Raw genomic sequence first — 288,358 nt, forward strand, 5'->3', positions numbered from 1 at the left:
TCAGTGACCCTTTTATGAACCAGTTTGGAGAGCAGCGCCCTCTGCTGGATGCCTACTACACAAAACTGGATTGGTCTCCCTGTTTCATTTAGTAAAAAATGAAGCTTTTCCAAGGTGCTGTTAAAATAATATTATTACTTGCATTCCTTTTTTATGTTTGATGAAAGAAAGATCCCTTCATTTCTGTTCCATAGAAACATACTATACAATTATTCACATTTACCAGTAGTAATTTATATATTTATATGCTATCACTCCAGAGACTGGATGGAGACAATTCATGAAGTAAAATATAGTAACATCATTAAAAGCAGCATTATAAGTAAAATTAGCAAACCATATCAAACAGCCATTAAAAACCAAAGCAGAGTATATAAACAGTATTAAATGTTTAGCAATCTAAAATGAGGTGCTTTGTGGTTTCTGGGCTGTATGGCCGTGTTCTAGCAGCATTCTCTCCTGACGTTTCGCCTGCATCTGTGGCTGGCATCTTCAGAGGATCTGATAGTAGGAAAGGAAAGCAAGTGGAGTATATATACCTGTGAGTAACAATAAAATGGATTTTACCTTGGGAATAAAGGAGGGATGTATGCCACTTCGTCAGATGCAAACAGTGTTATACTTAGTAGGAAGAAACAGATATATACCAGATATACAAACATGCATCCAATTCCTAACAAAGTGAGTTCTGGCTTATTATGAGAAAGCTTCTGCCACAATGAACTAGTTAAACCTGAAGGTGCCACAAATCTCTTTGTTGTTTTGACTCAACAAATTAATACAGTTATGCCTCTGGAAGTATCAAAGTGAAATGGGGATAGTGATTTTTGGTTTCATTACAGGAGGCAAATGAGAGGAGAAACATGTTGATACTTCAGAAGACAGGCCTTGTACAATCCTATGCCCAGATGTTTTGTACAATCCCATGCCCAGATAGTAGTCTGATACCTCTTTCTAAATGTAATACCAAAATGCCTCTGGCAAAACAATGTGACATATTCAAAATTGTTAAAGGAGCCACAGAGCCTACAGGAATGAGTCTCCATAGTTACTGTTCAGGCGCTCTTGTGCTCCTTGGGTACCATAGCAACACTACATTTGACTATGAAGCAGCAACAAGATTAATGGCAGAAGCCCTTCCTCGTGGTCTGCTTACAGAGGAGACCAAAAGAAGAAAAGAATGAAAAAGCAATGAATGAGGATCAGGCCTGGGGTCAGTCACAGAATCAACTTTGTGGCAGGGTCTAAAATATCATCAAATCCAAACCTATCCACAAAGTCAAGATCCCTCACCATTATTTCCCATATAGGTCAACCTATGCAGTCTTACTCCACAGTGTATCAAAAGAAGATCCTCTTCATAACATATATCTGCTGAGCAAACATCAAAGGATGGCTTATGAAAATGAGCCACACATCACATATCTCTATCCAAACCTGTCAAGGAAAAATTCTTTTCTAACTTCATATGTGCCACATATTCAGATCTGGCATGTGGTAATACTCTGTTCAGTACATCTGAGCCTGACACGTGCTGCTGTATTCTGGAGTTCTAGCTGTAGCATGGTCAGGCCGTCAGGAAGGGGTTCTTCCCGCAATATAGTATTTGACTTTTCCTCTTTCTTTTGAAACATCAGGCTGCCATGTTGATGACAGGAGATCTGTGAGAATGTTCTTTTTTTATCTAGTATTTTCTGTCACAACATCCCCTAAGAGCTTTATCAGCATACACAACAGCAAGAAAAGGCCTAAAACAAATTGGCTTCTAACCCATGGGCCCCAGTGTGGTGCCAAAGGGTGCCCTGGTGCCCACCAACAAGTTTTCTGGTGGCCACCAGTGTTTTTAGGAAGAGGCTGGGTCCAAGTAGAGTTTTTGCCCAACAAAGCTTCTGATTGACTATTGAAGATTTGATTGGCTGTGCAGATCTTTTAAAATTAAGCTTTGGCAGCAGCTGCCACCACAGCACAAGGATCTGCACTCTTTAATTGAAGATAAGCTGTGAAAAACATTTTTTGGCTGATTCCACCTCCTGTGGCAGCTATGTTTTGGCTTCACCCTCCATAAGATGTCAGAATCCCAAATATGCCCACAGGCTCTAAGAAGGATGAGGACCCTGGTTCAAGGTACTGTAGAAAAGAGAATGAAGGTTTTCTTTATCTCTACAAACTCAATGGTACTAAAGGAATAGGAGGAGGTGTAGCCATGGGAGTGTGTCTGAGCCGCTCTTCTTATTTTCCAAAGGGAAATTATGTAAACAATACGGATATGAAGAAAGAACCAATGTTTCCACTGTCAGTTTGCATTCTTTTTTTAAAAAAAATGACGTTATTGGGCTGAAATACATCATTAAAGTGGTATATTTGCAGTTCAAAAATTTCCTCTAACCCCATGCAATGGGGGAGCAGCTGTAAAAAAAAGGCTTTTTACCAATTCATCCTAACTCATAAGATGTCACCTGAACACAGCTGACCTGGCCTCCTGGATCCATGTCACAGTAACACTGAGTCTAGATTACTGTAATGCACTGTATGGTCTCCCTTCAAAATCAACTCGGAGACTCCAACCGGTCCAGAGTGCCATGGCTCAGCCATTTATTGGGAGCTAGACAGAGCGTGCACATTACTGTTACCGCTGCTGCTCGGGTAACATTAAGTGATTTCAGCTCAGGCAACGTAGTGAGGTGCAGGAAGCCAGTGTTCTTCAAAAGCAAAGTATTTTATTCGGAAGTGGTTGCTACAGCTCGGGCACGGGAATCATGCTTTCGTAGCCAAGTGCTAGAACTTTTATACACAAACATCAAAAGGGGCAAGGGGGCAGGTAAGGGGGCAGGTCCCTTACCGTACAACAATTAAGAAACATCAACACATAAAAAATTTCAACTTTGTGAATATACACATATACATATACATACATATATACACATATACATATACATATACATATACATATACATATACATACATACATACATACATACATACATACATACATACATACATATGTACGCATGTATGTATGTATGTATATGTATATGTGTGTGTGTATATATATATATGTATATGTGTGTGTTTGTGTGCGCGCGCCACTGTTTTACATGGTTTTCCTTCTTGCCTTTGTCCCTTTTAAGGTTTAATGTAAGCCCCTCAATGTTGAATTTATTAATTGCCCAATGTTTAGGATTATACTTTAGTTAATTTAAGGCTTTGTTACTGTTAATTTAGGATACTCTTGCTTATAGGTATATGTTCTTATACTGTATTGGAGGTGCCTCTAATGGTTAAGTTTAGAAATGTTATTTTCAATATCTGTATGGGTAAAAAGTAATAGCTTGTAACAGCTGATATTAAGAGCCAAGGAAGCTAGCCTTGGAATTCAGTTTGGGCCAACACCCGGTAGATCTCTTTAGCGGAAACAAAGACCCCTTTTGGATTTACAAATTGAATCTGATAACGGCACCCCAGATATCCCAGCCATTGAAGAATGTGCCAAGATCATCATTTTCTTTCCAGGCCTAAATCCTGCGCCTCACTATGTTGCCTGAGCTGAAATCACCTTAATGTTACCCGAGCAGCGGCGGTAACAGTAATAGGTAACAGTAATAGAATTGCACTATACAAAATAGTTCACAGACTTTCCTGGATAAATTATTGGAGCTGTGACATAGTGCTGTGTAAGTAGGATCCTATTATGTAATTTCTGTACCACTTAATTTGTCTTGTTACTACTTATGCTATGCTTCCGTTCTTTTTGGTGGTTCCAGACTTCTAAAATCTTAATGCACTGATTACTGATTGTCCCATTGTGTTGATTATATTGAATCATTATGTATAATCCACCTTGAGCCCATGTGAGAAAAGGCAAACTGTAAATAATATTAATTAATTCAGACAAGAAGAGGGTACATGATGAAGTGAATTTCTAAAGCTCAATTCCCCAGCCTGCAATGCTATTATTCTAGAGAATGCAAACAAAAACTTTGGCCCCATATCTCTCAGGTTAAGCAACAGATAACAAGCAAACAGTTTGTTTTATTACACTAATGTACATCATTAGCAAGCAATTGTATTTTGAATTCAGCAAAATGTTTGCATTACCAGCATTCCCCACCAGATGATGTTGTCGGGATGACATAATATGTTAATCTCCCATTCTGAGTGGTGTGTGGATGGAATTACACATTACATGTACCTCCATGATTCTTTTGAGACCTGAAAAAAAAAAACCCTCATAAACCAGCTCTAAGTAGCTTCAAGCTGAGAAGATGAAAGGAAAGAATGGACCAGGGATTACTTTTTCCCTCCTAGGCTTTTGTCTGCTAGAAATCACACACACACACCAGTAGTTTTTCAAACTGCAGGGTAAATGAAACCCTCTGAGAAGGGGGGATTTTGACCAGATAAATTACTCAGGAGAAAAGGATTAAAATGTCTTTCCAGTTCTACAACTGATTTCTGCAAAGGAAACTGTAAGAACAAAAGAAACGTTTCTTTTTGAATGATTTTACAGTATCTACAATCTACCCTTTGTGATGAGAAAATTATTATTGCATTCTGCAAATAATTTAGAGAAAGTTAAGTAAGAGCAGCAATTTGGTCAGGCTTTATATTTTACATAGACACTTCTAAATACCAACAATTCAGGATCTTTTTTATTCTGTACTCCTCAATAGTTGCCAACAAAAACAGCACTTGGCTAGCCAGAGATGAACAGCAAGCAAGCAAGAGATTGCTTCACACTAGCTTGCTTGCTCCTTATGAGCACTGGAAAATTCAAGCCCACCTTTCTTATCCGGAAGACAAAGCACTGAAAACTTGGCAGTGTCTGAGTTTTAAAAATGCTTATCTTCAAATTAGAAGGAATGATAAAGGGAACTCAAGCAAGCAAATACAACATTTGTTTCAAAGCAGCACTGGTATCCCAGATCTAACCACCATACCAGTTGAAGATGCTCTCACTCTAATTTATAGCTACCCAGTCTATTCAACTTACTCTACGCCCTCCTTCCCCCCACAAGCTGGGATGGTTATTGTTTCCAAAAAAAATGTTATTCATTCCAGAACTGCATAAAAGGATTCCGTAAGGAAAGGGAAGGAGGATGAATAGTGGAAACTTTTGCTTTGAGAGCCAATATTTGAAATCCCACAGAGGGAACTGTGGGGGACGGGAGTGGGGGAGAACAGTGAATCATTAACTGAAGAAAGGACTGGGCCCCTCCTCCCACTTCTTTGCTCTCAGTTGACCCTCCTAAAGCAGTCTTCAAGTTTTGAAAAATTACTCTTAAAATACAGTTAGGTGTTTGTGCTGTTTTTACAAGCACACCAATAAAGCAATAGCTGCTACTTTTGTTACTTACACCCCAACTTTATTTGATCCAGCGATGATTCTATAAAGTCAGGCATCCCAACAAGAAGTACAGAAAGCAGAATCAGAGGCTGAATCAGAGGCTGAAAGATGAACACATGAGGCTTTGTCCAATCTCTTATTTGCACGTCATCACCCCTGCTCATCGTTAGGGTTGCAAGGTAACACACACACACACCCCGGCCACCTATGAGAATGGAGGTAGTGTTTCCACATCCAGGTTGGGAAACTCCTGGGGACTTGGGGATGGAGCCTGCGGAGGACAGGGACCTCCATGAGGTACAAGACCATAGAGTCAGAGGTGGGATCCAGCAGGTTCTCACCAGTTCCCGAGAGTGGGTTACTAATTATTTGTGTGTGCCAAGAGGGGGTTACTAATTGGGTCTGCTTTTCTGTTAGAAATTCCATTAGGTCCAAAAATCATAAAGTCCTGTTGTTTCCTATGTGGCTGGTTAGCGAAGGTAGAAAACGGGATAATTCTCCCCGTCTAAAACATGTTTTAGAAATATAGTAAAGTTCCTTGTTTAAGGAAAGTATCCTTCTTTTGATTTCTAGAAACAAAATTAAGTATTTGAAAGTATTAAGTATTTGACAGGCAGTCAATTAGAGGAGAAGTAGTTGTTTCTGTTGGCAGTAGACGATAGGACTTGCTATAATGAGTTTAAATTCTGGACAGAAAGATACCAGCTAGAAATTAGAAACTTTTTTTTTACAGTAAGTTTTGTACAGTAACAGAAATTATTAATGCCCCCCACGGAATGCCCGGCCACGCCCCCGTCGTGCCCCACCCAGCCCCATTGGCGCTACGCCACTGTTTGAATCCCACCACCATGGGAACCTGTTACTAAAATTTTTGGATCCCACCACTGCATAGAGTCCACCCTCTTAAGCATCCATTTTCTTCAGGGAAACTGATCTTTGTAGTCTGGAGGGGAGCTGTAATTCCGAGGGAAGTTAGGATTTTCACTGACAGTTTTAGGAGCTTCTGCGCCCATGTCAGATTTCACAAATAAACTGAAGCTTGAAGCTCAATTGTAATCCAGGAAATTTCCAGCCCACAGCTGGAGGTTGGCAACTAAATCATTAAAACTTGTATTTTGCATCTTTTCCCATGAGAAGTTGCTTTATGGGAACTTTGCAGCAGTTTGCAACATTAAGAGTCAACAGAGGTAGATAACTTTCAGTTTCAACCAGTTTATTATAATTCTTTGCAATACTCAGCAATAGGGTAGCCCCTAAATCAAGGTAGACCTAGATTCATGCTTGTTTTCTTTATGTATTATAGGTTTTGCCCAGAGTATCTATAGTACATTTGTTAATCACTTTGGTATATACCAGCAGAGGTCTACAATAAGCGGGTAGAACTAACAGAAATCATCTCTTGCTGTTCAGCAAAATGAAATGTTCCATTGGAGGAATTGCACAGTTGGATATTTTTCCTTATGAGTTCCTAGTTACACTGTTCTCACAACACAAAGAACTGAATCCAGAGCACCACCCATTATGGTGTTGTTAGGAGCAGTTTTCTCCTGCCTCTTCCTTCCCTCTGGCCACTGCCAGTGCCTATAAATCTCAAAATAGTGAGTAGGGAAAATCATGCAACACAGGCAGCTGCACTTTGAGGAGGAGAAAGTGAATAAAATAGTCCCTCCTGTTTATTCCACCAGCAGTGCTTCCATTGAAGCAGCAGAAAGTCTGTCTCATGGAATAGGGAGAGAGAGGCTATTTTAACTGATTTAGCCTCCTCTGTGCAGTAGGGGTGCCAACCTCCAGCTGGTGGCTGGAAATCTCCTGGATTACAATTGATCTTGAGGCTACAGAGATCAGTTTATCTGGAGAAAAGGGCCACTTTGGAAGTTAGAGTCTATGGCGTTATACCCTCCTCAAACCCCACTTTCCTTAGGTTCCACCCCTAAATCTCCAGGTATTTTCCAACCCAGAGCTGGCAACCCTATCAGTGCATTCCCCCGTGTTGCATGGTTTTTCAGCCAGGAGGATCCCCAATCTTCAGCTTTGCCTTTGTGAGGTTCATAAGGAAAGAAGAAAGGGAAGGAAGCAGGAAAAGTCTACTTTAGTGAACATGCTTTTCTTGGTGCTGCATTGGATCCAGTCCTGTACACTTTACATAGAAAGAATCTCTCTCTCTCTCTCTCTTGTACTTAAGGATATTACAAAAATGAGTGAGTATTATTTTTGCTAAATTTAAATGACCCACCAATTTCTGTCTCCTGTCACTGGATAGAGTCTCCATTCCTTTCACCATTCTAGATGTTTCACCTAGGCCCCTTCTGCAGAATAATGCACTTTCCACTTTCAATGCACTTTGCAGCTGTGCGGAATAACAAAATCCACTTGCAAACAATTGTGAAAGTGGATTGAAAGTGCATTATTCTGCATGTGCGGAAGGGGCCCAAGATTCCCTGTGGAATCCTTCCCTTCCTGACTCCAACTGGATACAGTATTCCAAAGAAGGGTTAAAATACCAATGGCCAAAGTAAAGAAGACATTTCAAAGTCATCTTTTGAAACCATCTTGAGGAGGGAGTTGCAGGCAGCAGATTGAATAGCACTAGGACTGGAGGGTAACTGTAATATTTGGAGGCCTGGCCAGCAAAGTAAGAATATAACTTTTATTTGTGTCATGTTTCAGCTAGCCAGCCATACTCAAATGGCCAACAACGAACTCTTTGTATCTGAAGGGCATGCATAGTCTGCCTTCTAAAACAGCAAATGTAATTTGGCTATTAGTACTAACAGGGTTTTCTTTACAACAGACATGACTATATATTACAAACTATTTCCATACTGTTTTCCCAATACAAATCTTCCCCTGCTGCACCTGCTATTTGACCCTCATGGAATCTTAAGGTATGAACAGTAGCTAATGTAGCATCAGTCTTTAGAAAACAGTGTGATTCTGGCTTAAGCTCTGTCCTTGGTATGGAATTGCAGAGGTCTAAAAACTGATCAACAGGTGGTGTGCTACTTTACAGGTTAGGATAAGCATGTACTAAAAGGGTTGATGATTGCTCTGTGTATCGAAGAGACCAAAGGGCAAAAGGTGTGGTCTGATGAATATTAATTCAGACCGCTTCCCTAAACTCTGTTTATTACAGCTTTCCTACATGGTCTGAACAAAGTCTGAACGTGGAGCCATGGACTGAACCCAGCCATAGCCCCTTTCCTTGTCTCCTTTCAGCACTGTGTTTGTTCAGCAGAGGATTGATCTGTGATTGTCCACCTGTAGGAGTGATCATCACAATAACTTCAGAGGTCAGTAGCTTTTGCCATCTCCTAACCCCCATGTGATGAATACTAAGCTCTTCCTTCCCAAGTTGACTAGTTCACAGAGGGTCCAGGAACAGCCAACTCCAGGTGTAGGGCGTTCAGGCTTGTCAAAAGATCCCTTGTTAGCTGCTGGAGTGGGAAGGTGAAGAGAAGGAAAGGAAATTTGCATTCAGGAAAATGGATGTGCCTTCAATACTGTAAGAAAGCAGGATTTAGTATGATGATTTCATAACAAGGAGCCCTCTTCATGCTGTCATCTCAGAGGAACTGTCACCTTTTTCATAATTCACCTGGGTACAAAGCTTCTTTGGCAAGAGATTACCCTGAAGACTGTCATTTCCTGGTGCTATTATTTGTTTAAGATTACAGCCTAACTATTTGAAATATAGAGTACAGAACAAAAGGCTTGGATAGGAAAAACAGTGTTGGTTGCTACATGGCAGACATTCCATAAATGAAAAGACAATACAAAAGCAGATATAGATACATGGACATTGAGTTAGTGGGCCTACTAAGGAAGACATTAGATATAAAAGTCAGGGAGGGAAGAGGCATAGAAAAAAATATGGTGACATTTTGTAGAGATATGCGCAGTGTTAAAAGGAATCCACATTGGAGACCTTCTGGTGGTCATTGTTTCTCCTCCTTATTTCCTTTCCTTTCCTTTCTTCTTTCTTTTCTGTTGTCATGTGCTGTTGTGTTGTTGTTTTTTTGCTCATTTGATTTTGTCCTTAATTTTGTGTGTGGAGGTATGAATAGTAGCTGAATATATAAAAAGATTCATAATGTGATTCAAAATTTTTAATATGTAGGACCTTTCACAGAAGGTTGGCAAAGTAAGGACAATAGGGAAGGGAAGTGAAATCAGATAGGAGTAAGCGTGATATTAGAAAACCCAGTGTCCACATCCTGGCAAAGAGACCACCACTGGTCAGAGCCCACTAGCCACAGCTGTTTTATTGATCACCAGCAGTGCTTACATTTCCTGCTGGCCAGCAAGGAGGACAGTGGAACAGCCAGCAAACAGTGACTGTGCAGAGGAAAAGAACTAGGAGGCTGTACTACCCAATTTGTGCCAACTCCCTCTCAGTAGTCAGGGGATAGAACCAGTCTGTGTCCAATCTCCCCTACCCCCAGAGAAAGGGGGTAAGTAAGCAGGTGATAGTTGCTGTCATCAGCAGTGGTGTAGGAGGTTAAGAGCTCATGTATCTAATCTGGAGGAACCGGGTTTGATTCTCCGCTCTGCCGCCTGAGCTGTGGAGGCTTATCTGGGGAATTCAGATTAGCCTGTACACTCCCACACACGCCAGCTGGGTGACCTTGGGCTAATCAGTTCTTCTGAACTCTCTCAGCCCCACCTACCTCACAGGGTGTTTGTTGTGAGGGGGGAAGGGCAAGGAGATTGTAAGCCCCTTTGAGTCTCCTACAGGAGAGAAAGGGGGGATATAAATCCAAACTCTTCTTCTTCTTCTTCTTCTCACTCCCTTGGGTGGGTAGATCAGTGAGCAGCCATTGTGGCGATGGAAGAAAGAGGAGGCAGAGCAATCACCTGCTCACCTGATTTCCATCTATCTGTCAAGGATAAGTGGATCTCTGAGACAGGCTGACGGAGCAGAAGCAACAGCCTCTCCTGTGAGTTCTGTCTGAAAATCAAAATCTAACTATAACTTAAGTATAAACACAATTAAGCATAAACCTTTCCTCTACAGCTTTTGCACTGGTATGCAAATTTGAAGTTGTTGAGTTGTAAGGCATTAATGCTGTATATGTGTGAGGAATTTTGATGGATATGATGGATTTGATGGATATGTAATTTTTAGGATCTGGATACAAGAAGATGTCACACCTCTATAGCTATGGGGATAACATTTATTACAGGTAAGTCCTTAGATCTCTTGGCGACCATCTGATGCCTTGAGAAGACTCTACATACAACTGTTTTTTAGATTGTTTTTTCCTTGTACGTAAACTCTAGCTTGTCGTGTTTCTTTGTTATGAAGGTTTGGATTCTATAAATTAGTCCTGTATCCTGGAAAGCCACACAAGTGATCTAATTTTGTTGGAAAATTTGGTTTGAAGTTCCCAAATGTAGCTAGGTTTCCTGTACTTACTATAACAGCAAATCCCTTTGAATTTTCCTAGAAAACAGAAATCTATCTGCATTTGGAAACTTCAGAAAGAGGCATATTTGAATAAAGATTGGTACCATTTGAAACAAATTTCCTATTACAGAAAAGTCATACAAACAAATAGCAGGAAATTTGAGATATGAACCTTGCAGGAGGGGATATAAACTTACTTCCTAAAAATGAAACTTGGAAATTCACAGAACCTATTACACATTGTTATAACAATATACCAATATGGAATTGTTTAATTTTTTAAAAACTCTCTGTTACAGAAAAATCCCCTGTCACTGTCAGTAATATAACCAAGCACACTTCAAAAAAAAATAGAGCTTTACTGAGAAATTTAGAAAGATGGCTAAAAACAAACAATCACATATTGGCAACTATAGGTAATAATAAGTAAACTAACTCCCTACACAATTCCTGAAGTCCTACAGTTGTTCTTGAGGCCCTAGGTTTCAAAGCACAAGCAAAGTTCTCTCTGGTATCAATGGGGAAGGGGGTTAAAAAGGGGAAAGGTTAGCTGTTACATGATGACTCTTTATAGAAAATGTTAGCCATTGTCTGGTGACTCCTTTCAACCAATCCTAGGACTGCCCTGACTGAACCTTCCAGGCTTGGAGTGACTTCTCCACCCCAGTCAGAATGAGTAATTCACCCTTCCAAGCTTCTTTTACTGCAAAACTCCATAGCAAAAGGGACTAAAGACTTCATTTTCTGAAAATGAAAACTTCGAAATCAGAAAAACTAGTTGATCATGACCACAGATCATTGTAAAGTTGTTGTACTGTAGCAGAATAGCAATTATCTTTTTTTAAAAAAAGAATGGCCTTTGATAGAGGGAAGCACACGTGGTTCCATGTTCTGCTATCAGTGCAAAATACCTTGCTGTCATGGCAGAGATGACAGGGAAATGGAGAATTTTTGCCATGGGGATGCAGCTCATGGCTGGGAATGCAAAATACTCCATATTTCCCAAGGAAAAATTTGGAATGTTTTGTCTTTTCAACCCTGCTACCGATTTATGTTTTATTAAGTAATAAAAAGACCCCACTGCTGTTCCTTTCTCATTTACGAAGCTCCATTCAGATTGATAAGGCAGTCCTGCCTGGCAGAGGTCACGGTTTTTACCCAGCCTGGCTGTAAGGAGCGCTAGTGATAGGATGAGGGATCGGCTCATTCCGCACATGCAGAATAATGCACTTTCAAACTGCTTTCAGTGCTCTTTGCAGCTGTGCGGAATAGCAAAACCCACTTGCAATCAGTTGTGAAAGTGGTTTGAAAACGCATTATTTTGCGTGTGCGGAAGGGGCCATAGACATTTCAAAAACTGAGGGGCATTTCAGCTTCATTTATCTATTTGTTTTCTCCATAGTGCAAGTGAGCCCAGCTTCAGTGGAACCAGCACCATGACTCCACCAAGTGGCAAAGCCATCTACCGTAAGGCCTCTCATATTGTTCTTCTCTTCCTCCTTCATCCACATCCAGCATTGCCAGATAATCTATTAGAAATCATTAGCCCAGAGTCTAAAATACTTAGCTGGAGAGAGACAGGATACAAATAAATAATGTAAATAAATACATCAATAATATTGATAAGCAGGAAGAAAACCCTGACTAAAGCTGCCACAGGCGACTTGGTAAAGCTACTTCACCTCAAGAACGTGCCTCAGATGCATATGGTTGCCATCTTGCTTTCCCAGACCATGCAGGGATAACTTCATAAATAAACTAGTCTAAAGAGTATATTTCTTCTTCCTCCTTGGAAAAAAATGCTTAAGGAATTCTCTTTTATTTGCACAGGAAGCCACACTGAGCAACCTCTCCAGTCTTCCAGCGCAATTTCTCTTCCTTCTGTTGACTGAGAATATCAGGCCATTCTAATGACAGGCCAAGTGTCCTCCCAACCTAGCTGGAGCTAAAATGGGAGCAATATTCACCCACACTTAAGTCCTGTACCTTCGCATATAAGAATGGAAAAGGTCTTATGCCTTTTACTCTTGGATGCATAAGAGAATTCTCACAAGTCTTGGAAAATGACTGAACACATCTTTAGTTTGCTTCCTTCAATATGTTTCCTCTCTCTTGGTCCCACAGGCCAGCGGAAGGACTACACTGAATCAATGATAGACAAGCAACATGAATTTCATCATCGGGTGGAGGTAGGAAAGGACTCCAGAAGCACAGAAAACTTCACTCTATCCTGTTGCCGCACCCATTTAGCAGTGCCAGCTTATATAGTCTCAACCGTTTTGCTGGTCTGTTGGTAGCTATGCATCCTCCCACAGGTGGGCCACTTAGTCCTCAGATTTGAAGAATCCTCTGAAGTCCAGGACTAGGAGACTAGCAGTGCAATCTTGTGCAGAGTTTCTTTCTAAACCTGTAGATTTCAATGTTTCGGCTAGAGTAACAGCACAAAATTGCACTGTATATCTGTCAACTGATCAAAGAGTGCTTAGTTGATTATTACCTGACTAAACAGAAACACTTGTGTACTACGCAGAACTTTAATATATTTTGATACTTTTCTTCCATGTATATAAAAACATCTAGAGCCAATATTTCAGCCATATTGGTCCTCAGTAGAAATGCAAAACAGATCCAGTAAAACATTAAAGGCTAACAAGATTTCTAGAGTATAAGTTTTTAAGAGTCAAGGTTCCCTCCCAAAGACCTTTTTTCCATGCTGGACTTTCTCCTGACTTTCTTGGCAGTCAGTCCACAAGCACTGGAATCCATTTAAGCACAGTTCTTCCACACATCAGCCCTCCCTATGTATTTTCACAGTTGTGGAGTCTGTTTATTCTGCACATGCCTTAAATAATGAGGATTTTCAAGGGAGGCTGCTGTTGTCATTGGTGGTTTCATCGGTGTAGTCACAGCACACCTTTAAAAAAAAGGCCCTAAAAGTTTAGGGCTTTTAAAAACAAACAAACCTGAAACCCAAGAAAACTGAAGTGAAAACTGGTTGCAAAAAATTGGGAGATAAACCAAAGTAATACAGGGCCACAACCAATAGAAAAAACCCATGTGGAAAAGCCCAAAATGTCCTTTAATCACTTGGGTGCTGTGTGGTTTCCGGGCTGTATGGCCGTGTTCTAGCAGCATTCTCTCCTGACATTTCGCCTGCATCTGTGGCTGGCATCTTCAGAGGATCTGATGTTGGGAAAGCAAGTGGAGTATATATCTGTTGGAGTGTCCAGGGTGGGTGGAGAAACCTTGTCTGTGAGTAACAAAGAAGGCAACCAGGTCAATAGTTGAGGGCATCTGAATAGAAGTATGAGTAACAATGAAGACTATAGCATGGGCGTAACACTGAAGATAGCAAGGTCATTGGTAGGAGCATCTGAATAGAAGTATCCTGGCCTTTGTTTCTTTTGTCTATGGTCATCCTGTGTTTGTGTGGATCTGGTTAGACAGGATGACCATAGACAAATGATTACTGCACATTTCTGTCTCTGATTACTGCACATTTCTGTCTACAGCACCTTATTATTTGCTCTGTGGATGGCAGGAACATTTGCAATGTACAGAGCTGTATTGAACAGCTGAAGATGATGAATGCACAAGGCCAGGTGTGGGGACAAGACATGCTCATGAAGGTGAAAAATCAGACTTTGCTGCTGACTGACGTTGAAGCAGAGGTAAGCAGAGCGGCCTTCTTTTTTTAAAAAAAATATTATTATATCCACAGGGCTGGCAAAATGTGAAGGGCATGCATCTTAGAACCTAACACCCACAATTCCTAGTACCAAACCACACGTGATGCCAGTATCCATGACTAGAGCCTCACACCTCAGACACATATTTTAAAGGGAAAAAAATAACTATGCAGGGAGAGGTAATATGCTTCAGGACTGCAGTGCTGGTAAAGTGTTTTTGGCTCTGTGCCATTTCTCTGATCAGAGTTCTTGCCCCCATCCAGCTGCCTTAAGCTCCAGTAGTAAAGAAGATAGGCATAATAATTATCTTATTAGTAATTTTGGGTTGAGGAAAACTAAGTGGGGGAGGGTTAATCTTTTTCCTCAACATCACATGTCTCATCTAGTCACAGTTGCTGCTTGCTGCTCAAATACATTATACAGATCTCTTATATAGAGAGGCAGCATATTTTTTCTAAATAAATAATTAATAAAAGGGGATCTGATCTTGGACCCTTGGCGTCTTGGATAATTTGATGCTAACTATCTGACAAATATAGGATATTACTATCAAAAGACAATAATGAAATAATCAGGCAGAAGATGGATACTCTTGCTTTCTCATTTTCCATGTGTTGCATGCGAGAGCTTCCCATCTCATGCTTCAAGTTTCAGCTATGGAAAACACTGATAGGTGGGGTTTGTAGTTGCTGATGACCAATATTCAAGCTCAATCACTGCTGATTGCCTGCAGGAAGAGCTGGATTCCTACCCTCTGGATTGCATCCAGGAATGTGCCTGCATCCTTGACAGCTGCATCTACAACTCAATTTTGGCTATCACTGTGAAAGAAGTGAAATTACACAGGACCAGCATCATGCTTTTTCAGTGTGAGGACCTTGAGGTGAGAACAATCCAGGATATCTCTCTCTCTCTCTCTCTCTCTCTCTCTCTCTCTCTCCATCAGCTTGACCTCCTACACACACCACAATTTACATTGCATACTGTAGGCCACATTATTTCCATAACCTAGTAGTTTTTACCGCCACAGGAAAATAAACAAAATGTTTTCCTGAGTTTTCCTGGCTACACTGGCTCCATGCCCGGACGCGGAGACTTGTGTGATTCAGAAGCCTCCATAAGGCTCACAGAGAACGCTTATGTATGATTGTGCCAATGCTATATGGTTTCCCTCTTGCTTATGCCTTTTCAAGATGTAATAAAAGCCCCCCTTTAGTTGAACTTATGACGTGCCTGCTGTTTAGGATTTTAGTTTGACTAGGTTCTTCAGTTAGTTTAAGGTTTTGTTATTGTTGACTTAGGAAAGTCTTGCCTATAAGTATACGTGTTTATCCCTTAAGGTTTCCCTAATGTTTAAGCTTAGAAATGTTAGTTTTGAAATTTGTGTCTGTTAGCAAAAGCAGTAGCCTGTAAAGGCTGATATTAAAGGACAAGAAAGTTGGCTCTGGAATGCAGCTTAGACCAACACCCAGCCGACTCCTTAGCAAAGACAAAAGACCCCCTTTGGACTTGCAAATCAAATCTGTTGCCAGCAGCCAGAGGTCCCCAGCCGTTGGAAGACGTGCAGGGACCACCATTGGACAGTTTGAACTTTTCTTTGTTGCAACGATGTGAGGCGGGAGCCTCAGGGTATTACTAAAGGAAACAGCCATCTGATAAAGGAGATAGCTGGGTGCGGTAGTAAGCCCACCTGGATTTTCTGAATGGATCTTATCTGCTCTCCCTTCAGCACCATTGCGAGATCTCACGGGAAGACGTTTGACAGCGGAATTTTGTAATCCCATTCAGAAGTTGTAACTGTATCTTGCTTTTGTATTGTTTGTTTTCTTATTGGTGTTTGGTGAGGGACTTGCCCCCCCACCTCCCCTTTTGCCTGCCCCTTTTCCCCTTTGAAGTTTGGGAATAAAGGTTCTTGCACAGGGTTGCAAGAGCGCGATTCTCCTGCCTGAGCTGTGACCATCACTTCCAAATAAAATCCTTTGCTTTGATGAACACCGGCTTCCTGCGCCTCATTACGTTGCTGAGCTGAGCTGAAATCGCTTATTGTTACCCGAGCAGCAGCGGTAACAGTAGCAGCTAGGGGATGAGAAATGTGTGTGTGTGTGTTAAGTGCCACCAAGTGGTTTCCAACTAATAGTGACTCTATGAGTCAGTGTCCTCCAAAATATCCTATTGTTAACAGCCTTGCTCTGGTCTTACAAACGGAGGGCTTTTGCTTCCTTTATAGAGTCAATCCATCTCATGCTGGGGTTTCCTCTTGTCTTACTGCCTTCAACTTTTCGTAACATTATTGTCTTTTCCAGTGAGTGTTGGTTTTTTTATTATGTGACCAAAGTACAACAGTCTCAGTTTAGTCATTTTAGCACACACCCTTTTTGGAGCTTCACAGTATCCATAAAACTCTCTTCTAACACCATATTGCAAAAGAACCTACTTTCTACCTGTCAGCTTTCTTCATAGTTCAGTCTTCACACCCATACATAGTAATAGGGAATACTATAGCATGGATTAATTTGATCTTGGTTGTCACTTAAGAATCTTTCCTAGCTCCTTCATGCCATTATACAGGATGAAATGCTAATTCATGTTGCTATTGCCAAAGGAACTGAAAATGATCTGTGTTCGGCATAGTACCAGCAACTCTTGGCTGTTCCAATCTCAAGCATATCTGACATTAGGCATCCAAGGAAGACTATTGCAGGGGAATTTTGGTGGATCTTGCTAAGTAGAGGTATAATCTGCAGTGCTTTTACTCTCCTCTAGGCACACTTGATGAAAGCTAAATTGGAGAAGGCAATTGAGAAAGGAAGAAGTGAACAGCAGAATCAGCAGTTGCTCAGGTAATAGGGCAATTAGGGGCAGCACTTATACCCAGACCTGTCTCTCACAAAATCAGATTTTAATTCATACATAATAATCCCCAATGGATTCCTGGTTGGAATGGGGAATGGTACAGCATAGTCTGAATGGGGAATGGTACAGTAGCAGGCTCTTTCTTATGTTCTTAATTCCTCCAGTATTGTTCTTTTCCTGATATTCTAGATTAAAGTTTAGTACCAGGTTATCTAAAGGGTTTTTTCTCCTTATGAACTAAAATGTCTGTTTGTGATTTCACCTCCAGAAACAATCTGGAGACCATGCTACATCAGCACAGCCAAGGATCCTTTAAGGACAACCCCCAGAGGCTTATCTGGGACAAAAGGGCAGCATTGTCAATGGAATCAGATAGAGGTTCTGCTCAATCCGATACACCTGGACAGAAGCAGGAGCAGCATCCTTGGGAAGTCAGTTCGGTTCCCATGGATCACAACAGAGGTGACTAAATGTTTACCTTACTTCTTCTGATGACTTAGAGAGATCAGGAGTTGAATGCAAGGACCAAGTTACAATTTATGAAAACAGAAAGAAGCCAGTATCTGCATTGCTCAGAACACTGTGGAAGTCCCCTTCCGTATATCACACAGGCCTGCAGCTTGGATCCTGTAGATACCAGCAGAAAGCTAAAAACTAGTATGATACTTTTACACCATTGTTCTGGCAGCAGATGCAACTGAAGAATTGAAAAAATACCATTTGGCACTGCGTATGGATTTAGTAGTTAACCTGAGTTGACTTGATCATCACTTAGCCTGGGAGGGCTTCAGCTTTTATTGGTTTACTGTTAATCATGAAGTAGAAGCAATCATAGCGTTTGCATAACTGATTTCCTGTCCTCATCATGGGGGATGGGAAATGTCTGCTGTTTCTAAGGTGTTTCTGTCCTGATTTGCACTTCACTTGTAAACCAGGTGTATGTGGACATCTTTTTGAATGTCTTTCATGAGGAAGGAGAGCAGAAGGCAGAAATGTGATTATTGGTTTATGATTGACTTTATTACACATAGGAGTTGTTATATTATTATACACTTTCTAGTTCTCTGAGTGCCAACAAATTCCAGGGGTAGTGCACTTACCTGGGCTGGTTTCCATTGAAAGAGAAAACCCTGAACACTGCAGTTTACATATGTGTTTACATATGAATGATTACAATGTTATATCAAAAAATTCAATAAGAAAAAACACTAAAACATGTAGTTTGAACCCAATTGCTTCCTCCTTCCCACTGCAGACTAAAATACCGCCAAATACTACTTTAGAGCAGCATTTTGGGCTGCAGTAGGAGACAAGAAAGTCACATTTGGCGGACAGAAATCTTTTGGCTCACAAAAAGGTCCAGCTGCATCCAAGCCTTTCGGGGATTGGGCGGAATATCAAGTAGGACAAATAAAATAAATAAATGTGTGTAATATTTTCTTTATTGACAAGTCATAGCACTTAAGATGGGGGGAGGGGACTGCTGTTATTGGAATGTGTTGCTTGGCAGAAGAAAGGAAGGAGACGGCCAGAGCTGCCCTGAGCTACGTGGTGCAGGTTCACCCTCCTACTTCAATGATCACCAGAAGGTGCCATCTGGTAAGAACACAGCCAGTGTTCATCCCAGCTCCGTCACCAATCAGCAGTTGCAGCCAAGTAGTGTTATCCCCCATGTGGTGGATGTCTCAGCAGGAAAGGGAATTAGAACATAGTGTGGCCTTTTGTGTTGCTGATCTTGGAGTCTCATGATTGCAGGAGCTGAAGCAGCACTTAGACAGCAACAGCAGGAAAATTCTGGGTTTGAAACAACATGGGACAAAGACAGAGATACTGTAAGTACTTTGGGCCTTTTCTTGAATGCTAATGTTTCCTTACACTAAACAGGGCCCCTTTCCTTGGGATGTTTCTATACCAAGCAAGCCTGGAGTACAGAAATGTCATCAGTCATTTGTGTATGTATGGCAGGAAATCAGCATCACTTGAGAATTGGCTAGACTTTAATCCCTTTATGAAGGGAGAGGCAGGCTATTTTGCAAGGCAGATATGGGCAAGAGCAAGTCCAGACAAGATTTTCTGTCCTCGTGGGTACACTGGCCAGTGCTGAAAAATGCCACTTTGGCACTCCACTGCTAGGCACCCCAAGGATTGGCAGGATGGGTAGGGACAGGGTTCCCCCAGCCCATTGTGGGTTGGTCAAGTTATTGGGGTCTGCAACCTGCAAATCCCATCATTTGTAGTTCATGAACATCTGGAGAGCCGCAGGTTGCAGACCCCAGTAACAGCATGGTCCAGACTAATCTTGCTAAATGTCTGAAGCTAAGCAGGGTCAGTACTTGGAAGGAAGATGAGCAAGGAAGACTCTGCAGAGGAAGGCAATGGCAGACCACCTTTGCTTCTCACATGCCTCGAAAGCCCCTTGCTGGGGTTGCCATAAATCAGCTGTGATTTGATGGCACATAGAGTCATGAACTGGGCTACTTTGAAAAGCAGGCTTTAAGCAAGAAATGCCTCTTCTTTTGAGGACAAATGATATGGAGACATTTCAAAAACTGGTTCAGGACAACCAGGAAATTGGCAATTAGGAGCCAGTCTTATTAACATGGAAGGTTGAAATCTACAAGACTGGAATCCTTCATTCTAGGAATTTTTCTGGAAAATGAGCAATGATATCCAGTGTGCCAAGAAGAGCTATATCGTGATTATTTATCTGCCTATACCTAGAGTTCTAATACACTCCCTCAAAGAACATTGTATTCTACAAATAATGACTTATGGATAGTTCCTGGCCCGGAAAATGTCCAGCTGTTCGCAATAACGGCCAAAGCCTTTTCAGTTCTGCCCCAGCCCTGCTGAAATGCTCTTTCAAATGAGACCTGGGTGATTTCCCCACTGACAAATTAAAGGCAGATACAACCAGGTTTCAAAAGAAACAGCCCCTTTTCATCGCGGTTTCTCCCTCCCTACTGCAGTGTATGTCTAGAGAAGACCTCGATGTCTATTGCGGTTTTGAGCAATGCAACACTCCCCACGATCGCACGATCGAATGCTCATTCTGCTCGGCGGCTCTGTTCTTCCCCGTCCAGATTGGCTGTTGCGCTGTGTTGGGGTGGGATTTTTTTTAAAAAAAAGTTGCACAGTTATGTCACCACGCACATGCGCAGATAGAACGGTAGCTGTTTTTTGCGCTAAGCTACGTCTATGCGTGGCTTCGACATTTTTGGCACTCTTTACCCACACAGATGCGCTGGCACAAAAGTCTAATTTTAGTTAACAGTTAGCACAGAAATCACGTTCCACACAGCTATTTTTCAACTTAGCCTCTACTGGCGCGAAACAAAAAAAGGGGTTGCACGTGCATCCTGCACAGCCCACTGTGCTCTGATTGGCTGGAAGGCTCCAAGTCACTCCCTACAGCGGGAAGATAAACCTAGATTCTGTCCCCTGATACTCCCCACTGATCCAGCTTCAGTGCATGTTTTTTAAAAAGGTGCACTTCCATGCAGGTTCTTTAAAACCATGTGATAAGGGGGAGAGGGACCACCAGAACTGGGATGAATCCATGTTCAGCAGTTCAACAGTGGGGAGTTCTTGCTGAAACCTTGATATTTCGTGTGAGTATCACACGATTAATTGACCGTGGGGAATCGACCCTGGATCCTGCGGGATCTGCTTCAATTCTTCAGGGCCTGTAAAACAGAGCTATTTTGCCAGGCCTGTGGTTGAAGGAAGCAACTTGACTGGTTGAGGGTTTACAACTTGACTGGCCTCCATTTCCCTGCCCCTTTTTATTTCCTTTCCTTGGTATTATGCCATTTCATTTTTGCTTATTTGTTCCTAACAGAGCCTAAAATCAAACAATCAAACAAACAAACAATACAGCCTGCAATCTCCAACCTTACATCCTTATATGCTGCCGGGGGAACTTGTGCTGCAGTCCAGGTTTCCCAATGGATCATAAAGAACAGCTCTGAATGAGACACAATTGCTCTAGATAAGAGACTGACTCTGTTTCTCTCCTGGATGCAGGAGATCTTGAACCATATCCTGAGTGACATTGAGATCTTTGTAGACAAGCTGCAGAAGGCCAATCACCCAGTCAGTGACAAAAAGAAAAAAAGGAAATCAAAGACAAATAAACATGAGGAGTGTAAGTAAGGATGTTTCTGAAGGGGGCGGGGACTACCCAGGAAACAGGAGGTGCACATTTAATGGGGATGAAAGACCAGTGCAACTGTGGAGTTTTTTTGCTGAATGAGTAATGTGCCTATTATCCGTGAAATTTTGGCAGCTGCTGTAGGCCATCTAGGAAGGGGAGGATCAGCCTTTGGTTCATGAAGTGTAAGGCTAGTTGTTAAGCTACATTCTGCCATACTGAAATACACATTTACAACCTGTACAGAGGTCACACCAAAATATGTCTATGGTAACATACAATCTTGCAATAAATTCCCCAACCATGCATTTTCAATTAACATTTGGAACAGAGAGCACAACTCTGCACACAGATCTGATAGAAATGTATGGATATCAAAAAGTAAGAAAATATTATTCGTTTGCAGATCATTTGTCTTGTATGTGAGAACACCAATGAAAGCAAGCACTCTGGACTTCTGTTATACTTAGGCTTACCATATGTACCAGTTTGACCATGACAGTCCCAATCTGAAGGGTCTGCCATGGCATCCCGTCCGGTTAAAAATCTGTGAGTAGGAGCACACAGCAGTGGCAGAGGGGCTCCCTCTCACAGAATTCTTCTTTCCCCCACGTGTTTCTTTTCCCCAGCCAATGAAGAGCAGTGTCTTTGTGGTCATGTGGGTGTGACTGGACTGCCCCCCAGTCCTCATTTGGCCCAGGAGCTTTCTGCAGCCAGTCTCTGCACGAGATCTTCTGAATTCCCATGGCAGTCACAGAAAATAACACCATGGCCAGTAGAGTTTACTGTACTTCTCCTTTAGGAACTGTAACTCTGTGAGAGATTTCAGAGACCCGTAGAAGGTTCAAGGCCAAACTGCAGTCCCCAAATTTCTTTGGAGGAAGCAAAGATAAAGTGGAATATTACCAAATAAATTTTCTAGTGTGGATCTAAAACTATTCAGAAAATAAGAGATTTTCCCCGGCATACTCCTTCCCATACTCGTTGGCTTCTGTGTTTCCATCCCATCCATCCCAGCCTGGGCTCCTTCTGTCTGTCTTTTCATCTTTCTCTCCTTCTTTCTTTTCACTTATAGGGCCTTTCCCCACTCTCGTCCTTCCCCTCTATGCCGCACGCTGCTCTCAGCGCGCAGCATCCCAGGCGCGCGCCCGGGCGGGGCCATCAAAAGGCGCCGTTAAGAAGACCGCCTGGGATGCTGAGCGCTGAGGGGCGCGACAGTAGCAGCTTCGGGGCGGCTGCGCTGTCGCCGCCCCTCTCAGTGGGGAGTGCCGAGGGACCCTGGGCTACTCTCCTCGAGTAGCGCAGGGCTTAAGGTAAGTGGGGAAAGGCCCATAGTCTACCTTTCTTTTGAGTCTCAAGGCAGATTACAGAATTGAAAAACAATGCATTGAAGACCAGTGTAACCCATATAACAAGCAGTGTTTTAAAATAAAATCACAGAATTTTGAAACAAAAAAAGCGTAGAATGATCCAATAAAATATTTTAACTGAATATTTCCCCTTCTTGGTCTCATCAGGAGGTCATTCCACAAAGCAGGAGTGACCACAGAGAATTCTCAGGGTCTGGTGGCTGTTAGTCATTTGCAGGACGGCACCTTCAGAATGCTTTCCTTAGATGGACTAAGCTGTGACTCAAAAAAGCTCATATCCTGCCTGAATTTTTATTAGTCTTTAAGTTGATATTGGACTTTTGCTTTTTTTTAAATTATACATGGGCACAAATAAATTTATGGATTTTTCTAAAGCTTTGCCTTGGTGTGGCACCAAATAATTGTTTAATATACTCTTAGCAAAATAATCTTGTCTGTGTGCCTGTTGTTACATTTATGGCCCCATCCAAAGCAGGGGGAGGGGGGAATCAACTGATGGGTCCAGCACAGGGTTCGGTCGGTGGATTTGCCCTCCCAAGGGCACGTGCCCTGGCAGAGGGGCAAATCTGCAGGTGGGTGGCCAGGTGTCCCAGTTTGAGTCTAAGAAATAATGGTAAGCCTAGTTATAGTGGCCTCATCTCCAACTCCTTAAGACTTTGGAACTAAACTTAAGTCCACTAGATTGAATCTTTGAGAATACGGAAATCTTTGAGAATGCGGAAATATTTGAGAATGCGGAAATCCTGAGATGTACATAAATGGATCATGATAGTGTGGGGAAACAAGGAAAAAACCCACTTCTCAATGGCATTGAGCCCAGAGCTAATAACCCAGGCAGAAATGACCCCAGTCTTTGGAATGAGCAGAGTGACAATGTGATCTTTTCTCTGATTCTGTAGTACTGCCTCCAGAGCTTGAGTTCAAGGACTGGTTCCAGAAGATTAAATACAGCTTCAACTTGCTGGTAGGTCTACAGTCTGTGTGACCTTGGCAGATGTTTCTCCATCGGCAGTTCAGCTGACTGCAGTTATGAAGGAAAGTTCTGTTCTCCCCTATCTCCATGCTCCAGAGCAACTAGGAAAGTTGAACACAGAACTCCATTGTGTCCAGACTCATACACTTATTTCAGATGGAGAGACCCAGGATGAGTTTGTTTACAAATATTTTTGCTCACTTAAGAACTATGAGCATAATAGAGTTTAATCTTCTTTATAAATATATGTGATTGTACAATTAAAATATAAAGAGTAATGGCATTAAATACCATAGACAGAAATATTGTGACTGCCGAAGTCACACTTCCGTCAGTATCCACTAATAACTTGGTTGCAAACCTCTGTTTTACAGCAGGCCTCCATTTTGGGATACATCTAACAATCCATTTTTTTCTCAAACCACATTATAGTTTATATTTCTTACAGATGATAAAGAATACCAGGCAGTATCTAGGTCTCCTGATATGCAGTCACAAAACCACTTACAGAAGGGGATCCATTTGAGTCTGCCTGATAGTTCCCCTAAGGGCAGGGTATTCAGTCTTGCCTTAGAGAACAGTGTTCTGTATTTGAGAACTGTTAGAAACTTACATTATGCAGGCAGAGTCTTCACGATTGGGACGCTTAAGTAATATAGGAAGAATATTCCTTGCTTTCTGCAATATGTACTCCATTTATCAAACTGTAATATGCTAAATTTAAATTGCTAGTGTTCAAAATAAAGATCCATTCATTAAAGGTTTTGAGGGAGAGGCCCAGTTTTTGTAGATTGTCATTCACTAATTTCAGCCATAAACTTTGAAAGCAACCTTTGGCTAGATAATACAGATAGCGACCCTCTTATGAGTGATCAATGTTTAGACTAAAGGAAAAGGTTGCTATCCAGGCCTTTGACTCAAGGGATGGTTCAGCAAATTCCAGACAAATATAGCAGGGCCAGAAATGCATGTGTGGATGTTTGACAATGAGCACAGGAAGGAGTTCAATATGCATTGAACCTTTTACTGATCTTTGCTATGGTCAATGGTATAATATGGTCAATGGTATAATATAATAGGAGCTACCTTCTCCTGAAAGGCACAAATTGCAGCAGGTAAATAGTTACCATCTGAGGTCTGAAAGAATCTCAGGAAGGATGAAGAGTGTACTGATGCTAACTTTTACAGCAGTATTATATCCTGTCCAGAACAGACCATAAGGGGACATAACACCAAGGTAGTGGACGGTGTTCATTTGCTCAATTGGCTGGCCATTTATAAACCAGGGTAAATGAAATGATTTGGTGCCTTTGCAGAAAACCACAGTTTTGGTCTTTTGGTAATTGATATCCAATTGACTTTTAGCATACTGGTCTTGCTGGGGGCAAAGGGAGCAAACTCTCTGCAGCTGCTCATTTTCTGGCTTGGACAAAACCAAACGTTTAATTATACTGGGAAACTCAGACACATGTCTAATGCCAAGCACATAGGCAGGTTAAGCAGCTACACCAGCCACTAGGTGTTCAAAGGCCCACAACATCAAGGCTAGCCAAATCCAGTGTCATTCCTGATTCTCCTTCCCTGCTAAAGACACTGGGTAAATTGTTTAGTATGATTAAATAAGCACCAAGTATTTGTTATAGGAATTCCAAGCTTCTTACGATGCTGGGGCGGCGGCGGGGGGGGGGGGGGGGATACTACGGGTCTCTTGTCCAGGGGCAAGCAAAATTCTAGTGCCAGCTCTAGCTCAGACACAAAAACATGGGTGGTTTGCTCCCGTGCATTTCTGCATTCATTTCTTGATACCCAGAATGGATATTGAGACAGGGATCAGCATTACAATAAACTCTTCTTCTTTCCAGGCAAAGCTTGAACATTCACTGCAAGAACCAAGTGCCCAGGATCTGCTTCATCTCATCTTTTCCACTTTCTCCACTGTGAGTATTCTGCCAAGGAAAAATCTCCTAATTTTTGCTTTCAGAGTTCCTTTATTAAAAACAATTATCATTTCCCACATAAATGTGAATGGAAAAATCTGTAACTGCTGAATTTCTCAGAGCTTCAGTCTGGGAGTTGTGAGCTCTTTGGTTTCAAAATGAAGGTCATTCATAGGTGACCTTGACAGTAACTAGCATGATGGCCTACCCCACTTCCTCAGGAATAGCGTGGGAAGTGACAATCACTAACGGACACCATGAAGGCAGCTCCTAGAATGGGGTCCCCAACTTTTTTGAGTCTGCAGACACCTTTGGAATTCTGATACTGCACAGTGACTGAAGCCAAAAAAGGGTTGCCACAGGAAGTGAAGCCGGTCAAATAATGGCTGCTGCAGCTTACCTTCAAACACACAGTGAAGATCCTTGTGTTGTGGTAGCAGCTGCTATCAAAGCAACATTTTTAAAAACTGCCAGTCAATCAAATCCCCAGGGGCCAATCAGAAGCCTTCCTGGGTGAAAGCCCCACCTGGCTCTATTCACATTGTAAAAACACTTGGTGGGCATCATTAAAGGTATTGGCAGGCACCATATTGGGGACCTGTGTCTTAGAAAGAGCAAGCAGGAGATAAGTAGTTCCTTTTAGTCATTGCTATGCATCTTTTAAGCACCGAAGTAAGCACATAGCACATCACATGCATTTGCCATAAAGTGAGCTGTTCTGCCAATGAATAAATAGGTCCTAGCAGGAACATATGATATACCCCCTGTGGGCTGATATGCACAGATTGGTGAATTGAACCGTGCTTTGTAACACTTCCATGTTGTCAATCTCTAGATTTTGTCCAGTTGTCCATGGACCAATTTGGCCTCAGCAGTAGACATGCCTTTGTTGAGTCCAGCAGCTATTAGTCTGCTAAAGCATTCCTTGAATTCAGATGAACAGGCTATATGGAAGAAGTTGGGAGATGCTTGGAATCTCACTAGGTAAGGATACTGGTAAGCAGGGAAAGGAGAAAGTAACACATGGTAAATGATTTGATAGTGGAGAAGAAATAGAATGCATACTGCTTCAGGAAGGATTTGGCTTTGCAAGAATGTCTTTGAAGAACCTGTGCAGGATTTTGGAAAGAACCAAACATGAGAAACTGTCCATGTACAAATGGGCAATTTTATACAGAGAAAGGAGAGTGTCTCTGAGCCTTCTTCATACTGTTTGTGCCAGCCAATGAAAAGAGCCATTTTAATGTAATGCTGACTTTTCAGACTGCTCCCCCTCCCCCCTTGGTGCAGTAACACAACCAAACTCACCTGGTTTCAGTACCAATAGCTCTTTAAGTAATTCATACCATAAAACAAAATAAAGCTTTGTTAGCTGAGGTTTTTTTAAGGTGTTGAAAACAAGGCATACAGTGCTTTGGTGGCAGTGTGTAATAAAATAATAAAACTATCTACTTACTGCTAATCATCCTTGAAAAGTAATTGCTGTGTGGGAGGAGTAAACTAACACCAGCAGAGCATTTGAAAAAATTAAGTTAGAGGATTCCTTCATATGGTTTCTTTTTCTGTTGACATTGGTCAAGGCTTTGCATTCAAACCAGATGCTGGGACCAGACGCCTGAGAAAGGTTGTTGCCCTCATGCCTAGTTTTCATGTATCCCAGGGCTCACAAGAAATTCCAAACTTTTGAAATGGCAGAAATTTGTTTAAATGTAACTGTCCACAACAGACCTTTGGTCTAATCAAGCAGGGCCATGATCTTAATTTGAAGTTGCATACTGTTCTTTACCCTGACCTAGATAGACCAGGGTAGCCTGATATTGTCAGATCTTAGAAATTAAACAGTGTCGTCAGCCCTGGTTACTATTTGGACAATAGACCACCAAGGAATGCCAGGGTTGCTGTGCAGAGGCAGGCAATGGCAAACTATGTCTTTTGCCTTGAAAACCTTACGGGGTCACTGTAAGTCAGCAATAGTTTGAAGGCAAACAGCAACACACTCTATTCTTTATCAAGATCATCTTTCACACTTAGCTGTGCAGTTCAGGCAACTGTGATTTGAAACTGTGTGACTGAATGAAATTAATTTGAAGCAGAGAGTTAGTTATTCCATGCCTTTGTCCCCAAATGGTTCTCCTTTCCTCCCTTTTATCCTCACAGCAAATATGTGAGGTAGGTTAGGCTGGCAGTGGGTGTGACTGGTCCAAGATCACCCAGCAAGCTTCCATGATGCGACGGGGATTTGGATATGGGTCTCCCAGTTCCTCTAACTGCCATACCATGTTGGCTCTAGAAAGTCTCAAGGTGATGGGCATTACAGTCCATATGACTAGAGCTATCCTTGGTTCTACCCTTGTAGCTGGATCTACTTTTTAATGACCTGCACTACAAATTCTTTCCACACAGGTCAGAATACCCAAATGGAGAATTGATCCCTCCATACAACCCTGTATTCTCAGATGGATGGGTACCTCCCACACCCCCTCAAAGGGAGGAGTTTCTTAATATCAATAAGGTGAGTTTCTCCCAAGAAATATGGACAGCAGAACCAAGCTTTGCTGTTTGTAGAATGCAACTCTGATGTGCAGCTCATTTAGTGGAAACTGTTCTCTGTTGGTGAACCTATCTACTAACCAAAAGCTTCTGAAGTGTGAGCAACAATTAACATGTTCTACTCTGGAAAGAACAGAGACTGCCAGTTTACATCTGGTCCAATCTAGCATATAATTCCAGGAGAGTGTTCATTCCACTGAAAATACTCTTATAGAGTGACTATGAGAATGGTGAACTACCTCAGTTAAAAAGGTTTACAGTGATTCTGCTCCACTGTTCTTCTTAAAGAGAGAAGCTGTTATCCCCATACTTTATCAAAGGATAAATAACAAGCTCTTTGAAAAACAAAGAGTACTGTCAAGATGCAAAATCTACAGCCGTTCATAACTGTTTGCATGTGATACTAGCACTCCACAGAAGAAATGTGGAGTATATTTACATGAGAAAACCTTTACAGCTTTTGTCATTTAAGATAGATGTACATGTAGTTTCAGAGTCTTGTGTATCCATGATCATGTGCATGGCATAGTCCAGGGATCTGCAACCTGCAGCTCTGGAGCCGCATGTGGCTCTTTCAGCTTTAAACTGAGGCTCCGCGTAGCCTGGAGGCCAGAGCAGTTGCCATTCCCCCCTCTGCCATCCCTCTGCCATCCTTGCTGCTCTGCCTCCTCCTTCGGGCAGAGGGGGTTTCCCTGCCCAGCGCCTCCACCTCCCAGTGCTGGAAGGAAAGGTGAGTGGAGGGGCTGAACCAGAGGTGGCTCCGTGCGCAGCCACCTCTCCAGCTCGGTAGATCTTCGGGGTCGTGGAAAACAGGTCCAAATGGCTCTTTGGGTGGTAAAGGTTGCTGAACCCTGGCATAGTCATACAACTATCATGAGCCATCAAACATTCAGATCTGTTTAATGAACACTGTCAGTACTTTCTCTCTTACAGCAATCTTTTGCCTATTTATTGCTTGCCTTTTTCCTCCACAGGCCCGCAATAGAAGCCAGAATACTTTCTCAGACAGGTATGTCCTCTGATCAAACTCACTAAACTTACTACCAGAGTGACAGACTATATTATCAGGGAACACTTTGTAGTAGTGACAACAGAGTCAGGTTCTCACACTCTGTACATCACCAGTATAGCACCCACCAAGGTATTTCCTAGAACTTGTTTGTATTTTGAGTATAGGGAATTTTTAAAAATCCTAGGGGGTTGTAAAGAAGGAAAAAACGGGGAGCTTTAAATCATCTCCTACCAGCTGTTCGAGAGCAAACTGCTGAGTTGATTGTTCACAACAGTACATCCCCAGCTTAGCCACAGATTTCCTTATTTCTTATGACTTGCAAAATGTAGGGAGTAAACCCTTCCCTTTCCTTGGAAACTGAAGCCAAATAGCATCTCTTTCCTCTGCCTTCTTGGACCAGGGGATGCTTCAGAAACACTTGTGCCCATGAAGAGCATCATTCAGAAGCACTTGCTTCTGTAGAAGAATGCTTTACTTGGAGCCTCCCAGCATTCTGTGATTGGCTCAAAACCAAGGCGGCCATGTTGTTGTGGCAGCTCTTCCTTTTCTTGATTTCCAGAAAAGCCCTCAGCCTCAACTGTACTGAAGACAACAGTTGCCAATTCTGGGTTAGGAAATTCCTAGAGATCTGTGGGTGGATCCTGGACAGGTTTGGGTAATGGCAGGACCTCAACAAGGTGTGATGCCATAGAGTCCACTCCCCAAAGCAGCCATTTCTTCCAGGGGAGATATTTATGATTCCAGGAAATCTCCAGGCAACACTACCAGAGACCTCTGTTATACAGACTTGCACCCCAACAACATGCTGGGATTTATAAAGGCATAAATGAGAGCTAAGATCAACCTGCAGAATGAAGTATAATAGTGGTGCCACTGAAGATAGGCATTTATGGAAATTGCTGGCACGTTGCAGCTGATTTATGATGACACTCTAAGATATGATGCTATGAAGTGATGTGATGTTATGACATTATAAGAGAAGCATCAACATTACAACATAATAACATCATGATGTGATGTTCTGACGTTCTAACGTTATAACATCATGACGTTATAACATCATCATGGCGTTATAACATCATGACGTTATGAAATCACAATGTTATAACATCATGATTGTTATGTTATGATTATCATGATGTTATAACGTCATAATGATGTTATAACATCATCCCAACATAATCATAACATAACAATCATGATGTTATAACATCATGATGATGTAATAACATGATCATAACATGATCATAACATAACAATCGTTATATTATAACGTCATGATGATGTTATGTCATCATGGCGTTATAACATCATGATGTTATAACATCATCATGGCATTATAACATCATGATGTTTATAACGTCATGATATTATGACGCTATAATGTTGATGATTCTCTGATAACGTCATAACATCATGATGTGATGTTATGATGTTATAATGTTGATGCTTCAACATCATCATGGCGTTATGACATCATGACATTATAACATCATAATCGCATTATAACATGACCTTATAACATCATGACGTTATAACATCATGATTGTTATGTTATGATTATGTTGGGATGATGTTATAACAACATTATGACATTATAACATCATAATCATAACATAACAATCATGATGTTATAACATTGTGATTTCATAACGTCATGATGTTATAACGCCATGATGATGTTATAACGTCATGATGTTATAACGTTATAACGTCAGAACATCACATCATGATGTCATGATGGTATAATGTTGATGCTTCTCTTATAATGTCATAACATCACATCACTTCATAGCATCATATCTTAGAGTGTCATCATAAATCAGCTGCAACGTGCCAGCAATTTCCATAAATGCCTATGTTATAACATCATCATAACATAATCATAACATAACAATCATGATGTTATAATGTCATTATGATGTTATAACATCATCATGATGCTATAACATCATAATGTTATAACATCATGATGTTATGTTATTATTGTTGCTTCCGTTATATGATGTTATGTTATGATGTGATGTTATGACGTTATAAAAGAAGCATCAACATTATAATGTCATAACATCACATCATGATGTTATGTTATGATTATTGTTGCTTCTGTTATATCAGGGGTCGGCAACCTTTAACACCCAAAGAGCCATTTGTACCCATTTTCCACGGAAAAGAAAACACTTGGAGCCGCAAATACTTTTTGACATTTAAAATTAAGATAACACTGTATATATTGTTTTTTTACCTTTACGCTTTGTATAACCAATTATAGTGTGTTGCTTATGAAATCCATGAAGTGCTACAGATGCGCGAAACAGGCAGTGCAAAAAGGACACCTTTTATAACAGATGGCTCAGTAGCAGCAACTGAATATCTGCTGTCACTTCCACCGTTCCTTCCAATTGGCCCTGAACAAGCTGGCTCCACCAGTCTTCTCGGCCCTTATCAGACTAACCCTTAACAGGCATAAAGCCCCACCCCCTTCTACCTCAATTGCCACCTTCGCCTGTTGGGGAAAAATGTGCCACCAGGGCTTTTTGGCGCAGGCATGAGCTCCTCCTATAAGCTCTACTTGGCTCGCTTTCCCTCCCACCCTCGATCTATTTCCCCGCCCCTATTTTCTAATTCTCCTCACTATCTCCTCTGTGCATTCTGGTACTTGTTCTTCCAATTTAAAAAGTCCCTTTCCAGGCAGCGGCAAAAAGGCGAATGAACACCTTTGTTATCCAGAAAGCTCCACGGCGCCTGTCTTCTCCACTTGGTACCGAAGCCCCGAGAAAGAGCTTCTCCGCCTCCATGGTCAGTGGGCTCCTCAGTGGAGGCCGGAGGCCAGAGGGAGCCGCAGTACGAAAGAGCCTCATGCGGCTCCAGAGCTGCTGGTTGCAGACCCCAAGGTCTGCTAAGATCAGGCAAGCCTGGGCCATCCAGACAAGGGAATTTCAGTCCACAGAAGCTCTTGGATGCGTAGGAAATTATGTTGTTCAGTTTCCCTACATTTGCCTGAGATCTCAAAAAGGCCAATTTTCCCCATTCAACTGCTCTCATTTTATCTCTGTTTTAGGGCATCTGATTCTCCCCAACTCATGCAAGCCACAGTTGAATTCCATGCAAGAAACCATCGAGAGCTCACTGTCACGAAGGGAGAGCTGCTAGAGGTAAGGGCAGGAGCTCCTTACTCTTCATGGAATAACTCCTGGTCAGTTCACTACTCTGTTCTAATGCAAAGCCTCTGTTACTTTTGTACAGAGTTAGTAAGCCCTCAATTATTATTCTCTGCTCCTGCTAACCAGCCAATCTTATTGCACCGCATGAAATGTGCCTTATAGCTAATTGATTCTTCAGACACCTGCAGTATATGTGCAATATGTCATTCTTCTATTAGTCATAATGCCTACTCAACCATGAAGCTCACTGAGGAATCTTGGCCTCTCACACTCTCTCAGCCTAATCTCCCATGCAGGGTTGCTATGAAGATAAAATGATGATGGGAGAACCACATAAGCTGCCATAAGCTTCTTAGAGAAGGGCGGGATAAAAATGTGCTAAATAAATTGTCCTCTCTTCAGGATAGCAGGCTATTATTACAATTAAAAACTGAATCTTAGATGCAACCACTGCAGATAATCTAGTCTGCAAATCACATGCTTAACAGTGTTGCTTCATAAAAATATCAACATATTTTGCTGGCCACTGCTGTAGTGGAATGCACACACTGTAGTGCCACGCCTAAAGAAAATGGTGTAATTTTCTCCCGTTATCACAACTTTTCAGTTGCAGTGGAATTATATGCCCCCAATTTTACTGCTTGAGCCCATTGTCTGCAGAGGATGCCTGTACAAAAGCCTTTCTGAGGATTTCAGATGCAAGGGTTAGCAAGATGGATGAGGAAGATCCAAAGGAGACACTTTGGAAACGCAGCTCTTTGCCATATTGTTCTGACACTTGGTAGCTACAGTTTGTTTATTTACTTACTATCTTTCACACAGAGAAACACTCTTGAGCAAATCCAGATCAGTCATGACTGGAGCAGGACAGGGGTAGACATAAAGACATTTGACATTAGCAGTTGAAAGACAGCACTGAAGAAAAGACAGGTGCACAAAAAGGAAGAGGGGCACTGCTTAATCATTCTCAATCTAGAACAGTGGCTTTCAGCTTTTTTTTCTTATAAGGACAACAGAAAATTAAGGAATTTACATGTGATTGCAATGAAATCATTTCTACAAATGAATGCATTTCTTTTGAGTGAATCATCATCATGAACTTTAAGCTGGAAGGTATTCATTAACTTTTTGTGTATCCAAGCATCATGAAGGGGGGCGGGGGGTGAGTTTCTAGGCAACATTTTCTTGAAGTCTCTATGAGCACATTCTTCCAAGAAACTTTATTCCATTGCTGAATTCAAGGTTGGAAGCTCCCCCGCCCCAAAAGTTCAAATACATGTATCTTCAAATCTGGAAAGGGTTAGTATACACAGTTGAAGGAGCATTGATTTAGAGAGCCAAACTGTTAACCATGCTGTAAATAATAAAGAATAGTTGGAAGGAGATACTCAAGGGACACCTTCATTAAAGTTCTGGGTCTGATTATTGGGATATAACTCTTTTCAGTAGGATTCAGAGCTTTGGTATCAGAAAGGAGTCACAAATCACATTCTCCCTTTGTTTAGGTTTTGGACCAACAAAAAAAATGGTGGCTTGCTAGAAATACTTCAGGAGTTACTGGCTACATCCCTAACAACATCCTGAAGCCCTTGGATCAGAAGGCACCCGAGGGAAACAGTATGGGGCAGGTAGTTGCAGTTCTTTTCTGGAAGTAGACAGCTGTGCAGGGTAAAAGTGCAAATAGACTGCATAATGTTAGTGCATATCCAGGAAACAGCTATCTACCCTTCAAGACATAAACTGAAAGGCACAACCAGATGTACAGTCTGGGAAAAATCCTAAGCAGGCCCTACTAAGAAAAATGTCCCATGTCATTCAATAGAACTTACTCCTTGGAAAATACCCTTAGGAATGCAGCTTAAGTGTCCTGGGGAAAGGTAAGGTACCATTTCCTTTAACTCTTTTTCTTTACTGAGATCACTGCATGTAGCAGAGCTAGATTCATGAGGCAAGGTGAAGCCATGCTCTTGGCTGACAGATTGGGGAGGGGGAGGGATGGCAACCTGCATTGCCACTGCCTCAGTGTTCTCACACCACCACCTCCTGGTTCATATAACCCTCCCCAGGAGCTGGAGAAGCTAATGGTGTTTCCCTCCTCATTTATCGAGCATCTTTGAACACAAAGCGGGATGCAGTGCCTGCCCAATAGATTCCCCCGGGCTCTCATGCTGTCTATGCTGCCTTAAGTAGGTCATATAATCCCATTCCAGATTTTAACATCTTGCCAGAAGCTAACTACTAGTCTAAGAAATCTGGCAAGGAAAGTGGTAAATGAACACAAACATTCCACAAATTCTTTGTTTTTGAAAAACTCACAGCCCTGATTGGAACAATCAGAGAAGGTGAAAGAACTTACTCAGCCCCCACATCTGGATCCAGTGTGCTCCTAGCCAGATAGCTGATATATTGCTATGCACAGATTTTTGAGTAAAACGTCTTGCCCTTGTCTCCCTTCCCCATAGCTGATATCTACAAGGTAAAGAATCAAGTACAAAAATCAGTCTCCAATCAATTGCTCAAGAATTAAGGCTACAGTACCTAATGAAGGAGGTGATTGGGTTAGCTTTCTCCTTTACTATGAAATATTTATTCCGGTTTCTCTGCCTTCAGGTCCAGAAGAGCATTCCTGAACTCCAGCCAACATCTACTCCAGCAGAGGTCACAGCTTGGCTCAAATCAAATGGTTTCTCCAATATGTTAGTGTCTCCTTAACAAGAAACACAAGAAATCTCACCCCAATCATAACCACACACTCTTACACAGATTCACTATTTCCAATTAACAATTTTGTCCATTCTCTGCAACGAACTGATTTTTCCCATCTGTATTTAGGGTAGGAAGAATCTATTACTGGCTTGAGACTCTTCCAAAAGAAGCCCGCTGGAAACAAGAAGTGTAGACATTTACAGAAACTTTGGTTGATTACACACTGGTGCTCTGCCCCACTCTGAAGGGAGATTCTCTTTGGGGCAGAACTTTCCCCCCCCACACACACACACACACCCCGACACTGCATGTCAGATCCCATAATCTATGCTGCTTATGAGAGTGGTCAGAGTGACATTTTCCCTGGCTTCACAGGGAAGATGGAACAAATCTGAAGCGTTCTGCTTTGCTTTGGGCTGTTTTGCTCCACCCTGCTTCCCCCACTCTACTTCTGTCCTTCCCAGTGATCATGAGGGCTTTTAAAAGCTGTATTTCAACTGCAGACATTTGTACCATATTAGATCTATCAAAAATGATAGTTTTGATACAGGAATATTGAAATAGCAAGAAATATCAAAATAAACCTCTCCTCCACTGGCGGCAGAAGCAGGGAGGGGAGAGGGAGGGGGGAGAGGGAGAGGGGGAGAGAAAAGCAGGAAGTGTGTGTGAAGTGTGGGGAGAGAATGTCAGTTCTAGGACATGGTCACTTTTTTCAGCAGAGTGTGGTTTAAGGAACTGTTTTGCCCCTTTCATTCGGGGGGGGGGATTAATTTTGGGAAGAGGCTACAATATCGATATAATCACAATATCGATATAACAGTAATTTAAAGGGCTTTTACAGTTAGCAATCTTGTAACTCTTTGCCTTTAAGAGTGAGTTGATTAGCATAGTTAAGAGACCCAGGAAAAGCAGACCCACAATAGGCATTAGGGTGCCTCCTCATATGTAAACAGAGAAATGGAGGAGACCACGACCCCACTGTGCAGCAAAGAGCCCCAAAGTAAGAATTCCATGCATAATGAATGTACTCATCTGGCTGGATATTTAGAACTTGGAGAGGGGCATTTAGCATTTGGGGTAGGCTCTTCTTCTAACAACCATGAGGAGGCAAAAAATTTTACTACTCACCCCAGACAGAGGATAAAAGCCTACATTCTAAATTTCTCCCACAGGCCCTTAAATAAGAGAAACAAAAGTGTATCTTTTGCTCAATTTGCAGTTTATTTTGTGCCAAAAAATAAAAATTTCCACAGAATATAGCAATTGTTTATAAAGTCTGGGAAAATGAAGAGAAGGTATGGAGAAAAGAAATGTCTATAGAACTAGAAAATCCTACCCCCAGGTGCCATATATGCCAGCCTTTCACATTGTGCTTACATGTCATCATGGTAATCTCCAAGGCAATGTGGGTTAAAAACTTGTTACTTAATGCAGTAAATGACAGAGGAGGCTATCATAACGCCAAGTCCTATGCAGAATCTAAGATTCTGAGCTTTCATCCCCACAGCATCAACATGCAGAGCTGGTGTGAGTCTGTGGCTTAGATGATGGGGTTGAGTTGGGAAGTGAGAGAACCAAGTTCCAGCTGCACTCACAGCCATTAAACAAGCTGCTGCTTCTCAGTTTAACCTCTCACAGAGTTACTGTGATGATAAATTCCATATAAATTATACTGAGAAAAAATGTTACCACTAAATGATGTGTGCACATAAGTATACCCCATGCACATCTCTTCCTTATAAACAATAGAGCTTTGACAACTGTTTGCCCATGAACCAGGCAAGGTGACAGAAGACACCTCACACTGACCAGAGCTGTGCCGTTTCTTGAATTGTACACATAATCCTATTAATTCTTCTTTTTCAACAGGACAGTTAAATCCCTTGGTGTCCTGAAAGGAAGCCAGCTTCTATCAATGAGCCCAAAAGATTTATCCATGGTGTGCCCAGAAGAAGGGAAGAAAGTTTTTTTCAAGCTTTCACCAGTTAAAACTATGCTGGAGTAAGGTCAGCAATCTATACCTTGCACCCAATTCCTCTTATCACTGTTAACTACTAAGACATTTGAATTATCATTCTGTATACTCACTCTGTCACAGGCCACAGACTCTGATCACATTTCTCAGTTGTATGAAGGGATGTAGGATATAGCAAAGAATCAAACATGCATGAGAATTATGCTGGTCTAAGTCTGTAGAGACTGCAGGCAAGACTTACTGATTTTTTAACCTTAACTTCGCCAGTGTTAATATGGGCACTAAGGACCCACTCAAGGAGACTGAACAGGGAGTTGGATTAGATTACCTGTATGGCATCTTCCAATTCTATGCCCCTTTCCCCACAAGTTATTTATAATGTATCTTGTTACCAAATGCTATTTTTCTTTAATTCCAAATTATTTTTTCTCCATTTGGTTCAAAAAACTTTTTCCTTCGTTTTTCCTGTTGTTTTCCTGAGCACTTTTACCGCAATATTTTTTCTACCCATTTCTGAGCCAGCTTCTCTTGAACATGTGATCATGTCAAAACAGTTTATATTTCTCTATCCCATCAAACACCTGGCCCTTATCTATCCGTCCCATATAGTCGCCCAACCTCCTCTTTAGCTATTTTTCCAACCTTTTAGCCTGTTTTACAAGGAATGTTTTAAAAATCTCTTCATCATATTGCGTTAGTGATGTAACATAAGGGCACAGACACATGCCAGGTCAATTGTTTCAGCTTTATCAGTTTCATACTGAAATGGTGATATCGCAGTAAGATGAAGATACCATGTGTCTGCATTTAACACGGAGTGAAATTGACAATGAGAGTTGTTTTTGCTGGAGGAAATTGACAAGTGACTGTTGCAGTAAAGCACCACCTTTGCTGGGGCTGAGACTGCCTTTGTCACCATTAAGAATGATACATTTTCAGCAGTAGCATATGGAATAAATGCAACAGAAGAGACAAAGGGGAATAGAAGTGTGTGGAACTATTTCACAAACAAGGTTTGATCACTACGAAAATCTGTAGTAAGCTGTGTATGCAGAATAAGCCTATGATTCGATCAGTGCTTTTTTCAGTTCCATGAGACTGGCTGGTATACTATTTACCATCTCCCTCCTTCCCCTTTCATTTGTACAATACTGTTTATACACAATGAAAACACCAGGGTTCCTTTTATTAAGAACAGTTGTGAATAAACGCTCTCTTTTAGATAACCGGGGTGGGGGTGGAATACAGTTTATGCATGTGGTAACACTGAGGTTAATTGTAATTGTTAGTTGCTAGCTAGTGTGATAACACTCCTAGCCTGTACAGACAGCCACAGGAAATGCTGCATTTTACTTATTTGCCCTGTCAACAGCATGGCAGATTCAATCCACCAGCTTCCTGTAGTAGATTTTTGCTACTGTGATATTGTGTCCCTCTGAAACAGGGGCTTATCCACACAGTATGTAAAAGAGTTCAGATGTCACTTCCTTCCTTCATTTCCTTCAACATTTCTGTTGTGGGGGAATCACAATGTTTACAATAGATTGATTAAAAAGGGTGATCTTACAACTCAACCTATTGCTTTAATAGTGTGGGCTGTAGTTATAGTACTATCACAAGCACCCACTGAATAGTTTTTGTTATATCAGTTATCATGACTGATCCTTACCCCCTCCCAAACTATAAGCAGTGAAATGCTGAACTTAAGTATATTACCTCCCTGTCTGCTCCCCCACATAATTCTTCTTTTGAGGTTTTTTTAATACTGATAATGAACTCCTGTTGCACAGTGGCTGTTTCAATATTGGCCCAATTCAAATTCCCCACACAACCATACAGCTGACTTGGGGAAGTCAGGGAAGTCACTGACACTAAGCCCAACTATCACAAAAATTTGGTGAAGGTGAAGTTGAATAGGATAACACTCTGTACATTGACCTGGGCTCTTTTGGGAATAATACAGGTATACTTCTTTCACCTTTTCTGCTTACAGTAACATCTCCATGAGCAGCCTTCAGTAGCTTTCTTCAGGCACTTCAGATCCTTCTTCCAAAGATCATCATGGCGAGAGTTGTCAGTTATCTTCTTGCCAAATCCAACTGTTTCTCAAGAACATTTTTGTGCATATATCATCTCCCCCTCCCATGCTGGCCAGGATTCAGAAGAAAAAAATGTACCATGTATAGAAGTTTAGGCACAGTCTGGGGTTCAGGGTCTGAACGTTAATCCAGGTTTTGTATCATGCAATCTTTTGTGTCATGCAATCTTGCAATATTCCAGGCAGCTCTGTAATTAAAACCTACATGTCTTATTCCCCATTGCTTTAGCTGACACTTATTTTGGTGCCTATTAGGGAGATACCCTCCCCAAATAAAACCCCATAAGATTGAAATCCACCTGTGCAGTCAAATAGAGCATCAAATTCTTTGTCTCTACAGTTGGGGATTCATGTACAGAAAAGGATAGTGGCCTAGGAATCCCCAAGAATCTCTCAGACCCCACAAGTGCAGACAAGGATAACAAAAGTTCCCTCATATAGACAGGGCCCAACTTCAAGCAGCAAGACCAGTCTAAAAGCACCACGTGTATGTGTGTGTGTGTGTGGGAGGAGGCAGAAGTAACAGTTCTCTCCAATTGAAAGCAAAAGCTAACTATGTGCAGTGTCGATTGGCTGGTGCCTTATGACATGTCTAAGAATCCTCTCCCCAGAACACATTTGTGCTTACAACAAATGAAAGGACAAATGTATACACAGTGCTTAAAAGCAGCGAAACGGCAAGCCTGTGAGTCAATGTGCAAAAGAAAGAGAAAATTAAAACAAACAGTCTTCGAATTCTAATCCTGCCATTATTCTATACTTGCTTGGAATACCTACAGATTTGGCTGTTCTCTATTATATACTCTATGGCAAGGGTCCCCAAGTGCCTGCTGGCGCCTTTCCTGGTCCCCACCAAGTGTTTTAGAAAGTTGGTGGGGCTTTGCCTAGCAAGGCTTCTAATTGGCCACTGGAGATTTGACAAGCTGTACATATTTTTTTAAAATGTTGCTTTGGCAGCAGCTACCACGGCAGTACCACTGCACACCTCATGGTGTGACTGAAGGTATGCAACAGCAGCCATTTTGTGGCAGGTTTCACCTCCTGTGTGACAGCTGTTTTGTGGCTGTACCTTATATATTGTGTCAAAATTCCAAAGGTATCCATAGGCTCAAAAAAAGGCTGGGGACTCCTGTTTCATGGGCTAGGAAAGTCTGAGCTGGTGCTAGAAGCTTATTTGTCCATGTCCCATACCTCCTCATTAACTCCCCCTCCCCCACTTAAAATGCCATTTGCAGAGTTCAAGTATGTCGGTCCAGAGACTTTCCACAAATCTGGGCACAAGATTTTCTTAAAAATCAGAAACTTCATGATTTGGGGATGAAAAACAGGTTGTCTTCCAAACTAAAATCTTTGGAAATGCAAATTTAGAGTGCAACTTCATTGTGTGCAGATAAACAGAAACAATGCTCTTAGCAAATAAACGGAAGAGGATATTTGAAGTGAAACTAGAAGTAGGTTTAAATGTAATTAGGAAGCTAACGATAATGAAGTAATAGGAACTCAATAAAACTATTCTTATAATGAGATTTGGGCAACAAGTATTTTAAATGAATTAAGAACAGTTCAATATTTTATCTCTGTTTGGTCCAGAATTAATCTGCGTGTATTAGATTCAATTAAAAATATAAATAGTCCTGGAGTAGTCAGTAGCAATCAAAACATTAGTTGTTAGTCCATTAGAAACAATCAGTATATTCCTAATCATAAACATGGGATATAACTTACAGCATAATGCATACAAAAGATATTGGAGGTGGGGGTATTTTGATGAATATGGATGCAACAAGAAAATGGAACAAAACTTCAGTTTTTCCAGAAGTGTTAAAACTACCTTCATTTTATTGTTGAATTGGGTGTGAACACTTTTGTATTAATAAAAATAAAACACAGAATTTTACTTGGTAGCTATCAAGAAAACTTCCTCCAGTAGACCACTAAACTAGCTCTCACATTAACAAGAAACCAGCATCCAACATGAAGATTTCATCTTCCACAAGTAAGATATTTCAAAAAGCCACTCAGCCAGTCAGCGCTCATGAGATAAATCTGCCAAAAAAGTGATGTGATTCAACATGACCATATAATTCCAACATTCATTACTGGTTGCTACAGTCTTCAAGGCAAAGAAAAAACCTTTGTTCATTGTTATACTAAAGGGGGTGGGGGGGTGGAGAATAGAGACACTAGAATGTTGCCATCTGTCTACTCATCCAATTCCAGCTAAGGAGAATCGGCATTTCACCAAGGCATTACTCTTTCTTATTGCACCACTTGGCCATCTTGTTATTAATCGGAGTCTTCATGAAGCGGCTGGAGCGCATATAGGCAGCAATCTTCTCCAGGCCCTGAGAACAAAAAATACCACATACTTAGGAAAAGGAAAAAGTCAGCCTTGACAAACAAAAACAGACAAGAAAGTAATAGCAAGAAAGTGTGATAACCCTCCCTACCAGGTTTGATGTGATGATTTTGCTCCTACTAAAGTTACAAGAATCATTTTATTCTTTAATTAAAAGTCAGTTGAGCATTGGCCACCTCTTCCCTCCAGCTGCTTGTCCCTTCCTTTGGTCTGTTACCACCTCCCTATAGCTCTGTGACTCTTAATAGGCAAACACTAAATAAATATCACAAAGTAGCTGATAGCATTGAAATTATAGAGATTAGAATTAGATTTTAAATTGTACAGCATAACAATAGAACAAGGAAAGGTTCTAAAACCACAAAACCAGGGAACTGATAAAATTTCTGAGAAGGGATTTCAAAAGGCATTTGGCCAGCCTGGTTAAATACATCACTGCCATTTCATCTGGCCTCCCGTGGGCATAATGGTAGGGAGGGTGGAGGGTGGAACGCCATCTGCCGTTGTACGGTTCTGGTTTTTATTGCTGCTAATCAGTTTTATGTTACATTTTAAGCTGTTTTTATCATTGTTGTTCACCGCCCTGAGCCCCTAGGGGGAAGGCGGTTTAGAAATGAAATTAATCAATCAATCAAATAAATAAATCAAAGGGCTGTGTCTACCCATATTCAGATGCCACAAATGTCCTGGAGGAAGCTCTATGTTCCATAGAAGAGAAATGCCTTATGTAACAACAACAATGGCCACAATCTTCATCCACCAGTCTGGGCACTCCATAGCCAACCCAGTTCAAAGGTCAAGTTCCGTGGCACTGATGCCATTGTTACTCCAAGAATACTGGGCCAGGAAGCATCTATTCTCCCACATTGAGCACACCAAAATAAACTCAAAGTATCCTCTCATTTCACAATGGAAGGAGTATCTATCATGACTACAACATAGCATGGGAAGAGGCTGGATGTTCCAAGATGTCTGACAGAAAACGTCCAGTCAGCTACCTCCACCCACACAAATTCCTAAACATGCCACTCAAAATTTTGCAACTGACAGAGCTACTAAATGCTTGCACTGCCTATAGCCACAGTAACACAGGAAGGGATACATTAAACAAAGAAAGAGAGAAACTACTTTTAGGTCCTTCAGAAACGCTGATTTCAGTTTTCAAGGCCACAGCTGAAACCTTTTTCATTACAAAAGAAACAAGAGTGCCTCTCATGGACGTGTGGTTTAGCCAGTTTGGAACCTTGTATACAATGTAACAGCTTGTTGCTTTTCACCAGTAACCAGTGAACAAGGTCTCAAGAAACACAGGAAGACTTGCAAGCAATCACATCTCAGAAAGACAAAGCTAACCTCAAAACGGGTGAGAAAATCCTGAAGATTCTTGAACTTATCCAGGCACTTGGGTTCAAACATACGGTTTTGGTCGAGGACATCATACATGAGGAAGTCAACAAATGTAATCTAGAAAGAGAGCAACAATGAGGGCCTGCTGCAACCAAACCTGCCCTCGGAGGCCTGTCCTGGGATATGCCCATACCTTCTCCCCAGCAAACCATTTTCTGTCTCCTAGGAACTGGGAGACCAGCTTCAGCTTTTCCGGGAGTTGTTCCAAATACCCAGGCTTCAGTTTCTCCTACAAACAGAGAAGGAGGTGGAAGAAAAGACCACGATCACACCTCAAATCCAGCCAAAACATTCCTCTGCCCAACAGGGTTAAGGAGTTTGGTGATATGAAGACAAGAACCATTAGGTGTAAATTTATTAGGACCAAGGTTACTTTATTGGATTTATTACCAACCTGGCCAGAGCCTAGACTCAGGCCGGCTTATACACATAACTTAAACTACACTAATTCATCATAAAACTAGTTCACAATAGCATTATTACTCAAAGCATTAAAATATAAATATAAATCATCCAAATGGTGACTAATTAGGCATCCTCAACAGATTCCAGCACAGCATAAAAACTATCCATCCACGTCCCATCATAAATCAAGTCAAGTCACTGTTCAATTAGGGAGAGGAGGGGGATAAAGGTGGAGGCCAGCAAGATGGAATGGACTCATGGTTGTCTCAACCAAAGGCCTTGTGGAACATTTCTGTTTTGCTGGCCTTGCAAAACTGATTAAGATCCTCCAGGTAGTGCCAATAAAGCAGCGGTACAAAACAGCTTTCTTCCAGGAAACATATTCAGAAGAAGTTACTAGGCAAAAAGTGATTTCTTCCCCCAGTCACACTCTATGCTGCACTAGGGCAACTCACACAGTGCCCATGGGCAGCTTCATGCTTTGGTCCAATCAGGGTACATGGGCATGGGGCACAGAGAAGGGTTTAAGGGTGAGTACACATCATTCACGCGTTTGCTGCAGAAAACAATCACATACAAACACACACCTCAGTTATGCTTGCCAGTCAGGCATGGAGCCATTCTTTTTGTGTGTGTGTGTGCAGGTCCTAAGAAGCTCAGCCTCAACCTTCACTACTCAGTCTCTCTGCTTTACTCTCTCTCAGCTATTTCATTCCTGTTTTCATGGAGGCACGTGAACTCACAAAATCAGGATTGTAGCAGACCACCACCAGGCTCATGCGTAAATCCATCACTTGGTTCTCCAGCATGTCCACTCTGCAAATCTCCTCCTCAGTTTCTCCACCTGGAGCCAACATAGGAGATCAGAAATTTAGGGAAGACAAAAGAAGGTTGTGATTGGCTAACCCAGACCCGGAAAGAAGTCAAGAAAATACTCACACATCTTATGCTTGCGTGCAATGTACCGGAGAATGGCATTACTCTGTGTAAGTTTGGTCTTGCCATCAATTAGATAGGGAAGCTGGGGAAATGAACCAAGAGTGATTAGCATTAGGACAAATGCTGGTCTTGCATTTCCAAGCTCACATTGCCCTATTCACTGTCACTGAGTAAATCTCCTTCATTTTATTCCCAACAGTGAATGCTCCAGAGAAGATGATGGTCCTCTGCCAAATGTCTAGGATTCCTAGGTAAACCAAACAGGATGACCTTCCCACCCAGCACTTGGTGGACAAAGCCTGCTACATACATTGGGGAAGTCCAGACCCAGCTTTTCCTTTTCATTGATCCACTTGCTCTTATCATAGTCAGGAGCTAGAAGTAAAACAGAAAAGGGAGGGGAGGCTTAGTTTCATATGAAGGAAATATGTTGGGCCACATTCGATTCTCATCACATTGCCAAGACAATCACAATTTTCAGATGTGCCAAACAGCCATGCTAATTGGGCAGCAAAACGACCATCCTAAAAACATCTATTAGGAACGGAAATTTGTGAGCTTTACTTCTGAGTAACTTGGTTAGATCAAGGGGAATTTTCTGGGGAAACACTGCTAACTAGGGCCGTTTCCGCACGGCCAGGATGCGCCCCCACGCAGCCAAGAGTTCTGGCGGCGTGAGGGCGCAAGCCTGTTCGCATGAACGGGCGAAGCGGAGGCCAGCAGATGGCAGGCGGCTCCGCATGGAGCCGCCTCTTCCCCGTCCCGCCCACTCCGCGATTGTCCTTGTCGAGTAAGCCTGCTGGGTGTCGCCCAGCCCAAATTTCGCCCGCTGCCCTCCGACCCCTGGAGGTCGGAGGACAGTGTCGAAGCGGGCTACGCCCAGCAGGCAACGAACACGCGACACCGGGGAGCGAGGCTGGAGACATCTTCAGCGTGGTTCGCACTGCGCCGCCGGGAAGACGCTTCCTCCCCAACAACAACCCTTTAAAGGGTTGTTGTTTAGGGCGGCCTGATGCCGCCCTGGGGGGAGGGAAGCGCAGTCAGGTCGCCGCTGCGCCTGTGCGAACGGCGGCCTGGGGGCGGTGTTTTTACTGCCCCCAGGCCGTCGTTAATGGACCGTGCGGAAACGGCCCTGGTCTTGACCCTACTTTATGATTGACAACAACAATACTCTTCAAGCCTGTCAGAAATTCATAGCCTGTCAGAAACAAACATACATGCACTGCTTTTGCAATTGCTACACAATATCTACACAAAGTCACTGGGAGAAGTCATCTGGAGATAAACTCTATACTGGGCTTCTAGAAGATCCCATGGAACTCTGGAGACTGTGAACTGGTGCCTGGAGACAGTTTGGAGATGGATGAAGGCTACTGAGCTGAAACTGAATCCTGACAAAACAGAGAACTTTCTTCTAGGAAGTTCAGACTACATCAGAAACATAAATTCGAGCATCAAGCACAAAAAAGGCTTTGCATGTTCCAAACATCAGCAGTACGAACCTTCTCCACAGCTGTATAGTTTATCTTCATAAGGTGTTTCTGTGTACTCCAGTAGTAACCTGATGGCATGAGCAAGCTATTCATGGAGGGGGAAAAAGAGGCCAAGGTACAATGAGAAGCCAGCATACTCAAACACCTGACTTATTTGTGCAACTCAATCCTATGCAAGTTTACACAGGTCACTCCCAAAGATTTGCCCCTAAGCAGGTATGAATGTAAATAAAGCCTTAACAAAATACTGGTAAATTCTGATCCTAAAGAACAACATTCCTCCAGAATCTGGTGGGTCCCCTCACTTCCCTGCTCCTGAGCCAACTAACTTATTTTATTCTGTTAAATTTCGGTTTATAGAATTCTATTAATATATTATTTTGTTATTGATGCATTAACACTGACTCTATTAGATTAAATGTTTTCATTAAATATACTTCTGTCAGCCACCTTGAAAAGCTAGAACTGAGTGGAAGGGTGAAACTATTTTAAAACAAACATCTCAAACTTCTTTCTGTGACTTCCTTAGCCACCATTTGTTTTTTTCATGTTCAATATACATGAGTGCGTGTAAATTGCCATCTAGTTGCAGCCAACTTATGACAACCTATATGCTAGGCACTATACATTTATTAAAAGACCATAAAATCATGGAAAAAAATCCTACCTAGAGCTTATAATTTAAGAGACCAGAAAGACAAGAAAACGGGAAGAGAAGAGATTAAAGTTATCAAATAATGAGCACAATGGAAAAAAGCCAAACAAAATGGTAACCTTCAAATGAACCCTTTTCAGAACCTCCCTGAAATGGCTCGCCTTGCAAATCAGAAGTGGAAGTCACAGTGTGAGTCAAGAGAATGAAACAATGAAAGCCCAGGGTGAGCATCTCTGGTTAGATTCACAATAAATCTTGCTGGCTAGAAGGTCCGGTCTCCAACTCCTCATACATCCCATGGAAAAGCTTTCCATTTTTGAAATCCTAAACTGTGGGCACCCATGAACAAAAGAACTTTGACAAATGTGAAACTCCTTTGATTATTTCAAAACCAACTTACATACTTGGTTTTATACAACAAAGTCTCACAGAGGCTTCATTCCTGGGTATGGCCAATACTTTTTAGGTCATTTCTACACAACTGGTAAACCCTCAGATTAACTTTATACAGATTCTACAGTAATTCTGAATTTTTTTACAGCAGGTTCCTGTTGCCAAGTTAATTATCCCAAGATAATCTCCAAGCTCCACAGCTTCTTTATTACTTGCTGCTAAGTCCTTCTGTTCTCCAGTTTCCAATTATAATAAACTCTTTTCTGGTTTTCTCTTCCACCATTTCTTCTCCCATTTCAAGGAGTTTCTAGCAAAACTCCTTCACATACAGCTGTGAATTATGCTGCTTTCCCCCCTCACGCATGGCACACAGCCTTCTTCCACTTTGAACTTCCAGTCATTCTTTTAAAGCTCCTCGCCTCTCACTACAACTTTTGTGGTGTCCATGTATTTTCTCCATCACTTATCCTTATTTTCCTAGTATATCAGAAAACAAACTATCCTGTCTGCAGTTTTTGTCCTCTCCAACCTCTCTCTTCATTTCTAGATGCCCCTCTTTTCTCTGCATCAAACGGAATCACACACCTCCAGACAAAATAAGGTTATGTTACCACATAACCACTTAACAGTTCAGTGTAGTGGTTAGAGTGCTGATCGAGAATCTGGTGATCCCCATTCAAATGTGTACTCTACCATGAAGCTTATTGTGTTAGTAATGCTCAAGTTAGTAATTTTCTTACAGCCTAACCTCAGGGTGAACAGAGAAGCACAACATAACCTGCCCTGCGCTCCTTGGAGGCAGGGTAGGATTTCTAAAATGTATTAAATAAATCATTACTCTTCTTATCTTGTTTTAAATACCACTGTACACAGCACAAATGAATCTCACGCTATACCTCTTTCATTTTTTTCTATGCGATTATATATGGAATATATTCTCTCTTGGTCTAGGAGTCTGTGGGCACCTTTGGAATTCTGACACATGATGGCGGGCACAACCACAAAATGGCTGCCAACAGAGGCAGCAACAAAATGACTGCCACAGGAGGCAGAGATAACCACAAAATATCTGGGAGTAAGCTTATGAATAACTCTAATCATCACTCTTCGACATTTCAGGCAGAAGCTATGCTTAATAGGAGGCCTTTTAAAGAATATTTATTTTAAAACATCTGCACAGCCAGTCATATCTTCAAGGGTTAATCAGAACCCTGGGAAAAAGTCCCATCTGGCCCACCCACTTTCTAAAAATGCTTAGTGGGCAGGCACCAGGAAAACTGTCAGTGTCATGGCACCCACAGACACCATGTTGGGGATCCCAGGTCCAGGGTCCCTTGAGCTGCCTGATTCCTTTCTTGCGGAAGATCAAAACAGTCAGATATTAGAACAGAGATGTGATGTTTTAAATAAAGCCTGGCTGACTTTATCCACCAGGCTTTATTTGAAGTACAGAAATTTCTCTATTTTTTTCTTTTTTGTTGTCAAGTCACATATGTTTTGTTGTCCAATCACAGGGGTTTTCAAGGCAAGAGACCTTCAGAAACGGTTTGCCATTACCCCACGATTCCTTGTAGATCTCTCATTTAAGTACATTTCTTACAGATGTATGTACCCCAGAATATCACAAAAGTCAGACTGGCTTGCTTAACAGATCACAAGATGTGCAGCGACTGCCTTTTGATCTGTTGGTCACAAGATGTCTTTGCTTGGAGCAATTTTGCCAACACCTCTTGTCTCCAACTTCTTGCATACAAAGTTCCTCTTTAGCAACTGGTCTGCACAGAACCAAAGGCAGATTGTCTCAAGCCACGCTTATGTCAGCAAAAGATAAATTTTATACTGCACTTTAACACAGATTCATATGCAACAGGCTGTAGTCTGCAAAAGCTTATGCCTCACGGAAATGTGCTATTTAAATATGTCACAAGACTCTTGCCTTTGCTGCAACAAACATTATATACTCTGTTACTTCAGCCATGGTTTTCCAAAATCACTCAGCCTGCCATTTTTGTATCCTGCAACCTCCTAACCTATTCATTCCCAGCTTAGTGTGGCACAAATTTTGTCCAGTTTTACCTGTAAAAAAGGTAACTTGCCAAAAATACAACTGAGGGAGAAACAGTTTACATTTTGCATATAAAATCGACAGAAATGCAACATTAACGCACATGTGCTGTGTTATAGGGTCCTTCCTACCGTATTTATTTACTTGATTATAGAAGCCAACAGTTTATGGAAGGCTTAGGGCAGTGATGGCGAACCTATGGCACGGGTGCCAGAGGTGGCACTCAGAGCCCTCTCTGTGGGCACGCGCACACAGAGTTCATCATGTGGGGGGCGGAAAATCACCACCCCCACCCCCACACACACACATCTAGACTAATCTGGGCCACTGAGCACAACGTGCGCGCACCGCGGTGAGCAGGGAGGACTCGGCTGATGAGCCTGGGGTCTGTGCTCCGGGTGGCTGCTGCCTGGGGGGGGGGGCACAGAGGAGGCAGAGATGCTAGAGAGGCACAGAGCGGTGTGTGTGGGGGACTTGCTGGAGGCTAGAGCAGGCTGGCCCCTACTCAAGTGGGTGGGGTGGAAGAAGAGGGAGCCAACCATTTTTTTCTAAACTAAAACCTCAGCATTCAGGTTAAATTACCGGGTTGGCACTTTGCAATAAATAAGTGGGGTTTGGGTTGCAATTTGGGCACTCGGTCTCAAAAAGGTTCGCCATCACTGGCTTAGGGAATGCATTAGCCTACATTTGCAATCTCTGGACTACTTCTAAAAAACCAAACCTGCAACCCCACCAGACAAACAGATATTTACAGTCCAATCTGCCCAACTCTCCCTGGCAAACAAAAACTGGCACCAGCTCTTATCATGACAAATCTAAACTGCGACCATGTTTAACAACCACTACCAAAAAAAAGCAGTTTGAAGAGTTTTTTATTCAGATCTAAGTCCAACTGTGATCAGTAGCGCTTACTTCCAAGCCATGGGAAGCAGAACTCAGAGTTAACAAGCACGCCCCTTATCTCTGAACCGTTCAAGAAGCAAGTCTCCACTTTCACCGTCCGCGTAGTGCAGGCTCAGACATGCATCCACTGCAGTTGGCTTCAAATAATAATAATTTTTTTTTAAACCGCGGCTGCCTTTCTGAACACAGAGACCCGTTAGGAGTATTCAAACTTCCTGCAGCCAGCCCGCTCCGCCTTGAGCGTTTGCAAACGTGTTCACCTGATCTGCCCTCACTAGTGCAGCTCCTTGAGAACTCTGGCCGAGCCGTCCCAAACTATCCTATCTGAAGCTCTGAGACTTCACCTCGCCTCCCGCGCAGGCGACACCCCCACTGAGCCAGAAATCAGGACCGGGCAGCCTTGCAACTCGCGCCCTACCAAATGCGGCATGGAAATGATTTGCAACAAGATAATGTATATGCATTCGCATCTCGACCCTCCCTCCCCTTTCCCGGAGAATCTGCTCACCCCTCGAATATCCCAGTAACCCAAAATCATCGCCATGGCGCGCTCTGCTTTCCCCACCAGCTCCGGCAGCGACTAGCGTGGAGGAGGGGCCTGGGCAGCAATTCTTAAAGGGGCAGCTTCGGTGAAGGAAGTGCAGGTGGAAGCACCAGTCCGGAAAGTGCTTTTTAGGGCGGCGTTATTTTTAATGGCGCGTCAACAAGTCCCCTTGATGTTATTTCCCAGTAGACCTACATAGACGTCTTCCAGACAGCCTGAATGTTCCAGTTTCATTTTTCTTTCTTACTGTGTTTTACTCTCGTTTTCACACAACTTCTTAGCAATCACCTCCCTCGGTGTTATTCAGTGGCATACCTGAGCAAACTGGAGCCCTGGGCAAAACCTGAGTTTGATTCCCACCACCCCCCCCCATGGCCAGCCACCCTCCCCCACTGTGACCAAACAATGATTTTTTTCCACCAGGTCGTTTCAAAGTCACCATCACATTATAGAGCATGCCCCAACTCACAAATCTGAACACAGAAATGGGCCATGCCACACAGCAGAAAAAAAAAATGAAAACAATTTCAAAATGCTTTCAAAATGTTTTATTATTGCTACGAAAACATTTTATGGTGTTGTATCCAGTCCCCCCAACTGGGGGAAACAGCAGCACTTTCAATGTTATTTAAACTGGGGACCCCAGATTCTCCCTTTAGGGTGGATTTAAAAGGAGAATCTGTTGTGTATGGAGGAGATATCTGTATAAAAGGCACAGCGCAAAAGAGGAAGCCCTCCAAAAGAGTCACAAACAATTCTTTAGAAACATAAACATCTTCAAAATGTCAAATACTAATGCGACGTTTTCGACAGGAGTGTTCTTCAGAGTTATGATAAGTAGTATACGCATCAATTAGGCTAATACCAAAGGTGCTCTGTAAAAAATAGTGGCAATTCACTATCTGCGGACAGTCTCTTCATAATATTTTCAATTCATTAAACAAACAATAAATAATATATTAAAGTTTTGCTTACAGATACTCTCTAGTGAGCTGAATACCCTTCTTTGGCTCAATGTTCAATGTGCTCAGATGGAAAAATTGTCTGGTAAATGTCCTGTCGAAAACGTCGCCTTAGTACTGGATGTTTAGTAGATGTTTATGTTTCTAAAGAATTGTTTGTGACTCTTTTGGAGGGCATCCTCTTTTGCGCTGTGCCTTTTATATAGACACCTCCTCCAGACACAACAAACAGCTTAACTGCTCTTCTGGAATATTTACTGAAATTTTTTTTTTAAGAACTTGATTATATCACAGAGTACTTTGACAACAATATTGTTATGTAAGACTACGTTGTTTGTGAATGACGCTAATTTATGAATGTACTGTATTTAGTTATTGAATTATGATTGGAAGATTGTAGAAAGAATGTAATTTGTGTATATTTTGTATATTTGTTCTCGGATCGTGCCAATAAAATCACAAAAGGTGTTACAGAAACTAAGATATACCAATTTTGCTTGAATTATATTACATTGGTTTGAAATCAAATAGCCACTGCCTCGTGTGTAACGCGGTTCCTGTTGTTTCCTAGGGTCCACCCCCCAAAGCAGCTGACTTCTCCAGAAGAACAGACCTCGGTAGTCTGAAGTGCAGTTTTAATATCAGGAGAACTCCAGGTCCCATCTGGAGGTTGACAGCCTTATTTTGAGACAGTGGTGGTGGCTTTTTAAAAAAATGCATGCAGTTTTACTGCATTAGACCATATATGTGCTCAATGAACGTCATGGTCAATCAGAAGGCCTGAAACAATCAGCCAAGTATTGCCTTGCTACCTCATGGTACACTCCCTAAAGCACATTTGACCACCATGCCTCAGTGCCATTTTCAAATTCTGTGCAGGTGAGCAAAGCAAGGCAAAAGCAAGAAAGTCAGCAGCTTGATGAGACCCTTGTGGGTGTGAGAGCCGAGGCAGTGCCAAAAAGCTGTAGGTGGGCAAGCCAATCTCTGCTGGCCAAAAAGAAATGCCTGTACAGTGTGAACAAATTCAGTGCATAGTAATAATGAATGAAATATAAATACAGCAAAAGTCTGTATTGACAAACAGAACAGTTCCAATGTAATGTCCTTTGAAGATCAGCAATAACTTTCCAAAGCAATTGCCCCTTAATCCTGCAATTCTCCATAATCATAACTACTTTGATTTTTTAAAGCTGCAGTTGGTAATTCAAAAATGGAAGGAGGAGCAGTATGAGCATAGACAATCTAAACAATAAGCCTAATGTGAGAAAGCAGCTAACCAATCAAAAGGAAGCCAGGTAGTCAAGATACAATTCTCTGTTAGGTTTGGGGAGCAGTAAATGCATAAGTGCAAGCACAGACCCCTCCCAAAAAATAGAAGCTGAAAAGTCTAAAACAAAACTACAACAATCACATCAGGAAGTTCCACATAAAAACAGGCCACATGGAATAATAGCCCTGATTGAGCTATCATCAGAGATGGAGGGAAACTCACATCAGGACCACAGTTTGGAAAGCACATTGGGCTCAGCTGCTGCACAACAAAAACACTAACAAGACAGCCAGGAGGCCTATTTTTTCCATAGAAAACAGTCAAGAAACATTCAAGTAGAAATTAGATAGGTGAGAGAAAAACAAACAGCCTATGAAGCCGCCTTTATAATGGAATAGACCCTACAATGATTATTGCAGGTATCACCTGCTTTTACTATATTGTATTTACCTCATAATCTGCTTCCCACATTTAAAATTCACCTGCCTTCCTTTGTTCACATTGTTCCCTAATCTGTAATTCTGATCCTAATGCCCAGATCGTTTCATGTTGTCCAATTGCACTTTTTACATCTTGTAATCCATCTCCAGTTTCAGTTAGAACAGATTGTAAACAAAATTAATCTAGGAAAGCGCGAAACCTTTACAGTTCAAGTTGTTGAAGACAACACTAAGAATCCATTGTTCTTTAGCATACTGGAAAGGGTTATAGTGCCTTTCACAATTCTAGTTAGATAGCTCTGTTAAACTATAACTGCAAGATAAAACAGGAGACCAGTGGCACCTTAGAGACTGTGAAGGGGTAGCTATGTATCAAAACAACATCAAAGGTCTAGTGCAGTAGGGTATTGCAGGGAGACTCATGCGGCCTCCGAGGAGCCTACATGCGGCTCTTCTGCCGTCCTTGCACTGCGGCGTCCTTGAGCCAAGCCAGCCGGACCCCATCCTTGCCGCCCTGCAGAAGAGTTGGAAGCGGGGTGGGGCGCTTTCTAGGGCGGCTGGCAAGGGCCCGAGCCAGCCCAGCTTCGGCATCCTTTTGCCCGTCCTGCAGGGGCAGCAGGGGCGGAGTGCACCAATTGCCCTCGGCGGCTTGGCTGGGCCCACGCCCTGCACCGCATGGAGCTTCCCCACTCTCGCCCACCCTGTTCGAGCGGAGCGGGCGCTTTCCCAGCAGCCGGCAAGGCCGAGCCGCCGGCTTCATCCTTGCCCGCCCTGCAGGCAGCAGCAGGGCGGGCGCACCAACTGGCCGCAGCCAGCTGGGCCACGCTGTGGGCTTCCCCTCTCGCCAGCCCCGTTGGAGCCTGCAGGGCGGACGCATCCATGCGCTTCTCAGAATGAGCGGAGTAAAAGGTTAAAAAACCCAATATATACAAAATGTCAAAAATTATTTGCGGCTCCAAGTGTTTCTTTTCCCGTGGAAAACGGGTCCAAATGTCTCTTTGAGTGTTAAAGGTTCCCTACCCCTGGTCTAGTGACATCTTAAGTACTAACAACATTTATTTCAGTATGAACTTTTGTGAGTCATAGCTCCTTTCTTCAGATGGCCAAATGCAAGACTTTCCTGGAAATTCTTCTTATGGAAAAGTGGGAAGTGCAGTATACAGATTTGATGTGAATTCCACCACGCATCTGCCTTTCAAATTGTAGGTTCTCTGTGTAAGAGGAGAAGGGAGGAGTTGAGTTGAAAAGGTTAGCTACAAGAGGTTTAGTGTGAATCTTTTAAATACTGGTTCTCTGTGTGAACTGAAAAAAGAAGTTTTAAGATAAAATAGTTAGAGACTAACACTGAAGTGAATGTTCTCCATTAACTCAATGCTTTTATGTTCACCCAAAGGCATCTGCATCAGAGTTGTTACAAAAGTGAGGTAAGTGCTGCCTCCATCGCACGAAGCTGAAGGACATAGACATGGCATATCATGTCTAAAATAAACATTATATTATTGTTGGCAGGCAAACTCATGGCAAGATAAAGGGGCCTATTTCTGGCAGTATCCCACTAGTTACTGGTGTCATGAACAGTCCAGACTAAGATGGATGCTAAGTTTTAATTCTGGACTTTGATACCAAAAGAGGGGTTTCACTTTCCCACTCTCAGTCAATATGCATAGCAGCTAGCAATGACTTTCCTGCTGCTTTGACCATTGGTTGCCATCTGGATACCAATAGGCCAGCCCTAGGAAGGGCATACCTGTTCTCCAGCCTACAAAGGATATGCAAATGCAAGCCAGCCTTAACTCGACCAGCTTTCCTCAGTCTTTTTCCCCCTAGCTCAGGGGTAGGGAACCTGCGGCTCTCCAGATGTTCAGGAACTACAATTCCCATCAGCCCCTACCAGCATGGCCAATTGGCCATGCTGATAGAGGCGGATGGGAATTGTAGTTCCTGAACATCTGGAGAGCCGCAGGTTCCCTACCCCTGCCCTAGCTAATCCTATCATGCCCTTCCTGTCCAACTACCAGACAACCATCCAGGCTTACTCTGAATTGGAATACCCCGGAGTTATAAATTCATCAACTCTAAAATCTAATCAAACACTGGATCATCTGCAGCTCTAACTCATCTGAGCCCTCATCCCTTGTATTGTTCTCTCCTAAGAACAGGAACTCAGCTTTGTCCAGGAAAATTGGCTCTCCTAGCATCACCAGAGGTCATTTTTTTCCTTTATCTAGCCTTCCCAAACAGAGGCCCTTTGCCAAATGTTCTCTGGACTACCTTTGGTTCAGTTGCACTGTATGCCTCACATTGTCTCTTTCTGCAGCCAACACAGCCTTGGACTTTGCCTCCTTGAACCTTGCTCTTCTAGATTAGGTAATTATCACCCTTCCAGCAACGACCTCTATCCCCATCTATCCTTAACCTCTATCTAAATCCTAGGCTTCTTGAATCTCTCTCTCTCTCCCTGAGTTTGTGTCTTTTGCCAACCTGCCTGTGTAATGTTTATTATTTTGTTCTTCAATAAAATGATTAAAACTTCTAAGTTCTGGTTTCCTGCTGCTTTCTAAGGGGAAAACCCCTGGTATAAGCCAGCATGGTGCAGTAGTTAACAGCAGGTGCACTCTAAACTGGAGAACTGGGTTTGATTTCCTGTTCTGCCACTTGAGCTGTGGAGGCTTATCTGGTGAGCCAGATTAGCTTGTGCATTCCAACATATGCCAGCTGGGTGACCTTGGACTAGTTACAGTTCTTTGGGGCTCTCTCAGCTCCACCCACCTCATAGAGTGTTTGTTGTGGGGCGGGGGGAGGAGACTATAAACCCCTTTGAGTCTCATTACAGGAGAGAAAGGGGGGATATAAATCCAAACTACTACTACTACTACTACTACTACTACTACTACTACTATTACTACTACTCTTCTTCTTCTCCTCCTCCTTTTGGTGGAGATCCCGTAGCCTGTCCTTTTACAGCGCAAAATCTGTCCCACGCTAATTCCCCAACTTAAAAAAGGGTAACAGGGTAACTTTTTTGGGTAACCAATTTGGGTATCCAATTTGGATAACAATTATTATTCTTGTTATTTATGTTTTACCTTTTTACCAAAAGAACTACAATGGAAGTACAGTGGAACCTCCGTTTTCATTCCTTTGGTTTTCACTGGCTTTGGTTTTCATCGATTTTTTCAGTGAAAAATTTGTCTCGGTTTTCATCGATTTGCCTCGATTTTCATCAATTTGCATTAAGATGCAGGGGTTTGTGGAGAAAAATCACCTGGACAAAGCTGTTGCAGGCCATGTCTGCAACTTGTTTAATGACAATGTCTTGCCCCATTTCAGACAAATCTTAAAGAGGCGTCAGAAACAGACCTCTTTGGGCAGCTTTCTGGTGCGACATTGGTCCACTGGCTCTGAAGCTGGTCCTAGTGTTATTGTTTGTTACTGTTTTCTGCATTAAACACTATGTTTATTCACCAAAAATGTGTTTTTGGTATGTTTTTTGGAGTGCCTAGAACGGGTTAATTGGATTTACATTGATTCCTATGGAAAAGTTTGCCTCAGTTTTCATCGGTTTTGGTTTTCATCGATTCTTTTTTGGATGAATTACCAACGAAAACCGTGGTTCCGCTATATAGGGGTGTTATTTAACATTACTTAGGTGCAAAGTTAGCTAGTTATGGCTCTGATCCACATAAATAATTGGGGAGGGAAAAAAGACACATCACCCACCTGTGTGTGTTTTTCTGCCCCACATACCATATATTTCACCATTTTCCCATGTTTCCCATAGATACCATGACACTTTCTTCAGAGAAAACATAGGCTAGATTTGAGTCTTCTGTATTTAACAGGGAGCCTTATCTTTGTTTTTCTTTCAAATCTACTTTCTCCAGCTTTGCCTAGGCACTTTTCAGCACACAGAACTCAAAGTATATAGTGTTATAGGGTGTCCATATTCTGGAAATTTGCACAAGATGCATCATTACAACAGAACAACCAAAATTAATCAGAGCTGCTGTCCCAGAAAACTGTTTCTCCAAAACAGCAGACACGTCTGCCAGACTGAGCCTGCCATACCACCCCCTCCCCCAGGAGTGGTCTTCCATCTCACTGTAGACTAATGGTCTCCAACCTTTTTGAACCTGTGACCATTAGAAATACCAGCCTCAAGGCTAGCGGCACCAAAATTTCAGGGGTTTGTTGGGAGGCTCTCCTGATAATACCATCCAGGTTTGGTGAGGTTTGGTTCAGGGGGTCCAAAGTTGTGGACTCCCAAAGGGGGTTCCCCCATCCCCCATTGTTTCCAATGGGAGCTAATAGGAGATGGGGGCTACACCTTTGAGAGTCCACTACTTTGGACCCCCTGAACCAAACTTCACCAAACCTGGGTGGTATCATCAGGAGTGTCTCCTAAAGATACTCTGAACGTTTGGTGCTGCTAGCTTAACAATTTAATCCCTGACAGCAGGCACCCTCCAAATTTCCACGGAATCTCCTTTTAAATCCACCGCCTTCGGCATGGACTTAAAGGGAGAATGTGAGGTCCCCAGTTTAAACATTGAGAGTGATGATGTTTCAGGGTGGGGGAGAATCCACCCTAAAACAGCATCACTTTCAATGTTGTTTTAACTGGGGACCCCAGATTCTCTCTTTAAGGTGGATTAAAAAGGAGAATCTGGGCTCCCTAGTTTAAACACCATTGAAAGTGATGCTGTTTGGGTGTGGATTCCAGCATCACAGCGGCCACCTGGGGGCAGGGGGTGTGTGCAAAACTCAGATTTTGCACTGGACCCCATTTTCCCAGGCTACGCCTCTGCCCGGAGGGGAGGGCAGAAGGGACTTCCAGCTGCCAGCTGGGAGTCCAGCCGGTGGGGGGGGGCAGGCAGGGCAGGGTTAGTCTGCTGTCCCTGGCCTCAGAGATCTGCTTTTATAAGCACTGGGCTGGGGGCGGGGCTTGGGGAGGTGTGGCCACACACCCAGGGGCAGGTGGGGGCATGGCCTCGCCCACCAAACCCACCCCATAAAAAATCTATACCTACATCACTGATTCAGGTAGTTATTTTAATCTGTCCAGCCAGTGATATCTCTAGAGGTCAAACAGAAGCAATGCTGGATAAGAGCTCCACCTAGCCACACCCACTTTTTAAAAGCACTTTGGTAGCACCAGGAAAAGTGTCACTGGGCAACATGTTGGAGACTCTTATTCTAGACATCTTGCTTACTGGTTGGAAGTGTACATGTCTCACAGTACCCTTTTAAAAATAGTAAATGTAGCATTCCACGGGAAAGTAAGACCCTCTTCTCAGAGACACTTTTGAAGTGGGGGAAATGTTTCAAGGAGGGAAAAGTTTAAAATAGATCCAATAAAAAGAATAATCAGTTTATTCCGGGTGGATGATTTAGGAGAGTATCACAGAAAGGCCAAAAACCTATTGAGGCACACTTTCATCAATTATTTAGAAGGACACTGTGTTGGAATGTGCAAAGGAATTAGGAAGACCAGCAAGGGGCAGGCAAGTGGCCAGCTAGATAGGGCTTTAAGGTTAGTGACCCCTCCATCCTTTTATGTCACCTCTTGTCTGCCTTAGACTGATACTCTTAGGTCTAATATGCTACTACTTCTTGGAAGGTGTGGAGAAATGGCTCCTTTCCCACTCCCTTTTTCTTTTCCCCCCTCCCCTCCTCCCATCAGGTATCATAGATTTGGAGGACTTAGAAATTCCAGATGAACAGTGGGAAAAGATATCTTGACCCAACCTGACCAGGTCAAAGGAGGGTGGGGTCTGGGATTTGATAAATTGCTAGGAGGAGGGAGGTGAAGTCTCTTCCCTGTCTCCTTCTGCTGGGGAACAGACCTCTTGCTTGGGCTGTGAAAGCAGCAGCCATTTTTGGACCATGTGCTCATCCAGGTAGCTCACTCAGCCTGCCAGGTAATGGGAACTCTTTGAAAATTGCAACCTTCTAAGCTTTAATGGCCAACCCTATTTTCAACAACTGCTAGGGTGCGTTTTGCAAAAGGAACAGGGTATTTGTGTTTATATCGCCTTTGTTTTGGAAACCCTTGCTCAATCTGGTGCTGTACTAAAATACACTGGTAACCATTTTTGATTTTAATAAATTCTTTTAAACCTTAGATGTGAAGAACAGTTCTTTGTACCACAAATGCCCCACTGTCTTGATTGTGCTGTCTAATTAGGAGGGGGGGAGGAAGGCTGGCAGTGGGCAAAGCAGCTTTTCCTCCGGGGCCTCCAATCTGCCCTGTGGATCCCCAGGAGAGGGGAACCAAGGGAAACTGAGGCAGAGGCCTCACTGTTGGAAAGGAAGTTGAGGAACCCTGACCTTCCCCAGCGGGCAATTCCTCTGGGTCAGGTGGTGGCAGCGGGTTACCCAGAGAGAAAGCAAGCCCTCCCCAGGAAAAGTTGGCAACCCCTGGGAAAGGCTTGGGGAGTGGAATAGGGCCTGCCAGGCAAAGCAAGCCCATTCCGCCACAGAAGGTAATGTCTCCTCCTAGTGAGTCTCTTCCAAACTAACAAGGTAACAGCATACTATATTTCCCTTCTTTCCTATGCTAAAGGTAGTTCCCTAATAAACTTTTATCTTTCACCCTTCTAATCAGTGTGTTAGCTGCTTCTCTGTGCAGTAAAATGCCACATCCTGAACATTTCCACATGGGTTATCTGCGCCAGGTTCAATTATGTTGGAAGCAGGTTTTTTCAGCCTTTCCCTGACCTTTTGCAAACTTTCTTTGCTGCAAATGTTTGGAAAGGATCACAGTAAAGCCTGGATGACTGCCAGAGATGAACATTCAGATTCCCCTTTAAACATGGCAGCCATTCCTTCACTGGCACCAAGAGGCTTTTGGATTTCTTAGGAATTGGCAAGTAAATATAATTATATTACTATAAGATTATAACAATATGTTATCTCAATTCCTAGCTTTCATTTATGAAAAGAAGGAAGTCTCTAGCTTTTTCTGTTGTACTGATACAATGGGAACAGAATATCTCTGCAACAGAAGAGGCTAGTGACTTCCTTTTTTCCTGTATTTTCCAAAGCCTAAAACCTAATCACATTAATAGACCTACTGTTTAAAAATGAAAACTGAGAATTCACAAGTGATCACACATACGTTCAGAGGTAGTTTTCTCAACAGCAAAAGCCCTAGTGGCCTGGTGGAATCATTGCTATGTAAGAACTGGGGAGGAAAACTGTGAAACCCCCACAGCCACTGCCCTGTGTTGGTTACCAAATCAGCAACAAGAAAACCACATAAGTCTTTTCATGTATAAAAATTACCCCCACCTGTACAGGCCAAGAGGGCTATTTCAGTATTTCCAAGCCATACAAACTGAACTAGCAATACTTTTGAGTTTACAAATTCCCCCTTCTAATCTATTTGGCACACATTTATTAGCACTGCCTTCCCTGGAGTGTCAGGCAAGACAATTTTTCATTTCACTGGGTCTCATTTCTAAATAATCACTACAACATACAACACAATGCCATTTCTTCTCATAAGGAGATAGTCCACTGGCTAAATTTGCTAGCAGATTTTGATAAACAGAAACATAACCACTCATTTTAGTCAAAGGGTTTTACAGCCAGGAAACTATAGAGTCAAGTCAATTTTGTTAGTAACAAAAATATTTTATTAGCTGGCACCTTAGAATCTTACACATTTTAAGTATCATAGGTATTGCAGAAGACAGTCATCCTTTTGATACTATAATATATATGGTCATTGACTGCCAGCTGGGCAAAGCTGATGGCCATCACTATTCTTTTTCATTGCTCCACTTGGCAATTCTCCAGAAAATAGGTGTTTTCATAAAACGGTGTGAATTCATGTAGGCTGAAATGTTCTCCAAGGCCTGCAGAGAAAACCATCAGAAAGATCTTTATTCACAAGTTAACACAGAAATAATCTGACTGATAGTGGACAACATAAAATCATGGCTAAAGAATCAGGAAGTTTAAGCTTGGTGTGATATGGGATCAGAAGGCCCCAAAATGGGGGAGGGGGATGGATCCAAAGTCCAATGGGTACAAACTTATTGGGATATCATAAATAATGTGACTGCATAAATGAAATCTAGTGTAGGTTTCAAGCTTGTACTGAGCCAGAGAAATTATGTTTAGGGTCTATCTAGGAAAGGATACATGGCTTCATGATTTTGTAAGTACCATATTATCCAAACCTTAGCCACTACCATTCTATCCTAGGATAGGAAGTTTTCCTACTGTGTGCCACAAAATACTTTTTAGAAAACACTCACAGATTTTGCTGGATTAGACAACTTCTACAAAAGGGTGTTTCTTAACCTGGAGTTCAGCGGACTCCGGAGATCCTTAAGGGTACTTTTGGAGTCCTTGAATTCTTTTTAAGGACAAAGAATAATTACTTATCTGGTTAATCCAAAAATGGTTTCCTAGAAATAGGGACTGATCTCTAGATGTTTTCTTATTACAAGGATGCTTAATCACATGAAATCGATGAGCACATATTATTTCCCATTTACTAGATTTTTCAGTTGCTTAATAGTACATGTGAACTTGCAGTATGCGCCGTGCCCACAGAGAAAATGTCCCTCATACAAATGTCCACTATATAAACCTCCAGGAAGCCCCTTAGGAGGCAGCGGGGCGCTACAGTTGACAAATAGCAGTTAGTCACCTGGAGCTGTGGAGGGGGCTGCCCATTGTGTGTAACTGGGGTGACTACAAATCTTGGGCCACAGTGACCACCTGTTTTACATTTTTTTATGGTGGGAATATCCGGAGAGAAGATGGTTTTACAAGTTGGTCACATTCTCTAGTCTTTAAATCAAGGGAAATTTATGATCATCACTAGAAATCCGTGCATGATTACAGTAATGTTCACCTCAAAGCGGTCAAGGAAATCCTTCAGATTTTTGAACTGATCCAAGCATTTTGGTTCAAACATTCGTTGCTGATCCAAGATGTCATATGCAAGAAAATCCACATAGGTGATCTGGGAATGGAAAAGAAGGGTTGTTTTGTATTGAACCACCAAACTGAAGAAATCTTGGGTCTCTCTAAACACATCCAGCTCATGTACCTTTTTTCCTGCAAACCATTTCCTCTCCCCCAAAAACTGCGAGAACTGCTTCAGTTTTCCTGGTAGCTGCTCCAAGAATTCAGACTTTAGTTTTTCCTGGAAAAGAAATAAACTGTTCATTATCATGGGCAGACTCTCTTCCAGCTGAGCTTTTCTGCAACCTTGAACTGATTTTAGCAGTTAACCCTGTATTTCTGAGCCACACGTTTCTCCCCCTCCTCAATCCCAGGACTGCAGAAAGGAATCTTTTTTAACTCTCACATACTTGCTGCCTTCATATGCACTAATTGCACATTCACCCTGATTGATTCTAAGTTTAATTGTTGAATTCCAGCCAATTTGCAAAGAGGACACAAACCAACGCACAAAATCTGGGCTGTAGCATATTCTTGCAAAAGCCACGCGGAAATCCATGATATGGTTCTCAAACATATCCACTCTGATCAGTTCTTCTTCACTCTCACCACCTGCAACAACACAACATACACACATGGTGAAAACCTAATTCTGATCAACCTTTCTGCCCTCCGCCTTTCTAATGTGTTAAACAGGCATCCAAGGAATAAGTACACTCACACATGTTGTGTTTCCGGCCGATGTACCGAAGGATGGCATTGCTCTGTGTGATTTTTGTCTCACCATCAATCAGATAGGGGAGCTAGGGAAAGATGAATTAATTAATACTGTAGGTACATGTGGAAGTGGTGTGAACTATCAGGAGTATGACAGCTGAAGGTTTTTATCCCAGAAGAAATACGCTGGTCCAAACTGGATGGCACAGGCTAGCCTGAACTTGTTACATCTCAGATATTAAGCAGAATCGGTCCTGGTTAGTACTTGAATAGGAGAACATCATGGAATTCCAGGTTCACTATGCTGAGGTAGGCAATGGAAAACCACCCCTGACTGTTAGCTGCCTTGAAAGGCACATGAGGGGTCACCATAAATTGGCCACCATTTGATGGCACTGTCTACCACCACTTATGGCCCTGAAGGTTCTCAGTTCCTTCCAGCTCTTCCTGCACACCAGCAAGAGATGACCACTGAAGGAGCCGAGGTCATTGCTGCATCCGATTTACATTCTGCTCAAAGTTCTCATTTGGGGGGGTGAAAGTTTCTTTTTGAAGCCAAACACAATTGAACGTGCTCTAATTAATGCCATTCTAAGAGCACAGGGCCTTCCCCAGTTACCCCCCCTCCCACTCATCCCAAAGTGAGCAGTAGAAAATGGTCCCTCTCATCATCCCAAAGCAAGAGGTGAGGTAACGTACATTTGGAAAGTCCAAGCCCAGCTTATCCTTCTCATTTTTCCATGCACTTATGTCAAAATCAGGAGCTGTAAGTATAAATGTACACAGTCAAATCCACATGCCACACCGACTTCTGTACTTGCAGAGACTTGTTTTTCCTTTCATGCCCAACTTCCCCTAGACCTTAGGGCCAGTATCCTCAATACGGTGCTCACAGGTATCATGACACCCACTTTTTAAAAAAGTGGATGCGGTCAGGTGGTTATTCTGCCCAAAAGGCCTTCTGATTAGCCAGATTGTCTATGCAGGTGAAAATAATATTGTTTCAGCAGCAGATGCCATCACAGAATCCATTTATTCTCCCCACACTCTTCTTTCCCAGTGTATTTTTTAAGAAAGTTCCTTCTTTTGTCCCCTGCACTTGGGCTTCCCTTGCACGTGGCTCTTTGTGGTTGACTCGGCCTTTTGTGTCGGCCATTTTGTGTTACACCCACAACCCTCTGTCGGAATTCCAAGAGTCCCACAGGTTCATAAATATTGCGGACCCCGGCCTTAGGCTTCCTCTTAATGGCTTATTAACATTCATGGATAGACCATAGAAAAAAAGGGTTTTCTTTTCCTCAATTATGAGGACATTTTCTACAACTGTCATGTACATGGATTCTGTTGATTATCAGAATACCAGCAATGTATCTTAGCACAACAACACAGTCTTGAAGTAATCATTACTAGCCTCCACTATGGCTCCCCTCTAGGGCTGCAAGTCCTGGGCTGAGAAATACTGGAGGATTTGGGGGATGGAACCTAAGGAGGGCAGAAGACAGGAAGGACTTCAATGGGCTATAATACCATACAGCCCATGTTCCAATCCAATCAAATCCAAAAACCTTTATTAGGCATAAACCAGAAGTATCATACATTCCAAGTACGAAAACAGGATCATTGTTATATATCATGTAGAACATGGATTAAAAATGTAGCAACTGCTTCAGAAATTTCTACATTAGGTCTGTTCAATAGCTTAGACATTTTTTGTTTGTCTGACAGAAACATAAATTCTAGAGGTAGTAAAACTCCCAGATTGGTTCTAATATCATTATACCTCGAACAGTAAAGCAGGATTTGAGGGATTGAGTCCATAGCATTGGGACAGTACTGACAACAACGCTCACTTTGTGGGATGTTAAGGAAACGACCTTGAAGATAGACAGAGGGGAATGAGTTGCACCTTGCTCTTGTCATGACCGATCTGCACTTATAATTAACAAGCTGTTCTAAATATACAGCACGGCTAGATTTCGGGGGTGTGATCCCAAAATATAGAGGGGAACAGGAGCTTTGTGCAGCACTCAGGAGAGATTGATATTCCTGGTCATACAGTCTGATCTTTAGATGATGGTAAATTTCTGTGGCGGTAAGCATATGAAGAGAACTCCTATGAGAAACCAAAGGAGAAGGATTTTTTTTTTTCAATATGGAGCCACCACTTCGAAAGCTGAAGCTCCCTCATTTCTAGCAAAGATAAACTTTTTGGATCTGTGCAGAAGCATAGACGCAGCCAAAACTTAAAAGTTACAGCCCATGCCCTAGTTTCTAATAAATGTTGCCCTGATTCCAGACAGAGCACACCATAAGGGACACAATGTGGGGTGCCAAATATCTTATATAGGAAGTTTGATTGGATACGCTCCAGGTTCTTGAGCCAATCTTGGATCCAGACAGGAATACCATACAATAGGTACTGGACCACCTAGCCCTTGTTCCAAAGTGGCCTTTTTTTCTCCAGGTGAACTGATGTCTATTGTCTGGAGATGAGTTGTAATCCCAGGAGATTTCCAGCCAAGATCCTATTAAAATTCCTCAAGGAGCATATTTTGTTCTCCTTCAACCATTATTTGAGGGATTTGGGGGAAGAAAGCTAATATGAACTTTGTTTAAAGAATCTTGTTTAGAGCTATGAAGAACAACGAATGCATTGAGCATCTTGAAATGCACCTTGAAATGGTATGTTAGCATTATTAATGCCATAATGCAGCTAAGGGCTGAGTCAAGGGAACTGAGCTTGCCTAGGGTTTTCTAAAAATTTCATAACAAAGATGAACACCAAACATGAGACTTTCTGGTTCACACCTCAGTTTCTTGCCCACTACACCACACAAGAGCAAAAGTTCAGACAATATTTTCTTAACTTAAAAAGGTTGAAAAAACAACAGTCCACAGGCAAGATTCCTTACCTTCCCCAGGTGTATACTGCTTGTCCTCATAGGAAGTTCCTGTGTGTTCCAACAGCAATCGGATTGCATGGGCAAGCTTTAGGCAGAAGAAGAGGAAGAGGCATAGAAAGACCACAAAAAGTGGCAGCGCATTACTCATCTACTCTAGTCAAGACTGGCAACACAAAAGCTACAGCTAAACAAAAGCTAAATTAGAACAGATGGTGTATTAGGTAGTACTTCCAATTGACCGAATCCTGCAGTGAGCATCTAAATTGGAATGTAGCCTTGATATTTTGTTGGCAAAAAACTTTGCAAAAGTATCATAACTTATGACAGTGATGGCGAACCTTTTCGAGACTGAGTGCCCAACTGCAACCCAAAACCCACTTATTTATCACAAAGTGCCAACACGGCAATTTAACCTGAATACTGAGGTTTTAGTATAGAAAAAACGGTTGGCTCCAAGGCGTGCGTTACTTAAGAGTAAGCTTGGTGGTAGTCAGGTGCCCAGCAGCCCAGCCCAGATATATGTGTGTGAGGGTGTGTGTGATTTTCCGCCTCCCCACATGACAAACTCTGTGCGCGCGTGCCCACAGAGAGGGCTCTGAGTGCCGCCTCTAGCACGCATGCCATAGGTTCGCCACCAGGGACTTATGGTCTGGTCCTGAGGCAATGAAGGTCCAGTTTTAATGAGTCAGTTGAAGCCACGCTACCTTGAAACAATTAGGATGGTTGTGAAGTAAACTTTTTTCAGAATAAAAATGACAGGAGATTTAACCCACCATTTCCTGGACCTCCTTTGCTCTAGAAATGCTCCGCTAGGGTCCTAGTACCTTGGGGTCAAAACAAGGTGGGCACTAGAACCCAACTGGAGCATTCTAGAACAAAGATGGGCCAGGGAATGGTGGATGAATTCATGAATCTCCTATCATCTTTATCCTGAAAAGGGTATAGATGAAATACTAGCAGGGAGGTAACATTTCTTAGCTGCTATCACCTCATCATAGGTCTTACAATGGGCTCTATGTCACCCAGTTCTGGGGTAAATCTAGGTTTCATCCCCAGGGCAGGAGAGGTTGTCAAGTGGCAACCCTGTTAAAAGCTTCAAGAAGTTTTAACTTCAGCAGAACCCATTTGAAATCTTAAAGTCCCTTACAGTGTTCTGGAATCCAGTAGGATTCATCAGCCTCTGTGGGCTGACCATTTTAAGTTAACCAGGGAGCCCCTTTTGTGTGGTGTTGGAGCCACAGTGACCTTGGTTTTGAGTAAGTAGTGGGTCAGATGAGGGTTCAGGGCAATTCTCCAGCCCTGAAATCAAACTTTCCCCCATGCTAAAGATTTGATCCAAGGTGTAACTTCTTTCCTTAGTTAGGCCAGTCCTGATTTGGAAGAGACTGAAGGCATACATCATTTTGTGAAGAAACACCTATAACACTCGCCTTTATGCCACAGATGTAATTTGAGCAAGAGGCCTCCTGGATCACAGCTCATTTTTACTACACATCAGCTCTATATTTCTCCCAGGATATGAAACCTTTTACATGCCTCCAACCTTTGCACCTAAGAGCCCTTAACAACAAACTGGGCTCCCTCTGCCTTGTGTAAAGGTCTACAGCCAGGGATTTAGCTCAGCAGCAGATGCAGTGAGTGCACACACACAGAAGTGAGTAAGAGAAAAAGTTCTACAAATTCTCAGCTTTCATTTTAAAATGTCAGTCTGCAGCCCCAGGTCTTGTAGAGATCCATGGAAAAAGGCATCTCTTTGCAACCAAAGGAGCTGCAGATTTGACTTTTTCAGAAACAAACATTCACCATACCTGAGACACCCATTGCTGAAACAGTAGGAGTACAGGGATCGCCTAATCCCGATTTATTTTTATTTTTTTTAAACCCTACAAAAGCTGTGATGGCCCTGGGGAGGAGCGTGTCCCACAGGGGCGTAACGAGGCAGCCCTGGGCGAACTGTAGCCCTGGACAAAACCTGAGTTGGATGCCCCCCCCTTGAGCAGCCACTCCACCACGACCAAATTTCTTTTTGCACCAGGACATTGGTGCCTGCAGGGGGTGCATTTTTAGACATATCAGCACCAAAAGTTCAGCATATCATCAGGAGACTGTCCTTATGCTACTCCCCAAGTTTAGTGAGGTGTGGTTCAAGGAGTCCAAAGTTATGGACTCCCAAAGGGGGTGCCCCATCCCCCATTGTTTCCAATGGGAGCTAATAGGAGATGGGGGCTACAGTTTTGAGGGTCCATAACTTTGGCCCCCCTGAACCAAACTGCATAAACTTGGGGGGCCCTATCATCTCCAGATGATACCCTGAAACCCCCCAGGTGCTTAATCACCCCTGCAGGAACATCCTAGAATTGCCCAAAGATCGCTGTTTCTGCATTTGAGTTTTCTGCATTGCTGACAATGGGGGTTGCAGGCGGTAGGGGGCACATTTGTCTGAGAGAGGCACAGTCTCGACTTTCAGGGTCTCATCGGGGACTGCTAATGATACCCCAAAATTTGGTGCAATTTGGTTCAGGGGGCCAAGGTATGGACCCTCAAAACTGTAGCCCCATCTCCTTAAGCTCCCCATTGGAAACAATGGGGATAGGAGCACCCCTTTAGGGAGTCGCAACTTTGGACCCTGAACCAAACCTCACCAAACTTGGGGGTAGCATAGGACAGTCTCTGATGATGCGCTGAAGTTTGGTGCCGCTAACTAAAAACCGCGCCCCCCTGCGAGGCCACAAATGGAAAACCACTAAGAAATACCACAAACGAACCCGGCGTTGCCCCACAAAGGTGATCCTGGGCAGCTGCCCACCTTGCCCAATGGGCATTACGCTAGTGGTGTCCCATCCAGGAAATTAAGGCAGAAAGACCTTTCATCAGAGAGCCCTGTCGCTACTGCACTTCATTTGCTGCAGCCACTCATCAGCAAAGGGAAAAAAACACAAAATCCTATCCCCTTCTGAAACACATCCTTGTCGCCAAGTTTATGTGGACTGCAGAACCGAAATTTCCCAGGCCCCGCTACAAGACCAGAAATTGAGAGATCCAGTCCTCGCGTCTCTCTCTGCGCACTACGAAAGGCTTCCCTTGCTGTTCGCTTATGCAAACATTTGCGCCTCAGCCCAGCTCTTACATAAAACTGAACTGTCCGTATTGTAAAGAAGCCTCGCAGCAGCCAGAGGTCTGCCTGCCCTGCTCCGAGGGCAAAAGGCCTTACTTATACTTACCCCACGGATGTCCCAATAGCCCAGAATGATCCCCATGTCCCTCCGCCGTTCTTGGCTGGCTCAAGCTACCCGGGAGAAACAGTAGTGGGAGCCCTTTAGGAAGCCTGCCCTCTTATGTAGGGCCTGCGGGGACCGCTCAGGTGGGACCGGCACCGCCTCCTCGCAAAACTCTTAACCTTTTGGAAGTTCTCTCAGCCTTTGGGGAACACGAACCGAGAGAGAGCTCTCTCTGCGCAACGAAGACCGCGATTACTGGCAGATGTGAAGTTAGTTTTCCGCCCTCCCCGCCCCCCCCCCCCTCCTCTAGTGCTTTTGGACTTCCAAGGAGGAAGAAATCAGCTAAAAGTTCCTGCTGCAACTTGATGGCGCTCGGGAGGGAGGACAGTTGCTCCGGGCCAAAAAGGCTAACTTTCACTCATGCTTTACATCCGCTCTGCCCGGAAGACGGTTTTCCCTGGATCCGAAGCGTGCTTGCCACCTAAGAACCCGCTTGGGGTATTAACTGGTACGAGTGTTTAGCTATCATTTTAGAAAGGGAGCGAGGGAGGGATCAGTATTTCAGAGGCAGACAGACTTTTTGCCGGAGTTCCCAAAAACTCACAACATGTGACCTTTGCGAAGATGTGGCAAGCTAGTAACAGACTGTGCGTGCCGGTGGCACGCTAGGATGAAGCAGCGAGAACGGAGGTCATCCTGAAAATACAACTAATTGATGAAAAATAGCTCTAATGTGGAGCAGAATGCACAGGTCTCTTGAAAGCTGAGAACAACGGGAAAAACGGAGCAATCCTTTCAGTGAGTGGACTGAAGACTGAGAACGGAAGCTGAACTGTGGCAGCATCAGCTAATACAGAGGTCCCCTACATGGTGCCTGTGGGAATTATGATGCCTAGTTTAATGCAATGGGAACACAGAAGAACGTTTTTAAAAATGTTCTCAATTTGGATATCCTGATACAGGGAAGGCGTTTGTGTGTCATTACAAAGTGATCAAGCTTTAGCGAAATGGGTGGACCCCAAGAGCGTTGTCTTCTTCAGCTCTCTGGTTTGGGGGAAGAATTCTTATCTGACTATGATCCATCTATAGGATTTTTACTGCATAAGACTTATGGACTATATAAGACAGTAATCTAGGACTCAGTTCCTTTTTTAAGAGCTTCGTCCATTACATTGACACTGAATATTGTCTGCTTATATGTACTGTGCTGTTTATGTGGGAGTATTGATCCCATTGAACGGGATTTTGTATGTGGTTGTAACTGTATACTATTTCACTTACCAACATTATTTCTAGCCTTTTATTAAATTTGGCACTTTAACTTCATTTATGCCAGTAGCATTAGTAGAGCGGGCTTCATTCTAGCTAGTGCCTTGGTTCTACTACACCCTTCCTTTTGAGTTTTATGTTTAGCCTTGCTCCATGACATGTTGTGGTTGGATTCACCTCCTGTGATAGCTATTTTACAATTGTGTCCTGAGTCAAAATTCCAAGGGTGCCCACAGGCCCAGAAAGGTTGGGAACCCTGACCTAGTGAGATTCCCCAGATTCTTTTTCCATCAGTTCAGATGTCCCTATTTGCACATCTTCAAAAGAAGGTAAAGGAGCGTGAAGGAGCTGCTGTCCACAGGTTAACCTCAGAAACTGGAAAGATTGGACTGTATGGAAACTCACAAGAGGTCATAAGGCACTTTCCATGAAGTTATACTCTTACAAGCCCGCTAAAGCCCAGGAAGCTGCAAATGCAAGTAAAACATGAAAAATAGCTGATAATATCCTATCCTCTCCAGCTTTTCCCTGACCTTTCTCAAACTTTCTTTGCTGCAAACGTTTGGGAACGATCTCAGTAAAGCCTGGATGACTGCCTTGTGAGAACATTCAAAATAAGAACATTCTGATTCCCCTTCAAATATGGCATCCATTCCTCCACTAGCACTGAAAGGCTTTTGAGTTTCTTAAAAATTGGCAATTAAATATAATTATATTACTATAAGGTTATAATAATATGTTATCTCAATTCCTAGCTTTCATTTATGAAAGGAAAGAAGTTTCTAGCTTTTTCTGTTGTACTGATACAATAGGAGCTGAAAATCTCTGCAACAGAAGGGACTAGTGACTTTTAAACTTTCTTTTCAAGGTGCTGTACATCTTTATTGGCCAAAGCCTTAAACCTAATCACACTAATAGACCTACTTTTTAAAAAGGAAAACTGAGAAATCACAAGTGATCACATATACATTTATAAAAATGTTCAGATGTAGTTTTTTCAACAGCAAAAGCCCTAGTGGCTAGGTGGAATCATTGCTATTGGAGAACTGGGGAGGAAAACTGTGAAACCCCCACAGCCACTGCCCTATGTTGTTGGTTACCAAATCCAGCAACAGGAAATCACGATGCGGTCTGTGCTATGTAAAAATTACCCCACCTGTTTTGGGCCAAGAGGGGTAGTTCACTATTTTCAAGCCATACAAACTGAACTAGCAATACTTTTGAGTTTACAAATTCCCCTTTCTAATCTATTCGGCACACATTTATTAGCACTGCCTTCCCTGGAGTGTCAGGCAAGACCATTTTTCATTTCACTGGGTCTTATTTCTAAATGGTCACTGCAACATGGTCACTTATCCCTGAAATCAGGCTCCATCCCTGAAGACTGGAAGATGGCCAATGTCACACCAATCTTTAAGAAAGGTTCTAGGGAAATTACCCGGGAAATTACAGGCCAGTCAGTTTGACATCTGTTCCTGGTGAAGATTAGTAGAGATCTATCATTAAAGATAAAATTATAAAACATGTAGAAAAGCAAGACCTGCTGAAAAAGAGTCAGCATGGCTTTTGCAGAGGCAAATCCTGTCTTACAAACTTACTAGAGTTCTTTGAGGGTGTAAATAGGCATGTGGATAAGGGGGAACCAGTGGACATTGTGTACTTAGCAGATTTCCAAAAGGCTTTTGACAAAGTTCCTCACCAGAGACTACTACAGAAAACTCAGCAATCAACAAGGGAATAAGAGGGGCGTCCCTCCTATGGATTAAAACTGGTTGAGAAACAGGGAAGCAAAGAGGTGGGTGTAAATGGGAAATTCTCACAATGGAAGATGTAAGGAGTGGTGTCCCCCAAGGATCCGTTTTGGGACCAGTGCTCTTTAACCTATTCATAAATGACCTGGAAGTAGGGGTGGGTAGCGTGGTGGCCAAGTTTGCAGATGATACCATATTATGTAGTGTGGTGAGAACCGCAAAGGATTGCGAAGAGCTCCAAGCGGACCTTGATAAATTAGGTGAGTGGGATAAGAAATGGCAAATGCAGTTCAATGTAGCAAAATGTAAAGTGATGCACATAGGGGCAAAAAATCCAAACTTCACATACACGCTACAGGGGTCAGTGCTATCAGTCACAGACCAGGAAAGGGATTTGGGTGTCTTAGTTGATAGTTCCATGGGAATGTCAACTCAATGCATGGCAGCTGTGAAAAAGGCAAACTCTATGCTGGGGATAATTAGGAAAGAGATTGAGAATAAAACTGCAAGGATTGTCATGCCCTTATATATAAAGCAGTGAATGCTGACGCGCGCAGAGTACTGAATGTTCAGTTCTGGTGCATACATCTCAAAAAAGGATACTCGAAGAGATATAGAAAAAAGAAGTGCAGAGAAGGGGCAGCTTGAGGATGATTGAGGGACTGGAGCATCTTCCTTATATGGAGAGGCTGCGGCGTTTGGGACTCTTTAGTTTGGAGAGGAGAGGGCTGAGGGGGAATATGATTGAAGTCTATAAAATTATGCATGGAGTAGAGAATGTTGACAGAGAGAAATTTTTCTCTCTTTCTCCTGGCTCTAGAACCAGCAGGGGCATTCATTAGCAGAAAATGCTGGGGGAAAAGATTAGGACTAATAAAGGGAAACGCTATACTCCATAGCGATGTGATTGGAGGGTGTTTGGAATATGCTGCCACAGGAGAGGTGAGTGATGGCCACTAACCTGGATAACTTTAAAAGGGAGCTTGGACAGATTTATGGAGGAGAAGTCGATTTATGGCCTGCAATCTTGATCCTCCTTGATCTGAGGTTTGCAAATGTGCCTTACCAGACCAGGTTAGCTCAGGAGCAGCAGCCGCAGAAGGCCATTGCTTTCACATCCTGCATGTGAGCTCCCAAAGGCACCTGGTGGGCCACTGTGAGTAGCAGAGTGCTGGACTAGATGGACTCTGGTCTGATCCAGCTGGCTTGTTCTTATGTTCTTATGTTCTTAACATACATCACAATGCCATTTCTTCTCATAAGGAGATAGTCCACTGGCTAAATTTGCTAGCAGATTTTGATAAACAGAAACATAACCACTCATTTTAGTCAAAAGGTTTTACAGCCAGGAAACTATAGAGTCAAGTCAATTTTGTTAGTAACAAAAATATTTTATTAGCTGGCACCTTAGAATCTTACACATTTTAAGTATCATAGGTATTGCAGAAGACAGTCATCCTTTTGATACTATAATATATATGGTCATTGACTGCCAGCTGGGCAAAGCTGATGGCCATCACTATTCTTTTTCATTGCTCCACTTGGCAATTCTCCAGAAAATAGGTGTTTTCATAAAACGGTGTGATTTCATGTAGGCTGAAATGTTCTCCAAGGCCTGCAGAGAAAACCATCAGAAAGATCTTTATTCACAAGTTAACACAGAAATAATCTGACTGATAGTGGACAACATAAAATCATGGCTAAAGAATCAGGAAGTTTAAGCTTGGTGTGATATGGGATCAAGAAAGGCCCCAAAATGGGGGGGAGGGATAGATCCAAGTCAATAGATTTACAAACTTATTGGGATATCATAAATAATGTGACTGCATAAATGAAATCTAGTGTAGGTTTCAAGCTTGTACTGAGCCAGAGAAATTATGTTTAGGGTCTATCTAGGAAAGGATACATGGCTTCATGATTTTGTAAGTACCATATTATCCAAACCTTAGCCACTACCATTCTATCCTAGGATAGGAAGTTTTCCTACTGTGTGCCACAAAATACTTTTTAGAAAACACTCACAGATTTTGCTGGATTAGACAACTTCTACAAAAGGGTGTTTCTCAACCTGGAGTTCAGCGGACTCCGGAGATCCTTAAGGGTACTTTTGGAGTCCTTGAATTCTTTTTAAGGACAAAGAATAATTACTTATCTGGTTAATCCAAAAATGGTTTTCCTAGAAGCGGGACTGAGAATCTCTAGATGTTTTCTTATTACAAAGGATGCTTAATCACATGAAATCGATGAGCACATATTATTTCCCATTTACTAGATTTTTCAGTTGCTTAATAGTACATGTGAACTTGCAGTATGCGCCGTGCCCACAGAGAAAATGTCCCTCATACAAATGTCCACTATATAAACCTCCAGGAAGCCCCTTAGGAGGCAGCGGGGCGCTACAGTTGACAAATAGCAGTTAGTCACCTGGAGCTGTGGAGAGCTGCACCCATTGTGTATAGCTGGGGTGACTACAAATCTTGGGCCACAGTGACCACCTGTTTTACATTTTTTTATGGTGGGAATATCCGGAGAGAAGACGGTTTTACAAGTTGGTCACATTCTCTAGTCTTTAAATCAAGGGAAATTTCTGATCATCACTAGAAATCCGTGCATGATTACAGTAATGTTCACCTCAAAGCGGTCAAGGAAATCCTTCAGATTTTTGAACTGATCCAAGCATTTTGGTTCAAACATTCGTTGCTGATCCAAGATGTCATACGCAAGAAAATCCACATAGGTGATCTGGGAATGGAAAAGAAGGGTTGTTTTGTATTGAACCACCAAACTGAAGAAATCTTGGGTCTCTCTAAACACATCCAGCTCATGTACCTTTTTTCCTGCAAACCATTTCCTCTCCCCCAAAAACTGCGAGAACTGCTTCAGTTTTCCTGGTAGCTGCTCCAAGAATTCAGGCTTTAGTTTTTCCTGGAAAAGAAATAAACTGTTCATTATCATGGGCAGACTCTCTTCCAGCTGAGCTTTTCTGCAACCTTGAACTGATTTTAGCAGTTAACCCTGTATTTCTGAGCCACACGTTTCTCCCCCTCCTCAATCCCAGGACTGCAAAGGGAATCTAACTTTTGCTCTGCATACGCACTTGCCTTCATATGCACTAATTGCACATTCACCCTGATTGATTCTAAGTTTAATTGTTGAATTCCAGATTCAACCCAATTTGCAAAGAGGACACAAACCAACGCACAAAATCTGGGCTGTAGCATATTCTTGCAAAAGCCATGCGGAAATCCATGATATGGTTCTCAAACATATCCACTCTGATCAGTTCTTCTTCACTCTCACCACCTGCAACAACACAACATACACATAAGGTGAAGCCTAATTCTGATCAACCTTTTCTGTATCGCCCTCATGCTCTATTGTGTTAAACAGGCATCCAAGGGTAGAACACTCACACATGTTGTGTTTCCGGCCGATGTACCGAAGGATGGCATTGCTCTGTGTGATTTTTGTCTCACCATCAATCAGATAGGGGAGCTAGGGAAAGATGAAGGGAATTAATACTGCCAACAAACTTTTCAGTGAAGCCATCACCCACTCATCTTCCACCCGACTAAGGTAAACAGTAGGTACATGGGGAAGTGGTGTGAAGTATCAGGAGAAGAGGCGTAGCCCCTGGGCCCCGTGCTGTGCGCACCCCCTCCCCGCTGCACCACTTACCTTAACCTGCAGGCATGATGGTGCGTGGGGGTGGCTGCAGCTTGGGGACCCATGGGGAAGCTTAGCAGAAAACATGCGGTATACATTCGCCATACTCTGCCCCACCTGACCCCTTTGGGTGCTCCGTTGGCCACAGGGGGTTTCCATTTCCTGGCGGCTGCCGACTCCCCAGCTACAGGCTGACAGCACCAGGCAGGCCGCGGCAGTCATCCCCCTCTCTGCCCAACGGAGCAGGCGGCTGCCTCCTCCGTTGGGCAGAGGAGGTTTCCCTGCATGGCACTGTTGGCTCCCGCAGCATGAGAGCCGTCAGCACCAGGAAGGCAGCGCTGCCATTTCCCCTCTGCCCAACTGAGGAGGTGGCTACCTTCTCTGTTGGGCAGAGGGGGGTTCCCTGCCCGGTGCTGCTGGCTCCCACAAAGCGAGAGCTGGCAGCACCAGGCAGGCCACCGCCATCCCCCCCTCTGCCCAACGGAGGAGGCAGCCACCTTCTCCATTGGGCAGACGGGGTTTCCCTGTCAGGCACTGCTGGTTCCCACAGTGTGAGAGCTGGCAGCACCAGTCAGGCCACCACTGCCATTTCCCCTCTGCCAGAGCTGCCGGCTTCCTCGGCCAGCCCCTTCCTGAGGGGCTGGCTGTGCGCCTCTCAGGCAGAGATGGGCCCTGCCTCTCAGGCAGGGGCCAGCTGAGGGGAGCCAGAGGAAGGGGCAGGGTGGCCACCAGGTCTTTTGCGCCCTGCCCCACCCCGTAACCTGGCGGGGGCACCCAGGACAAGCCGCCCCGGATGTCCCCATTGGCACTACACCACTGATCAGGAGCTGATCAGGAGCACCCCAGGCACAGCTGAAGGTTTTTATCCCAGAAGAAATACGCTGGTCCAAACTGGATGGCTCAGGCTAACCCGAACTTGTTACATCTCAGACATTAAGTATGGTCAGCCCTGGTTAGTACTTGAATAGGAAAACATAATAGAATTCCAGGTTCACTATGCTGAGGTAGGCAATGGAAAACCACCTCTCATTATTGCCTTGAAAACCACAGCAGGGGTCATCATAAGTTGGCTGCCATTTGATGGCACTGCCTACCACTTATGGCCCTGAAGGTTCTCAGCCCCATGCAGCTCTCCCTGCTGTCAGCCTGCATACCAGCAAGAGATGGCCACTGAAGGAGCCGCGGTCACTGCTCTGCACATCCCTTTTACATTCCACTCAAATATCTCATTTGCGGGTGGGGGTGCAAGTTCCTTTTTGAAGCCAAACACAATTGAACATGCTCTGATTAATGCAGATCCAAGAAGACAACCCTTCCCCAATTACCCCCACTCATCCCAAAGTGAGCAGTAGCAAATGGTCCCTCTCATCATCCCATAGCAAGAGGTGAGGTAACGTACATTTGGAAAGTCCAAGCCCAACGTATCCTTCTCATTTTTCCATGAACTTGTGTCAAAATCAGGAGCTGTAAATATAAATGTACACAGAGTCAAATCCAAATGCCACTCCCACTTCAGTATCTGCAGAGACTTGTTTGCCCCTTCATGCCCAACTTCCCCTAGACCTTAGGGCCCGGTATCCTCAACATGGTGCTCACAGATATCATGACACCCACTTTTTTGAAAAAGTGGATGCGGTCAGGTGTTTATCCTGTCCAAAAAGGCCTTCTGATTAGCCACTGAAAATTTGATTGTCTATGCAGATGAGAATAATATTGTTTCAGCAGCAGATGCCATCTCAGAATCCATTTATTCTCCCCACACTCTTCTTTCCAAGTGTATTTTTTAAGAAAGTTCCTTCTTTTGTCCCCTCACTTGGGCTTCCCTTGCACGTGGCTCTTTGTGGTTGACTTGGCCTTTTGTGTCGGCCATTTTGTGTTGCCTCCACAGAATTCCCACAGGTTCATAAATATTGGGGACCCCGGCCTTAGGCTTCCTCTTAATGGCTTATTAACATTCATGGATAGACCACAGAAAAATGTGTTTTCTTTTCCTCAATTATGAGGACATTTTCTACAACTGTCATGTACATGGATTCTGTTGATTATCAGAATATCAGCAATGTATCTTAAACAACACAGTTTTGAAGCAATCATTATTAGCTTCCACTATGGCTTCCCTCTAGGGCTGCAAGTCCTGGGCTGAGAAATACTGGAGGATTTGGGGGATGGGGCCTGAGGAGGGCAGAAGACAGGAAGAACTTCAATGGGCTATAATACCATACAGCCCATACTGGACCACCTAGCCCTTGTTCCAAAGTGGCCTTTTTTTCTCCAGGTGAACTGATGTCTATTGTCTGGAGATTAGTTGTAATCCCAGGAGATTTCCAGCCACCGTCCTATTAAAATTCCTCAAGGAGCATATTTTGTTCTTATTCAACCATTATTTGAGGAATATGGGGGCAGAAAGCTAATATAAACATTTTTAAGATTATATTGTATAGAGCCATGAAGAACATAAAATGCTTTTAGCATACAGAAACTTTCAAATGGTATGATAGCATTATTAATGCCATAATGCAGCTAAGGGCTGAGTCAAGGGAACTTAACTTGCCTGTTTCCTTACAAATTCATAGCAAAGTGAACACCTAACATGAGACTTTCTGGTTCACACCTCAGTTTCTTGCCCACTAACTACACCACACAAGGGCAAAAGTTCAGACGATATTTTCTTAACTGTAAAAGGCTGAAAAGACAAAACAACAGTCCATAGGCAAGATTGTTTACCTTCCCCCGAACTATACTGTTTGTCCTCATAGGAAGTTCCTGTGTGTTCCAACAGCAATCGGACTGCATGACCAAGCTTCGGGCAGAAGAAGAGGAAGAGGCATAGAAAGACCACAAAAAGTGGCAGCACATTACATGACATCTGCTCTAGTCAAGACTGGCAACACAAAAGCTACAGCTAAACAAAAGCTAAATTAGAACAGATGGTGTATTAGGTAGTTCTTCCAGTTGATCCAATGCTGCAGTGAGCATCTAAATTGGAATGTAGCCTTGATATTTTGTTGGCAAAAAACTTTGCAAAAGTATCATCACTTAAGGTCTGGTCCTGAGACAATAAAGACTCAGTTTTAAGGAGTCAGTTGAAGCCATGCTGCCTTGAAACAACTGGGATGGTTGTGAAGTAAACTTTTTTCAGAATAAAAATGACAGGAGATTTTGCCCACCATTTCCTGGACCTCCTTTGTTCTAGAATGCTCTGCTAGGGAGGGTCCTAGTACCTTGGGGTCAAAACAAGGTTGGCACTAGTACCCAACTGGAGCATTCTAGAACAAAGATGGGCCAAAGAATGGTGGATGAATTCACAAATCTCCTATCATCTTTATCCTGAAAAGGGCATAGCTGATGCAATTCACAAGCAGGGAGGCAACATTTCTTAGCTGCTATCACCTCATCATAGGTCTTACAATGGGCTCTATGTCACCCAGTTCTGGGGTAAATCTGGGTTTCATCCCCAGGGCAGGAGAGGTTATCAAGTGGCAACCTTGGTAAAAGCTTCAAGAAGGTTTAACTTCAGCAGACCCCATTTGAAATCTTAAAGTCCCTTACAGTGTTTTGGAATCCAGTAGGATTCATCAGCCTCTGTGGGCTTACCATTTTAACCAGGGAGCCCCTTTTGCATGGTGTTGAAGCCACAGTGACCTTCGTTTTGAGTAGGTAGTGGTCAGGCAAGGGTTAAGGAACATCTCCAGCCCTGAAATCAAACTTTCCCTCAAAGATTCTATGCTAAAGATTTGCTCCAAGGTTAGTTAGGCCAGTCCTGATTTGGAAGAGACTGAAGGCATACATCATTTTGTGAAGAAACATCTATAACACCTGCCTTTATGCCACAGATGTGATTTGAGCAAGGGGCCTCCTGGATCACAGCTCATTTTTAGTACATATCAGCTCTATATTTCTACCAGGATATGAAACCTTTTACACATCTCCAAGGCTTGCACCCAAGAAGAGCTCGACTTAGCAGCAAACTGGGCACCCTCTGCCTTGTGTAAAGGTCTACAGCCAGGGATTTAGCTCAGCAGCAGATGCAGTGAGTAAGAGAAAAAGTTCTACGAATTCTCAGCTTTCATTTTAAAATGTCAGTCTGCAGCCCCAGGAGATCCATGTAAGAAGGCATCTCTCTTTGCAACCAAAGGAGCTGCAGACTGACTTTTTCCAGAAACAATAAATGCTGGACATTCACCGAACCTGATACACCCGTTGCTGCAACAGCTTAGGAGTTCAGGGATCACCTAATGCCGATTTATATATAGGTGACCTCTTTCATTAGTCAGGCCAGTCATGATTTGGAAGAGACTGAAGGAATACATTATTTTGTGAAGAAACACATATAACATTCACCTTTATGCCACAGTTGTGATTTGATATACATGCATAGCCATGAACCCCTTGGGGAGTGGAGGGACGTGCCCCATCCAGGAGATTGGCAGGAAGACCTTTTACGAGAGAGCCCTGTCACTACTGCACTTCATCTGCAATCACACCAGCAAAGGGGAAACCACAAAATCCTATCCCCTTGGAGAACAATTCATTGTCTCCAAGTTTCTATGGACTTCAGAAACAACATTTCCCAGGCCATGGTAGGTACAAGACCAGACATTAAGAGATCCAGTTCTTGCCCGAGCCCAGTTTTTACATAAAACTGAGCTGTCCACATTGTAAAGAAGCCTCACAGCAGCAAGATGAATGCAGAGTGGATTTAGAAGGTGGAATATATGGCTTCAAGGGCAAAAGGGCAGGCCTTACTTACCCCACGGATGTCCCAATAGGCCAGAATGATCCCCATGTCCCTCCTCCGTGCTTGGCTGGCTTAAAACTCCCCAGAAGAAACGGTAGTAGGCTGTGTCCAGTCGGGAGCCCTTTAAGAAGCTTGCCCTTTTATGTGGAGCCTGTGGGCACCGCCCAGCGGGGACCCAGCACCGCCTCCTTGCAAAACTCTTCACCTTTCTCATCCTTTAGGACACAGGAACCGAGAGAGATCTCTGTGCAACGAAGAAGACATTACTAGGGGACATTATTCAATTACTAGGGGACTGTAGATGTTAGGCTAGTTTTCCAACCTCCCCCCACTGGGTGCTTTTGGACTTCCAAGGAGGAAGAAATCAGCTAAAAGTTCTTGCTGCAACTTGATGATGTTCGGGAGGGAGAACAGTTGCCCCGGGCTACAAAGGCAGGCTTTGCCTCCCTCTGAAATTCACACATGCCTTAAATTCACTCTGCTTTAAATACACACGTGCTCGGAAGACGGTTTTCCCTGAATCCGAAGCATGATGCCATCTAAGAAAGAACCCGCTCAGGGTATTAACTGGTATGAGTGTTTAGCTATCATTTTTAAAAGGGAGGGAGGGATCAATATCTCACAGGCAGACAGACTTTTTGCCAGAGTCCCCAAAAACACAACATGAGACCTTTGCGAAGATGTGGCAAGCTAGTAACAGACTGTGCCTGTGGCACACTGGGAAGCAGCAGCAGCAAGAAAAGAATTCATCATGAAAATGCAACTAACAATTGATCAAAAGTGTCTCTAATGTGAAGCAGAATGCACAGGTCTCTTGAAAGCTGAGAACAATGGAAAAAATGGAGCAACCCTTTCAATGAGTACGTTGAAGACTGAGAACAGAAGCTGAACTGTGGCAGCATCAACTAATGCAGAGGTCCCCTACATGGTGCCTGTGGGAATTATGATGCCTAGTCTAATGCAATGGGAACACAGAAGAACGTGTAAAAAATGTGCTCAATCTGGATATCCTGATAAAGGAAGCCGTTTGTGTGTCATTACAAAGTGATCAAGCTTTAGCGAAATGGGTGGTCCCGTTGTCTTCTTCAGCTCTCTGGTTTGGGGGAAGAATTCTTATCTGGCTATGATCCATCTATAGGATTTTTACTGCTTAAGACTTATGGACTATATAAGACATTAATCTACGACTTGGTTCCTTTTTCAAGAGCTTCGTCCATTGCATTGACACTGAATATTGTCTGCTTATATGTACTGTGCTGTTTATGTGGGATTATTGATCCCATTGAATGGGGTTTTGTATGTTGTTGTAACTGTATACTATTTCACTTATCAATATTGTTTCTAGACCTTTATTAAATTTGGCATTTTAACTTAATTTATGCCAGTAGAGTTGGTATAGTGGGTTTCATTCTAGCTAGTGCCTTGGTTCTGCTACACCCTTCCTTTTGAATTTCATGTTTAGCCTTGCTCCATGACATTTGGTGGCTGATTCAGCCTCTTGTGGCAGCCATTTTACAGTTGGATTCACCTCCTGTGATAGCTATTTTACAATTGTGGCCTGAGTCAGAATTCCAAAGGTGTCCATAGGCCCAGAAAGGTTGGGAACCCTGACCTGGTGAGATTCCACCCGGTGAAATGTCCCTGTTTGCACAACATCCAACCTTTAAAAGAAGGTTAAAGAGCATGAGCTGCTTTCCACAGGTTAACCTCAGAAACCAGAATGATTGGACCTTGTGGAAACTCACAAGAGGTCATAAGGCACTTTCCATGACATTGTACTCTTAGAAGTCCACTAAAGCCCAGGGAATTCAAGTAAAACATGAAAAATAGCACATAATATCCTATTGCTTTTTATTCTTATCTGAGACCTAATTTGGGAAATCCTGAAGATTTGGGGACAAGGCCTGGATAGGATGAACTTTTGGGAGGAGAGAATGCTCAGCAGGGATATGATGCTATAAAGTCCACCATCCAAAGCTGCCATTTCCTCCAAGAGAAGTATGACCTGCAGTCTAGAGAAGGGTCATGATTCCCAGAGAGCAACAGGTCCCATCTTAAAATTGGTAGATGCATAATTCTGAGTGGCCAGGAGGCAGATTCAAAAACAAATGGGCAATACTAGAAATGAGGTGTGAAGCAAGTCAAAGAATTTAAAGCAGAGCACAACAACCAACCATCCAAAGTAGCCAAGCATTTTAATCACCAGCCAAAAAAAGCCAGCCTGCGGCAAACATGTAGAGGGCTCAAGAAACAAAGAGGAAATATATATGAGAGAGAGAGAGAGAGAGATTCAGAAGATATACAAAAAGATAGATGAAGGTTCAAGAGATGCAGGGAGGGCACTAAACACACAGGCACAAAGCGAGATGTAAGAAACTGCTGGCTACTTCTGAGGGACAAGTCTCCCACCTACCTTGCCCTCTACCTCCTCTTGCCATTGCTTATTGGCCACTGGCATGATGAGCCAGACTGCGAGCAGAAAGGAGTCAGTTTCTCTTGCCACTTCCTTCTCAGCAGCAGTCAGGGGAGTCTACACAAATAGCTTCTGCTAGGCCCAACTCCTTTTCAGTTTACACAGAAATGAACACTATAAATACAGTTTTATGTGGAAAAATGCAGAAATAATTAAAATCATTTATCTGTTTCCAACCTCATTCCAACTACTTTTGAGATAGTTAGGTTTTCTTAAGAGAGAGCAATGATTTTGGTAGATTCACTCCTCCTCCTACTGCAGACCCCTACTACACTATTCTCATGAGGTCCATTCCACTGACCCCTCCAAAACAAGGGGGAGCTCAGCTTTGCAGAAAGAAAACAATGTTACTCATGGATGACTAAATAGGAGAGTGTAAAAATGTGGCACCAAATTTTTTTGACAACAATAAGGAAAATGCAAAGCTGGCCAAACAAATGGTCAGTTGCTAATTGTTTTCCAGATTGTCTCAGGGTTTGTTTCCACTCACATAATTCCTTGCAGGGGGAAACTGTGGACTGCAAAATCTGCAGAGGACTATCAGGTTTGTTTTTGATGGTATTATCTTATGCAAGGGACAATCCTATAATCCAAACTATGCATTAAGGAGTTCAGTCCTACCCCTATCAAGTTAAGTATTGTCTGCTCAGACTGGCAGCAGTTGTCCAGAGTCTTCCTAGATGGTGACTGGAAATCTCTCATTATTACAACTGATCTCCAGTCAATAGAGGTCAGTCCACCTGGGGAAAGTGACCATTTTGGAAGGTGGAATCTATGGCATTCTAGCCTTTTGAAGCCTCTCCACCCCACCCCCCACCACCACCAAACTCCGCCCTCCTCAGGCTCTACCCCCAAAAGCTCAAGATTATTTTCCAGTGTGGAGCTGGCAACCCTGCTTATTCCCCATGTATTGTAATCTAAATTGCACAGTAGAGGAAATTGTACCTAGAACTCATGCTTCCCTTAAGCACCACTTTGTGTGTGAAATTTTCCTTGCTCTTCAACCAGCACAGTCTGATTCTAAACATGTAAAAGAGAATCCTAGAGTTCTAAAGGACTTGCAGCCTTAAAAGAGCAGGAGAACCTTCTGGTTGAAGACTTGGCAATAGTTTCGTAATGCTGCAGCCTCCGCATGGTTATTTCCACCTTGGCTTGCATCCAGAGCTCTTCCATTCTTCAGCTCAGTGAGCATAGTCCAAAATAGACCTGTTCTGAAATACCTGTAAGGAGAAATGGGACAGCACCTTTTTCTAGATGTAGAATGCTTAAAGCTCAGAGTGTGAAGAAGAATGTGTGTAAATGGATTCCATTAACTCTGCCTCAAATACTTTTGGGTATACATTGGTCTTCAGTTCAGAAATTTCCAATAAACTTATTTCCCAATAAATCAAGATAGAACATGCTTCAAGTAACAGGATATAGTAGAACACAGATGAGAGTGTTGCAATCTGGGTTTAAACACACTGGTTGAATGCTTGAGATGTTCCTCAAAGATAAATCACCTATGGCTAAGTCCCTCCACTCAGTAAAAGCCTGAAGCTTGTTTAACAAGTGCTATTCTGTAGAATTCCTGACATGTTGAGCAAGAATATTTCATGAACCTCCTAGGGCCAAACCAGACATAATGTGAGTGAGCTGTGATTAGGATCTTCTGCATATTTTTTTTTTAAAAAACAGCTAATTCGCAGTCCCATATAGCTGGGGTCAGTGGGTGAAGGGTTTTTGAATGCTTCCCACCAGCAATTGACTCCCCCCTCCCAGTTGCTCTGTGGATGAGAAGGGAGACATGCCGTATGAACTGGGAAATCCTTGGTTCAAATCTTGTCTCTACTATGAGGTCTTACGCACACTATTATTCTCACAGCCCTCACCACTGCCATCTTTCTGTAATATGGAGATGAAGATATATCTTGCAGAGTTGTTGTAGAAATTGTCTCAAGGTGAGGTATGTCTGACATGGTTCAAACATTCAAAAGTGCAATGTAAATGTTTATACATAATTTTTATAAGCATATGTAACTGCTTTGGTCCAGCCCCAGGTGGGTCAGTGCATCTATCTAAACCTTTGCCTAAGTCCAACACACTACACAGCAGGTTGTCAGTGGTAAAAGGAAGACTTGCATTTTATTATTGTTCAGTGATTCCCAAAGTGCCATGCTAAGAGGCAGCCATTCCAAAGATTCTCAGGGACTGAAATCAGAAATCCTGACCTGCAACTTTAAGGACAGTCTTAGAATCAACTTTATTGTGAAACCAAATTTTCATGAGGAAGCAGCATACCAAAATCCCCTTTACACTTTCCAAGAATGTTATTCAAATCAAGAAGCTGGGATCAAATGAACTGCTGACAACACAAGGTATCATACATTTGGAAACTCCCATACATGAGCTCATGATTAGACAAGGAGAAACAGGTGAAGAAATTTGGTTGTGAAATATGATCTTGCTTTCTTTGCAGATGTCTTGAGATCCTCAACTGAATAAAAAGACTATTTTTTCATGAACTGTTCTATTTAACAGGGCAGCTCCAAGATCTGCAGTGAGGGAGCATTAAAAGAAGCTTGTCTGGTTTCCATTTGATACTCCTCTCTCATGTTATTTCATGTCATTGTCCCTCGCCTTAAATTTTGTAATTCTGCTTCGTATAGTTCAGAAGGTTTCAAAAGGTGTTGGTCTGTAGTAGAAAGGCTACATTCAAGTCTAGTGGTACCATACAGATCAACAAGATATTTTCATCAGACATCTGATGGAGGGAGCTTTGACTCTTGAAAGCTCATCCTCTGAAGATTCAGTTTCTCTCTAAGATGCTGTCCTGTAATTTACAAGAAGCCTATAATTTACAAGAAGAGTCAGTCAGGTCTGTACTGATGGTGCCTTCAACAAGTGTCAACAAGAGCCAGAGAAGGAGTGGAAGCTAGAAGCAAGAAGCTAGAACAGGGACATCAGCTTACGCCTAATGGACCAGTTGATTCAATAAGACAGATGTTGCAACCCTCAACCAGGCTCAGCTACCTATCTGATCATTGTTGAACTTCCACAGCTGCAAATAATTGTTTTTCTCATGCTCTGGGTTGCCTGCAGCCAGTTGAATACCTCCTATGGGCCACCTTGGCCAGAGGTCCTACCATCACTTTTCCTGCAGGGTGGAAGTGTCCTCTGAGAGATTACAGGCCTGGGTTTGTGTTCTGTGCAGCAGAGCCCTAGTGACTACTTTAGGGACTTGTGGCAAGGCTTCCATTGCAGGCTTAGTCAGGATGGCTTCTGGTGCTGCTGGACCATTGTCAGCAGGTGCCTTGAGCATGTCCAACTGTCCCTGGTCCTCCTCAGCCGGTGGCCTTGTCTCCTTGGCCTCTTCCTCTGAAAACTCCAGGCCTAAGTTACCAAACTGGTTGGTGAGGGATCCTGACAGGTGCTACTGAACTTGAATCAAGCTGTTCTGCTTCACAGAATCACTCTCTTATACCCCTTTTTTTTGCTGTCTTGCATGTAGGATGTGTTCCATTTTTAAAAATTATTTTTCAGGTTTGGGTTTAATAAACATAACATTTTTCCCCCAAAACAGCCAAATTGTAATTTTGCCTTTTTTGGATATTCAATTTTTTTCAGATTTATTAAACCTAAATCCAAACCACCCAAATTCCACCCACCTCCCAAGCTCATCCGGGTCTTGGAGGCAGCGCAGAGCTCAATGCTGGGCCTGGCTGAACTCAGCCCAGTGTGTACTATGAAGGTGGCAGGCAGCACAGAACAGAGTGCTGGGCTTGGCCTGCTACCCCTGAGGCCAAATGGATTTTAGAGGAGTGATGATACAGGCGGGGTGCTGAGCCCTGGTTTTGCTGAGCCCAGCATTCAGGTCTGCACTGTGGGCTGACTCCAAGACCCATGTGGACTTTGGAGGCAAGGCAGGGCACAGCTGAATGCTGGACCTGGCCGAGCCACATCCGACATTTCTGCTCTGTGCCACCTCTGAGACCCACAAGGGCTCTGAGGATGCAGGTGACACAAAGCTGAATGCTGTAAGCGTGATTAGTAAGTGTATTTGAATCCTGCTCCAACTAGTCATTATGCAATATGATAAGGATAAGGAAACATCACCCTGGTTGCATAGGCAACATAGATTTGTCCTTCTTTCTCTGACATTCACCTCCTTGTGCTAAGGGATTTTCAGTCATAAACTAGCGGGGCCCGGCCACGCGTTACTGTGGCTTATTGTGGTGAAATGGAAAAGGAACAGTAGCAGCAAATCAATTGCAGAGGTCAGCAGTACGTGCTCATGCAAACACGCAGCCTGATACTGTGCGATGTCATTGATGTGTGTGCCTGCATTCCTTGGGGGGGGGGAATGGAAAGGCACACCTCCCACACATCTAGGATGGCTAGTCATGATGCTTTACCTGGGAGTAAGTTTGGTTGGTGGCAATGGGTGTTGCTTCTGAGGAAACCCTCTGAGGGGCGCGACGCAGCCATTCAAAGTATGTGACGGTTGCTGTACCGAGCTTACTCCTGAGTAATGCGTGCCTGGTTTTCTTAACTGTAACCGCAGTATTCAGGGAAACTAGGGTGCCTGGCCCCTCCCTCCTGTCCCTTGCATGTCGCCCCTCACTCTGTTCCCTCCCTCACTTCTCTTCCCTTGCATGCCACCCCTCCCCTTCCTTCCCTTCCCTTTTCCTCCGCTAGGGTGGGTGGGTCATATCAAGATGCTGGGCCCCCTGCCTCCCCTCCCTTGCATGCCACCCCTCACTGTCTCCCCTCTCTCACTTCTCTTCCCTTGCATGCCTCCCCCTCCGTCCCTTTCCTCTCTCTCCCTCTCTTCCCTTGCATGCCACCCCTCCCTCTCCCTCGTGTGTATGTGTGTGAATGTGTTTCACTTCCATTGAGTTACTGCCTATGTACTGTTTCCACTGCTCATATCTGGCCATCTGAGTGAACATTCTAAGCAGCACGAACATTCTAAGGGTGACAGTTACACATAGGCAGCTGCATATCCTTCACCATGGAGTGCCAGGAAAAAGGTGTTTTACCTGGGCCAGTTGTGAAATTTCAGGAATGTGAACATCTAAAAACACTCTCACCTGGCTGACTATAGTGGCTGGGAATTTTCAGAGGAATTGGCCCAGCAGTTACTGAGTTATACTATCATCAACAAAAACACTGTTAGCTTTTTATATATATAGATGGATAAAGTTTATAAATTCATGGCATTTCAGAAGCAGACAAAATATAGTTTGCTATTTACTTCATTGGGATAATATTCCAGCGTGTAAATGTAAACCCAAAGAAAAGTATTAACCCACTTGCATGAAATCCATGATGTTTGTTAGCAGTAGAAATCTATTAGCTAACACTTGGCCTCAGAAATGTTTAGTTAACAGGAAATAGTCAGCACTAGTGGCATGGAGAAGAAAACTGCATCGCCGTCATCAGCTGAGGATTTCCTCTTGCCAGTGCTCTCCATTTTTTCATGTGAAACCATCAGAACTGGCAAGAAGTACTCTGGAAATTTAAACAGTAATGTATTTAATATTAATAGCTGTATTTTATATTATTGTTTGTATGTTTGTTTGATGGGTTGGAACATAGTATTTGCATGACTTATTTGATTGATGATAAATGCAAATACAGCTCTCCACAAAGCCAAAGTGTACTACTTGCTTCAATAATTTATTGCCATGACGCAGAGGGTTGCTGTTGGGGACTAATTGCCTTTGTTGTGGGATCCCCTTGTGGGGTTCCACAGGCTCACTCTTATCCCCCATGCTATTCAATCTCTCTCTATAGTTCTTCAGATAAATCTTTTATGTCTTTGGAGCATGTTGTCATCAATATACGAATAACACCCTGCTATCCAGATCAGGTGATACTGTAGTAAAGATTCTGAGCCAATGTCTGCCTGCAGTGGCTAAATGGCTATGGATGAAAGAAACTGACCCTGAATCTTGATAAGATGGTAGTAAAGCTGGATGGGAAGACTGAAGTCTTGAAAGACATACCCTTCCCACTTCCCACATACCCACAAATGAAACTGGGTCTGGCATTGTTGGTGGAGAAACGAGCCAATGGAGCTACAAAAAGGATGTTCCATCAGCATTAGCTCCTGAACCCGGCTGGTCCATGACAATTTTTATAATCCTATCTGATATCTTAACTAGTAAACAATGTTGTTGCTTTAGACAGTTGTTTCCTTGCATGGACTTACAGTTATTCAGTCCTAACCTTACTGCCCTGTCTTGTTTATTAGAAATCTTTGCTGCTGAATTATCATATTTTGTCATCTGCCCTCAGTATCAGTGAGAAAGGTAGACTATAAGTATCAGACAACTAAATATATGCCAACTAAGGGACCTCTGACTGCACCACCACCACCCCCAAAAAATCCCGAACAATCACATCATCCTTCTGTACAAGGCAGAAAAAGCCCTGTACCAGCTGAGCGTCCAAACTAGCTAGTCACTGCAATGGCAGAAGGAATGCAGTCTTAACAGGTAAATAGTATTTGATTGAGCAATTAAGATCAACTTCCTCAGAGCTCCTTTAAAACCCCACTGATACACCACTTTTCTGAAACATAAAGAGCTTTGTGGTTGATTCAGAAAACCTAGATCACCATCTGCTGGCTGTTATTACACGTAGCATTTTGCTATTACTTCTAAAGCAGTGGTTCTCAACCTTCCTAATGCCGTGACCCTTTAATATAGTTCCTCATGTTGTGGTGACCCCCAACCCTAACATTTATCCATTTTACAGATGGAGAACACTGATGCAGAGAATCTTAGGCGACCCCTGTGAAAGGGTCGTTGGACCCCCAAAAGGGTCCCGACCCCCAGGTTGAGAACCACTGTTCTAAAGTTTGCATTTTCTGCTATAAACAAGAGTAGAATAATAATATTATAAAATTCAGATATAACCATGAGTATTTCTGTAAACTCCCACAGTTGCATCTCACTGTGCAATTCCTATATTTTGAGCATGTTGTTTACCATTTTTTCTTTAGAACCTCTTACACCAGTCTGGTATAGTAGTTAGAATAACAATCAAGGTCTGGGCTTTGCAGGTTCAAATCCCTCCTGTGCCATGGGCCAGTCACTCACACTCAGGCCCCCTCCGCACACGCAAAATAATGAGTTTTCAAACCACTTTCACAACTGTTTGCAGGTGGGTTTTGCCATTCCGCACAGCTTCAAAGAGCACTGAAAGCAGTTTGAATGTGCATTATTCTGCACGTGCGGAAGGAGCCTCAGTCTAACCTACCTCATCAGGTTGATATGAGGATTAAAAGGAGGAGAGGAGAACAGTGTAAAGCACTTTGGATCCCCACTGTGGAGAAAGGGAAAGTATACATGAAATAGAAATGAAAATAATTTGCTTAGTAAGGACACCCTTCTGATGAAATGAACTGTAATCCCAAAAAAATTAGTTGCCAGTTTTTAAAGTGCCGTAAGATTCCGTTTTTCTGCCACAGAGTAACATTGCTGCTACTACCCCTCTGGAAATATTACCATGTTCTCCTGTCATTTCCTCAATACCTTTTAACATCTATATGCACCTCCTCGTCCAGCTGGTTCAGAGTTTTAGGCTGGGATGTTATCAGTATGCAGATGACACCCAGCTATTCTGGTTGATGGATGGTCGGCTGACAATGTCCCAGATGTTTTGCCTAAATATGATAAAAATATGATATGATAAATAAGTACTTGGGGGCTGTGGTGGAATGGTTAAAACGGCTGTCTGAAACTAAATGAATCAAAGATGAAGTTGATGCTGGGGCTGTATGCTGGAATACACCAGGCTAACCATTTACCAATGGAATGCAGTTAGTGCCGTCTACTTCCATCAAGAGTCTGGCGGTAACCTTGGATGTCTCCCTTTCTTTGGAGATCCAGGCCACCAGTGCTGTTTAGGATGACTCTTTTCCAGCTTTGCCAGACTTGACATCTTATAGTCTGTACGTCCCACCCTGACCTAGCCATAGTGATCCACACAATGGTTACCTCCAGCATAGACTTCTGTAACTCATTCTATGCCGGGCTACCCTTGAAGTTGCTCCAGGAACTACAGTTGTTCCAGAACTTAGCAGCACAGATCCTAACGGGAACTGCTTGGAGGGAACTTATTCAACCTGTGCTCTGCCAGTTGCACAGGCTCTGGATTGATCAGGTTCAAGGAATTGGTGCTTACCTTTAAAGCCTCAAATGGTCTGGGACCCTCATTTGCGGGACCGCTTCTCGTTATACCCCACGGAGAGCCTTGCGTTCTTCTTCAGACAGTATCCTGGAAATCCCTGGCTCAAAGTCTATCCAGCTCCATCCATCTGATGGAACTCTGTCTAATGAAACCCAGGCCCTAACAGATGTCTTAGTTCTGAGTGGTCTAAGACAGAGATATTCCACCAGGCATATGGGGGAGGACAGCAGTGGTTCCATGATTCTAGCTGCTGGTCTCTGAAACTCCCCCGTGTCCCTTTTCTCCTTTAGTTCCTCTTGTAGCCCCCTTGTTTTGACTTCAACCATGGACTGTATGTGGGTTTATCTTCTCATTACTTAGGATACTTGATCTAAATACTAGACTCTATTTCAGTTTGGGGAAGTTATTGTTTTAGGTGCCATACTAAACCATATACATGTAGTGTAGCAAGCTTTTGTATTCTCTGTTCATACTGTAAATAGTATGTGAATGTTTAAAATCCTTATGTTGTATGCTGAGCCCCATATCAGCAAGGGAGGGCGAGGTATAAATATAATAAATACCGTTTTTGTTTTATTGCATTTGGGCTCCCAGTGATCCCATGTGGCAGATTTCTATACACTAAAAAGAAAAAGGAAGCTAGAGATAATAGTGCCACCCAAGACCACACCGCGAGTCCCTGAAGTCCATGTCTTTCCTCCTAAAGCCAGACTTTAAACACATTTATTTTCTATACTTAGTTTCACTTTCACAGAAAAGAGCAGCTATTAGTCCCATTCTCTCATAGCAACAGACTACGGATAGCCCTAACATCCACTTGTAGCCTAATCCTTTCCCCACTTCAAATGGTTCTCAAACTCAAGTGTGGCAAAAGTTTGCAAGGCTGAGTTGATGAAAGACACACATGTGCCTACACTTAACAAACGGAATTTGGGAGCAGCAGCTCTACAAACTCTCTCAAAAGCTATTGGTTTGTACACCGTTTACATTCCCTTAAACTTTTAAGTGGCCATGGACTGATTTATGAACTTGTCCTATCTTTATCAGTTCTGTTTCCTGTTTGTTGTTTCAGGTCAAAATCTACTAGCTCATGATACTGTCTCAGTCAGGTGATCCCTACATGTATGTGTGACTCTGGTGCTTTATCACATACCTTTACCTTGATTTGCTGCTCTTCTGATTTCTTTATCCTTTACTGAAAGGGCATAGGGTAAAAAATTTATTGCTTGTATTACCTTGTCTTCTATTCCAGCACATTCTACTCATAAGGATAGCACTGTTCCACTTTGCCACTGGAAGTTCTCACCTGCTGTTTGAATAACCTTTGAACAGGAAGGGGTGGAGTAAGGATCTATGTGGGCAAAGTTTAACTTTGCAACAATGCTACTAGGATTTCATAGGTGAGAGAGACTCAGAACTAGAGCAGCTGTTCTCTGCAATCCACCGGGGTGCAAGGGACTGTGCAAACTGCCGTCAACTAGAATTAGAATAGCAGGAAAGGAGAGGGCACTGCTTTGGGTCAAAGCAAACATCAAGCCAGAGTCCATTCTGGAATCACTGAAAGGATAATTTATATGGTCCTTTTGAAAGTAGGTCCCTTTCCTCACTTTAACCCCTCCCACTTGCTGTGAAAATAGTACAAGACTTTTAAAAGCCTGTGAAAGGACTTCCAAGCAGAGACAATGTACAGATAAGGCCAAGAAGACCTATTAGGATAGTACTTTTTGAAGTGCATCAATGAAAGCCACCACCACCACCACATTCACACAACTTCAGGAGGCAGGATTTGGGGCAAATGGTTGGCAAAATTGTCATCCACGAGACATTCTTTTGCATTCCAGGATCAATTATAATGGAGTGTCTCAGCTGCTCTTTGTGGAAACTTAACACTTCTGCCCCTGGATGATAAACAACCTTGTGCAATTTATATGCGGCTTTTATGGATCTCCAGGGACCATTTGTGGGACAAATTAGGAAAATCCTCAAACGAATATTGTTATAGTTAATAAGTTATATGATTCTCTTGCTCAGATTTGCTGTGGTTTGGAAAGCCATTTGTCTAATTCTATCTTTTTACAGAAGAGCATTTAGCAAGGATGCTTGCTAGCTCCATTATTAAATTGTATGTAAATAACAAGGCATCCTTTTTGAGAAATCCAAAATTCAGTTCTCCTATGTTGACTAGTGCTGTGATATCATTGCTGTTATATGCAACTGATGGACTTGTTTGCTAGGCCTACTGTGGGCCCCTGATATCTTGTAGAGGGCCCTTTTGGAATATGATAATACAAAACAGTTGACAATCAGTCAAAAGAAATCTAAGGTAATAGTGTTTTCTAAATATAGCCACCCAAAGAAGTAAAAATTGGGAACCAGTAGAGCAAGTTACCTAGTTCTGTTATTTAGGAATTCATTTCCAAGCTACCGGTAATTTGACCTGGAGGGCTCGTTTTAAGAATGCTAATAAAAAGGCCTTCGTTGCAACAACGGCCATACTTTTTTATCAGCAAGGTAGCCAGTTTGTTCCAACTGTTATTTCATTTTTTAATACGAAAGTAGGCAGCCAGCTCCTCTGAGGAGCTCCATTACAGGTTGGGGTCTTTAGAAAGACACTAGATCCTCTTTTGTGATTATTTTCACAGATCACACAGATGCCAAGTTGTGTGGTAAAAGTCCCTTTAAGGGTGGAACTAGTTTACATTCTCTGGATGCCCGGCCGTGGGCAAAAGGCTTCAAGCTTTGGCTGAAAATGTTATTTGCAACAGAAGTTAATGGGTACCTCTATGAACCTTTGACTCCTTTGCCAGCCCAAGAAGTAAATGAATGGAGACTAGATTCTAACTGCTAGATTTTAATTGTAGTGATCTGGCGATACTGGGAAGACCAGCAGTGCACTTTGTGTTGAATAAATGTCTGTATAACTTAACTTTATCAGCACCACAAAGACAGCCAATAGGGAATGCTACTGTTTAGACTCAGGATTGTCTTACCAAAGATACCTTTACTATATTTAGATTTTTAAAACTGTTTGTTGATACAAGATACATTTATGCTTGCAACATGAAACTCTATTCCTTTTCAGGTAATGCAAGGTTGAGTGTAAAGGATTGCATACTCAAATCGACTTTGTGACTGTGCTTCTGGATAGACAGAAACTATGGAAGAGTGCAGTACCTTTTGCAGTATGGGATCTGTGGATTGCTCCTCTTTTCCACCATGAAGAGGGGTTGTCAATGCCAGACAAATTTAAGACATTTTTGCCAGGCTATACTGGCTGTAAGCACTTTTCTGCTCATGTAATTACATTTTAAAAAACTTCAGGTGTGGTAACTGATTGGTTATTTAAAAATTTTTTGTATCTAGTGTGACATTGCTCAAGGCCTGTAAGCTAAATGAGCAAGTGTAGTTCAAGTATAATCCATCCTTGTAGGAAAATGATCTATGGGCTTTCCTCAGTTTTATGTGTCAGCCCCAAGAAGAATAAGTATTCCTCTAAATCAGAAATACCAAAACAACAGCAAGACCCAAACAGATTTACTTAAATAATCTTTAATAATCATGCTTGTGTTCAATAGAATTTCTAACATCACATTTCAGCACAGACGAGCATTGAGGTCATCCAAACTACAGAAAAATATCTGAAGGAAGGAAGGGTGCCTTGACTGCCAGGGGAAGACAAGCCTCATCTCCAACTGACAACAAAACAAAACTAATATGGGAGCAAGACAGGTCATGGCAAGGGACAAATGAATGGGAACCAACCCCCCACACACCTATGCGCAGACCTTCCATTCCCTGGCCCCCACACTGATGCTCTGCTCACAGAACTCCATGCTTTGGGTCAACGTACTCTTATTTTGAGCTACAAGGTATCAGTTCTGATAATAATCAAGGCAAGACATCTCCACTGCGGATGTTTTTGGTATTCTTCAAAGCCCAACAACAACATGGATGCAGGGAGAAAAAGGTTCTCTTTGTAGGCCACAGGGGAACTACATACAAAGAAACAAGCAGCCCTGCAGTAATAGTGCACACTGTCTCTCATACACGCAGCGATTCCAAATACAGTAGGCACCTGCTTCAGAGAGAGATTCACCAGGAAGACCTACCCAATCTTGGCACAAACCATGCACTACACTAGGCAAGGCACTGTCTATAACATGGACCCTCAGACTATCACCTGGAACAGCCTAGAGTTAGGACACTATGAGTATTCCTGACCCCCGCCCCAGAATTCTTCTTCATCTACTGCTGTAGCCTATGCAACCTTCAACAGCCTCCTTCCAATGCATCATATTTCTTTTGGTTATATTCCAGAAAAGACTGGTAGTAGTGAGAAGCTGCATTTTGTTTCAGCTATCACTGATGAGGGCTTGTTGGGAGCACACAGAACTCATCTAGGAGCCTGACAGGAGAAAATACTGTCGGAAACTTGTCTCCTACTATAGGAGGAAATCATCACAAGATTGGCTACACAAAAGCTGCTAAGGAATTGTCACAGACCCAGTATCCTAACTGCGCTGGGCTGTCCTCTGACAAGGATCAAGAGCAGTGCACTAGTGAGGCACACAGGATGGGACTGCTCTGCAGAGATCTCTGATTCACTTTTCAGAACTCAAACAGAGCTGGGAATGGCATAGTTCCCCATTCTTCTCTGCTTTCTTATGAATTTCTAGTCTGAGCCAGTGTTCAGAGGAAGGCAGACGTTGCTCTGTGATGCCTCCCTGCCTCAGCGCTGTCCCCAACCCCAAGTAAGTTTTGTGCTGGTCCCAGAACAGCTGCAGCTCTGCTGACAAGAACACTGAAGCATTCTATGGCTTTTCTTCTTGCCACCTGGAGAAAGAAAATCTATGCACACAGTAGGCAGGGAAGACCCAGAAGGAGATTCTTCCTAACCCATCAGAGGGAGGAAGGACGTAATTCATATGGTACATCCAAGCATGCGGATGTCCCCTCCTTATGGTGTATTGGGAGCTAAACAGCCTCCCTTATTATGAGCCCCAGACAGCTGAGAAGCAACCAACCTTTCAAAAAGGGGACCTGATAGGAGCATCCCAAATGGGTGCACGTCTCAGGCACTAGGAATAAGGCAAGGGACGTTTCCCCTTAATTTCCCATGCTGGGCAAGATTCTCAGATCTAAGACTATTCCCTTTAAAACAGCCTTATTTGTACAGTGCCAAAACCATCATAAGCTGCTCTTTGTTACATTTTAAAAACAACAAGTAACCCCTTCTCCTGAAACATAATTGTGCAAAGAAACAGAGAGATCCACAAAAGAGACACAAAAAGTTAAAAAGGGGCCAGTGTCTGGCACACCAGCTCTTATCTGCACCTCGCAGATCTACTCCCACACACAAAAACCTGCTTCCTAAGAGAGAGGAGCTAGAGCTTATACTTTCCAAGAGCCAAGAACAGACTGGTGTAAAAATATTCAGGCTTTGCAAGGAAAGGCAAAAGGGTCGGTTTTTCAGCTATGATTCAAACTGGAAACTTAATACCAAAATACACAGGCTTCTGCAACTGTAGTGGCATGCTGCATTGCTGGTAGGACTGTTTCAGTTTAAAAGGAAGTCACAGCTAGCAACAGCCAAGAAAAAAACGTAACATGGAAACCAGTTGGAGGTAGCTGGGAATACCAAATCAATCCTTTATACATGCCCTGCCCATGGGCTGCACCACCACATCTTTCCTCCTGTGCTGGGTACACAGACTATATTCTAGTGCTTCATTCTGCCTACGCACAACCAGCCAGGGCCTCCAAAGGTTGATCAATTGCCCTGTGCTATGCACTGATTTCTAGCTCTCCAGTTTCCGCTGCCAGCCTGAATTTATCAACAGCCCAGCATCAATCCAATTTGCAGGATGCTCTCCCCTGCCCTCCCCCCACACTTCTTAAGGTACATTCTAGACACGATCCAACATGCCCCAGCAGGTTACCAAGTGCAAACAAAACAGAAATCCCTTTCCAGGAGATACAGACGGTAGCACTACGCTTGGAGGGACACAATCAGAAAATTAAAAAGCTCTGTGGGGTAGGGAAGTAGCCAGGGTCCCTTCATGCTCTGGGACAGCCCCATCTTGGTAGGCTGTAGAGGGTCGGAGTGGGAGATTGTAAACCAGCGTCCTTTAGCGAGCACCCAGGTTGGAGCTCATGGTCAGAAGGTCTTCCTCCTGGATAGTCTCCAGTTCCTCTGTCTGCACGGCCTGCGTGATGAGAGTCAGCTCCTGGCACAGGGTCTCAAAACGGTAAGCCACTCGGATGTCTGGCACATTGGTGCGCCGGATGTCATTGCCTTCAGGCCCCTCCTTCCAGTAGTTAGGTCCCAGCCAGTAGCTCTTCACCTGGGAAACAAAGACAGAAACCAATCCATGACCAGGATATGTGACTACATGCATTCCCAGCTGAATTATTCTAACAGCAAGAGCGCTCACAAAGTCCTTGAAAAGCCAGTGGTGTGTGTGTGTTCTGTTTTTAAAGCTGGTATTAATGTGCTCGCTTGCTTGTTGCCTTGGGGGTGCTGGGTTGAACGGTAGTATCCAAATGCATTGAACAAAACAAAAACTGCCCACTAGCAGATACCTCTCTTTCATTCATGTGAGAAATTCTTCTTTCACCATTTATGTTATTTTCTTTCTAAAATAATTCTTCAGATGCTCTGTGGCTGTTAAGCACAAGAACACACAACTGCGTGTTTTTTTTTATAAAGGCAGTATCAATACCATCTCCCTGCAGCAAAACTATTATGCAAGACCAAGACATTCCACACGGACACTCTGGAAAACATTCAGCATTTTGCCTTTGGGGCTATTTAGGAAAGCCCATAGAAAACATTTTCTGAGGTGGGGAAAAATTTGACAATGCATACTCTCTGGCCTCACAGCTTATAGTTCTCCCTCTTTCCCTGACTCTGTTGGAGTTCAAGGTCACACAGAGGCTCCATTATTCTGCTCCTAAGGATGATTCTGGCAGTGAGGGTGAAAGGATGGTTGGATTGCAAACTGGGCCTAGCGAACACATCCCCTCGGACCCCTGTCTCTCCGTACCCCCCGCCCATTTTAACAAGTTCTACGTTGTCATTTTATAAATATAGAAGGGTTCAGAAGGACATATGAGAATCACATCCATATACATACAATGGTTTTAAATACAATAATATTTGGAAGCTGAAGAGTTCAGGGAAGGTACACAAAATTTCACAGATCCTTCACATTCTGAGCTGAAGAATGTTAAAGTGGGAGAAGAAAGCAGGTATTAGTATAGCAAGTGAGATGTTAAGGCATAACCTCTCATGTTTCAGAAATGGTCCAGTTTTACCTTGTGGGAGAAGCCACTCATAAGCACGCTGTTTCGCGCAAGTTCACACATGTCACAGGAGCTGAGCTTCCACACCTGGGTGGCAATGCTGTACTCTTCCATCAACGGCTCCTGTAAGAGACACTGTCAGCTCAGTATATGGGCTACTGCAGGTGCATGCGTAGAGCACTAGCTAGCAGGGAAACAGGCCACTGGACTGGGTTCAGAAATTTCACTGCATGAACATGCAATGGGGGTAAATGGTGCAAGCTGGATGTATGGGACACCCATCTGCACCACTGTGATTTTTCTTCACTAGATAAGTTGAGAGAGCAGTTAAGTGGCTAATATAGATGCAAGACATGAACAATCAAAACAACAAGAGGAACCTTCAAGGAACTGTGTGTGTGGGGGGGAGCAACTACCACAACTACCTCCTTCCAGCCGCAGCTGCTTGTTTGCCTTCTCTCCTGTGTAGCAGCTGGGGAAGGAAGAAAGCAGCAGAATCCTCCTGCTCCTCCCAGCCACTCCCCGGCCCTCCCAGCTTCTTCTGTCATTTTCACGTAGCAATGGCTGCAACTGCCACCCATCTTGCTAGCTCTCTCTCCTCCTACCCAACTGCTTCACCCCACCATTCTGCCCATAGGGATGCAGAGTTGGCTATTCTGATTCAAATATATATGCACCAGCGCAATGTTTGGGATTCTTGGAGTACCAGTAATTTCTGGAAATATTTGGGAATATCCAAGGCTGGGACTTTAAGGCTCTCAGGTCCATTTCCCCCCCAATTGTTCAGGTTTCCTGGGCAGGGAGGGGGAAGGCAGGCAACTCTTCCATACAATGGGATCAGATGTTACAGGGAGAACTACAACTGTCTGCCCACTCATGAGGATTCTCTCACACCCCTCCACAGCTCTCTGAGCAAAAAGCAGGCCTACATCTTGACTCCATTTCAGGGCTCCATTGGAGTGCTGCTGCTCTGGTCTGTACCTTGGATTTCTGTTGCCTGCCTCAGAAGACCTTCTTGTTTTGTTCCTAAAAATCTTCAGCACTGGTTTGCCCACAACAGACCCAGTTTTAAAATATTATTTGAAATATTGTTTCAAGTTTTTCTGTGTCTGTTTTTGCCTTGGTAGCTGAAGCTGGGGGCATGAAGGGTGACTGAGATTTCTTTTTAAAGCTAGTGTTCCTTGGTTCTGTACTGTTTTTAAAAGGCTTGTGCTGTTTTGTTGGACTCTCTTCTCCGGGCTTGTTTTAAACATTTTAATTGCTTTGCATTTTTGTTAGTTTTTTTCTAACAGGTTTTTTTTGCTGGACGTGCTTGGTTTTGGGATTTTCCAACTTGTTCCTGTTTTTAAATGTTTATCTTTTTGTATTCTTACAGTTGTTCTCCTATAGCTGTTTTAAGATTGTTTTTGGGCACATGGTTTCATGAAGCTTTGGTAGTTTCTGATAATTTTTAAAAATGTAATAGCTGCAGCAACTTCTGAAGAAAAATTCTGGCTAGGCTAAAGCAGTTAACAGTAGACAAGGGTTTGGGTATTCTAAAGAACAAAACAAATTTCAGCTTAGGATAGTTCTCAAATAAAAATAAGCATGAATTGGCTAGGATTAAACAAGGCCATTTTTTTTTAAGTAATTGAACACAGTTAACTTTTAAAAAAAATTTAGCCAGCACCTCACAACATAGTGTTGCAAGATCCTGGCTGCCTACACTGATTATGCAAACCCAGACAGCGCTTCTACAGTTCCTTAATTTTTAGAAAACTTCTTTCAGATTTTTCCGTGAAACTGGGGTTTTTTTTCCTGGGTTTGTACAAAAAAACATCTTTTCTATACCTGGTTCCATTGTGTGGGGTTTTTTTGATCAGCACACTGAAGATCAGGTTCAGATGCTACCTGGCTATACTGTAACTGCAATTCAGCTCTATCCTTGCCTATCCCTCAAGAATGAAGGAAGTTTGAACTTCCTTTTATCTGTTCACTTTTTGCTCTAGGTTGAGCTGAAAACTAATTCCAGAGGGCTGAAGTTAGCTCAACCAACTGACTATGCAGCCACTAGATGGCATGATTTATGCTATCAGCATTCACTCTGAATATGTGTTGAAAGGTTTTCCACTGTACAGAAACAGAGGACAAGATAAGGTCTCAAAAGTGGAACAACTTTGTGTACCTAACTAGAACACTACATTTATATGTCTACAATAGAAAGAAGATGCTCTGAACATTTCTGTAAGAGAGACCCATACAAATGGGTCACCTGAAAAAAAAATCCACTACTATGTTAAGCTGGCTTCAGAAGGAGCTACCAGGTTTTTTTTGTTTTTTTTTTTGGGGGGGGGGGAGCAATCTTCAATCCAGTATCTGGATCCAGCTAGGTACCACCCCTCACTGACTTGTAATTCAAAAATGGATCTGAATACTTGGTTTTAGTTCCTACCTGAGACAGTAGCCTATACACCATGGATGCAATGAAAAAAGGTAAGTTGTATTCACATGATCAGCTAATTTGCACAACAATGGTAGAACAAGAGAATCTGAGATTTCTTGCATGAAGTACAGTATTAATTCCACATAACTAATGCAGATTCCAAATTAAGGGTTAGTTTTTATAGAGGACCATGGTAAACCAAGAACATGCATTTTTTCCTTAATGGTTTTTCTTAAGCTTTAAAATTCCTAAACAATTTGGAAAGTTAAGATTTCTGACTCTATAAGTACATTTGCTTATAATGGCTAGAATAGTTTTGCAATTCCAGAGGTTGGCAGAGGAATGAAAGGCAGTTTCTCTCCCCATGCCACTACTCATGGCCTTCAGAGAGAATGTTCACAAAGCCAAACTTCCAGATTCTTCTGTTCTGGGCAACACATACAATTCAACCTTCAAAGCTCTGCCAGATTTTCATACACCTGTGCAGGATTATTAGATGACCTGTTCCCTTGTGAGCTACAGCTGTGCTTGGCCTAAGATACCATCACACTCACCTTGGTGAAATGGAACTGCAGAGGGTCATCTGTGGACAGGGAGACCATAAGGCCCCGCGAGAGGTACTCTGGAAGCGGATTACGGTGGTAGCTCAAGAACAGGCTGTTATTACTAAGAGGAGACATGGCAATGCCAATCTGGGCCAGATAGTAAAGGTATTGCAGCACAGGTGCCTGTGGAAAAAAGTTAGAGTTAAGAACTTTTGCAAAGGCTTGACACAAAGGGAATAGCAAGAAAGACATTGACCTTCTCTCCTCCAGCATGTCTAGGAATAAAATGTATTTGTGATACAACATTACCCCTAACTTATGATCAAATTATTCAGGGCAAGAGTTATCACAAACTGTCTGCTGTGAACATTTTTCCTGACTCTCTGCCTAGATTCCTGTCAGATACCTAGCGTCACAACCACCACAGTAACTTCTTAAATGAAAGAACCAACCCAGCCCTCACCCTGCAAAATCCAGCAGGTTTCCACGTATGTGGATGTGCACACCGTACTTTTATGCACGTGTGCCGCTATTCACTTCTCTCACCTTGCGGAGCAGCAGGCCATGCGATATGTTCTCTGACAACATGAAAGCCGACACCAGATGATGGATGGGTCCTGCCTCCCCACAATGGGGTCGCAACACAAAAGTATGGAAGCCTCTCTTCCTAGAAAAAAAGGGGGGCAAAGGACAAAGCTTAGGAGGACAGAATTGGCTGCACAGATGGAAACAGACAACTGTGAAATTAATGCAGGCACAGCCAGACATGGAGTATCCGCAGCTTCAAGACTGATAGGCTATTGTGCAACATTATCCCTTGGCTTCTAAAGGCTCAAAAAATCATCACTCAGAGGCCTAGAAGCTATCAGGGGCCACAGTGCCACTCTGATGTCTCAGAAAAATAGGAGATTGAGGAAGGAAGATAACTGGAGAGCTCATCACCTACCTGCGCAAATGGTTGAGTACTACCATGTTGGCGTATGTGTAATAAAGGTAATAGGAGTAAGGTGGGTTGTCCTCTTCTGTCCAGTTCCCAGGCAAGGGGCTGTCCAGGTTAAAGATGTGGTGCTCTGGCTTCGATTCATCATCCACACTGTCAAAGCCATCCACCTGCCCACCCAGACACCAGGGAAAGAAAGCAAAGAGGATGAGAGGGATTTCAAAGACCTCATGATTTCTCTCAGCCCATGTGGGCAGTGCTTTATGCAATTCCAGGGGTTACTCATTAAAGACTCGTCAGGAAGAACACAGTTAATTAACTAAGATTAAAGAATCTAAGCCTGAACCGAAGATCTGTTGCCAGGAGAAGAGTTTGGATTTATGCCTGGCTTTTCTCAACAGTAAGGAGTTTCAATGGGGCTTACAAACTCCTTCCCTTACCTCTCCCACAATCTTGTGTGGTAGGTGGGGCTGAGAAAATTCTGTGAGAACTGTAACTAGCCCAAGGGCACCCAGCAGGCTTCATGAGTAGGAGTGGGGAAACAAACCCAGTTCTCCAGATTAGATTTAACTACTAAACCATGCTGAAGGTCCAAGTACTTCATTTTGTCAAAAAGTAAATACCAATATCAGGATGCTATCAAACCCTGCCGAGACACAGAGACTAAATCTGCCAACCCTTTAGCATCACCATTTTGCCAGAATGTCCTGCAAGGCTTGCTACTTACGTGCTCCAAGAAGAGATGCAACTCTGGGTGGCTGGCAGGATGGATAGTAGCTTCAAAGAGGGGCAAGAAAATGTTCTCCAGCATCGCTTGGAAGTTTGCCAACTGCTTCTTGGTCTTGTACACGTCACTGTTGGTAAAAATAGACACGAGGATCCTAAAACACAGGGCTATCATTGTGCTCCTGGTAAAAACCACCTGATTCCCAGTGTTCCTCCCTGTTCCTTTGCAATATCCTATGGGCAACCGTGTGCAATGCAACAATGAGACATTTTATATACTAGACTCTTCAAGCAGAGGTAGTGACCTTGAGAGACCAAACTTGGGAGCCAGGAAGACCCCCTTCAAATTTCACCTGTGTCAAACTTGTTCAAGCCACACACCAGGGACAGACTGACCATTTAAATTACTGGGAAATTTCCCAGTGGGCTACTGCCCTAGAGGATCTGCTAGTGGCTAGGAGCAAGTAGGCCCAAAACCCATCATCTCTGCCAATGTTTCAGTAGACACTTGGCTGAGACCCCACATCAGCAACTGGCAGTTGGTGTCACCTCACATATCACCTCCTTCTGAACTGCTTCCAGTTAGGGGCAGGATGCAATAGGTGAACTAATGGCCATCGTCAGCCCCACTGAGCCGAGTGTCACTGCAGAGCTACCCTGTAGCATAGGACATCCTGTGCTATCTTGTAGTCACAGCAGGGGTGACTCAGGTTGGCTGCTCCAGAGTCTCTTTCACTTCCCAGTCTATTCCTGCCACACATATTTGCTAGTGATTAATACATATGTCTCTTCCTCTGCATTCTGACATGGAAGAAGAGGGGAAGGGACAGCATCATCTTAGATACTGTGATCGATTACTTTTCGTGGGGACACTTGAGACTTGCTTTAATTTTATTTTTCCTCAGTATATTCCCAACAGGCTTGCTTGTGGATTTTAAAACGAAGAAACGTTGCACTGTACAACTGTCGCTTTCCAAAGCAGCCACTACATGGATGTTTCTCACTAGAATCCACCCAGAACTCAAATAATGAATGGCCTGTCTTCCCTTAACAGCCTTCTCTTACAAAATCTTGGCTTATTTTTTTCTCTCTCTGGAATGGAAAGCTGCCCTTGTAAGCCCTCTAAATATCGACATATATTTGGCTCTACACACTCATCAACAAACCTTCTTGCCTTCTCATCATAACCTGAAAAATTGAGGAAGGTGCTAAACATGGGTGTGCTTTGTTTTGGTGCAGGTCTACAAAGAAAAGGAGATTTCATATATATTTTCCCTAGCAAGTGAAACAGGTGTTCAGCTTGGAACATGTAAGCAGTGCTTGCAAGCTGTGTTGGAAATATAGCTACGCTGCTAAGCTCTGAGCATATTCCTCTGCTAGGCTAGAGTTACAAGTATACTTAACTCCAAGAAATATACACTCAATGAAAGAAAGGGCCACAGCTCAGTACTAGAGTACATGCTAAAATTTGAGAGGTTTGATCCCCAGTGATTTCAATTAAAGGATCTTGAGAAGCAGGTCTAGTAAAGACTTCTCCCTTTCTTAGGCAGCGAGAACTGACAAAACTGAGCTAGGGGGTCCAGTGGTCTGAAATGGTACGAAGCAGCTTTATATTTTCAGAGTCAACCATTTTGCATGCTTCTCATCTACTTGACCTACCCTTTGGATGTTCAAACACACACAGAAAAGAAAAGGTCCTCAGACTTCACCTCAAGTAAGTTTTTATTTTTTTACATTTGTCTTTGCACTGGCAGCAGCTAAGTGGCTAATATTTGTCAACCATTTCCTATGCTACATAAAAGCAGTCATTGTTCCATTGCAATCATGTAGAAGAAAACAATATTAGTTTCTTCTTAGGAGACTCAATTTAGTGCAGAATGCTGCCACTTAGTTATTACAAGGAGGTAGGCGGAATACACATATTACAACCGTTCTGCACGTTCTGCATCAGTTAATGGGCTCAATTTAAGATGCTGCCTTTCTCATACTAAGCCCTTCCTGGCTTTGGGTCCTCATACCTGCAGGACCACTCCACCTATGTCGCACCACGACAACCCTGTTCATCTGAGCAGGGCCTATTGCAAGCACCACCCTATAGATGGGCAACTGACTGTGTGTGGACCTTCTACATAGTGACACCTCCACCCACTGGGGAACAGCCTACTGAGGAGATCAGGAAAGCTCCCAAACTTTTGGCAGTTCACAAATTTTGTAAAACAGAATAGTTGAAGAAGGCACTTTTGTAAAGGAAATAGCACTACATCGTACAGCTTGGCCCAGGAAAATGCATCAAGTTCCTACTGACACAATGCCATATACTGCACTGTTTAACACATTATGTTTAATACTTATAATTCATTAAGATAGCAGCTCCTTTTCAAATATCCGCAATTCCTACTATTACATTACTTATTAGATGTATCATCCCACTGGCTGCATTGATTTACACTGTGTAATAACCCTGCATCTCAGAGAGGAAAATGGACCATAAATAACATAAATAAATAATAAAGAACTGTCAGAAAAACGTGGCTACAATTCAGAACAACCATCTTCTAGGACCTGGCCTCTAAAAGATCTGCTCCTATTCCCAGAATATTGGCAAGTAGTACTCACAACAGACGAGGCACCTGCACCAACCAGCGCACATTGTTGGAATGCACTTTATGGCGCACAGCCCACTTGGCCAACTTGTCCCACTCATCCCGTGAACGACCATAGATGGAGAGGCGCAGTTCTGCATTCTGATATTTGCTCTCCTCAAGGTCGGACATCACCTCCTGCCAGATGAGAAAGGATCTGTTAGCCTCTCCAGGGAGGGACAAGATCAGAACGAAGGGCAAAAAAGGCAAGTCTATTCTCCTAGGCTACATGCACTCTTTCTTTATGAAACTCATTAGGAAACTATCACAAACCAAACAAGAGCCTGAAACCAGAGGCGTAGCTAGGCCAGAGTGCGCCCAGTGCGTACTCTGGCTATTTCGTGCGCCCCCCACCTGCGGCGGCACCCCCCCACTCCCACTTCCACTCACTTTAGCAAACTGAGCAGGCTGGAGAACAGGCCTTCCTGTTCTGGTGGGAACTACATTTCCCAGGGTCTCCACCAGAACAGGAAGGCCTGTTCTCCAGCCTGCTCAGTTTTCTAAAGTCGGGGGGGGTGCCGCGGGGGGAAAGGGGGGGGGGAGCCGAGGGGATTTTGCGCCCCCCCATGTGACCCAAATTCGTGCACCCGGTGTATCGCGTGCACCCCACCCACTGGGAGCTTCGCCGCTGCCTGAAACCATCTGTTCAAAATCCTTTGCTTTGGGTTCCCATCTGCCCCTTGATGGTCTTCCATCCCAAGGGTGATGTATCAATCACTCCTAACTCTATGGAAGAAAGAAGGGAGAAGAAAGATCCTATGCCTTGCGAATGAAAGAGGCAAAGCTGAATATATTGCATTTTTTCACATTCACTGCACTGCCATTAAAACTAGGTTCTGGAAGCTCACGAATATGAGCTCTCCATTTTAAAAGAAAAGCCACACAAAGCCTTTGTATTCGTGGGGACAATTCTGGGCACAAGGAAGAAATGTGAGTAAAGAAAGGGAGATTTGTTAACATCTTACCAGCTGCGTAATACCTAGATGAGTTTTGGTTTCCTTCCTGCTGACAGGTATAAAAATGTGTACAGGACAGAGACTTGAGCCCTTGACCATCAGCCAAAGAGTTCCTGGCCTAAGGCCTACAACAGCCAAATCTGTGAATAAGGATTGGCCCAGGATATATTTGTTGTCCCCATAGGTTACATGACATTGATTAACTTGCTTTGTTCTGAAAGCTTTGATATGTTATCAAAGGGATTTGGGCGTCTTAGTTGATAGTTCCATGGGAATGTCAACTCAATGCATGGCAGCTGTGAAAAAGGCAAACTCTATGCTGGGGATAATTAGGAAAGGAATTGAGAACAAAACTGCAAAGACTGTCATGCCCTTATATAAAGCAGTGGTGCGACCGCACTTGGAGTACTGTGTTCAGTTCTGGTCGCCACATCTCAAAAAGGATATTGAGGAGATAGAAAAAGTACAGAGAAGGGCAAAGAGGATGATTGAGGGACTGGAGCACCTTCCTTATGAGGAGAGGCTGAAGCGTTTGGGACTCTTTAGTTTGGAGAGGAGACGTCTGAGGGGGGATATGATTGAAGTCTATAAAATTATGCATGGGGTAGAAAATATTGACAGAGAGAAATTTTTCTCTCTTTCTCACAATACTAGAACCAGGGGGCATTCATTGAAAATGCTGGGGGGGAGAATTAGGACTAATAAAAGGAAACACTTCTTCACACAACGTGTGATTGGTGTTTGGAATATGCTGCCACAGGAGGTGGTGATGGCCACTAACCTGGATAGCTTTAAAAGGGGCTTGGACAGATTTATGGAGGAGAAGTCGATTTATGGCTACCAATCTTGATCCTCTTTGATCTGAGATTGCAAATGCCTTAACAGTCCAGGTGCTCGGGAGCAACAGCCGCAGAAGGCCATTGCTTTTACATCCTGCATGTGAGCTCCCAAAGGCACCTGGTGGGCCACTGTGAGTAGCAGAGAGCTGGACTAAATGGACTCTGGTCTGATCCAGCTGGCTTGTTCTTATGTTCTTATGTTACTTTGGGTATTTGTGGGGAGAAAGGTGGCGCAGAAATTTCTTCACAACAAATAAAAGCGTCTGGTGAACAATAGTAGTAAAAAAGTAAGAAGTAACCTGTATGGCTCCTGTATGCCTTCTAGATTCAGCTGATTACTGAACCTGGTTTGCATACGCCATGCCCCCTGCATGCTTTGCAAAAACAGAATTTATTTATTTTTATCTTATTGGATTTAGGTCCTTTCCCATCCAGAGACAGGTTCATCGTGGCTTACAATATAAAATTGGGCCAGCAGATTTTTCCCTGTAGAACCTAATGCCCTCCAGGGGTTTTACTGAGAGAGCTTTACAGATGAACACCAAAATCTGCACTTGATCCAGTGTTCAAATGGCAATTAGTACAGTTGGTGAAGTACTGGTCAAATATGAGATCCTAAAGGTGTTCCTGTAGGAACCCTAGCCACTGTGTTCTGAACCAGCTGAGGTTTTCACACCAATCTCAAGAGTTGCCCTGCTATAATCCAATGTGGAGATGGCTGTTGCACAGATCACAGTAGCTAGGTATGGGCAAGACAGAAAGGGTATCAACAGCTTAGCCTGATGGAGGTGACAAAATGCTACTCTAGCCATATTTGTGATCTGGGTCTCCATAGAGAGGGAGGCATCCAGAGTCACACCCAGGCTTTTGATGGTAGATGTAGTTGTTAATTCCATCCCATCTAAATTTGGCAGCTGGAATCCCAACCCCGAATCACCTAGGTCCAGCAATAGAACCTCTATCTTTGATGGGCTGAGCTTCACTTAACTCTGCTTCGTCCACTTCACCACAGTCTCTAGACACCCAGACAATTTATTGGGGGCAGGATCTAGCGACTCTCCATTAACAGATATAGTTGTATGTCATCTTCATATGGATGACAGCCCAGTCCGAAACTTTGAACCATCTGGACAAGGGATGAATAAGGATGTTGAATAACAGTGGGGAGAGTATTACCCCATGGGACTCCACATACCAATGGGTGCTGTCACAACACCATCCCCCCCCCTCCCAGTCCTACCCTCTATCCCCCTACTTGGAAGAATGAGACCAGCCACTGCACGATTATTCCATTTATTCTAGAGATATTGGGTCAAGAGATCATGACCAGCCATGTCAAGCGCTGCCGTAAGATCTAATAACAGCAGTGCTGGCCCACCCTGATCCAGCTGTCTGTGGAGATCATCTGTGAAGGCAAGCAGCACGGTCTCCATCCCGTGACCAGGCCAGAAGCTAGACCAGAATGGGTCTAAGACCAAAGAATCATCCAGAAAAACTTGGAGTTGTTCCACCACTGCACTCTCAACCACCTTACCGGAGAATGAAAGATACTGGGCATTAGATAGCCAGACCACAAGGATCCAAAGATGGGCTTTTCAAGAGCAGTTTCACCACTGCCTCCCTCAACCTCTCTGGGAAGAATACCAAACTCAGGGATAGGTTGATTATATCCACCAAAGGACCTTGCACCCCATCACTACTCGCTTTAATCAACCATGAAGGGCATGGGTCTGGTGGGCTTCACTTCAGGGTGAAGTGATCAGGCCACAACACTCTATCAACAGAGAACAGGCTTATATCTACCCCCATACAAGATATCAGATCCAGCTTGTGACTAGCTTGATGTGTGGGATCTGACATAACCAGAGAGTGTCCCAGTGCCTCCATGGAAGGCACTAGGTCTGAAGTCTGCCATGAAGAGTTTGTATTTGCATTCATGTTAAAATCTCCCAAGACTATCAGTCTAAGGAACCTCAAGGCCCAGCTCAATACTATCTCTAGCAGAATCGACAGTGTATCTGCTGGCACATTAGGCAGCCATTACACCAGCAGGATAGCCAAAATCTCTTCAGCGTTCCACAACACAATCAATGCTAGCTATCATTGGGACAGGGATTGTCCTAAAGGAGAAAAACTCCCAAGTGAGTTACACCCCCTCACACACATATACTGTTTTTGACTGATGAAGGACCAAGAAGCTTGAGGGAACAAGTTCTTTCAGGGCAACTGTTTCACTCCCTCAAGTCTCGGTCACACATACTACCAGGTCCACTCTACAGTTTGCAAAACAACCCTGTAGCTTTGCAATCTTATTATGGATGGACCTGGCATTACATACCACCAATGTCAGAGAAGGGGTAATTTTCCTATCCCCACCACCACCATAACAAATGATGGGGTGAAAACCAGAGGAAGATACTCGAGTTTGCAAAGCTTATTCAAAACTGTGACTGTACACAGAGATTCCAAGCTGCCCTCACCTTGATGATATGAGCAAAGTATTTCCCTGAGACTCGATTGTCTGTCTTGATGAATATCTCACGGAGGACAGACTCTCCAATGGGGTTGTATTTGGCGTTGAACTTGTCAAATCGATGGAAGGTGTTACGGTCCTATTAAAGGAGAAGGGAGCAAACAAGTTTATCATAGTTAAATAGCTAATTGCAAAAAGGCTGTGATTCCAACTTTTTTCCCCTCACCGTTTGTAGCCCCTTTATAGTCCCTATAACCAAAGCTGATCTTGGCCCATCTCCTTTGTTCTAACATATGGCTTTGCTCAGCCCTTCTAGTGCAAACTTTTTCTGTGAAAAAGTCACCACCAGATATTCCATTCTTTGTACTAACAAGGGAAAATGGAAACTGATTTTTTTACACTCGATCACCGGTACAAATAGTAACATGATCATGGCTGAACAGAAAAGAGAGAACCAAGAACTATCATTCCTCATATGACCCAGACCTATTAGGTGACAGCTATCAGAATGACATTATGCCAAAAAAAAAAGGTCGCTGTTCAGTCTATATTTATTTCAAAGCACTGCAAAAACCAATTTTTGTAACCAACCAAAACCAGCATCCTCCGATAGCCTTGCCAAACATATACATACCGCATGGACATCAAGAGTGTCCACGCTGAGGTCGTAGGCTGTGAGATTCATGGTCTCAAAGACCTCTTTTAGAGTTTGTTCCTTGCCCTTCTCCACATGGACGATTTCTTCCAAGTGCTTCTTCATAGCCCGCTTGATGAAACGCAACAGATGCTTCTGGTTCATGCAGGATGACGCATGGATGTGTGTGTCTACCTGCACGAGAGACTGAGTCACAAAAGGGGCTAAGAGGGTGAAGCCAGGGAATTCCCTGTTTAAATGTTCCTGCGGGCCTTGGAGACAAACCCCCTTCCAATCTACAGCACTGAGATAACACTGACTTACTGTAAAAGGTTGTTGTAAAGATTATTAACTGTTATGGGAGTACTGAACAGTTTAAAAGTCTTAAAAGATAAAGATAGTCCCCTCTGCATGGGGTGACGGCACATCATGATATTTACTAGGGAGACTATGTTTATGGGGTGGTTTGCCAAAGCCTTCCCCAATTGTAGTGGGTACTTATTTTATCAGTCTGGGTACTTATTTTAACAACCTTGGAAGGACAGAAGGCTGAGTCAACCTTAAGCCACCTAAAAGACTTTCATCAAGACTGAAATCAGGTCGTGAACAGAGTTTGGACTGCAAAACTACAGCTTACCACTCTGTGCCGTAGGGCTCTTCAAAAAGCCTCACCTAGATTATTATTCAACATTTACAATAGCCTTGATACCATAATTGGCTGGCAGACTCCTGAACGGGCTGGAAAGCTTCAACAATTAGCTTGGTTCAGTAATGAAGATGCCAAAAATCTATAAAAAGCTTTCAAAGATACACTGCCATAGGAAATATAAGTTTGTGACTTCATCTGATCTGCTTCTCTTTGCCTTGGTATTTCAGTGGAATCTCATTGTTAGAATCTCAGTGACTAAGCACTATGTAACATCTGTTGGAATTTTCTGGATTCTGATCTCATTTAGCGTACGTGTAACTACAGACCCATTCCTTCAACACACATAGTGCTGATACCTTACGGATATTGTAGAAGTCACGATGTGGCACTTTCTTTTGGGCTGCCAGCTCTTTCATCTCATTGAGCAGGACATGCATCTGGAATTTTGAGCTCAGGTATTGCAGCCGTCGGTAGCAGAAGGATTTTCTGGTCCAGAGTGAAAAGGGAACAGGTTAAGCTTCACTTTGTTCAGACCCTCTGGAGGCAAACCAGCCAGCATTGCAAATCAGAAAACCTAAGTTCCATGTCCACCCTCTGCAGATAGCTTGGTTCTGTGCAATCAAGTAAAAACTTGCTTTTCCTAAGGGAGTTTAGGTCAGTGGTGGTGAATCTTTGGCACTCCAGATGTTATGGACTACAATTCCCATCAGCCCCTGCCAGCATGGCCAATTAGACTGCCATCTGGAGTGCCAAAGGTTTAGGTGAATGAAAGCAGCTAAGTGCTGATTCCCTAAAGCAGAAGATACAAACGAGCAGCCCAACAATATCAGACTATATACAATTGCTTAGCCAGGTCTGACTAATGGTCCATCAAGTTCAATATTCTGTTATTCAAAATGGCCAGCCATATGCTACAGAGAAATGCAAAAGCAAAGCATAACCCATCCCTTTTAATTACAGGCACCTCAGTCAGCAATGTATATTATATCTCGATTTCAACAAGATGTTTATACTTTCAACTGTCATGGGAAGCAGACATATCCCTCCCTGTGTTACTATGGAAATGAGTTCTACATGACAGATATCAGAAACACCGTTCATGCTACTAGAATATGAGTCTGACCAGTTCTGGCAGGAATGCCACTGGAAGAAGGGACCATATAAGCCTGGCTCTTGCATAGCTGGATGAAAGAAGAAGGGAAAATTGCATCTCTTACATAGGACCGTTGATGATCAGGGCCATTAGGACATTCATATCAGCAACGAACTCCTGCAAGTCTGGATAAGGTAAGTCCAGTTCTGTGGTTCTTTAAAAAATAAAGTAATATACAAAATGAGTCTGAAAGAACGAGCACTGACAAATACGAATATAACAATTTGAGATCAAATTTTTCATGGAGGCATTCAGTACCACTATTTTTATATTCGAAATGAACCAGCAAGAGCAAAGTCATATTGGTTGAAGGCACTTGTTCTAAACAAGGGTTCACACTCCCACAGTCTAACGTTCCCCTGATCTCTGTTTTGCTGTGTCATTCTCAAGTGACAGGAGTGTTCAAGAGGACATCCTATAAGCTGAAGAAACTCTCAAACTCACACATGGCTACTCCCATGCTTTGATATCTTCTATCTGGATTATTGTAAATAGACTTTATACAGGGCTGCTCCTGAGAAAACTCAAAAACTGTAGTTGAGTTATGGCTAGGTGGGCCACTGACAGCATTTCATATCTGTTCTTGCTTATCTACACTGGCTATCTGCAGGCTTCCGAGCCTAATTCAAGATGCTGGTCATCGCCTTCTAAAGTGCCAAATTTGTATTTCTGAAAGAGTACCTTTTCCATATAAAATATTCCATGGCCACTGAGGAGGCCCTACTTCAGACTGATCCCTTTTCAAAAGTATGGCTAGAAGCTACAAAGGATGACTTTTTGAGGGATAATACAGCCATCATAGTCTAGAGGTCAGACTAAGATGTAGGAGATCTAGGCTCAATGCCCTTATCTGCCATGAAGCTTTCTGGATGAACATGGGCCAGTCACTCCGACAGTATAACCTACCTCACAGTGTTGTAAAAAACAGGGAAGGGAAAACCATGTGCACCTTCCTGAGCTCCTTGGAGGGGGAGAACAGAACAAAACTATTTACTCACTTCATTTATACTCTGCATTTCTTGCCAGTATGGATCTGAAAGGCCTATATCTTAGCCTCCTCTCCTCCATTTAATCATCATAACAGCTCTTTATTGCCAGTCACCACGGGCACATTGCGTCATGCACGACAGAAGGATGGTCAGCTTCTTGGTTCAAGTGTCCACCTACTCAAAGAGTTTCCTTACAAAACTACATGCCCAGCCTTCCTAAAGCAGATGCTAACTGATAGACAAGTTTGCACTTCCATCTGGAACAGGTTATTTTTGCAGATAGCATCAAGCATTTCCAAGTTAGAGGAAATGAAATCTTGGATCCTTACTGTGAGGGGTTTTTCTGCTCTTAGGTAAGGATGGCATCTTGAGCTTGGGTGATTCCCACCAGCTATTTAGGGAGGCAGGACTAATCTTATCACTTCATCATCATGAGAGGTGCGGTTACTGCTGCTCTTACTGCTAGTGCTGAAACTTTTCCGGAGGCAGAGTCATCTTTTCTATCTAGGGATTCTTTTATAGATCCCATGCCATCTACTGATAGTACATTTGTGAATGGTAAAACAGCAACAGGGGCATCCACTAATAAAACTTGCAACATTTCCATAGAATGTGAGGCCAGAGAGTTAAATTTCTTAGCAGTAGCTGAGAACTGCCTGTTAGTTGAGGGTTTGGCCAATTATAGCCTCACCAGTCTTTCAAAGAACTCCGGAAAAAGAACTGATCTATCTGATGATGACAGCCTTGGGAAAAAAAATCTTGGGTCTCTGAGGTCCAAATCTTTGCTTTTTGTTTCTCCCCCTGGATCAGGGTCCTTGGAGGGATCCAATGCCAAGGTGCCTTTTGCCAGCAGGGACTGATAATCTTCCCCACTGAATAGTCTATTTGGCTGTTCTTCCATTGTAGGCTCATTTTCAGATGAGAACTCTCCTTCCTTCTTTTCATTTTCTGGCATGGAAAAACAGGTAACATTTCCTGAGGAATAGCTAGGGGGGACACCTAAGAATTTGGCCTTCTTAGCTCCTTTAGTAGGCTACTGTCTACAGATCTTCCTGGAGGGGGCATCCTATTCCTCCCCAAGCCTGTACCAAGCAGTGGGAACATGTGGAGGGTATCTTGGGGGGAGCAGTATGATCCCCTGGATGAGGGAGGAGAGGGCATCTGAACATGCTGTAATTCTGCTCTTACAGCCCTTCTGATCGCCTCCAGGATCTCAACTGGGCAGGATGGTTTCCCTCCACAACTTCAGGGCAGCAGTATACCTTTTTCAACATAAAAAGACAGGAAATTTGTGAATTCATCTGCCATTTCCTGGACTGTCTTTGTTCTAGAATGCTCCACTTTGGTCCTAGTGCCTTGGGGACAAAATTAAGCAAGCACTAAAACCCAAGCAAATCCCCTGAATTCATGAATCCTGTCATCTTTATGCTGAAAAAGAGATAGTACATTAGAAGAAGAAGAGTTTGGATTTATATCCCCCCTTTCTCTCCTGTAGGAGACTCAAAGGGGCTTACAATCTCCTTGCCCTTCCCCCCTCACAACAAACACCCTGTGAGGTGGGTGGGGCTGAGAGAGCTCCGAGAAGCTGTGACTAGCCCAAGGTCACCCAGCTGGCGTGTATGGGAGTGTACAGGCTAATCTGAATTCCCCAGATAAGCCTCCACAGCTCCGGTGGCAGAGCTGGGAATCAAACCCGGTTCCTCCAGATTAGATACACGAGCTCTTAACCTCCTACGCCACTGCTGCTGCATTACCCTCAGAGTCTAGTCAATCGTTATCAACTCAGCTACTGGGGCTGTTTTATATATTGATACCCTTTTCGCATCTTTTTTCAGCGACACAGTTTGTCATTTTCATTTTGTCCCTAGCATCTCATTCACTTTCTATCCCTCTCTCTCGCCACGCCTGAAGCTTTTGGAGACCTCCTCGTCACCTAGCAGCAGAGAGGACAGCAGCCCTGGGTCTGCAACCTCCTTGGGAGGAAAAGCTGTCCCTGCTGGGCTCCCCTTGAGCCCCTAACTTCCACATGAGTGTTGAGGAGGAGAAAGAACGGGCAAGGAAAAAGAGAGGCAGGCATGATAAAAAAAAAGAGGTGCATGGGAGAGATTGAGAGGATTGAGGTTTCTCTAATGGTAATGAAAGCCAGAAGCTTGTTAAAAAAGAAAAAATTGAGAAGAAAAAGGGGAAATTTTAATATTTGGAGGAACTTACATGAAAATTCTGAATAAGGTATTGAGTAGTTTTATCAGAGGATAATACACACACACAATCACACACGTATAAGAAATCAATATGCAAAGTTTCAGCCATTTTTAGAGGGAAGCACCCCCCTTCCCCCATTTTTGTTACGTGTGTGCATGTTCTCTTTACTATAACTTGATGGTATCTTCTTTTTTTATTGGATATGAAGTTACTGTACAGTTCTTTTATTGGTTTTCTTGTGCAGTTGCTTTTTTCTTCTGTATGTATATATATTTAATAACATTTCTAAAAATAAGATTTAGCTAAGAAAGTCAGGAACTTGCCCAATTAGGTTAGAGGAACATACACTCTCCTGGGTGACATCTGTCCTCCTCCAATTGTCTCCGAGGACTATCTTCTCCTAAAAATGCTACTAGAGGTATTTGCACTCCCCAAGACTCTCATCAATGCTGCCGATTCTCCTTACTTGTCAGTGATGTCCTGCTTAGTGTACACATGAACTACTCCATTAACCATCTTCAGGCCAAAGCCAAGGTCTCCAGGCATAGATTCGGGATCACACTTCTCATACGGATGCTGGTCTGCAAATGGTGGATGCACTGGAGCATCTGCAACACGGGAAGAAGAATACAAGAAGTCACACCTTGGTTCAACTATTACATTCTCCAGAACTACCTCCCTCGGATGTTGCTGCCACATTCCCTCATCCATTTATTTTGCTAATCATAGTTGGTGAGAACATAAAAGGTGCCCTGCTAGATCTGCCCCATGTTCTATCTAGTTCAGCATCCTGTCTCGCACAGTAGCCACCCAGTTCCTCTGGAGGGGCATAGAGGCCAAGGCCTTCCCCTGAATTTGACTCCTGGTATGGACATTCAGAGGTTTACTGCCTCTAAATGGGGAGGTTCCCTTTATTCACCATGGATAGTAGCCATTGAGACATCTATCCTCCATGATTCGGCCTGTATCGCCTGTTAAAGTTGCCCATGTCTGCAGCTATCTCTCCATGGATTCACTTCACAGCCTCCTGGAGATGGGTCCAAGCCCAAATACACACATCCCCTTAAACCTCTGCAGCTTCCTAGGCTTTTCCACTCCCAGCTAGAGGAAATGCAGGGCTTTTGCTCCCATGGCATTCACCAATGAGGGGGAAAGCTTGTGGACTGAACACCACCTTCCTCTGCATTTCATCTTCCTGCTAGACTTGCAAGCAAATCCTAGTGAGTTGGCTGCCCCACAAGTAACCAGGAGTCAATTTTAACTTCCTTATTCCTTTACCTCTTTGCTTCTTAGTCACTGGGAGGTTCTGCCGTTTATCACCTCAAGTTGGTCTCTCACACAAAATCCCACAATTAATCCTCACCTGCAGCCACGGGGGTCTCAGGCATCTCCTCATACATCCTTGGGGCCAAAGGTTTTTCTGAAAGGTTTTGTAGGAAGCGGTCAGTTGTCTTGCAGAAGCTTTGCAGTGAAAACCCCATGTACTTTTCCCGAATGAACAACGCCTTCACCACACTCTTAGCTGCATCCAGTAAATCTGTAAAAGGTACCTGAAGAGGGGAGGGGAAAAAAGCCCAGCTTTTTCTATCACAGCAACTCTAAGGGTAGGCCTCCTAGGTCATGGAACAGAAATAAACCACTGACTAAAAGTCAAAAACATAGTAATGCACAAATGACTAAAAAAACCCACCAAATATAATATTCAGTGTTTAAGCAGACTCAAAACAGTGGTGAACTGATGCTGCAGAACTTCCAGTCTGTCTCCAATGTTCCACTCTTGGGCAAAGTGCTAGAAAGGGTTGTTGACTTTCACCTCCAGAGGTTCTTGGAAGACACTGATTTTCTGAACTAATTTCAATCTGGCTTCAAACCGAGGTTCGGAACAGAGACTGCTTTGCTTGCCTTTGTTGATGACCTCTATCAAGAACTCAAGAACTAGATGGGGGAATGCAACCCCGCGAGTTCTACTGCATCTCTTAGTGGCCTTCAGTGCTATTGACCACAGTATCCTACTGAGCTGCCTCTCAGCACTGGGACTAAGGGGCACTGTGTATCAGTCCAATTGAGGGTTTGTGTCTCAAAAGGGATTCTTGGGGAATTCCTGCTCTGCCAGCCTTGAATTCCTGCTATCCTTGAACAGTGTGTGGAAACTGCAGCTAGTGCAGAATGCTGTAGTCAGACTGCCATTTGGGGCCAGCTAACAGGAGCATGGGACCTGGATACTACAGCAACTAAAATCAGAGGTGTAGCTGGGCCAAACTGCACCCAGTGCACAGTGTGTTTTTTCTGCCCCCCATGGCCCCCCGCGGCACACACACCTGCCCCACTTCCCACACTTACCTACGTTCCTTTTCTATTTCTAGTACTTTTTGAGGCTGAAAAAAGCGGCCTCTTCACAGTTCAGGGGAAAAACTGCCTGACGAACTATACTTCCCAGGAGACCTTGTGAGCCCCAAGGTCTCCTGGGAACTGTAGTTCCTCAGGCAGTTTTTAGCCTGAACTGTAAATAGGCCACTTTTTTCAGCCTCAAAAAGTACTAAAAAAGGAAAAGGAATGTAGGTAAGGTGGTGTGTGTGTGTGTGTGTGTGTGTGGGCGCCGCAGGGGAAAGGGGGAGGGGCCGGGGGTGATTTTCTGCCCCCTAGGCATGCGCCCAGTGCATGACGCTCCCCTCACCCCCTTGGAGCTCCACCACTGACTAAAATTAGAGTTTAATTAAAGTCACCCTACATTTTCAATACACGCTGATTACTGCCTTCTATTTCAAAGTTTTCCAACATGACCCTTTTAAATCTAAACCATAACAACTATAACTATAACATGGATTGCTGCAGCTAGAGTGCTGGTTGGGGCCAGCTATCAGGAGCATATATCCCCAATACTACTGGCTACTGATCCGCTCCTGGGCTTAATTCAAGTTCTCAGTTCTGTCCTTTCAAGCCCCTAATGGCTTGAATGTGGGCAGTGGTGGAATTCAAATAATATAACAACCGATTCTGGTGGTGGGATTCAAATAATTTAACAACGGGTTGTTTACAAGCACCATTTTAACAACCGAAGTGGTGTGAACCTACTGAATCCCACCACTAGATGTAGGGTATCTGAAGGAAAATTTTCTCCCATACGTTCCTGCCCAGGAATTAAGAGTGTATGGAGATGCCCTCCTAATTGTCCCACCAAATAAAAATGCTGTTTTGGTGGGTACACAAGGGACAGCCCTTTAGTTGGAAGCCCTATGATTATGGAAATACAGGCTTATTTAGGAGGCTGTATTGCCCAAATATTGTAAAAACAGCCAGTTGCATAAATTCTAAGACAAGAAAAAAGTTGTTAACTTGTGTAAGATTCATTTTGTAGGTTATTTGTAAACAGTAGGACCAAAAAACAGCAAGTGTGTTGAAGGCTTTCACAGCCGGAATCAAGTGACTGTTGTGGGTTTTCCAGACTGTATGGCTGTGGTCTGGGGTTTTTAGCAAAACATATTAGGAGCTAAGACCACCAGACTACAGCCAAATGGCCCAGAAACCTCAAAACAGCCAGAGCAAATTTGATTCTACTGATACCTAGGGTTTTATTTTTCTGCATCCCATGGATTAAACCATTTAAAGCTATCATTATTTATTAAAAAGTAAAATGAGACACAGAATGAGTACAAAAAAGTTCTGCCTGTTCTTAAATTACTCAATGCTAAACTGCTTTTTCAGATGCTTTACGGCAGGAGTCACCCATCTCTTTTTAATGAAAGCTACTTCTGAGTAGTGAAGAATATTCTCTGCTACTTTCCCCCTTCCTCAGCAAGCTGCCAAGTTTTGTTCTGTCCTAAAAACAAAACATAGACTAAGAATAGTGCCCAGGAAATTCCTATGAAATAAACAGTTGTTTAAAAAGCCTAGAACAGATCTTTTCATTATTTGTCCTGGGGATTCATGAACTACACTGCATCAGTCAGTGAGCCCCAGGTCTATCACTGTTGTTGAATCAGGCATATAATCCTAAAATTAATTGTGAATGCCTCTTCATATAATTTACACCTGGACCTGGGTTGTTTACACTTGAGATGAAAGTATGTATGTCTTCTTAATTACTGTATTCCAATACAGCCTAGAGGGTTTGAGAGCAAATCCCCAAAAATTCTATGGAAGGGTTTCCGAGTTGGTAAAGACTGAATTCACACACATGAAAGTTCTGGCAGCCCTATGTGCGCAAGGGTCTGCTTTCAGGATGTTTTTGCTCAGTCAGGTATGAGGAAACTGAAGGAAGACAATCAAATGATATTACTTGAAAGTTATTTACTGGGTCTTTTCAAATCCAGTTATGAAAGCATCAGTATCTTCTAAGGTTTTGGACTGACACTACAGGAAAACTCTATTCTCAGATGCTATATACGTGGTGAAGGACACATGCTGTCAGCTGCATTGTTCCATGAACAATGATTGAAGACTAAAGTATTTGAAATATTTTCTTTGTTAAAATTACTATTGATCTAATCAGAAGAAAATGAAATTTGAGAAAGACGTGACTAACAGTTTTTTCTTTTGCCTTTAAGGCATCATGTGGCACAACAAAATTACCTTTGCTGTTTAACTTTTTTCATAATTTTGTACCCAATACTGTTACAAACTATGGTCTTGACAAATTAATGCTGATTCCAAACTAGCTTCGTTCACCACAGTATATTACTGAGCACCTAGAATGCCTGTGCCATTCACATATAAAGAGAGATTTCTGTACACACATGCTCTCTCTGTCCTCATTCAGACTTGACTGGGGAAAGGCAAATTGGCAATAACATTCTCAAAAAGTTGTGCCTACAATTAGGGTTAAAATACCTGTCTGCACTAGCACATATTGAAGTGTTCATGTAGGCTGTACTTAGTAATGTGCACTTTTTTCCCACTGATGTTGTAAGGCAACCAACGTTGCCTTCATCATTTGTAAAAGCCACCAATAACTTGTCAGGTATTTGCCACCTTCTCTGTTACAGTAAGTCACAATTATCACCCGGATGGGAAGTCCGTTAAGGTTGGTCACAGCATGTGAAAGAGCAGTGACTAAAATGAGGAAAGTATGCACGGCAAAGTATTGGGGAGGAGCTGTAATGGCACATTCCATTTTCAATAGGTTTGATCCTTTTACATAACCAAGTGAGGGGTGGGGCCATGGCTCAGTGTTAGAGCATTTACTTCACATGCAGAAGGTCACAGGTTCAATCTTTGTCATCTCCAGTTAAAAGAACCAGGCATGAGGTGATGCGAAAGACCTTGTCTGAGACCCTGGAGAGCCATTTCTGGTAAGAATGGGCAGTGCTGATTTTGAGAGGACAGTGGTGCAACACCATAGCCCTGTACACACATCCCCTCCACACCATCATTCAACGCACAGAGGGGGAAAGCAGACATGAGCATTCTAGCACGTGCATGCGTGAACTGATTTCATTTGAGTTGTAAACTTTCTGGAACATAGCCAAAAGTCAGACTGATAAATCAAACACCTGTGTTTCACAGAAACATGCCTCAGGCAGAACAGAAGTTCAGCATGTTTGCTTCCAGTGTGGCTCTCATAAATAGTTTTGAACTACAATAAAAACAGATATCAGCTAAACAACACACTAACACAAGAGATGTGTCAAGAGATGTATTATGGTGGGTTCTATTCCTAGAACAGGATGTGAGGAACAAACACAATAGCAGAACTTGCAAGAGTTTCTTGGGTTCTTCCGCAAAAAATCATATAAATAAAAGGTCAAAGAAATGAAAGTGCTATGGGGTCCATGGCTTGCTTCATTTGTGGATGGTGGGATAGGAAACAAATATATTGGGCCCTAAGCCACCAAATCTTGTAAACCAGTAGAAAGGCTGGAGTATGGGAAAAGAAACAAGAATGCAGCAATTTTCTCCACATGGACACCATCTAACAACATCAGAAAGGAGTATGCTCTGAATGCTGTATTTGACAGCAGGAACAATTCCTGAATACATTCCAGTTTCCATTCTGTCCAGCCTCCTCAGATAACCTTACCCCACATGTCTCTTCACCAGAGATGGTGACCCTCTGAAACTCCCTCTCTAGAAGCACATCTCGATCTTTAGGCAGATGGTCCACCAGGTCCTCACCCTGTTCCTTAAATAATCTGTGAAGGAAGCAAAAAAGGGAAGAGGTGAAGAAATAACAGTAAATGATGGACTGGCCTCTGCCTGCATCTTGCCCTGCTACTGGAGTCCCCTCTTCAAACAAGCACGTGAAGACATCAACGCAGGACACACTGCACACAAAAACGTGCAACACAGGGACTTCCAGGCCCCCTGATGGCAGCAACCCTGTGCTATGGATAGGGAGGGGGAAGGTATCAAAATATAACTGGTACTTGCTGGTCCATGAGCATCATCACAAGGAGAGCACCTAGCAGAGAGATTTCCCTGATGGGGGGTCAGGAACACTCTTAGAAGGAGGGGACATTTCCCCCCATTTCTACACTGGAAAAGATGGACAGAATTAGAAGCAGCTGGTCTTCAAGCAATCTCTAACTAGTGATCCTTGGTAAGGATCCTGCCTGGTTCAGTGGTTAAGATCCAAATGGCTAAGTCAGCCAATGCACAATGAGGGAAGAAATATAAACATACAGACAAGAGGCTGGCTCCATCCACTGTGCCTACCATGAAAAGACAAAAAAAAAAAAGACAGGAGAAAAATGGAGCTCACAGTAAAAGACCAAGGGAAGGTGACCAGCAGTGTAAAGTAAGGAATTCACCACTCACCAGTGTTGGAACACTGCAGGCCTGGGGGAAGGGATGGTGGCGGCACAAGAATCAAATGCCTGGCCTAGCTACCATAGTTCTAAGAATGTAAGCAGTGAAGTTCCCAATCCCAACTATAACATCTTATCAAAAGGTTTGCCAAGTTGATGCAGCCCTCCCAACCAAAAACCGAGCAGTTTACTCTGACCTTTCCCTTTCAGAGGACTTCTCCATTCTAATGTTTCAATCTTTCCTCCTGAGTGCAGACTCACCCTGGAAATTTACTTCCACCCGGATGTCCAATTCCAAGCCTGTTTCCTTGTAGTTTTGGGATGATTCCAATACTATTGCTTTCTGTAGGTTAGGTTTTTCTGAACTCATTATTTGAACATCAGCTCAGATTGGTTGTGGTGGGTTTTCCGGGCCGTGTGGCCGTGGTCTGGTAGATCTTGTTCCTAATGTTATGCCTGCATCTGTGGCTGGCATCTTCAGAGGTGTATCACAGAGGGAAGTCTGTTACACACTGTGTCTAGCTCAGAAGTTACACAACTGCCAGTGGGGATGTGCCATATGTGGGTGGACAGAATATAGCAAGAGTGTCACTCACTTCATGCCTGCCAAGATGGGGACAGGATTGAGGATTCAGCCTGCATGGTGCTCCCATGCCCACCCCTGAGTCAAGGGCAGAGAGAGTTAATGCTGGGCACTCACTGTAAGTCAGCAGCACTGTCAATTTTCAGGAAGTCCTGTTTGGCTCTGAGTAAAATGTCGGGTTCTAGTCTGAGGACAAATGGGTAGTGGAGGCCAACGCCGAGATAAGGACAAACAGGGAAATGGCGAGAGACAGTTGAGGAAGTAGTGGAAGAAGAGGAGGAGAAAAAGAAAATACTAGCATTAATGCAGAAACCAACACCAGAAATGGCAGACACTATACAGCAAAATTCTCCAGCAAGGGGATCCAAAGGAAATGAATGGAAGTGGCCTGGCTTTCCCATCACAGACCAACAATGGCTTGGCCACCAGGGCCACTTCTGTCATGCACATACTGATTCCCTCTTCCATTTCTCGGCCTGCCATAACATCCAAATCAAGCAAGTCTAGTTACTGATTTGGCATGGATTCCTGACACTATGTTTAGCAGTAACCATAGCCTTCCTGATCTGGATGCCATGGCAAACTAGGAATACCATGAACCAAGAAATGAAGGAAGAATCAGTGTGCAAGGGAAAGCAAGGATAACTTGCAGAACATTCCCAAAAACCAAACCACCCCAATTTTCATCTTGAAAGTAATGTGTAGAAATGACCAGCTGACATTTTTCCTGGCATGGAGGTAAATGGCACCACCTGGTAAACAGTATCTCATTAAACTTCTTTTAAAGGGAAAGAACGTTATTTTTTCCAGGCAGCTCCCAACTCTAGTGATAAATCAGGGTCAGATGAAATAGGATGAAACCCATAAGTTTTCTTTGCCTGCTCTACTTGTTGCAAAGCAAAGCCACCTGTAAGAAGCCTGGGGAACCCAAGACAGACTGCGTATAGAACAAGTACAGCGTAAAACTGCCAGCCACACATACATACACACAGCCATGCTGATGGCACACACACATCCCAGCCAGTAGCACATGTGCAGCTCCTAGTTTAACTTGCCAGCTGTATTTTACACGAGTTGCTACTTTCACTGCAAAACACTGCAGCGTAAGGAGAAACCCTGCAAGTCCCAAGACCTCTTTCTTCAACCCTGTTCCTGAGCTACAGTTCTGGGCAATGGCTAAAGTGGATGCCCATTGGGTTTCTTGCCACCATTCCATCCAGTCATCTTTATCCTCAGACTTCCTAGAAATGCTTCCTCCTATTCATGGGAGTGCCAAAGGAGACAGAAAGATCAAGAGAAAGCCAGATAAAGGCAGAAACTTACTTCACATCCTGACTAATTTGCCGCTCCAGTCGCTGGCGTCTCTCCTCCAGTTGCTCAATGGGGCTATCTTCGGGGAATTCATAGGGGGCACTGCGCATCTCACTGTCAGCCAACGAGCGGCAGAACAGCTCCTGTGGATACAAAAGTGGGGGGGGGGTGTAACAACAGTGAGGTAAAACTCCCACACAGCATGCCCCTGATAAGCAGCACAATGAGAAGAACGAGGTGCCTGTTCAAACTAGTCCTGAAGTAATCTATTAACTCAAGATCAATGTGAGCTCTAAATGGCCTAGTGGGAAAGAATCTTGGTCATGGTGGCAACTATCACCAAGCTCACAACTGCAGTGGTTCAGGACAGCTGTTGGATGAATCTCACTGCTGTTGAAGGAGTGCCACTGCTTTCGGTTTCTCACTGCCCATCAGACAATACATTAATGATTTATAGACTTAGGACCCGCCCCCTTACTTGTCTTTCCAACATGTTTCTGACACATTAATGTACCGACATCAAGAAACTACAGCTCTGAAGCCATTAACAGTTCTCAAGTGCTTCCTACGGAAGTCAGACCTCCCACCAGCCTGGGATTCACAGGGATTCATCAGAAAGATGCTGGGAAGTTTAGTGTTATGCCCAATGTGACAGTTTGGTATAGCAGAAGGAAGCAAAAGGAAGCAGATCCTAATGCTTCCCAATAACCCCCATCTTGCTTCTTTATACAACCTAAACTTGGCTCCATTCGACTCATCCTTTCTTATTTTAACATCTTGAAATATGTATACAAGTTTGACATTTTGAGAGTCCAATGGTTTTTTTGGGACATTTTCCTTTAATAAACGGAACTGAAATATAAGTGTGCAATGAATGGGGGGGGGGGGAGAGGCACAGGAACCCATGGTGTTCTGTGGCCTACAAGTATGACTGAATGGATGCAGAGGTCTGCGGCATGAAATTTGTTAAAGTCACCCTAATGTGGGAGCTGATACTGATACTCTGAGGACAGAAATGTAACAATTACATCAGGTTTTAACAGCAAATGATTCTACTGATAACTAGGTGAAAACCACTTATTTTCATTTTGGTAGTTTGCTGAAAAGGACCTTTGAGGCCTTGAAAATGCACATACATGTCAATATCAAAGTTCAAGCTCTGAAAAAAAAATACAGTACAACAGATTTTCAGTATGATTAGGTTTAAGTGAAGAAAAACTGACATGCTGACTGGCTAGTGCTCATGCCATCATCAATCCCACCTATTCCTGTAAAAGTTTCTCAACTGCTTTAAAAATGCTTGTTAATTCAGAAGAAAGACGTTCATTTAAACCACAAAATAAGCATCTAAAAAAAGTGACAACCAATGTCACACTAAAGGAAGGGGAAAATGGTTGGTCCAGTGTTGCCCAAGGAATGTTACAAACCCAGATTCACCCCAGGAGCAAGGAGCCTGCTCCAGGCATTGTTCAGATATTATCCTGGCTTCAAAGCTATTCAGGCATCGTGGATGTAAAGCGGCTTGCTGCGTCAGGCTTGCTCTGAAAGGATCTTCCCCCAATGAATAAGACAATCAATTCAATTACTTAACCTACCCGTTGGTCCAAGGAAATGCATATTCAATTAATTCACTTGAGACACAATTCTTGAAAATGGGCCTGTGGTGAATTGCATTCACTGCTCTAAAGTAACAAAAGGCTGAAAGCCAAATATTTGCACCAGCAATTACAGACAATTTATTTTACGTCTGTTAAAATTACAGCAGTATTGGAATTAATGGTGTAGCACATCATGACCGCTAGGTAACAACCCACAAATTGCTGTGTAGAAATCTTGGACCCTTCTGGGTCCTACCCAATGGAAAACACATCCAAGCTCTCCAAAGCTGATGAAAATAAGCCAAAGCCCTCACTATAACCACTCTCCCTGAAAAACTATTAATCTATTACCTGAGATAGTAATTGGTCCTGATTGTCTGAAAATATTAACTGGAGACTGGGTCTCAACATTGAGGGGCTTTCCTTGTCTTCTCAGGTTTCTAACAATGACATCATTAACGGCAAAGTTTATTAATCACACATTCTGGTGATTCCACACTTCAGAAATGATTCAAACAGTCCTGAGTAGAACTGTGAACTCAGACTCAGCCAGGTTTCCAGGCCAGGTTTGGACTAATATACTGTTGAGGAAAACAGTCCAGGGCCTCATTGTGGAAGTGGCCACTATACTAACAAAATTAAGCATTTAAACTTCTTCAAGATGGCGATTAGAATAAAAACCCCAATCTCCCCCTCCTCCCTCTCGAGAGGGACCAGGCATCTGGCAATCTAGGGGGCCAGCTGACAGATCATCGTGTAATCTTGGCCAGCCTCAACCAAAGTCCAGGCAGAGCAGTTCTGCCTTATAGCCCTGTGGAACTGTCCCCAATCCCGCAGGGCCCTGGTGGATGAAGACAGAACATTCCACCAGGCTGGAGCCAGGGCCTAGCTCTGGTTGAGGCTAGCTGAGAAGAAGAAGGGCCAGGGACCACCAGAAAGTTAAAATCATGAGAACGTGAAGTACAGTTGAGGCAATACAGGAAGATGCGGTCCCCAAGGTATGCAGGTCCCAGGTTGGGCCTTAAAGGTCAACACCAACACCTTGAATAAACCCAGAACTCAATCAGGAGCCAATGCAGCTTGCACGGCACCAGGGTGATATGCTCCCTGCTGGGAGTACCAGTCAAAAGCCGTGATGCATGCTGCACCAATTTCAGTTTCCAGATCAGATGCAATGGAGGGAGTTACAGTAGTGCAGCCTGGAGGTGACGGTTGCATGGATCACAGTAGCCAGGTCCACTTGGGAAAGATAGGGAGCCAGCTGCCGAGACTGGAGAAGGTGACAAAACGCAACCTTCACCATATGAGTCACTTGGGTGTCCATAGAAAGGGAGGACTCCAGAAAGACTCCAGTGCTCTGGACGGAGGGAACAGGTGTAAGTTCTGCCCCACCCAACAAAGGCACTCTAGCTCTCCTCCCCTTCCTCATGGCCTACCCACAGGATCTCTGTCTTTGAAGAACTGAGTCTCAACCTAGCTTCAACCAACCAGATATGGCTTCAAAACAATGCCATGGAACTGCAGGAGCAGCGGTGGGCCAGCCCTCCATCTCTGTACCAGCTGAGTGAGGAGGTGCATGTAGATGTTGAATAACAGCGGAGACAGGAGCATTCCTTGAGGCACACCACAGTACAGTGGGTGCTGTTGGGAGATCCCCTTCCTGCAGCTTACATGCTGCCCCCTGCCCCAAAGAAACGAGGCTATCCAGCGAAGAGCTATAGCCCAAATCCAAGCACCAGCAATGCGGTGGGCCAAAAAATCATGATCAATCACGTCAAACACTGCTGTCAGATCTAACAAGACCAACAGCGCTGACCCGCCTGTCAAGCTGTAAACTGAGATCATCTGTGATTGTGACCAGCACCATCTCTGTCCCATGCCTGGCACGGAAGCTAGATTGGAAGGGCTCTGGCACCAATGGGTCATCCAGGAATGTCTGTAGCTGCTCCAACACCGCTCTCTCAATTACCTTACCCAGAAAAGAGAGATTTGAGACTGGGCAGTAATTGGCCGGATCACCAGGATCCAAAGATGGTCTCTTCAAGAGCGGGCGGACCACCACCTCCTTTAGCCCATCTGGGAACTCTCTTTGCTCAAAGGAGAGGTTGACAACATCCAACAGATGGGGTCCAAGCTCCTCTAGGTCTGCTTTTATAAGCCAGGAGGGACAAGGGTCCAGCGGACAGGTTGTAGGTCCTACAGCAGCCAGAATTCTATCAACATTGGGCTGAGAGAGTAGGGAGAAATGGTCTAACATGGGATCCAAAGACAGTAATGAAGTCTCCAGTTCACTACCAGTAGAAACGGTGGAGGGAAGGTTGAGGCAGAGCAACAAGACTTTCTCCACAAAATAACTTGCAAAAGTCTTACAGCTGATATCCAAATCTTTATTTTTAGAGCCCTCAGTAAGGCCGTTAAGGACTGAATTGCCTGAAACTATTGGACTGGGCGGGAGCTTGCGGAGGCAATCAAGGATATGAGGTAATCCCTCTTTGTCCTCTTCGTAGCCAGCTCATAGGCTTTCATAAACGTCCTATAAGCCATCCTCACGGCTTTGTCGCAAGTCTTCCTCCACACCCACACTAGCTGTCTCAGCTCCCATTTCATTTGGCGAAGCTCCTCAGTATACCAAGGGGCTCGCCTTGTGCATGGGCGAGGAGGATGCTGGGGGGCAATTTCCTCAATAGCATCAGATAGCCTGGCGTTGCAATCAGCTACCAGCTCATTGAGGTCGCCAGTGGGTTTAGGATCCCACAGGGCATTCTAGAATCCAATGGGATCCATTAGTCTCCTTGGGCAGGCCCAAATTGGCTCGTCGCCTGGACAGAGGTGCGCAGACATGTCCATCTGGATCTTTAGGGTGAAATAGTCTGACCATGGCACTCTATCAATACAGCCATATTCATTCCCATCCCAAAGACCAAATCCAGAGTCTGGCCAGCCTGATGTGTGGGTCCAGAATTAATAAGAAAGAGGCCCAGCGTTGCCATGGATGACACTAGGTCCACAGCTACTGAACATGAGGCTACATCGGCATGGATGTTGAAGTGCCCCAACACTATGAGTCTGGGGAACCTCAAGGCCCAGTCCAAGACAGCCTGCAGGAGATTGCGCTGGGTGACCAGTACACCAGACAGATAGCCAACCTCTCTCGGACGACCCACACCAAACCAACACACTCAAAATCGGTGATCGAGGGGACAGGGGTCACCCGGAAGTAAATGTTATCACGGATGAGCAATGCTACACCAGCTCCCTGGCCTAGGTTTGTGACTGGCACATACACATGAGCCCTGGCAGGGTGAGCTCAGATAATGACACTGCCTCACCCTCCCTTACTCAGGTTTCCATGATGCACATCAGGTCCATCTGCTGTGTGGTGAGATGATCCCAAAGCACAACTATTTTATTATTGATGGACCTGGTGTTAGTCAACACCAGTGACGAAGCAGAGTTATTCTGTCGTCCTCAACCCTCATACTCTGATCAGAAGGAGGGCGAATATGAAGATATCTCATCCTCCTTCTCTCATGTGGCCTCCTCCTAACACTATATCGCCCACACCCCAACACCACTGGGATCCTCAGCCCTAGGCCGGTCTCCACAACACCCGGTCCCCCTCACCCCATTACCCTTGGAAACACAACCTAATTTAGTTCAGTCAAAAACTGTAGTTCACCACCCCTCAGGGTGAAGGACAACAAACATCAACCTAGGCTAACTATGGACACCCCTTCCACCTACTAATCTAGAACTATTAAACAATCTTGCTAGCCAGAAAATAAACCTAATGCTAGACTAACTAAACCTAACTACATAACTACAAAAATACAGCGGGTCCGTCAGAGTCAAGCCCCTAGTTCTTAAAGAAATACTCCCGCAGCTGCAATGGTGAACAGTGGCTCCAGTCCTGAGATAGTGTTCCAGTTGTTATCAAAACACCCCACAGGGAGTACCACATCAGATAACCATATGGGGATAGAGCTTTACCAATGTCCGCCAAGCCATTGTCCAGGTGCCATCTGCCCAGAGCACTGGGTTGGAGACAAACGCTATTCCAATCACTATAAGGATCTAAATGCCAACTGTAACTCAACCAAGTCTCTGCTTAGTGGCTGCTACCTGCCCAAAGACCCAGAATCGCCATGGACAACAATGGAGAAAACAATCCAAGTCCTAAGGGATTCACGGACCCAGGAGATCGCTCCACAGAGAACTCACAGTGTGTGATAAAGTCAGTTCCCACAACAGGCCTTTCCTGGAATTGGCCAGGGTCTTTCCAGAATCAACCAGGGCCTCCGAACCAAGACTCAGGTGACCTGGCAATCACAAACAGGCCGGAAAATTCAATTCCCAGGAAAGTCTTGCACAAGCCCAACGAAGGACCCTCGCGTACAGTCTTGTGTGAAATCACACACCAGCCAAGAACTGCCAGAGAAGGAAGATGCCATCCAGGGGCGGAGCTTACAGTGGCGGCTGCACATGCAGAATGATCACAGGCATGGCTCTTCCTTGAGCTGCTGCCACCCACCTGGGGGATCTCCTGAGCTGTCCCAGAACACGGGGGCCTGCCACTCACACAGGCCGTGGGGCTGGCCAACGCAACACCAGCTAATGCAGGGCACACATGGTCTCTGGCATGGCACACATTCTCTCCTGGTCGGCTGCCACCCACCCAGTGGCACCGAACCGATGCTGCCGCATTTCCACTTGCTTCACTTTCCCTGTTATTCTCACTGCTAAAAACCCACCCACTTCCCTCATCCTTCTCAGCATCTGCAACACCTGCAGACAGAGGTAAGCCAGGATATAGGAGAGGCCACCCAGGTATCCCAGTCCTAGAGCCCCAGGCAGCATGTGGGGTATTAAAAACCCCAAGATCTCACAAGGGCCTCCCGTCATAAATTCCAAAGATGAGAAACCTCCGTCCTCCTCCTCTGAATATCTTCAGTGAAGTCAGGGAGTAATTCACTTTATCAAGATTAAGGAGGTGTTTTTTGAGGAGAATAAAAATAAACTCGAGAGAGACGCCATTTTGAATTGAATCACTGTGGTAGCAGGGCCAATTCAACAACTTAAACTCTCTGATTGGAGGGTGAAATTAACAAGCTGTCAGTCCTGTCATCTTTAGAACCCCAAACTGAATGCACGCCTAAGTGAGAGATTACTCCAAACAACGTCTCTGAAGGTGATAGTTATCAGCTTTTCTTCTGAATAATGTCAAAGGATCACAGGTATTTCTCAGTTTCCTGAAACACAGGGTTTCACTGTGGCAAGATTGTTATTGCAAAGCACCAAGGAAAACAACTGAAAGAAAAGAGGAAGTCTGAGCCTTTGCAGGCCTTATTCGAAGATTATTATGAAATGAAAGCAACAGTATGGATGAAGAAAGGCTACCTCAGCAATCTCCTTGTACTTTCCATCCATGGAGGTACGCAGGTCAACAGGAAAATGTTTCAGGCAGTGGGGAGGTCCTGGAAGGGAACGTGCAGGTTGCAGCTGACGGGACCGTGGTCCTCCCTGGATCTCTGTGGAAACACAGAAGACATCAGTTCATGAGGTAAGAGAAAATCACCAAATGCAAGCTTTGCAAGAATAGTGCAAAAGAAGAATAGACAGTAGATAAGAGGATAAGCCCATAATGGCATCCTCCAGGATCACAAATAAGATTCTCTCTAAGCACATCTTTGCATGCCTAGGCCTAGGGTCATCTGCAAATTTCTTTACCAATTAGCACAAAGCCACAATTTCATTCAACAGTGGCAAAACACACATCTGATGCAAACAGACAATGTGATATATCTAAAGAGAGTTTTCCGTTTAAGATATATTACAGTGCAAAGATCATGAAATGAGGATTAGTTTTTAATTATGTAGCTTGAAGCTATATATTCATGCAATGTTTAAATTTTTTTTGTAAATGAATTCCATTAATCCATTCACAATGTCATGCACGTCCAGAGGTTTCTGAAATATTATTTTGGGAAATTTCTCAATATTATTACAGATATTCAGTTTTGCATTTCTCAAAACTGTGCATTTGTGTCTGCTGAGATAAGATGCTTCTTCTTCACATCAAAAATGTTATCAAATCAACACATATCGAGATGACCTTAATCTCATTGTTTCTTTGCAAATCCATGTATACAGAATCAACCCCTTAAGTGCTAAGTTTCAAGAAGTTCAATGAATAAAAGTTTGTTTGGAGTGAAATAGATCTACATAAGGAGATAGGTGAGGATGGAGAGGCAAGCAGTAAAAATGAAAGTGAACCCATTTGAGCAGACTACTCCACAAGCCTTGGGATTTTTGATGTGTAGCCTGAGGTTTATCATGCTGTCCTCTACCTGGAGGAGAAAATCTATAATGTCAGCAAGCTGTAAAAGAGAAGCAGTTTGGGAATATGTTGAAGTTTCTCTACCTATGGATAAGGCAGGCATGCATGCAAAATGCAACCACTGCAACAAAGAAATGCAAAGCCTGGTGGCCCAAAAGGAACAGGAGATACATATTTATGAATTTGGAGGGTGCCTGCTGTTAAGGAGTTCAATTGTTAATCTAGAAGCCCAAACTTTCAGGGTATCTTTAGGAGACTTTCTTGATGATACCAACGAGGTTTGGTGAAGTTTGGTTCAGGGGGTTCAAAGTTATGGACCCTCAAAAGTGTAGCCCCCCATCTTCTATTAACTCCCATTGGAAATAATGGGGGATGGGGAACCCCCTTTGGGAGTCCATAACTCTGGGGCCCTGAACCAAACCTCACCAAACCTGGGTGGTATCAGCAGGAGAGTCTCCCAAAAAATCCCTGAAGTTTTGGTGCTGCTAGCCCCGTGGTGGCGAACCTTTGGCACTCCAGATGTTATGGACTACAATTCCCATCAGCCCCTGCCAGCATGGGCAATTGGCCATGCTGCCAGGGGCTGATGGGAATTGTAGTCCATAACATCTGGCGTGCCAAAGGTTCGCCACCAATTGTAGTCCATAACATCTGGAGTGCCAAAGGTTCGCCACCACCGCTAGCCTAAAAACTGTGCCCCCTGCAGGCCAAAAACTGAAAAACACTACAAAATACAAAAAACACACAAACACGGGGTGGAGCTTCAGACATGTAAGGGGGGGGGGGTGAATCCGGGGGGAACCCTTACCTACATCCTTGATACCAGCAAGAATTAGTCCTTCTGTAGAAGCCCATGATTTAAATCAATTTGATATAAATCAAATCCATCCTGATGGAAACAGGAATGACTTACAGAACCTCGCTTTGTTACCACTTAATGAAATGTTACCACTTCCCTTCATGGAAGCTGCCTTGAACAAAGAGAAGAAGATGTAAATATACAAAAAAAAAAAAAAAGCTCATGCCACGGTATGTAAGCCAGTCAGTAGAGTCTTCTAAGCTCATCCATCCTTTCACTTCAAACCAACACACCGGAATCCCAAGCATTCAAACGAAGGTGTTGGAGAAATCAGTGCTTCACAAGAAAATGGCAAACATGCACTCCTCACTTCCCCAGTCTGAGAACCGTTGAAAGCAGAATCTGTCTGCTTTCTTTCTCAGAAGACTTTCCAAACGCCATTCCTATCTTCAGGCACTGCAAAATATGACATTACTAGGATGCAGACTGGTTCAGAGAACTAACATAGTAAAAAAAAAAAGCAAGGCAGCTCAAATTGCTACAGCAATGATACACTTTTATATACATGTCTGAAAATCAGCACCTTTGACAATAAATGGACAACTCTCAGGGTTTTCTTCCATTTATTTGCCCATGCATACACGAACTAGGCAAATTCCCCAGTAACGATCAAAACCTACAGTGAAAATAAGAGGAAGCTGTTCCCAAGTTCAAACACTATAACTTGCTCTGCTTGACCTATTCACAGAGCCCTCAAGGTCCAACTCAAAAGTCAACTGAGCTCCCTGTCAAATCACCAGCCGTCAATCTTTGCTGTAAGTTCCCAAGTCTGTTTCCTTGCAAATGCCTCAGAACTACATTAAGATTTTCTCCTTTTTTGCCATTTCAGCAAGTTCAGGATCAGAGATAAAGCCAGTGAGTCACACAGCTGTTGTTTTCTGTCTACTTTGTAAGCCACCATTTTACTAATACAACAAGAACTTCAAGATGGCTCTTCGACATCAAAATATTGACCTCTCAATGAACATGTCTGCATTCATTTTTAAAAATTCTGTAATGTGCATGATCTCACTTCTCCTCACAACAACCCTGCGAGAAAGACACTGTTATTTACATTTCATGGATGGGGGAGGGCTAAAGGAAAAGACATCCAGTGAATTTTCACACGTCCTCATCTTCTACACAAGAACCTACAAACATTTTGGTCTCGGGAGTTTCTGGATATTTTTCAAAAGGAAGTCCCACAAAGAGTATATTACAGTAATCTAACCTGGATGTGATCGCAGCATGGATCATACCAAGAAAGAATTGTAGGAGGGGTTTTGGGGGAAGACTAGCAGTCTTGGTAGACTATAGGCATTGAACAGAGGAGGCCCAGGTTTCATCCTCTGTCTTGTCCAGTTAGAACAGGGGTAGGGAACCTGCGGCTCGAGAGCCGCATGCGGCTCTTCTGCCCTTGCACTGTGGCTTCATGAGCCGAGCCGCCGGCCCCATCATTGCCCGCCCTGCAGGCAGCAGGGCGGGCACACCAACTGCTCACGGTCGACTGGGCCGGGTCGCAGGCTTCCCCTCTCGCCCGCCCCATTGGAGCAGGGCGGGCGCTTTCCTGGCAGCCAGTGAGGCCGAGCCGCCGGCTTCATCCTTGCCCTCCCTGCAGGCAGCAGGGCGGGCGCATCCATGCGCTTCTCAGAATGAGCAGAGTAAAAGGTAAAAAAAACCCCTATATATATAGTGTTATGTTTATTTTAAATGTCAAAATTTATTTGCGGCTCCAAGTGTTTTCTTTTCCCGTGGAAAATGGGTCCAAATGGCTCTTTGAGTGTTAAAGGTTCCCTACCCCTGAGTTAGAAGGATCTCAGTCAGTTTGGGGGGAAAGACTTCTGTCCAAGCCAATGGAGACATACAGCCAATAGGAGTGCTGAGATAAATTATTCCGGTTCGCTATACTGCAGCTTGTTATAACCCAAATCATCCTCAAAAGCACACTCTTCCATGCCACAGCTTAAATCAGGTGGGCAAGAAGTCTCAACCTGCCTTCTTACCTGGAGATAACAACCAGCTCCAGAAACTAGTTTCAAAGTTTCCAGAGATTGCAAGAGGAATAAAATATCCGTTGTTCCAAGAAAGATACTGGGCTAGGACACATTCTCTCCTGTTTGTACTCACAGAGGCTGAAGGCAAACACCATGGATGGATCAGCCAGACCCCAGATTAAGCTGCAGGGACATGCTTGCAGAAGAAACTGCTCAAAGTCCATTTGATAGGGGTGACTGGCTTTTAGCTCTCAAGCCTTAATTGTTTCTTTTTAAAAAATGAGGACAACTGCAGACCTTTCCTCCTTGCTGCTGTGATAAGACAGCCACTCCTAGGTCCTATGCAAGGCACAGGGAAAGTTGCAGGGAAAAAAATCAATAAACATCACCTCCTGAGCCCTCTGCTTATTGTTGGCAAGAGCTGCCATGCAGTGGATTCTCTAGAACCACACAGGAATCCAGAGGTTGATCCAGCAACCTTCTGCCATACAGGATTCAGCCAAACAAGTTGTTAAAACCACAGAGGCAATTCCCTATGTTCCCTTCTGCTGTAACTCACGGCACCGGAATTTACAAGCCTGACCTCAAAACTCCTAAAAATAAAGCAAGGTAAACAAATATGGACTCCCCCAAGGGAAGGAGCACAGAGTTACTGCACACATTATAAAACCCAGCTGATCTGAGTCCTGACTGCTTCGTGCTCAGAAGGCATTGGAAAAGAAACTATTCTTGTCCACTACATAGCTTGCTGTGGACACAGACAAAACACACATAAAGCAGACAAAACATACAGCCCTCAAGAGCTGCCTCAGCCCCTTTTTCTACAAAGCAGCCGCAACCACATTGGGGGGCTCCCTACTCACTTCTACCCAACGCCTTCTAAGAGAAAACCAGCATTGGGGCTGCCCCCCTTTACTTCTCTAGCAGGGCTCTGGTGCCCTGGGTAGGTACATGATGGGCAGAAACTCAACAGGTAATGCTTTTCTCATCACAAGTGTATCCAGGAGAGAACAAACTGAATCTGTCAGGTTTTTGCCTATCCTGCAGCTGCTAACACAGATGGCTTGTCAGAAAGAAGAGAGGCCAGCGTAGCCAGAGCCTCGTTAAATCTGACATTCATGGAAGCTCTGAGGAGCCAACATGACATTTAAACTGCCCATCCCAGCCTGCTGGGCCATTGCACGTTTTTTCCTCCTTCCCAACAGTTGGAAATGACCTGAAAGATAAATAGTACCAACTCCACAGAAAAGAGAAACTGATTCAGTCCCAGCTCATTATAAGAGTGCCCAGAGACATTTCTCTTGGGTGTATGACACACAAATGCTTCTTAGAATAAAGATGTATTATTCTTGTTCTGCTGTATGTCTTTACAGAGAGTGGAAAAGACACTGCAAGACACTGTGGGACGTATGTCTTAGTAGCCATATGCCCAGAAGCTACAGGAATTTCCACATCCTATATGATGTTTTGCATTAAGAGTCCAGAGTATATGTAATAGTAGCAATTTCCTAAACATGATCAGGAGACCTGGAGTATGCTACATAAAAGCAGCCAATCTGTATCAACAAATGATCCACCTAGCTCAGCATGGGGGCCAGTACCATGCCCCTCCCCAAGCAGAGATTGCAGACTGCTCTCCGGTATCCAACAATTCTGCTTCTTAATCTGGATGTCTCATTCAGCTGTTATGGCTCATAGCCGAGGACAGCCAATCCTCCATGAATCTGTCCATCCCCCTTTTAAACCCATCTAAGCCAGAGGTTGTTACTGTATCTCATGGCAGTGAGTTCCACAAGCCAATTACCCCACTGGCAAACCTTCCTTTCATTTGCTTGAACTTGCTGCCAATTGGTTTCGTAGGGAGAGTCCGGTATTAATGGAGAAAACTTTCTCTGCATCTGTTATCTCTACAGTATGCAAAATGTTGTAGGCCTTCATCAAGTTGTCATTCAACTACTATTTAACTGAGTGCTGCACAGTTAAATAGCTGTTCACAGAACCCCAGAAGCAGCTGCACTGCAGCAGCTGATGAAGTGATTTTCCATGCAGTCCTTCAGTTTTCATTCCCTCCAGCACGGAAGTTGTTGCACAAAAGGAAGTCAGCCCTGATCTATAAGCAGCCTGCTCCCTGAAACCTCTGTGTCACACGTCATTGTTTTTCCTGAGCGGTTAGGCAAGTGCCACAATTAACTTGCAATGTGTGGGGTGACATAAGAGCAACCAGTCAGTCCCTTTGAGGTTACTCATATACCTGACACCAGGATTCTACAGACAGCACAAGGATTCCTTCATGACAAAAAGGCTGTGACGGCTGCTTTTGCGTCTGGCCCTCAGGAGGTCATCCCATGACAGACGGGCAGCAAAGGCATCAACTTGTGCTGCTGTGCAGGCAGAGTAAGTCATCTGCTGTCAACGCTGATTCGGAGCACTTTCGCCAATGTCCCAGAGGCTGGGCTGACGGAGGGAAGAAGTGTTTGTTCAGGCTCCTGCTGCCCCCTCCCAGGCACCGGCTAAACAGACAAGCTCCTCTATGCCTCACTAATGACCATCACATGTCTCCTTAATGGGCTCCCCGTGTGCAGTGCAAACAGTCGGTTCATTAGGAAAAACCAGCAGGCCTGGGGAACAGCCTGGCCTCTTGCAAGGATAGGGCTCGGCAACCCCATCCAAGTCAGGACGCGTCTTCAGCTCTCAAGGGGGCTAGCCAAGTACCAACACTAGCTGGTAGACACTAGGGATGGCAGGGCCGATTTTCTCAAATGTCTACTACTTGATGTATTAACTTACTCCACTTATTCCCCACTTTTCTCACCACTAGGGGACCAAAGTGCCTCACAACATTCTTCCCTTCTTATTTTATCCTCACAACAACCCTGTGAGGAAAGCTAGGCTTAGAGTGTAAACTGGCCCAAGATCACTGGCAAGTTTTCATGGCAGAGTAGAATTTGAACTCAGGTCTCCTAGATTGTAGCCTGATATACTAACTGCGACACAATGCTGGCTCTCATCTACCCTCCCCACCCGACCCCCAGCTTTAGGGTGTGGCAACAAAACCTCCAACCTGGTTTGACATGCTCCTGAAACCTACCAAAGTTTACTGGGAACATCAATTCCCATTCCAAATTCCTAGCAGCACAACATACCTGCAGTGCTAGAGTAAAATTTCAGAGGGGGTCAGCAGTGTGACCGACTTCTCCCATATGGGGGCCTGGTCTATTCAGGCTGCTGAGTGAGGCAATACTGAGGCAGAAGAATGGACTATATTACTTCTGACTGCAGATGAAGGATTACATTTTTCAAAGCTCCTCTAATAATTCTCTGCAAGTGGAAAACTAGCTCAGCACAAGAACCTTTCAAACTGCTGTGCTATTTATTTGCAGGGAGTTTTTATTAAAAAGAGCATAAAATGTGCGTTTTTTCACCTGAAGTTTGAAGCTGCACAGCAAACTATTACGTTGAATGCGTAGACCAGCCACTGGAGGCATTAGATGTGAAGACAGTCCCTTTCTACGGTGCTTTCCAAATCAGCCCTGCTATTTTATAGTTCTAACACTCTTAGCACATGGGTAACTTAGACCATAGCCCCTTGACATACACAGGCTTTTTCTATCAAGAATATAGCTATGGATGATGAGTCACTCACATCTACATCTGTCACTGCTCTTTTGGAATGACTGGACTTTGGTATTCTATGTCTCGCACATGAACAACAGAAATGTGACTAATTCACATGCATAATGATGCCCATAACGTAGCTGACACCTCATAAACACGTGTTGAGCAGCTGTCTTATGACAACACGTTCTCAGCAAGAGGTATTCAGGCACCATGATTTGCCTTTGAGCGACACAAATCCCTTTTCTTTCATGCATGCTATCCTGGAGGCTTTCCCCATACCCTGGGAAAGCCATTATAATTGAGCAGCCATTATAATTAAATGGCACTTTCTTGGTGGCTGACACTCTTGATGGAAAACTAGAAAAACTCCTATATTCCACTGAGGAGTATCTGTTCTGGCATCATGCAAAGGGTAACATCTTATAAACATGGCAACAGAGTACTCTGGAGAAGAAAAAGAACTGGGCAGGTTTATAAACGGCCTTTCAGAATAATACTGTACCCTCCTCCAAAAAGAAATATTTTTTAAAAAATTAAATGTTAGAAGTTTTAACATTCTTGTTTTGAGAAATGCTACGGCTTTCGCATCTTACAGTATGTGGTAAATGTCGTTTATATTGCTGAACGTGTTTTATAGATTTCTCTCATTGGAAGCCTACTGCTACTGAAGCCCAGAAATTGTACGGGGATTGAAAGAAGGGGACAAAACTGCCTGGATTTTTCCCAAGCTTTCAATCTTCTCATTATTAAAAACCATGACTTTCGCAATACAACCCACAACAATATACAGGGCTGAAGAGCCGAAAGAGAAGCTCCAGTCCACATCATTTGCCCCTATACAGCTGCTCCAGCATCAGCCACGCATGGCAGACAGGGAACCCCTTTCCTCCCAAGCAGCCGGAAGCTAGAGGTGACAGCAGCACAATCTCTCATAGCTGCCAGTCTTGGCTTCCCTTGACAAAATGCTTCCTTCTCTCCAGCAAAAAACCTTAAGTGCTGAATGCAACATACACAAATACCCACAGAACTTGCCACCCTGCCCGCTCTAACATTTATATACCACAGCAGCACTCATACAAGGACTTCAAATGTCCAGTTCTTGCAAAAGGCTTTAAATCCCTTGAGAAAATATTTCTACTCTACCCCCTTAAATACAACAGAAGAACTTCAGCTACCCAGCAAACCTCTTATGATTCCTAAGTAAAACAAGCAGCTGTTAAGCCCCAGCAGAACGAAAGGAAAGAGATTTCCAAATACTTACAAATCTGGCTGTGTTTAGGGCCCCACTGTGCCTCTGTCTTTGCTACCTGGAAAGCATGAAGCTGACAGTCAACGCAAGAAGCATCCTATCCCCATCTACCTGAGAATGGACCAAGAAGTCCCCAGGGGACGCTCAGGCTAGCGAAGTGCCAACAAGGAGACTGTCAGAGATTGATCAGAAAGAGGCTCCTGCTCTTGCTGCTGCTGCCGCGACTGCCGGTGTTTCACAACCTCCTCTCGACGAGCTGCAGTCCCACAGGATTCCAGCTCCAGAGCCGGCTTGGGCTGTACCAACCACAGCTACAAAGGGGGAGAGGGAGGAGACAAAAAATTACAGCCTCTTCCAAGGGAGACAGGCAGGGACACAGACAGAAGAAAAGCCAACAGTGGCCAGGCAGCAGAGTGAACTCCTGGCCGCTGACTAAGGAGGAGTTAACCTGACGCCAGCCACAGCTGCCAATTCCAGAAAAGCAGCAACAGTGGGGATCAGCCTCATGTCAGGACTTCAACAACACCGCACAGCACGTCATAAAAGCCTCTAAGCGCAAGTTTAGAAGTTCTTTTCTCCTCCCATCCATCTAAATTTCACTCATAAGTCAACTTACAGGTTTTATTCTTAGCCTGCCTGAAATATTAAGTCCTATTCTGGGTAGAACTCAGGGGGGCAAGCCCTGTCCCTCAGTCCCCCTTGGATCAGCCATTAAGCACCAGCGGCCATCTAGCTCTAGCCAGCAGAGTCCCAAATTTCACAGTTTAAACAAGGACACGTTCCACTACTGGCAATGCACAAGCTTATGACGTTCAACCTCAGGCTGGTCACTAAATCAAGGTTCAAGGTGGGTCAGGGTGAGGAGAAACTGAGGCTGCCTTGTATGTTCTGCTTGAGGGGTGGTTATGCCATGATTGGCAGAGGAAGGCAATGAGCTTCTGTTTCCAAAATCTGCTGATTAGTGAAGAACAAAGGATGACCCAGGAGAAGCAGCTGCCCCTCCAGCTCCCACGTAATGAAAGAGCCTGTCCCATACTCAGCAGTCACTGTGTTGAAGGGCCTCAGGGGTAACAATGACAGGCATTTCATTATCCGGACCCATCTTCAAAGACAGCCAGTCAGCAGGCGTCAGGACCCCTCCTAGAAATCTCTCTTTCTGTAAAGGTGCCTGGCTGTCAAATGAGCACTTTCCAAACGCTTCTTTGTCTAGTACATTAGTAAAGTCCAAAACCATTTTCACAAGAGAGACTAAAAAGTACCTTTGAGAGACTTTTGCACTATTTGCACTCATGGCTATAAGTAAATGTGAGAAATGGAGCAGAAGTGAACTGAATGCATGTTTCCAGCCACACAGGTTTTACATTTACATTATGGTTCAATTTACAGAAAAAGCAAATTTACACAAGATTACACTAGCCAAAGAAAGGGTAGCTAATCCATGACTGGTATCAGAACATCATCCAATAAATATCAGTGTAATTTCACAGCATCCAGGCAGTAATCTCAGTACAGTTAATCAGAGGTTTGTAAATGAATAGAAATTGAAGTTCTGCTATTTGCATTTCATTTCTGATATTTATTCTTGGATTAGCCCATACTAGTCAAAAAGTACTTTTCCTTTTGACAGTTTAAAATGACAGCCTCAACAAATATTTTAGCCAGTGAGGACTAAACCAAGAATATAAAGAATAAAAAGTAAACCAGATCAAAATAACCAGCAGCACACTGACATGTATGTGCCAGAAATATGCATGAATACTATTACCCTATTCTGAAATAGATGAGGCACAAACGAGCTAGGAACCTGCAGGCCTTCTACAGAAAACAGACTGATCTGCGAACAGGCAAGGTTCTAATTGATCAATTCACAGTTTTGCCTGTAGATATATTTTGTTGTACAGGAAATATCTTCTACCACCCACAGAGACGCTCTAGACACAACAGGCTTGCAGTCCATTACGCTAAGAAACTGTAGATAATCCCATTCCTTAACAATTATGTTTCTTTTAAGTAGTTTTTAATCAAAAGCATCCAGCAGCCTTTGCTTCTCTTTAAGAGCTCATGTTCTGGACATTTTCCTCAAATTTCAGCACTGATAGAGGAATATGTTTCACAACATCTAATATTTCACTGGGAAATCATGTGCTCATCACTCTTTGAAAACTGTGCTGTGCTACACACAATTTATGGGACATCATCTTCCTATAAAGCATCACCGAACAGAAGAAGTAACCATACCATGCACTTGTTTAAATATTTGCTACATTTACAGAATATGTTCCTCACTGAAATGCAAGACATATATCGAGATATATATTAAAAAACTAACTGAACAGCACAGAAATGCAGATGTGTCATTGATAGATAATCAATGGTAGGGAGGATAGAACTGAGTCCTGGAATTCCACAGAAGAAATCTCACACTGAAGACAACTGGTTGCCAACAGAAACTCTCCAAGACCTGCTCATAAGGAATGATTTAAACCAATCCAAAGCTTGTCCCTTAATTTCTACTTCTACCTGCAAACATTTCCATAAGATGGCAGGCGGTGTCAAAGGATGCTAATACATCCAGTAAGAGCAACAGACTAAGCATACACTAGTTGCCACAATTTTTTCCCAAGCAGTTATTTTTCCCTTTAAACATTTCTTTATCTGTATGTATATTTTTACAAAGATGCATTGATGGTTCACCAATGTAATGTCTTGCCCATCACGCACAGAAGAACTGATAGAAAAAGCGAGAAGGATTCTAGCACAAGGATCTGTGGACAGAAACCACTGCAGAAATGCAATAGCACTTGACTTCTAATGTCTGTTGCTGCTAAAATTGTGTGCATGTGTGTGCCACCAATCCCTCATCATTTCCAAAACAGCAGTGTCACCCTACCTGCCTTCTTTGATGTACAATTCCTTAAATTTTGCAGATGACACCAAATTAGGAGGGGTAGCTAATACTCCAGAGGACAGAGTCAGAATTCAAAATGACCTAGACAGATTAGACAGCTGGGCCAAAACAAACAAAATTAGTTTCAGCAGAGATATTGTAAGATACTACAATTAGGCAGAAAAAATGAAATGCACATATATAAGACGGGTGACACCTGGCTTGACAACACTACATGCAAAAGAGATCTGGGAGTGTTGTTGTTGTGGGTAGTAGGGGTGTGTGGGGGGGTTGTTGTTGTTTAAATAGACCATAAACAAAATATGAGTCAGCAGTGTGATGCGGTGGCCAAGAAAGCCAATATGATTCTGGGTTGTTTCAATAGGAGTATAGTGACAAGATTGAGGGATGTAATCGTACCTCTCTATTCTGCATTGGTTAGACCTCACCTGGAATATTGTGTACAGTTCTGGGCACCACAGTTCGGGAGGGATATTGACTGGCTGGAGCTGATCCAAAGGAGGGCAACCAAAATGGTAAAGGGTCTGGAGTCCATGCCCTACAAAGAGAGGCTTAGGGAGCTGGGGATGTTTAGTCTGGAGAAGCGGAGGTTAAGGGGTGACATGATAGCCATGTTTAAACATTTGAAGGGATGACAGGTCGAAGAGGGAGCAAGTTTGTTTTCTGCTGCCTCAGAGACTAGGAACACAGAGTAATGGATTCAAGGTGAAGAAAAAGAGATTCCACCTATCAGGGCTGTTCGACAGTGGAATTCACTGCCTTGGGGAGTGGTGGAGGTTTTTAAACAGAGGCTGGATGAGCATATGTCGGGAGTGCTTTGATTGTGTGTTCCTGCCTTGCAGGGGGTTGGGCTTGATGGCCCTCGTGGTCTCTTCCAACTCTATGATGTTGATGAAGGCCAAGTGAGTTTGCAACAGAATCCACTACTTCATTTAACAATAAACATTTGTGTCAGGGAATTCTATGAGGTGTCACGATGAACAGAAACTGAATCCAACAAAAATGGGACTAGATTATTTTTAGACACTCCATTACACTGCTAGCAGGATCCTGTGACAGATAAAAATCTATTTCATGCCACCAGAATGAATTATGCAAAGAGGTAGGTTTACCTAAATGAATAGGACTGGTGAAGTTCAGTCTGCTGATCAATGTGAGATGATAAAGTTGTTCCACATCTTATTGAGAATGCAGGGGAGGGGGTTGCAGCTACACCACAGGAGAATTATTTGAAGTGGCAAATCCATATCCAATCCACACTACATGCTATGATGTGCCCTGGAGGATTGTTTTCCCAGCCTTTTGAGCAAATTAATTACTCCCACAATACAGGTACTCATTTTAATATAATTCAACACAGCAATCACAAATTAAAAAGAAAACAAACCAACTGAACTAAAGTTGCCTGACTACAACTGAAAATATCCGGTGAGGTGACAAACAATTATACTTTAAAAGCCAATAGGATGAAAAACAAGAAAATGCCCTCAAAACGTTAAAATGTTTATTAAAATTGCTACATATACCAGAGACCCTTGAACTAAATTCTATTCAGAGAGGAAAATGGGTTATGATTTACTAAGTCAATATTTAAATAGCCTAGGAATTCTGTCTTACTGCAGTCATGCAAATAGAATAATTTTAAGCTCTCTCAAAAATATTCCTCCATGTGTCATAAAACCATATTTCAAATGTATATTTTCCTCATTGACGGACACTCCTTGACTGCTGTACTACTACCCCAAATCCTAGCAACAACCTCTCTCTTAGTTCAACAAAATATTTATCAGTCTTTCTTCCTACCCCCCAAACATCTAGCCACCACCCCTTTAGTAGCTCCACTGATCCAGGTGTTAAGTTCTCATCTAATTTCCTGCCTCCACTGGTAATTTATTCCCCCCCCCCCTTCACACAGCTGCAGATAACCACCTGCTGTGCTTCACAGCTTTTTCCTTACAGGGAGAAATTATCATCAGGATGAACCTGCACAGAAGTACCACCTGCCTGCTCTGTTGCTGAAATATCTGCATCTGAGAAATGTTCTATAGGTCACACAGTATGATCATCCTGTTTCTGTGGATTTTCTCCTATGAGGAGCATCCAGTAAGCATGATAATTTCCCAAATCAATATTACTTTATCCTTTAAGTAAGATTCTCAGAAGAAACTGTGGTTACTCCCCATCCCCCAAAATCACCAACATGAATGGCTGACTTACAACTGCCAAATATTTCTCTTCAGCCCTATTCCAAACCTAAAATCTCCTGGATACGTGATCTCTCCATTTATACAGAACAATATGAAATGTTCAGAAAAGAAATATTTTAATGTTTGCTTTATAATTTTTTTCACAATCCAAAAGAGGAAAATTGCTTATAGTCCTGTTTTACTTAGTTAAAAAGTAAAAATAATAAAACACCTGATCCTGTACTTGCATGGTCCTACAGTATCTAATAGCCCTATGGGGGAAAATGTGGGCTATTTAACAAAGGAAAGGAAAGCTGATTTGGTGGTTATAGCCGAAGACTCAGCAGATTTGGATGCAATCCTTTGCCTAGTTAAAGTGCTCCAGATTGCACCAGCTGCACTAAAGTGATTTACTTACACTCACAGCAACTTCAGATTGTGCTTTGCAGATTATATAAGCAAGTGACAGCATCTACTGTGAACAAAATTAACAATAAAATAAAAATCATCTCTAAATTCGACTCCAAATTGAGTGAGGAGACCCAACTTGTGAAATCAGAGTGAAGGTAAAGATGCATTTTGTGCTCAGCATATGTGTTTCGAAACAGTGGAATTTTTGTCAAATACTGGGAGAACTGAACAAATGGGGTAAATATGCTCCATGGTCACGAACTAATAAACAAAGAAGAAGGGAACCAAAGCTGCTCAAACCACTAAAAACCATCCCCTATTCACTCTTCTCCTTACAGGCCTTAATTAAATTTCAGAAATTTGTGGTTCTCTTGTCAAATTATTTGCTTGCCCACAATCCTTCATACAAGATACTCAGTTTTGGCACCCACTTCACATCACAGGGAATAAATCAGAGTTGTTACAGTATTTCAGAAATAAAAGTTAGTGAACAAACTGAAAGCCTGCCTGGCATTTTGCTTCAAAATTTGCCATGATCCCTGAACAGGCCTTCTCTGACATCCCAGCTCAATGATGGCGAACCTTTTAGAGATCAAATGCCAGGGGCGGAGCAAGGGGAAACTGCATCCGGGGCATGTGTGCGCCCTGCGCCCCTGCCACGCCTCCGTCTGCCCCTGCCCTAGAATGCTCTGAAACACCCCCGCCACACCTCTGGCGTGGGCGTACACCCAGTGCGTTGCTCACCCCTTTCCCCCTTTGCACTATGCCATTGCCAAGTGCCCAAACTGGTGCGACAGTGCACGTGCCCACAAAGAGGACTCTGAGTGCCACCTCTGGCACACGTGCCATAGGTTCGCCACCACTTTCCTAGCTGCATGGATTATTCCTCCCAACCCTCCTCCAGGTACAACCCACCCTAGCGGAGAGGAGGGGTGCCATGCAAGGGAAGAGGAGGGAGGTAGGCATCTGGACATGGTCTACCCACTCTATTGGAGAGAGAGGGCGGAGAGGGCCTGACTCGCATGCAGTTTTTACTTCCCATTGCAGTGCAGTACTAACTGATGGCATGGTCTCAATGCCAGCAGTCTAAATGCTCTGCAAAGCAGAGATTCAGAATACCGATTCACAAAAGCTGGGCTTAAATGTGGAGAATTCCTTAGACCTTGAAAACAAAGAAACTGTCCTTATTACCTCATACTCAGAAGACCCCTGGCCAAAACTGATTTATGCTTAACAGCAGACTGGTAATGTGGTTAAGAATTTTTAGTCACCGTTTCTGAGATTCAAGGTGGAATTTTTGATTATTGTACAAAATGACATGGTAGAATTTTGGACTGTAACACTTTGGAATACAGGTGGGGAAGGGTTTATCTTTTTCAAGAGTTTCCACAAGGAAGGACCCCCTCCTGCAGTAAACTACCATAACAGCAAATGGTATGTACTAAACCAGCGGTTCTCAAGCTGTGGGTCGCAACCCCTTTGGGGGGTCAAATGATCCTTTCACAGGGGTCGCCTAAGACTCTCTGCATCAGTGTTCTCCATCTGTAAAATGGATAAATGTTAGGGTTGGGGGTCACCACAACACGAGGGACTGTATTAAAGGGTCGTGGCATTAGGAAGGTTGAGAACCACTGTATTAAAAACCCTTCTGGGAAGGAATGGAAAGGGAGAAAGGCCAAAAGGCAACCCCTTAAGCCCCTATGGGTACCTCTCCCTGTTTTCACCCTCTCCCTGGTCACCCAAAACCTCAAGATGAGAAACAAGTGGAGTAAGAACAGCCAAGAACAACTTCCCAACTATGACATTAATCACTACCTCACAGGCCACCAGGAAATATAAGATTGGGCTACTGGGAATGCAAGCTTTGGTAACAAGGAGGTTAAACACTACTGCGTAGCATTGGAGTTCTGAAATCCCATTCACGGGAAATCCCATTCCAAACTAAATGAAATGCCACAATGATGCTCAACCTCAAAAATGCACACCTCCAACATCCCTTAACAAGTTATCACCCAGACTACATAACATGTAGGCAGGTACATTATATGCATATATCAGGTACATGTTTTTTAGATATCAGCTACTTTGGTACCTCAATGTAAAATGAAGAACAGGTTGCAAGAATCCATGAGAAAAAACCAAATGGAGAGGCAGTCTGCTTCAGGAAAAAGAGCAAACACTGTGTGCCTACTATGCTATTGCAGTTCCTACGTAACTGCATACTGCAGACATACCCACAAGTGAACAAGACTGTTTTTATGTGCATAAGGCCTTCCATGCTTCCTACAAAAGACATGTTTCAGCACACAAAACATTCACAAACTAAGACCAGGAGACTTGGACAGCTGTCATAGACATCTGTCCCTGCTGCTTAATTCTCATCACAACATGTACAGAACTTAAGATACTGGCTAAGCTAAGCAAAAGTACAAACCAGTGCAGCAAGAAGGCACAGTCTAAAAGAGATATGTTTTAGACATGACCTGACGTACAGAAACTACCTTTAATTGCTCCTTGGGACAGAAATGTACTTTACCCATGCTCAGCAGCAATACCTCTTTAGTGTTTCAAAGCTGAAACCTGGAATTCCAAAGAGATTTCTAGACTGGCTAACAGACTTACATTAAGCTCCAAGTCTAAAAAACAAACATAGGAAAGGCAATTTAGGTTTTATTCCCCAGATAAAGGCTTTGTTGCACAGGAAATGGATGGCTGTTGCTAACTTGCATTTTAGGATCTACACATCTTCCCCATTTGGTTGGGAGGAGATGGATCCACCTGCCTTACCATCAGCTAGCATATCAGGTGTGGGAAGAGATGCAATTAGTCAAACCCCCAAATGATAGTCAATCCTCCCAATGGCTTATGCGCTGCTTGCACAACCACCACCAGAGCGTGCTAACTAAATCACCTGAATGGATAGTGACTTTAAATTCAGCATCCTAAAACCTTCTGCTGAAAGCTAGAAGCAGCATACTCTCTGGTGATCATCAAACAGGCAGACATACTAATTAGAAAAGAAGTAAAAGTGTCCACATCAAGTCAGTACCTCCCAAAATTTCAAAAGCCAAGTATTTGGCTCCCCAAATTCCTGCTTTGTCAAAGCAGGCTTGTAACCATACACCTAGCCGGGCAAATGCTGAAGCTCTTCTATTGATAAACCTTAAAACGAACCCTTTATTCTTTTATTTTCCTTGCAGCCCACAATAGTCAGCCAGTTAACTAACAAAAAAAGCACACATCTGTTAAAAAGTATAGAAAACGCCACCGGAGGAGATCACAGGGAAGGGGGAGGTAGAGTGGGGGAGGATTCCACGGGGCGCAGCAATTTCCACACCGGACTACTATCCTCGCGGGGGGAGGTGGAGGGGTGGAAAGATTGCCTAATATATCCCCGTCCACGCTTACCTCCAGTGATGGGAGCCTGAAGACTGGCGCGCTTCCTCAGTGGGGAGCCACTCTTGGGGGGCACGATGCCAGACGACATCTTGTTGCTTCCTGATGCGCCGCTGAAGCCTCAGAACCGGCTGCCGCGATCGGGCTGGAGACAAAGGCGGAGGCGGCTGTGGGCCGCACCTCCGGCTATTGATTGATTGATGGAGGGAGCCGGACTCCCGCCCAAGGGACCGACCAAAGTTCCCTGCAGCCGTTCGCGGGTGGATGTGAGAGCGGAGGCCGGCTTTTGCCACCCCAGCTTGCCAGCGACTGTTCTTACAGAAAACATTCGGCTGCAGTCCTATTGGGAGCAGCCTTATTGCAGCCAGAGCGGTTTCATATTGCGTGGGCAGGCTAGCCGCATAAGGAGCTCTGGCTTGTAAGCCCTCATTTTCAGTCGTCAAGCCCGCCTCTCTGCTTCAGGAAATCCTAACGAACGAATGAGTGCAGAATGTAGGGCTTCACACGCGCAGGATCAGACGCCTGATACTGCAAGAACAAACACTCGCCCGCCTACGCGTTTGCAAAAATGGCAAATTCCGAGTCGCTGACTGCTATCCTGACTGTGAAAAGCAATTAAATACCCGTTCAAAGGGATCGTGACAAAAAGGCAAAAATCCTGTGTATAGCTTCCCTGCTTTCAGCAACCATCCGAAAATAATTATGGCGGCCTTTCCACTCAAAGCAACCTTCCCAGTCTGTATTTCAAATAAAGGGATTGCACTGCTTTTGATTCAAGTAAACTACATTTGGCCAATAGGGCCGGGGGTGGGGGGGGGGAATCTTTGAGCATGGAAAACATTCAAAACATAAACGCTTCTCCGCCGATCGGGCTTTGAAGATCCGGAGGAGGGAAGTATTAGCCAACCCCCGCCCCCATTCATTTCTACCGGAAACTCCCTATCTGAAAAGCATGAACTGCACCACCCTGTGCTGCTAGGCTAGGGGTACTGGTGGCCAGTCAACTGGTTTACCGTCCCCCACCCCTGTTTTTGGGCTGTTTGAGACCATCAACCCAGATTATGAAACAATGGGCTTCTGCGGAGGCCTGGCAGTCCAGCAGCTTCTTCCGAGATGCCCAGCACGGCGCCTGGCAGCAAGATAGGAGGCGGCGCCTGCGATGAGGGCGTGACACCCCTGGCGCTCAGCTCCAAATCAAATCCAGCAACTTTCATGTGGCGTAAATTGATTCTTATCACCCCTTGGGGGAAAAGTTTGCACATTGCGCAAATGTTTGGCCTGGATACTTGTGAACTTCGACAGCCAGAGATTGCAATAGGGAGCGAAGGGCGGGATTTGGCTTTAGGAGACACCCAGATTTTGGGAGGAAAGGCTAACCTGGGCTTTCGAGCACGAGGGTCGCGTGGAAAAGTGCAGTTAGATGTATTTGAGAAATGGCGCGGGCCGCAGACTAAAAAAGGTGGCTAGTTATTGTCATCTGCAACTATCCGCAAACGGCCCAGTCATTATTCACCTCCAAATCTCAGCGCCACCAACTGAACATAGGAGCGCGTCCTCTTTATCTCCACCGCGTCGCCTTGATTCAAACGAAACTGGGTCGCTGTGCAAAGAGTTGGAAGATATCAACCCAGAACACAGACAATGAAATGGGAGTGGAAGAGCTCGCTGCATCCGCTTCGTCCACATCTCTTCCTGCTGGCGCGCCACCTCGCCATCCCCACTCTGCGGCGGAGCCTCTCAACAAGTGAGATGCGGTGGGCACCCTAACCATAACATGTTCGCTGCAAAGGGCTCTTCTTTCCGGTGCAAGGCATCCTTCCCGCGGGTTCTCGGAACATGATGCCCGTAAGTTTGTAAGGGTGCATTTTGCCACCTGGCTAAATCAAGAGGCCATGAGAAATGTTGTGAATAGATGGCGATAAAAAGGGGGAGGGGGGGAGAGAGAGAAGTGACAAGCCACGAAAAAGACGTGAACATTTCTTTGTTTAAAAGAGTGTGCATTAATCCCTACCTGATGCCATGCCGACCCTGGAAGAGGCTCCCTAACACAAAGCAAGGGAAAAGTGCGTCCTCGAACTACAGCTGTGCTTATCTAAAGGAGGAAGCGTGACAGTTGGCACACACACACAGACACACACCCACCCAGTGCTGGGCTGGTGTGCAACAACTTCCTGTTTAAACAAAACTGCCCTGATCCGCGTTCTTGTGTCTGCTGTTTGGACCGGAATCCCGGGCCTCCGTACTGCAGGGAGTCTGAGGTGTTGGCCGCTTAGATGGGAAAAGAGCAAATACTGGAGTGAATCCTTTCCTGGGTGTTAGCCCCCACCCACCCCGGGCTCACAGGTGAGGCGTCCCAAAGCATCCCTGCTGGGCGCGATTGTGAACAACAGTTTCAATTTGAGAGAAAACTTAATCCTCCTCAGAGAATGGCGCCATCTTGCTGCGCTGTTGTCAACTCCAGGAATTTAGCAATAGTAAACAGAAACAGGCTTTTCAAAGTTGGCAAAAACCAACGCCCCCCCCCCCAAGGAGTTGGTGATGTGATGTATCTTTTTTTTTGTCCTGCCCTTATCATCAATAACATACTGTGAATCTTTGTGTTGTGGTGGCAGCTACTAACAAAGCAACATTTTAAAAAAATCTACAAGTCAATTAAACCTCCAGTAGTCAATCAAAAGCCTTGCTGGGCAAAAGTCCTACCTGGCCCAAACTGTTTCCTAAAAACACTTGGTGGGTGTCAAAAAAGGTATCAGTGGTACTCACAGGCACCACACTGGAGGCCCCTGGGCTATGCCATGCCACCTGCACTCTCACACACCCTACATCTCTGGTGATACCCCTTCTCTAGGTAAGCCCAGCATTGTGGATTAGTAGTCCTTTATATCTACCTCTGAAAAGAGTGAAAACAGACGGAAAGACTTTGCTGCAGGTAGATGCGTCCCTACTTAGAAAAAATAATGACATCTCTTCTGTATGAATTATTTGCACAGCACTCTGTAGGAATAGTTGGAGATGTCACTTATAATGACCAGTGGGATTGAATAAAATTAGGAGTCATTAAAATCCCTCTACATATCCCCAGCAATTTGATAATTGTTTTTGACTCTAGAGTTTTCCCACATAGCCCTTTTAAATGTAAATCATAACAATAACACAGAATGCTGCAGCTAGACTGCCAGTAGACTGGAGCATGTGTCCCCAATAATACAGCAATTACACTGACTACCAATCTGCTCCTGAGCTCAATTCAAGTTGTTGGTTTTTGTCCCTCAGAGTCCCATATGACTTGGGACTGGGGTATCTGAAGGACCTTTTTTTCCCATACGTTCCTGCCCAGGAATTAAGATTGCAGGGAGGTACCCTCCTGACTTTTACACCAATTAGAAATGATAATTTAGCAGATACACAAGAGAGGGCCTTTTAATTGACTGCCCCACAATTATGAGCATCCTCCTCAGGGAAGTGCGCCTGACACCCCCACCCATTGTCAATCTTTAGGAGGCAGTTGAAGATGGTTTTATTTTTGGCATTCCGAATTGAAGTTTTTAATCTGGAATTTTTGTGGGTTTTATACTTGTTTTTATTGCGTTTTTTATAATGTTTTATTTATGTTGTAAGAGTTCTGCAGTGGAAAAAAGAGGCTAACAAATGGTTTAAATAAATAAATATCAGATTCCATCAAAGCTTTCTCAGTTCTTTACACCTGTAATTAGAGGAACTTGCATTCACCAAATATTAGATTCCAAAAACCCCTTTTTCATTTTTGAAATATTAAGGCCTGATTTTGCTAGATTATGTAACGTATTTTTTTTCTTTCTAATAGAAGAAGAAGCCAAAATAAATACTGGAGAGTCTTCAGTTACATAAGTTACAGCTGTGTAAGTCAGTGGAAAAGGCCATCTTGGCCCTATGGCTAACCCTGTTCTTCTGGAAAAATATGAAAACTTATCTGTTCTGAAAGTACTTTAATGAGGAAGAACTGTTTTTATTGCTGCTAAGGTTTTTTTAATGGCTGCTGTTACCGTTATTTATTTTTTTACCATGGCTGAATCATTCTCTCCATGTTTTGATGTTGCTTGGCATTAATTATGATCATAAGCCACCTTAGATTTTTTTGAAGGTAGAAAAGTGGGCTTAAATAAAGTAAACACCTGGGAGTTTGACTTGGGATCTTGCATACTTGTAGTTTTCAATGTGAATTTAAACAAAAATTTCTTAACGAGTTTGGATTGTGTCTGAAGTATTATTCTGTGAAAAATGATATGGGTATGTGTGACGGACCAGAGATTGTCTTGCCTCTGAAGGGAAAATCAGCCACTCAGCTGAGCCCATAGGTGTGCAGTCCCAACATCTAGTTACCTTCAAGAAGGGAGATGAGATGCTGGAAAGAACACCGGAAGTGTTGAGTTCTGCCTCAGCGAGAAAGCATTGACATCTCAGGTTGGCTCAAGAAAACCAGCAGACTGAGTAAAGGGTAGCTCTGCCTGGTAGTGTGGCAGAATGGTGTAGCTCTACCTCTGAGAGAGAAGAGAGTGTTCAATGGTTAGGCCTGTCTCTGGTTATGAGTTACCTTGTACAGTTTACAATGGAATCCTGAGAGGAGGAGGTAGTTGTGCTGTGACTCAGGACGTCGTAGCCACAGTGCATCCATGCCACTTCTTTTTTTTATCTTCTTTTTCAATGTTTTAAAAGACAAACTAAAATTACAAACAAAACACTACTATAAAATGAAAAGGCCTGCTTCTGATTTCTTCTGCGCCAAATATAAACACAAATAATAATTTGCTGTTTGTTCTCTAGTTCCAGATATAGAAATATTATTTGTGTAGCTCTCACTTAATTATTACTAATTAAATAAGTTTTTTGTTTACGTTCATTTTCTTGTTCTCCTAGTCCTCAATCCACAAATCATCAGTTCATTTTTTTCTGCTTTAAGCAAAAAGTCCATCAAGAGTGTCTAGCTATCCATAAACTTAGACAAATTCTTTTCTCTAATCAAGAATGTAAGTTAGGCCACCTCTGCCAGTTCCAATATCTTCACAAACTGTTTTTTTTGCTGTGGGTAAATATGAGGTTTTCCATTTTTGCACATAGGGCAAATTCCCCCTGGCGATTAATCCTGGGATAGTCACCCAAAATATCCAGGTTTCCTCAAGATCTCCTCACAGCCAAACTGTGGAACACAGATCAGTTCCATTTCTGGCACTATTCCCCCTCCCCCCTTATCACTGGATTTTCCTGGACCTGCTTGTATATGCACCTTTTTGAAAAAACACTCCAATGGGAGCTAATAGGAGACAGGGGCTACACATTTGAGGGTCCATAATTTTGGCCCCCATGAACCAAACTTCACCAAACCTGGGTGGTATCATCAGGAGGGCTTCCTAAAGATACTCTGACATTTTGGTGCTGCTAGCTGAATAATTGCACCCATGACAGCAGGTACCCCCCTCCCCCCAAGGGGCAGGCCTAGGTGTCTTCACTAGAAACATGCTGCAGTGAGGATGTTGGAACCTGGATGAAAAGGTGCTGATTCTTTTGAGACTTGGTTGTATCTAGATTAAATTTTCAGTGGGAATTCGGCCATATTCTCACTGCCATTGTCATACAGAAAAATGAAGTTTTTCAAACTGTTTGTCCATAAGACCTAAGTGTTTCATTTGTATATTAGTCTTCAAAATCTTCTGAACTATTGAATATATTTCTAACCAAAATTTTTAGCTTAATTGTAAATCCACCATAAATGGCAAAACAACCCTTCATGAGGTTCATATTTCCGACACATGTTCAGAATATTTTTATACATTTTTGCTAATTTTTCCAGTGACAAATACCAATTTCTCATTGAGACCGGAACCTAACATAAATTTAAGTTCCTTTGGCCACAAATTTTCCCATTGATCCATTTGTATATTGTACAAGGAATAATAGGGGAAGTCCTCCTATGGATTAAAAACAGGTTGAGAAACAGGAAGCAAAGAGTGGGTGTAAACGGGAAGTTCTCACAATGGAGAGATGTAAGGAGTGATGTCCCCCAAGGATCCGTTTTGGGACCAGTGCTCTTTAACCTATTCATAAATGACCTGGAAGTAGGGGTGGGTAGCGTGGTGGCCAAGTTTGCAGATGATACCAAATTATGTAGGGTGGTGAGAACTGCAAAGGATTGCGAAGAGCTCCAAGCGGACCTTGATAAATTAGGTGAGTGGGCTAAGAAATGGCAAATGCAGTTCAATGTAGCAAAATGTAAAGTGATGAACATAGGGGCAAAGAATCCAAATTTCACATACACGCTTCAGGGGCAGAGGCGTTCCTCCCATTGGGCAAAGTGGGCAGTTGCCCAGGGCGCCACCTTGTGGGGGGCGCAAAAACTGCAGGTTCGTTTGTGGGATTTTTTGTATTTTCAGTGTTTTTCCGTTTTTGGCCTGCAGAGGGCGCATTTTTAGGCTATCAGCACCACAATTTCAGAGATTTTTCGAGAGACTCTCCTGATGAAATCACCCAGGTTTTGTGAGGTTTGGTTTAGGGAGTCCAAAGTTATGGACTCCCAAAGGGAGTGCTCCCATCCCCCATTGTTTCCAATGGGAGCTAATGGGAGATGGGAGCTACACCTTTGAGGGTCCACAATTTTGGACCCCCTGAACCAAACTTCACCAAATCTGGGTGGTATCATCAGTAGGGTCTCACGAAGATACTCTGAAATTTTGGTGCTGCTATCTTAATAATTGCACCCCTGACAGCAGGCACCCCCTAAATTTCCCCAGATTTTCCTTTTAAATCCACCCCCTTCCTGCCAGTGCTTGTTTTCTTTCTTTCTTTTATTCTCTCAATGCCTAATAAAGGTTATTATTATTATTGTTAAATCCACTCCCTTCAGCATGGATTTAAAGGGAGAATCTGAGGTCCCTAGTTTAAACATTAAAAGTGATGCTGTTTCAGGATGGGGGAGAATCCACCCCAAAACAGCATCACTTTCAATGTTGTTTAAACTGGGAACCCCAGATTCTCCCTTTAAGGTGGATTTAAAAGGAGAATCTGGCTCCCTAGTTTAAACACCATTGCAAGTGATGCTGTTTGGGGGTGGATTCCAGCATGTCAAAAAATGGACCGGAAAAATTATACAAGACACATGTATGCTGCTAAAGTGGCATTCAATGTATTACCCTCTTATATTTCTAATCATACATAAAATACAAGTGCAACAATGCTTATTTGTATTTCTATTCCAAGTGGACTTCCTTAGAAGGAGCGCAGGGATTTTCTCACGCGTGCTGAAACAGTTCACTCTCAGTTTAGTGCACACTCAAAACAGTCCAACGTATTAGTCCTGCTCTTCATATATTTGTATCCAAAACCATGAGTCATAGGATATTATCCTGAGCATTTTACAAAGTTCTTATTCTTCAAGAGTATGGCTTGTTATTTCTGGATGCGATGGCTGAAATCTTACGTGATCTCCTTCTGCAAGAGTCCATTTTAAAAGGAGCCAACTTGTTTGCAATGCGAGGAGAAAAATTCAGCAAGCAAAAAAGTTCAGCATGAGGCAGAAGCTAGTCCCAGGCATTAACTAAAAGGCACCCCGATGCCTTCTTCAGTGCTCCCGTCTTCAATAAGCAATATTTTAATGAATTCAGGGAATTCCTTAAATGCTACATTTCTCATAAATCCTATATGTGTCTAACTTTTTTAAACAGATTTAATAAATCATTGTTAATAAATATTTACCCAAGCGGTGATGTGTTGCATGTAGTTCTATATATCCTAGCTACTATGTGATTAAGCAAGCTGCAGCTGCTTTTCTCTATCTGGAGTGTTTTAAAGAGGCCACATCCCAGCTAGCATTTCATCAAAGTCCATTATAGGTAACAAGAAGAATCTAATTCTCTATTTGAGACCATATTTGATGGGATTTTAGAATATGAATACCATTTTGTTTCTTATTTATTTACTTATATGACTTAGTGTACATTCAGGAAATGACAATACGTGTCTCTTGGGAGTTAGAGATGCAAAGGAATACATAGAGTAATATAGGAACAAAAAAAGAAGATGGAGCCACTAGTGGAGCATTTTACTTTGAAGGCTTATACAATGGGATTTCCAATTTATGGTTTTGTACCATCATCAGCGATCTAGGAGCAATGTATAGATGCAGGAGAGTGCTCCTCCAGCAAGAAACAAAATGGTCTTATATTTCTAAAATCCTTATCTCAAACCCAGGTCCTAAATATAGAATTAGATTTTTCTTGGTACCGCCAATTTGGACTTTGATGAGAATGCTGGCTGGATAATCTCTTTAAAGACGCTGAGATAGAAAACGCAGCTGCGGCTGTGAAATCGCATAGGAAATGAATATATGGAACCGCATGCAACTTACGTCGCCGTTTGAGTAGTGTTTATTAACGCGTATTTGTGGAATCTGTTTGAAAATGGTGCATATGAATTTATGAGAATGTATATGACATGGAATTTTAATCTGTTGTATTGCTTGATGAAAGGCGAACGCTGAAGAAGGCATCCGAAAAGCTTTGGATATGGGACAAGCTTCTGCTAACTGAGCTTTTTTGCTTGCTGAAATTACTCCGCATTGATACGACTGAAGGCTCACTTTAAATGGACTCCAGAAGAGGATCGCGTAAAGATTCCGGCCAGCGATATCCAGAATAACGGCAATACTCTTTGAAAGGGAATAAGAACTTTGTAAATGGCGGGATAATATCCTATGCGTATAGTTTTGGATACAAACTATATGAAGAGCAGGACTAATACGTTGGACTATTTTGAGTGTGCGCTAAACTGAGAGTGAACTATTTCAGCACGCGTGAGAAAATACATGCGCTCACTTCTAAGAAAGTCCGCAGAATAGAAATACAAAATAAGCATGATGATTGCACTTGTATTTTATGTATGATGCATCTCAAGAGGGTAATACATTGAATGCCACTTTAGCAGCATACGTATGTCTTGTATAATTTTTCCGGTCCATTTTTTGACACGCTCTTTGAGACGCACGTTTCCATTCATAAATTGGTGGATTCCAGCATCACTTGTTTAAACTAGGGAGCCCAGATTCTCCTTTTAAATCCACCTTAAAGGGAGAATCTGGGGTCCCCAGTTTAAATAACATTGAAAGTGATGCTGTTTCCCCCAATTGGGGGGATTGGATACAACACCCATGGAATATTTTCATAGCCGGTAATAAAACGTTTTGAAAGCATTTTTAAGATATTTTCAAAGGAAAAGAACATGGCTTTCTGCTGTGGCGCATGGCCCCATTTCCTGTATTTCCTTAGTTGTAAGGGTTGGGGCATGTTCTATAATGTGATGAGTGGCTTTGAAACTGATCTGAGTGGAAAGAAATAATTTATTTTGGGTCGCCGGTGGGAGAGAGTAGAAAGCCCCTGTACAGAGCATCAAACTCAGGTTTTGCCCAGGGCTCCCAGTTTGTCTAGAGTGCATGCTGCCGTACGGGGGTCCAGTGCTGTGGTCACCAGATCAGGAAAGGGATCATGGGCATCTTAGTTGATAGTTCCATGGGAATGTGCATGGCGGCTGTGAAAAAGGCAGGCTCCGTGCTGGGGATGGTCAAGAAAGGAATTGATGATAAGGCTGCAAAGATTGTCATGCCCTTATATAGAAGCCAGTGAGTGCGACTGCACTTGCGGTACTGTATGTTCAGTTCTGGGTCACCACACATCTCGAAAAGGATATCGAAGAAATAGAAAGAGTGCAGAGAAGAGCAGCGAGGGATGACTGAAGAGTTGGGGCGCCTTCCTTAGGAGGGAGGCTGCAGCATTTGGGGACTCTTTGGTTTGGAGAGGAGAAATCTGGGGGGGGGATATGAGTTAGAGTCTGTAAAAGGTATGGATGGGGTAGAAGATGTTGACGGAGGGAGATTTTTCTCTCTTTCTCCCGCAATACTGGAACCAGGGGGGCATTCATTTAGAAATGCTGGGGGGAAGAATTGGGACTAATACGAGGAAGCATTTCTTCATAGCGTGGCAACGTTAGTTATTTTTGTTTAGAATGTATTTTTTTTTTTTTTTTTTTTTTACAGGTGATGGCCGCTAACCTGGATAGTTTTAAAAGGGGCTTGGATAGATTTATGGAGGAGAAGTCGATGTATGGCTACCAATCTTGATCCTCCTTGATCTGAGATTGCAAATGCCTTAGCAGACCAGGTGGTCAGGAGCAGCAGCAGGGAGGTGCAGGCAGCACCTTCACCTCCTGCATGTGAGCTCCCAAAGGCACCTGGTGGGCCACTGCGAGTAGCAGAGTGCTGGACTAGATGGATTCTGGTCTGATCCAGCAGGCTTGTTCTTATGTGCTCAAAACTACTGGCTCATTTATCATACACTCTTTCACTCCTCCTTCTGTTTCAAAAGTCATCAGAAGCATATACATTTTGGCAATAGCATGATCATTATTCTTACATAATTCTACTTCAAATTCAATCTTAGAGTCTTCAAAGCCTTTTATCTTCTTTGGTAGTGCAATCCATGTGGGGTGGGGGGCAAAAGGACTTGTAGAAGCAGCATGACAGCATGCCAATAGCAGGTGCTCATTCCCACAATCCCCTAAAAAAGAAACCATGCGCTGAAATTGCTTGAGGCTAACTTACTTTGGCGACAAGGCTAATATGCAGAGGTGGGATGCAGCCTATTCACACCTATTCGGTAGAACCGGTTACTAAAATTTTCTCAGTTCGGAGAACCGGTTATTAATGATTAACTCCACTATGGACAAGGGTAATCTCTGTCCCTGGGTACAACAAATCTCGTCAAGTGGGGGGATGCAAAATCGCATCCCTCTGACCCCCACTGCCCCCCTTGGCCCCCGCCATGTGTGTACGAACTGTATGAAATAAATACAATGTGTAAGTGAATTCTCTCCTTTTTTATTTCATTGGTATACAAGGTTTAGGAGAGTAATATAGGTAGAGATTTTTCATTTTCTTTTCTCACTTAGAAATTTATGTTGGAAAGAAAGGAGTTTTAAACTACTCTTTTAGATTAAGGATTTTGGATCTCTCCCTCTGTAGTAGTTTTCTTTCCGTGGCATAGATAGAAGTAGTTATAGGAATCTGGAGGGGAAGTAGAAAGTAGGGAGGGAGGGAAATGCTCTCTAGGAGGGAGGCAATATAGGATGTGTTTAGTTCTGCAGGGGTTGACAGAGATAGACAATTAGATATGTTTGTAATATGTTAACAATTGTAAACAGTTTTTGGTTTCTCTCCTTACTTATGTTATTATTTAAAATCTATCAATATAAAATAATCAATATAAAAAATCAATCAATATAAAAAAGAGATAATACACTACCATATGGTATATTGCTTTTTTAATACTTTAAACTGTCATTATTTGAATCTGCAGTGGGGGCAAGAGAGGAACTGCACCTGGGGATGCAGCCCTGCGTCCCCTTGCCACAGCCCATGGGATGCCCCACTTGGAATGCCTGGCCACGCCAGTGGAAGTGCCCATGCCCAGCCCCATTGGCGCTACGCCACTGTTTGAATCCCACCACCATCGGAACCTGTTACTAAAATTTTTGAATCCCACCACTGCTAATATGCCCAAGCACAGAAGCTTTTGCGCACACTGACACTCCTACCAGTCACGGGAACCTTGTCAGCATGAGCGTGACATTCCCAGGGGCAGAGCTAACTTTAGTTGGCTATCACAGGGCTTTTGACCCAGGAGTGCCCCCTATGCCACCTAGCAACGTATGCCATGTTTTAGTGTGGCATACCCCATTGGGTGGCAATAGGGGTTTTCAGGTTGACCAGGGAGTTTTTCACTTTTCTGTGTTTCCTGCAGCCTAGAGGCCAATTGGGAGGTAGAGCGCCTGTACTAGCAACCCAGTGCCTTCATACCGAGATTATGTCGAGTTCCCCCCCCCACACACACACACACAAGTGCAGTATAAGTCTTTCTAATAATTTTGTATAACAAAAACCACTGACAGGTATGTCCCTCTATTACTAAATCTTCTCTTGATTTCATTTTACAATCATCTTGAGGAAAATCTAGTATGTCACAATATATTAACCACCTACTTTTAACTATAATTTCTTGTTGGTATAGTGCTTCTTGTGATGAGATGTTTTCTGATGTTTTCTGATACAACCTGGATTTATATTTTTCCCATATTCCCTGTGTGGCATGTTTAACATAATGATTTTTAAAATCTCTATTGACTTCGACTTTGTCATACCATAAATAGGCATGCCATGCAAATTTTATATCATGACCTTCTAATTCCAACAGTTCTATTTCTCAGCAAAACCCAGTCTTACAACCAAACCAGGTGACAGGTGACAGAATACAATTTCAAGTCAGGGTAACCTAATCCTCCTCTTTCCATTGCATCTTGTAGAATTTTTGTATTTAATCCAAGGTTTCTTCCCTTGCCAAACAACATTTGATATAGCCTTTTGCCATTGTTTAAACGGGATATCATTTACTAACCTAGGTATTGCTTGAAACAAATAACATTCTAGGTAAAACATTCATCTTAATCACAGAATTGTCCCCCAACAATGATAACTGGAGTGTGTTTCACCTCAACAATTTAAAAAACTTCATTCCATGTTTTGACATAATTATTTAGAAATAATATATAATTTATATTTGTCAACATAATACCCAGATATTTCCCCTTTTTAAAACTTTGAGATCCATTTTACCCATCTACTTTATTTTATTCTGTAGACAATTTTTTTTGTTACAATTCAGTCCCATCCAAAGGGGAGGTGGGCTGGGTAGTGATCTGGGATGGCACCAGAGGGAAGCAGCCACACCTCCTTCCAAACTGTCTGAGTGGTGGTGATGCCAGCGGATAGCAAGAGAAAGCCACCTGGCTTCCTGCCCAATGAGATAACAAAAGCAACATTGTTCCCATGGGACAAGAGGGCAGGGGAAGCCTAGTGGCCAAGAGTGTGTGAAGCCATGAAGTTACGATCAAGGAAAGAAAGAATGCACAGATGGCAGTAGTTACACATAGCAGGCTGGTTACATATATTTTAATAGCAGCAGCAATTTGTTATTTAAGCAGGTATATGGTTCCAGGAATGTTTCTCAATCAACTAGATCCCCCTACATCGATAGCATCCACTTGACACTGCCCCCCCACCCTCGGGTTGCATTCTTAATCTGATTCTAGCTAAAGGGCATGCTAGTGTAGGTGGAATCCTGTATGTAAGAGGGGATCCAAACAGGTGGTTAATCAATAAAATATCTGTGCCTGAAAGCACTGTAGAAAAGTCTAACTGGTAGTTAGTAACTACTCTATGAAGTAATAACCAGTTTAAATTTTTCACACCTCAGTCAGGTTTCTACTTTGACTAGCTGGAGACCTGTGCTGCTGGTTGTTCCTTTAAAACCACCATGTAAATAAATAAATCTTCTTAGTTGTTTACATATTAATCCAGTCTCAGTGATCTTAGTAATCTTGTGCTCCACAAAACTTACCTCATAGAAGCAAACTCAAAACCTGGAAACTGAGGAGAAGGTTTATATTCAAAACAAACCTAGATCCAAAAAATCTTAGAGGCTGCGTCCTCAGTAGAAAAATAAAAAGCTTTTCACAGTATGATCAACCATATTCCGGTATATCAATAAGTAATAATTCTGATTTTGTTAGATATGGTTTTAGGGTTTACTGCCAGCAAAATAAAGGTCTTTCACCTTTGGCAATCCACTTTCCATCAAAAACAACAAAGTCAACCCCATTGAAGTTTCAGTACTGTGAGAAGGGTTCCCTAAATTTTATTAAGGTTAGCCACTAGGCGGGGATAGAGCGCATTTTCTTGGAGGGCCTGTTACAATATGCGGTCAAGATGTGAATACTACAGCTAGCTCAATCTTCTCAATTCTTGGAAGCTTGGCAGGATTGGCCTGCTCAGATTATATAGGCTGCAGTGTTGATAAGGATATCTCCTTTTCATTGGACCTTAAACTTATAGAAGTGTGGCACAGACATCATAAAGTTTTCTCATATCCCCCCATGCCTAGTAATGCTTCCAGTGCTCAAATTCTGTGTTTCTTGATGCTAACACAAGTTGAAGACCATCTGTATTTTACAGACTACATTGATCAGTGACCTATTCTAGACCTGTGGAACTCAACAATCAAATCAGTTCTACATCTTTCTGAGGAAGTGTCCAGGAAATCATTCTCAGAGTTGTTCACTTCCAGAAACACTGCCCTTAAGGTAATCTTCTGTGCCAAATGTCTCCATTCCTATTTAAAAAACCTCTAAAATTCTACATGCAGAAAAAACATTCTGCAATCACATTAGGTAAACTAAGGAAATTAGGAAAATGTGGCTGCAGAATTATTTTGTATTTCCCCCCTGCTCTTATGAGTAAGTATAGTCAAAAAGTGGCATTTTTATTTATACCTTGCTTTTCTCCCTTCAGTCAGTTATCAGTTGCCATTTAAAAAATCACAAGGGTTCTCTTCCCAAGATCGGGAACAGAAGATCCACTCCATCCCCTTTAGTAGCTCTGGTTTTATGTCTTTCACAGCAGCCCAGCTTTCATGGGAATTTAGAAGGTGAAGCTTCACCTGACAGGAGACTTTATTGGGCAATAAAGCATTATAATACACAAGAACATACAAAATTACCAGGCTAAAAAAAGTGTGAGTCCAGTGGCACCTTTAAGACCATTAAAAGTTAATTATAAACTTTCATCCTTCACATCCACTTCTTGGATACCAGACTGTGATTAGATAACTTCCTTAGGATAGGCCATTGGCCTGGTCCTCCAGTGAGTACATACTTCCATATAGAAACTCCACATAGGGCTAAGATGTATACTACAGCAGTAAAGGTCAGTTGTCATTTTGCTACAAAATACAGTGGGGCAGTTCCTTTTAATGGAAATAAAAGCCATGTAATATTAGACTGATACCTCACAACACTGTAACTTCTGGTCATGAGTCACATTTTGGATAGCAAACCAGGTTTCTCATAGAGAGACCCAGCTTAAATAAAGAAGCATCAGTCACCCAATTTTCCAAAATCTCTTTCATCTTGCTTGAAGCACATGCAAATAGGACATCTGCTCTGTGGGAGCCTGGTTCCAGTGCTTACTCTTTCAAAAGGAATACTCAAAAGTACTCACTGTCCACACAGCAGTCAGAAATACACATTGTAAAGCATGGAAATGTTATCACAAAGTCTGACATCCCATACACAAAGAAAGGGCAATATGCCCAGACATATTGTAAGTGGCAGTGCTAAAGGAAGAAAGACTCCATTTATTATTGGATTGAATTCCTTAATTATATTGAATTGGCTAAAGGATTGTAAAGGTAGTCTGTTAGGGGGGGAAAGAATAGCTTTGCGGTACAGTTGTAGAAGATACAATTACCTATAAAGTCTTTTATCATGGTCATATGGAATATGATTTTATAAATAAATGTTTCTATCATCAGAACTGACACATTAAGCATTTAGACATATATTGTCTCTGAATAGTTCTGTTTTAGGTTTCTTGGATAATGGACACAAACCTGGCATAATTTTTAATAACTTCAGCAACGTTTCAAGGGTCATTTTCGTGGAGAGAGGGTGTTGGGATATTGCAAGTGTCTGTCACAACTCAGTTATAAAAGGGTTAACTGTTTGTATGTAAACAAGTTGCTGAAGTCACTGTATATGATCTGATCTATTGATTAACTGTTGGTCAGTCAGATAGCCATTGCTTACATGTTAGTGAGAAAGTGCATCTGAAGTTATAAAGTTAACTCTGTTTCTCTGAGCAGACACGACACCACTACCATGAGCATGAGACAGCAAATAGGTACCAAGATGTAACCAAACATACAGTAATGTAGATGTGTAACAGGAAAGATTTATTATTTTATCTCCATGTAATCCTCCCTTTATGGTTAGTAAACTCTTATATTAAAAGCCTTAGTCGGATGGATGGATGGATGGATGGATGGATGGATGGATGGATGGATGGATGGATGGATGGATGGATGGATGGATGGATGGATGGATGGATGGATGGATGGATGGATGGATGGATGGATGGATGGATGGATGGATGGATGGATGGATGGATGGATGGATGGATGGATGGATGGATGGATGGATGGATGGATGGATGGATGGAACCCAAAATGTAATCATTTCTAAGAAATGATGATCTTCCTCCTTTGATCCCATGCTGTATTTCTCAACTGCCACCCTATTGCTTTATTTGGTTTCCTGATGCTGCCGAACACTGGCCCTTTGCCTATTTCTTCCTCCACCCCTGAAAGGATCCTCACAGAAATTATGGGAGGATATGTGAGGCCTATAAAATTAAGGAGGAAAGTTTCAGTGGCAGGATTAGGAACCTGCTCTAGGCAACTGCTTTGCAAAATCACTTTAATCCTTGGATGGAGAATGGGGTATTTTTAGAAGGCCAACTCTGAGCAAAGGGGATTCCACACACTGTTGTTGCTCTCGTTCAAATCATGTGCCTGGTGGCAGGCCCTCTCTAAGAGGAGAATCAGAGGAGTAGGTAATCGTGCTAATTGTATGGTAACTAGAACGTAATGAGTTATAATTAAACTGTAGACAAATCAATAACCCAAAATGGTACATCCAAGAAAAGAAGTGGGTTATCCTTGTTCTTAGGAACAGATCCCAGAACAGGCCCAGAGCAGAACACGACGTTTTGTATCCCTGGCTTCCCAAACATGCTGTTCTTCATTCCTCACCTGGGAACCTCTAATCTTTACATCCTAGGTTATAAAGGGCTTTGCAAAAAATAAAGCGTTCCGTTGTTTTAGTGGACGGGACCTATTCCAGGATGCAAACAACCTGAGGCTCTGATCATCTCTCACATTGCCTTTCAATCAAAATGGTTCATAAATATTATCAACAAAGGTTCCTACCATACCCTCCAGGGCCAGGATACATTCTTCAGTGGATGAATGTGTCTGCATTGAACTTGCAAAGCCAGAGATTACAGGAACACTAAAAGATTTTGAGGAAAAAAAATCATAAATATTAAAATTCGCCATGGAAAAGATAATCAGAATGGATTAAAGCAGTATTACATTTTCCCATATGTCTTGAGTATCTAAAAATACAATATCCCTCCAACCTGAGTGTAATTTGAAGGGAGGAATATGGATGTTTGCACAACAATTGAGTAACAGTTTAGGACTGCCAACTCAAGGTTAGGAAATTCCTCAAGTTTTGGGGTGGACCAAGGTTTGGGGAAGGGAGGCACCTCAGTGAGATACAGTGCCAGGGTCCACCCTCTGAAGCAGCCATTTTCTCCAGAGGAACTCATCACTGCAGCGTGGAGATAAGTTGTGATTCCAGGAGATTTCCAGGCTGCACCTGGAGGTTGGCAACCATATTTTAAACTACACAATTATAGGCAGGGGGTGGAGGGCGGGCACTTATGAAGCCCTGCCCATGTCCATGGTGATGGCAGGCATGGGTGGGAGTTGAGGATCAGGATGGGATAGCCGACATGGGTGGGAGTGGGAGGGCTGCCATGGCGGCCCTGGGAAGTCCTGCTGCCTTGTTGCCTTTGAGTGCCCTTGACCCCACCCTTGTGTCATTGACATGGGTGGGGTCAGGGGCGCCCGGAGACGATGAGGCAGCAGGAAGTCCTGCTGCCTGGTTGTCTTCGAGTGTCCTTGACCCCGCCCATGTGTCATTGACATGAGCAGGGTCAAGGGGGTCTGGCTTTGTCTCCACACTACTGTCTTCCTGGTCACATGGGGGGCCAATTTTGCACACACACCCCCACGTGTCCAGAAGAGTGGCGCCCGGGAGCAAGGGCTACCCCTTGTCCCTAGGCAAATACGCCACTGCTTCCAACTCATGGTGACCCTATGAATCAATGTCCTCCAAAATGCCCTATCATTAACAGCCTTGCTCAGGTCTTGCAAACTGAGAGCCGTGACTTCCTTTATAGAGTCAATCCATCTCATTTTGGGTTGTCCATTTTTCTGCTGCCCCCAACCTTTCTAAGTATGATTGTTTTTTTTCCAGTGCCTCTTGTCTTCTCATTATGTGACCAAAGTACAATAGCCTCAGTTTAGTAATTTTAGCTTCTAAGGACAGTTCAGATTTGATTTGACCTAGAGAACCCATTTATTTGTGTGTGTGTGTGTGTGTTTGGTTGTCTATGGTATTGGTAACATTCTCTTCCATCACAACATTTCAAAGGAATCTATTTTCTTCCCATCAACTTTCTTCATTATCAAGCTTTCACACATATACATAGCAATAGGGAATACTATGGCATGAATTAACTTGATCTTGGGCCAGTGACACATCCTTAAACTTAAGAATCTTTTCTAGCTCCTTCATGGCTGCCCTTTCTAACTTCAGTCTCCTGATTTCTTGATAACAGTCTCCCTTTGGGTTGATGAAGGAGCCAAGGAATAGAAAGTCTTGAACAATTTCAATTTCCTCATTGTCCACCTTAGTTGAGTAATTCTCCAGTACAGTAGTGATTACTTTTGCCTTCTAGAAGTTCAGCTCAGTCCTGCTATGGCACTTTCTGCTTTAACTTTCACTAGTAATTGTTTCAACTCTTCACTATTTTCTGCCAGTAATGTAGTGCCCAGAGGCATATCTACAGAAAATGGTGCCCAGGGCAAGCCCTAACATTCACACACGCACGCACGCACACACACACAACACACACAACACAGGTCTTCTCCATCTTGGTAGACCAACTCTCCAGCAGCCAGATCTACCAGTTCTTCTTAACAGCAGGTAAACCAGCTCTCTGAGTGGCAGTGGGAGGTGGAAGCTGGTAAGGCACAGCTTGGATCATGAGGTGTGGTGGATTCCTGCCTTTCAAAGGGGTGGCCAGGGTGCCCCCAGGCAAGTGACAGCCAGGGCACACACACTGGCTTGCTCCACCTTAGATATGTTATTGGTAGTATCATGGACACATGTCAAATTGTTCATGTTCCTACCCTCAATTTTCACTCCACTTTCATTTAAATCTAATCCAGCCTTCCTCATATGACCTACATACAGACTGAGGAGGTAGGGTGATAAGATGCATTCAAGTCTGCCACTTTTGCCAGTTGGAAACCATTCTGTTTCTCCATATTCTGTTTAGCAGTAGCTTCTTGCCCAAAGTACAGGTTGCACATAAAAACCATCAGATTCTGTGGCACACCCATTTCCTTTAAAACTAGCCATAGTTTTTCATGATCCACACAGTCAAAAGCTTTGCTGTAATCTTTAAAACACAAGCTGATTTTCTTCTGAAATTCTCTCACATGTTCCAATAAACAATATGATCTCTAGTGTCTCTTCCTTTTCTGAATCCAGCTTGAATATCCCTATGAATTATAAGCAGCAGTTCAATTTCCTGAGCTCCCATGTGCTTGTGATACAAAGCAAGTGTTCTATTATATTAATTAGGCCAATCTCCTGACTGCTCATCTCAATTCCATTAGCACAAAGGTTATTTGAGATAGTTGGACTTGGGGTCTCATATGAATAAATGAACACCTCACAGAACACTTAATACACTAAAAAACATTATTTTGTTTCTTTTGATCACAGTGCAAAATAAATAGCCGCGGAAAGATAATTAAGAGCTGAATTAATATTACTGAGGTGAGGAATGTCCTTGTATGGAAAAGATCACATGGTTTGAGAAGTTTGCTGATATCTGCTTTTCCTTTCAAACAAAGTCACCATAAATGGAAAGCAGCTATACTGAGAGTTGAGAGGCAATCTATGGAAATAATAACACCATGCAGATGTTACAGCAGCACCCTACATGTAATGATGCTATCTGTCAGGTGTTTCATCTGCCCATGCAGTGTTTTTGTTTTAAGTTTGGTTTTTGGATATTTTATTAAAATAGCTAGGTAAATTAAGTCAGGATAAAACTTGCTCTCTTTGTACAACAGTCACCCTCTACACCCCAGAAATCCTGTGTATGGCCAAACTTTCTAGAGTTCACCACCTCAGCCTGGCCTCTCCAATGACCAGAGAAAAACTGGTTCTGATTTTGTCCATTGTCCAGGTATTTTCAAAATTACACATTGGTCATCTTAGCTAGATTAAATGTGGAAGAGAAAATTGTGAAGAACCACGCTGATTTACACGGACAGGTTTTCTGTTGGTAATTGATGTAGTACTTGCCTTTTCCTTTCATGCACAGATTGCTGGTATGTATCCAATAGTGTTTACATACAAATTGTTCCTGTTTTACTATCCAGATGGTATCTTACTTGGAAAATGAATTTCACAGCTTTGTGAATGTAAATGGTTTTTTTTTTAATTCTGAGCACTTTGGGAGTGGCTTGGTGAGATACACATTGTGATGTTAAAAAGGGACAGTGACACCTCAATCTGAAAATGTATCTAAATATGAAGCAAAAAAATTGGGGTTAAACAACAGCAACAACAAAAACCCTAATAAACCTTTAGTTCATGTATTTAGTATCCTCCTTGAAATCTCTTTGATTAAGTATAACAATTAGAATATGAGGTTATCCTTAAATAATCAGGAAAAGGCCTGGGTATTTTTCTACACACTTGAAAGAAGGCAGGTTTGTGTCCCTCAACCTGCCTTTCTCCTTCATCGTGCAATTCTAAGGATCAATTTACACTGATTTCTGCTATAGCCAGAAACAAGGAGCAGCATTTGACATGCTTTACACAAACACTTAGACATTTTCAGCCAGTAGAATATTTAGAGCACAAATGGTTAATCTGTAGCTCCACATGACTGGCTGAGAGAACTGCATAGCATTCTATAGCCAGATGACAGGGAGTTCTGATGGGAGAACTGAAGTGAGAGTGAGAGTGAGTGGTTGTTCTGTGGTAGCTCCATTCTCTGGAAACTGTCAGTTCAAAATGAGCTGTGCTACACTAGGCCAGGAAGGACAGACTTAAGGTTAGGGAATCTGTGCCAAAGTCCTGGAATTGACCATAATACAGTAACACTGAGTAATCACACTTGTGACTTGGTAGTTTTCCCTGAGGAATCCCACTCAGATATGGAGCAGGGAAGCTCCTGAAAGGGAAGTGTTTATATAGAGAGAGGATTGGAGCTTCCTGAGGGAGAACAGCCATCCTTCTGAGAAGTACCATGTGAAAGAGACACTCTAGTGGAGAGATGGTCTTAGAGTTAATGTTTAAGGAACTGTGTGAGTTATACTTACCTGAGGGTAGAAATTGAGGTTTTAAAACAAAGGGCTAGAAAGCTAAACTGAACGCTGTAACATCTATATGAGAGTATCTAAATTTTTTTGTTTAGAGTTGAAGTGACCTGTATGAAACTTGCATCAACTGGGAAAAATTACTGAAACAACTTGTAAATAGTATCCTCTCAGAAACCAGCTCTTATATAGAAACCAAATAAAATAGCTTTATAGGAAAGGGAATTATATATTTCCTGTAAATGAAATATTTTAACTTCATGGTTCAACATTACAAGCCTCTGGTGCCAGTTTATTATTTCTTAACAGAAAGAAAACAGGTTATTTTGGTGTTCCTCCAGAGCAGCTTCTATGCCTAACAGAAAAGTGCCCCAGATGAGCAGCCAAAGAATATTTTGACAGTTTAATAGAATAATAAATGTGGGAAACCTTAAAGAATATTACAAACTCTCAAACACCCTCTCCATTTTACTAAAATCTGTTCTTGCAGAGGGAAAGAGAAAAAAAAGAAAGCTATTCAGTCAGAACTGCACTGTCCATTAGAGTTCTCTCTATTATTTTGGAGGGAAAACTCCCTGAAGGCACTGGACAGTGGATAGGCACTTGAGGGCACCCCCTTTCATATGTGGGTGTATGTGATAACATGTACATATTACCCTATCAAAATAAGGCTTTGATGGGGGAAAGAGGGGGAAGCTGCACCAAGCATTCACTGGCCACACTTTGTTTCTTGAACTGAGCCCACTATGAGCAATGTAAAATGTTGTTTATTTATATCTAGTTTCCAAGGCAGCTTCCAGTATGTTGTGCATATGTTAACAAATTCTGAAACTTAGACCTTTGGGTCTAAAGCAAGGGTCCCCAATCCTTTTAGCCTGCAGAAACCTTTGGAATTCTGACGCAGAGTGATGGTGTAACCACAAAATTATTGCCGCAGGAGGGGAAGCCAACCACAAAATATCTGAGTGTGAGGTTACACATAATTCTGATACTAGTTCTTTAACATTTCAGGCAAAAGATCTGTTTAACATGACTTAAAATTAACAGATTGCTTAAAAACAGTGGGGTGTTATGTGGTTTCTGGGCGGTATAGCCGTGTTCTAGTAGCATTTTCACCTAACGTTTTGTCTGTATTTGTGGCTGGCATCTTCAGAGGATTAAAAACAGTTTCTTTCTGCTTAAAAACAGTTTCTTGCGAACACACAAAATAAGGATACACACTAAGCTAAGTAAGAAGCTCTCATCTGGCAATATCTGTCTTCATTTTATAGGTATCAAATGCACTTGTGCAAAAGGGGAAAAAATTTTATTCTAGTTATTCCTTAACATGAGGCTTTCTCTTGTGATTCCAAACACTTTTAACCTGCATTATTACTTAGCAATGACAGCTGCTTGCATATGTGTACAGTGAGAGAGAGATTTTAGCCGGATTTTGATAGGAACATAACTTATTTTTGAAAAGTGAACAAAATTTGATGCAGTGATGCTACCAACTTTCACCTGAACTATGAAAAGGCATTCAATTGAGTGAACTCTGATGACTTCAGTAGAAATTCAAGTTAGCTGTGCAGCCCAATTGTGTTTAGTCAGAATCTAGACTGTACTTTTGGAATATCACTTGTTTTTTTGCACAGGTAAAGAGTTTTACATAAAGCCACTGTCTGCATTATACCATAAACATAAAAAACTTAAAGAGACCCACCCACTTTCTTAAAATACTTTTGGGCGCCAAGAAAGGTGCCAGCAGATACCAATTTGGGGTCCCCTGATCTAAAGAAACTCTCATATTGTTTATGAAATAGGTGCCAGATATTTTATCTCTTTACAAAATATTTTCACTCCTGTTTTGGTAGACTTTAAGTGACCACACTGTATGTGAGAGGTTTCAATAGTTCATGACTACTCAACTGATTGTAGGAAACTGCACATTTTTTTCTTTCTATATATATTCTAGGAAGCTTTATAAGGAAAATGGAAGTAAAAAAGAAAAGTCTGCAGATGTGGTCCAAAAAGTACTCACTTTGGATCATGGTCATAGAACAGTGATGGCGAACCTTTTCAAGACCGAGTGCCCAAATTGCAACCCAAAACCCACTTATTTATCGGGAAGGTCACCAGAGTACCAGAAAACCAGAAAAATAATTATTAAATCCTGCCACAAGCTTTAACAAGACCTCACCCAAGAGATGTCACATCAACACAGAGATCAGAAATCTCCTGATCCTTCTAGAGCAGCAACAAGTAGAAGTTTGCTGGAAGGAGTGAGGGAGGTTTTTTATGAGAAAAGCTTTATTCAGGCTGGCAGTGAATCTGAGGCTCTGTCAGATCACCCTTCATTATAGAGAAGGAAAGTGCCTGAGTTTTCCATTCTCAAAAATACTATCAAAATGCTAGGCTTTTCTCATTTACTTAACCCGGTATAGGCACTACTTTCAGATACCTCTCCCTAGTAAATGACTGGCCTGATTTTGTCCTCATTTTTGTCCTTTGGCACTGCCTTATTAAATTTTTTAGTATGTGGCCAGATTTCCCATTTGTCAGGGTTCAGCTCCCTCTTCAAAGTCTCTGGATGATAATTAAAAGCCATGTAATACTTTTTATGAAGACTAATCAAAAGAACACAACATTGTACAAGCTTTTGAGTTCTTTATTGATTTCATTGAATAAAGCATCCTAGAAACATCCTACAGGCAGGATTTCTGACAGGGTGGAACTGGGGGTACAAAATTCCAGGGGCTCAAGTTAGCATGGAGTCACATTGCATTCAGCAAATGCATTTCAGTTAATTTTATTTTTTGCACAATTGTGCAGTGCAGCCACTAGGGGCACAGGAGATGCAGAACAAGTGGGCAAACTGTTCGTGGTGGTGCTGTTTGCTGCCATTTTTAGCAACAACTTTTAAAGAAAACTCTCAATAACTGCAAACTTTTTAAATTACAAAGCTGAAAGAAACATTCACCTAGCATTGTATTGTATTGTATTGTATTGTATTATTTGATTTGTATACCGCCCTCCCCCGAAGGGCTCAGGGCGGTGAACAACAACAGCATAATAGCAAACATCAGTAATCATAACATCAAGCAACAAAACATCAATAAACAGAGAATCAATAAACACAACATTATAAACATAGAATTATAAACAACAAGAACATCAATAATCATAACATCATAAGCTATAAGGCAACAATAATCATAGCAGCATATATAATCAAGAGAGACAGACATAACAAGCATAGATGGTGACTTTCCCATTCTGTAGCCTAATGTATATACCCCATCTTTCTGCCCTCATAGGGTAGGGTATTTCACACTATAACAAGTTTTGGGTTGCCAATCTCCAGGTTTGGGCTGCAGGTTCCCCAGAATTACAATTGATGGCCATAAATTGTAGCCCATGAACATATGGAGTGCCACAGGTTCGCCACCCCTGTCCTAGGGAAAAGTAAATCCTCAGATTAGGGTTTCTTTCTATCTACCTGAAACAAAGCTGTGAGCTGAAGATACTGGAACAAATGTAAGTTCACCAAACAACCTTTATTTCTCTCCCCCCCCCCCCCCCCATTACCATCTAGCTATTCTGTCTTTTTCTTCCTTCCACCCTTCCTAGCCTCACTGCTTTTCATCCCTACCCTGGCTGGGGAGTTAAAATATATGTTACAGTAGAACATTATAGCCCCAAGGACCACACAACAGCCTGGTGTGATTAGCTGGCCAGACAAAATAGCTCAGATCTGCTCTGGGTTGGATGCCAGTGTAGATGCATGTCTAAATGATGTGCCTTTGCCATCTGTCTAATTTATATGGATAATTTTCAGCTTATGGATCCTGAGAATGAGAATAAGATCTTTGGACAGATGAGCCCACCACTGGTGTTCTTGACCGTTGCCCTTCCTGGCTGTTAAAAGCTACCAGAGGACAGGCTGCATGGATAAGGGGGCATGTAAAAGCTTCTTTGAGAGCAGGAGTTGTACCATCCATGCTCAAGGAGGCAATGATTAGGCCTGTTTTTAGGGGGGGTGGAAGTCCCTGAACTCCACTCTGTTAAAAAAATTGCCTTGACCTCTATCAGGGCTTAGATGGGGAATGTGACCCTGCTAGTTCTGCTGGATCTCTCAGAATCCTTTAAGACCATAGTTGTCTCCTGAGTTGCCTCTCAGCACTAGGACTAAGGGGCACTGTGTCTGTCCCTGGGACAATCAGATTTAACCTCAGTGATTTATGCATTAGTTACATTTAACCTGCACTATTTCAATGCACTCTACTTGGGGCTACCTTTGAAGAGTGTTCGGGAGCTGTAGCTATTGAAGAATGCTGCAGCTACACCACTGTTCGGGGCCAGCTATTGGGAGCATATTTTGATACTACAGCAATTATCAATCCACTTCCCAGCAAAATTCAAGTTGTTTGTTGGTTTTGCTCTTTAAAGCCCAATGTGGCTTGGAACCGGGATATCTGCTCCCATATGTTCCTGCCTGGGAATTGATTGCAGTCACCCACTTTTTTTATCTAGGCATTAAATCTCACACTGGGGGATGGATGCATCTCTGGTGCACATGCATAGATATGTGTACATATGAACACTAAGGCAATATGTAGTACGTGGTCTGCCATTTCAAACATTGCTACTGAGGCATATTTACAACCCATTGTACCCACTCTTTGACTAAAAGCACAAACACTTTCTGGCTTTTCAAATAAGAGGAAAACAGCTACTAAAGAGCATGTGAACACTGCATATAGAAGGTAGAGCATGACCTCCGCAATGTGTAAGCAAGGGGAGCTCTGGCCACGATCCTTGATAAGAGAGAATTGGAATGTCATTTGCATGTCTCTGTTTTTTCTTCTTTTGTGAAATAGTAGAGGGGACATCTTCATATTACTTCCTGGGTGGAAACAGTAGCAAGGGAACATAAATAGCAGATTCCAATTCCATGGGTATTTCAATTATGTCATCTTCAATTATGTCATCTTCATACCAATTCCATGGGTATTTCAATTATGTCACCTGCTGGGGATACTTACTGATCAGTTTTCTGCACTGCAGCTGCCAAAAAGAGGCCTAACATAGACATTTGCTCCTGAACTTATTCACAAACTTTCTTCCCCACCAGCTATTAGCCTTCCTTAATAAGCCTCCAGGGGAGGAGTAGAACAAGAGTTTCTTCTGGTAGGATTCTGAATATTGTCAATATTAGGATTCCTTGCTGTGTATGTGGGTCAGGAAGGCTGTTTCAATTCATTCTCATGTTACATAACCATCTTCTCCATACTGCATAGTCTCCGCCATTTGAGTTCAATGTTCTTGCTTGCCAGTCACTAATCTCTGCCATCTTGGGCCTTTATAATTGGATTTCCCAGGTCACATGGTAAGATAAAAAGAGCTCAGTCCATTGTAACAAAATTGGGTTATCCATGAAGAATTAAAGGGGAAAGGGGAGGAACAGCAAGGAGCAAGGTGAAAGGCTTTCTACCTTCTTAGCACTCTTGGACTGGCAGGCTTTCTGCGTAGAGCTCAAGGGAAGTCAGCTCTGCAGAGCACCTTCTTGATGACACGAGGCAATTTGGCATAGAGGTATTATTTTAGTCTTGCTCTGCCTTTCCACCCAAGAAAGGGTGAGTCAGTCAATTTGAAGAGCTGGAAGAAACAAACGAAGAGGCTAAAGGAGCCAGAGAAACCGGAGGAGGAGGAGGAGAAGAAGAACAAATAGAAGAGGAAATGGGGAGTGGAGCAAGTGCTGAGGATAAGAGGTCCAAGGAATTGGAAAAGAAGCTCCAAGAAGATGCAGACCAGGAGGCAAAGACAGTTAAGCTGCTACTGCTAGGTAGGTATGATTCAAAGGGCTAGTTACTGTTAGAGAAATCCCTTTGGCTCTTGCAAGGGGAGGGAACTGCAAAAGGGTTCGCCATTAATGAGCAAAATGAGTGGGCTTGCATTCATGTGTTCAAGACATGCACAACCCATAAAAAGTCCTAAAGAGATACCCTAGATATTCTTTATCAGCAACAATGGATGGGATGGGATTTTAATCTCAGTAGCGTATCAGCGGTAAGAAAAGAAAAGCCACACAACTGTGAGGAGCCTTCAGTTCTGATTTGTCCATGAAACACACAGATTGAATGAGTCTATGTATTTGATACATTGTTTTCCAAGGCAACTGTGGCCTAGGATCAGTAGACAAGAAATGGCAGTTGATATTTCTGCCAAACAACAGACCATTGTAGATGGAGAAAAAAAATTCAAAAGTAGAAATGAAGCAGATTGAGCAAGGTTTTTTTTTATCATCCTACGTAGGCTTGACCAATAACATAAAAAAAACCCATTTGCTAAGGCCTCTCTTCCTAAGTAGCACCAGATGGTTTTTCATTAGCTTGATGACTTCCTAAGTCAGCCGATTAGCAAGGACACCAATCTTTCAGCTCACTGGGTGTAACAAAAGGTCACAAACACCCTCTTCTGCAAAAGCAATCTGGGGCATTGTGATTGTCAAAAGAGATTAAGCAATTCCATGAAGGGATGATGCCTGAAGGAGAACGAAGGGTGTAGCTCACCTACAAAACTCTCTCTTCAGCACTAAACATTTCAAATCATGAGCAAAGGAAGTGGATTTATTGGGCTGACCTCTTGGTGGGAAAGGACGTTATCTTGAGATGGCTGCTTCTTCTTCTGTCACATAAGAAAACAGATGGATCTGCCAAATTGATCTGTTATTTAAGAAATAACCTGATTTTGTTTACAAGTCTATATGGACCATTGGAGCACTCGGGAGACTGCGGCTGTCATGAAAGAGGGAATTGATATTTATATGAGTGAAGTAATCCTTCCAGTTCATTGAGCCTGTCTGGTATTCAAGAAGGGAAGGACATTAACTGTGATCTTGTCTTACCCCCCTGTATGGGCTTCAGAATGTTCTGTGTAGCAAAAAATGACCATTGATGTTGTATAGGAGGTTGTTGTATTTGCTAGAATGATATTCTGGGTTTTTATGTCTGCTCTTTTAGTTGCTAACAACTAGAACGTGAGAAGAGCACTGGAAGACGTGATGGTGAAGGGCTCTATCACATTTTGATTCCACTCTTCGGGGAGTGTACATGGTTGTTATCTCCTCTACTTTATCTTCCCAACTAGGAATGGCAAATCAGTAAAACCAAATCAAACGCTCTAAAATGCCATATTGACTTGTTTCTGTTTTTTTACCCTGAAAAAAAACCCGCCAGAACCTAATTAGACTGGTGTCAAAAAAGTCAAAGAGGTTTCAGCTTTCCTCCTGCCTGCAGAGTTGGGAATTCCAGATCCTGCAGACAGCCCTCTCCCTCTACCTTTCAAAGCCAATTCCAGCTTTGCAAGTGGGGAAGCAGAAAGCTGGGTTGCCTACAGAGATAGAGCCCCAATCTCTGCAAACAACCCTCCCTCCCGGTTTGCAAAGCCATTTCCTGGCTTTGCAAACAGGGAGGTGGCCAACAAGGCTGCCAGCTCAGACTCCTCCCAATCTCCACAGGCACCCCACTCCCCGTGGCCCCACACTGCATTCAGCTGTGCAGGCCATGTACTTTTGGAGTTTGGCTTTAAAACCCCCAAAATTATTGGAAAAGCTGCAATGGCTTTTTTGATAATTTTCAGGTCTTTTAAAACTGAACCTGAAAAATAACAAAAAAAAAGGTGATAACCCCTGTTCAGAACTATACTGTGAGGCAAATTGGACTGAGTATGAACAATTTCTCCAAGGTCAGCCAGTGAGCTTCATGGCAGAGTGGATATTTGAACCTGGATCTCTCAAATATTAGTCTGACGCTCTAACCATTAAACCAACTAGGTTAGTGTGCTGATGTTCTTTTTCTACTTTTGCAAATAGGTCATGATGCTCTGCTGCTTTTCTGGCTATTGGCCTTCCATATACGAACTAGGATGTGTAGCAGTTTATCAGCATGCATTATCCTGTGTGTCTAATCCCAGCACATATTAAATAATGTATACGATAATAAAGAGTGGCCTCAATTTCCTTAAACTAATCTAGAAAATTAATTAGTGAGGACAACGCTTCCCAGAAGTTCGTACAAGAAGATAGGTAGAACAAAAGGTATTTGACACACAAGATTTTCTTCAAGGCAAGTGGCAGAAAGTTTTCCAGGTCACTGTAGACAGTATTCAGCATTCCGGTGGAGACTTTCCTGTAATGGATTAATTTAGGTGTCAGTGGGCCTTAGGATTCATAAGCTAATGGTAATGCATATTTCATTTTACTTACACTAGGAAAGGATGTTGCTGCTACTTCCCTTTAATTCAATAGCACTAAGGTTGAGGAATTGGAAACCACAGTGAGTTAGAGAGCTGTGACAGGCCTTCTTGGGCATGGAAACACTTTCTTACGCCATTACTTCCTCTCACAGAAGGAGCTTATAGAGATAACGCTTCCCCAATGACTAGAGACATGTGTAGTTCAGATAGCCTGTGGTGCCTCTGCAGTCATACAGCAAGTAGCATGTACTCGCCTACCTCTGTGCAACATGTCAAGGGTTCATTGAGGTAACAGCAGGGAGGTTGGGATCAGGGTGCTAAAGCCCTAACTCTAAGCAGCTTCCTGTTTTGGGATAAGCAGCTTTAGCTGATGAGATGAAGAAACATACCATGGCCGCTGAAGAAGACTGAAGGGCAAGGAAAGAAGAAAGCAGAGTTAAGAAAGGCCGAGAGCTTTGTGGAAACCAATTTAACGTACCTAGAATGAGAATATTTGTTGCTTTACTGTCAAATAAGGAAGGAATCAGTGTAGTTATAGTGTGAATCTGGCAGTTTTGAGAATATTGTTGTATTTAAACAGGCTTTTTTTTAAGAGAGAGGAAAAATTCAATATTGCCACAACACTTGAGGGCCCACATTGGTCCCAAATTGCATTGGCTGTATTGGTTCTCATTAACACTAGAGGTACACAAAAAGGTATGGTTGAATTATGCTGAGAAAAAATTACCACTTGCTCTTTATATAGTTAAAAACTAGCCTGGACAGTTCTTATAATGGACTGATTTTTTTCCTGTCCTATTGTGTTTCTGTGGGATGGTTTTGGGGAATGATTGTTGTGGATGAATGAAACTCTCTAATTCAAAGATATGATCCATACCAGTTGCTAAAAGAAATGGGATTCCTGGGTAGACCATCTATATTTGAGTCCAGTAGCTCCTTAGAGACACACATGGGTTTTGGGGTATAAGCTTTCAAGAATCAAAGCTCCCTTCATCAGATACAACTATGGCCCCTTCTGTATATGCAGAATAATGCACTTTCAATCCACTTTCAATGCACTTTGAAGCCGGATTCTACTGTGCGGAATAGCAAAATCCACTTTCAAACAGTTGTGAAAGTGGATTGAATGTGAATTATTTTGCAGAAGGGGCCACTGAGTCTCAAAAACTTATACCCCAAAAGCCTTGAATCTCAGAAGCTTTGACCCTGAAAATCATGCTTGTCTCTAACAAGCTACAGAAACAATTCTGGAAGTGATACCCTAGATACAAAAGATTATGTTGGACATTGCCCCAGTTATTCATAGACACACACACACACACACTATGACTCTTTTTAACTTTCAAAGAAGATCACAAAGATATCTGGCCATGGTCTGCTAGCATTAAATCTCCATCACTCTTCATGTAATAGAATGGCTGAAAAAGCCCTATTCCTATTTGCTAAAATAAAAATAACGTGGGGGCAGTAAAGGTGATGTATACTTTAATCCTGGAGAGGAGTATATTCAGTTTTAAATTTTTAAAAAATGTACAGAAGAATGGAAGGAGTAGCCATGTTCACAATTTGTAAGGGATACTTGAGCATTCCCCCTCTTAACTGTTTCAGCAGGAAAGCACTGGTCCTGTAAGACTGCTAATAACATAAATATAAATTTAAAATAGTAAACTGTTACAAACTTGAGGACGGGAGAAGTGGGTGCTGAAAAGTGTCGGCATTTAGGCATGAGATAGGTTTCAAATATCTCTGGTTTCATGTAGAGTATAAAATCTTAAGCAGCAACAGTCTTAAACTGAGCTACTTTTCAGAAGAAGTTTGATTAGACTTCAAAGTTGGCCTTTAAACCCCTCTGTGAATCTTGGCCTCTCCCCAAACCTGAAGTGGTACCCACAGGGTAGTCATGATGCTTGTCACTGCTGATGACACCACAGGCACTGTCCACTAGGTGCTCATGTCTGTCCTGTAATCACAGTTCACTTAATGCTCTCAAGTGCAACTGATTTTCTGTCTTTACCTACTTCTGGGGTAAGAAGGGAAGCAAGAAGATGTAGACATGAGGGGTAAACAATAACCTAAGGGAGGTCGTGTGGAACTAGCCAGGCCCTTTTCTCTATTTTAAAAACATCAACAAACGCAGCAAAGTGTGGGCTCTAATAACACCAAGAACATCAAATCCATATCACTTTGAACTCTTGTCCCCTAAATACCTGATACACAATACCGAGAGAAAGGATCAGTGTAGGAGGAACTTGAGGAGCTTCGGAAATAAAACACCCAAGTAGTAAAACAAACAAGGATAGATACAGAAGGGTTTGTCATATGGAAGAGACTGTGTGGCTGCATGCTAAGCCCAGCATGGTGAGGCACAACACTCTCATCTGCCCTGGATCTAGTTCTATTTCCATGGCAACATCCTTAGAAACTGCTTTGCTTCTTTTTTCACTGCATGTCCTAGTGACTTCCAAAGCAATTCCTGTTCTTCTTTCTTGTTGGGAATGGCATGGCCCATGTTCTCTTTAATGCCAACAGCAAAGCCATGTAAAGAAGTTATGCTTACAAATGTGGTGGCAGCAGCTGCAGCAGCAGCCATAACAGTAGTAATAGTTACTTTTAAAAAAACCTCTCAACTCTCTATGCTAACTTGCTGGGTGACACTTCCCTGTTTTAGTGCTTTGCTTTTTGTTTGTTTGCTCAACTTGTGCTTTCCCCCCTTCATTTAATTTTTTAAAAACGTTTTGAATTACATGTGCCAACTTATGAGCTTTCAGCTAAAGGCAAGGGATGTGCTTTAAATAAATAAATAAATGTCTTTCTAATGCGCTCCTTGCCCTGACCTGGATGGGCCAGGCTAGCCTGATCTTGTTGGATCTCAGAAGCTAAGCAGGTTTGGTCTCAGCTCATACTTGGATGGGAGACCACCAAGGAATACCAGGATTGCTATGCAGAGGAAGGCAATGGCAAACCACCTCTGATTGTCTCTTGCTTTGAAAACCCTACTGGGTTGCCATAAATCATCTGTGACTTGGCAGTACTTTACACACACAATGTGCCCCTCAGGATGTTCACATACCACTGAGCCTTCCAGCAATAACTAAAATGTATTTAACGTTGAACTGTCATCAGGGTTGTCTCAGTATGGAGACTATGGCTCTGTTTTATAGAGAACAGACACGTTTCTGGCATCTTCTAGGTCCTGATTTCACTCTCCATTTGGGGGGTAAATGGATTTGACATCTGAAGGAAGGAGTGGCTGTAAAGCAAGGTTCTCAACCTATGGGTCGCGACCCCTTTGGGGGTTGAATGACCCTTTCACAGGGGTCGCCTAAGACTCTCTGCATCAGTGTTCTCCATCTGTAAAATGGATAAATGTTAGGGTTGGGGGTCACCACAACATGATTAAAGGGTCGCGGCATTAGGAAGGTTGAGAACCACTGCTGTACAGTTACCATGCAGTCATAGTCCCAGGTGAGCACCAATGGTAGTAATTCTGGATGAAAAGTCTGTTGCAGCAAAAAGAAACAGGATTGCAGCGGCACCTTAAAACCTAAACAAGTTTTTATTTTAGAATAAACTATTGTGAGCAGCATCAGACAAATTCTAGTTGAGACTAAATGCTTGTTAGCTGCCAGTCTCCAGGTGGTCTATAGAACAGTCATCTTGCAACAGATGGCTCACAGTATAGTTACTGTATTGTCATTTGGCTGTACAGGAGGTGAGAGATAAATGTATTGACAAAAGACACTCTAAACTGAAGTCATATAAAGATCACATTTATTTTGAATTTTGTTTAAAACTGTTGTTGTACAGAGTAATATTTATTTTGGAGTTTATAAATGAATCGAAGTGCATTTGTGAGAAAAATACAGTAACTATATACTGTGAGCCGTTCAGTGCAAGGTGGCTGTATTGCAGAATTGGGTTGCGCACACACACACACACTCTTTTCTTTCTCTTGTATCATGGTGGATTCTGCCTCCAGGTGGTGGCTGGAGATGACTCATAATTGCAACTCATCTCCAACTAAGGTTGCCTGGAGATTGGGAGGTGGAGCTTGAGAAGAGTAGGGTTTGTGGATGGGAAGGACTTCAATGGGGTATAATGCCCTACAGTCTTCCTTCCAAATCATTCATGTTCTCCATCTGATCTCTGTTGCCTGGAAATCAATTGTAATCCCAGGAGATCACCAGCCACCAGCTGGAGGTTGGCAACCCTCTCTCCAGCCAACAGAGATCAGTTCTCCTGCAGAAAATGACTACTTTGACGGATGGACTTGGCTGCATTCTACCCTGCTGATGTCCTTCCTTTCTCCAAAGTCCACCCTTCCCAGGTTCCACCCCCAAAATTTCCAGGTGTTTCTCAACCCAGAGCTGGTCACCCTACTTTGACCAAAGTCCAGGCTAATCAGAAGATGGTCAGAGAGAATCTGGATTACATTTGGGCTTAGAAAAATGTGGGCCAAGTTCTTATGTTTTAAAAAGTTTGTAGGCCTCATGGTTAAAAAATCACAGGGAGATGTGGGACTTCCTAAGTATAAAAAGCAGTGGATTCCTCCTACTCTTTGTTCTGGCCAGACAGGAACATTTAGTTCAATGGCCATTAAAGGAGTGTTTATTGTAGGGAGGCCTGTGAAACCGTGAGCCTGACTTGCATTAGAGGATTATTCACCCACTGCACTTTTTGTGGGTGTGGGTTACAGTCCTGACCCAACTTCTTGCTCTTCTGGCTGAAGCTCTTCTGGCTTATGCATAGTTTTTAAAAAGAGGTAAATAGCTGCTTTGCTTTTCACTGTTTCAACTAGGTTGCCAACCTTCAGGGGTGGGCTGGAAATTTTGTAGAATGGCAGCTGATTACCACAGTACAGAGATACGTTTCCCTGGAGAGAATAAGGGCTTTGGAGAGAGGGCTCTATAGCACTATACCTCAAGGGAGTATCACCCTCCCCAGACTCCACACACAAATCTCCAGGGGTTTCTCAATCCAGAGTTAACAACCCTAATTTCAATATATATGCACTATAAATCTTCAAATTCTGGCCTGGTCTGGACAATGAATGCAGTGTAGCAGAATTAGGTAGAAGAATGGATGACCCTTTAGGGTGCAGGTAAGTGATGCCATTTTCAGTGCTCCTTCATAGAAAATAATCCCACACAAGTTAAAGGGTATAATGCTACAGTGATACTTTTCTGCTTATGAGATCTTTTCCCCTCCTACATGGCAGCATTAAAAATGTAATCTAATACCTGTGATCTGAAGTGCTATACACAGTTATGTGTAGACTTGGCCTGACATGTGAAGCAGCCCTTAAGAGGAATGATGTGGAGAGGAAGATAATTAAATGACAGCAATGCATATCGTCATAATAGCATGTTTTGCAGCAACCTCCAATACCAACAGACTCACTGTAAATAAAGTCACATAGACTTGGACAGGTTTGATTTGAGTCAGGTTCTTAACAGCTTTTCCCTGGAAATCATTTTAGTGGGGGGATATAGCTTTGGAAAATGCAAACACAAATAATGACAAACAGTACTGCTGAACATGGGCTCTCATCACTAAGCAAACCTTCACCCTCACCATTGTCTGGGACTGGGCTTGCAGGCCGTTTGAGCCCAAGAACTGTCCCATAGCTATACTTAGAACCTAGGAAAGTCGTCCCCCCCCCCCACCCAACAAAGATAGAATGCTATGGAGGATTGCAAGGTGTTTCTGTGTCTCCTCCCCCAGAGCCAGGAGCTCCACAACCTTTGGACCCTTACCTTGGCAAAACTACTCTCCTATTCATCACCATATCCTTTTTCCGCCGCATCTTGGCCTCTATCTTCTCATCCCATTCCTTGCTTTTGGTGACTTGGATCTGTCCAAAAATGTCCATGTATGGATGGATTTCCCACTGCAGAACTTCCTTGCTCCTGCTGCAAATACAAAATGTGCCTGAAATGCTGCTTTGCTCCTGGGGGATGGGAACACTCAGCACGAACTGGGAAAAACTGCTTCCCTTTGTGCACACAGAAAAGTTAGGTGGGATCCCATCCAATAATTCTGGATTATCAAATGAAAAATCTGAGTTACAGGAACAATATTACACCCTTCAGTTTTCAGAAGGCCCGTTGTATATGACATAACCAGAGGATATTAATTTATTCTAGTAACCTTTGCAGTCCCCAAAGCTCCTGCAACATAGTTTTAATTTCAAGTAATAGTCATCAAAGGAGCTGAAAGAACAGCTGCTTGCTGAAGCAGTTAACTGCCCATGATAATGGTTTACTTTCTTAAGCACTGTAATATCAGAAGAGGCGGCTTATGTAAGATAACTGCTCCTCCTCTAAACGAAATTCCAAGTTTACACTATGCCTATGAGTAAGTCACTCACAACTGAGTGATAAAATGCCTAAAAAGTGCTGTGAAGTTGATAATCAGAAGGAATTCCATATGCAAAATAAATATAATAATCTAGAAGAAAATTTCCTTGTCTATTGGTTAGAAAACAGTCAGTGACACTCTCCTTCTTTCAATATTCTGGCATAAACCAATTTTCTTTTATTCCTTCCAGGTGCTGGTGAGTCCGGCAAGAGCACAATTGTCAAACAGATGAAGTGAGTACCATCTTGCAGAAAAGAGACCCAGAACCCAGAAAATCAGCCGTGTTCTTTAGCATTTTCTTTCTTGGGGCCTGCCCTACATCCGCCCAGTGCAGCATTTCAGTGTTGCTGGCAACAGGATGTGGACCAAGGCAAATAACTTAAACAGATTACAGAAGGTTTAAAACACAAATATAAATAGCACTTAGTTAAACCAAGCTAGGAAAACAAGGAGCACCTGCTTGCTTCCATAAACTGCTTCTGGACAGGATGAGAACAATTTATTTTCTATACTACAGAGTAGGCATTGACTGAACAACAGTAATTCCTCAGCATATGATTGAAATAACTCCCAGAATAAATCTGTACATCTAGAGTGCTGACCATTTGCAGAACAGTGTCTTTCTAAGCCATAGTCTCTTGTGAAATACATGCATCATCAATTGATGAAAGCATGATAAAGATGAAGACAGTACAATTATTGCACCCTTGGTGCCATTTTCTCTGGAATGCTTGCAACTATTGCTGGGTCTTCCTATGGTAACTCAATTAGATTGAAAACACCAAATGATCAGCAGAAAAATGCAAGCTCTTCAGGGAGACGAGCACTTCATGTTCTTTCACGAACAATTCTATAACAAACACCCCATATCTTAAGTTTTAACAGATTCCCAAATATCGAGTGACTAATCAGTTTTGAGACTTGTAAGTCTAATTGTTTTTCAGTCGTGATAATTTCAATGACCTGCAGCAGATTGTTAGGAAGAAGCAAGCTATTTGCCTCTACAAATTCGCCCCAAGCAGTGCTGAGAATAAATTGGGTGGAGAAAACATGAAAAAGGTATCCTGGCGAGAAAATCATCATTCTGGAATGACAATGTAGACCAGCTAAACAGTTTAGAGGTTTTTTGAGAGACAGTCATTTTCTGCAACAATAAGGAAGAGCTAAAAATTCATTCCTAACTGCGTCTTGATGATAACGCTTTGTTCTGTTTGGCATAGGCCCTTAATTGTGATATTTATCCTATGGTATTACATTCTCTCATTGCACAACAGGATTATCCATCAAGATGGTTACACAAAAGAAGAATGTCTGGAGTTCAAATCTGTCATCTATGGCAACATACTACAGTCCATCCTGGCCATCGTCAGAGCCATGATCACTTTGGGGATAGATTATGGTGAATCAGGCCGAGCCGTGAGTGTTACCATTCACAACCACTACACGTTTTCCTTAGTCCAACTGGGGTACCTACAAGTGAAACATTTGTCACTCTGTAAGCAGTTTGATTCTTCTGCAGAGATAACAAAAAATGTCCATGTCCTGATCAGACCTTGCAATCCATAGCTGATTTGATGTTATTAAAGTTTCCTTCTTCAAATTCATATTCAATATGTTTGCAATATTTGCAATATATTTCATATTCATGAAAAGTGCAAACCTCTCATAGGGCTAGAATGTTATTGCCACCAGACAACCCCCAAGTATTATGCCCAAGGAATATTTCCAGAAACTAATAGATAACTGGAATGATGAAATACCATGGTTCAGGAAAGCAGTGACTGCAGTGGATTACACTGAGCGCTCTCCTTAAATCGCTAGCCTGTTTAAAAACAAAGATGGTTCCAGGTTCCCTCAACTAAAGCAGCTATTATACATCGCCACCTAGTGGTAGAAGAAAGCCTTTTGCCCGCATGAATTCTCAGGAGCTCTTGAGACAAGATCTGGAGGGGCATCTAGGCTCCATAGCTGACAAAATTAGTAGTGGGAACTTAGTACATCCATGTAAGAAAACACAGTGCAGTACTAGTGTAAAGGTGCCAAGCTATCAGTAAACTGTGTTTTGGGATACAGATATGGTAGAAAGATGTGGTTGATCATGCTACGATTGTGCCACAATGGAAGCACACAAAGGTGTGTCCATTTCAGTAGAAATGTAATATGGCAAGAGTTTCTAGATTCAGACCATTCCTAATAGATGATTACCTGCATCTGCCCTCAATATACTGTAGAAGATGTCACAGCTTCAGCCGGAAAATCAATGGAATTCCCCCATGTCCATTTCAGAGGCAATTTACTGCAACTTGGCCTACTGCCCTTTGCCCAACAATTGTTCCTGCTTTTAACTTAACACAGCTCATCCTTATGATTTTTTAGATATATGATTTTCCTTATGTGTCTTTTTCTATGTGCATGGTTTTGCTCCGTTTGCCATGCAATCCTAAGAGCACTTTTCTGGGAGTAAGCCCCAGTGAATAGACCTAAGTAAACCTCTTTAGGGTTTCTCTCCGTTTTCTGGTTTCCCTTCCGTAAACAGTGTCCTCTGAATGTTTGGAACACCATTTTTGAAAAACAGAACTAGTTCTGTCTTTTCTGGCACAAGAAGTACTTCTTTCTGGCACAAGAAGTAATCACAGAGGAGGTTCGGTCCTTGAATCCCATTCCTCCAGTGCCCAAGGTAATATGGCTGTCTTCCATTCTCTGTTTCTTCACAGGATGATGGACGACTGCTGTTCAACTTGGCTGACTCCATTGAAGAAGGAACCATGCCCCCAGAGCTAGTTGAATGTGTAAAGCGGCTCTGGAAAGATTCGGGTGTTCAGGCCTGCTTTGACCGGGCAGCGGAGTACCAGCTCAATGACTCTGCCTCATAGTAAGTCTGCTCCCCTGATGCTGTTTTGGAAAAAAATCAATATGGGAGTGGAGGAAGTCAACAGTGCAAGACGAGCCGCTTTAGGGAGTGTGACCGTGAGGTTCTAGAGTGGCTGTCAGTTTGGTTCCTTTCAGACTTCTCCATCTTTGGATGCACTGGCAGCCCCTGGAAGGGCACATGACTCAAGACTATTTTCTCCCATCCTGCTCTCCCAGGCTGTGGCCACCTTTTCACAGGTCCAAAGCAGTGTGAGCTACATCTGACTGGTTGATCAGGAAGATCTAAACTATTGGTCCTGTTCACATGGTTCAATATTGTGGGATTACACCACTGAGAAGCAGCATCCATGTGTGTGAGGGAGAGGGGATCTCCTCCCTATACTACATATTTCATATGCCACAGCCTTATACCAAGTCAGATAGCTGATCCATCTAGCTCAATATTGTTTATTGTAACTAGCAGTGACTCTGAGGACCTGAGACGGAGAATGGCCTTTCCCAGTATGTACTGTATGACACCTTTCAGCTGGAGGAGATACTAAGGACTGGATTTGGAACCTTCTGTACTCTGTCACTGATGCTAAATACTTTGATTGAGGTGCAAAGAATGGGTGGTTGTGTTAGTAGTTCTAATATATGCAGACGCTTCAGTGCTACTGTATGAGTACTACCATTGTGTTGCCATACCTCAAATCTCCTTGTAGTGCAGATACATTTGTGGTCCAATGAAAGAAGTTGACTGGGCCAGCAGATTTGCAGAAGTGTGGACTTAGCCCAAAACATTCATAATTACATAATCTGTATGCTGAATTATTACAAAGGCCTGCAGAGAAGTGCTCAAAGTCTTTCAACTGTTGCACAGGACTCCTTTAGGTTAGGAAATGCTGAAGTCTGGATGTCTTTCCAGAGCAACTTCTGAAGTTGTATCTTTTCACTGTTAGCAGGAGTGCTGTTTTAGTCTCAGTTTCAATGGGTATCTTGCATACCTTTTAAATCTTTGCTACCCTCATATAGGTGGCTAGGAAGTGAACTTAACATACCCTGGTAAAACTCCTAGTTTTCAGAGCTCTAGGCAAGAGAACGTAGGGGGTGGATTAACACTTTTGACTAGGTACAGAACAGAGCCTCCTATGTCACTGAACACTTTTGAATGACTTCACAGACCAGAGAACACATTGTCCTTCAGTGAATTTTAAATAAGGAAAAGAGCAAGGCTGAAGCATCTTGTTAAATGATAACATAGCGAGAATGCTAAATTAAAACAGGATCCATAACGAATAGTTAATCTACTGGGACTCACAGATCCTGACTACATTCAGTACATAATGCGCTTGGTCTTAGGATATAAACAAGAGGCCTTCTGCATGTTTTAAACCCTCCCAGGTCATGCTGTTTTATTTCTTGCACATACATCGTTCCCTCATCAGCCAAATTTGATATAATCTGTTCTGTGAGCTTCTATGTCACAAGGTCAAAATCCAACAACATTGCAGAGGAGTAACTTCAACTTATAACACCAAACCTTTTCATGTCACCTTAAGGACAAAGACATTTATTATGGCACTAGCTTTCATAAGCCAGAAATTTTAAGTTAGAAGCTGATAATGCATTGCTTTAAAAAGGAAATTTAGAACCCTCATCTTCAATTCTGATTCAAAAGGGCAACTAAGGCCTAGCTGGTGTATCCTGGCAACTGGCCAACAGTATATTGCAAGCTATACTTCAGGGGCATACCACCCACGGGGACAGGGGGGTCAACTGACCCCAGGTGCAATGGTGGGGGGCATAAAATCACACCTACCCGCCCTCCTCCCCCACATCGACCCAGCACAGAAGAGCTGGTTCGGTGCAGGGGAGACACCTAAAGACAGGTGCCCATCTGAGCCACCTCCTTCCCTCCCCAGACCTTCAGGGGTGGGGCTCGGGGGCAGGGGAGGCCCAGACGGGCACCACGGCAGCAGGTTGCCTCCCTCACCACACCCCATGGTGCCCTACCCCCAGCCTCCCTGCAGGCTGACTTCTGCCCTCCCCAGGGCCTGCGGGAGCCAGCCTACAGGAAGGCGGGGGGGGGGTGCCTCGGAGGCAGCTTGGATGAGTGCCACGGCAATAGGTCGACCCAGGAGCCAGCCTGCCACTGCAGTGCCCACCCGAGCCGCTCCAAAGCCCTGCCCCCGAGTGCAAGGGGGCGAGGGGCTCCCAAAGGAGATGTTGTCCCTGGGCACCATTTCCCCCCGATACACCTCTGCTACACTGTCATCATACTAATACTCCACTGGTGTAATTGCTGCGTCATGTGAAATTAGGCAGCCATTAAGGATCTGTCATGAGCAAAGTTACCATTCTTTCCAGCCCTAGGCACACTTCCAATGCTGGCATAATGCTATGTCTCTGAAAACCCAATCACAACTCAAAAAGATCCCATTGTGGCCTATGCAAGGAAACACACACGCACGCACACCAGTGCAGCATAAGATACCAACTAAGTCCACAGCCAATTTCAATCCTTCAAAGCAATGAATCACGGCGCTCATAAGTACTTTATAAAGCCCTGCTCAGCCCCCCACAGCTCAGAGTTTAGAGTGTGTTACATGGGGCTATATCACTCTATCTCATGGTGTGCACACTTAGATCACTGATTGAGAGTCTTTGGTGGCACAGAAGAGGCACTTCACGCAACAAAGGCACACTCAGCCCGAACAGCCAATGGACAGAATGAATGTTGTTGTATTTGCCTAACAGTGCTCTGATCAGAATTCTTACAGGTACTCCAGCTCAAGATACAGACACCAAAGGGGAAACCCTGCTCCCCACCATGGGTGTGCATGTGTGAGGATAATGCACCAATACACACAGGTAAGCAAGGAGGAGCCCCTGCCTCAAACTAGAACTTCTGCAACCATTTTCCCCTCCCCCCACTCCATATCTACACTGTATAACAAGTCTGAGTCCTGCAACTATGGGTAACAGTAACTATGTTGAGGGGTGTGTGTGTGTGCTGATGTGCTGGTACTCCAGTACTATGCTGCCAGCATGTTGCCATGGTAGGGTCCCCCTTGTCCCTACAAGTGGAGGCTGGCAACTACCAGTCATTGTGCTCTAACCTGAGTTACTGCTGACCAAGTACCTATGATGCCAATTGTATTACAGGTTCAGAGTTCTATGGAGCACCTTCAGCAGACGGGGCAGACCCAGTTCCACTGCAGTTCCAAGGAATGGGTATGTGTTGGCTCAGTGTACCTCACCAGGGACAACCCACTATGTGGCTACCCACTGCAATGTAGGGAGGGGGAACCTGTGGAAATGCTAAAGCACCCCATGTAGATTGTTGGAGCACTTCCTGTTTCTGTGGAACATTTCTCATTTCTCTCCTTCTGTCTCATTGGATCCTATGCAGGGAGCCACCACACAGGGCCTAGAGCCCAGGAAAGACTGTATTCCCAGCATGATGTCAACCTCTGCCACGGCAGCAGCTTTACTGAGAGCTACAGCGATGGCATTTGACTGCTCTGGTGTTGGTTGCCGACTCTCTTGGCTGCAGCTTAGCTCCTGCTTGACTGGCAGTTTTCCCACTGATGGACATATAGTGATCGACACAGTTCTATCTGTGATTCTGTGTTCTGTCAATGAAACTTGCAAAGGCACCAAAGCCTTTGCTACGAGGAGCGAGATGGCAGCCCCAATCCCCTAACTTGTTTCCATGTTCCTCATGTTGTTTAATAAATGCATAAACTGCTCTTCAGCTGTGTCTTTGTTTAATTCGGTTTCGATAGATTCCCACCCCTGCGCATTCCCACCCCCTGCTCAATCAAACTTCATGCCGGGAGGGGGCCAGAGGGTGATCCAAGCAGCATAAGTAGATATGCTGTTGCAAGAGTGAGGAAAAGGGTCTTCCGGCTGCACGCTGCACGTAGCTCTGCTAGTATTTGATAAGCTATAAAAAGGAGCGGGGGTGGACCAAGCGCAATGGTTACTGGAGCAAAGGGGAAGCAGGCAATGACAACTGAGCACAAGAGGGAGATGGTACCCAGGGAACTGGTGGTCAAAAATGATGGAAATGGGGAGCAGCCAATCAGCATGAGCTCCAACTTCCCCAAATATGTTTGATCGGACCAAACCTCACATGTGATCAGGAATCCAGCTGGGGACTTTTGCAGGGCTGTCCTCATGTGGGAACAGAACTGAGGGCCTTGAGTATGCTATACCTGTGCTTTTCCACTGCACCAGGTCCATCTCTGCAATCTTCTCTCGCCTTGCTTCACTTGAATTGTGTTGATGGCAGAGATGCCCGATTCCTTATACTGTGTCTCATTGTTTCCATGTGCCTGGTTGGTGTACTGCTCCTAAGTGTAGGAGATGCAAGTTTCAGCCATGCATCTCCTTCCTGCTGCTAGCAAAAAGTGAACTTTACCTTTTAGTCAGCATCTCCCTCACCAGGAATCAAAACCACAACTATTTGCCACATGGGTGCCTTTTCCCAGTAAGTGGCTGGATGGAGGTAGAGGTGATGGAATGGCTGTTTTTGAGGGTACAATTGTTATTCCCTTGTTGCTGACCTGATGTCTCATTCCTCTAGTCTGGTAAAAAACTGATTCTCCCACATCTCAGGCTGGCCAGAACTAAGTGTGGTAGGTAGTCATGTGTCCTTCTCTACATATCCCCCTAGCAGAAGTACTCACTTGTGACTGTAAATAGTCCCAACCAAATGGGACAACCAGAGGGACACATTCCACAGTTTCATCTACTCAGTTACCAGAAAAGCAGCAACAGTTGAAAATGCCTGCAGTGAATTAGCAAAGAGATGATTATGATTATTTTCCATTTTTGCAGAGCTATGGTTTGATCTCATTTCCATCTGCTCTCATCTGGTTCTCTCCATGGCTGCACAGCAATCAACGTGTCCAGCTATTTAGCTCTAAGTATCTTCAGAAGCTTATACTCAGCCACAGTGATGCAATAGCTTGAGCCAGGGGCCAGGGCAATTTTGGTTCAAATCTTATCTTAATCATAAATACCCTAAAATGTGCTGCGGAGATGTCAAACTGCTCTATTTTCTTCTTCAGCTACCTGAACGACCTGGACAGGATCACAGCTGCCAATTACCTCCCCAATGAACAAGATGTTCTGCGATCACGAGTTAAGACGACAGGTATCATCGAGACAAGATTCTCTGTCAAAGACCTCAACTTTAGGTAAGCAAAGCTTCTCCCCCTTGTTCTGTGGCTAGTTAGAACTATTCTAGTTGTTCTGGCCAGTTTTCACCACCGTTAACCTGGGGGAATTTTACATTTGATGCTGTAATTTTCATGCCATCCAAAAAGTGCATGATTCATCTGGTTATGCTCAGCTCCCTTCTACCTTTGTCCCATCTCAAGGGACGACTAGGGTTAGGGTGGGGCTAGGAAATCCACTTCTCCAACACTGATGCAGTGCCAGGTCCATCAATAATAAGACTGCAACACTGCAAAATCATTTTGCAGCACATAAGGGGGCCTGGCATGTGTGACCAAGACCTAGGTGTGGGAGGGGAAGACAGTCACCCTGAAAGAGCTGAGCCCCCCTCCCCAGTTTCTCTGTCCTCCATCAGTCCTGGACAAAGGGCTGGAGGAGGGGAGTGATGATGCTCATTTGAGAGGTTTTCTCCTTCAGAGCAATTCCCGTCCCAACAATCGCTATGTGTGGGCCTGGTGTGAGACGCTGTGGAAAGTTTGACTGTTCCGCTGGTGTACTGGTCATCTAACACATTGGCAGATGGCTTTCTGAGCCCATTAGAGGTCCTGTTAGACTTCGCCTTGAAGTACCCTAGGTTGATTGTTCTGAGGGACTTCAATATCCATGTGGAGTTGGACTCCTTGTTTCAGGCAATAAATCTAGCGTCTTCCAGGCAGCACGGGGACTCTCCCTGATTTCTACAGGCCCCACACCCCAAGCAGGATGCACACTGGACTTGACTTTTTGGATGGAAGTGGATGTGAATCTGGTCTCTATAGATAGGGTGCCATGGTCAGATCATTTTGTCCTGAAGGCCTGGCTGTGCGGCAATGCCCCTTCTTGCATAGGTGATGGGCCAATTTATGCCCACTAACTGAGACTAATGGACCCTATCAATTTCCAGAATGCTCTGTGGGATCTGATGACCCCTGGCAAATTCCTTGATGATCTGATGGAGAACTGGTATCTCTGGCTCTCCAAAAACATTGATAAGATCGCTTTCCGACATCCTTAGTTCTCGTGTCAACCTAACTTCGTGGTATTCTGAGGCGCTACAGCAGATGAAGAGAGAACTAGAGCAAGTCTGCGGCAAACTTGTGATGAAGCTACAAGAACTTATAGGATGTTTATAAAGTCCTATGAGATTGCAGTGAAGGTGCAAAGAAGCAATTCCATGCTCCCTCCATTGTGTCCACTAGCTCATACCCAGCACAATTATTTAGGGTAATCCTTCTTTGTAGGGTCTAAAAACATTTGTGATTCAACCATTTGCTGTGGGGCTGTTATGAGCTTCTTCATGGACAAAGTCTTATTACTCCGATGTGATCTCCTGGCAAATTTTGATAGCGTAGAAGAACTGGAGGACTCTTGGCCATCTTCAGTTCCTATATTGGACCATCTTAATCTGCTCTCCCAGATGAATGTAAACAGAATACTTGCAGTTTTGAAGCCTACCATTTGCTCTCTTGATCCATGCCCATCACAGCTGGTCAAGGCAGGAAATTGTCAGCTACCACCCAGTTTTGAATCCATCGTTTCTAGGAAAGGTAGTTGAGAGAGTGCTAATAAAGCAGCTGCAGGTATTTCTGGATGAAACCTTAGGGCTGGATCTATTCCAGTCCAGCTTCTGACCTGGCTGTGGGGTGGAGACTATGTTGGTTGCTCTCATGGATGAGCTCCAGCTGGATTGAGGCTGGGCAGCACTGCTGTTACTGTTAGATCTAACATCAGCTTTTGACACCTTCGATTATTTATTTGATTTATTTACTGCCCTTCCCTGGAAGGCCCAGAGTGGTTTATGATTATGACCTTTTGACCCACCACCTCATGGCACTGGATTCTGGGGTACAACCTTACAATGGCTGTCCTCATTCCTCCAGGGCAGAGAATAGTGGGTGCCAGTTGGAGAGGAGGCATCCCAACAGTTCCCCCTTTTCGTGGGGTGTCGCAGGGGGCAGTCCTCTCTCTGATGTTATGTAACATCTATATATGACTCCTGACTCAGCCAGTCCAAAGTTTGGGGCTAAGTTGGATAGTACTACATACAAGCCACAAATAATGTTTTTCCTTCTGCAGGATGTTTGATGTGGGCGGACAGAGATCAGAGCGCAAGAAGTGGATCCACTGCTTTGAAGGAGTGACCTGCATCATTTTCTGCGGGGCTCTCAGTGCTTATGACATGGTGTTGGTAGAAGATGATGAAGTGGTATGGATTTAGCTCAAATTGTATAGATCAAAGGTTGGCCCACAGCTTCTGCCTATTCCCTGCCTTGAAGCGAATTCCCATATTAAAACCCTGTAAGAACAAAGCTGGCACCCAACACAGAGGCAAATATATCAACCATACTCCCCCCGCCCCCCCCCCAATAAATACTTATGGATTAAAGCCAGGATCTTACAAGGCCTATTGGAAGTTGTGGTCCCAGATAGCAGGAGAGAGAAATAGTGTGTGCACCCCCTCAGGGCCCCTCATGGTTTGTTTGTGCTGCTCTGATGCAAGCTCAGGAGGCAAAACTATAGTTGCTTGACACTAGTTAACCCTGGTCTGAAAATTGATGTCTTTCTCCAAGCAGTTAGAATTTGGAGCTAGAATAAATTTGCAAAGCATTGCAACATCTAAGAACCAGTTAATTCCAGTCCTCCACATGCATGTAAGGACAGGCAAGATCTGCATCAGCCTACGTAAAAATGACATCAAAATCAATGGGGCCTTAAAAACAAGGAATAATCATTCTAAACCTGCTTTTGCCCAAGACTTTCTGTAGCCTTGAGTGGGAAACACATTAGCTCAGTTTCTTTAAAATAGAGAACCAGCAAGACACGGATGATTACAAAGGGGAAGTGTGGGTGGGGAACACTTCTCTTGTTACAAGGCCTGCATGCCTCACATCCTTGGATATGATTCCTTAAAGGGAAATTTTTATTTTCCTTGTACATGCAAGAATGAAAACAGAAAAAAAACTTGAGTACACGGCACAATACTGGATGACTGTTCTCAAAGAAAGTTCCAATTGAACAATTGTATGTGGGAGGAAAGCTACACTTCCCTTCTAGAGGACAGTGATCATTATGAGCACAGATGGCTTAAAGAGGGGGATGCGATTCATGGGGAGATAGATCTATCCAGTGGTTACTTCCAACCATGGTGACTCAAGGGAACTCCAGCTGCACACCAGTGCTAGGAGGCAACATCAGCAGAAGGCCTTGACCTGTTGGTTGGCCTTCTAGGACAACTAGTCAGATGAAGCAGGGTGGTAGTTTAGATCAGGGGTCTGCAACCTGCGGCTCTCCAGATGTTCATGGACTACAAATCCCATCAGCCCCTGCCTGGTCTAGATGGACCGCTAGTCTGGTCCAGCAAGGCTCTTATAATATTCTCACAAGTATTTTTCATTACACCTTCCACCATCTTCCCTTAGAAATCCTATTAAAAGGGGGGATCATGACAGCATAACCAATTGTATGGAATATTTTAAATGTCAAACTTGAACTCTCTCACCCGACTGCAGCCTCTGTATCAAAAACAATAAAATGAGAGAATAGAGGAAAGGGAAGATGATTTGACAAAAAACTATCAACTGCTGTCTCCTAGCCAAATAGAAACAAATGTAGTCTGAGCATTTAAAAAAATCACACACTTGCAGATGAAATGAAGAAAGTACTTGGGAGATTCCACTCAAATGTACGGTAACTTGTGGGTTTGTCTTTTTCATTAAGAGATCCTTGTAGGGGAGGGAGCAAGCCGAATTTGTTATCAAACTCTTTCCCTGGTCAGGAAAAAGGAGAAAGAGAAAACCTTGCAAAACAAGCCCTTCTGGGTCCGACCTTTTCAGCTATGCAGTAGAGTCACAGAAATTAAAATGCCATTTATGACAGCAGTGGAAGGGTGGAAGGACACTGGATCTAGATTGGGGATAGCTGTAGATTTAGCCCCAAGTTTCTAGTCTGCTGTTTGACTCTGAGGAAAGCATTTAGCTTTCCTTGAACATTTGCACGTGCCCTACCTAAACTGAAAGATGGCTTGGGGTCAATAGCTAACAGCTTCATCATAGTCAGGCTATTTATTTAAAATCAAAATGGTTGTAATTAGACTCGCAATTTAAAGAAAGCCACAAGGCATATCAACGGTAGAGGCAAATTGTTCTGGTAAATATTTGCTCAGGTTGCAAAACAAGTGGAGAGTCATAAAAACATTTCACAAGTTATTTTACAGCACCATTCTCATTAAGTCTTAGCATGTGTTTCTGCCTTCTTCTTTTGCTGTTGCATTTCTAGCTCTTAGAGCCACACAGCATGCAGTGGAGAGAGAGGTGGCTTGAGTAGAAAACCTAAGGAAATGGTGGACCGCCATCCAGTGCCAACATAGGTGTCTTAGATTTGCAAAAAAGCATTTTTGCATCAGACATTACACCATACCAGGTCTTATCTTTGCTGTTACCACTTTTTTTTCTGCCATTCCCCACGCTGTTATGACTCCCTCTGCTTTTAAGAAAGCTGTCTTCTAAGCATCTACTGGTTCACTAAGACCAAAAAGAACTACTTGACACAAAATCGCCACTTGCCACAAAGCTTGCTGGGTAAATTTGCGTATTATTCTCCCTGAACCTGACCTACATCATAGGGATGTTTAAATTGTCACGTGTGCCAAGCACCCACTCAAGGTACCTCCTGCTGCATAGAAGCTGCTCTTCTGCAAGATGAAGCTGGGGACTACATTTGAGTGTCATGACCAGAAGAACAGAGGCCCCTTGGGAGGCATTGCTCTAACAACCTTCCCTACCCTCTTCTGTATGTTTTCAAAAGCATATGGTCTTTCTCCGCTGTCTTCTAGAATCGCATGCATGAATCTCTGCATCTGTTCAACAGCATATGCAATCACAAGTTCTTTGCTGCCACTTCCATTATTCTATTTCTGAACAAGAAAGACCTCTTTGAGCAAAAGATCCAGAAAGTACATCTCAACATTTGTTTCCCGGATTATGATGGTGAGTTAATCAAAACTTTCTTCCATTTCATGGAAGCCACTTTATACGTTTTCCTTATTTGACTATACAAAGGGGTAGGATCAACACTGGCTTTTGCCAGTGCAACACCCACAGAATGTTCTTTTGACCATGGAAAGATTACCCTGAGGCTTAGGAAAGCCAACTGGGACAAAGAACAGTGTGGCTCAGGGGCTGCTCTAAGGGAAAGCAGGTGAAACCATCACTTCTCCCTCTTCTTCCATCACAGCTGCATCCCTTCTATTCATTAGACTTAAACTGATATACACTGATGGAACACCATCATACATAAAATATTTATTTATCATATACTCATTGGCACCCCTCTATCTACATAGAAGCAACAGTGGCGTAGTGGTTAAGAGCAGGTGCACTGTAATCTGGAGAACTGGGTTTGATTCCCTGCCCTACACTTGAGCTGCAGGGGCTTATCTGTGGAACTAGATTAGCCTGTGCACTTCAACACATGCCATCTGGATGGCCTTGAGCTAGTCACAGCTTTTCAGAGCTCTCTCAGCCCCATCCACCTCACAGATGTTTTCTGTGGGGGGAGGGAGGGAAAGGAGATTGTAAGTCCCTTTGAGTCTCCTTACAGGAAAGAAAGGGGGTATAAATCCAAACTCTTCTTCTTCATCTACAACAATCATAAAATGCAAGGAAAGTGCGTGAGAAATAGGTCTCTCAAAATTTTGTTTTCTCAAAATTGAGCCTCCCTTTTCTTCCAGATGCAAAATGGGAGGGGGGGATGCATTTTAGGATACCTCGGGGGGGGGGGGAGCCAAGGAAGTGACACTTCACAGATGAAAGTCCTTGCTTCCATGGAAATGCTGCAATGAACCTCTCACAATAATTTGAAACAAAACTCCAAGTGTACACACACTTCGTGTAGGGACATAGTCCACTTATTATAAAACCATTTGCTGCACCTAAGTCACCATAAGTGGTAAAAGCATATCCTATGTATTTAAAAACCTTTTAAAAAGCTGAGGATGGGGGGATGCCTGGAAAAAAGTAGTGGGTGGAGGGGAATACAGGGGAAAGTAAGATATTCCCTGCAAACCCTTGTAGGTCCTCCCCATATCACACTGAGCTTGACTTGGCCAGACTGGTCCAGAGGAGTGGCTGGAAGATGGATGGGAGGAGGAAAACTGAAAAGGGGCAGATAAAGGGGTTGGTTGATAGGTAATGGGAAGGAGAGAAAGAAACAGAAAGGGGGGAGAGGCTATGGGGGCTTTCAGGAAGGGGATAAAGAAAATAATGGAGGTAAGGGAAATAAAATGACCTCCTCAAGCCCTGTTTATTTTTAAAATGCTGCTCTTATGTACTAAAAGTCTCAAATGTAGGTGTTTTTCACCATGGCATGGACACACTCACAATCTTAGAAATAAGACATATCTTTAAGCGACACAATGTTTATCTTTTCCCGTTTTCCTTCCGCAAACAGGTCCCAATACATATGAAGATGCAGGCAATTACATCAAGCTTCAGTTCCTTGACCTGAACATGAGAAAAGATGTGAAAGAAATCTACAGTCATATGACCTGTGCCACAGACACACAGAACGTTAAATTTGTATTTGATGCAGTGACAGATGTCATCATCAAAGAGAATCTCAAGGACTGTGGTCTCTTCTAAGACTTCAGCTTTTTAAACAGGTAATTTTCATATAAGGAATATTAAACAGTTAAGTTGTAAGTGACCTTCCCATGTAAGAAAAACCCTCTAAAGCCTTTTATTCAGTGGGCTATGCAAAGGCTGCTCTCTACATCTTGAACAGAGACACACTTGCAACTGATCCTGCACCCTAGTTTATTTCAATGTTCCATGCTTACAAATGTTATCCTTAAGGTTCTTGAAAGTTCACTTGTTTCAAAAGCAGCTTCAGTATCGTTAGAGTGCTGAAAATTTTGACTCAAACTTTAGACTCATTAAGAGCTTACTCTATTAGTGCAAGACCCTGGCAAGTGTTTCTGAAATAATGATGAACTTAATCCTGAATTCCAAGGCAAGCTTCCCAACTTCCAAGCAGAGAGCCATTGAAGCTTAGTATTACAAAATAAAACCATTAGCTAAGAGAACTGCATTATTTCTGTGATAGCTAGAAGGTAGTCCTAATCTGCATGACAATACATATATCGGTACTAATTGTACAGAAATTGTTAGGATCTCTCGTACTTTACAATTCTTTGACACTGTCATTGGTATCAGGGTTTTCCATATGATTTATTCAAAAAAAATTTGCACTTCCCCAGCATCGATAGAATCATTCTTACATAGGTTTCTCTCCCATCCCAGAAAGATTTGAAAATGTGAATAAAATTAGAAAGCAGTGGAAGAGTCATGCAGGAAAATATAACCCCTAAGTCACAAATCAACCTGACACTAGTTTATGTATGTGAGAAGCTGCTTCCAGCACTCAAAGTGCTGTTACAATCAGAACAGTCTCAAGACTTGTTAGTGAGCCTTGAAAGTTTTACAGAGCTCTAAAGTTGAAAGAGATTATTCAACACCTTTATCAGGCAGTGTCTTTTACTCATACCTGTGCTTTGCTTTGGAGTCAAAATGTAATTTGATTGCTTTCCTCAAAATACTTTTTCTCCTGTTGTTTTCTTCTATTAGGAAAGACTTCCAGCTAGCATCATTGTTCTGCTAAGCAGAGCCAACGGAATAAACAAAAGTCACTAAAGCAAAAAAGTCCATATGTTTCTATGACCCACCCAGAACATAAACAGAATACCACCAAAAAGGTAGGAAGGAGCAAAGCTAAAAACCTCTCATCTCCCAGCTGTTTTCTTTGGTAGCTTTTCTTCTTTCTGAAGTATTCTGCAGTTTAAGTCTTCAAACCATTATTTATAAGTCAACAGTCCGCAAACAAAGAACTGAGTACGTGATGCTGGACCTTCATGTGTTTATGCAACCATGTTGTTAAAAAGCACACTTCTGTGGGAATGACACAACCAGTGCTTTTGTGGATTCTTTGATAGAACTGTCCAGTTCCTTATCTATAAATGGTCTGGGCTGGGATTTTGCTGAGTGTGATCATAATGGGTTGAAAATCCAAGTCAAATGTAATTCCTACGTTGTTATACATTTGACAAACTTGCTAGTTTATAAACAAGCCCAGAAAATTAGATGACGTTTTCAAACCTTCCAGTAAATATATTATTTGCAGTTCTATGGAACGGGTGCAATTTGTCCCCACAGCCTTAAGTAGGTATGCCGCTTATTTGCTTTTAGCCTCCAGAACCCCACATATACATTAGGAAATTTTGTGACCCCAGTGATTTACTTCTAAACGACTCAGCCCACAGAGCTCAGCAGTATTGATCCCAGTTCAATGCTTCACCTATTTGCTGTGGAGACAACTGTTCCACCTGTCTCATGTATCCTGATACAAGAGGTCACAGCAATGTGCGAAAGAATACAATGGACATATGATTAAAGAACTTCTCCACACACATAGGAAATAGAGAGAAATGGTACAACGTTGAAGTGGTTATGTCAGGATTTTCACTTTGCTATTTAGAGCTGTATTTGTTCTTGACCATTTGTAAATATATCTGATGTTACTGTAGACAAGATTCTTTGTATCAATATTTACAGCAGAGAATCTCTTACACGGCTTCAGCTAACTGTAGAAAATCCAAAAATAAAGAAATGCACGTATAAAATGTGGCTATGTGTGTGTTTTTTCTTGAAAAGTAACTTAAGCTTTTAAGTTTCATTTTAGCTTTCAAAAGTTGCCTGATGTATTCTTAAAAGAAATGCATATGGTATATCCCACCAAGTCCTAATACAAGAAGCAGTGCAGTTAAATGGATAAGGCTGTATTTGAGAAAAGTGGATTCAAACTGCAGCTCAACCACAGCCTGATTCACAAACTGTCACAACAAAACGAGGCTTGCAGGTGTGAAACCATGACAGGATAAGCCTCAGACAGACAGTTCATTCATCCATATGTCAAGCAACAGTTTTCAATGTGAGCTCGTCTCCATTTGTGAAATGTGATGTGAGCTGAACATTCACTGCAAATAGTTCAATGTGATTTTTTTGTATTTCCAAAGTAAACAAGGGAGAATACAGGTGAACACTTATACACTTATTTTAATCACAGAGGACCTTGCCACAGTGTGCATGTATATGAAAGGTAATCTTATCATCTATCAGCATATTAAGTGGCAAAGAAAATGTTCACTCTTAGTAACCCTTGCATGTAGTAAAAAGTATTCTTGACAGGATCTTATATATCCACTGTTGTGCAGCAGGAGTGGCAAAAACCTGGCTTCTATTCTGACCTACTGTATAAGCTGCCCAATCCAATGCAGAAGAAACCTGGCAAAAGTTGTCTCTAGAATCCAAGACCCAAAAGCGCCACAACTATATACTTTGGGGTTTTGCAATATCAAAACCTAGCCAATCTAACTAAAATCTTCATCTGCAGAAACAGGAAATGCAATTACTATCAGAGGCTGTCAAAGATCATGGGTGAATTCCTGGAAATGGCTCTAAGAAAGTTAGGAACGTCTAAGCTTTCAGTTCACCATTTTAATATTGCCAGTAATTACATCAGGTTGATACCTGTACATGATAAATTTGGAAGTCTCAACGTAATGATTTCAACAAAGAAATGTACTGACTCTGGTTAAGAACATCACTACAATAAAAACAATGGCAAACAGGAACTTGGCACCACATTTACAGAGTAAAGGCATGCTGTTGATATATTTTAGCAATTTCTGAAGAGAAAAAGCCTGGTAAATGCAGAACAAATTGTACTGTCTACAAAACTCCCTACTGGTTTAAGGCCAAACACACATACAAACAATTATGTGACTGACTAAGTAGCTTTGTAGCAGCACGTATTCCCTTTCCAGTTTGGAATTTTACAGTTTTCTTCTCTAACCGAAAGCCACTTCAGGCATTTTGTAAGAGGAACAGGGTTACCTGCTACAACAGCAGCACACTCAGTGGTTTGGTTATCAGCATAAACCAGGTTAACCTTCCCATCCCATAATCCAAAAAGAACCTATTACCCTGTGGTAGAAAATCTCCTTTTTGAGGAAAAAAGCTTTACAGTGCATGAAGCAGAATGGTAACAAATTATACATCAGAAAACGCCATAGCTTTAGCCATACGAATCCTAAGGCTCTTTTAAACAGTTGCAGTAATATCAAGTTCTGACCACCCTAGGTGTTAAAAGGTTCCTGCTAAGAGGAAAACTTTCTGCATGAGCTGGTCATACCATGTGCATAGTTAAGTGATTTTAAAAACAACAAAATGTCATTTGCAAAGAAATACAATTTAGTCAAAATATAATTTTGATGGAAAAACCTTAAAAACAGACTAGTCGTGGGTTATTAAAAGAAAGAAAGCTACATATTTTAAGTTCTGGGACGCGAGCTTCCTAACAGCTGTATACATTTGAGATTATGCAATCCGAGTGATGCTTGGATGGCCAAAAAAATTCACAACAGTAGTTTCTTTTTGAAAAAGTCTAGCTTCAGCGTCCCGTATCAATAAAAAGGTCCCTAGTAAAGAAGATTGTGCTAAAGAATGCAAGGATTTTGCATGCTGTTTTCATTCCCTGGTCCTGTCCATGCTTGCAGCTGTCCCACGAGGCAGCAAATAAACAGTCCAGTTCTTAAAACATCACATCTTGGAAAATCTGAAAAGAAAATGCCTCATTAGTCTCACAGTAATTCACTTTATAGCTAAATATATGGTCAATGCAGGGCTAAAACTCAGAGCAGCTTGCAAAGTTCGTGATTTACCTGTTACTCTCTTCTTTTAGTAGAGTCCACATTCCTTCAGGTTGTTTTTAATTATAACATCTGTAACAGCATCAAAAACAAACTGCACATTCTTTGTATCAGTAGCACAGGTGAAATGTGTATAAATTTCCTTGGTGTCTTTTCTCCGGTTCAGATCTTCAAACTGACACTGAATGTATGCAGCTGCCTCCTCATATGTGTTAGAACCTAGAAAATAATATAAGAATATAAGATGCCTTCTGGATTGCTGCAAACAAAGTCACTACACTGCTTAACTCAATTCCAGATCACTTACAAATTAAATAGTCCCAATACTGATTCTTGTCTGACTCCACTGCCTCTTTCCACTGTAAGAACTGTCTATTTATTCTTACTCTCTCCTTCCTGTTTAATTTTTAACCCATAAAAGCTCCCATCCACTTACCACATGACTGCTTACTCAGGAGTCTTTGGTGAGGGACCCTGCCAAAGGTGTTTCAGTAGGCCACATATGTCTACCAGATTACTCTTACCCACAAATGCTAGGCAACCATCTTAAAGAAATCTTGAAGGCTAATGAGGAAGGATGTCCTTTTGCAAAAGCCATGGGATTGTTTGCAGTGCACCCGAGATCAAGAGTCACAATAGACAGAATACAAGGAAGCAATTGTTTGCCTGCCCATCATATCCTTCATGCCCAGCTGTACAATCAGAAAGTTGCTGCATGATGTCATAGCTACTGAGTCCCTGACACTTTGCAGAGACTGAACAAGTTATGATTACATCCAGCTGTGCAGCAGGCAGATTTTTATTCACTTGAAGAGAAAGGGAGGAAACCAAACAATGCAACCCTATGCACACCTATTCAGAAACCAGTTCTTTTAAGTTCAACAGGGCTTATTCCCACTGAGCAAGAATGTTTACCTAAGGACAGCCTGAAGAACTTCTGCCATACAAATGTATTACTCTGCATAATACAGGCAGCACCACAACCAGATGGGGTGCTTAACCAAGTTCTGGACAGCCATTTGGAATCTGCATTTGACTCAAACTGCTCCCAACAGCCCCAGTACGCTTAGGCTTCTCTTCAAAGACGAACATACAAACAGCCTACTGTGCCAAGGCTTATATTGTACCTAGAAAGTAATGATGAAGATGTGCATACACACACACATGCTTGGAACTAAGATCCACAGAGTTCACTGTGCACAGGACTGCAGCCTGAAACATATCACATTGCATTATATGGGTGCAAGAGTGTCCTCTCCAACTGGACACAGCTCCAAGGCCTTCGCTATCTATGTAAGATCTTTGTTCCAGCCTTTAAGGGGAGATTCCAGAGACTGGACCTGGGATCCCATGCATGCAACCCATGCATTTTTACCACTGTGGGTTCAAGTTCTTGCCTCAAAGATGACAAATATACCCCCACTAGTTCCTTAAAAAATTGCTAAATTTGAGGAAGTATAATCATGTTAACATACAACTGGATTACAGCTGAAAAGACATCCAGTCGCTAATGTAAACAGTCTAAAGTCCAAAGCTTGTACAATACACATAATACTCTGGAAATGAGAAGAAGCAGTGTAGCTCTAACACTGAGGCAAGACATAACACAAGCAATCAGGGGCTGCAATGAAAAGTCTGACCAAATAACCATCGGATTTCATGGAAAACCCATCAGCATAACCATGATTCATGTTTATGCTCCAACGTCAAATGTTGAAAAAGAATAAATGCAAAACTGTTCTGCAAGTGTCATATATGTAAACAAGATGTGCTGATAATCATGGGTGACTGGAACGCAAAAGTAGGAAACAAAGCAAAATCAAATATTGGCAGAAAATTTGGACCAGGATTATGAATGGAGATTACAAAATGGGAGAAGCTCTGTTCCCTCTGCTAAAACAAGACCAGCAGCCAACTGTGGTACAGACTGCGAACTGTTAATGTCAAAAATTAAAATAACTCTGAAGAAAAACACTCAGCCAATCTTAGCGTCAACACACAATCTAAATAATATTCCTGAAGAGATAATGTATATAACAGTTTGCATTAATAAGTTCAACTGAATGTGAACCAGAAGAACTATGGGTTGAAACCAGAAACATTATTAAGGAAGAATGTGCAAAAGGCCATGACCATTCACCAAAAGAAATTAAAAGCCTTGACAAATTATTGATGATTATAAATAGAACCACTTTTATGTCCAGATGGGAGAATAGAGGTCATTTTTAGAACTCACAGACACTTAATACACAAGGCCAGCTCCAAAACTTAGTCAGTTTTTACCACTTTTATTATATATTTGTTATGCCCTACTATCTCAACTGTTTTTATCTTACCTGTGTATTCTGGGTAGCAAATTGTTAGTGGGCTCCTCCGTATCTTTTCCTCAAACAGATCTTTCTTGTTCAGGAAAAGAATGATTGATGTATCTGTAAACCATTTGTTGTTGCAAATGCTGTCAAACAGTTTCATACTTTCATGCATCCGATTCTTGGGGGGGAGGGGGGAAGAGGAGAAAGGAAGGTTCCCATTAAAAAACACTACTGATACAACATAGAAGAATGGATTCAACCTTCTTCCAATTTGAAGTCATTTAGATTAAGTGTTCCCTCCAATGAACAGCTACTTAAACTGGAGGAAGGTTTCAAACTTTGCTCAGTAGTTATATTATTAAAACCAATAACTATAGAAAAATGTCATAAACAAGCTACTAGCATAAAGAATAGAATAGTCAAAGTTGATGTTCATATAGGAAAATGTTAGCATGTTTGGATAAGACCAAAATTCCTCCACTTTTGACTGTACCAAAAAAACCCCACCCCCTAATTGCCTCTCTTTTCAGTTATCACAATTAGGTATTGTTCCACAAAATGCACTCCAAATGCCTTTGCTGCTAATCAAGTACTACCTTCATTTGCAAGACTGAAGTCTGAGCCAGGGGAAGTGGGAATTTATCTTCAATAGCATGGCGGTTTCAGAAAAGCTATTGCCTACTCTCACTGCAGGAAACTTGAGAAAGCATAAAGAACAGGCTATTCCTATGCCATTCTGAACCTTGGTTACCATGAGTAGTTCTCAAGGCAGTGAAAAGCAAAAAAAGTCACTTGGATTAAGTGTTCTTAAATAAATTTCATAAAGCTTAAAGTTGACTTCAAGTTTTATAGAATACAACCAGATATTAATTCTACATAGCAACATACCATTTCTTCATCCTCCGCAAGGACAAGGTCATAATCACTGAGAGCTACACAGAATATAATTGCAGTCACGCCTTCAAAGCAGTGAATCCATTTCTTGCGTTCTGAACGCTGGCCACCAACATCAAACATCCTAGCAGAGAGAGAAATACACTGAAGACCATTCTACACCAAAATGAAGGAAAAGATAAGCTTGTTCAGTGTAGCTAAAAGCACACCACAATGGGTATTTTAATAGTCTTTGCCATTAGTGTACCTGTAAGACTCACATTCACAAGGTGAGGACTGAAATAAGTTTCATTCCAAACTATAACATTATGATGTTTCCGACCAGAATTAATCTCCATAAAGTGGCCTCAAATCAGTTTTGATTGTAATTCATAACCAAGAGCCAGATAAACCACCTAAGACTATTAAGCCAAGTCAGCCTGGCATTAACCAGTTTACATGAATCCACAGCTCCCAGGATACACTGCTTCCAGCCTCTATTTACTTTCACTGTATTTGGCAAGTTAGTTCAGTTATGATATTCTAATCATTTGAAAATGTCACAGCATCAGTAATCTCTCAAGCATCTCAGGCTAAAGAATAGCAGTGGAGCTGGGACCATGAACATTTTGCCCAGAAGTGTACGGCCTATATGGACATGGGGTCACCCATGTCCCTGGGTGCACGCCACCAAGCCCCGCCCCACCCCCCGCTTGGGGGGTGAGCGGGGCTTGGTTGTGGGCAGCTGTGGCGCCTGGCCCCGAGCCCCACCCCTTGTGCAGGCCAGCTTTTGCCCTCCCCAGGCTCTGGTGGCCTGCATTGAGGCCGGGGGGGGGGGGCGGCAGCAGGCAGCCCTGCCCTGAGCTCCTCCCACAGTCTCCATGCAGGCCGCTCAGTGCCCCCAAACCATGTCCCCAAGCGTGGGGGCACCCGGAGAAGGGGTTGTCTCTGGGCGCCATTTCCCCCCCATATGCCTCTGATTTTGGCTGTGTGTGTTCATCCAAAATTTAGAGGATAGGTATTGCCAGAGATTTTACAGATAAAGTTAACTAAGATCAGAAGGCGCAATTTGGAAGTCAATTAAGGTGGTAAGTGAAAATTTCACTTAGAGCAGCTAACTATTCAGACACTGAAAACCCTGTTGGTCTCGAGGTTCCACTGGACTCAAATCTAGGTGTTCTGCTACAGCCCAACATGGCTACTTGCTGAAACTAAGAATTCACTGAAACACCATTTGCTACAAAATGTTTATGCATTTCTTAGTATCCGCTCCCCACCCACCCCACCAAAAAGTCCACTCAAATGGGATGTTACAAAATATAAAATTTAAAATATTTACATCCCATGCCCTCCATAAAAAATACCCAACCAAAGAAATTTATCATAATTATATCAAAACTATCTCATGCACTTACTAAAGTCCATGGAAATGGACATGTTCTCAGAAACTGTCCTATAACAGACTAGGGAACTATTTATCCATATAAGGTCTGTCAATGTGACAGACAAGTGGTTGTCCAGCCTCTGAAGGGCACAAAACAGCCATTCAGCTGAGTCTATAGGAGAGTTGCTCAAGCATTCAATCAGCTTTGAGAGAGAGATGAGAATCTTGGCGAGAAGTGAGTTCCGGCCAGCCTCAGGAGAAGGGAGTTATAAGCCTGCCTCAGGCAGACAGCAGTGATAGCTCAGGTCTGGCTTGGCAAAAAATCAGACAGAGTGCAGCAGAGAAGTTTAGCTCTAATCTTTGGGAGCCTTTATTAGAGTTCCCAATTATTAGGCCTTTTTATTAGAGTTCCCAATTATTAGGCCTGTCTTTGGTAATGAGCAGACCTTGAATCATATAACCTGACTCTTGGGAAATGACAGGCTGATGTGGGTGGATCCAGTGTATGAAAAGATCCAACCTTTTGGCTACTCAGTAAAAGTTTGTTTGTGCCTGAAAGCATTAAGGAAAATTCTAACTACTCTGTGAAGCCATAACTAGTTTAAATTTATGTGTCTCAGACAGGTTTCTTTTTTGTCTGTCTGCAGTCCTGTGCTGATGATTTGCTCCTTGAAACCAATCTGTAAATAAATACGTCTTCTTTGCTGTTTATGTTCTAACCCTGCCTCAGTGATCTCCGTATTCTATTTGCGCACCACAAAACTTATCTCACAACAGTTAACCGATTCCTATATGTTTGCTACCTTAAGAAACCCTAGTAACTGAGGAGAAAGTTTATAGTTTAAAACAAACCTGGTTTCCCAAAATCATAAAGAGGTTGTTTGGGTTCCTACAGTAGGTATAAAGGTCTATCACAGACACTTACATTCTTTGTATCAATGCCTCCTTTATGTTCCATACACCACACCACCCCCATTGTGGCACACACTGTCCCACCAATTCCCAGATTTCTCCATGGAACAAACACCTGTAGATCATGAGCAAGACTTCAGCTCTGATAACTTCCACAAGATTTGCAGGTCTGTCCTTTTCCAGTGGACTCTCCTGATGGTATTTTTTAAAAACTTGAGTGGATTTATCTTTTCAACAAATCAATTCATTATCTGCTGCTCCATTTAGAGTCTGCACTTTTATACTGTATCACTGTATTAGATCAAACATTTTAGGCACTGTGATCATGTTTCTAAGCTGCCATGGGCTAATTCAAAAAGGCAGGATATAGATATTTTAAGTTAATGCATAAAAATGGAACACATAAAAACAGAATATACTACCACCACAAACTACAACACAAGATCAGCATCCCCCAGTGGAGACCTAAAGGGTTCATATCCTACCAAGACTAAAAACACAAAATAACTGCGCTACAGTAGCAGAAAAAGCCTACTTGCTGAAGAAATATTCAAGATAAATGTACAGGGCAAGAAGAAATTCTCTGGAGAGAGAGAGAGAGAGATGTAATTCAGTTTGAAGCATTTATTTTTCTGCAATTTCACTAATACCTGTAAAGGAGCTAAAAGATTTCATGCTCTGAACATTCGTATCACAGAAACAAGGTCACATTCTTCACCAGTAGAAAACAGTTATGCTGAAAGCAGAAGTTCCTCAGTTCAGAACTTTTTTTCCTTTCTAGATGAAATGCCATTCAGGAAGATAAAAGAATGTAATGGGAAAATATAGGAACATCTGTTGTGATGACACACCTTGCTCATCCTGGAACTGGTGAACCATCTAGTACTTTGTTTACCACACTTTGCTGCTTGGGAACATTGTTTCATTTGGCTGACACTAAACAGCATTTTTATGACGATGCAGATATGATCATATAATATACTACTACGCCAGCGAGGTGTCAATGTGCTTGTAAGATGCTTCCTGTGAACAAGCTATAGCCAGCATTTACAAGCAGTGACACAAGGCTTTCTAGTATTTCAATTTCCATCTCTTTTAAAAAGATCATGTACTACATATCTAGTGAGGAAATGGCATGCAAAAAGAATTGGTTTAAAAGGCATTTAAATAAGTAACACAACAATGTGAATAGACACTCCATTACATTAAGTCCACCTATCTTTGAACTAGCTTATATAAGAAACCTACTTAAACAATAACAGGGCATGCATGCTAAAGTGCCCACACAAGCATCAAGGATTCTTTACAAATTAACATATGCTGCTACAGAACTAAGTAGGTCTGGTTTTCTGTTCCATGTTTCCAAAGACCACTGAGTAATGCGCTCTGGCTTGCTTCAGACTTCATGCATAGAAAAAGACATAATACAATACGTTTCTATGTACAGCAGTTGCTAGAGACAGATCTACAGACCATAGGTGGATAGATTTTTGTCACTTGTGTTCAGAGACTGGCTCTCTGAATCTGAATGCAAATATCAGAAACATTTCAGAGCTCACAGATACATTCTAGTGATCTGATAACACACCGAGGCATTCTCATCTGCACATCTCCAAATTATTTTGGGTGTGAGACTATAAGCAGCAGCCCTACTGTGTGCAATAGAACTTCAAACGGCAAAGGAATTTTATTTAATCTACTCTGGTGATAAAAGAATTCAGGCAATTTCTGGCTATAACTTTACTAGTTACATTTCTTTTTACTAGGAAAAGAGGACAAAAAGATAACTAAAATGCTTTAAAAATACAACTTATCGAACACATCTTTGATGGAAATGTTTTGACACAACTGACCATCAAGCTACCCTGGAGCTTTCTTCTAAACTAGTTTATACTTAATCAGTTCTTACATACTAGATGAATTCTTCCATGCAATTCATATGTGGGAGAGGTAAAAGACAAATAAATCCAGAGGCACATATTACTTCTAATGTAAATGGCTTTTAAAAATCAAGAAATACTTGGCAAACTTTATTTTCAAAAGGACCTTTAGAAACTGATGCAAGATATATACATTATATAGCAGAAAGACTGGCATAGGTATCCAGTGTGTCACCTTTTAAAGTGAACAACGACAGGGCTCCATGGATTGAGAATATCATAACTAAATAAACAATGTAAAGGCTGGCAATAATAACAATGTAAATATCTATGCTCTGTTATTCAAAGGTACAGTATATAAAAAGTCTGAGCTCAGTGCATTTATTAGCTATAGAATTAACAGTTATCCATGAAACAGTGGGAGCAACCATAACTGATTTAATAAGTCATAAACTGCAATGCCTGTGTACTTGGACATGCTTGGCTTAATCTTTGAGACAATTGTATGCTACTGGCAGGATAGAAACGGCTAACAGTTACATCTGACAGTTTCTTCCATCTTAAAGACATAAGACCTTTAAATCATAACAAATAGTTCAAAGAGGCTCACAGCCAGTAAAAGGTATAGCAAACAGATCTCCATGGTAATTGAACTGTGACATAATGAGGTCTTCCTCAGTACAAAAACTCTCAGCACAGGAGCTCAAACCTTCATAGGGGCTGGGTCATTTCAGTGTGACAGGTCCTTAACTGGATTTTTAATCTGTAGTGTATGATAATAAGTCTGTTGTCTTCACATCTAAATCTAAAGGTAGAAAAAGGAAATAAGCTAAACTCATCCTGGAAGAAAAAATCCCTCAATACAATGACCACATAATCAGTGGTGGGATCCAAAAATTTTAATAACAGGTTCCGATGGCGGTGGGATTCAAACAGTGGCGCCGCTGCACACACGCACCTCTAGCCCCTATTGGGCAGGGAGGTTGCTTTAGTAACCTCTTCTCGGCACTCAGAAAAAATTAGTAACCACTTCTAGAGAAGTGGTGAGAACTGGTTGAATTCCATCTCTGCACATAACCTCCTGCATGGCACAGCTCTCTTGAGGAGCACAATACCTTAGAAGGTCTTTAACAGCATTCCCAGAGAAGCAATTCACACAATTAGTAACTACCTGGAAGCCTGAATCTGAATAAAGGCACCTTAGTCTATTCATTCCATCTACAAGAAGCAGGAGAAATATATATTGGAGTTAAGTCCCAGTGGGATCATGGACTTAAATCTAAAAATAAATCTGGTTTCTTGTTGCAATAATAAACACTGAGTGTCCTCAGGGTCATATTCATTAATTTTCAAAGTCCAAAGCACTAAAAAGTGCAACTCATTTTCAATGCAGCCATGTTATTATTGCCAATCTTTACATGGTTAATGTTGTGGTCTTTTAAAGGGAAGCAAGTGCTCAAAATTGAGACTGCCCATTGCTGGACTACAAAAAAGAGCCAGTTACATGTTATTCAACATTAATACATTACTTCTAGCACTCATGCTTTGCAGTACATCTTATTCACCTTAAGTGTATGCAAATGTTACTGTTTCCTCTTTACAGATTGGGAACAGAAGCCTGGCCATGTCACTTTTCTAATGTCACTTTCTGATTTATCTGAATGGGCTTTTAATGCAAAACTAAGCTCAACACTGTATGTACCCAACCTGCTTTTCTTAGATATTGCTTTTAGACCATTACACGCATTACAAATATTTTACCTCTATTATTAAAATGATCCCAGTCAACAAGAAAACAAAATGTGCAAGTCATATTTACAGGAGACTTATCAAAATAAATCCAACTCAAAATAGCAATTCAGCAGATCATCTATAAAAATTGTTAACATACAATAAGAATATATTATCTATCAAAGTCTATTAGAAGTCAAGGGCTACATAATTAGCCCATGGTAGAGATAGAGACTATGGCCTGAAATAAGTGCTTGTCTACAGTGGAATATCTACCTGGGGACAGGGGGTACCCCTTGTCCCCTGGCGCCACTAATCTGGTCACGTAGGGAGCACAAAATTGGCCCCCCGTGTGTATAGGTCCGGCGAGAAGATGATGAGGCAGCAGGAAATCCTATTGTTTTGTTGTCTTCTGGCTCCCTTGGCTCCGCCCACATTGCCAGCAATGTGGGAAGGGCCAAGGGCACCCAAGGAAACCGCCGCCACCCCCCAGCTCCTGGGAGTCCGACTTCTGCCCTCCCCTCTGCAGAAGAGACTGCCATCCTCAGTGAGGTGCTTTTATAAACACTAAGGCCGAGGCTTCGGGGGGAATGGCCTCTGCCCCGTCCCGGCCTCAGTGCTTATAAAAGCACCTCTCGGAGGACAGAGGGCGGCAGTCAGCTGCTGGGAGCTTGGAGGAGGGCGGGGGGGTGGCGGCGCCTGGAGACGATTTGTCTCCAGGCACCATTTCCCCCCGATACACCTCTGCTTGTCTAATATCACAGTGGCTTATGGGACAATACTGTCTTTACTGCATTCTTAAGTCTGACATGAAGGATAAGAGTTAATGGTAAGGAATGTATACTTAAAGAGATACTGCCTAGTTGATATGGACATGCCTTTATACCTCAAACCTTTGTGAAAGCAATCCTAACACATCATAAAACATGGAGAGATGCAAAGTCTTTCAAAGTTCCACTCACTCCATATGGTATCATTTTAAAAAGAAGTGGAATTTACTACCAAAAGTCATGACAGCAGAACCAAAAGGATATACTTGATTAGAATATGCCATCCATCCCAAGCACACTGAGAGAGAAGGCTACACAGAGGAATATGGGCTCACCCATGACTTGTCTATTTGCATTCTAATGGGAAATATTTAGCACCTTTCTTACACTGAGTACTATTAAGTCTAAGCATTTATTTTCCAAACACATCTCTGCATGCTCCCTGCCAAAGTTCTGTACTTCTGCCTGGTTAGTGATAGCTCTACAGCTTTGCTAGAAAGCCATGCACAGTTCAGAGAACCATGTTAATTTCAGCTCCATTTGCAACACAGGAAAACAACACATGGCAAATTGGAACAGTGTGCATGTCCAGCTTTTTATTTTTAAGATTCCAATTAAAAAGTTAAATATATAAAACAGTAGTGTCTTTTTAGTATATGTTCCTGTAAAGCAAGGATTCAGTACCTGTATCTGTGATCCCAACATAAAAGCAGCTGAAAAGAACAAAACAGTGAAAATAAAAAAGTGAACCGATATCAAGCATCTCCAGCAAGAACGGAATTTAGTGACAAAGATGTATGGCATTACATTTGAAGTCAAAATAAAACTGCAAAACATGTGCAGGTGTAATAGTAGAAACTTCAGCACCCTACCCAAAGCAACTGTGACATAAGGTATTCTATGTGACACCTTGAAGTTCACATCATACTTACTTGAAGTATAAGTCTTTGAAGGTAAAGTGTGTCTCTACAATGCCTGTCGTTTTCACTCTGGTCCGCAGGACATCTTGCTGGGTTGGAATATAGCTCTGCTGGGATATTCTGTCCAGATCATTAAGGTAGCTTAAAGAGAGACAGAATATAAAAAAGCAGGTAAGGGATACCATTCCTGTGAATGCTGAAGTAAGCTAGTCTTAGTCTAATCCAGATATGCTTCTAGAAATCCTCTTTACAGTGTTCTCATTCTTAACAAAATCAAAATCTATGGGGATGCCATATATCAAATGTGACTTGACAGCAAAACAAATAAATCTTTAAAGCCATGTACAACTTAAGGACAACATACCTTAAAGACTAACTACTCCAACATGAACCTACCTGTCCAGTCATCTTGGAAGGACCTGCTTTGAATGTCTTCACCACCACCCCCTGTTTTGTGGTGGCAACCATAGAAAAGGCCTTCTTGGTTATAGCATTGAACTTTGGAACACACTCCCAGGGAGCTTCATCTGTCTCCCTCTACAGTTGTTTTCTGACAACCGGTGAAGATTGTTTGTTTGTTTGGCATTCCCCCACTAACTGCTATTGGTCCTCCTGTCTGGTTGTGTTGTGTGTTTATGTTTCATTGAATTGTTTAAATATTTTATATATACTTAGATTTTAAATGCTGCTTTAATAAAATATTTTGATGTTGTAATGTTTGCCACCTTAGAGAACCTACTTGGGTTGAAAGGTGGTATAGAAATGTTTAAAAAACATAAAGAAACTGATGATACTGTGTAAAGTGTTATGCATGCCTATGGTACTAGACAAATAATAAAAAGTAACCCTTAAAATAAAAAGTAACCCTTATCATAACTGCTTTTTCAGTGGTAGCAATTGAAAGAATGTGCTTTCTCCTTGAAGCTCATCTGGAACCTATCATACTGTTTTTCAGTGCCAGGCTCAAACATTTCTTTTTAGGCTTTTAATGACTTTTATATTTTACCTGATTTAATGTGTCTGCATCGAAGTCTGCTTTGTGAAATGTTAGGAGGTTCAATAGCTGTTTTATGCCCCTGGCTTATTGTGATATAGTTTTACTTTTTAAATATGAGCTGCCTCAATCAGGACCCTGAAGAGGTAGGATATAAATTCCCTAAATAACTAAACAGTGTGCATGTTGCAATGTAGAAAGAATAAGCAATTACCTCTATGTTGATGAGCAACTGGATAAAAAAAGCAAAGGATATGCAATTGGGGATCAGAAAGTCTACAAACACCATCCAGAGCCTGAAATATGCTTTGCTGCTGAGTTGCTGAGAAGATGGAGTGCAGACCATTAGGAACATGAACAATGAGTTCAGGATACCAAATCTTATCTAGCCATGAAGTCACTGAATAGCTTTAAAGATAGTGTTTCTCACCATCAGATATTGCCCACTCAATGTTAGGGATCAGTATTAGTTATTCCTGTACACAACGTTTTCTCCAAGGAGCTAAGAGCAGTATGTAGTCTTACAATACACTAGTGAGGCAGGCTAATATGAGAGACAGTAGCTTGCTGATGGCAATCAACAGCATGAAGTCTGAATCTGGGTTTTTCTACTTCAGGAGGAATTTCAGATAATTACAGGTCTATAGTTTTATTAAGAATTTCTTTTTTTAAAAGTACAATCCTAAAGATGCTTTCTTGGGAGTAACCCTTACTGAGTAACGTGGGACATACTACTAAGTAAATCTGGCCAGGTCTGCATCCTTTGCCCTTTTGCTTCTAGGCCATCTTCCTTTCATAAAATCATTTAGATGATTTAAACTTAACTCAGTGTACAACTGCTGCCCAGGATGCTGTTTCTTTTCTGAGGCTTTTTTTAAAAAGTAGTAGTATGATGTTACTAACTGCATTTGAAGAGAGCAGGGTTTACTACCTCAACTCCTTGTAATAAGAGTATTTTTGCTGAGAAGTAAATTTCACGTCAACTTTTCAAGTCAGATATAAGTCATGACCAATAGGAATACTAGAATTTTATTGCAGCTTACACTATTTTTTAAAATCTCCCTCTCTCTTTTTCCCTTCCCAGTGGACCCACATTAGAGGGAATGCTGTTTCACTTTTAAATTAGGCAATGGAACAGTGACATGAAGCTAAAAAATAAAACTCAGGTAATGAAACGACAACTGAGCAATTTCTGTGCCATAAAATGGCTGGCTCAGAGAAATACAAGAGCTACTTCAGGACGGGGGAATAATTCAGTCTTGAGAACAATAACCAGTGAATTATTTAAACAAATGAAACATTTCCCTTTTGGGAAATTAGTCATCTGCATACAATACTCTCAAGTACCAAACTCAGAGCAAGAAAAACTGGTTTAAATCTATCTTATTAGGTGCTATGAACAGCTGATTCAGCAAATATCTCTCACCAAGGAATTACCATGTTTCCCCAAAAATAAGACAGGGTCTTGTATTAATTTTTGCTCTAAAAAATGGGTTAGGGCTTATTTTCAGGGGATGTCTTATTTTTTCCCATGATTTCCCACTCGTGACCAGATCAGCTGCGCCGGGGAATCTGTAACTAGGGCTTATTTTTGGAGTAGGGCTTATATTTCAAGTATCCTCCAAAAATCCCAAAAAATCATGCTAGGGCTTTTTTTCAGAGTACATCTTGAACCCCAAACCTTGGTAGTATCATCAGGAGGGTCTCCTAAACATACTCTGAAATGTTGGTACTGCTAACATAAACATTCCTCCCCTGACCAAAAATCCAGTTTTGAAGGATTTTAACTCTTGTGTTTTAGATTGGTTGCTGATTGAGCTAAGGTTTTTGTACTTTTAAAGTTATTTTTGAGAGCATATTGTTTTTGTTGACCCTCTTTTCCACTTACAGAGCTAGTTTACTGTTTTTCTTTGAAATAAATATTCAAAAACATTTAACCTACTGTTGCCTCAATTAATGTAATTTTATTGGTATCTATTTTTATTTTTGAAATTTACCAGTAGCTGCTGTATTTCCCACCCTCGACTTATACGCGAGTCAATAAGTTTTCCCAGTTTTTTGTGGTAAAATTAGGTGCCTTGACTTATATGTGGGTCGACTTATATACAGTTTGTTAGCAGAGGTAATAACAGGTTTAACCGCCATCCAAAACATTACCACTCTTCTCCAAACAGGATTACTATGTTTTAACAAACATAATGGATAAAAGGCAATCAGGAGCATTTTCCTTCAGATTTGTTTCATATCCTGTGTTGCCTGTGTACATGACACTTCAAGGAATTTTATCTTCATATTTTAACGCTACACATTTTGAACTTCTTCCCAATGAGCAGGACTAAATAAGAGTATGAAATGGCAGACTTCCAAGCTTAATCAAGGCAAAACCAAGTTGGATGATTTTGGAGATAACTCATTTGCAGAAAGGAAGAGGATCAGTACTATTTTGGTCTGCAGTTCTCTTTACATTCCAAAAGGGAGATCTCAAGGAAACAAATGTGCCATTAAAACTGAATGACCAATGGCCTGACAAATGAACAGAAGTGAGCATTGCTAAGACTGATGGCTCCTTTGAACAACAAAACTTGGCTTGTTCAACTACAGCATATTCCATGGCATCTTCAAAGCCAATCCTCCATTTACAATACACCATCCAGTTTACCAAGCTTGAAGAATTTTTCTGAACTGCATTTTTACATCCTCACATCAAGAGCTTCCTCGAGCCTTTTGAGAAAGAGCCACAGAAGTTCCCAGTGCCTTTGCACAACCGCTCTGCAAAATGAACAATTCTGAAAAGTAAACTATAATTTCTTATATAGTTAAATACACAAGCTATTCTGTGAAAGTGCTCAAAATGATTCTTGTAAAATGATTCTTACTACGATGCAGAATCATTAAGCTGGTATTCTCTTGATCGGCTGAAGCATGCTTGAACCCCAGGATCTCTCCATAACCGCTTTATCACTCCTGCTAGCTCAGGGGTCATAACTCCTTCCTCTGCACTTCCTGCCAATACGAACAGCTGACGGGCATCATCCTGCAGAAGAAGGTAAGTATTATTATTATTATTATTATTATTATTATTATTATTATTATTATTATTATTATTATTATTATTATTATTATTATTATTATAGATTTCACAGCTGCCAGATCTTTAGCTGGTTGTTGGCGTTCATTACAATTCAAGCCTCACCCAGAGGCCTAGGAAGTGTAATGTATCGGCGTAGTATTCATGCGGATCCCAGCAGGGCTGCCTTCTGAATTTGACAGATGTTAATTTTGTCAATTCGAAGATGATTCAAGTGCTGCCCTAGTGTTTTTGGGATGGCACCCAGTGTGCCAATTACCACTGGGACGACCTCGGCTGGTTTGTGCCATAGTCGCTGAAGCTCGATTTTCAAATCATATACCGCCCTCCCCCAGAGGGCTCTGGGCAGTGTACAGCATAATTACAACAAATTAACAAATAGAGCACCTAAACAGAATACAAAATATAAATATATATAACATAGGCTCCATTTACCCAAATTACTAAAAATCCATTAAGATACAGAGTTCCAAAATACAGTAATTATCAGTAGTAATGCTACTACCTCATTACCACACATTGCTCAACTATGAGCATCGGAAGTACTGTTTCTCAGCTGCAGTTTTACAATGGTGTGGCGGACTTTCACACCCACCAGTGACTCTTTCCTTCCTCAAAAGGTTTCTCCATCTAAAAAATTAATTGCTAGTTGAAAGAACAATTCTTTGGTGCACAGCACAGACAGTGAACTACACTGGTCAGAACCCTGACTCTCTAAAACAAAGACAGACAAACTGTGGTGTATTATACTTCTCAAGGACCATTTCCTCAGGGTGAACACAGCATTAGATATCAAGAAAAAAGTTTATTCATATTATACCTCAGACATGAAGCTCACTGAGATAAGAATTGGAAGTGCTATAGGAACAACTGATTATGAGAATGAAAACCTTATTTAATACTAATAATAAAGCTTACAAGAATAAAAGTGGCCAAAATTAACTTTCAGGAAATTCAATAATTGCTTTTACAATAGCACTACAGACAAACATTACAGGAATGATATTCAATTTTAAGAAAGAATAATTTTATTTACAATACAAACCATGCTATACCCTATTGACCATAAATACCTAAGTAAAACTGCAGCCTAGTCAAGACTAAACAATGACTGGGGGGTATGGAGCAAGTGAGAGGGAGCAAGTGCTGTTACAACTTTACTTAGGTCTTTATGTGGAACAGGGTATAGGATCAAAAATTATACAAGTAAAATCACTGTCCTCACAAAAGGAGATGTCACTAATCTACACAAAGGCTTGTCAAGATTCCAATGCAGCATTTTTGTTCTGACTGTGCATTACAGATCCACAGCCATAGAAGACTGCAGCTTGATTAATATGATATTTCACTCAAACAAATGCTGAATAAAGCTATGGCATGGGCATCATGGTAATGGTAACAGAACAAAAGTGGAGTAAAACAAACATAAGCAAATCAGTTCCTTACGTACACTCAAATGCATGCATACCACTACCACCAACTTGCGTATTTGCATTTCCACCTCCAATTTTATAGATGAATATTGCAGACCATTATGATCTGCAGTACTATTGAATTAAGATTAACTTACAGCTCTGGCAACTTCTCCAAAGTCTATCTTTAATCTTCCCATTGCTCTTATTATTGCAATGATAGACTGAATAGTATTGCTGTAGACCACCACTTTGTACTGCTTGCATTCATCCTCTGAATAGCCATCCTCATGAATGATTCTGGAAAAGAAACACATTCTGGAATGATTCTGGAAAAGAAACACATTCTAACCAACTGAATTTTAAATTTAATTTTTGACTTTCAATTCAATCTATGTAAACATTTGATACAAGCCACTTGCACTGTAGACAAAATTATCTTAGAGGATATTGATAACCCCCCCCACACACACACACACACACACAACACATTATGGAGACATTAGAGGAAATAATGGCATTTAGAGATCTTTCATTCCTTCTACTGTCCCATTGAGTTGCTTTTATTAAATGCTGCATAAGGATGGAAAAGAGGGAAGGGAGAACAAAGCTCTGCTGAACCTATTTGGAAGCTACGTATGCACGTACCATGCCTGTGATACAAGTAGATTGTGCCCATATTGTTTATCAGCCTAAACTACACGCCATTTCACTTACTTCATCTGTTTCACAATGGTACTTTTTCCAGATTCTCCGGCTCCTGTAAAACAAACATAAGCAAATCAGCACTAGACTGATTAAAGACAAATGAAATTCTCACACCAGACAACTGAGAACATGGGATTTCAATGAACAACCTCAAATGTCACATTAACCAGCTGTTTTGGACCATACAAGTATGCCACAAAATTTTCCATTCTGCAAGAAGTCTTTTAACAAAAAAACCACGGGGACGGAGGAAAAAAACACGGGGACAGAGAACGACAAAACATGTATATATGTGCAAAGTTCCAGAATAGAGTATGCTTTTTAGGAAAAAGGCACAGGTCTAGTAGTACTTTAAAGACTAACACAATATTATTCCATCATAAACATTTATGGAGTAGAGCCAAATGAGGTTCTAGCCCATGAAGCTTGTTCTGGAATAAAATCTTGCTATTATTTAAGGTGCATGCAGACTCCTGTGTATTTATGCTGCACTAATTAAGCTCTGCTACTTCTAGGAAATATTTTCTATTAAATTCTTGGGGTTTGAATAAGGATGTCTGTCCTCACTCTAAATGTCCTTGTAGTGGTATTATTCAATAAATGGAGACAATTGTTCACAATCATATACTGGGAAGCGTTCTGGAAGGCCCAAGCTACCAATTTCCCCACTGACTTTCCATATCATTTCCCCCCAACTAGGTGGCATTAGGATTACTGAACTCAAATGTCTCTACTCCTTTCCCTACAAAAGTGAGATAAGTTAATTTCCAGGTGTTGTACATATACTGAAATAAGATGAGCACCTGCATATATAATGGCTTACAGAAGTACCAGCTTAATGAGTTGATAGTCTAGAATCAAATGATGCTTCTTGTTTACGTACTTAAGAATCCCTTGGAAATAGTATCCTAGCAGTTGCTTTCCCCAGAAGACTGTTTCTAAGGCATGTTGCACAAACGAAGTTAGAGTACTGGGATGGGAAAGAACAGTTTACATGAATTTCATCAGCAGCAGCTTTTGTTTCAGTGAATGGAGACCCAATTCTCAACTTCTATCCCTTTGTGCCACTTCCTCAGCATGTGGGAATAATATACTGTTTAAAATATTTACAGCCTTCCAAATGGCAGATCAGATACCAACACGCCTCAAGTTCAGTTACAAGAAGATCAGGATTTTATTTACATCAGAACTGTGTTGCCAGATGAAGTCAGAAGACCAGCAATGAATGACAAGGTACAATCTTTGTATTTTCAAGAAGTAGAATCCCTTGGAAATACCACAACACTATAAAAATGCTGACTAACATGAAGCAAACTGGAATACTTCAGTTTACATGGTTTCAGTAGCACCCTGAACATTCCTTTCTTACAAAAACAGCCTTTCCTTTCCAACACAAGCAACAAGTTTAACCTACTACTGTCTTAATTAGGTGATTTTGAATACCAAAGTTGTAATGAAGCTCATACAAGAGAAGTTTTTGTTTATCTAATTCCTTTACCTTAACATGAATCATCAATAGATAAAAGATTCTACTGCATCTTTTATGTTTCGAAACCTACAAAATCAAGGTGGCAGGAAAGACTTCTTCAAATTATTAACTTTACAATACTGCATCAATATCAGATTTTAAAGAATTTCTCTGGCACAGAATGGTATGAGGTTCGAAAACTTCTTCATGTCTAGATATTTCCCACAATTAGTTTTACGTGTTCTACAGCTACTTTGTACATCTAATAGCCATGTATGCTGATGTGGATCAAAAATTCTGCACAACAAGGGTAATCAGGGTAAGGTATATGGGTCTGCAAATCCGGGGGGGGGGGGGGGATCAAGTGTACAGAAAAACACAAAACTGGGATTTCTCATCTCCCTGGGTCCTCAAACCTCTGCCTGTGTATCAATAACATGCAAGCATATAATATATACACCATGCATATGTTACAATAAGGAAGTGCAGGATACTTTGCTAAACACGCAAGAGACACTGGTTCCAAGATAGGCCATACACTTTCCTGGGCAAGAAGCAATACACACCTTGGATTTCAGGATGAGAGAAATGGACAGGATAAATATGACCATTTGCAAGGAAGGGAAAAGATAGATTGCTTTTCGGATTTCTGGTCATAAAAATTTAAGACTGGGTAAAACTGCAGGCCAACATATGTGGTAACTGATATCCAATTTAAAGATAGGTCAGAGAAACCCTCCCTGCTGGGAAAGATAAAGTTAAAAGGTTTAGCATACACTGTGAAAGAGCACAAGCCAAGGATCAGGAAACAGTGAAAAATGGAGTATCAGCCAGCCCCAATGTCAAAGTTCCAGCTTGGATTGTGTCCAGACCTCAGAAAATAACATCAAGGTAACTCCAGTGACTTGTAATAATTAGCCCTTGTTCTTGTTTCTTTTATATTAGCTTTTGGAGCATTCCTGCTAATGGGCTGATACTCCTAGAAAACAGAATTATATGGCAGCAAATAAAGATCTCTTTTGCCTTCTATAGATCTCAGGTTTCTTACTCAAAATTCTTACTCAAATGCCTGTCCATTTAATCATGCATAGTCAAAATAGCTGACCAGGCTACAGGCTCACACAACCAGGGGAAGGGAGTATGTGAGCAGCAGCAAGCGCACACACAGAATGATAGCTAAGTGTCTCAAACTGCTAAACGGGCAGATAAGTCTCAGTGGTTGCAGACACTTACTCCACAAAACAGGAGAGAAGGGGGCAAGTGGACTAGCCTCTCACTCACATGGAGATCCCCCATCTCTCAGAAACACTCAGGCAAGGGGAAGGGGGGTAGCCATTGTTGCAGCATATAGTACAGGAAACCTTGGTTAGGGCAAAGCTTTAAAAACTGCAAGAGCAAATGTCCTGACTCCCTATGGCGTGACTACAGTTTAAATATTCCATTCACACATTAAAGAGTGCAAAACTAAAAAATCAATGTGTTGACTTCGGAAAATTTAGCCATTTTGCTACAACAGGAAAACCCTACAAAACAATGCAGGCGAAACTGGTTGGTCTTTCACAAAGCATGTATCTGAAGGTACTGCAATAACGGGACAGTGGAAGTGTTCATGAACAGACATATGGGGAGAGTAGAGGAAGTGCTTACAATTCTCCTGCATTCCCATATATTAGAAAGCTGATCTGTTCCTAAGGGATACATCTACAAGACTGAAAGAATACCCATAATGCTATCAGTATCAAGTCAAAGAAACTTTAAATCATCTGAAAGATTACAGCATATTGTACATGGATTCTCTGTTTGCTTTTTAAATCATTTTTTCTCTGTGGATTTTGTTTCCTGTACTATGGTTTATTCATTCTGCTTATCTAATTAAAAGCTGGCTTTTACTTGCTCAGGTGTCCGGCGTCACTTGTCACATAGTGAAGGGGATATGCCCCTTTTTTGTTTTATTACAGCTGCACAGTAATGGCAATTGAATCTTCACAGCTAGGCATAGCCACACGTGTGCTTGTTGTCCATTGTTGTTCAGACTTCATTTTAACTCAGTTTTTCTCCACCCACCCTCCGCCCCGCAGTTTTAGACTTCAGCAGTCCTGAGCCACTGTTCCACCCATTCACTGCCAACCTTCTTTCCCCCCTCTTCATTGCCATGCAACCTCCATTTTGGAAGGTTTCAGGGAGTTCACTGGTAGAAACATTCATTTAGGATGGTTTACCCCCTCTAGTTTTTTTAAATCAGCAGTACTAGACAAGTGAAAGGACACAGATCTAAGAAAAAAATTAACAAGGCTTGATTCACAGGTGGAACGAGAAGGGGAGATCTCCCCACTGATGCTAGTGAATTGACCAGTCTAGAAGCTTCTCCAGCCAGGCACTGAACAAACTCAGATTTGCTACCCCTAGACTAATATTGGGGGAGAGGGGCTTCATACCAAGAGGTCTCTCTCTCTCTCTCTCTCTCTCTCTCTCTCTCTCTCTCTCACTCACTCATATAGCACACACGCAAGCTACAGGCAGCACCAGAGAAAACGGAGAAGCAGGTGTGACAGGAGGCAGCCAAGCAAGTTCTGCCTCAACTGCTTCGGCAGTCTACATTCCGCCTTCACTGTCAGGCAACCTCTATTTTGTAAAGTTGCACACCAAGGGGTTTTATTTTTATTTTTTGCAGTGCTACTCTATCAAAACTTTGCTGATCAATCCCTAAGCTTTCCATTTTGCTGCAAGAATTTACCAGTGGGATGCCATTCAGCAAACATTTACAGAAAGCTATCAAACACACATTCCCCAACCAAACACAGTTTGGCTGCAGACACCCACTGACAGTAGATGCTGTTATATGTATGGGGGAGGGGAGTGTTACTGTCATTGTTTGTAGCAACAAACTTAGCTTCATGAAGCCCAAGTTCCTCCTCCTCCGCTGATCTAAGTGGAACAGGGCATAAAAGAAAGACTGGGTATTTAAACCACAGAACAGTTTCCTTTCGCTAGTCTAGCGCCACAAAAAATTAAATTAAAGCCAGATGGGGGAGGGGATCTTTACAAAATGAGAAAGTGAGGATGCAAAAATGGAGATCAGCCCAGCACTGATCTATTGGAATGAAACACCCACCCTTCCAAATATTGTCCTGGGGAAAGCAGATCTATGTCTGGTCAATACCCGGCTTAGGGAGCTCCTAAGGCTCCTCCCTGAGTACCCTTTTGTAAGAAAGGGAAAGTTGGTCCAATATGCATGTGTGGCAGAGAAAGCCCCAGCTTCCCCAACTCTCCATTTAGGCAGGCTCAAAGGTGAAGCAGCAGCCAACTCGCTTCTGATGGGGCAAGGTGCCAAGGTAGCTTGGGCATACTTGAGCTTGCTCCATCTATTAATTGAACTTTGTCAATTTCACTCCAGAATGAGCATCCTTCGCCCCAAACCTCCGAAAATGGAGGTTGCGTGGCAATGAAGAAGAGGGAGAGAAGATGGGTGGTTGAATGGACGGAATGACTATGGTGTGGGTGGGGGGGGGGGGAACCATGGAAATCATTATGCTCCAGGATTTCCTTTGCCTAAAGGAAAATGAAGAATTATTTGGAGTAAAATCAGCGATCATTGTATGAGTACGGAGAGAGGAAAATATTATGATCACACATTCAGTCATTTTGCATAACAGTTCGCACAACTGCCACCATAAAAAATTAAACCTCATCCAAAAAACCACCCCACACTTTCCTACTATTTTCAAGACCTTTTTGAAGACCACCATCACATAAAGCAGCAGACTTTAAACAAGAAGCATTGTTGTCAAATGCTTAATGAAAGATCCCTCATTTACTGCATGTGTGTCATTTGATTAGTCTTAAAAGATCACTGGAGGTATCTCACAAATGAACATCTCCTCTCTGCTGGGTATCTGACCTCAAGTATGATCAACTGACTGATCAGAGCATGCTACGGTAAATAGCCTCAATACCTGTGATGAGTCAGATCTTGAGGCAACTGAAATTTACAAAAGTTGAATTTTCATTTACTTTTATGCTACAAATTAGTAATTTGGTTATGTGTTTACAGACACGTCAATAGACACTTGGGTTGCCAACCTCCAGGAGGGGACTGGTGATCTCCCAGAACTACAACTTCCCTCCAGATTACAGTTTTCCTGGATGCTTTGGAGAGTGGACTCTATGGTGTTATACCCTGCTGGAGATCCCTCTCCTCCCCAGACTCCATTTCCAAATATTAAAGTCTGAAACAAAGCCAAGCATTGGTGAGTGAAGATATTCCGGGTGAACTGAATCAAGTGCAGGGTTTCCACAGGCAGAGCAACTTTGGTTTGTGGACTATGACTTTTGTGACCTTCCTTTCCAGTGGCCACTTGAAATGCCACTTGAAATACTGATTCTAAGGTTCCCCTCTCACCCAAGAGAAGGACCACAGGAGAGAAAAATTGCAAAAGTTACAGTCTGAAAGCAGAAGTTTATCCACCTGTATAAATGTTGTTTGATCCAACCCAATGCATTTGTATTTTGGCATACATTGTTTCAAAGTGTTAGTGATAACCCTAGATCATACATACTAAACTTCAGAAAAAGCATGGACTTTGAAATGTGATATAAAATGCAGAAGGTGGCTTCAAAGTATTTTCTACATCAAAGTATTTTCAAAATATTTTCTACATCAAATTAATGCAGTCATTATTCTTACTGCTAGAATAGTTCCTTCCTACCCTGCTGCCTCTACAGAATTTAGACAGTTAAGCAAAGATTCATTCAATGTTATTACAATCAACCTAATAGTATTTGTGCAATTTAAAAGTTAAACTGTATCTTGACACCACAGAATGCTTTAATATTCTATTGCATTTTCAGTGATCAACAACAAATCATGTTTATTAACTGACTGCCTTGCACATTCCGACCCTCCCCCCCTTCCAGGCCTGATGGCAGCAATACCATTAAGATGACTGGTATAAACTGTGTTTTTTCCTTTAACAAAAGAACAAATCGAGAACTTCTGGCATCACACATCTAACACTTCAATTCTAAATAAGCTTGCCTAAGAATTAGCCCCACTGAATTCAGTGGAACTTACTTCTAAGTAGCCATGCACACAATCCCATGGCAACACTCATTCACTTTTCCCAAATATCCAATTACATCATTCCATTGTTCCCTAGAACTGACTTCCAAATAAGGCTACAAACCATATGCTATTTACCCTTGATTAGAAATAATAACAACATCTCTGAAAAAGAGGCAAAGACCTAATCATTAAAGGTCTAAAATCCTTCAATATTTCTATAGCTGTGATGCATTGTTAATGCAGATATGAACAGTCTTCCCACCAAGCTCAAACACATCAAAATACCATGTTTCCCCAAAAATAAGCCCTATCATGATTTTTCAGGCTTTTTGGAGGAGGCTTAAAATATAAGGCCTACTCCAAAAATAAGCCCTACCAGTAGTTACAGATCAGGATGGTGAGATCCAGCAGAGTGCTCCCTGCCAATGAGGATGCAACTTGCATCACACGTGATAGGGAAGCAACGGGGCTGCCGAGAGCCCACCTTAATTAATTGTGAAGGTACCGTATTTCCCCTAAAATAAGCCCTACCCCGAAAATAAGCCCTTTTGTTGCAAAAATTAATATAAGACCCTGTCTTATTTTCAGGGCAACACGGTATTTGCATCAGTAAATGTATGCAATTAAGTAGGCCAATAAAGACAAGCTCCCTAAAATACCTTTAAATAAAAATGACATTTGAAAATAGGGTTCCCTACCTACATCTTCTACACTACCCGCATAATTATTCTTCTCTAAGTATTCAATTTTCTAAACCACACACCAGGATTTTTCTTTTCACCTGACAATTCCGTAAATATATGGATAGCCCAATCTACCCTGATCTCATCAGATCTCAAAAGCTACACAGGATCAGCCCTGGCTATAATTTGGATGGGAGACCTTGCAATGGCAAACCACCTCTGTACTTCTCTTGCCTTGAAAACCCTATGGGGTCACCATGTCAGCTGTGACTTGATGGCAAAAAAACTGCAAGGAAGTCACACTTGCCCTTCATCAGCTTTTAAAAACTGTTTACATGTATATTAAAAAGCATCAAAACTTCTGAGGCACAAAGAAGCGGCCTTACAAAATAAAAAATAGAATGGCAGAATCAGAATCAAAGGGCCATACAGGCCATCTAGTCCAACCTCCCCCCACCCACATATCAATGCTGGATCAACCATCCCAGACAAGTGTTTGTCCCCAGTGAAGGGGACACCCCCCTAGATGGCTCCTTCCACTGTTGCTCAACCCTTACTGTAATATTTTTCCTAATATCCAGTCGGTAGCTTTCTGCCTGTAATTTAAACCCATAATTGCGAGTCCTATCCTCTGCTGCCAATAGGAACAGCTCCCTGACCTCCTCTGACAGTGCTTCAAATACTTCAAGAAACCAATCATGTTTCCCCTCAATCTCTTCTCCAGATTACACATTCCCAATTCCCTCAGTCTTTCCTCATAGGGCCTGGTCCCCAAGCCCCTGATCATCCTTGACACTCTCCTGTACACCCACTCCATTCTGTCCACATCCTTTTTGAAGAGAGGGCTCCAGAACTGTACACACACTCCAGGTGAAGCCTGACCTAAGCAGTGCACAGTGGGACTATGACATCTTACGATCTGAATGTTATGCCTCTGTCGATACACCCAAAGACTGCATTAGCCTTTTTTTGCAGCTGCAGCCCACTGGCTGCTCATATTTAACTTACCATCCACCCGTACCTCAAGATTCTGTTCACACACACTGCTACCCAGAAGTAGATCTTCCATCCAGTATGCATGTTCCTCATTTTTGTTACCCAGATGTAGAACTCAGCACTTATCTACCCACATAACCTCTGGGGGAATGAAATTAAGACAAAAGCCTTAAGGCACAAAATAATCAAAACTGCCACACTAAAGCTCGATATTAAGGATTTTAGGACTTTTGAATCATGAAAATGCTATGATCCTTTACCATGTTTTTATCTCACTATGCCTCAAAAAAGGGCAGGATAGCGTAACTAAGGTCTCACCACTTTACAACAAGCCTAAGAGGTAGGTCAGATTAATACAGTAAGAGGCCTATGCAGCAGGGAAAATAAAAATCTGCAGAGATAACATGCCTCTCCTTCACAGTGAACTGTAAAATCAGCATATTGAGTTGAGAAAAAGACCCTAATCCATTGTTCTTTTGCAAATCTATGTACTCAGAATCAACCCTTTTCCTCTTAAGTGCTAAGTTTCAAGAAGTTCAATAAATGCAGGATTGTTTGAAGTGGAACAGATCTGCACGTTAGATGAGAAGGAGGCGCAAGCAGTTAAAACTGAAAGTGGAACTCATGAGCAGAATACCCAAAAAAGTCTTGGGATTGTTGTGTGTATAGAGGTTTATCGTATTCTCTCCCTGCAGGAGAAAATCTATAATGACAGTAGGCCATAAAAGAGACCAAGTTTGGGATTGTTATGAAGTTTCTCAACCTATGGATAAGGCAAGCATGAATGCAATACTCAACAAAGAAAGGCAAGGTCTGGTGGGTAGAAAAAAACAAGAGACAGAAATTATGAAATTACTGCAAGGTGAACTATCTATATATTTCTAATAATCAAATATGTATTTTATAACTATAAAACTAATCTGAAAAGTTATTCACAAATAGATTTTCTTATATGCCAAAAAAGGTCACATCTGATCTATTTAAAAACTCAAGTGATGAACACCATCTGTTGCTATGACTATTCTGCTTCTGTTTTGTGACCTCAGTCTCCATACTTTTTTTGGTTCATACTCATTTTACTTGTCTTGCCATCTTAAGAAAGACCTGGCCTTCCCTTGCCTACAGAATCGTTAAATGAAAGAATTGGGTGAGCCTCCATTGGAAGATGTGTGCTTTCAATGCAGACGAGGCTAAATTAACCAGATGTGTAGGCTAAAGCAAATCACTTCAGGTATGGCTAACCTTTAATCATGGAAGATAACAGTCAGCTAGTTTGGCTGCTGGAAGATGAAGTCTGGGCATGAAAGGACAAGTCTAAAGAGAAAATTCAATCAGGTATGATTGTCCCTGACACACAAAAGATCACCAGTGATTTCAACCTCTAACTAGAAGATGCTATTCTCAAAGATAAAGCCCATCCTGAACACATCTCCTATTTCATGACTCTCCCATACACCGCTCTGAATTAATCCACAGCCTTGATAATTCTGTGTCCCTTCAACCCTGTAATAATCAAACTTTTGTCTCTGATCCCCATAATAAGACTTGCCCCTCATTCTTCCAACTTGTGTTTAGCAGAACATCCGACTCCAATCATCTCTTTGTTAATCAGTTCGAATACTTCAGTTTTTATGACCATTAAAATGTGGTGCTATTAGCAGCACTACAAGAAAGAAGTTCAGGAATAGATGTCCTCAGAAGTACTGAGAATAAATTTCATTAGCAAAGTTCATTAGTAAAACTTTTCATTACTTTTTCTGAGGTTTCTTGTTTTCCTTCACTACTCCTTCTATGCCTGTCATCTGATGGTCTCATCTTGCAACCTGATTTTTTCAGGACTGTTTCCCAACATTTGTGAATCGCAATTTGCTGTTGAATCTCCCTCTCTGATTTAAATTCCATGATAAACTATTTCCTTTTACCCAGCACTTGCAACACTTACCTATTACTCCTGGAAAAAACAGGTACAACTATGACATCGCTGTATGAGGGCAGACTTGCCCACTGCCCGTGAAAAACAACCTATACCTTATACAAGAGAAATCAATCAGGCCTATTGTTATATTCTCTTTTGCTGTATAACAACTGTTAACTCCTGCAAAACTCAATAAAAAAGGAAGAAGTTAACACACAGTCTTGTTATGTGTGAAGACATTATGGTACTTTTTCTGTAGAGGGAACCGGGGTATTACATACAAAGAGATGTAAACTCCACCTTCAAAGCCTTCCTCCACATACATAGCAGAATGAGGTGGAAGAACTCTTTGTGCCGTTTACTACCACCTTATTTTTCTGCACGGAGGCACAAGGCCTTAGAAGTCATCTACAGGAAAAGCAAACAACGGTACTGAGCACAACCTACACACGTACTTTACAGAAAACCTCTCTCCCCCTCGCCTTAGAAGAAGGCCACTACAACGAACTGAAACCTGGAGGAGGAGGAGATTTTTAGAAGAGACACAGAAACGTCCATGCAAACTTAAAACGGCCCAGCTGGCGGCCCGCGACAGATTGGCGCTTATAACCTGCCTCTTGGGGAACTTCTCATGAAAACCGCTCTGCGTGGTTCAGATCACTTCATAATAAAGCAACCCCCCCCCCCCGAAAACCCTCATCTTCCTGCCACTGAGCTTAATTTCACCGAGAAAGGCCGGAAGGAGGAGGACTGGGCGCTCATCTCAAAGGCCTGCTGAAGACTCTGAGGGGTCTGAGGGAGAGCGAGCGACCACCACCACGACGTCTCTCAAACCCACCTAAGCGACCAGGGAAACAGCCGTGAATCTAAAGGGCGTCGTCTTCGGGAGAGCCGACGCGACAGCCGACGTGCGACGAAGCCGCGAAGGCCGGAGATGCGGTTCCAGCCGAGGCCACCCGTCAAGGCGGAGGGAGGCTGCCCCTTAGCCTGGCTGGCAGAAGCAGCGCTCGGGCGAGCAGAGGCGCAGGCGGCCTCCCCTTCACCTCCACCCCGGGAGAGTCCGTGCGGAAGGCCCCGGCCCCACCCTGCCCCTCGGCCGCCGCCGCCGTTCCTGGCTTCTTACCGAGCAGAAGCAGTTTCACCTCCTTGGCCGCCTTCTCGCCGTCCTCGCGCAGGTTGCGGTCTATCATGCGGCTCCGCTCGGCGGCCGCCTTGTCCTCGGCGCTCAGCGTGCAGCCCATCGCGGCGACCAGGCGAGAGAGGCGAGCGGCGCCCCTCGCTCTCCTCCTCCTCCTCCTCCGCGGCCTCAGGGGAACCAGAGAGGAGGGGCGTGTGGAAAGGGAGGCAACGGAAACCAACCCACTTCCGCCTCTCAACGCCCTCCTTACGTAGACCCAACGGCACGCTGGGAAGGGTAGTCCACGCGTGCGTCTCGGTGCGCCGTCGTCATGGTGACGAACAAGAACAACGTCCGCTAGGCTAGTCAGGTTCCGAAGGCGCAATGTACGCCGGGAGTTGTAGTACTGGCAAGTTAACATCCTCAGACTTCTTTTCTGGAGAAGGGGCTTCCTGGTTACTTTTTTACCCCGTTTTTTAATTGCAGCGGTGATAAGTAACAGCGGTACACAGGAAACAGGGGCGAAAATGCTTTAAGTTGTCTCTGCAGTGGCAACGTATCTACCCATTGCATCCACCTCCCCGCAAAAGGAAAGTTGAAGCCTACTCAACTTTTTGTTTAAAATCGATCTTGTAATTGAAATTCATAAGAGTAACAACAAACATCCCATAACAGCACTGTTTTAACAATATATGACTTTCAACAGGAAGAGTTGAATTTAACAGTGTATCATGGTGTACCATTAGCCGTTATGATAGGGATGCCAGCCTCCAGGGGAGACCCAGGGATCCCCTGGTATTACTGCTCAGCTCCAGTCTACAGAAATCAGTTCCCTTGGAGAAAATGCATGTTTTGGAGGGTGGACTATGGCATCGTACTCTACTGAGGTCCCCATTCTCCTCAGGCTTCTGTTCCCAAATTCCCAGCAGTTTCCCAACCTAGATCCAGCAGCCCTACAGTGGCATAGTGAGGGGGCGTGGGGATGGAGGGGAGCTAGAGGCAGCCCCAGGCACCACTTCGGCCGGGGGGTGCATTGTAAGGCCATGTCACCCACCCCCGAACTCCACATGGAGTTGTAAATAGGGGCACAGCTGAACGTTGGCCAGCAGGACTCACTCTGCCTCTGAACTCCACATGGAGCTTGGGAGCAGGGCCAACCAACTCACTCTGCAGAACTCCACATGCATCTCGAGTGCAGCGCAGGTTGTTTGATGCTGCCCTCAACTCGCACGGGTCCAGATTTAAACTGCAGGCTTCCAGCCTACAGTTTAGAGCTCCGCCTAAGCCAGAATCAAACTGAGCACCAGAGCTGACTGGCTCTAGCTTTATATGGTTGACAGTGTCCCTCAAACTTAGGTGGTGTCTCCCTCTGCTTAGGTGTTGATGTTTGAGGGACACATCCAACCGTATAAAGTTGAAGGCCATATATTTTCAACGAGCTTCAAAATTAAGAATGGGAATTAATTCAGCAAGAAGTACAATAGGGAAAATGATAGAATTCGAAAAGATAATCACACAGCAAAAATATCATTTTTAGGATGAATTTATACACTGGGGAGGTGTGGGGTTTCTGGGCTTGCGGGCTGTATGGCTGTGTTCCAGTAGCATTTTCTCCTGACGTTTCACCTGCATCTGTGGGTGGCATCTTCAGAGGATCCTCATGGCCACACAGCCCAGAAACCCCACAACGTTGACCCCAGTGATTCCGGCTCAGCTGTGAAAGCAATTTATGCATTATTACTTCAATTTGATACAGAAATAGAACACATAAAAAGTATGTATGGTTAGATGGATGAAAAACTTTGAGGAAGAAATATATTTTCAAGAATGGGGAATCTTATAGATAAAAGGTACAAAATTTACAGTTTTACAAAATTTACCATCACTTTGAGTGATCTGGACACTATATTTTGGTTGATGCAGCTCAAAATTGTTTGCCTTTTTAGTTACTGCACCACACTGCTCACTCATGTTTAGTGTATGATCTACTAAGACTTCTCGGTCCTTTTCACACGTTCTATTTCCAAAACAAGTCTTCTCCATCCTATAACTATGCATTTGATTTTTTTCTATATAAATGAAAAACTTTACATTTAACTCTGTTAACATTAATTCTTGTTAGTTTTAGACCACTTTTCCTGCATATCCAGATCATCCAGCATAGCACAGTGGTTAAGATTAGCAGACTCTAATCTGGAGAACCAGATTTGATTCCTTACAGGACCCAGGACAGATTCCTGAGGCACTTATCACATTATATTCTAATTCTATAATTCCGTTCTCTATATTGTTTCATAACTTGTGATATGTTTTTGCATTGTCTCTAATCAGTAATCTTCAAATTGACAAAATTAACATCTGTCACATTCAGAAGTTAACCCTGCTTGGATCCAGAGGCATTCCTCCCATTGGGCAAAGTGGGCAGCTGCCCAGGGCGCCACCTTGTGGTGGGCGAAAAAATTGCAGGTTCATTTGTGGGGGAGTTTGTATTTTCAGTGTTATTTCCGTTTTTGGCCTGCAGGGGGTGCAGAATTTAAGCTAGCAGCACCAAAATGTCAGGGATTCTTTGGGAGACTCTCCTGATGATGTGTCCCAGGTTTGGTGAGGTTTGGTTTAGGGAATCCAAAGTTATGGACTCCCAAAAGGAGTGCCCCCATCCCCCATTGCTTCCAATGGGAGTTAATAGGAGATGGGGGCTACACCTTTGAGGGTCCATAACTTTGGACCCCCTGAACCAAACTTCACCAAACCTGGGTGCTATCATCAGTAGGGTCTCATGAAGATACTCTGAAATTTTGGTGCTGCTATCTTAACAATGGCACCCCTGACAGCAGGCACCCCCTAAATTTCCCCAGATTCTCTTTTTAAATCCACTCCCTTCCTGCCAATGCTTGTTTTCTTTTTTCTTTTATTCTCTCAATGCCTAATAAAGAAGGTTGTTGTTGTTGTTGTTGTTGTTGTTGTTGTTGTTGTTGTTGTTGTTGTTGTTGTTAAATCCACCCCCTTCGGCATGGATTTAAAGGGAGAATCTGAGGTCCCCAGTTTTAACATTGAAAGGGATGCTGTTTCAGGGTGGGGGAGAATCCACCCCAAAATAGCATCACTTTCAATGTTGTTTAAACTGGGGACCCCACATTCTTCCTTTAAGGTGGATTTAAAAGGAGAATCTGGGCTCCCTAGTTTAAACACCATTGAAATGATGCTGTTTGGGGGTGGATTCCAGCATCACTTGTTTAAACTAGGGAGCCCAGATTCTCCTTTTAAATCCACCTTAAAGGGATAATTTGGGATCCTCAGTTTAAGTAACATTGAAAGTGATGCTGTTTCCCCCAATTGGGGGGGACTGGATACAACTCCATAAAATGTTTTCATAGCAGTAATAAAACATTTTGAAAGTATTTTGAAAAGGTTTTCCAAAAATTATTTCTGCTGCGTAGCATGGCCCATTGCTGCGTTCAGATTTGTGAGTTGGGGCATGTTCTATAATGTGATGGTGACTTTGAAATGACCTGGTGGAAAAAATCATTGTATGGTCATGGTGGGGGAGGGTGGCCACCCATGGGGGGGCATCAAACTCAGGTTTTGCCCAGGGGTCCAGTTTTCCTAGGTACGCCTCTGCTTGGATCTGCATGAATACTATGCTGATACATTACAACTTCCTAGGCCTCTGGGTGAGGCTTGACTTGTAATGAAAAGCCAACAACCAGCTAAAGAACTGGCAGCTGTGACATTAAAAATAATAATTTTCTCTCTATGAGTAGTTGAGATAATCTGTCACATCATGAAAAGAGCTGGAATCAGAGTCAGGCAGCCCACAGACCACTGGAGAAGTGGCGGGCCTATTACAGGTTAAACAACTATGGTATATTCCTTCAGAAAAAATTAGAGTGGTATTTCAGGTTGATTGGCCTATTTTTCTTGAAACTCTGAAGGTCAGTCAACAGAAGAGCTGTTCATTGTAGAAAGGTGCCTTTCATATATCTAAAGCAGTACACTCTGTAATTTACTTCTTTAGCATGGAGAACTGGAGTGGGCAAAACTTGCTGTACAATTGCTATAAATATAGTTTGTTCTTCCTGCTGGGTTATTTCTCTATCTTGATGTTAACATAAGAGAAATAGCATGAAACGTCTCAGCAATAGATCTCCCAGTATTATAATTGATCTCAGACAACACAGATCTGTCCCCCTGAAGAAAAAAGCTGATCTGCAAGGTAGCCTCAATGGCATTATACCCACTGAGGCTCCTCCCTTCCTAAAATTCTGCCCTCCTCAGGTTCCACCTGCAAGTCTCCAGGAATTTCCCAACCTGGAGTTGGCCACCCTAATCTCTAGACTTTCAGCCAAACATTGAATATTGTTGTACCAGTTGGCGTAATCTCCTATCTGTGCTTTATAAGTAGGGGAATAGAGGATGGGTAGATTTTTATTCTACAAAGAGAAAATTTCATGGAAATGCCAGAGAAAAGAGAAATCAATCCAGTTGTTTCCCTTTTGCTCAGGGTGTCATCTGCTGGCTGAGCCTTGAAACTACAGGCTGAAATGCCTGTAAATTTTGTTTAAAACCTTAAAAATAACTTTATTTTGTTTTTTTACAAAAGGAATATTATATTCAGTTTTATTAACCCCTGTATGATGGCACAATGAGTATCCTACAAGAATGTGAAAAAAGATCCACCATCTTGCAAAATGGTGGCTATAGGAAAATGACTGCCTCTACAATGAATATAATAGTCAAATCAAATTTAACAAATACGAGACCAGCAGTATAAAAGAAATACATAAAATGGGAAAAAACATAAACACTGAATTAAAACATTCATCACATTAATACAAAATTTACAGAGTACAAAAATAACCACAATAAAACATAACCCTTTATGATGAAACACTTGCACACTTGTTAATTATGAAAATGGGTTTTTGCATGCAAATAAACAGAATTTTGCCAAAGCAAGGGAAATATTAGGGTCCCTATCCTCAGGCAAAACTTTAGTCAAAAATAGATCTGTATCAGTTCTTGAATTTGTGTTCACAAGGGGAAAATTAAATGGTTCTTCCCCTCACCATAAAATTTGCAGCAGAGAAGAATATTTGTGATTGTTTCAGTATCCCCTGTGTTGCAGAGATAATGCTGCAACTCAAGCGGTATTTTATGAAACCTTACAGATAGTATAACTGAGGGAAAGGCATCAAAGTAGGATCTAGAGAAGGCCCAATGATATTTAGGCTGGGTAACAGAAGATAAATAAGGAGCAGAAGAAGTAACTTCCCATTATTTTAAAGATCTATATAAGGGAGGGAGGAACACAATATCAGACTGCATTTTGATGTCACTAAGAAATCAGGAAAATCAGGACTAAGCTTTATACTTACCAAGGTCCAACCCAATCCGCCTAAGCTTTTGAATTACCCTAGAGCACCAAGGTGGATAGGGTGCAGCTGACTGAAACTGGGGTAATAAACCAAGCAGGTTTAAATGAATATTCAGACAATAGTTTATTATTAATCTCCATACCTGCTTGTCAACTTTAAATAGTCCTGCCACTTGGCATTGGCAATACATTTGGGAATATTAAACAGGGGCCAATATAATAGTGCATTTGCTTCGTCTTCCTCAAAAATGTTTATTTTGACACCAAGAGGAGCATCCTACATGAATTTTAAATTTTGAAATAGCCATGTCTACCAGCATGATGTAGTGTAGTGGTTAAGAGGAGTAGACTCTAATCTGGTGAACCAGGTTTTTCCCCACTCCTCCACATAAAGCCTGCTGCTTGACCTTGGGCTAGTAGTCACTGTTTTTCAGAACTCTCTCAGGCCCGCCTACCTCACAAGGTGTCTGTTGTGGGCAGGGGCGGAGTGAGGGGGAACTGCACCCAATGCATATGTGTGCCCTGCGCCCCTCCTGCGGCACTGCTCACCCCCGCACTGGGGCAGGCCCGGGCATCATGCCCCCCTGCCCCATGGGCGCTACTCTACTGGTTGTAGGGAGAGGAAGCAAAGCCGCTTTGAGACTCTTTATGGTGGAAAAAGTGGGGTATAAATCCAAACTCTTCTTCATCATTATCTTGGAAAATGGTGGCTACAGAATCTCTCTATCTCTCTATCTCTCTATAGATATAGATATTTGTGAGGGTCTGTTGTTGATCCAGGATTACCTGCTTCAAATTAGGTGGTTCTCTTTGCTTTCCAGTGTAGTCCCAAGTAATGGGCTGATTTAGCCACGCTTTGAGGGCATAGCAATATGTTATATTTTCCAAGGACTATTTCCTAGTTGGTAAAAAGGAATGTTCAAAAGTCTGGCACTTCCCAAGCATATGGGAGTCTGATCTGAAAATGATGGTTTAGACTTTCTGATGTGCCATTTTCCTGACTTGAAATGATTGTGGAGGGTGCTATTTTGCACACCAGGGGCTACAGGTTACATTCCCATTGTAGGCAAGTAGCACTGTAAGCCCATTTCAAATTGGGTAAATAGTAAGGGGAAAGGTTTAAGCCCCTTCTCTCCCATTGCGGTCTTAATCCAAATCTGGTCTGCCCATGCTAGAGACCGAGTACCAACCAAGCTCTACACTGACTAAAGTATAGCCATTTTGCCTTGTTAACTCTTTTTTCCCTTTGCATTTCCAAGAAGCTGCTTCTATAACAAAGAGCCTGTTAGACAGCTCTTGCAAAATAATACAGGCACGGAGAGGCTTCTTGTTAATTGCCTACAAGAAGAGTAATGCTATGGAACACTGGTACTGAATGTACATACTGGCCCACGCATAGTTTAAGACCCCAGAGATAAGAGAGAGCTGAGTGGTCTCTGGGGGCCTTATGTTATACATGTCATAGGCAACATTAAACATGAACAATGGGGTACATTCTGGCCAGTTGCCTTAGAAACAAGGTAGCATGATGCATGATAATCCTATAGCATATGTATAGGAAAGGGATATTAAAAGCTGGGGCAAGTTCCTTTGTTTGGGGTTCACCTGCCCCTCATTCTTGCAGAACCCTGCTTGAACATAATAGTTCACATCCTTCCATGGCAATGGCCAGACTCTTTGTCTATTTGTGATGTTTGTCTGCTTGAGTAAAATTCAGGTGCTCTGTCTGTGCTCTGCTCTACTTTTTGTTATCTGCTTGTTAAATAAACTTTCTTGAGACTAAGAGCTCTTTTGTATGAGCATGATGATTCCAAGCTTTGCCACAGATGAAAGATACCGGTGCCTCTCACTGGAGAAATCTGATCATTTTCTCCAAGATAGGTACATCAGCCTGCCTCCCAGAACTGGTCTACAAATACATTTGTTATTTTATCACCCCAGGGAAGCCTGGAACTTCAGAACACACTTCTCCATCCCACCAGTGGATGTCCCCAGGGAAAAATTAACAGGTAGTTAAGCCCATACAGGAAAAGAAAGCAGTCTGACTTGGTACCTACATAAGGTTTTCTGTGCTCTTACCACCTTGTTTTTCAAGCTGCAAATTCTAGTCTAGTTGCTGTGCTGTCCAGTGTGCTGGAACTGAGTTCCTTTTGTCAAGATGAATGAATTAGAGGAATCCAGCATTGGAGGACTAGAAGTAGAGTTGTAAGCTTCCAGTTGGAGCCTAGGGTACTTCCAGAATTGCAATTGCTCCGGTCTACAGAGATCAGGTTTCCTGGAGAAAATGGCCATTTCACAGGATGAACTAAATGGCATCACATCCCTGATGAAGTCATTTCCCTCCCCAAACTTCACCTTTCCCAGCTTCTTATCGCAAACCTTCAGGAATTCCTAACTGGAAGAAAAACAGTTTGGCTCATCACAAAATTTGCAAGAGTTAGTTTTTTAATGGAACTCAGGCTATTAGTTGCATGTTTCTGTTCATCTGTGTACTCTGTTCAGCTGTACTTTGTTATAACATTCTGTATGGATAAGGGTTTTGAGCCAGCAAAGTTCTATCTAATTGAGACTTTTCAGTTTTATTCTTTATTTAGCTCCATAAAGCCCGCAGACACAGGCAATACTGTCAGAGGGTAAGAGCTTTTATATAACTACAGATGAATGTAATCCAAACAATCCTTGGACTTCCCATTCCACTCGTCTCCTGTAAAAGAATGATATCAAATAGATTTAGATCACAATGAAAATCATAATTCTTGGCCTTGTTTGATTCCCCACTGGCAATTAATCACATGGTACTTACATGAAAAAACCAGGTTTCAGGAATGCCTTCCCACTCCTTGAGTGACAAAGAGGGTTTCTTACCATTTCTGGCGCTCGTTTCCCCCCCCCCCCCTTATTCCGTGTCCTGGTTGTACCTGCTTGAAAGTAGAAATTTTTCTTTTACCGTGGTTTTTCCCAGTCTCGAGGGGAGGAACGGGGGACTAATTTTTAATTAAAATTCCCGCTTTGGAGTGTAACATAAATGCCGACAACCAATCAGTGATCGGCGGACGCTGAGTGATGCGCACACAACATTTCCTGGTTTCGTTTCCCCTTTGGGGTCAGAGAGCGCATGCATGAGGAGATAAGGACACATTAACCGATAAACCATTGCCATAGGAGATTGAGCCACTTAAATGATTAGCCATTCACCCTTCCAAACAACAAAAACCCATTTATTCAGCCACAAAGGAAAACTTTTTAAAAGTAGCTGCTAATAAAAATGTGATAACACGAGAAAACGTTAGGTCTCGCAAGATCATGAAAACACGTAAAAATGAGAAAACGATAACTAATCAGAAAGCAGGGGTGAACGTGTTACCAATCTAACATCATGAAGTGATCGCGTCATGAGGTGATCATGTTTTTTGCGGGGGTGGGGAAGGACCCACCCCAACACGGCATGCCAGCCAATCAGGAGAGACAAAAAACAGAGATCAATTTGTTGTGGGGATTGCTTCATTTCTGGAACCCAATATTGACCTACGTGTCTTCGCTGAATAAATGCTGCAATGGGGAGGTTGAAACCCCGATAAAAAGGTGCAGTTTATTTTTTAACTTGGTTTTAACTATATTTAATTTCCAGTGGGGAATCGCCCCTTGTTTCTCCACCCTGCTATATTCCATAACATTATTTTAAGATCAGAGGGAGTGTTAGAGGGAAGTCCAAGTCATCCAGATTGATTTATATGTTTAATTGTATTTCCAATGCTGAATATATACAGTATAGAAAAGGGGGCCAAAGAGGATTCCACTGGAAACTGGAAAAAAAATGAAGAGGTTTTCTTATGGAAATAGTGAAGAAGCAACTAGATCAGCAGGAAGGAAACAGTTGAGGACGGAACTTTATTATGAGAAGGGAATCAATGCAAAAGGAATGATCAATTGTACCAAATATGTCAAAGTGAATGATGACCTCTAGATTTGGCAGAAAATCAGTTTTAACCTTTTAAAATAAGATATTGGGGCAGCGGAGGTGTTGGGGAGGTTCTATCTCACACATGAACATTCCTGTTCTTCCCTGGTCTCTGCCGCATTGCTTGATTCTGATCAATTTGTCTCCTGCTGTGACCCAACAAGTATTCAGTGGAATCATCATACAGAGTGTTTTATTGAACTGGCCACATAGAACTAAAAGGTCTGACATTCTAAACAAGCAAAAAAAGCAGGGGGTAGAGTTTGTCCTGACCCTCTGGCAGGAGCCTCTTAGAGCTACCCCCTGCTGTAGCTGCTAGAATTCTCCTCCAGGATTCAGCAGCTGAAAAACACTGCCAAAAGGAAGGGCAAAAGAGAGGCAGAAAATAATTTCTTCCAGAATAAGACACCACAGGATGCCATTCAAACAGAAACTATAACACATGACCAGTTTTAAGCCAGGCTTTTGGGAAATAGCATCTGTATTTGAAGGCTATTGGGATAACCACTCTCTTCTTAGCCGCACAAACCTTTTGCTCTAGTTTCAGGGGCTGAGAACCCATTACTCACACAGGCAGGGAGCAAATTTCATAATAAATAACAGCTTTATTTGTTGCTCAAGGTTTCAACTGTCCTACATAAAGATTCCCTCTCTTTGTGTGAGGTTGCTCCATCAAAAACAGGGTATGCTCATATAACACTGTTTCTATAGGCCTGAGAGAGCCAGTCCAGTGCTAGGTTTCTAGTACAGGCATGGGACACAGAAGGCATTACCAAAAGTTGGTCCCATCAAACCCTGCAGAGAAAGTGTTAACAAGACTTGCACAGGAACTGAAACAAAATCTGGAAGCAACCCTGCCCTACAAACTTGGCAATGAACATGCATTCTGACATAAGTTTATAGAGCTCACACAACTTTCAAATTGCTCCCCCACCCACTGCCACTTTGAATCTTAGAGGGAGGAAGTTCACTGGTACAGGCAATGATGTATGTCGAATAATAAGGAGCCACAACTAAGAGTTTCATAGTGTGCAGAGTCACTATGATCATTATGTACCTCATTAAGTCCCTTCTCTTTCTTGAACTTTTAGCAAACACTGGTCACATGTTTTCCATGTAACAGTCACAAGGACTTTATTTAAAAAATGAGCGTCAGGACCACTAAGAACCTGGAAAAAACAGATTCTTTACTAGAAAACAAAATGTAATATCTCACTGTACAGTCATAGTCATGCAAAGGGATTTTTAGAGCACCCAAGGTACTCTAGCTGGTCATGATCACAGGGCCACATTTTGAATTTGGGGTGCTACAGAGCATGCTCTAAGGCATTGCAAACATTTGGTGTGGTTGTCACCCCCCATTTCTACACTACCTGAGTTGCTGATAATTCTGCTTCTTTAAGAGTGAATCAATAGAGTAACCTTATTTTCTTCAAGTGGCTGAAATGGGAGAGATATCTTCTACCTTAAAATGCTGTATTTGGAAGCAGAGATGACTAGGGCTAAACCAGATGTGCCCTGGGAGTTCTATGTCTGAAGCTCCCAGTGATTTTTAAAACTCTGCCATTAGATGCAAAAGGACTGATTCAGACTGGCACTACAGCAGGAGGGGCAGGGAGAAAAAGGAGGGTTTACTTACTTGGAGCTCTGGAGACAGAATGCCCAGGGCACATGTGGTTTTGCTCACAACATGTTATGCTAGTGCTGAGCAGAGATTGGAACCAATAGACCTGGACCCAAGATTGTCACTCATTATGAAAAAAATTCACTTTACATTTCAGAGGGCTAATGAAGTCAGATTTCCCCTCCCCCAATACACTCCCAATATTCTTTTAGTGGGGAGGGGGAGGAAAGAGCAACTATAAGAGAGAAAGGGAGCTGATTTAAAGCAGTTGTGGGCCTTCACAGCATACTTTGTTCACTTTGGGCAGTGATGTAGACTACAGCCTTCACTGCTGAAGAATCCACCTGCTAATGAAGTTCTAAGATGCTGAACCACCAGCTGTAATCTGGCATGACATCAATGAGCAGTGTCATGACATATTCCAGAATCTTCATCACTGCCCAAAGTCTCCAAAATGAGGCCAGTGGAACTAGGAATCCTTCTGCTAGGGTGTCAAAGTGGGACCCTGCACCCTCCCCTAGCTACTGGTGGGGTATGGGGGGCAGAGGGTTAGTTGCCAGATCCAAGTTGGGAAGCTCATGGCAATTTGCAGATGGAGCTAGGAACCTTAGTGGGGTACAATACCATAGCTTCCACCCTCCAAAGCATCTATTCCTCCAGGGTAACTGATCCCTGTAGTCTAGAGATGAGCTGTAATTCTAAGGATCTTCAGGTCCCACCTGGAGGCTGGCATCCCTAATACAGTCCCTGGGGCTAAGTTGTTCCTATTGGGGTAGGAAGTAAATAACAGCAAGTGTTGAACGTTGAACGGTAAAATGTCACCAAAATGTGTCCATCTTTACTCAGCTCTTTCTTCAGCACTGGTGACTTGAGATATAGTACTCATGTGACAATTGCCCTGTTTCCGTGAATTTGCTCTCTTGTAAGATTTTAACAGTTTTTGTGCCTAGCTGAGGGCGAAACCTGGGTTCACCCCAATTGTGTCTGGGTTGGGGAATCCATTGTTAGCACACAGGACAAGTGTGGGAAGCTGAACTCCCTTGGTATTGTTTAATAACTCATTTCACCCCAAACACTTTCTTCTCAGTTGAACTCACTTTTGGTACTCAAAATAAGCTGATGAGAAAAAGACCTGGGGACAGTCTTCTGGGAGGCAAATTATGAGCAGGAGACAGGTTTAGTATTTCCCACCCATATGCCCATTTTGCTCTAAAATCTGGAACCCCTCTGGTCTGGACAGATAAAGGTTTAAACAAGCAGGTCACATCTAGCTTGACCCTGGTGCTAAAGACACTGCTAGAATGATCACTTGTAACACTGGTGGCACTGCAAACTCAGAAATTAAAGGGGAAGTACAGTAATACCTCCATGACAGAGGAAGTAACTAGCGTGGAAGTGGATTATCACTAATGCCAGTACTTTGGAACTGCTTTGCCAATAGCCCTGACTCTATTAGTTGTTATGGTTAGTGAAGATATCAACCACCCACAGATCCCTTCATCTGGAAATATCTAAAGGCCAGTGAACCAGACTTTAGGAAACATCCTACAGCATCCATATTGGATTGGATTCACACAATGAAATAGGGAGCGAGGGGTGTTTAAAGTAGGAAACAATGAACCCTGCACTCTGTAGGTAGTTGGGACTTGCTAGGGCTAACTTGGAATAAGCTGCTGGAAGACAACTGGATATGGAAAGATTATGCTGGGTATATGGTATAGGTCCAGGAACAAGAAAGTCTTGAGGCAGCTAGTGCTGAGACTAGCTATGTATCCTGAATGGGTGTGAAAGGTTCAGAATCACAATAAAGCCTAATTGGTGACATTTAATTTCCAGTGTTAACTCCTTTTTTTGCCTTCAGTTGCACAGATGCATTGGAAGCCCAACATGACAAGAATCCTGTTGAGGGAAAGCAACAACTCCATGTGCAGAGACCTATTGGTTCACCACCACCACCATCATCCATGACAGAACCCCTTGGAGTCTCAAACAATTATCACTACATATTTTACTTCCTCTGCAGAAACCAATGGCTTCTATTGAAATCAGCTGCCACAGGGGTTCAGATCAAATGAGGCAAAACCTGGTTCCTGCTGACAGTAAGGTCCGCAGTGCCTGTTGCACTGCCTACCAAGGAGGAAGCCTTCCAGTGGCTTCTACAGACTCCTTGACTACTGAATCAGTCAGCAAATACAGTCCATTGGAATGATGAACATTTTGCTAGCAAGATATGAAAAGATATGATCTTTAAAAAATTCCTGGGCCATCAAGGCCAACTGTTCTGCCTTGGCTCCTTTCTCCACCTACCCTTCACCTACTCAGTCATGCCTCATTCACACAATAATGGTGCATCACTCATTAGCTACAAGTCAAGAACATTGCCTGGCAGCGGGAGGTGGGCTGTGAGGAGAATTCCTTACTGCCCTTCTTCTTTTTCAACAAGGTCCACTTTCCACAGAGGTAAGTTCAAAGGAAGTTATAAAAGGGCTAGCAGATAACATAAATGGCAGGCACCAACAAAAATTGGGAATGGAAATTGGGAAGGGACTGAAACTGTGGGACATTTTAGAACAAGGCTGCTTTTAACTCTAACTTATGAGGTTGAGCTGGATGGAGAGCAATTTTCATCCTACCTGGGTCAAAACAAAATAAAATGATTAAGATACTACTGGTAGGTGTTTCTTGGCTTCAGCGGTAAGCTGAAGAGATATAGTTCCAATGGCATGGCTGTATTTATTAAATACCACCATCCGCTGTTATATTCTGCATTATTTCACACACCAATAGAACTAGATTGTCAAGCGCAAAAACAGCTACAACTCAGGCTTGGGTGAACGTGCTGCCCTGATGTAGCTGTCAGAGACAGTGATGTCATTGTTCATGTGCTGGTCCAGGAAGTCTGAGGTCTCCTCTGCAATTTGTCCTGGGATTCGGAAATCAGTGGTAGGCTGGTCCCTGTTAGGACTAGGGTGGGCGAAAATATTTCTTGCTTCAGCATTGCAGCCTGTCCCTTGCAGGAACTGCAAGAAGTTCTCCTCAATGGAGCCTTCCCTACTTGGTAGCCTGAGGTCCTCCTCTGGTGGTTGCTTGAAGAAACATGTGAGGTGCTTGCTGAGCTCTCCTCGGATCTGTCGGTTGAGGCACCCATAGAAGAAAGGGTTGGATGTGAAGGAAAAGTAGCCAATCCATGTAACCACATTCTCTGTCTGCCGGCCAGGGAAATGGGAGCTCAGTGCAGAATAGAGGTGAAAGGAGAAATATGGCAGCCAGCAGAAGAAGAATTGGCCTCCCACTGCTAGGAGAATAATGGCAGCTTTCCCCCCTCCAAACAACCTCTGGGGGGTAGTTCGAGGGGCTCCTGAGCTAGTCACCATAGTAGATCTGCTGCTAAGAGACTCTGATCTCTGCCGTGGGGTATCCATCCAGGTAGGGAGAGGACCATGATGCATGGCAGCTACTCTGGCTACTTTGAACATGCTGCAATAGACAACCAAAATAATGAAAACTGGCAGGAGGAAGTAGAAAATAGCGAAGAAGACCACAAAAAATTTGCAGTAGGCACTCCGACTCCATTGCAAAGTACAGCTGTGTCCACTATCTGCTGAGGAGCTACCAAAGTGGTCTTGGGAAAGCCATCCCAGGATGGGGATGATTGACATGACTACTGCCTTGATCCAGACCCCTATGAGTACACAGACCACCAGGCCTACAGTCATCTTGACCTCATAACGCATGGGGTGCACCACATAGTAGTAGCGTTCAACATTAATGGCTGAGATTGACAGGATGCACATGGTGGTGAAGCAAACACTCAGGAACAAATAGACACGGCATAGGGCATCCCCAAAGACAGTGCCATCGAAAAAGGCTGAGCTGGACAACATGGCCAGGGGCATGAGGGTGAGAGCAGCCAGGAGATCCACCAGACAGAGGTGGAATACAAATACAAACTTCCTCAGTGCTGGTGTCTTGATAATGACTGTCATAATGGCCACATTGCCTACAATGGCCGTCAAGTCAATCAAGAGCATGAAGAAGAGACTCACAGCTTCAGAAGCCACATCTCTGGTCTTGGCATCCAGGCTGGAATTGAGATGCATAGAACTCTGGGATGTCTGCAGCAGCCTTCTTATTCTGGAGGAATTCCGCACCCACTGAGTGGGAAGAGGAGGCTCCATGGAGACTAACACCTCCCTTTACAAGTCCATCACCCATCCTACTGTGGGTCTCCAGAGAATAATCAGAGAGAATCAATAGTGGTAGTGAGAACCAGTAACCCCAAGCCCACAGGACTACATTCTTGCCATCTTCTTTGTCACTTTTATCTCCCAGCTGAATAACCTTGTACACTGAGGGCTATTGCACCTCCCAGTGCCCCTCAGTTCTGCAAGCCATTATATCCTTGGACTATACTTAATTGGGTGTTACTGTTTTCATCTCATTTTGATTATACTTCTTTGAGCATAGAATGACATTATGGAAAGACCACGGGATCTGGGCTGGTTATGGAGAAAGGTTCTTATTAACTATGTAGATTCTCATTGGATCTCTTGATGTGCTTTGTCCCAGGCAAACAGGAGCACCTACAAATAAACATATTTATAGATTACAGTTTATCAGACAAAAAAGAATCCTGTACATTTCCTGATGAAATTTCTACTGAACTAAGAGCTTGCTTCATTACTAAACAGCTCTGATAATGCTGGGGAGAGAAAAGAAATGGGACAACAAAGTGAGCATAGGGAAAGGTTATCCTTAATTGGCAAAGCATGACATTTATTTTAATTACTGCATTTATACCCCACTTGTGTGCCAATTAGGGACACAAAGGCTGTTTCTGCACGGCACTATTATACTGGGTTACAATTGGTATCTTACAATCCAGGTCTGTTTTATCCTGGTTTTTTCCTTCGCATGACTGCCCGCTTCTGTGAAGGAATTGAGTGAAGACCAGGAGGAAATACTCCAGTTTGTTTTGCATGAGCCCGGGTCTTTTGTATTTACACCGCAAGTGTATCCGCGCATGCGCAAACATCTCCGGTGTCCTGCATTCCTATTGGCTGATGTTTTGGGGCAGCAGTAGGGGAAAATGAAGCCCCCCCCCTTGTCCAGTTCTGGATAGGACCCGACACAGGCCCCAAAATGTTCTCATATTTTTGTGGAAAATGAAAGAAACCTCCACCACCACCACCCGGGATATGCCCACTAACATTCGGCCCAAAGTGCACATCTCCCTAGCTATGCGCTCCAAGCAACCAGTCCAGGTACAGAAAAGAAAACAGGGACATTTTGAGACTCCACTCCTGATTAATCCAGGTGAAATGGCACCCGGTTTATACCATGAGCAGAAAACGTTCTTGGGGGAAAGTTTTGGAAAGGGCAGGCTGCAACAGTCAGCAGCTCAGCAGAGTTGAAAACTGACATAACGTCAGGTGGGGAGATGGGGGGTGGGTCGGGGGGGGGAGATCAGGCAACTTGGTGGGAAAAATAAACTGGTTCTGCTCCCATGGGGTTTGCACGGTAGCAGTTTCGCCGTGGGATTTTTTAAAAGAATTGCCAAATTGGTGATTTTTTAAAATCCCAGGATGAGGGAAATATTGTGGGACAAACCTGCTTTAGGACTGGGAACCGTGCAAACCTCTTGGTCAAACTGGGATATTTCCCTTGCTGAACTTGGGATATTTGGACCGCACAGAAACAACCAAAATGGCTTACATCATTCTCTTCTCCTCCATTTTATCCTCATTTCAACTCTGTTTGGTAAGTTAGGTTGAGAACAGTAGCGTAGCGCCAAGGGGACAGGGGGGAGTGTGTGATGCACTGGGTGTGCGTCGGTGCAGGGGCGTGGTGTGGGCGTTCTGGGCTGTGGCAGGGTGTGGCAGGGGCGGGTAGAGGCATGGCAGAGAGCACGAGTGCCCCGGGCACAGTTCCCCCTCACTCCAGCCCTGGTTGAGATTGTATGTCTGGCCCAAGGTCACCCAGCAAGTTTCCGTGGCAGAATGGGGATTCAAACCTGGGTTTCCCAGATTGTGGTCCAATACTCCAACCACTACATCACCCTTTACATGCTGTGAACTTGGTAGTGCGAGGGCACTGAACCTGCTCTTCATTCCTAGTTTAGAGACAACCGGCAGTTGGGAAGTTCAGGGCAGATATTGAGACCACTGACTCTGCAGGCTGTTGCAGGATAAATATTACATTTTCCCAGCATTTGTACTATGGTATTATATAATCACCCACTAATTGTGTTACCATTGCTCATGTGAATGCTGTGGGTGCTTAGTGAATACTGTCAGTGAAACGAATGGGTTCTGATGACACAGATTACCTATGCTATGTTGTGAGCATTTGTGGGTTTTAATTTGTTTTTCCATTAATAAATGCTCACCTGCTTTACTGTAGTAGCATAGGAGCATTTGCCCGATATCTGTAAGATACAGCAGCCTTCTCTTGCAGGGGCTAGCTCTCCAGTAGAGGTGTTGCAATTTCCCTGTAGCTATACCCCTCCATAATATGTGAATGAAGAATGGCCCAACTAGGAATTTGTGCAAGTGTTGCATTCAGATTAGAATCATGTTGGAGCAAGGACTGATTGATCTTCTGAATGAGCCATCAGTCATCCACAGATTAAGATTGCATTGTAGATCACTATAATAAGAATTAGGGTACCCTGTCAAAGGCCACCAAGTGAATGCCAGGGTTCCCTGCAAGTCTTCTTGGCCCAACTTTCATGTTGCCTGCTCAGTTAGAACATGTTGGAAGAAAAAATTCCTCAGAGTTCATTCTTACCTATGAGCCTTTTAAAAATCCATGAGGTTAAGTAAAGCCAGTTTATCATTTAATGACTGTATAAAAATATTGATTTCCAAGAAACACTGGCTAAAGCTCATGTTTGAAACTCTCTCCTAATATTTAACTTAGCTCTAATAATCCCACGTCAATATGCATGTTACCTATCTATAGTAACAGTTCCAAGGTATCACCATGCATTTATGCTGACAAGGTTTGACGTGCTATCAATTGCACTTCTCTGTCAGGAAGATAAAAAAACATTCCAGCTAACTGTACATTTGGGTTTTGCTCTGTTGACCTGGTTGTGACATTGGTTAATGAGTTTTTCCACTGTAGATTCTATGTAAAGGCATTTTGGGATTTATTGAAGCTTGTGTTGAGTGATATGACATTGTTCTCAGAGCAGAAGTCTCTCAAAATTTTATTGGCAGGGGTTGACCAAAGAACTACTGTATCTGTGGCAAAGTATCTGTGTTCTGCAATGAGATAATAACCGGAGTCTAACTTTTTAACCTTTTAGATCTTAGGATAAGTAATGAACACAGATATTTTATGTAAATAATTATTTTATATTAGCATTCTATCTGTTTTACTCTGCTTCTGAATGGCCTGGGGTCTGTAATAAAGACTGACTGACTGACTGACTGACTGACTGACTGATTCTAATCCATGAGGGTAAGGGTAGAAATGCTCAAATGCTGTGAGTCAAGAATGGGCTCTGGTTTCAGTTTCTGTACATCACCGGAAAGTGAAACCCTGCTGATTCTCACTGAGAAGCAAAAGAATATTTCCACATATGGCCTTCAAGCTTCTTCAAGCCCATCATACTGTTTATGAGCTTGTGCGAATATTATGAGTGCATAAAATAAAAAGTATGTGTGTGACAGCAAATTTTAAATTGAATGGATACTTTAGCAAATATATACTTTACATTTGCATTACAGAATATTTGGGCAGGCAGATTCCAGTCTAATTGTACTTATGTAGATTTGTTATCTGTTTTAGCTTGCATGGTTGCCAACAGTTTTGATCTGAGGTAGAATCCTCATGAATTTCATGCTTCCTACAGACTTTCTTCCACAATTGTCTTTCTTCTTTCTGATTGTCCTCAAAGTATGCAGCATTCCTCCTTGTTTAAAGGGAAATTGTGAACACACCTTCAATTATCGCTGTAATACTTTCTCAGCTCTAATATCTAAATTGGTTATTTAAAGTGTTAGACTTGATTTCAGTTACACTATGGCCTATATACAGCATTTTCTCGGTGTGAGATATGTTAAAATATAATGTAATGCACCATAGAGCAGAATTGTTAAGGATTTCTATGGACTTTCCCAGTTCAACAGCATATTTGTATTTTCAGTGAAAAGAGACACATCTATTGAAAGGATAGATCATTGGTAAAGATTTGTTTAGCTTGCTCCAAATAGTGAAGAAGTGCAGTGTTGCTATAATTTAATTATTTAGGTGCATGGGACAAAGAGGGATAGATGGCTACCAGAATCTGTGAATAAAGAGCTGTAATGGGGCAGAGAATTTAATTGAAAAAACAGTCAACATCTTAACACATTTCAGGCTTACAGCCCATCTTCAGGGACCTATTTCAAGCAAAGCGCAACATGGAAGAGAAAAATCAGACACAATTGCTTGGAAGATTACATTGAATATCGTGGCATATCTGTTTAGAAAACACATATTTTTATATGAGGTACCATACTCTTTTTTTAAAAAAAAGTCATAACTTTTACTTCCAAATTACTTCATTTTTCAAATGTTAAAATGCAGCTTATTCTATGGAAAATTCTGCATGAAAACTTTGAAACTGTATTTCAAATGTTATCTAAATAGAAGTAAACCAAGTATTCTTACAAAGCAAGCTGCTACTTGTTGAGCATAGGCTCTAGTTCTGGACACAAATTTGGTATGCAACAGTAACAGATACCCATCAGTAACAAATACAGATCGATCCATAACTTATTAATGATTAATCACTTCAGCTAATTTAGGTCAATGAAATTGCTGGGAATAAATTAGCTCAACCAGGTCATAGATGAACAGCCATTATTGCAGTGTATCTTGTGCAGTGCTTAATTCAGCTGATGCAATTTCAGCACAAATCTCCAGCAACTTTACAGGGCAGTAGGGTCTGATTTGACCATGATACTGCTTGATGCAAAAGATCTGTGACTTAGCACTTGGTATTTTGCACAGGTAGCACCTCAGTTTCAAGAAGACATTGTGCAAGGTGGAGGTCCGGCAGCTTAGTGCTTTTCCCTTGCCAGCATCCCACAGAAATCAAGCATGAGACGAAGTCACACTGGGGTTGGCAGGTAAAAGCTGTGTAGTAGAAAACAAGAAAAGTGAGACTCAGTGTGTCTATTTCAGGAAGGTAGGAGGTACATCCAGGTCTAACCACATAAATTTCCTAACCCATTTGAGTATTTTTTTTGCACGTCTGACATTTCACTCTATCCCAGACCCAAATGCAAGCACCCAAAGAGTGTGCCGTCTCCTTCTTGAGCAGCACAGAAGCGAGAAACATCTGACTGATCACTGTTTCTTCGAGAATGACCATGTTGTAATCTACCACTTTCCCTATACACCAACAAGTATTCTTGAAACATGTATTCTGAAACATAGACATGGGAGAAAAAAATGAAGGGCATGTCTCTGATGACAACAGTTCTGATAGTGCTAATAAATTCCACAGTGTTACACCCATTGGCACAAAGCCTGAAGGAAAACATGTCTAGTGGAGGCATGGAAAAACTGACAGCCCCATGCATTCAGTGCTTCTTTGAAGCATTCCACAGGACTATCTACTTGTAGGATATCTGTAGGCCAATGCTAATGAGGCAACTACTTTGCTCTTGTTCTCAACCCGGACTCTCAATCCTAGTCTTTCCATAGAGCAAAGAAAATGTTTCTGACCACCCCACCCACAGCTGTCTTATTCTGGGTGTCTGTAGACCAGTGCTAATGAGCCAGCTACTTTGCTCTTATTCTCAACCCAGACTCTCAATCCTAGTCTTTCCATAGAGCAAAGAAGACTTTTCTGCCTCCCCCCCGCCCCTGATTGTCTTATTCTGAGTGAGGGTTGTGTTATTCTGACCCTCTCCCAGTTGTCTTATTCTAGGTGAGGTCTTACTCTGGATGTCTGTAGGCCAGTGCTAATGAGCCAGCTACTTTGCTCCTATTCCCAACCTTGAGTTTCAACTCTAGTCTTTCCATGGAGCAAATAAGGTGTTTCTGACCCCCCTCCCACAAGTCTTATTCTGGGTAAGGGCTGTAGTTCATTTGTGAGAGTTCCCACTTTGCATACAGAAGGTCTCAGGTTCCCAGTTATTCCCACTGAAAGAATTTCAGGAGGCAAGTGTCAGGAAAGACTTTTATCCCTTTGAGACCACAGAGCAGCTACCAGTCAACACAGACAGTAGCAGGCTATTTGGCCCACTGGGCTGACTTGGTAGAAGGTAGCTTCCTATGATTTCGGGGTTCTGAAAACAAAATGCTCTTCCAATGCTCTAGGATTTCCAGGTGTCCTTTAATTTAAAGGATGCTCTCTTTAAAAAAGGAAAGAAGTATCTCTTTTTATTTATCACTGGATGGATCTCCCTCATTTCCATACTTCCCACTTACAAAGAATATCAAATATGCTTCATTTCAGATCTTACAGTTCCAAAATGGCCCTCATTTCTGAAATTATTGTCTGCCCATCCTCTTGATCCAGGAGCGATGTGCAGGTAAGTGCTGTTCTCCAGCCACAGGAAAGGACCTAATCTGTCTACAGGTGACACCCACTCATATACACAGAGACACCCACACCCTGCTCCCCAATTCCTGCTCACATGGAGTCTCCACTGAGTTGCCTTCAGCCCCACAAGACAAAAGGCTCCCCAGTGCTGGACTTTTAATTTCTTCTGTTGATCCTTTCCAATGCAAATCCAAATCTAAATCATGCCTGCCCTGGATGAAATGCCACTGGATTATTCACCTTATTCACGTGGATTATTCACTGTTGCTGCCTATCCCCTCCATCTGCAGAAGCCTTACCTTGTTCTACCCACCTGCACAATGCTGCCAGAGTTAGCATCTTGCCGGTAGGCCTGAGCTGGTGCTGGAAGGGAGAATATTAAGGATCTTGAAGACAGAAGAGAATCTTAAACTGGCTTTAACCATTCCTTTGCCCCGCTGCTGGAAAATTTATTCCCTGTTTCAAAAGCAAAAGGATCCTCCTGACACAGCTCTCTTTACTCACTCAGTTGAAGATCTATTTTTGAGACCACTTTCTGATTTAGATTCTCTAATACTAATTTCGACACACCATCTTATCTTCTTTGGAAGAACTGGACTGCTGGATGCTTTTCTCCCCAAAATAGGCTCAACACTTGAGTGACAGACCAGCACCGGCAATATTCTACCCTGGAGTCGTGCACACTTGCCTGGTCAAAGCTGGATCTCTGCTTCTCTCTAATTCAGGCATCATTCAGTTCATACCTTCCTTGTGTAGGTTTCCAGCATACTGGGTATCGCTCTGCTGCTTCTCTTCCACTGTAGCTAATGCACAGATCCACTGCAGTGAAGGGTGAGAGGCAGCCGGCAGCTTGCAGAATGAGTTAGCTTCTGGGTCCTAGGTGCCTCCTTATTCCTAGTTCAGTATTCCAGGTAGGGCATGGACATAGCCCAATATACTACAAGTGGTAGTGATACCAAATTTAAAAATATTAAAAATAGGAATCAAAAATATTCACCTGTGGCTGAGTCCCATGCCAGCTGCAGAAGATGGGCAGAGCAGGATAAACATAAAATCTAATAAAAGTGCACTGTGAACTAATTAACAACTACTTTATGCCAAGCCATTATGATCTATGTTAGAAGGGTTTTTTTTTCTCTGTGAGGTTTTTACCCTGGCAAGGGACACTTGGATCACACTGAAGGAATGAATCAACAAACCTCTGAATAGTTATATCGATCAGAATATTTTTAAAATTTGATCATTATAAAGCATGCCCGTTAAATCCAGCAACTCCTCCCATGGACCCAGCATTTCCTACCACTAAGCATATATACCATATGATAAATACTCCTCTGACAAACAGTGTTTCTGCAGTGTTTCTGCTGAAGTCCACACCAGCGTGGTGTAGAGAGCCAGCATGGTACAGTGGTTAAGAACAGGTGGCTTCTAATCTGGAGAACTGGGTTTGATATCCCACTCCTCTACCTGAGTGGCAGAATCTTATCTGGTGAACCAGACATGTTTCTGCACTCCTACATTCCTGCTGGGTAATCTGGGCTAGTCACAGTTCTTTGGAACTCTCTCAGTCCCACTTACCTCACAAGGTGTCTGTTGTGGAGAGAAGAAGAGAAAGGAGCTTGTAAGCCACATTGAGATTCCTTACAGGAGAGAAAGGTGGGGTATAAATCCAAACTACTCCTCCTCCTCCTCCTTCAATTTTTCTTAGAACCAGGGCCAATAGTCTCAGAGTGCATGTTATCTTGTCTTGCCAGGCTGTACCACTTCCATATGCTAACATACTTGCAGCTCTCTTGATGCTATCATAGGCTAAATTGCTTTAGTATGTAATTACCGGTTTAAAGAGAAATGTATCTGTTGTAGGGCATTGTTCCTGACACAGGGCAAGGAATGCATTAATGGCACCAGCAACTGTAAATATCTGCAGTAACAATTAAGCAGGAAAGCTTCACATCCTGATCTGAAACCAAGCCATACATATGGGCAATGTGCAATTGACTCACATGCTTCATTTCCTGAAGATATACACTATTACCAAATTGCATTTTCTAGCTAAATTGTGAATATTCTGTCTTTTGGTGTCCTATTGCGTTGTACAATACCCGGGATAAATCACAAAGGCACAAAGCCTTCCTCGCTATCATGCAGGACATAAATAGCCTTCATGGATCTCAAAAGTGACATAGGCCATGTCATTAAACAAGGACCATCCTGAGTACAAACTGTGTACTAATATACTAGAGCCCCACAATGAGCTACAGATGTAGTAGGAACAGGACTTCATCACAGCCAGAGTCGCTTTCAGCCTGTTTTTGCTGCAAGAGCTCCATCTCAAAGACAAGAGTAACTTTGAGCATATGAAAGGTCACTTTGCCTCACACCATAATCAGACCTTACTTCAAGGCAGAATGTGACACTTCCAAGTAGGCTTTAGAAAGGTAGAGCAAGAGTTATCTTTGGGTGGATAACCTTTACTTTGGAATTACTTGCTAAACAATTATAACGATCATGTGCAGGATATTCATTTTTCTTTTCCTGTTTGTTGCATATGGGCCTCTTCTCTTCCCTCAAGGTTGTGTTCAGGATATCCCACCCACCCACCACCCATGCGCGCACACACACACGCGCAAGCGCGCACACACACACACACGAACTAGAAGAGTACTATTCTGTACTTGAAGAAACATGATATTCCCCACCCCACCAGTGAGTGGAGCACACTGTTATTTCACTAATTTGAATTTCAGGGAAAAACCACGCATTAAACGTAGCTGCAGGATTCTGCTATTCTCCCTCTTTCTCTCTTGTTCCCTATAGTCAGCTGCCAGAGCAGTGACCTCAAGGAGGAGACTTGTGTGGGCAAGGGCTTTTAAACTTTTCCCTTTGTTCCTATTCAAGAGCAGCACCCAACTTGCTGGGGAAAGCATGGAGGTGCCCATACATTTCACTTGGAGGATGAACAAGAAGAGTCGGGGAGGGGGGGATCTTTGTGTAGTATCCTTGCCCAGGGTGGTACCACAGAGACTTCAAAGGAACTAGTTGGCAATTATCTAAATGTTCACTGGTTCTTCCTGGCCAACAGGTCCACCAAGAAGCTGTAGATAGAATGTCCAAGATGTGGTAGGCTCCATGCTAGATGGAAGAGTATCAAAGACTCACTACGAGGGAAAGGACTTGGGACTGTTAGGGCCTACACTGTTATACAGGACGCAGTTTTGATTTTGTGGTTGGAACAAACCGTCAGCTCCCTTGGAGCGTACAACTGGCTGATTCCATGTGTCTGCTGTTTGCATGCCTACTCCTTGCAGCAAATTACAGAGCTTGTAGCTATGAGACATCACCACTTGGTACTTCCTCTTCATTTTTTGACCATTTCAATCTCTGAGTGCTCTTCCATCCCTCTGAGGGCTTCAGCCAGATAAGACATGGGCCATGGCACTTCTGATTTGGCTCTAATAATATCTATTAAACATGGACACTTTGCCCCTTCCGGTGCTGTCCTGTTCACTGACTGCCAGCTCAAACAAAAATATTCTGGAGTTCAGTCAGGGTTGGACTTTGGTAAGCATCCAAGCGTTCCTCAGTTACTTCATAGACACTAACAACTCATCACTATAGGCCCTTTCTATTTTAACGCAGATGAGGTGGTTGAAGAAACTGCACTGTCATAATCCTTCCTCTCTGGAGATGTGCTGTTCCATTATAACAGGAAGCAACTAAGTTCTTCCAAGAGAAAGCTTTCTGTCATCCTTCCATCTGTTCTGTGGTGGTCTCCACTTCTGAAGCTTCATATAGAAGATAAAAAATCTTTAGGGGAGGAATGAAAACTTCCCATCTTTATGTAGCGCTATCGAAGCACCAAATTAAAACATACCCTGTGGTGCTCCTCAAAAGCTTGTCTAGTTTTGTACTAAACAAGGGAAATTCTTTTTTCCTGTCTCTTTTCTAACCTAAAGGTTGAAAACTTTCTTTAATTATCTACCCTAAATGTATTAGATTGGATCATTCTTCTTTGTCCTATAGAAGGGTGTGTCCTGATCTGCAAAGATGCACATTAAATGCAGTTCCATGATTCTTTTAACAGATTTTTAAAAACTGCTATGTGATGCAGCTGATGGGGTTGTGATTTAAAAGACAATACCACTGCCATTTGGCTATGAAGAGGTAGGAAATTCATCAGCTAACAGGCTTTGACTTAAGGGAAACTGGCATTTAGATTTAAGGAACCTAGGATCAAAACAGACAATATTGTAGGCTGGGAGTGGGGAGGGTTAGAACTATTTCTAACTTAAATCCAACAGCAACACCTTATGTACTAAAACCAAAGATACTTATATAGAATGCAATTATGGAATGCTACAAAGTACTTTTTAGCCTCCTCTGTACTATTACAGTGCAATTCAAAGGGGGGGGGGGTGTCCCAAAATCACCTAGGAGGCAAGTGTGACCCTGGTGCTGATGTGAATGTCTCTTGTACTGGTGTAAGGGGTATTTATGTTGGTGCAAACATATTTACACTATTGTTGGGGAGTCACAGAGCAGCCATGGCAGCAACACTCCTCCAATACAGGAGCCCATTCCAAAGGGGGCATTCCCAGAATTGGGGCTGGCTTTCATTGGTTTCCTGAGCCCTTTCAATCTGAGAACACCCCCAGTTACCAGAACAACCCTATGCTAGCAAAATTGGCCTGTTGTGCTGCATAAGCCACTTTCACGGGCAAAGGGACAGCATTGCTGTCAACTTGCGAGCCTGTTAGGAGGCAACATGACTGTGCTGGGGCTGTGCCATCCCTGGTGCAACTACTCCCCCCCCCCCCCGATTGCACTATTAGTGTTATATGTAGATATAGGGAGAGTGAGGGGAGGGGAGAGTGAGATATAGGGAGAGTGAGGGGAGGTTATTATGCTGGCACCATAGGGCACCATGTTTTAGTTTCAGGTCATGTTGCAGCTTGAATGATAAGTCACCATCTATGTTTATTAATTTTGTAATTCTGATATTATGCCTGTTGATAATTTTGCTGTTAAGATGTTGTACTATTATTATGTCATGAGGCTATATTTTGTTATGCTACTTGTTTACTTTTTGCTAAGATGCCACAGATATTCTGTTATTCTGCTATGAAATGTTGTCATTGTTGATGCTATATTTTGTTGTTATATGATATTTGCTGTTACTCTCTGCTGCTAAGATGCTATTGACGTTTCTATTATTATGTTATGAAATGTTGCTATTGTTGATATGTTATGATTGATGATGTTTTGATAGATGACTGTTATGAAGCCGCCCTGAGCCCTTCAGGGGAGTGCAGGGTATAAATCTAATAAATTAAATTAAATATGCATAATGTTTTTCAACATTGAATGTATATTCAGATGAATGTCGATTTTAAAATTCACTACAGGATGGTTTGGGCAATATAATTTAAAGCTCATTTGTGAAAAGTTACATTTATGCAGGTCTAAGACTTAAAAACCTATGAAGAACAACTGCAAGAAAAAACCTTCATGCATAACGGTGCTCGATCCCTTTATTACACTTTATACTTGAGGAGGTAGTGAAGTATGGGAGCACCCCTGGAACCTGGCAAATGCATAGCAACTGAAGTTCCACTCCAATCTCTAGAAATGGTGCTCAACTCCCCACTGCCTTGTGAGATTTACAAATCTGTCCTTGCCATCAGACTCACTGCTACACAGTCCTCCTTATACCAAGGCAGACTAGTGATCTACTCTTTTGGCTGACAGGAGCTTTCCAAGGAACTGATAAGAACTGAACCTGAGACCAGACACATGCAAAGCATACCCGCTACCCCTGAGCTATGGACCCTCCCCCTAGGGACACATAATGCTGCTGCTTAGGGATGCTGGTTGCTGTTTATTTTTATCTGTCCCTTCTTTTCTCCTACAACATCTACTTTAATATCAGGCAGATAAAAATAGCATCCTCCAGGGTCTGCTGTCAGTTTCAATACTGCAGTGCCCAGCCAGAGGCACCTGTGCGTTGAGCTTCCCCACAGCCATACCCTGCCCAAATGGTTAGATGTGTAGCAGCTGCTGTCACTGCAGGAGAGATGCTCAGTGCCCGGCATCCTTTGTAGCTGCCAATGGAGATGGAGTTTTCTGAGGATCTCTGCCTGGAGAAGGCCATGCATATTCATGCTGCAGCCATACTGGTCACGTGCACCTATTGCTAGGTTACACAGACCCAAAAATAAATCCTTCCAAACTAGATTAGAACAGAGGGACCTCAGATGAACTGCATTCCCAGAACTGTAATAGCAGACAGAAAGCTAGTTATAGCATGGATATTAATGAGAAGAATAAAAGAGGAAGAGACAGGGAAGCCCTTGATAGAAGGAAAATGGTTTTTCCTGATTCAAGGGTCCTGTTTTGGGGGCACATATTTGCATAGTCAGTGTTCACAGGCTGCTCATGTTCTGTTCTCATAACAACTGCAGAGGGCAGCAGAGCTCAGTGTTGTTACACCCCCTTGGAAGTCAGCCCCATCTGTATGTGCTGTGTGCCTACAGTTAGTTGTTTCTGTTTGGTACAGTATTGGTCACATTGTTAATTGTATCCTTTGGGTAGGTTTGCCTGTTTCTTTCACTCTTGTGTTAGGGTCCTTCAGAAGAGTAAATGGTAGGATGCTGTAGTTTGTGGAGACTGTTCAGGAAACCTTACATTCCTCACAGGAATCAACATTCAGACAGAACACACATCCCACCCTGGTTTAATCTCTGTCACTGAAACCACACATTCAGTTTACAAACACAATATAAATATACCATTCAGCATCAGAATATACCATGGGTGTAAACTTCAAGAGTTTTTTGAGATCACTTTTCATAGAGATGTGTAGATAGGGGTTGCTCACTGCCTTCTACCTAGTTATCCTTCTTTAGTGAACAGTTGCATGTTTGTCAGCTGTTCACACCATGAAAACACTGAGATGTAAATAACATAAATGTTAATAAGTTGCACCCTCAAGTTTGTACTTCAGCACCAGCAATGTTATAGGAATTAGGGCATTATCAGATACACTAGCAGGAGAAGTAGCCCTCACAAAGTTAGAAAATTTAATTAAAATAATACACATTTTTGTCACTTTTGTTAAGATAATTAATTAATCCATGGCACTTTGGCAAACCCCTGGAGAAAGAATTCATCATTAAGAAGAAGAAGAAGAAGAAGAAGAAGAAGAAGAAGAAGAAGAAGAAGAAGAAGAAGAAGAAGAAGAAGAAGAAGAAGAAGAAGAAGAAGAAGAAGAAGAAGAAGAAGAAGAGGCGGAGGCGGAGGCGGAGTTTGGATTTATATCCCCCCTTTCTCTCCTGCAGGAGACTCAAAGGGGCTTACAATCTCCTTGCTCTTCCCCCCCTCACAACAAACACCCTGTGAGGTGGGTGGGGCTGAGAGAGCTCCGAGAAGCTGTGACTAGCCCAAGGTCACCCAGCTGGCGTGTGTGGGAGTGTACAGACTAATCTGAATTCCCCAGATAAGCCTCCACAGCTCAGCTGGCAGAGCTGGGAATCAAATTATAACAATGTGTTGTTGCTGGCTTGTTATGACTAATGGCCCCAAGGTGCATTCAGTTGCTTATGCAGCCCAGATTCCATGTCAGTTACACAGCAGTGAACTGCAATTGCTACACTTGTGTGTAGCACAACAATAAACATCCTTGGACTAGATAAGATGAAATTTACCTGTCTACATCTAATTCCATCATCCTTGCTCAAAGAATCCACCTAGGTTCGTATGCCTGTTTACCCTGTTGGGCAGTGGCTTCGGCTGGATACGGCTGACTTGATGTGACATCTGAGTAACTGAGAATAGTGTTACTTGGGCTAAACAGAGACTTATCAGCTGGTCAGGCACAGTCCTTATTTTTTCTAGTCTCCTACACAGTGGCCCCAAAAAGACTGGAACCAAAGCCAGGTAACAAAATAAAAGCATTTAATTTTTTTTAAGAAAAATTAAAATATCCAATAAGCTTGATAAGTAACACTCATAATGTATTGTCAAAGGCTTTCACGGCCGGATTCAACAGGTTGTTGTGGGTTTTCCAGGCTGTGTGGCTATGGTCTGGTAGCTCTTGTTCCTAATGTTTCACCTGCATCTGTGGCTGGCATCTTCAGAGGTGTATCACAGAGGGAAGTCTGTTACACACTGTGTCTAGTGAGAAGAGAAAGTTTAGTGGGGTATATATTGTCCATGTCCCAGGGTGGGGAACCAATCAGTAAGTGTTTGGGTGGAACTTGCTATGCAAAGGTGTGGTTGAGTGCATTGTATTGTGGGTGGGGTTATCAGTCCATTTACATTTGCATTCCCTTCAGCAACAGCAGTATTGGTGAATACAAATCCTGTGTCTGGGTGGAGTCCATTGTCCATGAATGTAGCATGCCCTTGGGATTTAATTCTGGTGTTTTTAAGTATTGGTAGCCAAGCTTTGTTAATTCTCACAGTCTCTTCTTCCTGGTTGAAGTTGTCAGACATTGTGCCAGCATCCCAGAACCCCTGCCACCAGCAGCATAGCAGAGGCATGGCTGTAAGAGGTGCCAACATTATTTTGCTTCCTCCTCGCCATTAGCCACATTATGCCTGCGGTCAGGGCTTTAGACTTATACCACCCAAAAAGGTGACATTAAGTCTATTAAGCCTAATGGTGGCTAATGGTGGCTTCTTGGCAGCAGGGAGGCTTTTTCACTTTTCAAGCCTCCCTACACTACTGGGAAGCCTCTATGGGAGTGGTGGGGCAGCATGGCTGCAGCACCCCCACCCAACTTCCTGACTGCTTGGATGGGGCTGCTTTACACACATGAGTGCAAGCCATCAGGCAGCTGAGCTCAAGCCCATCATTATGATAACAGCACTTGCCTCTCCTGGCTTGTTTGCCAAAGCCAACTTTTCTATGGCAATGCCCCTTGTACTATGGTTTTACCAAATTTATTAGCCAACTTTGTTTGGAAGGTGAAAACAGCAAGTTACAGCTGCAGAGAGAACTCATTTTCCTCTTTTTCTCAAACATGGTGCTAAAAATGGACATAACTCAGCAGAGCCTAGTTTTCATAAATGGATGAAACCATTTATATTTTATGCTGCCTTTCCCCTGGCAGCATGCATAAAACATTAAAACAATTAAAAAGATTTAAAAGATTTAAAATTACACAATAATTCGATAAAATCACCTAAGCAAACAGCAACAATGTTCATATTGTGGTGTTAAATTTTTATCTTTCCTTTTCTCCAAGGAACTCAGGGTCCATGTTTACTGCCTGATGGAGGCCAATGTTCATCGCAGCAAGATTTCTTGCATGAACATATTTCCTGGAGCCCAACTTTCACTTTCCATTCTCCCCACGGCAAGCAGACCATTAATTTGCTTCACTGCCAGAGTGGGATAGACTTGCCAGTAAGCACAGCTTTGCCCCAAATATCTTCCCTCTACCCACAGCCAGCCTACCTAGCTTCACCCTGCCATCCATGCTTTCCCCCTTGTTCCCTTTCATGTTGCCAGCAACTTCCTGTTTCTCTAAATGCTTATATCCAAATATCGATATGTCAGTTTAACAATAACAGAGGTTGTTTCTGCATGGTCCAAATATCCCGGGTTGAGCAAGGGAAATATCCCGGTTTGGCCAAGAAGTTTGCACCATTCCCAGTCTTAAAGCAGGTTTGTCCCATGATAGTTCCCTCATCCCGGGATTTTCAAAAAATGCCAATGGAGTCCCAAAATGTCCCTATTTTCTTTTCTGTACATGGACTGGTTGCTCAGAATGCATAGCTAGGGAGATGTGCACTTTGGGACATATCATGGGGGTGGTGTCTCTCATTTTCCACAAAAATATGAGAACGTGAGTGGGAATGTGATGTGTGAAGCAGGTGCAATGGCGGGCACCAGCAATTCAAAAGGCAGGGAGGAGACATTCATTCAAATTGACGCCCCAAAACAAGACCAAATAAGAACATGGGACACCAGGGATATTTGCGCATGCGGTGTAAATACAAAAGGCCCGGGCTTGTGCGAAACAAATTGGATTATTTCCTCCTGGTCTTCACTAGTTCCTTTCACAGAAACGGGCAGCCATGCGAAGGGAGAAACCAGGATTGTAAAATACTGATTGTAACGCAGTATAATTGTGTCATGCAGAAATGGCCAGAGAGGACTTTTCCAAGGAAAAGTACAAGCAGGGTCTCTTTTTGACTCCACCCCACATCCCCCACTCTGTTTCCACCCTCTCCAATAATTGAGAGGGCTTTCAAAAACTTTATTTCAAACCAGCCTTTCTTTAAAAACAAACCTCTCCCCTGCTGCAGCAGCAGCTGCAGGAAGAAAGAGCGAGATTGGAGAGAGGAGGAAGAATGATCTGTGCTTTTGCGGTAGATTTAATGGGTGGAGTTAAGAGAACCAGTAACTGAGAGCCCACAGAGTTCAGCAGACAAACTGTGCTGCAGGTGTAAATAGAGAAATACGAGGAGACCCCAATACAAGTCCACTGAACAGTGAAAAGCCCCAAGGTTAACCTTCCATGCATAATGGGCCCAATTGTCCTGTCCATACCCTTGGACTACAATAACTGAAAATCATCTAATTGCAACAGACAGAGGCTACTTCAGATATGGCTATTTATTTTATTTTGCTAGATTTCTATACCACCCCTCCCCTTCTGGGCTTGGGGTGGTTTCCAACAACATATATCCAAAACACAATAATCAAATTATTTAAGAACATAAAGAACCTGCTGGATCAGACCAGAGTCCATCTAGTCCAGAACTCTGCTACTCGCAGTGGCCCACCAGGTGCCTTTGGGATCTCACATGCAGGATGTGAAAGCAATGGCCTTCTGCTGCTGCTGCTGCTGCTGCTGCTGCTGCTGCTGCTGCTGCTGCTGCTGCTGCTGCTGCTCCCGAGCACCTGGGAGCTCACATGCAGGATGTGAAAGCAATGGCCTGCTGCTCCCAAGCACCTGGTTTTTACTGTCAGTTAAAAACTTTTAAAACTATATATCTGTCCTCTAAAATAAGATGGCAAAATATCCCTATTACTGAGCCCCACTGAGTCTCAAAGGAGGGCAAATTAAACAAAACAAATTATCTAGATGGGTGGGGATGGAGGGTGGGAGGGGGGAGGCCAGGATGGTAACTGCTGCTGCCTCAACCATCTGCTATCATATTCAAGGACATATCCAACATTGATCGGATGTGAGGGATATTCTCAGCAAGTGTCTTCCAAATGAGTCACAATGGGAGATTAATGGCCCAATCCAAAGGGGGGAGCAATTTTTGGCGGTACCATGGGGCTGTGCCAGAGCAGTGGCCCTCCCCGGGGTGCTAACCCTGGCAGAACATTGACCTCTCTAGCTTTGGCCTCTCTAGTACATCTGCCAGCAGGCGGCCGCCACAGCCCTCTACAATGGCCAGTTGCGATGCAGAGTGCTACAACAGTGCTCCTGCTCCTCCACTGGTTCTGCTAGAGTAGTGGTGGCATTCCAGAGGCATGGCCAAAGATGGAACCAACATCAGTCAGCTTCTACCCCCACTGTTTCCCAGAACTCCACCGGCACCCAAGGCTTGGACATACACCACCCAAAAGGGTGGCATACGTCCAATAAGCTCTATGGAGGGCTTTCTGGCCACATGGGGAGATTTTTTAATTTTTTGCCTCCCCACTCTACTGAAAAGCCTTTTTGGAGGTGGTGGGGTGGCAGTGCAGTGGCACCAACCCTGTCTGCCCAGGACTCTGGATTGTGCTGTTAGTACCATTATTTTGTTAAGAGTCAGACAAACATGTTTGGAACAATTGTGCTGCATCATGATACTAGTTGCTGCACTGCCTATCACTCATGCAAGGGTGGCAGATAAATTACTGCTGCTGCCACTATTTAAGCCTTTCTATCATCTTCCTCTCCAGCTTTGTATCATCTCCAGCAACACAGGATAATTATTTGCTCTGCTTTAACAAAACTTAGAGAGCTACAACTTAGGCAGTTCATGAAAAGGAGGGCAGGAAAGTGCTCTTGTGGCCCTTTCTCACATGCCCAGGGTCATGTCGATTGCCACTTTGGTGTCAGGAAGGCATTTTCTTCTAAGCCAGATTGACCAGGGATCTTGGAGGGTTTTTTTTCCTGCCTCTGAATATAGAACAGGGGTCAGTGGGGGAGTGGTAAGGGGAAGCATTTGTGATTTTTTTGCATTGTACAATGGGCTGGACTAGATGACTATTCTCTGCCATCTCTAAGTTTCTATATTTCAAATATATATGTGCAATCCAATTGTGTAAAACTTGTCAGGCACACACTCGAAGATGAGAATGTGCCACTGCATAAAACCACAAGCCCTGCCTCTTATAAGGAGTCACCTACATCTAGTCCACCCATTTCCTTTCCATGGGAGAGGCAATCATCCTACTTCATGTGCTGCTGAGGACAAGCAGGAACAGGGTATGGCTTGCTTTGCAAATGACTGAACACTGTCTGATTTCTTGCTTTGCATCTAACCTTCTAGAACACAAGGGGTCAGCATTGCTGCATCTGAGCCTGTAGCATGTCTCTGGATTTTTCTTTATAGGATAGCAGATGGCGAGGGCAATTCCAGGAAAACTCCCTGTTGCTCCATCCTCATGAAAATGGAGTTGTTCAGCACTTTCTGCAGAGATGTGTGCTTCGGTTCTTCCTCGTCAACAAGAAACGTTGGTTCCACTGACACCATGAATTGTATCCTTGAAATGCATCAGAATCCTGTGAAGTCTCTACAGCAGGGGCGTCAAACTCATTTGTTACGAGGGCTGATGACATATATGTGACTTGATCAGATCAGGTTCAGTGGGAAGTCTGGCTCAGTTGGCCCCAGAACAACACTGGAGGGTGTTGCTAAGGCCAGATCAGGAGAGAGAGGGGATTGCCTCAGCTGGCATAAGCCCCCTCAAGGAGTCTGATCCACCACCTGGCTACATGTTTGACACCCCTGCTCTACAGAATTAAAATAATCAAAGTATCAATAATTATGTACTGCAAGGACAACTGTGATTTCACTGGTGTTCACACAATTAATACATGAACAGCAAAACCCAGCAACACAATTAAGAAACATTTGGAACATTCTTGTTAACAGAACTCTGCATCTAGATTGCTGATGGAGCCAGCCATCAGAGGCACGTGTCCCCGATATTACAGCAATTACGCTGGCTTCTTCTGCTCCCTATTTATCTTCCATTACTCTGCCTACATTTTGCTAGGCCTTTTCTAGAGCCCATTTTGTTGCCTTTCCCTCAAGTGTACTATTTGGAAGGTTTCATAAAATACTGCTTGAGTCGCATTGCTACCTCTGCAACATAGGGGATATTGAAACAATCCCATATTCTTCCCCATTGTGAATTTTAATGTGGGGAAAGGAACCATCTAATTTTCCCCCCTATTCTCAGCTTAAACAATTTCAAACAACTGATACAATTCTTTTTTTGACCAAAAATATGCTCGCTGATAAGGACCCTAATATCTCCTATACTGTGGCAAAATTCTGTTCATATGCATGTAAAAAATGCAGTTTCCTGATAAACAACTGGGCAAGTATTTCATCATCAAGAGTCATAGTTATTTCACCATGGTTGTTTTTGTACTTTGTAAACTTTATATTTAGTTTGATTAATGTTTTAACGGTCTGTAGTGGTTATGTGCTTGCCATTTTATGTATAATATTTATAATGTTGGTCTAAGACTATACTCATTAAATTTGATTTGATTTCATGTCTCCAGGTTACGTTCTACATGAGCTGTCTGATATGACAAGCCAGAGGTCCTGAAGGAAAGTATGGAAGCAGAGGGATTACCTGCTGGAGTCACAAAACTAAGCAAGATACACATGTTAAAAGTTTTGTCTCCAGAACCTCAGATATATCGATATGTAACCTTTCGTTAGGGAGGCTGTGGCTCAGTTTGGACATAATGTCAAAGGAAGCTTATGGTGGCATGATGTCTGAATCAACAAATTAAGGTTTGCAGCCAACCAGCAATCCTGGTTTGAAGTGTGTTTGCAAACTATGGTTTGTATTAACTATGGTATAATGTAATGTAATGTCATAAAAATAGGAATGTTAGTAGACAAAAAAGCAAACATGATTGGTACAAAAACAAAAAAAGCAAAAAAAAAGTCAACTGCCCTCCTTAGTGAGCATTTGCTCATCATCATGCTCACCTCCCACCACTGATGGTCACAGTAGGAAAAGAGGGGAGAAGGTATCCAATATTCAGAAGAGATATTGCAGACTGGCAATGCTGTAGGAACTTCCCAAATTTGTATGCTTTTTAGCAGAGAAATAGGAGGTTTCTAGAGCATGGACCAGCAGTGATGTCATATCTAGGGTTGGATGCAGCCTTGCCCCAAAAAACTCCCAGGGGGTTGCTGGCACAGTTCTGGCAATCCTAGCCCAGCTAGCAGTAATATGGCAAAGAAGCAATTCTAACCCACCATTTATCTATATGATTGGAAGAATGTTCCTATAGTTATAATAGTACTGGCTGTGTTTGATGTGGTGTCTGAATTATGCCTTATGTGTTTTTTGTTTTTGTTTTTTAAAAACACACTGAATCATGAAAGTTTCCAAAATACACTATTGCAGATTAAAAGCTGAGAGTGGGTTTTCATTCTCTTCCCACACTCCACCCCTCCCACCAAAGCTTCTAGTTGTGTCCTTGCCAGACTAGGTAGCAACAAAGCACTTAGAAGCATAGCAGACAATTGCTTCTGATCTGATCTCTTCAAGATTCTAGCTGTCTCCTACCTAGGGTTTTCAGGCTGCCACTTTAATTGGCAACTTCCCACCACCAGCCTCTGACCCTTGCTACCGTTTGAATGATTGGCAGGAAAAAACAGAGAGGTGGGAAATGGTGTCGTAATGTGCCATGACATCCCTTCTTGGTGAGTACTTAGAAATGGCATCACTGCATTATACAACAGTCTATAGATGTCCCCGATCACTATGGCTTTTACCATAGGGATCAGGGAAATTCCTAGAACATCAAGTGATACAGTGATGACACTTTCAGTTACTTGCCTGGAGGTAACATTGCTGAATCAAAAGATGCCATTTTCTTCTGTCTCCATCCCCTCTCATTCCTGCCAGCTGCTTGAAAAGAACTGGCTACTCTACTCCAAGCCCTGCAGCAAACTCAACAATTTTCTCAGGAGGATTAGATCAGAAGCCCATTCTTAGCTGAGTGGGGGATCAGCTGGGAGTGGGCTGCTCATCCCTCTGGAAATATCACTGTCAGGCTGAGATGCAGTGAAGTTGAAGACCAGAAAACTACCCAGTTGGACATCAGCTTCTGATCTCACCCCCACCCCAAAAAAAAACTTTGGTGCATCTCAGAAAGGTGGGGACACAGCAAAGTTTCCAGGGTGGGATATCGGAACTCCCAGCAGATCCCTTTAACCACCTAGAATGAGGTTTCTGATTCCCTTCACTACCTCTTTAATTTCTTCTGTTCCCCCCAGTAACTACCTGGATCAATTCCTAGCTGATCCATGAATTAGCTGAGAATTGGCTTCTGAACAACGAGCAGCTGCAAACATATCCAGTACCATCTCACAGTTGGATTCTGAGCACCAAATAAGGTATTTTTGGCTGCTGAACATGTTTGCTGCAGAATCTGCAGCATCTCTACATTCAATAAGTTGTCAAAAATGTTCTTACCAGATGTAACTGCACTCAGAAGTCTAGCAAAAGTAATTCACTGGCTAATTTTACTGTCTACAGAAATAATGAGTATTTAAGCAATTGCTGGCTCTTCCTAGAGGATTATGCATGCAGGGTTAAGAAGTCTGCTGACAGGCCTTGAGGTAAGAGACGGTCTGTGCTTCTTCAGGCCCTGTAAGGGCCCTTTGTTTAATTAGCCTCTAATATTCCTCTAGGTCACATTTGCCCCTGAACAAGCCATCTGGTTTTTGCTTTGCAGCTGACATGCTGGCAATGGAGTGGCCATCTGTGGCCTCCATGTGATGGATTGCTCAGTCATGCTGCTGGCAGGGCAAGGAGATAAGCTCCACAGTATTGGTCAAAGTGGGTATTATTCAGGTGGGACCAGATGGTGCCTCTTAAGCCTGGCGGAGAAAGGCTAGGAAAAAGGACTGGTTTCTTTGCAATGGGGATAGGGAGACTTCATTTAAACTCAAGATTAAAATTAAAAAAAAAAACCAAAGAACAGGAATATCACAAGTGGAAACAATTTATTTCACTTCAGTCCCCATCTGACAGGACAATTTTAAATAAGCCACTGTCTCTATGCTCAGGTTTCCCAGCTGTAATGTGGGGATAATAATACAAGTTACTTGATGAGTTGTAAGCCAGTGTTGCATGAAGTGACTAGAGCATTTGAGAAATGTCATATATAATGGTTTATTGTCATTAGGACTGCAAAGCATTATTGTTGGCATTATTTTTATTACTCTGGACACCGGCGGCTCAAAGTTGTTCTTAACATCTGGAGTGCCAAAGGTTCGCCACCACTGCTATACCCCATAATGGCCATAGAAAAGCATTGGCAAGAAGAGGCTGCAGGAACTTTTATGAGACTCAGTACCTTCCTGAAGCCTGTGCACCTTTTACCCTTGAATCCTCCCCCAATCCTGAGGGAGGGAAGGAGTTTCCTGTTCTTTCTCATCAGTACCAGAAGGCTCTAAAGAGGATCAGGCCATGCTGTGTCAGACAGTTCTGGGATGACGTTTCCTCCTCCCCCTCCATCATCATTTCCCCTCTGTTTTCCCTGTGAGTCTCTCTCTCTCTTCCCTTGAAGAGCTGATCCTCAGCAGGCCTGCCAGCACCAGTCTGTTATAAGCTGCCTTGCGGCTTGCTAGGGCTGCAATTTGCTGAAGCAGCTGGTGTTTGATTAACACTCAGCTGAGCCAGGGAGGCTGGGCAGGCAGTGTCAGGAGGAGGAGGGCTGCTCCACTCCTGTTCCAGATGTTCTCTGCTTCCCACTGCTGTCATTCTTCAGACGGCATATGTAAGCCCTGGTGCCAGCCCGGCTCTCGACTGGTGCTCCAAGCATCTCCCTGGCAGTAGCCAAAAGGGCCCTTTTGCCAAGACCAGATGCCTCACCTAGGGAATTTCCTATCCATCCCGTCAGCAGTCCTAAAAACATGCTGCTCAGGAAATTGTATCAGGAATGAAACTTTACATTAGCTAATTTTCAAGAGATTTGGTTTATTATATTACCATTAACTTTTGCAGTTGGAGACTAATATTCATGATTCGTGGAATTCTTGGGGAGAGGGGAATTAATATCTTAAAATATTTTTCAAGATATGTGTGTGTGTGTGTGTTTTAATTTATATGTTGCCTTTCCATTGGTCATTCACAGTGAATAATAAAAGCCAAAAATAAAATTAAACGATCTCCACACATTGTTAAATATTAAACCTGCTGAGAACTTCCTGGCAAATATGCTTGTCAGGTGACCATGCCTTCTGCTGCTATTGCAACTCCTGTGCAAGGAGGTACATGTGCAAACTTTTCTTGATTGCAACAGTCTGGTAACTATTAACATTCAGGCTTTCAGACAGAAACCAACCAGTAAGAAAAACATTCTTCCATGACATTCCTTTTCCCAAGTTATTTTAATAATTCTTTCTTTAAACAAATGACAGTGGCATGCAGTGGAGGCAACAGGTTAATATGGTGACTAATTGGTCTTCCAGCACATCTATTAAAACTAGCACACATAGAGAGCAGTCTTTACTAGGAAGTAAATGCCACATTATCCAATGGAACTTATTTCCAGGAAAGATGCCATCCTAGGGACATTGAATACCATAGGATCTGAGGAGACCTACTTAGGATTGCTCTCTAAACCTAATTTGAAACAGCAACACAGAGATAAAAGTAACCACTAAGCTTCCATTGTGGTCATTCCACTGCTTCTCCACCATCATCAATTGTATATTTTTTCAAGTATTTAATTCAGACCATGCTAATTCCTATACATGTTTATTCAAAAGCAAGTAGGATTAATCCCAAGTAAGTATGCATAGGATTGTGGCTTTAATTTGATTGTACTCACAAATGTATGTTCAGCAAGACTTCTGAAATACTTTTACTTTTAGGGTTTTTTTTTTAACTTTGTGTGTATCTTGACACTTTAGCATAGCAAACATTTAGATATTCCACCATTTCCCCCTCCACCTCATCCCCAGTGGTGTAGTGCCAAGGGAGCAGGGGTGGGTGGGGGGTGCAATGCACCAGGCGCGCACAAGTATGGGGGCATGGCAGGGGCATTCTGGGGCATGGCAGGGGCGGGCGGGGACATGGCAAGGGCACAGGGCGCACACATGCCCCAGGTGCAGTTCCCCCTCACTCTGGCCCTGCTCATTGCCCTCTTAATTTTACATTCAGAGTGACTATTGACCAAGGGAAGCATTAAGTGAAGCACCAGTTTTGTCCTACTTGGAGAACTTACGTCAACTTTCAGGTTATATATTAAAAATCTGTTCATGAGCTTGCAATAAACCACCAACACAGAGAAATTAGCAAATAACCATTGATTATCATGGTTTATGAGGAAAAAGTACATACATCCCATGTTCACAATGCTGATTATTATTTTTGCAGCCATTCATAGCAGAGGGCTTTCATACTTACTGTACCGGGGGTAAGGGGCATATCCCTGGCTACTTCTAAGAAGGCATGCAGTGCTGTTCTATTTCAGAATGCATTTTGAGGAGGCTAAACTGTTTCACCTGATTTAGCTGTGTTTCTAAATCTGTGTAAGTCTCTAAATATGTACATTGTTTTCATTTGTTAAGGGATTTTTATGTTTTGTGCCCATTTTTTATGTTTGGGTCATCCTAAGTTCAAACAAATAAGGCAGGATACAAATATTATAAATAATCAAATAAATGTTGACCAAATAACCTACCATATTAAACTTCAGCTGCATAATTCTTCTGTTGGCATCTTCAGATTAAGGCTCAAATGTTGAATTTTGGAACCATCCTTCCAAACAGCCTAACTAATCCTACCAAATCATCCTCTAAGAGAAGGGTTTTTTTAAAAAAAAAGTCTTAATTTCTTAACCAGTACCTGTGTCTTTGGAAGTGATAGGCTAATCTTCATTTATTTATTTATTTATTATCGTATTTATATACTGCGCCATCCCCTGAGGGCTCTGGGCGGTGAACAACAAAATGATGTTACATAAATAATCGTAACAATAAATAGGTAATATAAAATACAGCGTCATTAAAACATAGAACATAAAATTACAGCATACCACTTGGCGTCCAGTATAAACTACAAATAAAACCCCTCCCAGAGAGGGGGACGGCAGGTCTAGGTGTCACAACTTCATCTCCAATTTAGCAACTTCATCTCCAATTTAAAGTAAACTTTACTTGTAACAGACAGTAGATTATTTCATGCAGCCTCCAATTTCCACCATCCAGTAGATCAGGGGTGTCTACAACAGGGGTGTCCAACTCTGGCCCTCCAGATGTTTGTTGACTACGATTTCCACTACCCCCTGCCAGTGCCATCTGGTGGAAATCGTAGTCGACAAACATCTGGAGGGCCAGAGTTGGACACCCCTGTTGTAGACCTTTCACTTATATCTAGAAGCTTCTGGCTTTGGGTCAAGACCAAGTCAGGTAAGCACAAGCCTTTAATAGTGACTATAATATAAATGTATTGCAAGGGCATATAAACCCAGATCCACAGTCCAGTGTGACTAATAAGAAAGCACATCAAGGCAGAGTCTCCTGTTGCTAAGAGCTTGTGGTTTCGCTATAGCAACTGCAAAAGTAGTTGCACATACTGTCAGTTAGTAATGTGGGTGGGGAGCTGGACCTTTAATAGATGCCAGAGTACTCTATGGATGGTGATGGGATAGTATTCAAAAAGGCAATCTCCCACATACAGCCTGAAGCGGCACAGTCCAGGAAAAGCGTTACCATTTCATTCTGCTTAATGCATAAGCTGGCACTAGGAGTCTTGAGTGGCTGGTGTGAGTTGCCAAGACAGGGCAGAGCCTAGATCATTACAGGTAATGGATTCATCAGCTAAGCTTATTAAATTGGTCATTTCACACTTTACTGCTGAAGTTAAATATAAGACTACAGAGTAATACATTGTGCAAGGGGCTTAGAAGAACTCTGTTTAGAACTGAACTGTCATGCAGGCAAATCTACATAGTTCTTCCTGAAATCATTTTCTTATAACTTCTTGAGACATACTCTGTTTTCAAGAAAGTGCTGGACCAGTGGTTTCTCTCTGGCATGTATCAGCTGAGGCTAAAACTGCCATGCCTGAGACTGCCATATGGGCTTTTACACACACACACACACACACACACACACACACACACACACACACACACACACACACACACACACACACACACACACACACACACACACACACACACACACACACACACACACACACACACACACACACACACACACGATTTCCCACCTTCCCACTTAAACAATTTTCATGCATGCCTTGATATTTTGAAATAATCTAGTAAAATTGCATAAGAAATCATTTAGCCCCAAGAATTTAGCCCCAAGAATTTAGCAAATAGTACTAGCTGCTGCTAAGAGAGAAGCTTCTTCATCATTCTGACAAAGACCAACACCTGAAGGAGAAACTGGACTAGCCTAGGATGTACTAAGTTGACAAATGCTGCTTATGTCCTCTAAAAATAGATAAGGCATCTTGCTCCAGGTAACATCTGCCCTTCAGAGTCAAAATACCAGGAAGCAACATCTCTACAAAGGAAGGTGGGAAGCTGTGCAACTACACATGATAGGCTTCTGACACCCTTAGCCCTGCTACTGAAAGTCCTCTTTGTATATATCAAGCATAAATTAATCCACACTTAAATTAATCCACAATTAAAGCATGCTACCAGCCCCCTACGGAAAGGTCCCTGCTTCCAAAATGAATTGACCTTGCCTGGTAACCTTTTTCTGAATATATAACCACCAGAGGGCAGAATATGCATTTCAGTTTCTCTTGGCAATTTCAGAAATTGAAGGGTCTTTACTTGTGTCAAAGTCTACCTGCAACAAAAATTCAGGATTCAGATCTTGATATAATGAGGGTGAGGAATCCGTTTGGTGCTGCAGAACTTTGGAACAAGAGGCTTTCTGACTATTCAAAGGCTGATTTTTTTAGTTAGAGAGTCTGATTTCTTATGCAATTTTACTATATCAAGGCATGCATGAAAATTGTTTAAGTGGGAAGGTGGGAAATCGTGTGTGTGTGTGTGTGTGTGTGTGTGTGATTGATATATCTTATGTCAACGTCAGTAATCTAATAATGTGTAATAACATTAATATTCAATGATAATATGTAATAATAATATTCTAATAGCTAATGTAATATTCAATAATATGTGTGTGTGTGTGCTAATGTGTAATAATCAATGTGTGCTAATGTGAAGCCCGCGCATGGCAGTTTTAGCCTCAGCTCATGCCAGTCTGAGGCCTACCAGTTCTAGATGAGATTAAACTATGTCATTACATATACTCTTGCTATTTTTATTTATTCAATTGTGAATGTTTCTAACCCTTCACCTCCTTTCTTTTAGCCCTGTAGAACAATGTGAAGGGTTTTTTTTTTGTTAATATGCAGATGATATCCAAATCTATATCTCTCTTTCACTAGAATCAGGATAAACATCTAGAATAGGCGTCTAGACTCTAGTAATGGGCTGAATGAGGACAAATAAACTAAGACTTCATCCAGATAAGCCTGAGGTACTGTGAGGAGATAATACAGTCATAGAAACAATATTTTCTAGATGGGGTTATACTCTTCATAAAGAAGCAGTTTTGCAGCTTGGGGGTACTTTCAAATCAGGGTCAACAGACCAAGCCATTTATGCATTCACTACATACCCTGTGGCTGTTTGCTCTGGAGTGGGGGTTTCCCACGATTTTTGTTTGAACAGGAATTCTCTTTCTGAAAGTGTCCCTAACTGAGCCAATTCACCATTCTGCCCTGCTCCCTTATTGTTTCCTTGCAACCTCCATTTGGGGACATAGCCTGCTGCCTTTCCCTCCCCTTGTTGTCTTTGATCTAGCATTCGTTTGCTAGACCATGTCAATTTTATGTCAATTTCACTGGGTCTATTGCTCCAATAATAAAGCTTCAGCATTAAAATATATATTTAGAAAGCCTTTCTGACTGTTCTGAAATGGTGGCCCAGAGAGTGAGATGAACTGCTGGGTTGTGAGCAAGGGAAGACAGGGAGGGGTGAGAAAATCCAAAGAAAAGTAAACACATGCTGATCTCTTTCACTTTCCTTTTGAAGGGAGAGGAAAGGTCACACGTCCAGAGCTTTGCAAAACTATAAGGATTCTCCGATCTGAAGGTGGGGGTGACTGCTCAGGAGCGGGAAATGGGTGTGTAACTGACAAGCAAATCCAAAGAAAATATCCTCAATGCAAAGGAGATCACAAGTGCGTAAATAGCTACAGATGTCCTTGAGTTATATGCTACCTTTTACCAATTCCAGATAGTTTGCCAACTGCAAATGTTTCCTCAGTATGATTTGGCTACAGCCATCCATGTTGTGATTACATCCCACTTAAGAAACCCCTTCAATACACAGATATCTCTACTAGCTGTCTATGCACAGCTGGACTGCTGCAGGGGGTTCATATGGGGGTCACCCTTGAAAATTGTTTGTAAGCTCCTATTGATTCAAAATGCAATGACCAGATTGGTAGTGGATACAACCTATAAATACACTAGTTTTAAAACAGTTTTGGTGACTTCCAGCATATTTCTGAGAACAATTCAAAATACTAGTAATTAAGTATAAAGTTCTATGTGTACTGAAAGTGGAGTACCTAAAGGAAGCATTCTTGGTATGTTCCTTCCTGACAATATATCATTGGAGGTCCTGCTCTATAGACCTCACATTTGGAAACTGAGCAGTAAAAACAAAACCTTTTTGTTTGTGGCCCCAAGTTAAGGAGCTCCCTCTCTGCAGTGGATCCAACTTTGCGATCCTTCAGTTACCAGGAATTTCTATTTTTTCCAAGCTTTCAGATAATTTGCCTTTATTTCTGTGTCCATATTTTGTTATTGTTGTTTTATGTTGCCTTCTAAAATCGTTATTTTCATGTTCACAAATTATTTTGCACTTATACAGTTTATTGTTTTCAAGGGATACTGCATTTTAAGGTCACTCTGTGTTTTAATTATTGCTCTATTATTTATCTTGATTTGCAATTATTTTATTTTGCTGTTGTACTTTTATGATTTGCTTGGGTATTGATAAGTAACCTCATAGATAAAGAAGTATTAAAAAGATTAAAATTAATTAAAGAATGTAGCTGTTTGTAAAGACTTGGCAGGTTCAGGCCAGGTGCTAAGGTGGTAGGAAATGACCAATTTTTCCATTAGTGAGAGAACAGAATTAGTGAGTGGGCAAATGTCAAATAAGCTCTTTGGTGTCTTTAGCCTTCTAGCATCACTAATGTAATGTCAAGTCCTCCAGAGGTAGCATGAGTCCCTATAGGACAGGCTGATCTTACCCCAAAGTTCAGTTGAAAGAAAGGACCCCTTCTGGCATGTTCAGAAAGGGAAACTGAGAACATACTCTCATGACTGAACTGGCATGTTGTGAATACAGCTCTGCACAGAAAAGAGTGCTCATAATGTGACATCAAGCAGAAGACGCTCAGCAGCAACTCTCACAGTCCCTATACTGTACAGAGATTCAGAAATGTCAGAACTGGGAGCAAGAAGGCAACCAGTGGCACTTTAAAGACTAACATTTATTTCAGCACACACTTTAATGAATCACAACTCACCTCTTAAGATATGTGACGGGAAGAGCATACTGAGAATTCTTCTTAAGGAGATAGAGGCTTGGTGTAAATTCCACCATGAATTCTTCAAGTGTAATTTCTCAAGATTCAGGCCAGAACTCAGATCAAATATCTCTGCTTCGGTTCCTCTTTCCTCTTCACTGAAATCTCTCTCTTAAGAAAAATTAACAGTATTTTCTCTTCACAAATCTGAGAAAATGAGTTGTGACTCATAAAAGTTCACATTGAAGTAAATGTTATTAATCCTTAAGGTGTCATGGGATTTATTTATTTTTTTTGCTATGACAAACACAACCCCTTGGTCAATGTATTCAAGCCAAGAGCCTCTAAAGGGCTTTAGAGAGCCCAGAACCCAGTGGGGCTGTCTGACATGGGTTCCTCACAGGGATGCAATGACATTGGTGCTTCTGTCTCCCATTTTAGCATCAAGATCTGGAGTCATGGAACAGAACAGGGTAGATAAGCCTCTGTTGGCTACTTATGTAGCCTGTACTGAAAAGCATAGAGTTTTAGGCCTAGTCTGATTAGGTCACAGATAGTTTGATAGACTTTAGGACAGAATGGACTAGCAGATAGCTGATATGTGTATAGGCTTGTGGAAATTTACATATTTAGCAAAGGCTCATGGGTATACTGTTGAAATGAACACCATAACATTAAAAGGTGGTCTAAAGCAGGACTGGGCTAGCTAAAAGAACAAGAGATGGTTGACTGAGAAGGACTGAAAGCAGTCTTTCCTGAAGGGTAAAGTTGTTTTACAAGCTTTGGAGCTGAAAAAGGTCATGCCAGAAAGCTGAATTTTTTTAGCTGGAAGAATGGAACTAACTTCCATGAAAACTGCAGTACTTGGAAAGAGCTGAGCAATCCTCCAGAGCAGCAGGGAGAGAGGAAGGAACAGGACTCGCCAAAGCTGAACTTCTGAAGAGCTGCACTGAAGCACTTTGTCTTGCCAGGAGAAAAGAGGGCCTGCCTAGGGCAACTACCAAGCTGGAAGCCTCATCTGGTGTCTTTCCAGAAAAACATCCTGCCATTGCAAGGATTTTTTAAGGTAACTGTTTCAGACATAGTCCCAGGAAGTACCCACAGTGCTATTTGCAAGGAACTGTGAAGAGGACTCTGGGCCTTTCCCCACTCTCCCCTATCACTCCTATGCCACGCGCTGCTCTCAGCGCGCGGCATCCCTGGCGCGGTTCCCGGCATCCCCATGACCCCGCGCTCTGCAAGAGCGCCAGGGATGCCGCACGCTGAGGGTGCACGACAGCGGCAGCGTTGGGGCGGCTGCACTGTCGCCGCCCCTCTCGTGGGGAGTGCCGGGGGACCCCGCACTACTCTCCTCAAGTAGCACGGGGCTTAAGGTAAGTGGGGAAAGGCCACCTGATACAGGATAGTGGTTAGTGAACCAGTGCGGATATCTTTGGGAATGTTTTCTGTTGTAGTTTAATAAATTGGGTTTATATTTTGAGTTTATTAGAATTACTTTAGACTTAGAACCTGGGGACTCAAGGGGTTACACTTATGTCACCTGATCCCCTATTGAGGTGGGAACTGGCAACAATGCAGCACGGCAAAAATTACAGCAGTTTCTTTACTTGCAAAGAGTCATGATGGGTTTGGTCTTGACAGTGTCTCTGGTTCAATCAACTATGGGTTACAGAAATAGTCTTAGGGGTGGCACAGTTTTCTGATCTAGGCTAATGAATGAATTGTGTGACTGAGCTGCAAAGCAACCACTGACCATTTCAGCATGTGCTTGAATCCTGCACATACCCATACAACTGATCTCTACAATTGGGTAGTTTTGAACTGGTGCTGAGTAAGAGCCAGACATGAGATCCATGATGTAAATTTTAGATGTGTAACGTACCCTCAAAAGCAGCTGCCAGAAAGCCATCTTGATAGAAGTCATGGCATCAGAGAAAGTTTTTTTAAAATTTTTCCCACACACTGTTTAACCAAATGGGCCTCCCTAGCTGCTTTAAAGTATTGGTACTTAAAAGAACAAGGAGGAGGGATTTTTTATTGGATAAATAGTGCAGGGGAAAAGATTAAATATTCTCTTATCCAGTGAAGAGTGGGCTTTTATGTCCCACTTTTCTCTACCAAGAGGAGTTGCAAAGCAGCTTACAATCGCCTTCCCTTCTCCCCCTCACAACAGGTACTTTGTAAAATAGATGGGGCTGAGGGAGTTCTGAGAGAACTGTGACTTGTCCAAGGTTACCCTGCAGGCTTCATGTGGAGCAGTGGGGAATCAAACCTGGTTCTCCAGGTTAGAGAACACACCACACTGGCTCTAATCCAAATCCAGTCCTCCCCCATGCTTGTTGCTCTGTAAAGTCAAGTAAGATGCCTGGAGTTCCACTCCTGAATTTCAGCATCTTGTGTAGACTGATCCTAACCTAAATACTATATTGCTGAGATCGGGAGTAGCACCACACAACTATAATAAAGTTTGCTTCCAAGATAAATTGCTTACCAATTTTTAAAGAACATTCCAAGATAAATGTTGATGGTTTCAAGAGGTCATAGACACTAGCAACTATGATGGGGCCATCTGATCAGATGCAACTGTTGGAGGTACTTAGTGCTTCATCATGATTCCTCCCAGATTTATGTTAACTTATCTTGGTGCTATCTTTGAAGTCCAGACTCCCAGCTGGGTGGGAATATGTTGCACACATGCTACTATGCATGGCTTCACTAGTGAAATGGGCATGGCAGAGGTTTGATTTGTGCAGTGCCTGGGAAAAAGTGCCCATTTGGTGCACAAACATGTATCTGAAAAAATAAAACAGTGAATAACATTATACTGGATGAAAAATTACTGTTGCTGTGAAGCAGTCTCCAAGGTTTCCAGACTGGCATCCTTTTGCCAGTTCTAAATTCAATTAGCAATCCTAACAAGAGCATGAGAAAGTGTTACAACCAGCCAGCAAATTCTGAACAGCAGATCTTTCAGAGAATACACAATTACCCAGATACTTCCTGCAGTCTGAATTGCCTCCTAGGCTAAGCAGGTGACAAATAGGGAGTGGTGCACTGGCACAGTGCCAGCATGTGACATCAATTCTGGTAGTGGCATCATGATGTGTGTGAGCTGCTCTATGATTTGCCAAGGCCTTCATGGTTTAACTGTAGAGTTTTAGTGAATCCTAGAGCATCTCCCCACCCCCATGACATAATATCACTTCTGGATTAGCCAGAAGGGACATCATGTGCTGGTGTGATGTCAGCACACCTGTCCTTATCCCAAAATGTCCCCAGGGTTCCAGGCTGCAATCTTAGGTCTGAGAGTTGTTGGGCCTTCTGTTAGGCCAACTCAGTTGGGCAGGTCATTCTCCAAGGAGAAGGAACCAGAAATGCCAGGGAAGCAGGGCTAACCATAATGAAAACCATGCCCAACTAGCAGACACATCATCCCTTTGCTTCCTGTGGGCAGGAATAATACCAGAGGAAGGAAAGAGAGAGGTGTGGATGTAGCCAACAGGACCTTGACCAGGGACTCAGGCCATATTTTAAAGTTATTGGATGTTTTAAATTATGCTGTCACCCACCCAGAGCCCTTCAGGGATGGGGCGGGATATAAATCTAACAAAATAAATAAATAAAATAAGGAGGACCTTCCTCAGAATTCCCTGTGCTAGACAACTGAATGAAAAAGTAGTAGGGAGAGAGGAGGAAAAACTCTCAGGACGGAGAGATAGCATGATATAGTGGTCAAGAGCAAAATAGCACACAGAATGAATTTGTTGCCTTTTGTTCCAAGACTTTGTATAGCTTTTGAACTAAGATGATCTGGTACACAATCAGAAGAAAAACAAAGAATCAGGAAATGCTTTAAGAGAGGTTCATTTGAGCAGCTTTTGGCTATCCAAAACTGGGGGGAAGCCCAGTTTTATGAGGCTGTTAAGAATATCTGGTGACTATGAAGAAAACAGAAAGCCTACATGGAAGGCCACTCTGACCTTACAGGGAACAGCAAGGATGGGGAAGGAAAACACATAGGTTTTTTTAACTATGATATTGATCTTTTTGACCAGGATATTGACTTGAAACTAATGTTATTTTTGGAAGGGAGAGATAAATGCTCATGCCCTTGAAAATGTATCAAATGATAATATACTCATCTGACTCTGTAAGAAGACACTCCCGGAAAACAGTCTGGAGGTGAATCTGTACCACTTCTGTTTGAGATAAATGGATAGATGGGGTCGGGTCAGTTTTCAGTGGCTTCTACAGAGTTCTGTGGATCAAAATATGTGCACTGATATATCCAGGAACGCTATACCATAGGGGAAGCCTGAGCCATATAATAGAAATCATTGCCAGGGACTATACAGACCCTCACTTTGCTACTGCCAGTCATTATGAAAGCATTTCACTGGTGGCATGTAACTCTCTCACACACATACACACCACAAGAGGCAGAAAGACCCAGTTAGGAGGAGCAGGTGTTTTCTTTGACAGAAGTGCAGTCCTAGTTTAAAACCAAACTTCCAGCTTCAAAAGGTTCCCCTCCCGTTATTTGTCTGCTCTAATTGCTACTCTTCTTGGCCTGTATCCCTTTGAAATAAGACAGCAAGGATTGTCAGCCCAGTCCTCCTCTCCGGTCTTATCCACTCTCACATATCCTTAGGCACTGCAAGCCTTTCCCCGAAAGCACTTTCTCCCATTAGCTTGGGTAGATAGTCTTGCTTGCCACATCACATCACCTCCCCACCCCCCCAACCACCACCATTGCTGAGAGCTGAGTGACACTCTGTAATTACTGGCTGGAGAATCAGCAGCTGCAGGCCTCTGCAAGTGCCCAGAATCTCCTTCCCTCCATTGTGCTTTGCTGCTGTGCCTCCCCCTCCACTGCTTCTTTGCTCTCTTGACAGCTTTCCTCACAACTCTGTAGGCGCCTCTCCACAGTGAGAAGGACTGCATACCGGTAATCTTCCCAGCAGCTGTCATGGCACAGCATGCACACGGGGGAAAGAAGAGACCTGCTCACTGCCCCATATTTTTTTTTCAACCAATGGGTATAGTGGGGGGCTGCAGTTCTCAGAAAGGGAAGAATTACTTACTCTGTGGAGAAGAGATTGAGCAAGAAAGCACTGCTGAGCATGAAAAAGTCTCTGAGGGTCACTCAAGGCTTCTTTATGCTATCACTTTCCTCAAACAGAATGACCTTAACTCCCTCTCTAGTATCTTTACACAATTATAGAGACCAGAAAAAGCTGCAAAGTAGTGCTAGAGAATGAGTGGCTCTTTCCTTCCCTCTTAAGATAATAGCTGTCATGGAAGCAGGTTGATTTAAAAGAGTCTTCTCTCTTCATCCTCAAACAGGATGACACAATGATGCATCATACAAAGTCAGACAGGAACTGAGTGAAGCCAGGTTTCATTCCATTTTTAACTCTGGGGCTTCTAAGGCTGCCAGCTCTAAGTTCAGAAATACCTGGAGATTTGAGGGTGGAGTCTGGGAAAGTGAGGGTTTACGGAGGGGAGGGACCTTGGAAAGGTATGGCATGCGATCCACCTTCCAAAGCAGACGTTTCCTCCAGGAGAAGTGGAATAAACATTTTAAATAAAGGAACAATAAAGAAGTGATTTATGTAGTCTGGAGTTCAGTTGTAATTCCAGGAGATCTTCAGCCTCCGCCTGGAGGTTGGTAACCATAGGGTTGGCTACTATTTATATACTGCCTTTCCATACAAAGAATACACAAGCTGGGTTTTTGCAAGAAAAATTCATTAGTTAAAAACAGTGAACACTATAAGAATAATTCCTAGAAGTGCATTTGGAACCATATGCCTTGACCTATAAAGGTATTCACTCCCCTCCTTCTTCCCGGCCACCTAACTTATTAAGTGAGGGGTTTGATCTTAGCCCACCCTCCCTTTTTAAGGTTTATCTGGTCTCGGGAAGTTGGATGTTCTCACCATCTTGTTTTAGAGTTTCAATTATCTAATTTGTAGTTAATAGTTATAGTTTTGTTGTATGTATTACATAATCATATATGTACTGTCTTATTGGAAATTGCCTCAAGCCTGAAAGGGGAGGGGCGGTATAAAAATGTAATGAAATAAAAATAAATAAAACAACAGCAGCATCTTAAAAGTTACAAAAAGTATAAAAAAGAAAAGAACTATAAATTTCAGAGAACACAAACAATTAGACCAGTATACCGTATATACTCGTGTATAAGTCGACCCGCATATAAGTCGAGGCACCTAATTTTACCACAAAAAACTGGGAAAACTTATTGACTCGCGTATAAGTTGAGGGTGGGAAATGCAGCATCAATTGAGGCATCAGTAGGTTAAATGTTTTTGAATATTTATTTCAAAGAAAAACAGTAAACTGGCTCTGTAAGTGGAAAAGAGGGTCAACAAGAACAATATGGTATCAACAAGAACTTTAAAAGTACAAAAACCTTAGCTCAACCAGTAACCGAGCTAAAACACACAAGAGGTTAAAATCCTTCAAAGAGCTGGATTCCTCATCATCATCTGCAATATGTCCAAATGTAAGCCCAGCTTAGATTTTAAGAGGGATATTATCAGAAATGAAAAATCTACTATTAGCTTCCATTGTAAACAATGGGGGATGGGGCATCCCCTTTGGGGGTCAATAACTTTGGATCCCCTGACCCAAACTTCACCAAACCTGGCTGGTATCATAAAGAGACTCTCCTGATGAGACCAGCCAGGTTTCGAGTGGACTAGTTCAGAGGAATCCCAAAGTTATGAACCCTCAAGAACCAACCCATCTACTAATAACTCCCATTGAAAACAATGGGGTATGGGGGCACCTTCTTTGGGGGTCCATAACTTTGGACCCCCTGAACCAAACCTTACCAAACTTGGCTGGTATCATCAGGAGAGTCTTCTGAGGGTACCCTGAAATTTTGGTGCCTCTAGCATAAAAACTGTGCCCCCTGCTGGCCAGCAAAGTAAAAACACAAAAAATTTTAATGACCCGCATATAAGTCGAGGGGAGCTTTTTCAGCATTAAAAATGTGCTGAAAAATTCGACTTATACATGAGTATATACGGTAATCAAAAAGTATCAGAAGTATAAAAAATAAACTTGGCACACTGATACATTATTTGGCACTCAGATTGGTCAGAGGCCAACGGAATTCATTGGTCTGGCTAAAAACTTCTACCCACTGACTCACTGAGACTTGTGGCTAGCCTGTGTTTCTCTTGTCTCAGCCCCAATCACTCTTATTTCTCCTGGCAGCACAAGCAAGACTGCAAAGCACTGTGGGTAGGTCGGCTCAGTCCAACATAATCAGAAAGCAGAACATTTGTAAATTCTGAATGTATTCACCTCTCTGAAAGGCATAGAGATTTGCACAATAAGCAAAAGTTTAGAATACATTTTTAGCTAAGCACCTTTGCTATGATAAGGATAGACTGGTGATCAGAAGGCCTAATTGGGCCATCACATGCTTCCCCTACAGACAAATTCTGATCCACAGTCTATTAGGTAGTTTAGCTACTTCCTGTTGAACCAAGTGGAAGCAAAGGACTATTTATTTTCTTCCCCTTCAATGCAAAGACCAAGGCCGTTTCCGCACGCGTACATTAATCAAAGCCCTGGGGACCAAGGATCAAGTGCGGTCCACGAGGGAGCCATTAGCTGAACAGCGCTGCTGCAACGCAGCAGCGCCGACCTGGCTCCGCTCCCTCTCCCCCAGGGCGGCGTCAAGCCGCCCTGAAAAACAACCCTTTAAAGGGTTGTTTTTCCTTCAACAGCGTGTTCCCCGGCTGATGCGAACAGCACCGCCGGGAGTGCGCTGATATTTCCCGTTCCACTCACCGATATTACCGTCATCGGCCTGCTGGCCGTCGAAATTGACCATGCGCTGTCCTCCGGCGGAGGGGCAGCGTGGGCGGGGCTTCGGCAACCAACAGGCCAACGACGGGGACACGATGAATAAGACGAGGAAGGGGGAAGAAGCGACTTTCGTGTGGAGCAGCCTGCCGTCTGCCGACCTGTCTGGAGACCGCCCGCGTACTTCCATCGCGAGCGGCCTCATATCCGCGCCGGCGAGAATTCTGCCGGCGTGGAGGCGCCTCCACGGCCGTGCGGAAACGGCCCAAGAGAGGCTTAGGCACAGTCTTCCATTATCATTAACCTCAATCACCTTCTGAGATACAGGTGGTTTCTGCACAGCTCTCTAATAATACGTGTAATACATTATTAATGAGCCCAGTCCCCCCGTTTGTCTTTGAACTAGAGATTTCATCCCTCCAGAAATCGACTGCAAACAGTCCAGGTTGTTGAGTGACTCTTTTGGTTTCTCCAAAAGATTTTTGTAAGAACCAGGTTGAGGGAAATATAATAGGCTGAACCCGTTTTGGGGAAGAGCTCTTGCAAAGCTGTTCCCCAAAATGGGATAAATAGCTTTTTCAGCCCATTATATTTGTGGAAACCACCTCTCAACCAAATAATGTTAGTTTGATAAGGTGAGAATTGGTCTCTGCCAAAGCCTCTGCTGGGTAGAAGGGGTTTGAAGAATCCTTTGTCTGTTTCTCAGCATCCATAGCAGTGAATCACTGGGAGAACTAGTGATGTTTCCCTTTTGACTTTTGCCTGCTTCAAAATATGGCCCCATAAAAAATAGTTGCTACTCTGGAACTTTTGACCTTCCTAAGGAGGTACCACTCATAGCCACATTTATATTGCCAGCTTAAAAAAAATCAGGTCTACTAGTGTCACCTGTCAGCCTTCAGGCAAAAGGTACATTGAGTCAGTTGTTGTAATAGATCAAGGCCTTTCTGAAGTGGGAACTTTCAGGAATAATAGCACAAATATGGCTCAAAGTTTGAAACACCTCAAAGTTTGAAACATAATACCTATGGTGCTGATCGCTCCTTGACTTTCCACACCCCTCAGGTACCCAGCCCAGGGGTCACTTTTCCTGCTGGCCAACCATCTGCCTTATTGCTGTCTCATGGCAGTGGAAGCCTCTCCCCAAAACTCATCTCAGTATGGGGTGGGTGCAGTGCTGCCAGTGACTAAGTAATGCTGATGGGCTGGCCAGCCGGTAGAGCGAAGTGCACAATTGGCACTGTTTGACAGGCAGGCAGGGATGGCACACATACACACACACCCCTTCAAGTGGTGCTCAGGGCACATGCCATAGCTCCCATACCTTAGATACACCATGGTGAAATAGCTGACAATAGTCCTCGTTGTACCCAGTCAATATCTAAAAGACACTTTTACTAACTAGCTTCTTGTAGTTCCCAGTTGATGGTGGAAAAGACACAAGCAATAGAGGTGTAGGGCTGAGTGATTAATTACAAAATGAAATGCGGGGGCGGGGGGGGGCATTCCTGAGCCAATAGCCCTGTGGACTGAACAAGGAAATCCATGACATTTTAGCCACACACCCTTGCTAACTATCTTAATGGACAGATCACTGTGCTTTGCTATTACATTGTAGACTCCATTTCATTCTCCATTCCAGGGTAATAACTCTGCTGTTATTGTGATGGTAATTTATCCTGAGACAACTGAAAAATTATTCTGATCTTGTCTAAAAAGCTTGACTCTCTTTTGGCCAGCTTCAGCCTTCAGTTAACTCCTTGAATAAGTAGGTGAATGAGAGCTTGAAGAAAATTCAAAGTCATTTCCCACAAAATAATTGATCTTATGAGCAGGCCTTAGCTGCAGAAAGTATCTGATCACTTAGAGGTCAGAGCGAGGAACCCTGGGGGCTGCTCTTTCCCTTTAGTGATGTCATATAAATAAGACCTCAAGCAGCCTACTAGACATTTTGAGCTATTCCAGTTGTATCTAATCCTCATATTGGAAAGTCAATCCTGACTTTCTCTACTGAAAAATAACGCTCTCCATCTTCTGCAAAATGTCTCTGCTAACTGCAGCAGCAGGAGAGAGAGGAACAGTCAGTAGATCTAGCAGTGTATACATTATATAACAGGAATTATCCTCACCCAAGCTGTATACTCAATTTAATCAGAATCCCATAATCAGCTATGATTGCTTCCCAAGCTTGTTATATTACAACTGGGGGATATATGGCTGGATTATGGTTCCATAAACTTCTTTGTCTACATAAAAAGCCTGTCCTTTTATTAGCTTCAAGCCAGAATGAGTTGTACATTTTTTTATCTGGTCTAAATATTTGAATATTATGCATATGAAATGGAGTAAGTCTGAACCTATACTTGAATGATTGTAGAAAAGTCAGTCTTGTCTGTTCATAACTCCAATTTCTAGATTCAAGTATCCACAGATTTAGCCATGTTGAGAATCAAATGTATTGATGATATGCCAGCAGGGTGTAGTGGCTAAGGGTGATAGACTCTAATCTGGTCTTGATTCCCCACTCCTCCAAATAGGTGGTTTGTTTTCCAGCATCTTCACATGAAATCTGCTGGGTCACCTTGGGTTAGTCATATAGTTCTCTCAGAACTTTCCCTGTCCCAGTTACCACACAAGATGTCTGTTGTGGAGAGGAAAAGAAAAGGCAATTGTAAGCCTATTGAGACTCCTTAAGGTAGAAAAACCTGCGTATAAAACCTACTCTTTTTCTTCTTCTCTTTGAAAACTACAAATGAAAGCTGTTACACAGGATAACGATATGAAGACTGAAGAATAACCAGATAAAGTAGAATCCAACTCCAGCATTTGCTCTCTGTGTCAAATAGGAAGTCAAAACCAGTAATGCAGCTGGATCCTCAAGAATGTGCCTAGTGAACCAAGCACAGGCATTCCACCTCAGCCCTGCAATATTTGGCTGTGGCCTGTTTCAGATTTTGTTTTTGTATCTTAGAACAAAAATGAATCCAACAGACCTCAGAGATGCCTGAAAGTGCTCCAAAGGATGTTGCAGACCAAGAGTCACAATTTGTTTCAAGGAGCCTACCAAAGTACTGCAAATATATTATGCATATGCTCCCATTGCTAAGTGTTCAACCTATCCCCTATCCTTTTACAATCTACATCCTTTCACAAACCTTGTGTAAAACAGTCAAACTTATTCACTCACAATGAGATTTCTATTGGCTGTCGAAGTGCTGGTAAAAGCGTGACAGGTAGCAGGCTGTTGTCCAAGTAGTGAAAAGCTACAAATAGAGGCTTTCCTGTTTATTTGCTTTTGCAGTTAATTCCTGAGCTGAAGCTATGCTCCAGAGGGTCCTTCTAGATTCCTGCTGCTGTTAGTTGCCTCTGATAAAACCGCTGTCCATTAAACAGAAGCAATTGTTTTTTAAGCAAGGAGAAAAAACTCATTTGCTGTGATTATGTCTCCATTCCTAAATGTTCCTGCAAAGAAATTTCAGGGAAGACACTTGATTTCAAGAGTTTGAATTTTGTTGCTTTGTTGAAATTAGTATCTGACAGCATCTGGTTGCTGGCTTTAAATGGTATCTATTATTTAACTGTCTCCAATAGCTGACATGCAACAAAAATTCTGTTACCTCTCTAGAGACCCCGCTTAAGTGACTCACAAAATAAACCTAAGTTAAAAATTACCCAACAAGTATTTTTAACAATTAAAAAACCAGCCAAAGAATAAAAGCAGCACAAAAGACTAAGCAGATTAAAACGAGTCTCATAAAACAGTTCTCAGGCTAAAAGTAGGCTATAAAAATGATGATAACCCAACCTATTTTTCTTTT

General features: G+C 42.8%; 8 protein-coding genes across 14 annotated transcripts; 2 read left to right on the top strand and 6 right to left on the bottom strand.

Annotated features, from left to right (window-relative positions):
• Nucleotides 1-10,486: 10,486 nt before the first annotated feature.
• Nucleotides 10,487-41,128, top strand: EPS8L3 (EPS8 like 3). Its single transcript, XM_048497866.1, has 19 exons — nt 10,487-10,527; nt 12,154-12,218; nt 12,876-12,940; nt 14,264-14,422; nt 15,174-15,323; nt 17,204-17,280; nt 17,562-17,755; nt 19,049-19,125; nt 21,320-21,440; nt 23,716-23,780; nt 25,652-25,726; nt 26,562-26,710; nt 28,130-28,238; nt 29,251-29,285; nt 32,350-32,443; nt 33,958-34,080; nt 35,063-35,148; nt 37,028-37,164; nt 39,127-41,128. Exons 1-18 carry the CDS (start codon nt 10,487-10,489, stop codon nt 37,161-37,163), a joined length of 1,821 nt encoding a protein of 606 aa, XP_048353823.1. The 3' UTR covers nt 37,164; nt 39,127-41,128.
• LOC125433008 (glutathione S-transferase Mu 1-like) lies at nt 41,039-50,496 on the bottom strand. The gene is made up of 8 exons (XM_048497256.1): nt 50,359-50,496; nt 45,844-45,919; nt 44,652-44,716; nt 44,342-44,423; nt 44,146-44,246; nt 43,131-43,226; nt 42,944-43,054; nt 41,039-41,576 (listed from the first exon to the last, which is right to left on the bottom strand). The coding sequence occupies exons 1-8, from the start codon at nt 50,392-50,394 to the stop codon at nt 41,481-41,483; spliced, it is 663 nt and encodes a 220-aa protein (XP_048353213.1). The 5' UTR covers nt 50,395-50,496; the 3' UTR covers nt 41,039-41,480.
• A 10,187-nt stretch (nt 50,497-60,683) lies between these two features.
• Nucleotides 60,684-69,182, bottom strand: LOC125433926 (glutathione S-transferase 2-like). The gene is made up of 8 exons (XM_048498864.1): nt 68,833-69,182; nt 65,621-65,696; nt 63,408-63,472; nt 62,713-62,794; nt 62,503-62,603; nt 62,137-62,232; nt 61,939-62,049; nt 60,684-60,928 (listed from the first exon to the last, which is right to left on the bottom strand). Exons 1-8 carry the CDS (start codon nt 68,866-68,868, stop codon nt 60,833-60,835), a joined length of 663 nt encoding a protein of 220 aa, XP_048354821.1. The 5' UTR covers nt 68,869-69,182; the 3' UTR covers nt 60,684-60,832.
• A 4,037-nt stretch (nt 69,183-73,219) lies between these two features.
• On the bottom strand, nt 73,220-80,346 carry LOC125432946 (glutathione S-transferase 2-like). The gene is made up of 8 exons (XM_048497134.1): nt 80,266-80,346; nt 78,240-78,315; nt 76,915-76,979; nt 75,263-75,344; nt 75,052-75,152; nt 74,679-74,774; nt 74,481-74,591; nt 73,220-73,464 (listed from the first exon to the last, which is right to left on the bottom strand). Exons 1-8 carry the CDS (start codon nt 80,299-80,301, stop codon nt 73,369-73,371), a joined length of 663 nt encoding a protein of 220 aa, XP_048353091.1. The 5' UTR covers nt 80,302-80,346; the 3' UTR covers nt 73,220-73,368.
• A 14,094-nt stretch (nt 80,347-94,440) lies between these two features.
• AMPD2 (adenosine monophosphate deaminase 2) lies at nt 94,441-150,633 on the bottom strand. 5 transcript variants are annotated; one of them, XM_048496130.1, is made up of 18 exons: nt 150,566-150,633; nt 131,015-131,145; nt 124,032-124,162; nt 122,826-122,894; nt 121,399-121,510; nt 116,746-116,932; nt 115,849-115,990; nt 112,256-112,345; nt 111,395-111,524; nt 110,390-110,596; nt 109,763-109,894; nt 105,462-105,625; nt 102,847-102,973; nt 102,126-102,289; nt 101,726-101,846; nt 101,189-101,362; nt 98,225-98,335; nt 94,441-97,251 (listed from the first exon to the last, which is right to left on the bottom strand). In XM_048496130.1, the coding sequence occupies exons 1-18, from the start codon at nt 150,573-150,575 to the stop codon at nt 97,036-97,038; spliced, it is 2,418 nt and encodes an 805-aa protein (XP_048352087.1). In that variant the 5' UTR covers nt 150,576-150,633; the 3' UTR covers nt 94,441-97,035. The 5 variants fall into 5 exon arrangements, with proteins under 5 accessions (XP_048352087.1, XP_048352084.1, XP_048352085.1 ...); XM_048496127.1 differs by lacking the exon at nt 150,566-150,633 and adding an exon at nt 148,567-149,262; XM_048496128.1 differs by lacking the exon at nt 150,566-150,633 and adding an exon at nt 148,567-149,259 and having other exon boundaries at nt 110,390-110,584.
• GNAT2 (G protein subunit alpha transducin 2) lies at nt 150,135-201,063 on the top strand. 2 transcript variants are annotated; one of them, XM_048496135.1, is made up of 9 exons: nt 150,135-150,399; nt 184,501-184,543; nt 185,585-185,726; nt 187,025-187,182; nt 192,242-192,370; nt 194,466-194,595; nt 197,221-197,374; nt 198,837-199,047; nt 200,012-201,063. In XM_048496135.1, exons 2-8 carry the CDS (start codon nt 184,539-184,541, stop codon nt 199,025-199,027), a joined length of 909 nt encoding a protein of 302 aa, XP_048352092.1. In that variant the 5' UTR covers nt 150,135-150,399; nt 184,501-184,538; the 3' UTR covers nt 199,028-199,047; nt 200,012-201,063. The 2 variants fall into 2 exon arrangements, with proteins under 2 accessions (XP_048352092.1, XP_048352091.1); XM_048496134.1 differs by lacking the exon at nt 150,135-150,399 and adding an exon at nt 175,138-175,539.
• An 859-nt stretch (nt 201,064-201,922) lies between these two features.
• On the bottom strand, nt 201,923-231,601 carry GNAI3 (G protein subunit alpha i3). The gene is made up of 9 exons (XM_048496132.1): nt 231,383-231,601; nt 220,145-220,187; nt 219,586-219,727; nt 217,804-217,961; nt 213,946-214,074; nt 206,352-206,481; nt 205,488-205,641; nt 203,164-203,370; nt 201,923-203,057 (listed from the first exon to the last, which is right to left on the bottom strand). The coding sequence occupies exons 1-8, from the start codon at nt 231,498-231,500 to the stop codon at nt 203,180-203,182; spliced, it is 1,065 nt and encodes a 354-aa protein (XP_048352089.1). The 5' UTR covers nt 231,501-231,601; the 3' UTR covers nt 201,923-203,057; nt 203,164-203,179.
• A 10,273-nt stretch (nt 231,602-241,874) lies between these two features.
• GPR61 (G protein-coupled receptor 61) lies at nt 241,875-253,720 on the bottom strand. Of its 2 annotated transcripts, none has more exons than XM_048498578.1 (2): nt 253,622-253,720; nt 241,875-246,915 (listed from the first exon to the last, which is right to left on the bottom strand). In XM_048498578.1, exon 2 carries the CDS (start codon nt 246,508-246,510, stop codon nt 245,146-245,148), a length of 1,365 nt encoding a protein of 454 aa, XP_048354535.1. In that variant the 5' UTR covers nt 246,511-246,915; nt 253,622-253,720; the 3' UTR covers nt 241,875-245,145. The 2 variants fall into 2 exon arrangements, with proteins under 2 accessions (XP_048354535.1, XP_048354536.1); XM_048498579.1 differs by lacking the exon at nt 253,622-253,720 and adding an exon at nt 253,192-253,249.
• Between the last annotated feature and the right edge of the window lie 34,638 nt (nt 253,721-288,358).

Source organism: Sphaerodactylus townsendi, linkage group LG05 (genome assembly GCF_021028975.2).
Source record: "Sphaerodactylus townsendi isolate TG3544 linkage group LG05, MPM_Stown_v2.3, whole genome shotgun sequence".
NCBI lineage: Eukaryota > Metazoa > Chordata > Lepidosauria > Squamata > Sphaerodactylidae > Sphaerodactylus > Sphaerodactylus townsendi.

Coding starts and splice junctions, on each gene's coding strand:
- LOC125432946 (XM_048497134.1), bottom strand. CDS start 80,301: ATGGGGATCATTCTGGCCTATTGGGACATCCGTGGG. Junction 76,980..78,239: donor ACAGTATAGTTCGGGGGAAG/GTAAACAATCTT, acceptor TTATATTTACAG/CTCCTGATTTTGACACAAGT. Junction 75,153..75,262: donor CGGCCGGAAACACAACATGT/GTGAGTGTTCTA, acceptor GTGTTGTTGCAG/GTGGTGAGAGTGAAGAAGAA.
- LOC125433926 (XM_048498864.1), bottom strand. CDS start 68,868: ATGGGGATCATTCTGGGCTATTGGGACATCCGTGGG. Junction 62,233..62,502: donor TATGCTACAGCCCAGATTTT/GTGCGTTGGTTT, acceptor TTTCTTTTCCAG/GAAAAACTAAAGTCTGAATT. Junction 60,929..61,938: donor ATTTCCTTGACCGCTTTGAG/GTGAACATTACT, acceptor TTTTCTCTGCAG/GCCTTGGAGAACATTTCAGC.
- AMPD2 (XM_048496127.1), bottom strand. CDS start 148,645: ATGTCGTCTGGCATCGTGCCCCCCAAGAGTGGCTCCCCACTGAGGAAG. Junction 110,597..111,394: donor ACTTCTACAATATCCGTAAG/GTATCAGCACTA, acceptor TTTGTGACTCAG/TCTCTCGTGCAGGTAGACAC. Junction 109,895..110,389: donor ACACTCTTGATGTCCATGCG/GTATGTATATGT, acceptor CTCCTTTAATAG/GACCGTAACACCTTCCATCG.
- LOC125433008 (XM_048497256.1), bottom strand. CDS start 50,394: ATGGCGATGATTTTGGGTTACTGGGATATTCGAGGG. Junction 43,227..44,145: donor TCTGCTACAATCCTGATTTT/GTGAGTTCACGT, acceptor CTCTGTTTGTAG/GAGAAACTGAAGCCTGGGTA. Junction 41,577..42,943: donor ATTTTCTCACCCGTTTTGAG/GTTAGCTTTGTC, acceptor TTTTGTTCTCAG/GGCCTGGAGAAGATTGCTGC.
- EPS8L3 (XM_048497866.1), top strand. CDS start 10,487: ATGTCACACCTCTATAGCTATGGGGATAACATTTATTACAG. Junction 26,711..28,129: donor GATGCTTGGAATCTCACTAG/GTAAGGATACTG, acceptor CTTTCCACACAG/GTCAGAATACCCAAATGGAG. Junction 32,444..33,957: donor CGAAGGGAGAGCTGCTAGAG/GTAAGGGCAGGA, acceptor CCCTTTGTTTAG/GTTTTGGACCAACAAAAAAA.
- GNAI3 (XM_048496132.1), bottom strand. CDS start 231,500: ATGGGCTGCACGCTGAGCGCCGAGGACAAGGCGGCCGCCGAGCGGAGC. Junction 217,962..219,585: donor TTGGAGAAGTTGCCAGAGCT/GTAAGTTAATCT, acceptor CTTCTTCTGCAG/GATGATGCCCGTCAGCTGTT. Junction 203,371..205,487: donor TTGCTACCCAGAATACACAG/GTAAGATAAAAA, acceptor ATTATTTTCTAG/GTTCTAACACATATGAGGAG.
- GNAT2 (XM_048496134.1), top strand. CDS start 175,434: ATGGGGAGTGGAGCAAGTGCTGAGGATAAGAGGTCCAAGGAATTGGAA. Junction 184,544..185,584: donor ACAATTGTCAAACAGATGAA/GTGAGTACCATC, acceptor ATTGCACAACAG/GATTATCCATCAAGATGGTT. Junction 194,596..197,220: donor TGGTAGAAGATGATGAAGTG/GTATGGATTTAG, acceptor GCTGTCTTCTAG/AATCGCATGCATGAATCTCT.
- GPR61 (XM_048498578.1), bottom strand. CDS start 246,510: ATGGAGCCTCCTCTTCCCACTCAGTGGGTGCGGAATTCCTCCAGAATA.